The 244,457-nt window shown below is 29.6% G+C and overlaps 5 protein-coding genes across 29 annotated transcripts; all 5 read left to right on the forward strand.

The window, feature by feature from the left end:
• The first annotated feature begins 3,877 nt into the window (after positions 1 to 3,877).
• LOC129956879 (uncharacterized) lies at positions 3,878 to 117,239 on the forward strand. 14 transcript variants are annotated; one of them, XM_056068861.1, is made up of 4 exons: positions 104,117 to 104,163; positions 104,460 to 104,548; positions 105,925 to 106,009; positions 115,195 to 117,239. In XM_056068861.1, exon 4 carries the CDS (start codon positions 115,462 to 115,464, stop codon positions 116,950 to 116,952), a length of 1,491 nt encoding a protein of 496 aa, XP_055924836.1. In that variant the 5' UTR covers positions 104,117 to 104,163; positions 104,460 to 104,548; positions 105,925 to 106,009; positions 115,195 to 115,461; the 3' UTR covers positions 116,953 to 117,239. The 14 variants fall into 14 exon arrangements, with proteins under 14 accessions (XP_055924840.1, XP_055924847.1, XP_055924848.1 ...); XM_056068865.1 differs by lacking the exons at positions 104,117 to 104,163; positions 104,460 to 104,548; positions 105,925 to 106,009 and adding exons at positions 3,878 to 4,008; positions 5,709 to 5,782; XM_056068872.1 differs by lacking the exons at positions 104,117 to 104,163; positions 104,460 to 104,548; positions 105,925 to 106,009; positions 115,195 to 117,239 and adding exons at positions 3,878 to 4,008; positions 5,709 to 5,782; positions 22,075 to 24,082.
• On the forward strand, positions 50,360 to 50,977 carry LOC129956770 (uncharacterized). Its single transcript, XM_056068712.1, has one exon. It carries the CDS (start codon positions 50,360 to 50,362, stop codon positions 50,975 to 50,977), a length of 618 nt encoding a protein of 205 aa, XP_055924687.1.
• A 17,583-nt stretch (positions 117,240 to 134,822) lies between the features above and the next one.
• LOC129956882 (uncharacterized) lies at positions 134,823 to 147,739 on the forward strand. 3 transcript variants are annotated; one of them, XM_056068887.1, is made up of 3 exons: positions 134,823 to 135,221; positions 136,595 to 136,683; positions 145,757 to 147,739. In XM_056068887.1, exon 3 carries the CDS (start codon positions 146,022 to 146,024, stop codon positions 147,510 to 147,512), a length of 1,491 nt encoding a protein of 496 aa, XP_055924862.1. In that variant the 5' UTR covers positions 134,823 to 135,221; positions 136,595 to 136,683; positions 145,757 to 146,021; the 3' UTR covers positions 147,513 to 147,739. The 3 variants fall into 3 exon arrangements, with proteins under 3 accessions (XP_055924862.1, XP_055924861.1, XP_055924863.1); XM_056068886.1 differs by having other exon boundaries at positions 136,595 to 136,675; XM_056068888.1 differs by lacking the exon at positions 136,595 to 136,683.
• A 20,282-nt stretch (positions 147,740 to 168,021) lies between these two features.
• LOC129956881 (uncharacterized) lies at positions 168,022 to 226,268 on the forward strand. Of its 10 annotated transcripts, none has more exons than XM_056068878.1 (4): positions 169,333 to 169,497; positions 169,794 to 169,882; positions 215,155 to 215,239; positions 224,286 to 226,268. In XM_056068878.1, exon 4 carries the CDS (start codon positions 224,551 to 224,553, stop codon positions 226,039 to 226,041), a length of 1,491 nt encoding a protein of 496 aa, XP_055924853.1. In that variant the 5' UTR covers positions 169,333 to 169,497; positions 169,794 to 169,882; positions 215,155 to 215,239; positions 224,286 to 224,550; the 3' UTR covers positions 226,042 to 226,268. The 10 variants fall into 10 exon arrangements, with proteins under 10 accessions (XP_055924860.1, XP_055924853.1, XP_055924858.1 ...); XM_056068883.1 differs by lacking the exons at positions 215,155 to 215,239; positions 224,286 to 226,268 and adding exons at positions 171,261 to 171,341; positions 180,051 to 182,057 and having other exon boundaries at positions 169,459 to 169,497; XM_056068877.1 differs by lacking the exon at positions 169,333 to 169,497 and having other exon boundaries at positions 169,519 to 169,882.
• Positions 207,166 to 207,783, forward strand: LOC129956771 (uncharacterized). Its single transcript, XM_056068713.1, has one exon. It carries the CDS (start codon positions 207,166 to 207,168, stop codon positions 207,781 to 207,783), a length of 618 nt encoding a protein of 205 aa, XP_055924688.1.
• Positions 226,269 to 244,457: the final 18,189 nt, after the last annotated feature.

A 244,457-nucleotide genomic window follows, 5' to 3' on the forward strand; every position in this document is an offset into this window, starting at 1 on the left:
TCTAGATGTTCTACAAGATGTCTTTTCCTAATTAAGCTTATTCTGTGTGTTAATTTCCCTCTTTCAATTGATATTATTCTCCCTAGGAGTTTCTTTGTAACAGCTTTCAGAACAACATGAATTGATTTATCCAATCGTCTCATTACTGTCCCACCTGTTTCTTCATACTTCAACTGTCTGTACCATCTCTCAAGTTTCATATTAGCATTTACACCCAATTGAGCTCTATGACAATATGCCCACTTTTCTTTTCTATTCATGTAATGTTCCTCAAAATATTTTTAAAAAGAAGTTTCTTCTTCGTATTTAATAGTAAATTCTTTTAAATATTTTTCGAACGTTGCAACATCTAATTCATGTAAAAATAGTTCCATATCATTTTTCATTTTAAGTCTTAAAGTTTCATCTTTAACTTTTCCCTTTAAATTAGAATGCCAATTTCTTAAAACATGCCATGCGCACAATTAGGGATTGCAATACCAGTATACCGGGATACCGAATACCGGTATTTTGAGCCATTTGTACAATTTTGTAATACCGGTATTCACAAGTTTAAATACCGGTTTTTCGGTATTTACTAGAAATTTTTAAAATTGTCTCCGCTATATGTTCAGATATCGCAAACATATCAAAATAGTATGCGTTTTTGTTTTTATGTCTCCATAACGAGCGAAATTAATTAGCTAATTAACGGCTTAATTAATTGCTTAAATATAAATTAGCGAAACGTGGATTATCCCTGAGAGAAAATATTGTTTCCTTAACGACTAATGGAGCAACAATTATGAAAAAAGTTGGAAAGTTGATTGGTCCAAATCAGCAGTTGTTCTATGCACATGGAATTCAATTAGGAGTAATAGATGTATTATACAAAAAAAATAAAGAACAGAAGAATCCAAATACTGTGGATATAGAAATTTCGGATTCCAACTTTGAAAAGAGTAAGACTGAGAGTGGTATTGACAATGAAGATAATGACAATGTAATTGTTGAAGAAGATATTGCTAATGAGGATGATATATTAACCTATCAAGAATTGCTTCCTATAATTTATAAAGTTCAAAAAATTAGTAAGATATTTAAACGTTCCCCTATAAAAAGGATATATTACTAAAATATATACTAACTGAAAATGAAACAGAATATATGTTAATATTAGATTCTAAATCACGTTGGAACAGTTTACTCCTAATGATGGAACGATTTTTGAAACTGAGAAATCCAATCCAAAAAGCAATAATCGACTTAAACCTGTAAATTAATTTTTCAGATAGTGAATTCGACTTAATATCCAGAACTATATCAGCTCTACTTCCAATAAAACTGACTATTGAGACATTATGTCGGAGAGATTCTAATTTATTAACAGTTAATGCAACAATAAATTTCATGTTGCAGTCACTAAAAGAACAGCACACATCACTATCTGAAGAATTATATATTACATTGAAAAATCGCACAGAAGAAAGGCATACCGAAATAGAAAATGTCTTATGGTATTTACATAATTATAAGGATTTTAAAAATGAAAATTAAAAGGAAGAAAAGGAAATAACCAATTCAAATCTGATTAAGCTTAGAGTAAATTTTCTTATAATTGTTTACCCACAAACCTATCTACATTCAGTAGAATTCGGTTCAATTATCGAAGATTATGATATAACTACTGTCGATAATTAAAAGGAATTGTCTCTTGAACAAAAATTAGAATTAGCGATAAATAAAAATAAAAAATTCAACGAACCAAATTACAATACAGAAATCAGCTATATCCAAAACCATTTGACGAGAAATCGATTTATTTGAAGATGAGGGATTTAAAGGCAAATACTTGGAAAAAGTATATCGCGTATTGCTAACAGTACCACCAACTAATGTAGATGCCGAAACATCGTTTTCGACAGCTGGTAATTTTTACACAAAATTACTTTTTAGTCTTAATGACAGTACAGTTGATGCATTATGTTTTTTAAGATGATATTTCAAAAATTTTTTAAAGTACCACAGACTGAATAGTCATATTTACACTTTTTTTGGTATTTAAATAAATAAGATGTTTCTTTACTTTTTTGTGATTATATACTGTTATAAATTATAAGTTGCAGATTATTTTTTGTGATATTTATACTCTCTAACAAAAATGGCAAATAAAACAAAGAAACACCTGTGTTTTCTTTCTTTTTCTAAAATTTCTAATACCGGTATCCCGATATTAAGATTTAAAAAATACCGAATACCGGTATTGAAATTTTGGTCCGGTATTGTAATCCCTACGCACAATATATGTTTGGCATCATCTTGAACAAGCATATGCTTGTCCATGCATTGCAAAATGAGTTTGTGTCATCTGTTAAGATTAATTTTGTTTCAAAGTCTTCTTTCAATTTCAATTTGATAGCCTTGAAAAATGGTTCAAAAGTTTCACAGGCTACTCTTGTTGAAAATAAAGTTGCTACAGGTATACCCTCATGATTGTCATCATTAACTAAAATAGTTGTTAGCTGGAATCCATACTGGTTTGTACTAAGGGTTGAATCCAACATGATGCATTTTCCCCCAGTTCTAGAAGTTTCATTTGTGCCTCTGTAGCAAAGCCAAATAAAAACTACTCTGTTTCAATTTTTGAAAAATCAGACAGACTTTCACCTATAGGTTTATAAACAAGGATGGGATTATAATCATCTGCTATCATTTTTTGTACTATTATGTCCACGGATATTGCATCTTATTTATGAGCTACTGTTTTTTCAATTCGGAAATCTCTTTGGATGTTATGTATATCTTTTCTGTTTGTCAGTCCATATCGTTTGGTAGGGGAATATTCTTGTTGGACTTTGTCAAGCACAAAACTGGATGGAATTCCATTTCGTAGCATTTCAGCGAGTCCTATTCTTTTTTCATTTGTCAGTCTTAATTTTCCCTATTCGTGTTCATGACCCACATGAGTTGCCTGGTATTCCACTATAATTTGTGTAGCTTCATCGATTGTCTGATTTGTTACTTTCATTGTAGCAGGACAAGTTTTCTCTATTTTAACTGATCCTGAACACTTGGAATGTTTAAGTGTCTTTAAATCATTCTTCAGAATTGAAGTGCCACTTCTGAGATATTCATAGCAAGATACAGTCCCATTCATTTCTTTGAAAGAGCCTTTTGAGATAAAAGAAGAAACTGTATCCTTTTCAAAACTTGATTTCCACTCTTGAAATTCATTATCGGTATGAAAAGTTTTGGTTTCAAATTTCAAATTTATACCGTTGGGATTTTCAGTCAGATGTTTATGTCAATCTACAATTGTTCTCATCTTAACATGACAAACAGGACAAACTTTGTTCAGAATAATGGAAGGCTTTTTTTCTGAATGAAATTTTCTTTGGTGATGATACAAGTTTTTTCTGGCTGAAAAACTTATGCCACACTCATAGCAAACAATGCCAGATAATTCTGAGGGATCCTCAACTTGGATGTTAATTCTTACTGCTGAATGATCCATATTGTTATCTGCATCCATAATTTATGTGAAAGAAAGAAGTGTTTTACTCCAGTTCATGTTCTAAAGTATTCATAATTTGTGCAGGGTAAAAAAAAAAAAAAAAATTAAACACAATTTAAAAGAAGTAGAAGAAAGAAAGAAAATAGATGAAACCAAAGAATTTTAAAACAGCATTAATTTTCAAACCGCTGGTGTAAAAATCTGCATCTCTAGCTAATTCGAAGCAGGGACAAAAAAAAAAAAATCGTTATCAAAATCGTGTCTGTTTCTACGAACAACGAACCATATGTTTTGATTTTCAAACAACAAACACCGCATGCGCGTGCAACTTCCATTTCCCTTCTTTCCCCACCTACGATTTTAATAGACTGATCCATTCTCAGAGGGAGCCACTATTGGAAAGATCCGCTAGTAGATCCGCTAATCCAGCGGCACTCTTTCTCTGTGCCCTGTCCTCTATATCTTTGTGGATCGGAGCTGATAGAAAATTTGTTATAAGCATTGATGTTAAACTGGTAGGATATAATTTAGTTTTCGTTTCCCCAGTTTAGCCATAACTGTTTGATATTAGAAATACAAAATACTTGAAAATTTATCAGAGTGTAAAATGTAGAACATTTGAAATGTTATGACAGTATGAAATAGCAAAACATTTCATTGTTGGTCACTTTCAAGAAAATGGCGTACTTATAGAAAAAGAGCCAAAAACTCGCCAAATGGAGCACCAAAACACGCCAGTCTATGAGCGCTTCTAAATAACTAGAAGAAAATAAGAATCTGTTTACGCTATTTATACAAAGTTTACAAGGTAGAAAATGCATTATCACCAATCCATCCTTGTTAATTAATAAGTACCGAAAATAATTTTCGGGTCTCGTATAAATTAAAAAAAATATTTTTATTGAAAAGAAAAAAAATTAATAAATCGGTAATAAATTTAAGTTTAGACTTCAAAATTTTAAATTGAATTGAACATAGTTAAAAAAATATTGTAAATAATGTAATTAAAATTTTGCTAGGGTTATTGACTTGTGAATCTATAGTCAACTAATGAAAGGACCAATCTCTTCAATCTGCTAGTGAATTTAAAAATACAGGGAAAAAATTCAATTGCCTGTTTGATAATCCAATTTTGTGAATGGCAAATATTGGATAGTTAACTAGAACAAAGCCATTAATTTAGCATTATTTCAACATTTGAATAAAAAGGAGCGAAAAAACAATGTATGATGAAGATAAATATTGTCAAACTTCTATATGTTAGATTTGAAAGTTCTGGATAAAAATTTCATATGTTAAATTTTGATTTGCAAAAATGTTTGTTCATACTGATGATGTTTCATTATTTTCTGATTAGCAAAGATTTACATATTTTTTTAGGATTAAAAAGTGAGGTTATTTAAGTAGTATATTTCAATAATTGTTCATATATGTATTGATTTACTTGTGGTGTATTAAAAACATTTTGTAACAAAAAAGAACGAAACTAAATTATTATTTGTCTTTAATTAATGAAGTTGAATTTGTTCATCCTTTGTTTTTATTTAGAGTTCTTGTTTTCTTTAAAATTCTAAAGCTTTAACTGGATTTAGAATAAAAATCTCACTCCAGATGGAAGATGGTTTTGTAAAACAAAACAAAAATTAAACTAAATAATTAATTTTTTCAAGCAACTGCACAGTCTTTCATAAATTTCTGATATAGTAAAAATTGGGGAAGCTAATCTTTTTCCTACTTTTTTTTATTATTCATGGCATTAAGTATGTTCAAATTTTATTAGAGAAGTTACATTTGATATATTGGCAGTTTTTCTCATGAAAACTAAGGTCTCTGAAAGAATCTTAGTGTATAGAAGTTTTTAATTTATCCATTTTAATGTATGTGGTTTGATTAAATCTTCCAAAAATGGGAATGAGAGTATTGAATTAACTAATGTGATTAAGGTACTAGTGGGTTGCAACAGCGTTCGAAAAGCACCTAGAAAAAATTTTGCCAATTTGGTGATTTCAATAATTTTTTATAGAATTTATTATTATTTTTTGTTTTTATATATATATTTATGCACTTGAGTATATTTTTATAATTTGGTGAAAATTTTTCTTGATACTTTTTAGTCACTGTTAAAACTGAATTGTACTTTATTAAATTGCAATCAACTCAAAACATATTGCATACTGGTTTGCACTAAATTTTTGTTTATTTGTTTCTTTTCTAGCAAAGAAAAATGTGTTCCAAAAATACATTTGTGAAATGTGATTGAAAAGATTTTTTTTTAATAACTTACTAATAGTAAGTATGCTTACTTTTTACCTATTCATTTTCATTTTTGAATATAATTTTGAATTGTGACAGAAGATTCTTAAATGTTAATTTAGTGCTATTATAAGAACCTGCTTTGAATTTTTAGGTATTGATATTCAAAATTAAAATAATTGAAGCAACTTGCATGCCCAGCTTTCAGAAATTGTTGTAAAAAAGTGAAGCGGCTGTAATTTGTTTCTGAAGTTTTATTGATATTACATCTCAGTTTAATATCCTTTAAGTCAAAAATTGCTTTCACATCCTATATAGCACATTAAGAATTTAAAAATTATAATAATTTGGATTGTTTTTTCCTTTTTATCAAATTATATATTTATTACTAAAAATCATTAAGTTTGGATGATTTTTTTGTTTAATTTAATTGATGCGATTGTTTTGTTGCAGTTAATTGTACATTTTTTTTTAATTTTTTCCAACTTAATTGAAAACAGTTAAAACATTTTCAATTTTATTTGTACTAATTTCTTGATTTCTTTAAACTAAATTGAAAACAATAAAAAAATTGAATTTTATTGACATAGACAAAAGTATTAAGAACATATAGTTATTTGATACCAATATTATTCATATAATATTCAGTTTTTATTCACACCAGTTAAAAGAAAGTTTTATATTTTATTTATGTAAGTAATCTATTATTGAATTAAATACATATGTTAAATTTCTGAATTCATTTTTAAAGCATATTTTTACAAAATATTGGAATGGAATCAAGATCTTTTTTGAATTTATAATAATGTGATTATAATAAACTTATTGTGTCAAAAATATGTATATAAATAAGATCTTAATGTTTTATAGGCTTAATTCAAATCTTGGTGTATTTTTTATTAACTTTTATATTTCACTTTCAAATATTTTAGTTTAAAGATAGCAATCATTGAGGTATGAAGAAAAAAAAAAAATTGATATATGATTTTTGTAATATTTTAAATTAAAAACATTGGTGGTATCTAACTGAGTTTATGATGGTAGGACATAAAATTTTAGTGCAGTGTTATTCAAAATAAATAATTTAGTTAATAAAAATTTTATTTTTATAACCCAAGGGAAGAATGAATCTTAGAGAATATTTATATTAAAAAAATGAAAAGGTTATGCTGAGAGCAATCTGAAAGTCTTTGTGATTGCAACTTTTTAAAACTTTATTTTCCCTCCACGTTCTGTCATTATCTTTTAATGGTAAATTTAAATCATCATTCTTTTGCATCTATGCATAACTATTAACTTTTGGTCCTGTGTTGCTATTTGTAATTCAGTAGCAACATTTAGAGCATTTTCAAATAACCATTATTCCTTATTGTGATGTTGTGGCGATAGGTGCTAAACATCTCATTCAATTAATCAATTTCATCCGTATCAGAATTGTATATATAAATCTGCTTTGGTTGTATTTTGCACACTTTTTTCTTTTGTGGGCAAGAATTTCAATTATCATAGACTGCTTTTTATGTACAGATTTTTAAAAATTTTGGATAATTTTTAGCTGTTATGTAATTTTTTTATATTGTGGACAATTTGAATTATATAAGAAGAAAAAAAGGCCACTTTTATGAATTTTTCTGCATTATGCTTATTTCTGAAATGTGATTTCTGTATCAAGAGAAAAAAAATCAAAATTTTTAGTCATAAGTAGCTGTTTTTTGAAATAACTATAAGTGAAATGTTGTTTTAAATTAGATTTTCAATTGAATCCCAATTGGGAGCTTTGACTTTTGAATGATTAAGTCTTTTTTGCAAAAAGAAAGTGATTTTTATGCATTACTCTTCATACATCTGAAATTTTCCATATTAAAAAAAAAATCATCCTATCAGTCATAAATAACCATTTTGTGAAATCACTATAAATGAAATTTTTTATTTTCAACTAAATTTACAAATGATTCCTGAATGGGAGCATTAGTCTTTGAATGATTGTCTTTGCCTGCTGTGTATTTGCAGAATTGATTTGTAAAACATCTGCTATGTTTTGAGACTGATTCAGTTCCTTAATAAATTTTAATTTTTTGTTTGAAATTAAAATTAGTCCTTTTAGAGAACTTAAAATCAGAATGAGATTGGTACAAGTATAAATAGAATTTTATTTTTGCATATTGGTCATTTTATAATACTATTTTGAAACTAATTTTTTGTAAAAAAAAGTTGATTATGTGTTTGATTTATTATATGGAAAAAATATATGTTAAATTATCATCTGATTTTTTTTTTACATCTTGAAACAAAGATTTACTATATGTTATTACTTGGTGAATATACTAATAATACAAATGTATTATGTTATTTTTTTGTTAACATGGTACCATCACCTTCACATTAAAATCTGATGCCAACATTGAGCTACTATTAACACTGTGTTGTTCCCAGTATTTGGGGATAAATAGTATCAATATTTGTGCTTTGCATTGACCGGTTCAATGTTTTCTTTGAACCTATGCTTTGCACATTAATATGTTTCGGTCAGAAATTTTGTCTCTATATTTAGTGTATGCATCTTAGATTTGTATCGAGTATTACTAGATTCATATTCAAGATTATTAAATTTATATCCTATATTAGTAGAGTAAAATAAAATAATGCAATACATATGAATAAGATTATTAAATAATTGCTGACTTGTGTGCTTCTTCTTTTTTTTTTTTTTTTTTTTGCTACTTTTGTCTTACAAAAAAAGAATTTCATATTTTAGAAACACCAAATTTACCTTTTAAATACTTGTTTTATTTTTTTTTTCTTTCTTTGAATGCATTTTTTTTTTCCTTTGCAATATTTACTTTCTCCACAATTTGAAACTCAACATGTGAATGTGATATAACTCATTGAAAATATGACTTACTGCTAGAAATATTTATTTTTTTGATATTCATATATTTTTCTATTGTTATGCCATCCTCCTTGAATGACAACTGATTTCTTGTGATTACTGTTTGCTGAAAATTTCAATAAACTTCTTTATTAGGAGCTTAATATTTATAATCCTTTCAAAAAATTATTATGAAATTTTAAGTTGAGACATGTACTATTTTGGAATTCTCACCTCTATTCTTTTTTCAGTACTATGCATTTGCCTGTTTGTTTCTGTCTTCCTATCTAAAATTTGAGCTTTAAGCTGAAATAGAAAATTATTAAATTTCAAATAGGCTTGCTGAATCAAAACCTGTTCCTCATACATAATGGATAACTAAAGCAACATTGAAATTTGTTTGGGCAGCACTGGATGTGTTTGATAATTTTTGTAATCCTTAGAGAATAATAGTTTACTGATACAATATGATAAAAAACTAAAAAAAAATGTTGAACTTTGAGTATAAAGAGTGATTATGTATTTTTATAATGTAAATTCTGTTACAAAAGAAAAATCTGTAATAATATATAAAAATGTGCATACTATCAAAAAATTTAATCTTTGCTTACTTCTGAAATTAAACTGTATATTTAATTATCGAAAAATTATAAATGAAAAAATTTTTATTTAAAATATAATTTAAAAAAAATCTCTTTAAACAAAAAATAGCACCATTTTTATGATTTGGCTATCAATGTGCCTGGCTAGCACCGAATGAAAATATTTTTTTTAATATTTGAATTTCCTTACAAGATTAAAAAGTATGTTTGTAAAATTTTCTTTGAAATATTTTTAAAAATTAATTGAAATTAGTAACAAAATTGGTATAATACAAAAGTTAATTCATTGAATTTTTTTTAATGGCATAAGAATTTTTTTTTTGCTGTAATTTTGTTGTAATAAAGGGACAAGACTAAAATGCTTTTGCAAAATAAAAAAAAAAAGTTTATTTTATTTCAAGTATGTTTCTGTCAATTTTCTAAGATCTGTGCAGTTTTCCCCTCAGTCCCCCCCCCAAAAAAAAATTGATTTTTTTTTTACGAATTTTTTTTTATATTAACCGACAAAATCACTTGGCAAAAATCAAAAACAATTTCTATTTATATCATACTTTAACCCTTCAGCACAAACACCCATTTTCTGAACATTAAAACATGCACAGGGTCATTTTGACCCCACTTTTTCAGGCACTTACTAATTATCTTATTGGTTATTTGTATAAAACTGAAATATGATCTGAATATATAAATGTTTTTCCATGGAAGTATGTTCTTTTATAAGATACAAATGCGATTTTTAATAAGAAGACCCAAAATTGAACTTGGTCCCTTTTCTTCCCCATAAGTTTCTGTAATCGTTTCCGTTTTCCCCTTTCCATTCATATAAAACTTTTTAATTTTAATATAAATTATTTTTTTCTGTATGAAAATATAGGAAAAATAAGACAATCTGATTTTTACATATAGTTCATATTCGACATTTTTTTTTTTTTTTTTTTCAAAAAAGATGCTTAAACATACCACTTTGAAAATTCATACCTTTTGTCTTTCATTTTTATAAACATACTTGTTAAAGCTGCCTAAGAAAAAACACCGTTTTCTTTCGCTTTTTATATTAAAATTGAAAAACGATATCCCACCGGTAAAAAATTCAAACTTTGTTTATTCCATCTTGGGATTGATCTACAAGTTGCCATCTACAAAATGAGACAGCAAAAAATATTTCTTAAATAACGTTGCCATTCTAAAATAAACAAATAAATAAAATAAAATATTAATACATTTTCAACATCCTCCCACCTTTTGATTATAAATAATAATCAAAATATAATACTATTAGTTAAACACAGTTAAGAGATTCAATAAATGGCAACGTTTTACAAATTTTCAATTAATATTTAAATATAAAAATGAAAATTAATGTGAAAATGTCCAATCAAAAAACAAAATAAATCACAAGTTCAGTCTCTCTGGCAATTTAATTCTTCTTCCGGCTCTACTAAATTTCATCTCGTTGCCAGAAGTACTGTCAGAAGTTTTGGTGATGTCATTTGACTTATTCAAATCATCTGGTGTCATCGAAGTGGAGAAGTCATCAGAGGATGTTAACTCTAATGGATATATTCTTTGAATTGGTCGCAGGAAATTCTGCTGTGAAGTTTGTACTCGAACAAGTCGTACATGTCCATCTTTACCTGGTATGATTTCTGTGATACGACCTAAAGGCCAGACAAGTCTCTTTTTATTATCTGCTCCCACCATAACAATGTCACCAACAGTAACTGTACATTTTCTTGATTTTTTATTTCTCCGCTGTATGAGAGCACCCAAATACTCAGATCTGAAACGATTTCTTAAGTCTTTAAGCACTGCTTGTCTGTATTTGAATCTATTGCTCACAGAATTTTGCTCTACAGCATCTATATCAGGAAGATTGCATTCATGCATATCTTGTATGAACATCGATGGAGAAATTGGTTTTATAGCTTCCTCTTCGCAAATGTAAGTTAGAGGTCTTGAGTTGATAACACGCTCGCAGTCTGCCAAAACCGTTATCATCTCCTCATAATTGAGACGTGCCTGTCCTAACACTTTCTTCAAAAGATCTTTTAAAATTCTAATTAATCTCTCCCACCATCCGCCCCACCAGGCAGCAGTTGGAGGATTAAACTTCCAGTCAATAGAATTTATTGCTCCATATTTTTGGATGCGGTTCCAATCCAGTTGTTTTAAATAGTTGGCTGCTCCAACAAAATTGGAGCCATTATCGCAGTATATTGTTGTGCATCTTCCCCTGCGAGAAACAAATCTCCTAAAGGCCATTAAAAAAACATCAGTCGATGCAGCAGTAACAAGCTCGAAATGAACTGCTCTGTACACTGCACAAGTAAAAATTAGAACCCAGCTCTTCTTGTCTTTAAGGAATAAAGGTCCAGCCATATCAACGCCAGTTATCTGAAACACCGCAGCATCCTTTACTCTATTTTCTGGAAGGGGGGGACTTATAACTTCTATGTTCTTTGAGCTATATCTTTTACACGTAATGCAATTAGCCACCACATGTTTCACCGCTTTTCTTCCATTTAGGATCCAGTACTTTTCTCTAAGTGCATTCAATAGTATCTGGACTCCAGCATGACAGTTCTTAACGTGAGCATTATAGATTAACCGCTTTACCACTTCATGATTCGGAGGAAGAACAATAGGTTTAAGAAAATCTTCACTGTCCTTGCGATAAATAATTTTAGTTTTCAAACGGATGATGCCAAGATCGTCTTTAAATACTTGTAGGGTTTTTAATCTCTTTTCTTCTTCTGGGAGAAAAGACTCATTCTGTATCATAAATAAAACCTTCATTTCTGCTTCCTGAAATTCTGTAGCGGTTAATTCACCATGCTTCTTCTCAGTTATATTTTTGCAGTTGTTCATGAAGCGGAGGATCCATGCAACAAGACGAACTATTCTATCATAGTTCGAAAAATATCTGTAGTACCAGTTTGCAACACCACAGGCTTCATTATTTGATAATATAAAAGTCGTCTTAGACTTTTCCTTTCTAATCTCTTCTTCATTCCAATCATGATTGGTGGAACCCATAATGTTTTGAAATTCAAAAGCATTTTTCATCCATTGTGGACCCTCCCACCATCTTAGGGAGACTAGATGTTTTGCCTTGCAGCCCCTGGAAGGTAAATTTGCCGGATTCTTATCACCAGGTATGTGTCTCCATGATGTAGGATTACTCAACTTCCTTATCTCTTGGACTCTGTTCCTAACGAAGACAGACCAATTTTCTTCTCGTAATATCCATGCAAGCACTGTTGTAGAATCACTCCAGTAATATATCGTAACATTTTTCCAACCAAGAGCTTCAACAACTGAATTCGCTAGCCTCGCTCCAATCACCGCCGCAAGAAGTTCCATTCTTGGGATAGTTGTGCCTCTTAAAGGAGCCACTCGAGATTCCGCTGCAAGTAGAAATAGCTCGATTCGACCATTATTTTCTATTCTAAGGAATGTAACAGCAGCATATGCATCTTTGCTTCCATCAACAAACGTATGAATAGTGCAGTTGCTTATATCTTTTGAAGATGCTTGAACACACCTAGGAATCTGTATGTCAGACAAATGCTTAAGTTCTTGAAACCACTGTAGAAATTCTTTACGAAGCTCACCAGTTACTTCTTCATCCCAACTTGTACCTAATGTCCATGCCTTTTGTAGCATTATTTTCGGACAGAGCATCACTGGTGCAGTGAATCCAAAAGGATCAAATACTTTATGTACTGTAGATAACATACTCCTTTTAGTTACTTTTTCCACATTAATGCCATCCAGCCATTTCATGTTAATTTTCAAAGTGTCTAATTTCTTATTCCAAATAAGACCTAATACCTGAGTTTCTTCCTTTGAATTAGTTTCACAGTCGCCAGACCATTCCCATTCTCTAAGATCAAAACCACCTTTTGCCATCAAGGTTTTAGAATTGTCAATGAATCGATCTAATTGGTCTTTACTGTCGACACTAGTAACGACATTATCAATGTAGAAACTCTCCAAAAGTCTTTTCTTCAAAGATTTTTCAAATCCTTCACATTTTTGAATATGGTACTCAATTACTGAAGCTAAAAGAAAAGGGCTACATTTTACCCCAAAAACAACTCTTGTGTGACGAAAAACTCTCAATTTCTTTTCTTCTCTATTTTCCCACCACAAAAACCGAAGGAAGTCTCTATCCTCTTTACGAATACTAATTTGCAGAAAAGCTTTCCTGATGTCAGCTATAACGCCAAGCTGTCCCTCTCTGAATCGAAGAAGAATATTTGGAATAAGCTCAATGAGATTAGGACCACATTCCAAGCACTGATTCAAAGATGGATAATTTGCTAATCTCGCTGAAGCGTCAAACACCGGACGAATTGGAGTAGTGCTGCTGCTTAGTTTTATCACTGCACGGTGAGGTAAATAATTACCATAAGAGTTCATTTCGTTGGTAGGAACTTCCTCTATTATGTCTTCATCTAACCAATTTAGAAGAATATTTTCATATTTCTCATACATATTCATAGCTATAAGTTTTGAGGTAGTGTAGTCGAGCCTTTTCCTCGCCAAATCCAAGTTGTCGGGCAAAGGTGACTTATCATCAGACCATGGTAAACAAACCTCATATCGACCATCTTTATTAATTGTTACCGTTTCTAGAAAATGCTCCTTGGTCCGAAGATCAATCTCGTTCTTAGATTTTTTCTCAACAGGATCATTGATTCCGATTGAATCTAATTTCCATAAATTTGTGATTTCAGCTTCATTTACAAATAAGGACAGCACTGTTAAAGCCAGGTTTTCTTCCGAAGATTCTTCCTGTGGTACCTTACCCATTAAGGTCCATCCTAAGAAAGTTTCTACAGCGACAAGACCTGAAGATAAGACTTTTCTTTTGCCAGTTAACATTTTCCCCATAACGTCAGCTCCAATTAGAATATCAATGCCTTCACAAGTATCGCTAATATCAGTTAGATTAATCTGATTTTCCTCTAATTCTTTTATCCAGGGACCTTTAAAAACCGGTCTAATATTGTCACAAATGATAGATTGATCCAGAACTTCAAAATTACAGCCGAAATCTCCAATCAAATTTCTCAATTTTACTTTATAACAATTATGTTTAAATTCATTAGTGATAACGCCACCAAAAAGAGAATGTAACAATTTTTCACATCGAACGGGTGATAATTCATTTCTTCAGCTACACTTTTCAAAATGTAAGATTTATGTGATGCAGAATCAAAAAGTAACCTCACAATTTTCTGTTTATTATCCGATACCAGATTAGCTTTGAGAGTTTGAAGAAATATCTTAGGGCTGTGTTTATTAAAATTAGCCATATTAACATCTAGTGCGGGTTTATCTTCTTTTCCCTCTACAGACATCTTTTGCGAATCAAGCACATCACACATTATAGGAAAATGTTTTTTAGAACATATCAGGCATTTTAAAACTGCTCGGCATCTTTTAACTGCGTGAAATGGCGATAAACATGCAAAGCAGCATCGTTTTTCCTTGACTATTTTTTGTCTTTCCGATAGAGTCATTTTTTGAGCCGTAAAGCAATCTGAACTTGAATGTTTACCACCGCAAAAAACGCAAGATTTCTTTACATCTTTATCTGCAGCAGTCGTTAACAAACCTATAGCTGTAGGTACTTTATTTCTCAAATTCTCCGAGCTATATTGTTTCTTTTTCAAAGGTCTGTATTCTTGGCCCTTTCCTAAACCGAAACCGGCTACAGCCAAACATATTCTTTCTTCTCCTTCAACTTCCGTTTTCAAAAATTGCATCAAATTATCCAATCTTCCTTTCGCGTCAGAGTTAATACTGGAAATATTACTACGATTCCAAGCCTTTAAAAATTCAGCTGGGAAACACGATTCAATCATAGGATACAAAATGGATGCACATTTATCTGTGGTTACACCTAATGTTTCTAATGCTCGTAAATATGATTCAAGCTTATCATACAAAGAAGTTAATGAAAATGTTTCTTTTGTTTGCACAGAAATAATTAATTTTAATAATTCTCTCACATATACTTCCACTAAAATATCTTCTCTACCAAAACGCGATTTTAAACCATCAATAGCCTTTTGATAGTTGGCGCCAGTTGGCGGAAAACTTTCAACAACCTCTCTAGCACGAGAACCAGAAATTGTTGCTTGAACTAGGTACTGAAATTTGTCTTCTGGTGCGATATCCTCATCTTTATGTATTTGCTCAAATTGACTCCAAAATGGGAGCCAATCTTTAATATCGTCGCCAAATTGTCTAAATTCTAATCTAGGCAGTGTAAACTTTCTCTTATAATTATTTAAATCAGCAGTAGAATTAGCAGAAAATGACTGACCTCTATTTTGAGATTGTATTCTTGCCAATTCTATTTCTTTTTTAATTTCAAGCTGCAATCTTCTATCTTCCTTTTCAGCTTCAAGCTGCAATCTTCTATCTTCCTTTTCAGCTTCAAGCTGCAATCTTCTATCTTCCTTTTCAGCTTCAAGCTGCAATCTTCTATCTTCCTTTTCAGCTTCAAGCTGCAATCTTTTATCTTCTTTTTCGGTTTCTTCTTTTAATTTCCTTTCCGAAATAACATTCCTTAAAAGTTCTTGAACGAATTCTGGATCATTCTTATATTCACAACTTTTTAAAATAAGATTTTTTAATCCAACTATCGTAATATTTTCTGATACGTCTTCTCCAATTTCAGACGCAACGTATTTCAGATCTTCTTTTTTAAAACCTTTTATTGCTTGAAACATCTTGATTTATTTTGTTTCGAGAAAGTCCTGTCGCGGACGCCAAAAAATGTTAAAGCTGCCTAAGAAAAAACACCGTTTTCTTTCGCTTTTTATATTAAAATTGAAAAACGATATCCCACCGGTAAAAAATTCAAACTTTGTTTATTCCATCTTGGGATTGATCTACAAGTTGCCATCTACAAAATGAGACAGCAAAAAATATTTCTTAAATAACGTTGCCATTCTAAAATAAACAAATAAATAAAATAAAATATTAATACATTTTCAACAATACTCAAAAAATACTTTTGTTATTTCTCATTCAGAATAAAATGAATTATTAACATGAATTTCAATATAATTTATTTATATTATTCAAGAATCCATTTTATATAATTTTTTGTTGTTTGATGTTAAATGTGCACAAGAATTTTCTTCATTCCTGTTTTAATAACTCAAATCAGGTTTAATAAAAAATCAAATAGTTGTTAGCATGTAACTTTTAATGAATTGATGAAATACAAATAAAAATGATTTCTATTTATATCATACTTTAACCCTTCAGCATAAACACCTACTTTTTGAACATTAGCACATGCACATGGTCATTTTGACCCTACATTTTCAAGCACTTGCTGCTTATCTTATTAGTTATTTCCATAAAAATAAAATATGATCAGAATATATAAATGTTTTTCCAAGGAAATATCTAAGATACCAATACAATTTTTAATGAGAAAACCCAAAATTGAATTTAGCCTCTTTTTGCCATACGGCATTGTAATCATTTCCATTTTCCTCATTCCATTCATATAAAACTTATTATTTTTAATATAAGTAGTTTTTTTTTCCTGTATAAAAATATCGGAAATATAAGAAAATCAGCATTTTACAAATAGTTTATATTTGTAATTTTTTTAGAAAAAGAAGGTTAAACATACCACTTTGAAAATTCATATCTTTGGTCTTTCATTTTTATAAATATAGTCAAAAAATACTTTTATTATTTCTCAATCAGAATAAAATCAATTATTAACATACATTTTAAGATAATTTATTCATATTATACAGGAATGCATTTTATATAATGAGTTGTTACATTTTTTATGGACAGGAAAGGATTCCATCAGATTTTCTGGTGTGTTCAAAATCTGCATTTTGTTCAGTTCTGTGTCAGATTCACCCTTTAAGATTTCATGAATGCATGATGAATCTGAGCTGTCATCATTCTGTCCATTAGTAGGAAAACTTGTGAGAAACCCTCATGTAAAAAATGAGATATATAGTTTTTTCGATTTTTATTGTTCTAATCTTCTTCTGCTGGCTCCCCCATGAAGGTTACGAAGTAACAAGAATTAACTTTTATAAATTCCTAGAATTTCTAAACAAAAGAGAAAGGATGAGTCAAAAGACCCAGTGCGTTTGATGATGGGTTAAGAACATATAAAATATGTTCAGATCTCTTAAGCCATCAAAAGTGAATATATATATATATATATATATATACACTTGAATAAAATATAATATTTTGAATTAAATCTGAAACTATTAAATTATTGAAATAAATTTGTTAACACATATTAAATAATTCAAAAGTCTTGGTAATTAAGTAAGTATCTGTAATATTGTGCATAATTATTTCATGCTCACTATTAAATATTTTCCAATAAAATTTACAATTAATTACATATAATAGTATATCTAGCACCGTAGCAAATTTAAAATGCACTTATGAAATATATAGCTAAGAAGTTACACGAAAACTTAAAGATGAATTAAAATTAACACATTATTAATTGGTCCATGACACTGAGATTGCACTTTCTTATAATTTTAGTAAAAATTATTTTTTACTTATAAAAAAAATTATTTATTTCTTCCAGAAATATTTTGAAATGTTATAAATTCCTTCTCCTTATTTTTTATCAATGAAAAAGTGTTGATGATTGAGTTGAAAAAAGTTTATACTCAAAAGAAGTGAAGCATGGAAGTGTTTTTTTTTTTTTGTGTGTGTGCGTGTGTGCAAGTGAGTGTTTGTTACTGAAGTTCTCAGATATGAAAGCTAAAAGGTCTTTCGTAGTGAACACTTGTTATTGCTTTTACCATATGTGTCAGTAAAGCTGCTTTATATAATTTAAAGAAGTAAATTTCAGAATTTGTATGTGTAGTAAAAATATCTGATTGCTATTTGTTATCATATCTATACCAATTTCAATCATGGTATAGTATTTTTGTTGTTTATAATTTCCATGATAGGTCCTTTTATTTTTAATGAAAATCATTTTTGGTTTTCGCCTTTCAAAAGCATAAATACAAATTCCAAGAGAAAAGATGTCAAAGTATGATTATCTTTCTGGCTTATTTACTTCTAGTTTGACACCACGGTTTTTTCCTGTCTTCTATTGATGCAGTGAATAAGAAAAACTGGGAAATTTAGTTTTATTTTGAGTATTTTCTATTCATTATTTTGCCTTGAGATGTACATCTATTTGTATCAATTATAAATATATTTACAAATATTCATGATTCAATTTTTAGGAACATAGTTTCGGATATTATATTTTTTTTCCCAGCTATTTAAAAATCGAATCTTTTTTTAAAACACGTTTGATGCTCTTACTGAAATTTCTTTTAATTTATACAATCTCCAGTTATCTTGTTATTTCTTTTCACATAAATCTGAAAGAATTAAAATCTCTACTCTTTGCTTTTCATGCAATAAAGGAATTTATTGAATATGAGTTTTGTTATAATTTTATTCTGTTTAACATATAGCAATAAGCACTGAACCGTAAGCTAAGAACCTTAAGTTACTTATAATCCCTTATTCACAATCAGGGAAGCCTGTTGCCAAAAGCTTTTAAACTTCTCACATTTTGCTGAGCCTGTTTTAATTTTTAAAAATCTTGAGAGTAAGGGTAAATTATAATAATTAAAAATATTCAAAATAAAAATTCAATAAAATAGAAATAAAAACATTTTAAATACAACGAAATGAAATAAATTTTACTTTTAAATGCAAAGAAATGATTATTTAATTTTGTGCACCATGGCAACAGCGCCTAGGGGTCTTGCCCTGCTTTGCTCATCCTAATTACACTATTGCTTTCCTTCACTAAAAACACATGCCAGTTATCTGAGCTAATGACCTGGCTGAAAAAGAGCCAGATTTGCAGCAATCAGGGAGAATTAATTGTTATTCATATTTAAAAACATAAATCGAAAAGCTTATTTTAAATGAACGGCAATGATGCAAGGACGGCTCATATAAAGATTTAAGTCAGAAGATGTTTTCTCCGAGTTAGTTTAACCTATCAATACATAAAAAATACTTTTTTTTTTTTTTTTTTTTTTTTTTTTTTTTGTATCTGGGTAAAGTCCCTCCCTCCAGATTTCATATTGCAATAAATCTGTCAGTGACCTGGGGGACGCCGCAACGTCACTTTTGAATGTACATGTACTAGTTCTCATTATCTCATTTGTCCTGAAGTTTCGATTAATCTTTAGTGTTCTCGGGAACAAGGTTTTAAGAGAACGATGATGAACACTTGTGATAAAATTATAAAATTTGCGATATTTTTGTGATGAATTTCAGAAAAAACTGAGGTTATAGGTCTGTACTCTGAATTGCTTAAAGTGTTATTTTGTCTAATGTTGATAGTTCTAATATATATTTTTTTTATCAGCTCTGTGTTTTCCTTTTCTATTTTAGTTAAATGTTTGTGCTTTAAATACTAATGAGTTGTTATTTCTGTACAGTGTATTATATCATCCTTTGAGCATGGCGATTTTATTTTTAAGTTTACAAGTATTTTCTGCTTTTTAAAAAAATGCAAGTTTTAATTTATATCTCTTGACTCCAACATAGGCTTGTTTATAAAATAGTTAATTATTTTATTTTAGTCAAACGAATTATAACGTATACTCTTAATTTCCGGCCGTATGTGTTGTATAAAATACTTCCCGCCATTTGCAGAACCAATGCTTTTTGCCTATAATGTTGAGATTTAATTTAATTACAATTAAGCGAGTTTCTTTGAATAGATCTTTAGTATGGGCTAAATTTCACTTATAATATAATATCTTGACTTTAAATTCACATTATTATTGAAGCTATATTAACTAAGATAAAAACAGCGGAAGTGGTTTCCCAAGAAATTTCTCGCATACTTTGTAATAAAATTTTCGTGCTGATGAACGCTTTACATGGCATTAACGTACAATAGTTACGAAACATTAACTTTTGGCGTGAATTTAGCAATTTTATTGAATCTCACGTGCCATTTTCGGCGATTTATCTCTGGCATGCGATTAAAAGTATAGAGAAATCAGATTTATGCTTTAGACGCAAATTTCCGCAATCGATTTAAATGAAAATTTAACACAAAACTGTACTTTTATACAAAAATTCCATATCGAATTTGATATATTTAAGCCATTGAGACTTTGAGCTATCGTGTTTACATGTTTCTAAAAGTACAGACAAACTTTGTTAAGTGTCTCAATTGTAGATGTTAAATCTGTGTGCCTTATCTTATCCATATAGTATCATATAGTATCCATATAGTATCTTATCCATATTATTATTTATCATATTAACGTATATTCGAAATGCTGGACAGACGCACTTCCTCGGAACAGATTTTACTCTAAATTTGCTATAAAGACCGTATACCAAATTGCATTCTTCTAGCTAAAAGCGTTTTTGACTTTTCTTTGTGAAAGACATACTATCCCTGACTTCCAAAAACGTGTTTTTCGAAATCAGGGAATTGTAAGACGTGGAGATTCGACAAAATCTCGAATTTTTTGGCAATTACTATGTTTTCTCTATTCTACGTATACGAGAAAGTAAAAAAGTTGAAACTTTAAAAATTAATATCGTTCACTTAAATTTGGAATACTGACGTTCAAATTTCTCTCTAAAAGCCAATAAATGAATAACAAATATAAAATATAATTAGTTAAGTTGAGATTTAAGTTAAATAATCTTGTTACATAATATCAGAACTGCTTTTCGTTCTTAAGACCTAATGAAACGTTATATCTAATGTTGCCAATCGGCAATGGAATTAAAAATGTGCCTACATCAAATATTTTATAGAAATGATCGAAAACAGGGTTACATATAATTTGAATTATTTTACTTTTCAAATAAGCATTCCTGATTCATCTGTGAAGAATAAAATATTTATTTGTACACAAACAAAAAGACATGTAGACAAAGGTAAGAAACATCTAGTTATTTTTCCCCCGCCAGTACTCGATATGTATATTGTAAATTCATTTAATATTATTTTCATTTATTGGCAACAACGGGATGAGAGTTGCAATTTCATCTTAGTAGTATTTCATGAGTCAAAATTATGTACGTGACTCGAGATTTTGACGAATCTCCCCGTTTTACACCTCCCTGATTCGAAAAGATGCATTTTTGGAAAAAGGCCGCGTGTTTTTTTGTGACAAAGATATTTCAAAAACGATTTGAGCTAGGCGGTTGAAACTTGGTATGCGGTCTTTTCACCAAATTTGCAGATTTCTATAAAATTTTGAGTAAAATCCATTCAGAGGAAGATAGTCTGCCCGGCTGTTCGAATATAAGTTAACACGATAGCTACCAATCGAAGAGAGTTAGATAAAATTCTATCCTCAGAGTTAACGCTTACAGCGTAGACACCTATGAAATTCTGAGTGAAATCCAACTAGGAATTGACCGGCTTTCGATCTGTACTTCTAGAAACATGTAAACATGCTTGTTGAAAAACGCTATGACTTAAATGTATCAATTTTGGTTCTGGATTTTGTAACTTCAAATGCAGTTTTGTGTCAAATTTTGATTTTAATCTGTTGAGAAAAACGTATCTATAACAGAAATCCAGTTTTTGGGAATCATGAACTGCATGCGAGGACTTTATCGCTAAATTTCTCGCCAAGGATGAAACAAAAGAAAGTCAAAATGCTAAAATCACGTCAAAAATTTATATTTCGCAGTTATTGTACAATGCTATGTAAGGCGTTCTCAGAGATAATACCTTTATGAGAGAGTGTGCGACAAAGTTTTGGTGACACCACTTCTCCTTGATTTTTATATTTTCTTTCTCAATAATCTTGTTTGTTCTTTTTTTACAGGTACCAAGCATTATTGAAGGCAAATGCAGGCGATGAACGTAAAAAAAAAATGTCTCTCAATATCAACATGTGCTATTATATAGACTACATTCGAGAAAAAATCTCCTACTTTTGAAGGATCTAAAAACGACTGTTTTATCATTCAATCAGCTTTTTAACGGCATCTAGAGGTTAACTTACGATTTAGTCCGTAGATAGTCTTAGTGGGAACGAACAACTTTGAAGTGTCAGTGTTTAAAAAAGTGCCAATATTTCGATTGCCGGCTATGTCAAATCCAATTGTTAGCCAACTCAAAAGTCTTTACAGGCTGTCCCTCGAAGATATTTCTCTCAGAAAAGTGGCTGTCCTTTTGGTTAGTGACCCTGTCAAGTTTAAGTCTCCCACTACTGAGGCTGATGGCGAGAAAAGGAAACATGAACCGTTCAAAAGCGTTGTAGGCGACCTCTGTTTACCTGAACCGATAAGGGAGCCGTTAGTTAATCTACTGAATCCTATTTTTAGGGAAACATATAAATGGTTTAAGTACCACGAGGAATTTTTAAAATCGAAGCATTCAAGTTTTTACTGTCCAGAATATGCAAAACACTTGCATTGGACACATATGGGGACTATAAATTATCGGAAAACAGCTGAGTCAATGATCCACGATGAAAAGTTGGACATCAACTGGCGATTTAAGTTAGCTTGTCTGTATTGCCTTGATGAAGATATTCAAAACATTTGGCAAAAAATGTCCCCGCTGAATAAAAAGTGTTTTTATAACAATGGGCAATTTCCTAATGATACGCGAGAAATCATTATTTTTTGGACTTGCATCCTAAAAGGAAGAGTAGATAAGTTAGAAAGCTATCTTGTGGGATTGGTAGGACACTACTCCTCTATTTATCAACAAGCTTTTGAATTGTTTTCGAAGAACGGTTATGAAACAGCGACTCAATATTTTTTTGAAAAGTTAACTTGCGAGGAAAAAGATGCGTCATTGGTGAGAACGGCCGAATATGTAGCAGAATACGTGAATCACAGCTTTCAACCATACACCGACGTTTTCTGTTATTTGTTGTCACAGATGAATGCGGAACAGTTTCAGAACGTTCTCGAAAATTCATCATGTGCGATCCTTCGAAGCTTTATGGATTGGCCACGGCAAGATGCTTTTCTCGAGGTTGCACAGCTTGTATTGCCTTGCTTTGTAGAAGAAGATTATGACGATCTGCATTTTTTTCTGTCAGTAAAATTTAAATGCATTTATAATCCTTCAAAACTTTTTCGGAATGTTTTTCTGATCACACCTAAAATTTTCAGACATTCCACATATTATTTAGATGATTTTTTTGAACGTAAAGATACTGAAATTTTCAAATTTATGTTTAGAAATATGGACCCTGAGGAAACGTTGGAACTTTTCTTGAGTGGTAAAGCACTGCACAATTGTTCCAAACTGGTAAAAGAAGGCAAGTGGGATTTTTTGGAATTTTTTATTCGCGAATCCCGGTTGTCCAAAGAAGACAGAGGGAGATTTTTGGTAGCATTAAATTCATATTCTCCATCACTCTTTGAGTTGGATGTTGGTGCACATTTCACTAAGCTAGTGAACGATATTCCTTAACGGTATTTCTAAGTATACGGTCTCGATAACTGTACTTCTAACCGTGACTTCTCAAATCGCAATAAAGTAAATTAGTTGGATCCAATGGATTTTCAAGCAAGTAGGCAACCGGATGAAGAACTAATAGAAGAAAGGCCAGCGAAGAACAATAAAAACATTTAGGAAGCAAATGATAATAACTGGCAAGGAATTTTATGTTATGTTCTTACCACAGATTATCAAGATTATGAATCAGAAAACAAAAACATTCCAATTTTCTAGGAGGTAATTTGAAGATTTGATTCAGAAACCGCTTGTCTATTAATTTTCTTTGTAAGATCTGTTTGTATATTGTAACTGTATGTTTGTTCTATGATATCGCAAAACGAAACTGCACAGTGTAATAAAAATGCTTCGTGATAGTTTGCTCTTTTAGGAACTTTTTTTTTTCTTTCAATATTGTGAATTCTAAAATGGCAATTTTTAAAAGAAAATCGAACGTTAAAAAAAGAAAAGAATTGTATCATTAAAAAATTATTTTGCACCACAAATTATCTAGATTGATGGAATTAATTGACTTACAATTTTCATTTAACAAATCAGCAAAATTACGGCATAAAAATTTTTAGCAATTATTTTTAATTTATTTTTTTAAAGAAATATTAGGATGATTTTAAATTGCAACAACTCAAAATATTCCTGGTCATTTTTCAAAAGTGTTTTAAAAATGAAACACAAATATATGAGCTTTAAATTCGATTCAGCAATTAGTAAAAAAAAAACAAAAAAAAAAAAATGTTAATTCTATTAAAAAAAATGAAAAATTTTAATTTTTTTAAGTCATATTTTTTAAAGTACACATTTTTTTTTTAATTTGCTGAATCAGAATTAATGTAAAATGTTTAAAAAAAGATATGTTCCGAATTTCATCACGTAATCTTTAACGGTTCTTGACTTACAACATCCGATTACAAGAAATCTTGAAAAAATGCATTATGGGGGAAAATGCGTTTTAACTTTGAACACCTTTCCGCAGGTTATTTGAAGCTAGCATTTGAAAAATAGGCATCATTTTGGTGACAACATCATCTCGAAGAGGAGTTTTAATGACTCTCGTATGAGTGATGGGTTTTTGTTGTAGCTCCAGGGCTCGATTACAGAAGCTCCCAGATTGAGGCCCAGCATGGCATATATGTTTTGTTTTAGAGTCTGTGGAGCTCCAGTGTTGCAGAATCGCATAAATATCCGTCTTTGTAATTTTGACATTGTCTGTGTTTCTAACTACAGAATTGCAATAATATCTGGTAATTTTAGTATGGCTGCATCACTCAAGCGCCTGTGCTTCTTAGCTCCGTCCCTTTTCTTTTCATGGTCTACTAGTTTATGGAAAACGTGTCAACAATTTCAGAGTGTTAGGTTTTCAAAAAAACCCCACCAAATATAATTTTGTCTCTAACATAGAAACATGATTCAAACGTCATTTTGAGCAGAAAGAAACAAATTATTTTTTATAAGAAAAAAAATTAATAAAACGAAGATTTTTGAGTCCGGACATCTTTAATTTTATGAAATATATATATACATATATATATGGGGGCACGGCAGTGCCCCCGCCAAGTCGAGCAAAACCAAGCGGCACGGCCGTACTATCCTTTTCTCGAAGCAGTTCAGGCCATTTTCGACCCCCTATAACTTCGTTGTGGATAAAACTAGAAGCCTGAATTTTCAGTAACCAAGCAGGCATTATATAAACACGATATATTTCAAATTTCATTAAATTTGAACCAGTAGTTTAAGAATTATAACTAATCAAAATTTGGGAATTTTGTCACTGACTGACTGACTGACCGATCATGAAAACTCTACGGCACTTCTAGCAGACACAGAGGCTTCAAATTTAGAATACTATTAGTGTTTAGTGTATAAATCAAGGAAAAACTAAAATATGCGTGTAATAATGGACGGATCGATAAATTTCTCGAAGTTTCGAGCATTATCCATTTTGACGGCAAATTCGTCGCCAAGTTGCCGCATTTATCACCAAGCTCTGGGATCACTGGCTCGGCATCCGACAGCATCCAATACAGATTACTGTAAAACGGTCATTCTTATGATGACACTATTCGCGTTGGGAAGCAACATTACAGGTTTGTAACAATATCTAATTTGAAATAATTCAATTTGAAGCTGTGGAAGCTACAAACGTAATGGGTGAATTTCAGATAATCAATCTGGCAGAAGAATATAAATATAACTTGTAATACAAATATATATTACAAAATATGTAATATAAATATATATACAAGTTATAATATATATGGTAGAAGAATATAAATATAAAGTCTGGACGGCTTACATCGAATAAATGTCGATTTTGGAAGTATTAGAGCGCATAAATCCTCAATTTATGTATACAAGAGACTAAGAAGCATTTACTGTCCAGGCTTGTCAAAAATTGTAACATCAAAGCTTACGAGAAAAACCCATAGAGACAGGGAGTGGGCTTTGAAAAAAACTGTAGCTGAAGCTCAACAAGTAGTACTGGAAAAGAAAAAGAGGAAGACTACATACAAAAATAAGAAGAGGACTATCTACAAAAAGAAATGAGATGCCATTAAAAACATAACTTGTAAAAAAAACCAAGTCTCGCAACTCAGTTCTTCTGTCGTAAAAAGTTGTGAGATCCATGCAATACCAAGTCGGTCAATTTATTCAGTCCCCACTTAAGGATCCTTCTGCCTTAAGTTATTACGTAATTAGCTAACCTAACAACATCTTATAGTGACCATATCAATATTAAAAATCTTTTATGGTTTAAATAAATAGATTGACTTGGCCATCGCATGAAAACACAATGTATCTTTACATTAAATTAGATTATATTAACATATTATATTAAATTAGATTGTTTAGTGCGATTGCCAAGTCAATCAATTTATTTAACCATAAAAATTTTTTAATATTGATATGGTCACTATAAGATGTTGTTAGGTTAGCTAATTACGTAATAACTTAAGGCAGAAGGACCCTTAAGTGGAACTGAAAAAATGGACCGACTTGGTATTACATGGATCTCACAACTTTTTACGACAGAAGAACTTAGTTGCGAGACTTGGTTTTTTTTACAAGTTATGTTTTTAATGGCATATATATATATATATATATATATATATATATATATATATATATATATATATATATATATATATATATATATATATATATAGTATTTTTTTTTACTGTTGATTAGTTCTTTGCTGTGTGATAGCACGAAACAGAAAGAAACAGTAGAATTTTAAAGCTGATTTGTCATACTTTGTTCTTTGAAAAATAATTTTTAAAATCCTTTCCATGAGCAAATTAAAATTTTACTATTAAAATACTTAAGTTTTATTATAGAATGTAATTTGAATTTGTCCCATTAAAGAAAGTTGCGGTAAAAAGTTTATTTGTTGTTTGCAAAGTCCATATGTATTGAAAAACAATGAAATGATTTCATAAAATTCGTTTCTGCATGTTTGATATTTGATGTATTTTAGTGTGTTAAAGCTTAGAAATCTTGTACAATTTTACTTAATCGTATACATAGTATAAAGTACAGTAATCGTCAAAAAATTCGAGTTGGAGACTTTAACGAATCTCCTCATTTTTAGAGCTCCTTGACTTCAAAAAACACATTTTTGGGTAATGTCTGTTCATCTGTGATAAAGATAACTCAAAAAGGATTTGAACAAGTCGGTGGAAGTTCTTTACACGGTCTTCATACCAAATTTACTGATTTCTATCAAATTTTGAATAAAATATAACCAGAGGAAGTCCGGATGTTCGAATAGAAGTTAAAATGATAACTACAGAGCTGATTATTTATATATATATATATTAGTAATGTAATACTCTGTCTAGAAAGCAACTGAGTTAATTCCCTTTGATGTCGAGACAGGTCCACTTCATTTTTAACCTTTTTAGCCTTCACGATTTCGAATTTTTTTAGCTAATTCTTTGAGACTCGCAGTTTATCTCATTGCGTCTTTCACTGACACAAATTTTAAAACAGCTTTTCACATTTGCTTTTAACTTTTTATATAATTTAATAGCTTTTATTCCACTGGAAATACTGATTGTGTTTAGTTTCTTTCGAATCTCATATGCCTCTTCTAGATATTTTTGAGTTTATTTATTTAAACATCAGATTATAATAAATATGAAAGCCGTAATATTTTTTTAGTCTTACAGAGCTGTTTTTTGTGAAGAATTTACTTGATGATGGGAAATCGCATCCCTCCCCAACCCCCAAAAATTCATTATTGTCTGTGTTCATAGTCTTGTACTGTTCGTTTCAGTATCCTGAGACGACCATTTTTCGACGATTCTATCTCACAAAGGGATAAGACGCTGAATGATGAGGCGTTTCCGGGGTTCTTCGTCAATATTTGACCTCGAGTTTCGCTTTTACTTCTTCTTTCAATTCTTTTACCTTTTTTTTTTTCCCACGTGTATGCAAATATCTGATCCTTTCTGACTGTATTATTGTATTTTAATTCAGTCCGCAAGTAATCCGAATTTATCTTATTGTTAAATGTAAAGATCTCCTCCTTTCATCTTTCCCTCCCCCTCCCTCCTTATTTTGGTGAATTAAACCCATTCTAACTCATGCGCAAGAGCGCAGAGGGTTTTAGGATCCTTTGTTAAACAATAATGTCGCTTCATTTTCCCTCATTAGCAGCTTTTGGCTTCCAGCTGGTTCGCAATGATAGCACGTTACGCAAATGTTATCTATTAATTCTTTTTCAGCGTATATATTACCATTCAACGAGGAGGGCGGAAAATATTTTTAAAAAAAATCAAGAAATTCGGGTCAATCTGAAATTTTAATTGAGAGCAAAAATAAGCTTAATCGTCTCCAAATGGATAATCGCCAAGACTTAACTATCGAAATTGTTACTCGTTTTCTTCCAAAACAATTACCTAATAAAAAAAGTCTTTGTATTATCTTAAGACTCAAAAAATCATCTATATAATTATGTCAATTTGATTTCCGTATGATTCCTTCCTTAATTTTAATAGTATTTTTTAATTCAATTTGATACAATGCTTTTAAAACTCATTTATCAACTTATCCACTTATTTACTTTATAGTAAGATTTTCAATTCTTTTATGTGTTAATATTACAATTTTTAATTTGCAGGAAACTGATTCAATTGAATTGAAATTTTTTAGTCGTATGAAAGAACAAGGGGGATTTTTCAAAAGTATAAGCTTGAATTCTATGTGAATCGTTTTACAGCCTAAAAAGTCAATAATCTTGGCAAACAAGCTGGTCGTCAATATTGCTATTGACGACCAGCAATATAAGATATGGGCAATATTTAATTCCAACATTGTGTCGTTGTGCAAACGTAAACAGTTGAAATCTTGCAGATTGTGGATCTTTTTTTTTTTTTAAGAAAGGCAAAAGGAGATGATATAGAAAGTTTTAGAATAGGTGTGCTGGAATTAATAGTAAGACAAAAGTATTATATTATGAATATCTTTACCTGAGCTGCCAGTTTTACATTCATTTTCTTTAGTCCACACACTTCAATATGTTTTTTTCTTTTTTTTGTAAACTTTATACAGGCAAAATATTCCATAAAGAAAAAGAAAACAATTATTATAAATGTAAATGCCCACAATATAACCTATTTAATTGATTTATAAAGAGATTATAAAATTACCATTATTGATTTATTTTTATTTATTATTGGCATTTTTATTTATTATTTATTACCATTATTGTTTATAAAATTACAATTATTTATTTAAAACCATTTATTATATCTAGAAAATATTATTAACAATTACAATATTGATACAAGCACAGAGAAAAATATTAAACATTCAAATTCAGAGCTCTATTACACTAGCAAAATTACAATAAAAGATAGGAAACATTCTGCCATCACATCATATTTAAAGCATTAAATCCATTAAAACATATTAATAAAAAAAATTAAGATTCAATGAAATATAACTTGAAATATTATTTTATATGATTAAATTTACGAAATATGAGAGTAATTCAATAACACAAATAGAATTTTCACATGTTCTCTAAATAAGGTAATTCTAGTTCTTTCAAATTTATTTTCTTATTTAATTTCAAAACAATTATTAAACATACTTGCTCTCATCAGAATAAAACTTGAATAATATCAATCCAGGTGTTCGATTCTGATCTTCTACAACAAAGATAACACCTAAATTTGCTCACAGAGAATTTTTTCGGTGATTTATCCGGAGTCACACAAGGTCCGGAGTGTGCATCCATTCAAAAAATATACAAAAAACACAGTACACAAGGAAGAAAATTGTAAACAAATAAAAATGGAAAATTCACAAAACAAGATAAATCCAAGCAAAATAATAATTTCAAATGCAAAAAAAATGAATCAAAAGAGAATTTTCAAGATTTCAGCAACACGCTTAAAATGGCGGCGAGTTTTACTTTCGTTTCGAAAATTCGCGGCTTTTGTTTAGTTCCTGTACAAAGACATTAACAGAGGTGGCGTTACAATCGTTTACCAAACTTCGAAGTGAGACCGTTGGGTCTCTTTCTCTGTGGTCTACCCCAATATGACCCGAAAGGATGTAACACCTTGAAGGTTTCCGGGGAGCATATGGCCATTCCCTACTCTTAATTCATGTACTGAAGAAAATCGGGCAATATCATTGGATCGTTCCTCCGGTGACGTCACGGTTGCTCTCGCTTAGATTTTCCGCACAACTTTGATTTAATGATCTTATATCTACATTGTATAAACTGAATGAATTCGACTTAATACTTTGCAATATAATGTTCAATAACTTAGTTACGCATACAGTGTTGTTTGCTATCTATATTTTTTATTCCGTTTAATAATACTATCTTAGATAAGAAAGCATTTTGATGGCGCAATTTGACAAAAAGGCAATCTTTATATAAATGAAAGTCGTGTCTATGCATTTGTGTCTCACTTCTCCTAAACGCCTTGGCTGATTTCAACTAATCTTTGCATACTAATTGTTCAGTCAGTGCATGACAATTCCCTTAATGACGAAGCAGGAGTTTAAACTTTCATAGGTTTATTTTCACATATATATATATGGAAACAATCATTTCTAAGCTACCACACAAACACATCACAACACAAAAGACGGGAGAGAGAGTATGTACATGTCGCCGCGTCGGCGTCTCAAATAGATCTGGTTAGGGGAGCAGAATTTCCCCTTTTCTCCACCGGAGGGAGTCAAAACTCAAACACTAATTGTTTATGGCAAGAAAAAAATGCAGTTAATTATTCAAAATACAAATATTACTTAATTAATTAATAATTAACTGAAAATGAGTCATCTTCCCAGATGTAATTTTGGTGACATACAAACAGTGTTTTGATACGTTAAAATTCAGAATTTTAAATGTTCAGTAATTTTAAATTCATTTCTGTGCAATTTTTTTCTTCAGTTGTAAATTTTGTAGAAATTTAAAGAAGACGATTTTAAAATGCGTAAGAGTAAGGCACTGACCTATTCTGCTACTATTTTTTTTCTTTTGAATTTTTTTATTTATTATCTTCGCGAATTTTTTTATTGAATTAAAGTATTTAATTTGAAAGTGTCTAAAAAACTTAAAGAAAGGATAAAAATGTTATATTTTTCATCTTCTAGAAAACATAACTGACCCAGAGCAGTCAGTCATGTTGTACGAAGTAATAAAATGATTATAAGTATTATAATTTACACAAAATACATTTTTACGTTAATAATATGCATAAATGCCTATTACTGCCAAGCAACAGCAGGTTTTCAGCTAATAATTTACAAATCAAATTCATAAAAAAATGAATTGTCCATATCATAGTAAGTTGTTTATAGCAAGTAGTAAGTTGTAAGGTAAATAACATATTTACCTTGCTTACTTCTGTGTTGAAATTTGTGGTTTCAGTTTGTTTGGGATTAGTTAGTTCCCCTTCCTAATACCAGATGGTAGCGCAGTCAAGGTTGTCTTCGAAGTTATGCAGAAAAGATTCCTTGTTCTGCGTGGCAGTGAGAAAAGAGAGACGTTCACAAGATAGTGTGAGCGATGAATAGCTCTCGAGAAAATACAGAGCAAATTTATTTTAAAGATTACGCGGAAACCCAGCGAGTTTCTCGTGAAATCAGTAGTTTGTGAGGAAAATCATTTTCATTGTCTTAAAGAAATATTCGTAACTGTGATATGGAATGGCTTATCGAAAATTGTATAAAAATAAGTGAGTGCTTCGATGTAAATAAATGGATGACTAGTAAAAAAAACAACTGTTTTCTGATTTTTATTGCGTAGAATCTATTTTTGCAAACAGGAGCGCAGGGTATGTGCTCACGAACAGTGCAGAAATACATCGTTGGGGAAATGTCCCCTATATTCGACATTTAGTGGCTTCCGCGACAGGATTCGACAGCTGCACGCAGCGGAGCTCGTCTGCTTTTCAGTAGATCCATACTATAAATCTTCTTCCGTTTTTACAAACAATCCCGTCGGATTGTTTGTGAAAAAAAAAGTTTTAAAAAAAAAAAAGATCGCCACAAAATCGATGTTTATCAGGAAGTATTTGATAACTGGTTAAAGGGTAACATTATTGAAGAGGTGGGAATTTGAGAGACTCCTAATGAACATTATTTACTCCATCGTCCGGTATTTAGGGAGTTTAGTGACACTACGAAAGTCAGGCCCGCTTTTGATGCTTCGCCACATAGCAAATGGACCATGTCATTGAGGGATTGTTTAGAAATCTGATGGAAATTATTCCTTCATTGATAAATAGTTTTTGTCAGATACGACAATAAATTTTCACCATTTTGTCCATTCATTTTCTTTATTCCAATTAAACATTCTCTGCAAACTTATAAACAAAATCAGAATAAGCTTAAATTACAGAAGCTGTTTCCACTCAAAACAAAAATAAAGGAAATAATACTACACTAGTTGAGTGGCTAAATATATAGATAGCTATACTTGACATACTCCCACCTTTTGCTAACACCAGTTTTATCAAATCAATCTTTTAACTGAACTAAAATTGAACCTAAAAGTCATTTTAAAGTTCACTTAAAAGTCTATTTTTTAAAGTTCAAAGCCCCAGAATCTGAACTTTATAGCTCGACCACTTCTGGCAATTATTTCCTTTAATATCTCTGGAAGAATTATGGAGATATTTTCCTGTTCAACATCTTCTTTTTCATTCAATTCCTACTATTAATTCACATTCTCCCTATATATCTCTACAATATATATATATATATATATATAATCTTGTTCAAATTTTCAATCGTTAACCCTCTAAGGGTTCCACACGCATTTCGACGTAGCCCCATAGATGTCTTTAAAGTGCACTGCACGCATTTTAACGTAGGATAACGAACGATGCAAATTCGCTTTGCACGGAAAATCACGTAGGGGGTATACTGAACCAAAAATGGTGTCGACGTATTTTAACGTATTTCTTTCCCTCTATAAGTTTCGACATCTTGATGAATTGAAGGGGAGACAACACAATGAAGTTTTACGGCCATTTAAGGATGTCACAGGATCTGAGAGCCCGAAGGTTCCTTTAGGCGTAGGGCATTGTGATGGTGTTATGGAGGAATGAGGGGTGAGAAAGGAAAGGGCTCGCCCAAGAATAGAGAAACAGGAATTTTTCCACAATTGTGTCTCCCATAATGGCTCCATGTGGACTTACATTTAACTTGCATTTTGTTTCAATAGTTTTTGTTTGATATCGATAGGGATAGGATTTCTTTGATCTAAGCGTTGCCTCAAAATTCCATTGAGTTATTTTTTCTTAATGCAGTTTTAAGCTTACTTGTGATTAAACATCACATTGAAGTACTAGCAACTCGAAAGTGATATATTTGATAAATTGAAATCGATATAAAGTTAAAATATTAAATATATTTTTCATTCTTAGTTCAACTATTATTATGATTCAAATTTATATTTTTATGCTAATCTCTACCTCCAATTATTTTTCACAAAGTAAGCAGATGCAAATGAATTTTGCGTTTTAAAGCAGTCTAAATTTCAAAGAATATAATAAAATATATTATTATATTGTTTCTCTTATCTTGTAAAAATTTGGAATAATGTGTCGTTTTTTATAATGCGACTCCTTTTCAAAGTTTTTTAAAGAACTGAATAGAATAATTTCATTCAAATTCGTAAAAGAAACAATAAAAACATTTTTTAAGAATTATGTCTATTCAGAAAATTATTAATATTTAGTCTTAATATACCTTGATGTAGATGAAAGCAAATAGTAAAATAAATTTAATTCAAGGTTTGATTTATTTTGTTAGGAATATTTAGAAACGAATCACATTGTAAAAGTCTTAACATCGTAAACTATCTGAAGATATTTTTTCAATAGATATATTTCTTATCAAAGATATATTTCTCAGATGAAATTATAGATCTCTAAAACCCTTCTAAAAAAATAAGTAGGTAGTTCAAAAATTCTGTTCTTATTTTACAGTTCTTTGAAGCCTTTTTTTTTTTTTTTTTTTTTTGTTAATATGCTAATGAGAATTCTTCATTAAAGTCTAAAATCTGAGTGGATAAATGAGATAGCTTTTGATGAATCTTCTGCAAAGTGCAGCAAGATTTTTAATTACATGTTTTTAAGGACGTTCTAATGCAAAATAATGCTGATAAATGCTTCAGTGGTGCGCAGACAATAAATTGTTTTTGAATATTTAAAAGTGTAATATTCATAGTTATGCCTTGAAATCACAACCTGTTATTTACTCGTGTAAAATAAAAGATTATACATTATTTCACTCAGATTTGTTACTGATGGGCGTGTTACTTATGGAACAAAATTTCATAAACTGCACACATTGGGGCAGGATCAACCTTAAAAGTTGTGGAGTCCAAACTGGAAAACAATTTTTATCAATATTTTATTATTATTATTATTGTCAAAGGCAATCTAAGGATTTGCAATCAAGGTAACGATTACTGGTAGTATTTATCTCTCTACTTTCTCCTATGCATATGCTTATGAGTGCAGCGGTATCCTTATTTCTTCGCACATTTGAATAGATTCAAGTATGAATTATGTACGTCTTCCTATCCTTTTAGATTGGAGCAAAAATTCGATACATATTTGTAATAATGATGTCAGAGCAAAGAACCAAATTTCATTTATCTATTTTTTTTCTTGTAATTTTAAATGATTAATCAAACACTCACGAATAGACAGATTCACGGATAATCAATCCTTTTACAAATTATATTCAAAAAAATTAGTATAAATCTACATTTTGATAAAATTGCACGATAAATTTAACTGATCTAGTTGCTTTTGTTTTGGGGTATCATGTTCACACATTCACAGTCATATATATTTCCCATCAGCCAGTTTCATCTAATATTTGAGATAAAATTATATTTAAGTTAATTGCAATTAATTTACGAAAATTGCAATTAATTTAAAATTCTCTCAAATACTTTGACTGGAATGATTCCAAGGGTACATTTTAACCCTAGCTATTGAAGTGAGAGGAGGTTGAAAAAGGTTAATAAAGGGGTTTAAGTGGTTGAAAAACGGGGTTAAGCCATATCCAGTATGCTATATTAATCTGAAATTTCAGAAACAATTGTTTGTTTTTTAAGTCAATTATATAAATAAATACTTGTTGTGCAAATTTTCCAAACATTTTAACAAGTTTCTAAAAGAGGCTGAATTTTTTAATCTACGTTATTACGTTTAAATATCACAAATTTTTAATTCTTAATGTGCTTTATTGTTTTTTTTAAAGTTGCATTTAATTTCCATGCATGTTTCTCAATACATTTAAAGTCCAGTGTTTATAGCTTTTTGAATCTCAAATGTGTTCCCAGTTCATATTGCAATATTTTCATAGTTCGGTGTTAAAATTTTTTTTTTAAATGTTTCTTTTGAATAAAATTCTATTTAATCGGATTTTTTTTTTCTGTAGTGAACACTTACTTTAAATAAATAAATATATAAAAGTCTACTGACTATGTTACAAATTTTGGATACTTTCAAATCCGCTAATAACTAGATTTCCGAATGATTTCAAAATTTCTCAGACGTATATATATAATTCCAATCAGCGCCAACCTCAACCACAAGAGCAATTTCATTTATTTTTGCTTTATACTGTAATGATTCAGCTTCTTCCCTGGGTGACCACTGCGACATTCCTTTTTCCCACACTCGATAATTTACATTCCGGGCCATTCTTCATCAACGAAACTCCCACAGTGTTAAGTGCCTCCAGATTGCCAAATGGAAGACCCTCCTTTTAAGTACGGTCGTCTGGTCAATTAGTGCTAATCCAGATAAGGAACCACACGTGCGTTTCCCAGGGAAATAAATCGTGTCTTCGAAAGGCGAGAGTGTCAAACACTCCAGATGTCCTTCATTTTTCCCATTGTGGAGGGTGGATCATCAATGGACATTTCACACGGGCGACCAGAGACGATTCAGGTTGTTCTGAACGGTGATTTTGTAACAGGGAGTGGACAGGAAAGGTGGAGTCTGAGAGAAAGATAAAAGGTGAGATTTTTCGGAAGAATAAGGAGAGAGGAGCTTGGTATGAAGTGGACTTCTGAGAAAAATTCAATCCGAAGGAAATTCGGTGGATTCCTAGAGCTAACCCTGCAGTAGCCTGAGACGCCAACCGCCTGTTAGCTGTTCTTGTGAAGGCGTTTTCTCCAAATTTGTTCGAGGAACTATTCTTGTTTAAATTTCGTGCTATAAATAGCATCATTCATTTAACCTAGATGAGAAAGAGTTGTTTTTATGTAATAAAGCTGTAAATAAAGAATTTGATCATAACGCTACCTGTTATTGGATCGAGACTTTACAATACGAGAGCTTATAAGCATAGATGCATCATCAAAGATCGTATGTCTCTCATCACCTTCCTTTAAGAAAAATATTAAAAATATATATATTTCTTAGCTGTATATTCACTAGATACGTCATATGGCGGAAATTTAAAATTGTTTCCAAAACCTTTTGGTGCTCAAGCTGCCCCAACCATTCGACCGATTCTGCCAATTTTTATTTCACATTAAAACTTTCGTCCATTACATATGTCATCAATGATCGCCTTCTCTCTATGATTTCCCAATTTCGAAATAATGATAATAATGATGATGATAAACGTTTGTGGTTGATATTGTGCGTGGATATTATTTGTTTTCTTTCAGCATTTCTTTATAATTTTCGTTTCTCTGAGTGTTGGGAAATATATGAATACAGAATTTCTGAAACTTGCGAATAAATTTTTTACATCAAATTTTGGTGATAAATCTGCGAAAACCAGTTGTGTGATACGTGCAATTTATAAATATCGTACAGTAGAAGATATCTTGAATTATTAAGTTTAAAACTGCTTAAATGAAAAGTATCAAACTAGTTTTTCAGATTAGACGAAAATTAGAAAAAAAATATTTATGTACATTGTATTTTTTAAAAGAAAATTTTAAACATTATAAAAGTATCGAAATTTATGAGGAATAAAATACTCCTGCTTAATATCTTAAAAGAATTGTTTGTTTGTTTTAGCTGCCTTTGAATGTTTTTGTAGATGACAGTTTTATTGAATGTTAACATAAAATGGTGGAAATAGATGAAGGAAAATATTGCAATAAATGTCGATAGTTTTAAATTTCACTAACGCTTTAAAATCACTAGAACAGTATACAACTTCAAAACTAAATTTTAAATAAAAAATATTTGATATGCTTTTACACTGGTGCAATTCATAAGGTTTTAAATAGTATATTTCATTATTTTGAATCATTTAAAAACGAAGATGCCACTATTTTTCAATAAAAAATAATGATTATAAACAAACTTGAATTCTGATAAAACTGCTATGAGATGTTTTAGGGCCTGGATAACTAATACCTAAGTAGCCAATTATGTAGCTCTAAAATAATATATTTTTTCAGCTGCCCAATCAATTTGCTGATTTGCACTCAAAAATTGTATGTTTTATTATAATAGAAGATGATGCCATTTCTTCTAAAATATAGTAAATCATTTCTATATTATTATTTATGCATTTCAGTTAACAGAACTATTTATGATTAACTCTAATTTTAGACATATGCTACCGTATTGCAAATGTTGATTACTCGATACAAAAATATTGCAATGATTTATTTAAAAGAATAATAAGGGAATATGAAGACAATTTGTTCCTACATTGACTGCTCTCTCTCTCTTTATATATATATATATATATATATATATATATATATATATATATATATATATATATATATATATATATATATATATATATATATATATATATATATATATATATATATATATATATATATATATTACACATTGAGACCGAATATACATATAATGAAATTTCTGTTCAATGATTCTGCTGTGCAACGATTCGCAAAGTGTTATAACAGTGATCGGGGTTAAAAAGAAACAGAACAGTTTTCCCATTTACTATTCTTAGAAACCCTCTGATTTTTGTACCCGTACAAAATGAGTACGTTCGTAACGTACAAATCAGTTAAGTGGTTATGCCACGTCTATGCTTCAGTTCTTGGGTTAACGGGGGATGATTATTCTGGAGAATATATTCAAGATGTTCGGAATTTATTTGTTTAAAGAAAGATGTTTATTTTTAGAGCGTTTTACTAAAAAAAATCAGAAATCTGAAACTTATATTCTTCAGAGAAGAAAGAACTCACATGATTGTCATTCCAGCACTGAAATTCTTCTAAATGTCATTTGTAATAAATATGCTTGGAGATGTCCAAGCACTCCAAGTCCACTAAAGTTTGCAAATGTCTTTCACAATATGAAAATAAAAAAAATTAGGTAATTTTCAAAAATTTTCGAAATTCGCCCTCCAAAAAATTATTGGAATATTAAGATTTTATTTTCCATACAAACAATATTGACGATAAATCAATATGTTGTTTTCGGGTAACTTATTGTTGGGTAACTTTCGGATAAGTTTTTATTCATAACTCGGTTAATGTGCTTAAATTCTTCCTGTTTCTTTAAAAAAAAGAATCAATTTTTTTTTTAAATCTTATTCTATCCAAATTTTTATCTTGATTCCTGTGAAACAATTTTGTTTAATTTTTGAAATATTTTTTAAATACATGTAATAATGATGTTCTTATTTAAATAACGGGTGAAAAAATTATTTTAAAATCTAAAGAATGTACAGACATTTTGTGATATTATGATCTGTGCAGTTATCTTCAGCAAATTTCGGAAAAGAATAATAAATCTTTCTTTTATGTAAAGACAGCCTTTCATGGGATAACCTAATTAAATATATTGGCTTGATTCTCGATAGCAAGCTTACTTTCAACAATCACGTCAAATATAATACCGATAAATTCTGGCAAAAATGCATCCAATATTTCCATTAATAGAACGAAATTCACCACTTTCACTAAACAAAAAAAAATCTTCTGTTCAAGCAAATCCTACATTCCATTATCCTCTATGCTTCTTCTTGGTAGATCCCTGCTGATCCAAATCTTAATGATGCAGATAATCTTAAGAAAGTCCGAAGTAAGCGAAATAAATTATGCAGATAATTATGCACCATGGTTCATACGCAAACATGTCCTTCATGAGGATTTAAAAATGCCCCAAATCGATCATCTTAAAGAACTTTAAAGGAAATTTTTTAGCCAACTAAACAATAATAAAAATCCTACCATCATAAATCAAATCCAATCTACTCAAACTACGAATAATATTTCTATCTATGATCTACTACTAAATGAAGTCTTCCACTTAAATGACATTAAAAATTTCTCAATACTTTTGCTTCACTTTACCTACCATCATGGTAATTAGCTGTATAACTCTTTTGCTTCTCATTGCTTCACCATTAGTATACTGGGAACAAAATGTTTTTTAATTATGTTTTTTTTTCCATACTCAATGTGATATCTTAATACTTAACTTAATACTTTCATACTCAATCTTGGTTGAATCTTTATGCTCCGGCACTAAGATTCAACCAAATATTTAACAAAGGAGACCATATGTTATTATAATGATTCAAAACAGATTTGAGTGAAAATTTAATGAGAAATATTTAACAATTCGTTAATTTTTTTTTTTCCTTTTTCCAAAAATAAATCAATAAATAAGAATTTTTTAGTTTATTATCTAAATGTTTTTATTTTTTAAATATGATTATGGATCCAATAAAAAAATTAGCTCAATTCTTTCTGGCAACATTTTCGAAGCTCCATCTGGTTGATTTGAAAATCGTTAGATAGCTATTATTATTTTCTGACATGATTTGTAAAAACTGTTAGCTTTTATTGTTGCAAAAAATTATGTAATAATTATTATATTTGTGTAGTAAATGCTTCAGGTGGGGAGCAATTTCTTACAATGTTACTTTAGAAGCCAATTTAGTCAGCTGAACTTTATATTTTCCATTTTCGAATGAATTGGTATTAAATTATCACTAAATTGGTATTATTATTTGCAACTTGTTTGTATAATTTAACAAATGTTGTAAGGACAATGGAAATTAAGAAGGAGAATTCTGTGTATTAGAAGTCAATGGTTGAATTAAAAAAAATCCTTTATGTATCATGTTTTTTTTATTTCATTCTAGTTTATTTTGATTTTTTTTTTTTTTTTTTTTTTTTTTTTTTTTTTTTAACTAAATGTCATTTGATATTCTAAAATAACTGATTAAAAATTGCTTTTTGAATATATGTTTTCGACGATCATTAATTTCTGAAGAATTAATTAATCACTTTATTAGAAGTATTCTGAATCATATATCTTTAAAAGAGCAATTCTTGTGTGTGTGTATGTATATATATATATACAAAAAGAGAAAATTACGCAAAATTGTCCCCAAAATCCAACCACTAATTATTAATAATACGAACTAACAAACGATATCGGTATACACATATTCACTAATAAACTTTTCATGGCAGAGGAACGCCTTACATGGCATTGGCATACAATAGTTGCGAAATATTAACTTTTGGTGTAGATTTCGTATTTTTACTGAATCCATCGTGTCATCCTCGGCGAATTATTTGGCGATTAATTCCTGGCATGCGGTTAACAGTATAAACAAAAGAGAATTTTTGTTTCAGTCACGTTTTTCTCAATCGATTGAAACAAAAATTTGCTAAAAAGGTACATTTGTAGTCACAAAATCCCATACCAAATTTGTTGCATTTAAATAATTCCATTTTTGAGTTACCGCTTTTGCATGTTTCGAAAAAATACAGACTGACAGACAATCAACCGCTTATTCGATTTGACTCAAAATTCGACAGGTGTCTAGAGTGTAGATGTTAATTCTGTATGCCGAATTTTATCTACGTAGCTCTCTTCGTTTGATAATTATAGAGTTAGCTTATATTCGAACAGTCGGACTTTCTCTGAACAGATTTTACTCAAAATTTGAGAGAAAACTGAAAAATTAGTACAAAGACAATGTAACAAATTTCAACTGTCTAGTTCAAAGCGGTTTTTTTTTTTTTTTTTTTAAACTTTGTCTCAGACAGATAGACAGACGCAGATTTTCCAAAAATGTAATTTTTGATCTTAAGTAGGTCTGAACCGTTAAAATTCGTCAAAATCTGGAGTTCGAATTTTTTAACGATTACTGTACTTTCTCTATACAACATATACAAGAATGTGAAAAGTGTCCGTTTCCTTAACATCTGCTCCTCAGCTCATATATAACATTATCTATCTGAACAAATCTTCAGCCGTTTCGTGTGCCTAAAATGGCTGAACTCAAGCAACAAGTTATTCGTCCTCCTCCGATCAGCGATCGATATGGCTGCTTCGCTCTAACAGGTGGGCGAGCTTCCCACAATTCCCTGCGAATCTTCTGTCCCCACCCTCTTTGCGCTTTTCAATCAATAAATCGATCGTCGTGCAACAAAGCCCGCATTCACAGCTTGTATAAAAAGAAAGACATTCGGAACTCTAGTGAAATGAAAATATTGTTCTAAATTATACTTAAAAATATATTCGGAAAAACTAATTAAATTTGAACAGAAAATTTTTTTATAGCAACTTTATTGGTAGTATTTGAAATATAATTTTCTGCATTCTAAAATGGTATAAAAATAATTTTTAAACGGAATTATTTTGTTAATTTATCAGCATAAAAATAACAAATTCTCGTTAAATTTTTACTTGATTGAAATTGTAATTGAAATTTCAAAACAATCGTTCCGACGTACACGTTTCAACTCTTCAACGTATATCTCTGCCAAATTTGGTCGTTCTAAATCAAACGGTCCGTTCTGCACAACGCCACTACACACACATACATATTCCCTTTTATTATTATTAGTTAATGATCAAGGTAAAAAGAATTTTTTGACGATTACTATACTTTCTCTGTACTAAGTATATGCGGAAGTAAAAATAGGAATTAGACAAATTGAAGCAATTCGCTAAAACAAATGCTGCTTTTCCAAGTGAATGAATACATATCTACTCAGAAATGGCTGATGAATAGAAATATATGCAAAAATATTGTAGGGTAGAAAGTCGAATATTACGTCATAGGATCTAATTTAGAAAGTCCCTTTAAAATAGCAATTAACATTTTACATTCCAACACAGATCCAGATAAAGTCAAATACGAGGTAAATGAAAAATTGTCAGCCTTCAAGATATTGGAAAAAGCTCATTTAAAAAAATTACTAGGAACGGAAAACCGCTCCCAATTTTCTCAGTAGAAATAACGAAAAACAAACACAAAGTCAAGATTTACGAACTAGAAATCTTTTTATATTTAAAAATAACCAAAGGAAGTGGTCTTCCAAAAACTTTCTCGCGTGCTCTCGAATAAAAGTGTTACCCCAGAGAACATCTTACATAACATTGGCGCAGAAGAGTTACGAAATATGAATCTTTGACGCGAATTTAGCATCTTTGCTGAATGTATCGTGTGGTCCTTGAGTTATTTGGCGCAAAGTGTATTCGAAAATTAAATTCATGTTTTAGGTGCGTTTTTCCCAATTGATTGAAATAAAAATTTGACTCAAAACTATACTTGTAGTCTCAAAATTTCATTCCAAAGTTGATATATTTAAGTCTTTGCTACTTTGAGTCATCATGTTTACATGTTTCTAAAATTACAGACCGACAGACGGTTCAATACTTTGTTGGATTTGGAAATAAAAAAGATGATAAAAAAGAAAAATGCTCACGCGTTATTGGATTTTTGATTTCGATGTTTATGTGGATTAATCCAAGTTGCAATTCCTAGATTCTTTTGATTTATAAGTTCACTAAAAGACAGGTAAGACAAAATTTTCTCTTACATTTAGAATTTGGCGTCAAGAAATCCCAAAATTTGGCATCCCTGCCACGATTTACGTATATAGAATTTACGTAAATAGATTTAGAATTAGAATTTAGGAATTATTAGAAATGGATGTCGAAAACATTAAAAAGATGAGTACTCCTACAAGTAGAAATTTTACGAGAGCATTAAGTAAAAGAGGATAATTAAAGTAGGGGACACAGATACCTTGGCGGCACACATAGTTCTTTTAGAACAAAAATATAAAGAATTAAACGATTCTGAGGCAAAGATTTTAGCTATTTTGCAAAGCAATGCAACGCGCACGCTAAAAATCTGGATTTAATCTGGAATATGAAACAATTATTACTTATGGAGATAGATTTCTAGAACCAAAAACGAAAAACAATTGAGTGGAAACATTAAGGAATGGCTCCAATGCTGGATGTTGATTAAAAAGATTCAGGAAAATGAAGATATTGTAGGTGATGACAAATTTCAGAATTTGTTGCAATCAACACAGTAGTCTTCGCCAGGGTTGTATGACTTTTGCGTATGGATCATAAAACTGTCAATCAGTTGTCTCGTTTACAATGCGGTTGTGTTACTGAGAAGGGTCAGTTCTAGAAGAGGTTACAACATCTTAAACGTTATCTAAAAGTGTCATATTTGGCGAGAGTTAGCCTGATGTTCGACACAATTTCGAATACTTAACGATACGTTCATTAATATAATTTCATGCGTTTTAATACTATAGGAGTAATTTCCACTTTGCTTTTTATGAAAGATGGATTGCTTTTCAATGTATTTATTTAAAATTGTAAGATAAAAACATTGAGGAATGATATTTCTGCTCATATAAATAGTGTACCCTCTTCAAAATAATAATAATTTTTTCTAGATTTCAGATATAAATGCATTACTTTACATAAATATAACGTTTTGCATTAAACGAAAAAGTTTGCGTTTCATTAATTTTTGATTTATTTCTTCTTCATTCGTTTATTTAATTCAATAATTTCGAACATTAAAATATGTTATTTAAATATAGGCACTTAAAAAAGTTGTTCCTTAAATTTAAAGTACAATTAAATGAGGTTAGTGGTATTGGAATGATTTGTAAGGAGGGAAAACTTGCAAAAGCAATTCTTGAAATGCCGTGAGTAGTAAGAAAAGCTTCTAACTACGGATATTAAGTTTCCATGCTATATCAATTTTAAAAAAATCAGTTTCCAGAGTAGAAAGCCATTACAAATAAAAAAATTTCTGTTTGTCATCGTAGATATAATTTAAATATTGTTACATTTTTTTTTTAAATCTGTATTCTGATAAAAATAAATTATTTGTTCATTGTATGACTTTGCATTTTGTATATGAAATATTGTAAGTATACGGTGCCTAAAATAAGCAACTTACTAAATCAGAAGTATATTAATATTTTGCTAACTGATCATTTGTATCTGCGAAAATTTGTAGAAGATATTAGCTGAATTCAAATTTAATTTTTTTCTAGTTGCACTATTTACTAAACCATAATCCAAATTTACTGTTAAAAAATAAAATAGAATTAAGAAAAATGATTTTTACATTAATATATATGGTATACGTTCTTCAGAAACTAATTTTATGGAAGATCGTTCTTATATGTACAGTAAATCATTAAAAATAGTTTTGAATAAAGTTCTGGTAATACACTCTTCAACAATATACATCTACACCTTAACTGAAATGTTTACTGATTAGCTATGCGTTTTTTCCATATTTTAATCAATGTAATTATTTCTTATTTCAGAAGAATTCATGGCCGTTTTAAACCTTCCAGGGGCCCTGAGATAATGCAAATCTCAAAGCCCTTTTTCTCTCCAATTTTTTAATTGATTTTAATTTTATTTTTATTCAGCAATTTTAAGTAGTAAATTTTGAAAACTGAAGTCGCAATATTATGTCCCTTTCTAAAAAGTCCGATTCAATATTGTACAAATAAAAAAAGTGCACAGTCAAAGCGTAAAATTAATTTTAAGCAAAATATTGAAAACAAAACACAACTTTCTATAACAATCTAAACAATATTGTAAAAGGAGGAAATATATTTTTTTAAACTGTAAAGCTCCAAATTTTTTAGAATTGTAAAACAGCATAACGAATAACTTGTAAATGGTAATTAGGAATATTACTAGAATAAAGTTCCAAAATTAATTTAATAAATACTTGATTATGACTTGAATAAATTGACTGCAGGGCCGTATGTCATAAATGAAAGTATAAAACTAAATACCTTTCAACAACTACTAAAAATTATCAAGAGTTGAGGTTATTTTTCTTTGTTGCTTTTTTTAACTAATAACTCTTTGTTAAGATTTGTCATTTAATCAGACTCGTCATATTTAAATACTTCTTCATCCAATTAGAATATTATGTTAACTTACCTGCATATGCATTTTGCGATTAATATTTATCATAAGTATTCTTTATAAGCTTCTTATGCATTCTACTTTCAAAATTTACATCATCAATGGAAAAATAAGAGAATACAGCGTTTCAAAATTATCTAAATTTGTAACAATGTCACAAAAGATAAAAGAAATCACACTAAGAATAATTTAAAACAATATTCAATACATTGAAGTATTATAAAAATCAAATAAATAGTAAATTCGGGAAAAGTTTTAAAAATGCTATCTTACGTATTATGGTTCCATTAAAATATCCCGAATTTTATTTTTAATTCATAAAATAAAATAAGGACTGATTTAGGAACTTAAATAACAAAATACCTGATAACATACGCGCGCGCGCACACACACACACACACACAAAGGGGAGGGGGGAGGAGAGGGAATGGAAAAAATTGACTTTAAACACGGAAGCATATACTTTAAATTTCACAGGTATCTCCAAATTTTTCGTTTAAAATTATTCAAAAATTAAAGTGTGGAATATTCAGTCTTTAATCTAGAAATTTTAATTAACAAAATAAGATTTTCTACCAAGAATAAAAATGTACATATATATGCGTCTATCAATCTATTTAAAATATCGGCCATTGGACGTAGAGATGCTAAATTTAACACACGTACATATTTGGAAGAAAGAAATATGCAATTCAGTGCATTTAAAAATATTAAAACAAAAAAATAATGTTATCTCCAATGTAAATTATCTTAAAATTAAAAAAAAAACAACATTCATTTTATTGGTTTATCAGTCTGCGTATTTTTATTCTGTAAAAAGAATACAGATCTTAGATAGCATGTATGTTTTATAGACAAGATCTTCCGTTTATATTTGCGTATGAAAAGATAAAGTTTTCATATAAACGAGAATACTAGATTTTTAAATATAAGATAAGATGTATTTTTATAACTATATCAGGCTTGTTAAGTTATTTATTTCATGTGTATATGAATTATTTATTTGATTACCAGATTTATCAAAAGCTTTGAAAAGATTTAATTTCAAATAATAGCAAATTTATCAACTGTTAAATTCTCTTATTGACTTGTGTGTTATTAATTAGCTGAAATGCACATTTAAATAATCCACTTATCTTAAAACAATTGGAATCGCTTGTTATGGTAATAGTTAAGTTCAGGTGTTTCTGTTTCAGATTTTCTTTTAAACTTTATTGATTTTCATTTGAGAACTATATTTAGCATACTTTGACTGTGAATGAATAATGCAGAGAATTGATATGATTTGCAAGTAAAAACTAATTTTTACTGTGAGTTTTTAGAAAGTTATCACGGAAAAAAGTCAATATTTCTCTTAATTTTTGATTAATTAAAATTCTAATTAAAAATTCAAAAAATCATTTTCCTACCATCCCAAGTATATATTTGCCAAATTTGATAGGCAGACGACCTGGTATGTACAGAGCCAGTATATACACATAGAGACAAAAGTTTTTTCCTTGTGTTTAAGTATCAAAATTTAGTTAAAATATCAATACATTTTCTCGCCAAATACTTTTGCCAACAGAAAACATGTGTTTTAGCAAACCTAGACTAATCACTCTCTACCCCCTTTTTTTCAAAGAGCTACGCATGATTTATTGGCCTTTTATGATCCGTAAGCAAATGGCTGTACGCATTTGTCCCACTACCGTTTTTTTCAGGTATCAATTAATTAATCCAGTAACTTCTATTTGGTCGCCAAATCCTTCACCATGTCGCCAAACCCTGAGATTACTGACGCGACACTCGATCATAAATAATATAAGATATAGATAAATAATAAAAAGTACCTAAAACGAAAAAAAAATTGTTGGCCTAAGTAGGAATTGATTTATATATTTATATATAGATATTACTTGTTTAGGACTTACATCGGATTTGTGAGGTATTCTTCAAGATTCTCCTTAGCATTTTCCAAACGATTTGGATTGAACGTTCCCAGAAACCACCCACCAGCAAGCTGTGGATGAATTGAACTTCCACGTAATTCTTCTATTAGCTGCTTCACCTTCAATCATATTCCAATCAATAGCTTTAAAAAGATTACTATCTCCTCTGAAGTTCGTGCGACTATCGCTGTAAATTACTTGAGGATGTCCACGCCTGTCAACAAATCTTTGTAAAGTTATAATTAAGCAATTCGTAGACGGAGAAGTTATCAATTCCAGATGAAAAGCTCTAAATACAACACAGGTATGCAAAACAAACCACGCCTTTGTTCCATCTTTAAGAATAAGAGGGCCTGCTAAGTCTACTCTTACGGCTTCAAAAATTGACGCCTCTCTAATTCTGTTCTCCGGGAGTGATACAGAAATAGTCCTCATTTCTTCCACGCTGTGTCCTACGAACAATGCATCTAGAAATAGCTGATCTTACTGTTTTTCTTCCATTTATTATTGGTTAAAAGTGGATGAAGTCCAACATGTTGTAAATCAAATGATGTTCTAGGATGAATAGTTTAACTCATTTATATGTACTTGGCAATAAAATTGGATACTTAAAATTTTCTAAATCTTTCCTCTCTCTCAGTTTTGTCTACTCACTAAATTCCTGTTTCATCTTTAAACACACTGATGGGCATTAACTTAAAACAAAACTTATGAGTACTATGGGCTCCGATTTCTGGAATCAAGAAAGAAAAAAAAATCCAACTGTTATTTCCAGGCAATCTTGTAATAATTCTGAAGTTAATACTTCTTTTTTATGGGTATAAAAAAGTCAATAATACGCAGAATATAAAATTGATAATAATGAATTATATTTATATAGGATTTCTATTTCATAAAATAATTAATAAAAAGATAAGTTAAAAATGCAATACTGCTTCCTCTAATTTTTTTCGTTCTTCTTACAGTACTTTATTCATATAATAATTTTTTTTGAAACTTTCATTTCTTTTGCCAATATTGACGTTAGTTTTACACCGCAGTTTGAACTCAATAGGAAGAGAAAATATTGAGTTTTATAAAAAAGTAAGTTATATAAAAATTGGACGCAGTGAGTCAGTCATATAGGAAAAAATTGTTCAAGAGAACTTAAGAAATAAACCGCTAACTGACTCCTACTAGGTATTTAAAATATATTATAAATTATCGATATGATTAAAAATTATCATATCAATAATTATTAATATAGAAAAATTTATTTTTTTAAAATATATTTTTAATTGTGTCAGTAATTAATTGACCAATTATTTGGAATTTTTTATTACAGGAAACTTAATATGCACATTACTTAATTTTTATTATTCATTTTTACTAATATTCTTTTCTAATAATATCATTACTAAATGGAACTTTATACACAAGAACCGCTTCACATCTAACACATTAACAGATTCGCACAGAAGAAATGATCGGAGCTGCCACTCAGTTTGTTTTGTTTACTAGTTGTCGACGTTATACATATTGTTGGAATTTTGAAATTCAAAGATCGCTAAGTTTTTGTTGCTTTTAAGATTACGGTGTATTTTGCATCTTACTCTCATGTTTAGAGAAGTTTTTATTTTTTGTTTCTCCTCCTATTTCTACTCTGCTTAAATCAATTTGTCCGAGGTAAGATTGTTCCTTTATATTTTCTGGATTCTTTTTTCATTGCAAGCTGAGTTACACATTGGTATCAGTGCAAGACTTTAGTGATGAGTCCTTTCAACTGAATTCTGAATCTTTCCCCTTCAACAAGATGCCTCAAATAACTGATATTTATTTTTTGAATGAAAAACTTGCCAAGGACCTTGTGCTAAATTTAGGTCAGAAACATTACGAGGAAATTAACGTTATTTTTTCTAATGCGAATGCTCCTTCTCAAATACCGCACACAAACCCTATTCTGATGCAAAATTTCATAAAGCAAAATATCGACAGGCACTCAAATATCACGAACATGAGATTTTCCCGGCAAGGGAAACTAATTTTTATTACAAAGGATCCGGGATCCGCAAAACAACTTCTCAGCTTAGAACAGATTAGCGATACTAAGGTTACTTCAAACGTTATTTGGGAAGGCGTTACTTCTAGATTTCTGCTTATTGATATCGCACACCTAGATCTAAAGGGAGCTAACTCAAAAATCTTAATTTTTGAGTTATGCACACCATCAAATTTCTTATTTCAATACCTACCGACTAATAAAAGATATTTAAAAATAATCTTCACTATTCGACGCTAGATAGCGACAAATGCCCCTTTTGTTGAACTAGCCAGCCTCGCTTTCTCTCCACCGCAACAGGACATCTCTACTTGCAATCAGTATTACAAGCGGAGCGCACTTTCCTGTCGTAAACAAATTGTAGTTATTTTGATTTGTACCCGTGTTGTCGAAATTTGAAGCAGTATTTTTTTGAGTTCTCGCCATTTTGATGGTTTGTGCTGAGTAAATTAATGCAACATTCTGTGTTGAACCAGTATTTCTGGCAGGGTGAGTAAAGTTTTTATTTTTATTTAGAATTCTTGCCGTATTGTTGAAACATTTTTGAATTTATAGTTGAGTCTGTTTTGTTGAGTCATTTTTGAAACTCCTATATTTCTTTAAAAAACAAGTTAAATTTACCTTTTTGGCTATTGGCGATTGAAGTCTTTTCATCTGAATATAATTTTATTTTCATTCTAGCAATTACACAGTTTGTTCCTTTTTTACTGATTAATTTTTGAGTTAGATCTCTTTAGATGAGCTCCAAGTCTAATTTTACAACATCGCTAATGAGATCGAAAACGTTATATTGATGGCTTTTTAAATTTATTTGACGCACAGGATCCTACAATTTAGTGAAATAAACATTTTCTATTTCAGACAAACACTGAAAAGTGGATGGTTTTTAATAAATATAGTATTAGAAAAGGAAAAAAGGCAATATCACTCCTATCATATTTACTCAACATGCAACTCTGGAAGATGACTTGAAGATGTCATCAAGTAGTGATGAAGTCTCATCTATAGAAACTCATGCCGCTTCATCCGTGGTTGATAACTCTATTCCGAGCACGTTTAAACAACAAAAGGCTGGTGAATCAAACTACTTTATTTCACCAATCCGAAGCGATGAAAGTGATATTGAAGACTCCGATGAAGATCCTTATTTCCGATTGATTCACAAAAGTAAGACCCCATCCGATGTCGTACTTTCTATTGCATCGTTGACGTCGTCCAGCACTAGCAGTAGCAGCTCGAATTCATCGAAATCTAATAGTTCGTTGGACACTGAAGATGATAGTGAGCAAGTAGACCCTCAAAATGTTACGGTTGCTGGAACTAATTCCCAAAAGCCCAAGGAGAGAGAAGAAAGGAGTAGAAAGAGAATACGTAAACCAGCGAAGTGGAAATCGAAAGTTGCAAAAGTGCTAAGAGATTCTCGCAAAGCCTACCAGTCTTTCTCGATATCGAAGAAACAAGTGCCACAGAGAAAAGTTGGACCGCCCTGTGGAGAAAAATGTCGGCTAAAATGCAAAGATAAGATCGATGAAATGGGACAACAGCTATTTGATGCATTTTGGGGACTCGGCAATCTTGAAAAACAGAGATAATTTGTAGTACGAGACTAGCAACAAATAAAACCTAAATATCGATACTCAAGCACACAAGATTTTAGAGCACTTAACACCGCCTTTTATTTTGAAGTTAATGGATCCAAAATTAGAGTATGCAAGCCCTTTTTCAAATCCACTCTTGACTTGAGCTATAAAGCGATAAAAACAGCACTTTCCAAGAAAACGGAATCAGGAGCTATTCAAGCCGATTTGAGAGGCAAACACGTCAAATTATTGACTCACAAATTAAACAGAGCGTTATAGATTTTATAATTTCTATTCCAAGGATTGAATCCCACTACTTGAGAGCTCAAACAACAAGAGAATTTATTTCAAGTGACAAATAATTGCCCGATATCTGCAGAGATTATAAAAAAATATCTACTTAAAGTTAAAAATCAAGATTATCTTAATAGATTATTGTCATGCCCATAGTACACAACGATACTCAAAACTTTATTCAAATAAGTACAAAAACAGTTTTATAGCTATGATTGGTTGACCTCAGAATTCTGAGTGTTTTTGAGTTTTAACAGAGTCCTGAGTATCGTTCTGTAATAATGACATTATTAAAATCTAATACTAAGAATTAACAGAGAAAGGTCATACTTAAATAAAAATCAAATGTGATTTTTTATGTGCATTTAAAATTGTTTTTTATAGAACGTCAGGTTCCTATATTTTTTATGTTGCGTTAAAATTTATAAGAAACTTTTATTTCTTAGTATTACTTTTATAATTAAATGGGACATAAGAGACTGTCATTAATTAATTTTTATAGTATTATTAATAACAAATATTGATTGATTTCAGTATTTCTAGTGTTTTCTTGCTAATTTATCTTCCAATATACCCCTACTGCTGGTCCACAGACCACTCTATGAATTGGACTAATTATAAATAATACAAAATGTTATTACATTTTAAATTTATGTTGCCTTTACAAAAGAAAGCCAACTAAAAACTAAATTCACCAACAAGGGCTCAACTAAAAATAATGAAACAAATATACGTACATTATAAAGCAATAGGGAAATAACTATAAAAATCTAATTTTCAGCCCCAAAACATGATTAAAACACAATATCTTTCTTTTAGCTGCATATATAAAGCATAAATCAATACAGAAAACTCCTGCAGTGCACAGGGACACAGTAATCAGTTTTTCGTCTTTTCTGAAAAAAGTGCTTTTTTGAGTTAATACCTGTTTAGATCTAGGTGTGCGATATGCCCATATAAGTTCCGCTCAAAGAAGTTGCAGACGAACTGCGAAAGTTTAATGAGATTGAAATCAGAGACATGAGACGTTTTGTCAAACAAAATTCGATTCAGCAAACTTCTCCAATTCTCGTAACAATTCTGGGTACTTCCCTTCCAGATTCAGTTAAACTTTGGCTTACAATCCAGAAAACTCGACCTTTTTTCGATCGGCCTAGACAGTGTTCAAAATGTTACAGTTTCCTACACTCTTCTAGGATATGTTCGAAAGACCAAGTTTGCCAATTATGTGGAATTATGTCTGAAATTGTCAAAAACCCAATTAAATGCATTGATTGTCAAGGTTCTCATGCAACAACATCTAAAGCATGTCCCTTGTACGCCAAAGAACAACAAATTTTGGATCTAAAATGTCGTAACTACCTCACTACGGGGGAAGCACGACGCATATTTAATGCATCATCATTTAATACAACTTATGCGACTGTTACTAGATCTAACACGAAATCCATAGATTTTGAAAAATCTTTAAACGACAAAATGGAATCCATCATTCAAAACATCAATAAAAAAAATGGAGCAACACTTCAATACACGTTTGGAAATATTTCAAAAGACGATCGAGTCTATGGTGCAACAGTTAATTCATGTGATCGACAAAGGTGAAAAAATTAAATCTCCATCCAGGAAGAAAAAAGTTTTACTTTATGCTTCGAAGAATTTTGCTAGTTAACCCACGTAATGGGATGCTGGAGGCCCTGCTGAGACTTCGGATTAATAATTTTTTTTTGCGCTATGTTTTCTTTTTGTGTTTTCTGTTCTTTTACTGCTTGTTATTTGTTTCTCTTTTTTGCAAAGCGCTGCTTCAGTTTTATCTTTCGCAAATGCTTGGGTTTTGTGTGTGTGTGTGTGTGTGTCACCCCGTTGTTTGGTTGACCTCTTGCATAATTTACAGATTGTTTTTTTTCTTTTCTGTTGGTTAAATCTATCAGGATGCGTTTTGCTCTGTGGAATTGCAGTAGTATTAGGAATAAATAAATCCGGCTTGGTATCCCACCCCCCTTCTCAATTTCAGATTTCTGAATTTTTCAAGAAACTTTTCTTTATGCAGAAGAAGATTTTCGTTTCTATAAAAAAAGGTTTTTTAGATCTCACAGGGAAAACAGACTGGGAGGGGGCCTTTTAATTGGAATCCCTGAACATTTGTCGGTATACATATGTTATCCCTTCCGAGGTTCCTTCAAAATTCGGACGCGGAAATCCTCACCGTTAAATTCATTCCAACTTCTCTAAATTTTTGTATAGTTAACATTTATAATCCTACAGGTTTTGACATTGAAATTTTCGGAAACTTTTTTAACTGGCTTTCCGAACCAACGTTCATCTTTGGCGACTTTAATTTACATCATCCTTTTTGGGGCTCAATAACTTCTTCCAGACTCGGCAACAATTTTGTCGATCGGTTAACGGATTCAAATTTTGCCACTTTAAATACATTACTCCTGCAGGTAACCAATCGCTTCTGGATCTTTCCCTTTGTTCCAAATCACTCTTCTGTAGCTCAGATTGTTCTGTTGCTGAATCATCTTTTGATAGCGACTATTTCCTCATAATTTCCACCTGCAAAGTTTTACACAACAAACAAAGGTTCCTCACAGAAATTACATGACAATATATTCTATTTCAATCGAAACACATTTTTGAAGATACATAACCTAAACTCAGTCTCATCAAACATTTCAAAAATCATATCCAATAATACTAGAAAAATACCTTTGAATAATAAACAATACCGAGCCTGGTGGGATGAAACCTGTCACAAACTTTATAACCTTAAAATCATATATCGGAAGAAAGCATTAAGATGCATATCAACTAAATTTTGGATTCTTCACAAAAAATTCGCACGCAGATTCAAATTTTATGGTAAACAAGCAAAACAAAAATTTTGGGATAAATTATGCAATAGCGCAAGAAATCCTCGTTTATTTTATTCTATCCTGAGAAAACTGAATCAGCAATATGAAGATAATAAGCCCTTCAACACTATTTCTGTAAACAATTCTTTTATCACAAACCCATTCGTGAAAAGTAAAATGTTCGCATAATTCTGTGCCAACAATTCCAGTTCTCACGAACCATTACTAATCTAGATTATGGACAATCAGGAAAGCGAATGAAATGGAGCAATACAAATCGAAGAATTACAATTCACAATTAAAAAATTCAAAACCACAACCCCAGTTCCAGACCATATTCCCGCATCCTTTTTCAAAAAACTGTCAAAAACATCCTTCAATTATTTTAACACAACATATGTTCCCAAAACATGCACTTATTATTAAAGTTCCAAAACCAAATAAATATAAGCTCCAGATAACATCATATAGGCCAACAGCTCTAACATCTGTTTTTTTTTCAAAATCTTTGAACGTATCTTATGCAAGAGAATTACCGATTTTCTTACAAAGAAAAAAAAAACTTCATCCAAAACAATTTTGTTTTTTACCATACAAGGACAATAGGTCAGCCACATACTCATTATATTACAGCAGTTCAAATGCAAAGAGAGAGTAAAAAACATTTCATTGGTATTTGTCTCGACATCGCAAAAGCTTATGTTTCGTTGTATATTGACGGATTGATAAATAAATGCTAGAAATTGGGCATCTGCAAGAAGATATGCGCTTGGTTGCATCAATTCCTTTTTCACCGTACGTTCCAAGTGCGATGGAGACAAACACTCTCCGACATAAGAATTAAAAACAAAAGATTAGCACAAGGTAGTGTCCTCTCGCCAATCTTATGGGCAACTTTTATATCGGATTTTTTTGAAACTCTTGAAAAGGAAGTTGATTGTTTGATTTTTGCGGATGACATATTTATTTTTTGCTCGTACCAGTCTATTGAATATATTACTAAGAAATTACAAAAAACAATGGAAAATGTTCATCAATGGTGTATGTATTGGAAACTTTCAGTTAATGCAGGGAAAAGTTACATAACCGCTCTTTCAAACAAAATTAATTTTACCCACTCAAATATCTGGCTAGCAGGAACGAACATCCAATGTGAAAAACTCAATTACATTCCGCGGAATTCCTTTTTCAAAAAGAAATGAAAAAGGATCAATCTTCAATAAAATTAAAAATAAAACTTTAAAAAAATCAATGCATTAACCCTCTAAGGGTTCCACACGTATTTCCACGTAGCCCCATAGATGTCTTTAAAGTGCACTGCACGCATTTTAACGTAGGGTAACGAACGATGCAAATTCGTTTTGCACTGAAAATCACGTAGGGGTGTTACTGCACCGCAGATGGTGTCGACGTATTTTAACGTATTTCTTTCCCCCTACCAGTTTCGACATCTTGATGAATCGGAGAGGAGACAACACAATGAAGTTTTACGGCCATTTAAGGAAGTCACAGGATCTGAGAGCCCGAAGATTCCTTTAGGCATAGGGCATTGTGATGGTGCCGGCGTTATCGAGGAATGAGGGGTGAAAAAGGAAAGGGCTCGCCCAAGAAAAGAGGAACAGGAATTTTTCCACAATTGTGTCTCCCATAATGGCTCTATGTGGACTTAAATTTAAATTGCATTTTGTTTCAATAGTTTTTGTTTGATATCGATAGGGATAGGATTTCTTTGATCTAAGCGTTGCCTCAAAGTTCCATTGAGTTATTTTTTTCTTAATGCAGTTTTATGCTTACTTGTGATTAAACATCACATTGAAGTACTAGCAACTCGAAAGGGATATATTTGAAAAATTGCCATCAATATATAGTTAAAATATTAAATATATTTTTCATTCTTAGTTCAACTGTTATTATGATTCAAATTTATATTTTTATGCTAATCTATACCTCCAATTATTTTTCACGAAGTAAACAGATGCAAATTAATTTTGCATTTTTAAGCAGTCTAAATTTCACAGAATATAATAAAATATATTATTATATTGTTTCTCTTATCTTGTAAAAATTTGGAATAATGTGTCGTTTTTTATAATGCGACTCCTTTTCAAAGTTTTTTTTAAAGAACTGAATAGAATAATTTCATTCAAATTCATAAAAGAAACAAAAACATTTTTTTAAGAATTATGTCTATTCAGAAAATTATTAATATTTAGTCTTAATATACCTTGATGTAGATGAAAGCAAATAAAATAAATTTAATTCAGAGTTTGATTTATTTTGTTAGGAATATTAAGAAACGAATCGCATTGTAAAAGTCTTAACATTGTAAACTATCTGAAGATATTTTTTCAACAGTTTATCAAAGAAGATATTTCTTAGATAAAATTATAGATCTCTAAAACATTTCTAAAAAAATAAGTAGGTAGTTCAAAAATTCTGTTCTTATTTTACAGGTCTTTGAAGCAGTATTTTTTTTTTTTTTTTTTTTTTTTGTAGATAAGTTAATGAGCATTCTTCAATATAGAATAAAATCTGAGTGGATAAATGAGATAACTTTTGGTGAATCTTGTGCTAAGTACAGAATGAGTTTTAACTATACGTTTTTAAGGATGTTCTAATACAAAATGGTGCAGATAAATTCCTGAATGGTGCATGGATAATAAATTATTTTTGAATATTCAAAAGCTTAGCATTCATAGTTATGCCTTGAAATCACAACCTCCTATTTTCTCCTATCAAATAAATGACTTTGCATTACTTTATTCAGATTTTGTTACTGATGCTGGTGTTACTTATGGAAGAAAACTTCATAAACTGCACACTAATGCAGGATCAACCTTAAAGGTTGTTGGGCCCAAACAGGAAAACAATTATTATTATTATTATTATTAAAAGCAATCCAAGGTTTACAATCAAGGTAAAGATCAATAGTAGCATCAGCATTCTTACTTTTTCCTATTCATCTGCTTATGCAGTGTAGCGCTATCCATATTTCTTAGCACATTTTGAATAGAATCAAGTATGAATTTGGTGCGTCTTCCTATCCTTTCAGACTGGAGCAAAAATTTGACACATTCGCAATAACGATATCAAACCAACTTACCAAACTTCATTTATCTATTTTGTATGTGTGCGTGTGATTTCAAATAATTATTTAAACACTCATGTGTAATAAATCCTTTGTCAGAATACATTTAAAAAAATTAATACAAATCTACATTTTGATAAAATTGCATGATACATTTAATTTATCTCGATGCTTCCGTTTTGGGATATCATGTACATGCATACATGACTTTTACATACAGATTTCTCATCAGTCAGTTTATCTAATATTTGAAGATAAGATTACATATAAATTAATTACAATTAATTATAGAAAGGTTGCTATATGTTGATTTACGATAAAGAAAGAAATCGTTTCTCAAATTCTTTGACTGGAATGATTCCTAGTGAATGCTCAGCCTTTTTAACCCAAGCTATTGAATGGGGAGGTTAAAAAAAAGTTAATAAAGTGTTTTAAAGGGTTGAAAAAAGGGATTAAGCCATATCCAGTATGCTATATTAAACTGAAATTTGAGAAACAATTGTTTATTTTTTAAACCAATTATATAAATAATATTGTCAATCATATATTAATTTTCTTTTTATATGAAGGCTAATGACTATTGATATATCATCAATGATCACCTATCATATATATATATATATATATATATATATATATATATATATATATATATATATATATATATATATATATGATAATATCTTCTCAGTATATTCAGTTGATACGTCTATGGCGGAATTACTTCTAAAACCTTTTGGTATTCTACTTGTCCCAGTCACTCGACCAAATCTGTCAATTTATATTTCATATTAAAACCATTGGCCATTAGATATATCATCAATGATCGTCTGCTCTATATAATTTTTCAATTTCGAAAGAAGAAAAAAACGCCTTTTTTTAATGTATTTTCATTTTGAAATAAATGAATTCTTTCTTTCCCCTATTTGGCTACATGATTCATCAACAATTCAATTAAGTTCATTAATTTTTTCTACCGCTTGGAGATATATTTGATAAATTATAAAAATAAAGTATCAAGCGTTGTGGATGGGTACAATTTGTTTCAAACATTTTTTTTGTAACCATGTTTCTCTGCGCGCTGGGGAACGTGAATACAGAATTTCTGCGAAACATGCGAATAACTTTGTATAATGAATTTTACGAAAACCAGTTCTGTGATACTTGAAGTTTATAAATATTTTACTGAAGCAGATATGTATTGTAATGCTTAAAACTAGTTAAATGAATATTATAATTCGGTATAACTATACTGCATAACATTTTAATTATTCTAATAATTTATATATTAAAAATTTTCTGTTCTTTATATAATATATATTATAAAGTGACAAAAGAAAGCGACAGGAATTTGAGGTTGAAGTTTTGAGGTTGAAATGGATTTCTCTTGATGATTCCTCTATGAGCTTATACTGCGGCCATGAATTTATACTTTTGTTCCTTTTGCTTGGCTCCTTTTTAGTATTGGTTTCTATATATGTTCCTCTTAAAAAAATTTAAATTACTGAATTTGTGCATTTTAGTAATGCGTTTATTATTCTTGTTGTCACGTGAAGTATTTCCTTTTAAAATATTTTCATTCTATTATTTTTTTTAATGGATTTTGTCGTTGAATTCTGTTCATAATTGTCCTTATTGTGAGGATATAGAAACAACACAACAATAAGCAACACATTGAAAATATTTAAAAAGTATATCAACTTTTTTTTATTGAAATGGCTGTTATTTAATTATATAAAGTTTTTATAAAGTAAAATGCGTTTTCCTGTATTAAATCCAACATCCTACCCAACTGTGAAAAAGATTTCAATTTTTGGTTAGTTCTTTTGGAAGTTATCAAGAAGTACAGTAAGTAAAATGTTCTGTTGAGTAAAATGTTGAGTTGAGTAAAATGTTCGGTCTGTAGAAAAACGGCGGCCCAAACTCATAGCGACAAGGGTGGCATTTGAATCCGTATAGTGTGAGACGAGCCTTAGGGCCACGCGGATGGTTAATCGCGAGATGGTCTTTCTGCTTTAAAGGGGGGGGGGGATCCATAAATCAATGGAATAGCTTACAAATTAGAAAGTAACTGCTTTATAAAGGCTTTTTTTTATCAAGATTTAATTTGATAAGTTTGTGAAATGAAGTCAATAGATGTAATCGTTTAAACACTATTATTAATTTTCGACAAAAAATATGATTAAAAACTAAAATCAACTTTTGATAATAATATGACGTGATGTTCTAAGACTGAGCATATTTTGTAAGTATCAAATTTCGAGAATCTGTGAATTATTCTTTTCAATAACGAAATACAAAGAGTGATTATTTAGTTATGGTAAAAGATAACTTCATACTTAATGAACTAAGGTATGCGATTAATATATTCCTTCTAATATTGAATGTGTTTATTTACTAAATGCGATCTTCAGATTTATTTTGAATTGCTCTGAATAATCATATCATAAATCACCATAGCACTCATGACATAAATCATCATAAAACAGATTTCAAAACAAACATCATAATATTGATTTATTTAGAGGAAAGAACAGGAGATGTAAATGTTATTTATGATTTTCAGGTATGTTAATTGTTGTAATATAATTTAGAATACGGTTTATTAAGTTATAATCAAAATAAGAAGTGTTTACGTCCTACGCGCAACTACTAAACCTTTTTTTATTAATTAAAAAAAAGAAAGAAAAGAAAAAACTTTTTTTTTGTGTATTTCATAACCGATTCAATGCTAATGTCAATGATTCTGGATACAACAAGGCTACTTTCATAAATGAAAGTAATTGCTTACACCGGTAATTACTTCTAAATAAGGAATCAGTTACCTATTACGCTGGTTTTCGAGAGATTTCAAACTATGCTCTCAAATATTTGTAAAATTTATACATCCCAATTTCACTGAAATACGAATATCACTATTTCTTCACTAAATCCATTTACTTATATAGTTTGATATTTTTACTATGTCTATGGAGGTAATCAACAAAAGTAAAAACTTCTCTAGTAAGCAATTAAAACTTCCAAACTTTGTTTCAAATACAGTTCTAAGACACAAAATTTCTTAATTCATTTGTGGAATTGTTGCGGTTCCTACCAAAGCAAGACGCTTATTCTTTTATTGAATCCATCGTCATGAATTATTGTTAAAAAAAATGTTTTCGGTGATTGTTATCTTCACTCCTAGCGATCATTAGAAAGAGAAAGAAAATGGAATGTTGCAAAGATACGTTAATGCAACATATGCTTTACAAGTTTAATTTTACATATTTAAATCATCAATTACTTTTCCACAGTAAATTTTATAAAAATATGTAAGCACAATTGAAACTTTTGTCATTTAATTTTTTTGATAAAACTAGCAGAAATAGCAATGAATAAATAGTGTTTTCTTTTTTAGAATGTACGAACATTAGAAAATTATTACGTCCATTGTATTTTTTTAAAGAACATCATAAATGTATCGAAATTTACGAGGAATGAAATACTCCTGTATAATATTTTAAAAGAATCATTTGTTTGTTCCTTTGAATATTTTTGAAGATAGCAATTTCTTTGAATATGCACACAAAATAGTGAAAAAGGATGGGAAAAAAAATAGCAAAAAAAAGTCGATAATTTTAATAAATTTCTAAAACATTTTAAAATCAATAGAACAGTCTATAATTTCAAAAATAAATTTTAAATAAGGTCATTTAATCTGCATTTACCCTGATATATTTGATGAGGTTTTAATTGAAATTTTCATTATTTTGAAACATTTAAAAGCGAATATGCCATTATTTTTCATAAAAAAAAAATGATTAAAAAAAGTATTGAACTTTAAAAAAATTGATGCGATATATTTTAGAGCCTGGGTCATTAATACATAAGTAGAAAATCATATGGCTCTAGATTTGTATATTTTTTAAGCTACTCAATCAATTTGCTGATTTGCATATTTTATTATAATAGAACTTAATGCTATTTTAATGATAAATCGGTTATATATTGTTATTTATACACATCTGATTGACATAACTATTTGTGATTAGTCCTAATTTTAGACAAATGCTATTCAAATATTGATTACTCAGTAAAAAATATTACAATGATTTATTTGAAAGAATAATAAAGGAATATGAATGGAATTTGAATAATCATTAATTACTTATTTTATATATATATATATATATATATATATATATATATAGTGAGACCGACGAGAGTTTCTGTGCTTAAAATACCTAGCAAAAATTAAAGAGAAAACCCTTCTGTTTATATTTGCTCTGTACAACTTTTTACAGAGCGATATTATCTACTATCAGGGTTAAAAAGCAACAAAACTGGATCCCCATACACTATTCCTAGAAACCATCTGACTTTTCTAGCCATAAACGAAAGCTATAAGATCTGACATGAATGAGCGGTAATTTGCGTATACCCCAGGGTGTGTGGACCACCCGTGAAGAAGAAGAGGGGAAAGAAAAAAGTGCTCGCGCTTGCTGTACATTTCTTTAGGAAAACCGAAACGATTGTGAGAGAGAATACTAGTCAAGTTTAGTTCCCTTTTTAGAGGTTTCAGACGTAGAATGAAAACGCTCAGAGGGTTAAAGGATTTTGCATATAAACATTATGGCCCAAGAACAAAAGATTTAATCACACTCACAGACAATAGCATTTGCGGCTTATTTTTTTACGCCAGTAAAATTATCAACAAATTTGCAGTAACTCACATGAAAGCATGTAATATTATTCAAACCAAAGCACTTCGCATTGCACTTGGTGTTCCACAGTGGACACCAAATAAAACTCTCTTTTACATCTCCAATAAGGAAATTCTCAGTGAAAAAAATGAAACGTTTATCCTTACAATTTCTCATTAAGCAGATTTCTATCAGTTTCTTCTCCGCCATCTACAAATTAGATTTAGAACATTTCAATCTTGCTGGTATTCAACAGGGCAAAATTTTTTTGGATAAAATTTTTTCTGATCTAAACATTAATTGGAATCGCATTATTTTTGATCAACATTTTTTACAACTTTCAAGAGAAAATTGCAGTATTATTAATTCAAAATACCCTTTACAAAACAAATCTTTCCCACACTCAGCTATTAATGGCAGTTTTTAAGAAACGCTACAAAAGGACTTCAAACAATGTTTCATAATCGTAACTGATGCACCTAAATCGCAAAACTTAACTTCAATCGCCGGCATTTCGTATCTGTCTCAATTTGCTTTTTTAACCTACTACATCAACTCAATATTTACAGCTGAAGCTCTTGCAATTTGCAAGGCTCTGGATTATCTTTCCGTTCCTAAGAAAACTTTCCCTCTTCTTACAGATAGTCTTTCAGTTCTTAGAGCACTTCAAATATTTTCCTATAAATCCCCATCCATCATTCATAAAATTGTGAAAAAATCTCAGATTAATCAACAAATTACTTTTCTATGGATCCCGGGGCATTCGACAGTATTAAGGAGTGAAAAAGCGGACTTGATCGCAAAATCAGTAACAGAAGTCAGCCCATGCATTGAATGGATCGCATTGGAAGACATCACCTGACGTATCAAACAAATCTCAAAAAGAAAAACAACAGACAGCTATAGACAGAGCAAATAGTATTTTATGAAATTCTTGGAGAAATTCCAGACATAAAAAATATTGGTAAATGGACAAGAAATAGAAGAGAAGACATCATTTGCGCTAGAATTTCTACCAAAACACTAATTACATCTGGCCTTCTACATCGTTTTAACCTGTCGAATCTACCAAATTGCGAAACATGACACTCTAGAGATGCATAATCCACGATTTTTTGAATAACAAGTAATATTGCTATTGTTATTTTTAAATATGCGTTCCAAATATCTGTTATTTCAATCATATTATTAATTAAAAATTATTACTTAATATTAAATATAAAATGTATTAATTGTAATTAATACTTAATTTACTAATTTAATTAACGTGTGATTCAATTAATTTATCTGTTTCAGCTTACTTCTTAAATTTTTTTTTCTCAAAACTATTTATTTAATTTATTTATTAGAGTGAACCATTTTCTGGAAAATATGAGTTAAAAATATATGTCATTTCTTTAAAATGTCTACTTTAGTCCTATATTCTACCAATAGATGGCGCCAGCAGTAAACAGAGTACATGTAATCAAAGTCAATCATGTCACGAGCAATTAAAAATGATCCGTATGGAATAGCGCATCATCAAATACGAATATCGGTCACTCCCGTAAAGTGGAGTGGTGACTTCGCTCTTTTCAGTGAAGCCTCGCACTTTCCGGTGAATCACCGCTCCGATAAATTTCAGTGATATGCAATTCAATGATACGAAACGATAATTCCAATAACCGGTCCGTTCACTTTTCAATCCAATCACTGATTTCTTTCGAGAGCTTCCATTGGACAGATCGTATCGTCACCGCTCCGGCAAATTTCCGTGATATCGTATCGATTGTTAGTTTCTATCGTGATCCAAAACTTGTAATCGAAATATCATCAGTAAGATCGTATAAAGGAATTGAATCACACCCCTCTTTGAAAAGGATTGATCACTTGTATTTGTGACTTTTTGATATTGGTTACGTAATAACCGCTCTGAAAATATTCGTCATCCCTAACTGGAGATATTGTTGAACGCTGTGATGATAGCCTTTGTTGCTAAAAATCTCCTAACCCACCAATCAAACAAACAAACAAAGTTGTCGACCATTTACAGAATCGGAGGTATAACCACGATTAAAAATATTTTAACATCATATATTTTTTTAATGCTGTTTACTGATTTAATAAAATCTTTTTGTGGATTTCTTATATTTTGATGTATATTCATGCAAAATTTGATATTAGTATTGTTGTTAAACAATTCAGATTAATTTTGTTTTTGTTTCCCCAGTTTTTCCATAACTGTTTGATTTTTGAAATGAAAAATTCAAAAAAATTTCGCAGTGTTTAAAACATTTGAATTATCTTGATAATTGGAAACAGCCAATTCTATTAATTATTATTAAATAATTGTGCAGGTTATTATGAATTAACTGTGCAAGAGCCAAATTTAGTACCAAAACGCGCCAACCGATGAGTGAGCTTCTTACTTTCAAGTAGTAAAAAAGTAAGTCACTTCTCACTTCAAATAGAAGATGGTTGAGTGAAACATGAACTAAGAGTGATATATGACGTACTAGAAAATAATAATTCTTTTTTTAGCAACTATTCAGTTTTTCAAGAATTTCTGATTTAGTAAGAATTGGGGAAGCACATTTCTACTAAACTTCTTTACATTTCTACATCATCTACTTTATTAGATGTGAATTATTGACTGCATTATGTGTATATAAATTTTATTAGAGAAATTACATTTGATGTACTGCACATTTGATTTCTGGAAAGTTCCCAATGTATAGAAGTTTTTTTATGAATCTTTGTTTTAATATATGTGATGTGATTAAATTTACCAACAATTTTCAGTAATAAATTAACTCTTATGATTAAAATGCAATTTACTTTGAACGTACTGGTTTTACTAGTTTACACTGAATATATCTTCTTTGTTTGCTTGTTTTTTAGCAAAAATGAAATCAGAAAAATGTGTATCAAAGTAATTGAAGTAAGATGTGATTGGAAGGAATTTTTCTCAGCTTGCTAATAGTATGTAAGTTTGTTTTTCACCCATTTCTTTTTCATATTCAGATATAACATTGAATCCTGATAGAAAATTTCCAGATGTTAATTTAGTGATATTATCAGAACCTGCTTTGAATATTTAACTATTAATATTTAAAATAAAAATAATAAAAGAAATTAAAGTGTGCTGTGTTGTTAGAAAAGCATCTTGCATGTCCACATTTCAAAATTCCAATGGGAAAGTGAAGCAGCTGTTCTTTATTTGTGAAGTTTCTCTAATTTTGCATCTCAGTTTTATATCCTTTAAAGCAGAAAAGACTTTCATATCCTCTATATTCAATTAAGAATTTAAAATTATCATAATTTTAAATTAAATTATATGAATTAAATTTAATATTTGTTACAAATATTTATATTTATTACTAATATGCCTTTCAGTTTGGGAATTTTTTATATTTAATTTAAATGATGTGATTGTTTCTGATTTGTTGCTGTTAATTGTGCAAATTCCTTGAATTCTTTAAACTTAACTGAAAACAATTAAACAATTTTTAATATTTTATTGACATAGATATAATTATATTTGTTTTAAGAACAGTAAGCATGGTAAAATTGTGTTTATTAATCAGAAATTTTATTGCATAATTATTTGATATCAATATTTAAATAATTAGCTTCCTTATCATTTTAATTTTTTTGAATAAAACTTATTAATTTTATTCATACCAAATGAAATAAAGTTTTTATTTTATTTATATAAGTTGTCAATTATTAAATCAAATATGCATAGTGCATTTCTGAATATTTTTTATATATATATATTTTTTTATAAAATATTGTTATCAAATGAAAAAGTTCCTGTTTGAATTGATAATGAACTCATTGAGACAAATATATATATCTAAATATGATTTTAATATTTTATAGGCTAAATACACATTTAAGTTCATTTTTATTTATTTATTTTGATTTTTTGCTTTCAGATGCTTTAACTTAAAGGTATCAATCAATAATATATGAAGAAAAAATTTTTATATATCATTTTAATAACATTCCAAATCGGAAACTTTTGCCATATTAGTTTTTAGAGCATTTGCAAATATTTTCTATTTCTTATCGTGTTGTTGTTTCTATTTCTAATCGTGATAGGCACAGCACATTTCATTCTATTGATCTTCTTCACCCATATCAAAATTATATGTATAAATCAGCTTTGGTTGTATTTTGTACGCCTTTTTCTTTTGTGCACAAGTATTTCAAGTATTATCTACTATTTTTTGTCGATAGATTTTTAAAAATTTGGAGGATTTCTCAATTTTATATAATTTTTTTTTTATGTTTTAGTCAGTTTCAATTAAATAGGAAAGAACAGAGCATTTTTTTTTATTTTTTTTTGCACTACTTTTTTATGTCTGAAATGTGATTTCTATGTTAAAAAAATCAAACTTTCAGTCATAAATAATCATTTTATCAAGTCACTATGAATGATTTTCAACGAAATTTACAATTAATTCCGGATTTGGGAGCATTAGCTTTTGAATGATTTTCTTTGAGTGCTGTGTATTTGCAGAATTGATTTGTAAAACACCTGCTATGCTTATGGGCTCATTAATAAGTTTTAATTTTTTGTTTGAAATTAAAATTGGTCCTTTTAAAGAACTTGAAATTAAAATGAAATTGGTATAAGTAAGAAAAGATTTTTTTAAAGCCAGTTTTTTGTAAAAGAAGTTGATTTTGTATTTGATATTACTATATGGAAAAAGTATGTGTTTCATGATTTGATGAAGTTTTGTTTTTTACATCTTGACAGACAGGTTTACTATAAGTTACTTGATGAAAATAATAATAGTACAGATATATTATTATTATTATAATTATTTTTGTTTTGTTAATTTGGCACCGCTACATTAAAATTTGATGCCGACATTGGGCTACTATTTATACTGTGTTATTACTAGTATTTGGTAATAAGTGGTGTCAGAAATTTAGCTTTACATTGACTATTTCAAGGCTTTCTTTCAACCTATACCTTGCACTTTAATATGCCTAGGCCAGAAATTTAGTGTCTAATTTAATGTATACATCCTTGACTTGTGCTCAATATTACTAGATTCATATTCAAGTTTATTAGATTTGTATCCAATGTTATTATAGTAATATAAAATAATACAATACACATGAATAAGATTATTAAATTATAGCTGAATTTTTTCTTCTACTTTAATCTAATAAAATAAGAATTTCATATTTTAGAAACATCAAATTTATCTACTCAATACTTCTTATTTATTCTTTGATATTTTTTACTGTAATATTTACTTTCTTCATGACTTTAATTTAGCATGTGAGTGTGATATAATTCACTACAAAAAAAATGACTTACCAATATGAATATTTATTTTCTTATGCTCATATTTTATTATACTGTCTTCCTGTGAATAATTCTTACAGAAAGTTTCACCTAATTTCTTTATTTGTTGCATGATTTTGATGATCCTATCTCAGCAAAGAATTATCACATTTTAATAGGCTTGTGGCATGTACTATTTTAGAAGTCTTATTTCTGTTCCTTTTATAGTGTTACACTTTTTTCTCCATTCCTATCTAAAATTTTAATTTCAGACTGGAAAAGGAAATTATTAAACTTTATATAGCTAAATATAATAATAGGTAAATAGCTTGCTGAATCAAAACCTATTCTTGATATATAAAGGATAATTAATGAAATTATTAAAATTAATTATTTTTTTGTAATATTGAATGTGTTTAATAATCTTTGAAATCCGTAAAGAATTTTACTTTACTGATTCAATATGGTGACTAAAAAAATGCTGATCTCCAAGTTTAAAGATTGATATTGTATTTTTATGATGTCAAATATATTACAGAAGAAAAAATAACCCCAATAATATTATTTTTAAAAAAACTATAAAAAATTTCATCATTGTTTAATTTTGAATTTAAATCATATGTTTAATTATTCAAAAATTATAAATAAATTATAAAATTATAAGGAAAATAATCCTATTAAAATAATGTAATGAAAAGAAATCCCAATATGCAGAGAAAGACCCCATCTTTAAACTCTGGCTAGCATGGAATATATTTTTGTAATTGTAGAAATTATTTGAAATTTATTAGAAAAATGAAAAGTGTATTCATAAAATACTGCATGAAATATTTTTTAAAAATGAATTTGGAAATGTATAGCAATGAAATTTCAGAAAAGCAATGAAATAGCAATGAAAATTGGAACCATATGTATTTTTAAAAGTAATTAATTAAAATTCATTGTTTCAAATTACCTCTCTATAATTGCATTTTCTGGACTGAGTTGTCATCAGTTCAATTCATATTTTACTGGGTATTGGAATCGGTGTGAAATGAACATTTTTATAGATAACCTTTCATAAATTGAAATTTTAAAAAAATTATTATATTTCATAATTTATTAATGCTTTTAAATTAAATATGCTTAAGGCAGAATAGGCAGGTTTGTAGACTTGTCCTCAGTGGTGTACCTACATAAAAGGTCTAGAGCAAATAATGAAATACGCCCCTTTTTTCTTTTTCAATTTTGTATTGCGGCTTTTATGTGTGTTCTCATTTTTTTTAAGACCAGAGGATGCAGAGATTGAGAGTGTAGTTGAACTTGTATAATAATATATAAAACATTTTGGAATTAATACTATTTAAGCATTACAAATGACTTTGCAATGGTCATTATATATGGACGTTCCTTGATCATAAAATGTATCATAAGAATATTTCAAAAATGTTTGATGATAATGTGCACAAGAATCTTCTTCATTCCTGTTTTAATAACTCAAATCAGGTTTCATAAAAAATATCAAACAGTTGTTGGTATGTAACTTTTAATGCATTGATGAAATACAAATACAAATGATTTCTATTTATATCATACTTTACCCTTCAGCAGAAACACCTACTTTTTGAACATTAGCACATGCACATGGTCATTTTGACCCCAAATTTTCAAGCACTTGCTGATTATCTTATCGGTTATTTGTATAAAAATAAAATATGATCAGAATATAAAAATGTTTTTCCAAGTAAATATGTTCTTATCTAAGATATCAATACAACTTTTAATAAGAAAACCCAAAATTGAACTTAGCCACTTTTTGCCATACGCTGTTGTAATCATTTCCATTTTCCGTGTGTGTGTATATATATATAGTGTGTGTGTGTGTGTGTGTGTGTGTGTGTGTGTGTATATGTATGTATGTTATGATATTTTAAACTTTAATTTCTATTTAATTAATTTCCAAGATTTTATCTTAATTTAGCCCATAATAACTCCATTCTAAAATATTCTCTTATTTCTTGATCCAATTCCACTGTCGTTACTTAATTTATTCGAGAGAAGCTATGTAAAATTGCTGAATCGGCTAAAAGCCTAACTTTCTCACACTCCGCGTGAAGGGACAAAATACCGCTGAAGAGACAAATTCATTTTTAAAACCTCCCTGTGTTTCCTCTACCTTGTCGGCGCGTGTAACGAAAATCCCTATTGAAATCTCATTATTTATTAACACTATGAGGAAATATTTTCCCTATCAATTTCTCTGGTTATATAAGACCAGGGATAAAATGTTCAAGTGCTTTTTCATCATTCCTCTCTGTGTCGGTCTGTGTTGTGTGTATGCTCATCGTTTGTACATATGCCTGCTTCTTCATAATGAAGTGAAATGACGTCACGAAATCGAAAGTCTTTTCACTGTCTTCAAAACTGCATCCTGCTTCGTGTGCGCGCGCACACACACACACACACACACAATAATGTGCACAATTATTTCATGCTCAAATTAAATATATCCATTAAAATTTATAATTAGTTGCATTTAATAGTATATCTAACACTGTAACAAATTTAAACTGCACTTATGAAACATAAAGGTATGTAGTTACACGAAAACTGAAGCATGAATTAAAATTAACACTTAATTAATTGGTCCATGACATATAAAATTGTACTTCATTATAATTTAGTAAAAAATATTTTTTACTTATAAAAAAACTGTACAATACTTCCAGGAACATTTTGAAACGTTATAAATTCCCCCTCCTTATTTTTAATAATGTCAAAGTGTTGATGATTGAGTGGAAATAAGTTTATACTCAAAAGAAATGAAGCATAGAAGTTTTTTTTGTGTGTGTGTTTGTCACTGAAGTTCTGAGATATGAAAGCTGAAACGTCTTTCGTAGCAAGCACTTGTTGTTGCTATTGCCATTAAGTGTCAGTAGAGCTGCTTTATGTAATATAAAGAAGTAAATTTCAGAATTTGTATGTATAGTAAAAATATCTTATTGCTATTTGTTATCATATCTATACCAACTTCAATCATAGTATAGTACTTTTGTTGTTTATAATTTCCATGATAGGTCCTTTTATTTTTAATGAAAATCATTTTTGGTTTTCGCCTTTCAAAACCATAAGTAGAAATTCCAAGAGATCAATCATTCAGAATGGTGTTGATCTTTTCGGATTAAAAAAGATCTCAAAGAATCAAAGTATGGTTATCTTTCTGGCTTATTTACTTCTAGTTTGGCACCACGGTTTCTTCCTGTCTTCTATTGATGCACTGAATAATAAAAACTGGGAAATTTAGTTTTATTTTGAGTATTTTCTATTCATTATTTTGCCTTGAGATGTTCATCTATTTGTATCAGTTATAAATATATTTACTAATATTCATGATTCAATTTTTAGGAACATAGTTTCGGATAATATATTTTATTTTCCAGCTATTTAAAAATCGAATCTTTTTTTTAAACATATTTGATGCTCACACTGAAAATTTTATTTTATTTATACAATCTCCAGTTATGTTCTTATTTCTTTTCACATAAATCTGAAAGAATTAAAATATCTACTGTTTGCTTTTCAGGCAATAAAGGAATTTATTGAATATGAGTTTTGTTATAATTTTTTCCTGTTTAACATATAAAATAACCATAAGCACTGAATCATAAGCTAATAACCTTAAGTTACTTATAATCCCTTATTCCCAATCAGGGAAGCCTGTTGCCAAAAGCTTTTAAACTTCTCACATTTTGCTGAGCCTGTTTTAATTTTTAAAAATCTTGTGAGTAAGGGTTCATTATAATAATTAAAAATATTCAAAATAAAAATTCAATAAAATAGAAATAAAAACTTTTTAAATACAACGAAATGAAATAAATTTTTCTTTTCAATGCAAAGAAATGATTCTTTAATTTTGTGCACCATGGCAACAGTGCCTAGGGCTCTTACCCTGCTTTGCGCATCCTAATTATATTATTTTTTTCCCTCACTGAAAACACCTACAGTTATTTCGTTTATTGACATGGCTGAAAAAGAGCCAGTCCTGCAACATTTTATTTTTAAATTTACAAGTACTTTCTGCTTTAAAAAAAAAATGTAAGTTTTAATTTATATGTCTTGACTCCAACATAGGCTTGTTTATAAAATAGTTTATTATTTTATTTTAGTCAAACGAATTATAACGTATACCCTTAATTTCCGGCCGTATGAATGGTATAAAATACTTTCCGCCATTTGCAGAACCAATTATTTTTGCCTATAATGTTGAGATTTAATTTAATTACAATTAAGCGAGTTTTTTTGAATAGATCTTTCGTATTTCCTAAATTTCGCTAATAATATATTTTTATTATCTTGGCTTTAAATTCAAATATTAATTGAAACTATTAATTCAAATATTGTATTAACCAAGATAAAACCAGCGTACTGGTTCCCCCAAAACTTTTTCACACACTTTCTTTTAAACTTATCCTGCCGGAGAACGCTTTACATGGTATTGGCGTACGATAGTTACGAAACATTTTATGGCCAGAATTTAACATTTTTACTGAATCTGACGTGTCATTTTCGGCGATTAATCTCTGACATGCGATTAAAAGCATAGAGAAATCAGATTTATGCTTTAGACGCAAATTTCCGCAATCGATTTAAATAAAAATTTAACACAAAACTACTTTTTTACAAAAATTCCATATCGAATTTTATATATTTAAGTCATTGAGACTTTGAGCTATCGTGTTTACTTGTTTTTAAAAGTACAGATCAACAAACAGGCAAGCCGTTGTTCAAGTTGGCACAAACTTTGTTAAGTGTCTAAATTGTAGATGTTAAATCTGTGTACCTTATCTTATCCATATAGTTCTCGCCGTTTCTTATTTATCATATTAACGTATATTCGAAATGCTGGACAGACGCACTTCCTCGGAACAGATTTTACTCTAAATTTGCTATAAAGACCGCATACCAAATTGCATTCTTCTAGCTAAAAGCGTTTTTGACTTATCTTTGTGAAAGACATACTGTTCCTGAGTTCCAAAAACGTGTTTTTCGAACTCAGGGAATTGTAAAACTTGGAGATTCGACAAAATCTCGAATTTTTTGGCAATTACTATGTTTTCTCTATTCTACGTATACGAGAAAGTAAAAAAGTTGAAACTTTAAAAATTAATATCGTTCACTTGAATTTGGAATACCGACGTTCAAATTTCTCTTTAAAAGCCAATAAAGGAATAACAAATATAAAATATAATTAGTTAAGTTGAGATGTAAGTTAAATAATCTTGTTACATAATATCCGAACTGCCTTTCGATCTTAAGACCTAATGAAACGTTATATCTAATGTTGCCAATCGGCAATGCAATTAAAAATGTGCCTACATCAAATATTTTATAGAGGAATGATCAAAAACTGGGTTAAATATAATTTGAAATATTTTACTTTTCAAATAAGCATTCCTGATTCATCTTTGAAGAATAAAATATTTATTTGTGCACAAACAAAAAGACATGCAGACAAAGGTGAGAAACATGTAGTTAATTTCCCCCTTTCAGTACTCGATGTGTATATTGTAAATTCATTTAATATTATTTTCATTTATTGGCAACAACGGGATGAGAGCTGCAATTTCATCTTAGTAGTATTTCATGAGTCAAAATTATGTACATGACTCGAGATTTTGACGAATCTCCACGTTTTACACCTCCCTGATTCGAAAAAAATGCATTTTTGAAAAAGGGTCGCGTGTTTTCTCTGACAAAGATACCTCAAAAACGATTTGAGCTAGACGGTTCAAACTTGGTATGCGGTCTTTTCACCAAATTTGCAGATTTCTATAAAATTTTGAGTAAAATCCATTCATAGGAAGATCGTCTACCCGGCTGTTCGAATATAAGTTAACACGATAGCTACCAATCGAAGAGAGTTAGATAAAATTCTATCCTCAGAGTTAACGATTACAGAGTAGACACCTATGAAATTCTGAGTGAAATCCAACTAGGAATTGACCGTCTTTCGATCTGTCCTTCTAGAAACATGTAAACACGATTATTGAAAAACGCTAGGACTTAAATGTATCAATTTTGGTCCTGGATTTTGTAACTTCAAATGCAGTTTTGTTCAAATTTTGATTTTAATCTGTTGAGAAAAACGTGTCGATAACACAAATGCAGTTTTTCGGAATCATGAACTGTATGCCAGGACTTTATAGCTAAATTTCTCGCCAAGGATGAAACAAAAGAAAGTCAAAATGCTAAAATCACGACAAAAATTAATATTTCGCAGTTATTGTACAATGCTATGTAAGGCGTTCTCAGAAATAATACCTTTATGAGAGAGTGTGCGAAAAAGTTTGTGGGACACAACGTCTCCTTGATTTTTATATTTTCTTTCTCAATAATTTTGTTTGTTCTTTTTTTACAGGTACCAAGCATTATTGAAGAAAAATGCAGGCGATGAACTTAAAAAAAATGTCTCTCAATATCAACATCTACTATTATATAGACTACAATCCAGAAAAAAACTCCTACTTTTGAAAGATCTAGAAACGACTGTTTTATCATTCAATCAGCTTTTTAACGGCATCTAGAGGTTCACTTACGATTTAGTCCTTAGATAGTCTTAGTGGGAACGAACAACTTTGAAGTGTCAGTGTTTAAAAAAGTGACAATATTTCGATTGCCGGCTATGTCAAATCCAATTGATAGCCAACTCAAAAGTCTTTACAGGCTGTCCCTCGAAGACATTTCTCTAAGAAAAGTGGCTGTCCTTTTGGTTAGTGACCCTGTCAAGTATATATCTCCCTCTACTGTGGCTTATAGAGATGGCGAGGAAAGGTTAAAATTAAAACATGAACTGTTCAAAAGCATTGTAGCCGAACTCTGTTTACCTGAATCGATGAGGGAGCCGTTAGTTAATCTACTAAATCTTATTTTTATGGAAACATATAAATGGTCGAAGTACCACCAGTTTTTTTTAAAATCGAAGCATTCAAGTTTTCAGTGTCCAGAATATCTAAAACACTTGCATTGGACACATATGGGGACTATAAATTTTCGGAAAACAGCTGAGGCAATGATCCGCGATGAAAAGTTTGACATCAACATGCGATTTAAGTTAGCTTGTCTGTATTGCCTTGATGAAGATATTCAAAACATTTGGCAAAAAATGTCCCCGCTGAATAAAAAGTGTTTTTATAACAATGGGCAATTTCCTCCATGCAATGATACGGGAGAAATAATTATTTTTTGGACTTGCATCCTAAAAGGAAGAGTAGATAAGTTAGAAAACTATCTTATGGGATGGGTAGGGCACGACTCTTCTATTTATCAACAAGCTTTTGAATTGTTTGCGAAGAACGGTTATGAAACAGCGACTCAATATTTTTTTGAAAAGTTAACTTGCGAGGAAAAAGATGCGTCATTGGTGAGAACGGCCGAATATGTAGCAGAAAACGTGAATGGCAGCTTTCAACAATACACCGAGGTTTTCTGTTATTTGTTGACCAAGATGAATACGGAACAGTTTCAGTACGTTCTCGAACATTCATCGTGTGAGATCCTTAGAAGCTTTCTGAATTGGCCACGGCAAGATGCTTTTCTCGAGGTTGCACAGCTTGTATTGCCGTTCTTTGTAGAAGACGATTATGAAATGCTGCAGTTTGTTCTGTTACAACAATTTAAATACTTATATAATCCTTCAAAACTTTTTCGGAATCTTTTTCTGATCACTCCTAAAGGTTTCAGACATTCCATAAATTATTTAGATAATTTTTTTAAACGTAAAGATACTGAAAATATCAAATTTATGTTTACAAATATGGACCCTGAGGAAACGTTGGAACTTGTCTTGAGTCGTAAAGCACTGCACAATTGTTACGAACAAATAAGAGAAGGCAAGTTGGATTTTGTGGAATTTTTTATTCGCGAATCCAGGCTGTCCAAAGAAGACAGAGAGAGATTTTTGGTAGCATTAAATTTTTATGCTCCATCACTTTTCGAGCTGGACGTTGGTGCACATTTCATTAAGCTGGTGAACGATATTCCTTAACGGTACTTCTAAGTATACGGTCTAGATAACTGCACTTCTAACCGTGACTTCTCAATTTGCAATAAAATAAATTAGATGGATCCAATGGATTTTCAAGCACGTAGGCAACCAGATGAAGAACTAATAGAAGAAAGGCCAGCGACGAACAATAAAAACATTTAGGAAGCAAATAATAATAACTGGCAAAGAATTTTATGTTATTTTCTTACCACAGATTATCAAGATTATAAATCAGAAAACATAAACATTCCAATTTTCTAGGAGGTAATTTGAAGATTTGATTCAGAAACCGCTTGTCTATTAATTTTCTTTGTAAGATCTGTTTGTATATTGTAACTGTATGTTTGTTGTCTGATATCGCAAAACAAAACTGCACAGTGTTATAAAAATGCTTCGTGATACTTTGCTCTTTTTGAAACTTTTTTTTTTCAAAATTGTGAATTCTAAAATGGCAATTGTTAAAAAAAAAAAATCTAACGTTAAAAAAAGAAAAGAATTGTATCAATTAAAAATTGTTTTGCACCACAAATTATCTAGATTGATGGAATTAATTGACTTACAATTTTCATTTAACAAATAAGAAAAATTACGGCATAAAAAATTTTAGCAATTATTTTTAATTTATTTTTTAAAGAAATATTAGGATGATTTTAAATTGCTAAAACTCAAAATATTCCTGGTTATTTTTCAAAAGTGTTTTAAAAATGAAACACAAATATATGAGCTTTAATTTCGATTCAGCAATTGGAAAAAAAATGTTAATTCTATAAAAAATGAAAAATATTTCATTGAAAATTCTAATTTTTTTTAATTATATTTTTTAAAGTACACATTTTTTTTCAAATTTGCTGAATCAGAATTAATGTAAAATGTTTAAAAAAAGATATGTTCCGAATTTCATCACTTAATCTGATTACAAGAAATCTTGAAAAAATGCATTATGGGGGGGGGGGAATGCATTTAAAATTTGAACACCTTTCCACAGATTATCTGTCGTTAGCATTTGAAAAATAGGCATCATTTTGGTGACAACTAGGGATTGCAATACCGGTATTTTGAGCCATTTGTACAATTTTGTAATACCGGTATTCACAAGTTTAAATACCGGTTTCTCGGTATTTACTAGAAATTTTAAAAATTTCTCCACTATATGTTCAGGTATCGCAAACATATCAAAATAGTATGCGTTTTTGTTTTTGTGTCTCCATAATGGGCGAAATTAATTAGCTAATTAACGGCTTAATTAATTGCTTAAATCTAAATTAGCGAAACGTGGATTATCCCTGAAAGAAAATATTGTATCCTTAACGACTGATGGAGCAACAATTATGAAAAAAGCTGCAAAGTTGATAGGTGCAAATCAGCAGTTGTGCTATGCACATGGAATTCAATTAGGAGTACAAGATGTACCAAAAAAATAAAGAACAGAAGAATCCAAATACTGTGGATATAGAAATTTCGGATTCCAACTTTGAAAAGAGTAAGTGTGAGAGTGATATTGACAATGAAGATAATGACAATGTAATTGTTGAAGAAGATATTGCTAATGAGGATGAAATATTAACCTATCAAGAATTGCTTCCTATAATTTATTGTTCGAAAAGTTGTTAAGATATTTAAACGTTCCCCTTTAAAAAGTATATTTTACTAAAATATATACTAACTGAAAATAAAACAGAATATATGTTAATATTAGATTCTAAAACACGTTGGAAGAGTTTACTCTTAATGATGGAACGATTTTTGAAACGAGAAGACCAATCCAAAAAGCAATAATCCACTTAAACCTGTAAATTAATTTTTCAGATAGTGAATTCGACATAATATCCAGAACTATATCAGCTCTACTTCCAATAAAACTGACTATTGAGGCATTGTGTCGGAGAGATTCTAATTTTTAACAGCTAATGCAACAATAAATTTCATGTTGCAGTCACTGAAAGAACAGCACACATCACTATCTGAAAAATTATATATTACATTGAAAAATCGCACAGAAGAAAGGCACACCGAAACAGAAAATGTCTTACGGTATTTACATAATTATAATGTTTTTAAAAATGAAAAAGAAGAAAAGAAAATAACCAATTCAAATTTGATTAAGTTTAGAGTAAATTTTCTTAAACTTTTTTACCCACAATCCTATCCACATTCAGAAGAATTCGGTTCAATTATCGAAGATTATGATGTCACTACTGTCGATAGTGAAAAGGAATTGTCTCTTGAACAAAAATTAGAATTAGCGATAAAAAAAAAAAAATTCAACGAACCAAAGTACAATACAGAAATCAGCTATATCCAAAACCATCCGACGAGAAATCGAATTTATTTGAAGATGAGGGATTTAGAGGTAAATACTTGGAAAAAGTATATTCCGCATTGCTAACAGTACCACCAACTAGCGTAGATACCGAAAGAGCGTTTTCGACAGCTGGTAATTTTTACACAAAATTACTTTTCAGGCTTAATGACAGTACAACTGATCCATTATGGTTTTTAAGATGACATTTCAAAAAGTTGTAGAGTACTCCAGACTGAATAGCGATATTTACACTTTCTTGTGATTTAAATAAATAAGATGTTGCATTACTTTTTTGTGATTATATATTGTTACAATTTATAAGTTACAAATTATTTTTTGGGATATTTACACTCTCTAACAAAACTGGCAAATAAAACAAAGAAACATCTGTGTTTTCTTTCTTTTTCTAAAATTTCTAATACCGGTATTAAAACCGGTATCCCGGTATTAAGATTTAAAAAATACCCAATACCCGTATGGAACTTTTGGTCCGGTATTGCAATCCCTAGTGACAACATCATCTCGAAAAGGAGTTTTAATGACTCTCTTATGAGTTGTGGGTCTTTGTTTCAGCTGCAGGGCTCGATTACAGAAGCTCCCAGATTGAGGCCCAGCATGGCATATATGTTTTGTTTTAGAGTCTGTGGAGCTCCAGTGTTGCAGAATCGCATAAATATCCGTCTTTTTCCTTTTGACATTGTCTGTGTTTCTAACTACGCTGTTGCGATACTGTCTGGTAATTTTAGTATGGCTGCATCACTCAGGCGCCTATGCTTCTTAGCTCCGTCCCTTTTCTTTTCATGGTCTACTAGTTTATGGAGAACGTGTCAACAAGTCTTAGGTTTTAAAAAAAAAAAAAAAAAAAACACCAAAATATCATTTTGTCTCTAACATAGAAACATGATTCAAACGTCATTTTGAGCAGAAAGAAACAGATTATTTTTTATAAGAAGAAAAATGAATAAAACTTGGAAGATTTTTGAATTCGGACAGCTTTAATTTCATAAAATGTGTATGATTTTTTTTTTTCTTTTTCTTTTTTCCTGTAAATTGGTTCTTTGCTGTTTGATAGCACAAAACAGAAAGAAACTGGAATTTTAAAGCTGATTTGTGATACTTTGTTCTTTGAAAAATAATTTTTAAAATCCTTTCCATGAGCAAATTAAAATTTTATTATTACAATACTTAAGTTTTATTATAGAATGTAATTTGAATTTGTCCCATTAAAGAAAGTTGTGGTAAAAAGTTTATTTGTTGTTTGCAAAGTCGATATGTATTAAAAAACAATGAAATGATTTCATAAAATTCGTTTCTGCATGTTTGATATTTGATGTATTTTAGTGTGTTAAAGTATACAAATCTTGTATATTTTTACTTAATCGTATACATAGTATAAAGTACAGTGATCGTCAAAAAATTCGAGCTGGAGACTTTAACGAATCTCCTCATTTTTAGTGCTCATTGGCTTCAAAAAACACATTTTTGGGTAATGTCTCTTCATCTGTGATAAAGACAACTCAAAAAGGATATAAGGAGTCGATGGAAGTTCGTTACACGGTCTTTATACCAAATTTACTGATTTCTATCAAATTTTGAATAAAATATAAACGGAGGAAGTCCGGATGTTCGAATAGAAGTTAAAATGATAACTACAGAGCTGATTATTTATATATATATTAGTAATGTAATACTCTGTCTAGAAAGCAACTGAGTTAATTCCCTTTGATAATGAGGCAGGTCCACTTCATTTTTTAATCTTTTTTAGCCTACTCGATTTCGAATTTTTTTCGCTGATTCTTTGAGACTGGCAGTTTATCTCATTTCATCTTTCACTGACACAAATTTTAAAACAGCTTTTAAATTTTAATATAATTTAACCGCTTTTATTCCACTGGAAATACTGATTGTGTTTAGTTTCTTTCGAATCTCATATGCCTCTTCTAGATATTTTTGAGTTTATTTATTTAAACATCAGATTATAATAAATATGAAAGCCGTAATATTTTTTTAGTCTTACAGAGCTGTTTTTTGTGAAGAATTTACTTGATGATGGGAAATCGCATCCCTCCCCAACCCCCAAAAATTCATTATTGTCTGTGTTCATAGTCTTGTACTGTTCGTTTCAGTATCCTGAGACGACCATTTTTCGACGATTCTATCTCACAAAGGGATAAGACGCTGAATGATGAGGTGTTTCCGGGGTTGTTCGTCAATATTTGACCTTGATTTTCGCTTTTACTTCTTCTATCAATTCTTTTACTTTTTTTTCCCCACGTGTATGCGAGTATCTGGTCGTTTCTGACTGTATTATTGTATTTTAATTCAGTCCGCGATTAATCCCAGTTTATCTTATTGTTAAATGTAAACAATGCCTTTTTTCATTTTTCCCTCACCCCAATTTTTTCGAATTAAATCCATCCTAACGCATGCGCAAAAGCGCGGAGGGTTTTAGAATCCATTGTTAAACTATAATGTCGTTTTATTATTCCTCATTAGCAGCTTTTGGCTTCCAGCTGGTTCGCAATGACAGCACGTTACGAAAATGTTATCTATTAATTCTTTTTCAGTGTATATATTGCCATTCAACGAGGGGGGTGGAAAATATTTTTAAAAAATGAAGAAGTTCGAGTCAATCTGAAAACTTAATCGAGAGCAGAAATAAGCTTAATCGTCGCCAAATGGATAATCGCCAAGACTGAACAATCGAAATTGTTACTCGTTTTCAATTACCTAATAACAATTACCTAATAAAAATAGTCTTTGTATTATCTTAAGACTCAAAAAATCATCTATATAATTATGTCAATTTGATTTCCGGATGATTCCTTCCTTAATTTTAATAGTATTTTTTAATTCAATTTGATACAATGCTTTTAAAACTCATTTTCAAAATATTAAGTGTCCACTTATTTACTTTATAGTAAGATTTTCAATTCTTTTATGTCTTAATATTACAATTTTTAATTTGCAAGAAACTGATTCAATTGAATTGAAATTTTTTAGTCGTATGAAAGAACAAGGGGGATTTTTCAAAAGTATAAGCTTGAATTCTATGTGAATCGTTTTACAGCCTAAAAAGTCAATAATCTTGGCAAACAAGGTGGTCGTCAATATTGCTATTGACGACCAGCAATATAAGATATGGGCAATATTTAATTCCAACATTCTGTCGTTGTGCAAACGTAAAGAGTTGAAATCTTGCAGATTGTGGATCTTTTTTTTTTTTAAGAAAGGCAAAAGGAAAGTTTTAGAATAGGTGTGCTGGAATTAATAGTAAGACAAAAGTATTATATTATGAATATCTTTACCTGAGCTGCCAGTTTTACATTCATTTTCTTTAGTCCACACACTTCAATATGTTTTTTTCTTTTTTTTTGTAAAATTTATACAAGCAGAAGATTCCATAAAGAAAAAGTAAACAATTATTATGAATGTAAATGCCCACAATATAACCTATTTAATTGATTTATAAAGAGATTATAAAATTACCATTATTGATTTATTTTTATTTATTATTGGCATTTTTATTTATTATTTATTACCATTATTGTTTATAAAATTACCATTATTTATTTAAAACCATTTATTATATATAGAAAATATTATTAACAATTACAATATTGATACAAGCACAGAGAAAAATATTAAACATTCAAATTCGGAGCTCTATTACACTAGCAAAATTACAATAAAAGATAGGAAACATTCTGCCATCACATCATATTTAAAGCATTAAATCCATTAAAACATATTAATAAAAAAATTTAAGATTCAATGAAATATAACTAGAAATATTATTTTATATGACTAAATTTACGAAATATGAGAGTAATTCAATAATACAAATGGAATTTTCACATGTTCTCTAAATAAGGTAATTCTAGTTCTTTCAAATTTTTTTTCTTATTTACTTTCAAAACAATTATTAAACATACTTGCTCTCATCAGAATAAAACTTGAATAATATCAATCCAGGTGTTCGATTCTGATCTTCTACAACAAAGATAACACCTAAATTTGCTCACAGAGAATTTTTTCGGTGATTTATCCGGAGTCACACTAGGTCCGGAATGTGCATCCATTCAAAAAATATACAAAAAAACACAGTACACAAGGAAGAAAATTGTAAACAAATAAAAATGGAAAATTCACAAAACAAGATAAATCCAAGCAAAATAATAATTTCAAATGCAAAAAAAAAAATGAATCAAAAGAGAATTTTCAAGATTTCAGCAACACGCTTAAAATGGCGGCGCGTTTTACTTTTGTTTCGAAAATTCGCGGCTTTTGTTTTGTTCCTGTACAAAGACATTAACAGAGGTGGCGTTACAATCGTTTACCAAACTTCGAAGTGAGACCGTTGGGTCTCTTTCTCTGACTAGCGTCTCAATCGCAACGTAATCCCTATGGGATGGGCGAATCCATCATGAACCGTACTTTTCACAGGTAGGTACGTTTGCCCGAGAGGGGCAGCAGGGATAAACGTTGGCTTTTAAATGTTGAGTTGTAGCTCAACGATTATCCCGGTTCAGTTGAATCGTTTTTCGTGGATCACGAGGGAATACGTTGTCACTACTTTACCATGTGAATGTGGATATAGTTTTCCTCTCTATTAATGTCTATTTTTAAATCACTATTTCTTATCTTTGAAAATGTTTACAAATTTGTTCTTGTGTTGCATTTCATAAACGGATCATATAATTTTTAGAAATGTATAAAATTACATTGTGAATGAAGAGGTAATGTGATATTTAAGTTTCATAGTATGTAATATGGAAATAAAGCAAATCATTAACCATTTCATTTTCATACTTGTTGATTTTTTTTGTCATTATATTACTCTTGTGCTTTGTAGTTTTAAGTAAATGCATGTTAAATTCTTGTAAAGGTAATAAATTAACAGGAATGAAATAACTTATTGAATTTAAATAACACGTTTTGTGAGTAGAAGACATATAACCAAAACTTAATGATCTAGGTCATCTTTATTTTTTAAAAAATAAATAAAACAACTTTTACATAAATTTAGAAAAATAATTTTATAAAGTGCTTACTGTAAAAACAACTTTATCACAAAGTTTATTTCCTACTCGGGGTTCATAGTGTAATAATAGACATAGCATGTTGAGTAGGTATATATTGTAATATTTATTGTATATCAAATCAAGCCTTTATTTAAGAAACAGTTTTCTTAAAAGGATTCTGATTTTATTAATGTTTGATTGAGATTTATTTTACTATATTATAAATTTCTAAAATTTTTACTATCATAAGTTATTTTCCTCTTCTCAATAAATAAAACAAATTGTGTTTTATTACTTAACAGATAAATCTCATTAAATGAGCCTTTTAAAAAATGAACCTTTTTAAAGCATGAAATAAAACTATTTTCAATTCATGTTTTATTGATAATTTAAGTTCTTTTGTAACAGTGATTGTATAGTGATTTTTTTAAAAACATAGGACTATTTAAATTCAATTTTCTTATGATAAGTATTAGATTAGATTCAATTACATAAAAATATTAAAATGTAACTCCCTGCGAATGTTTCGGAGGATATAAGTTTTTTTTTAATACTGGTTTTCTTTAAATTAGGGTTTATTTTTCTAGTTATTAAGAAATCATGTTATATAGAGTTTCATGTTCATACTTGCAGCTTCCTCAGTATATTTCAAAATATAAATATTCTTGAAAGATTAATATAATGGTCTTTTAAAAGATGTTCAGAATATTCACAATATTGCAGCCTGTTACTGACATTCTGAATATAGGAAATGAATAAATCTCTTATTTTTAAAAAATGAAACCACTAAATTTTCCAGGTAATAACTGAAAAAGAAGTGATATTGAACTAATATATTTTACAAATATAGAAAGCCTGAATGTTCAACATGTCACATGTTCTATTTCTAGTAGCACCAATATGTTTCCATGTGAAAACTTTTTTAAAGAGGGTTAGTGGAATTTGGCTTCATTCTATTTAGTTGTAGATGCCTCGAAATGGGGAAAGTTATTTTATGGTCACCCTGTAGTTTAATTACACAAAATTTTTGAAATATGGCAAGATGAAGTTTTAAAAGTAAAAATTGGAGCAAAATAATTATGGTTAGGAAAGAATTAGTTTTACCTGCTAAATCATGCAGCAGTTATTTTTTTCATGTTTAGGAGTATGGAATATAATATCCTGAAAATTCTACAATTAAATAACAAGCTAATATTGAATTTTGAATTAAGCAATAACACTTGGAAAAATAGAAATATAGTCAAGTATCAAATTCTTATTGGTTTAACAGTATAATATAAACAAATTAACATATAAAATAAAAACTAAAGAAAATAAATAATATATAGCACTGTATTACAAAATTTTTTGACTAAACTTTAATAAGTTAATGTCATAACTAGGCAGTTTTTAGAGTGATGAAAAATATAATGTATCGATTGTTAGCTTTATACAGCTATAAAATGTAAATGTGTTCATGGTAATTTTTTTCAGATTGTTGTTCTGTGACATAAAATCATATTTACAGTGTTTGGGAATAAAGTAATCGTGTTATCTTCCTTTTGTGAATAATTGCAATACTTATGAATTTATTTGAAAAATCTTGGTTGGTTTCATTATAAGAGTCATAAAAAGAAATAGTTATAATATATATAATCCTTATCACGAGAAAGGTTTTATTTGATTTGTCAAAATTTTTCTCATCTAAATCTTAATGCTTATCTTATTAAAATGATAGTGCAAGTTTACACATTACTAAAGTTTCTACTATTTTAATAACAAAACAATGACAAAATAAGATTCTCATCTTACTGTTTATCAAATAAAATACAAAGATATCCTTACCAAATATGAAATCATGATAAAAAGAATTAAATAATGATTAGCAAGTTCACTTGAATCATAACAAGGAAAACTAAAAGCTAAATTTAGAAGAGCCTACAGAAGCAAACTGTTTTTTGAGATGTAATCTAAATGACATTGCTCACAAATGGTAAAATGTTTAGTATGTAATAAAGTTAAATATAATAAAAACGCAAGACATATTTATTACGAAAACATTGTGTAATGAAACAAACAGAAAATGGATTAATAAAGGACAAGGAAATACTATGCAATATTGAAACATGACATTGTTTTCATATTTGTTATAGTCTGTTCCATCATTCTGTTATGCATTTCATAGTATATATATTCATATTTGTCACATCAGGTGACCAGTTTGTTCATCAGGAACATTGGTTGTATTTGTTTTTAGATAAATTGTTTAGATATAACTTCATATCAATGAGTCTATCAAATAGTTTAGCATTAAAATTGTGATTTTAACTGACTTACTTAAATATTCTTATTTACTCTGTGTATTGTGATCATAAACTTTTCTGATTGAGACTGTTACTTGACATCATGGCGCTGTTGAAAATGTAAATAACCCTTTCATCTATCTTCTAAATTTGAGGTATTGTAACTTCCCTTTTTCTATTTGTTTTATAAATTGCTCAGATATTAAATATAATACTTCTTTACTTGATTTTCAATAATAGGCGAAAACCATGCGATTAATTACATGATAAAAAATGAAAACGATTTGGATTTCAGGGTAATAATGTAACATTAAATGTAAGGGGGGGATATTTTTTTAAAAAGCAAATATTCGTTCTACAATTCAATTGATATAATTAAAAAAATTTCAAACAATGTAAAATTTATGTTTGTGCAGTGATATTTTCAGAAATTATCGTAGAAAAACAGCGAATTTCAGCTTAAAATATTATTTAAAATTCCAAAAAATCGGTCCAAGGTGCACACATCCACCATTCTACATATGTGTCACATTTGATACATGTAGGTCAAATATTTGGCTTGTAGAGCACCAAAACACACACATTCAACTTTATTATTAGTATATAAATATATTTGTTCCACTTTTTTTTATAATTAAATGTTTCGTTATTCGTTCGTTGAAGCAAGTTAGGTATGGGGTGGATTAAAAAATGATTCCGTTTTTATCCTTATAATGTATTAAAATAAAATAGTTAAATATAATAATACTAAAAAAATATGCAAGTGATACCATAAATGAGTTTTTTTTTATTGGTTAGATAATGCAGACAAAGATATTTACATAAATACTACAGACAACAACTCTGTGCACGATGACTTGCAATTCTATTATTTGGTTAAATGTTACAAACTGTATTTTGGTTTATATGTTATAATTATGCTAAATAAACTAGTGAATCTGTAGAACTTCAGCTCTCAAGAATTGAATAAATTTGATGATAGTTAATAGATATTTTATAGAAACTTTTAATTTAATAAATTTAAATAATAATATTTTATAAACTTTCTATAGCAAACAACTTTTTTTTTTATTATCTTTATTGAATATAGAATAAGAAATGAAATAGTTTCTTTACTTAATATACAAATGAATCTAAATTTTTCAAGGCAGATTTTTTAAAAATTTCAAATGCAATTTAGTTTCTCCATTGGTATATTGTATCTAATTATTAAACAATATAGCATTGTAGTTTTATTAGAAACAAAGAATTTTTCAAAAGCATACAATATATTTCATCATTTGAAGAACTTATTGTGCTATTTGACTATAAGAGGCAGAAAAAAAAACTTAACACAAATTAAAAAAATATAATGAAAATAGTTATTTCCATTTTTTTATTAGTATTTATATAAAAATATGTTCTTTTCTATGAGAAGAAATATTATATTTCTATAATTTTATATTATTTATTTTATTGTTTTACAATAAAAAAAATAATAAACACAAAATAAAGTTGGATGGACACTCTAGAAGCAAAGTAAACAGAATGAAAGTAATTTGATTAAAACTTGTTTTTAAATATTTACATAACAGCTCATTTTTGTGAGGCAGTTAAGAAAATAATATATTTGTTTTCATTAGGTTTGCTTCGAAATCATTAAGGAAACCAAAATATGAATGATAAGCATAGATAATGTACTCTCAATTAGCATTGGAACCATTGTGCATTATATATGTAATTTTCATAATTGTGCTATAGGTATAGGAAAAATATTTATTCACTTAAAATATAGAAATGTTACAGTGTTAAAGAATATAGTAAAAATATATTACAGATTGGTTACAGAAGGCTGTACCAATGGCTTACTTAGCTGAATGCCTGCTAAAAATGTCTAAGTGGTTAGTGATTAAAAAAAATAACTATAATTTGTTATTTATTTTATTGAATTATATAGGTAATTCTCATAATTTATAAGACTAACAATGAAAAACATTTATACATGAATATTTGACCGAGTTAGTCCAACAAACATTGATATCGCATAATAGGAGATGCTTTGGATGTAGAATATTTTACTATATAACTTTCAAAAATCAAATAATAAAAACAGCAAATTATTTAGCATGTAACTAAATTGAAATACTAATATGAAAAAAATTTTTTGTCTATTGAATTGATATATTTGGCTCTAATTTACAATGTAAAATTTTAATGAAAGGAATTAACATTATCAAGAGGGTTTTGCAATGAATAGACACATATTAAATGCACAAACTACATATAAAATGCTAAGCAAAATGTGTAAACTTTATTAAGAATGAGAACAACGCATAATATAAAAAAAAATATTACAACTGAAAAACATAGATACCATAATTACAATTTCAGGATCAATAAAGTAAAGAAAGCGACAAGAAGGAAAAATTTACCTAAGTATTTTAAACACTAGTATATCTTCTCACAAATCATGTGATGTGTCGCATTTTATCGTTAAAAAACGTTCCAAGATTCAAATTGCCAATACTACAATTGATTTTGAATACTTAGTACATTCTAAAAGAGACACTATGAATCTATGTGTGCAATATTTTACTTGGATTTTTTCTTTTTAAAAAGAATTTATCATTGCATAATTATTTTTAGAAACTATATAACTGCAACTGGCTAATGGAAAATAAATGTAAAACATATGAAGTTCCCAAATAATGTCTTAAATTGTGTTTTTATGATATGAGAACATGACACAGTTTTGGGAATGAAATTTTTATTTCAGAAAAAAATTGGCCAGCTATATCTTTAAATTGGGACTGCAGAAAATGCAAAATATCAGAACACATTCTAAATCCATTCCAAATTTATTCTGTTTGAGTTTATATTCTGAATTAACAACATTCTAATCATATTATAGAAAATACTTCTACAGAAAGATTATATCAGGAAGCATATTCTATTTAAAGTATATATATTTCAGATGCTTCAATTTGTCAATGCCTTTTGTGACTATCTATGGTTTAAAAAATCCAAATTTTAGTTTATATTACAAAATTGAAATGTTCTCATGTCAAATTTTAAATTTAAAAATAGCAGTATACATTTTTTTTTTTTCCGTTCCTGGTAACATATTAAGACAAATAGAAATGCGAAATTTAGGAATCATAAAAAAATAGACATACACTGTTCTGGGAATGTAAAGGCAAATATAACCATTGGCAGAATATTTTTTTTTCTCAGACTATAAAGATATTATATCCATACAATCATATAATAGGCACATCTTTTTTTACTTACTGCAGAAATAGTACATGTTAGATGTAAATGAAAAATATGTTTCCATATTATTGAGAAATTTTTCTGTAAAGGAATGTTATCATATTACAATTAAATTTTTTTCAAAATCAGTAAATTACCAGTTTTGAAGATGATGTATTAATGGAAACATTCGTCGGGTCAAAAGTACTTTTAAATGATTTCAAGATTCATTAATATCAGGAAATTCAGAACCCTATAAAAACAGAATTAGTAATAATAATAATAAAAAAAAAAAAAACAGTAGAAAACAAGTAAAAGCCACCAGAAAATGAATTGTCTGAAATATTGCTTTTGGTAAAATAAATGGTATTTGCATTAAATATCCATTGAATAAGATGAAGGTCACTGAAAAATATATTTTAAGCTAATATGTCAACACCTTGCTTGGAAAACGCATCCTTCCACTCCAGAGGAAAACGATTCAATTGAAGCGGGATAAGCGTTGAGCTACAACTCAACATTTAAAAGACAACGTTTATCCCTGCTGCCACTCTCGGTCAACGTCCCTACCTGTCGAAAGTATGGTTTGGGATGGATTCGCCCATCCCATAGGGATAGACGTTGCGATTGAGACGCTAGTCTTTCTCTGTGGTCTGCCCCAATATGACCGTAGCCGTCGAGAGATAAGGCCTCAGTGCTGCTTCGTGACGTCATCATCACTAGGGTTATTCTCTACCGATTCGGGAATAGCGAACTCTTGCATACATCGTTTTGTCTCCATTTTAGATAGGGATTTATTTCCTTTTATTTTCAAAATTTGTTGACAATTTTATTTTAAGTTCAAAGGAGATATACTAAAATCATAACGTTCCTTTTTCGTTGATATTAAAAATGCTAACTAAATAGAAATAAAAATTTACTTTGAACTTTAACAAACATGGGAATTTTTTTTATTGCCTATCTTTCATATACCGATTATTTAAGAAAAAGGGAGTATTTTTAATCTTTTTAAAGTAAAAATTTATGATAAAAGTATCTCTTTAGAATATAAATTTCAAATTTTTCAATGCATTTAAAGAATTTTGCCTGTTTTCTTGAGGGGGAAAAATAATAAATTTCTTCCATTATCAATTACATAATTTGAGAACTAAAAATTATAAATATTTGTTCTATTTTATTATTAAAGTTTTATTTGATTTCAAATATATTTTTCCGGAGAGAATATTTACAAATATGATAAACATATTTAAACTATTAGTGATTAAGAGTTAAAGACCAAGATCTTGAAGTAAAATAACAGAAGTGTTTTCTTACATTACTCTGTCAAATGCTTAACAAAACAAATCGCACAGTTTACAAATTATCAGATCATGACATTCATGCAAACTTTATCCCTCCCCATGTCAAATGCTATGCCTTAAATAATGCACAAGTGAAAAATTTTACAGCATAATTTTATTAACTTCAAAACATCAGTGAAAGATTTTAGATTTTCTCATTGATTTTACTATAGGCAACATTTTAAAATTATTTCTAATGTCAACATTCTTTTTTTCCTCACAAACACAAGGTCTACAGTGACAATCAGTTGATATAGCTTTTTTACCAACCTCTTTAAAAAATAAAAATAAATTTAAATTTCTCATAAAAAAGAGGAAATTCAAACATAATATACAGATTTATTGCAAAGATAATCTTTGATAAATTGTCTTTATATTTCACTGAAGTCTATATAATTTAATAAGAGAATAAAAATTCACTAACCTTATAGAAATCCAGAAATTTCTGCTCAGTATTTGAAGATAATAGAAATGATAAAGTCCTAAAAGACTAGAGCTCAAGTGAAAGCCAGATATGCCTGGTCTATCACTTAAGCCAGACCATTGGGACAACATTTCTTTCAAGCAGCATATAATATGCAAAATAGAATATGTAATTAAAAGTATCTCCTGTATAAAAGAAAAATTTACATAAAAGCTAAACTGTAATTTCTTACAAGCCAGAGCCTCTTCTACATATGAAATAATGTATGTGCAAAGAATTTATAATAATCAGATTATTATGTCAGGAATGCTAAATTTTTGCTTGAAAGAAAACTATTAAAACCAAGGACAATCTCTTAAACCATGGGGAATTTTAATTCCTTTATTGTGACTTCAAAATTTAAACTAAGTAAACAAAAATTTTTTTAGATACAATTTATAATATTAAAAAAAATTATTTTAGAGTTTGAAGTTTACGATTTTTTTGTTTTGCAGTTTGTTTCCTGCACTGATTTTTTTCTTTCCAGTAATTATTTAAAAATATATTTGTAGATGACCACAGTAACATTTTGAGAATTTTTTCATCACTATGTTTATTATCACAATAATGTTCAAATAAGTTTTCAGAATTTAAATAATTTTCAGATAGTCCCAAAGCAATCTTTCTTGGATTTTCAGATGCAATAAAATCATCTTCAAAATTAAAACAGAGTTTTTTAATAATAATATAATTATGCACAATAGCATTAACTACATTTGGTGTAGGACAAAGAAGCTGACCCCAGTCTAATTTAAAAATGAGCCCATAACTTTCATCAATTTCAATTGTCTTATCTACTGTTAAATTACTTTTGCAGATATCACATTTTAATTTCTTAACAGCAATAAACACACAATATCCTGCTATGTAGGTTAATGGACCTAAAACCTCTCTAACTTCTTCTATATCCTCATCATTAACTTGAATATTTGGGCAAAATGAAAAAACTACACTTTCTTCATCTACATCACCAAAATCTTGCAAATTATTATTCGTAATTAAAACTTGACCAAAAGTTTTGGAAGATATACCTAATTTTAATAAAGAATGTATCCTAATCTTTTTTTCAGTTTCAAACAACTGCCTTATAGATATATGATAATTGCCACCTGACATTTGTCGATACAGGCCAAACCTACTTTCTAAATTATCTGTTTGAAATTTTCCTGGCAAAATAAAATCTAATCCAAACTTTTCTTTACAGTAAACAGCTATTTCTGTAATAGCATTTGTGGTTACTTTTAAGGCAGCATGTGTTTCGTTTGACAATCCACCAGTTGTACAGCCCATTTCTTCCCATTTGTTCAACCAATTTAAAAATTTGTCAAGAAATTGAACTTTTTCATCATTAACCATGTATGATAGAGGCTGCTTAAATTTATCATTTTCTCTTAAACCTATACTAGGGGATTTTACATTCATAACCTTCCACTAAGTCAAGATTATTTTAATAAACTGAGCTGTATCTGCAAAATGTTGAATTTCATATTTATTGCCAACCTCCTGCAATGCCCCAACTGTATGGTCATTAAAAACCTGTAAGGCAAGACTGACATTTTGTCTCTCAAGACTTGAAGGAGATAATGCTTTTAATGTTAATTTACAGTTATGTTTAACTAAGTTATTAGCATCAACATTATGTAATTTTCTAAGTGACGCAAAAGAAGCTTGGTGAAAACTTTTCTCTTCATGCCTTTCAAAATTTGGGAAAAAAAATGAATTACCATCATTTTTTTGATTTAACCAATTGTTTCGTACACTTTTAAGTAAATGCACTGGATCAATCATGTAAAATAAAGGCCTTTCTTTATCACATGGATGAAGATAAACCATTCGAAATTGTTTTTTCTTTTTTGGATCAACCTGAGTATCAAATTGGGACATTGTACTTCTGTTAATGGAATTGTTATCACTAACAACAGCAAAGACAAAAAAGCCAATGTTTTCTAACTTATTGATTATTTTCCTTATCATGCAATGCAAATCATCATATTTTATGCTTTTAACTGGCCACACATGTACAACATCTTTGTAAGAAGAGGTCACACTTGAAATCAGAAATACATGTGCTGAGGTAGCCAACTGGCCATTATTTTTTGAGAGACCAACAATGTTTCCTGCTTTATAATCAACATATGGTTTTATATGAATCTCATCAAACTGCAATATAACTTTTTTATCTAAATCAGATAAATACATAACCCTCTGACTTAAATAATTTAAAAAGTATTTTTCATTTTGTTCTAACTGAGGGTTAATGCCTGGGGATGAGCATAGATTTTGAATTGTTGTTGGGTGGGGCAAAATAAGTTTACTACTTTTTCTAATAAATTGATATGCATTTGGAGCCAAGCCATACAAAAGTGTACAAAACACCAACATCTCTGGGGAATATGTTAATTTCCGCATTTCTTTTAAACATAGCTGCTCACCTATAAATTGGAAAAAAGGATCTTTATCACTATGCATCATGATCTGAAGAGCATCTTTAACAGAATTCAAAACATCATCTTTTGGCTCTTCTTCAAACACTTTAACACAAGTTGAAAGAATATCGGCAAGTAAATTAATACTTCGACACTGAAGAGGAAAAGAATAGGCTCCAACTTTTAATCGTTTAGCATTCATGAAAAATACATTTACCTCCAATATTTCATTTATTAGTACTGAATACTTAATTTGTGGATAAGGAGAATCGATCAGTTTTGCAAAAAGTAAATATGAATCTTTTCGAATTACAGTCCATAAACTGGATAACTCCAAATTACTTACCTTCAAATCAAGTTCTTCCAAAGAGCTAAATGACCTGGACTTTTCATATATTTCATTTTCTTTAATACTGTTCTTAATAGCCTGAATGAGAGCAGACTGCTCTCTTTCCTCTCTCTTTTCTTCAGGACAATCTCTTTGAATCTTAGGAACTTGAAAGTAATTTGGATATCCACAAAAAATTGTAGGGAATGCCTCCTTCTTTAATTTTTTAATACCCAATGGTGCGGTAAGCACTTTACCTGTGTTTATGTCGAACCCATGAGCTTCTTTGACAAAATCATCTTCTACAAAATGCAGCTCACACACCTGCAATATAAAATAATTTCTATTTTAGCTACCACTGACTATATCATTCCAGTAAATGCAAAATTAATCTTCAAAACTACAATAACAGAAGCATAATAACTACAAATTCAAAACAATGACTCATTGTTTACTTTGCAGGTAAAATGAACAGAAATTAGCAAGATGGACTATAATAAATAAAACGAATAATAAAGCAATAGCTAAGAAATAAATTATTAGGTTCATTCTGACATAACTGCATTATATGCAAATGACATTAATAAAAGAGAAATTACTCCCTAATATAATTTTAAGAACTTTTGAGACTAATTTAATAATTTAAAGGTTAATTTCCTATTTTACTAATTTAAATTTAGTCTTTTCTCTATAATAATACAATCATATAGTTCATATTCAAAATAATGCTCAATACTCATTTTCGTTTTACAGTGGAAACAAAATTTACAAGGAACTAGGTAAAATAGATTGTAGTAAATAAAATTTTAATATTTATGATATAAATTTCTTATTATCCTTACAAAGGGAAAGGAATTGGAATATTATTGTTCTAATGAAAAAAAAAAGGAGTTAATTTCGATCAATAGTGCATTCGAACACATTACTTGAAAACAGACATTAGCCCTAATTCTGAATTATTAGCATTTCAAACTTGATAATGGTAAATACATGTATATTATATAAAATAAATAAACAGCAATAAATGATGCTCAAGAATCAAGCAGAGCAAAAATAATTCATAAAGAAAATTATCTTATTAGTACTAGATTCTGTTTAAAAGTAAGACCTATTTCGATATCTCATTTTTGAAGAAAATAAGATAACATAATTCTTATATCCCGAAACGGGTATTTGAATAATATATTAATAAAATTGACGAAATAGTTTACATACCTTGCTGGGTTCAAAATCCTTTCTGTGAATGGCGGCAATCCACCGTTTTCGTAAATTCCCATTTTTCGGGAAATTAAAAACTGAAACTTTGGGCCCAGTTTTATAATTTCCTTTACAGTTGGGTACACAACAAGTGAATGGCATTTTAAAATCCACAAAACTAGTGATGAAAAAAACGCAAAATAAAATGGCTAAGATTTCACACTCAAACAGAGCGAGAAAACAACGAAACAAGAGTCAGAAGAAAGGATCACGGGAGTAACCCTACCGGATATGACGTCAGAGCAATAAAGAAATTCTTCGCTGCGGCCTTATCTCTCGTCGGCTACGATATGACCCGAAAAGATGTAACACCTTGAAGGTTTCCGGGGAGCATATGGCCATTCCCTACTCTTAATTCATGTACGGAAGAAAATCGGGCAATATCATTGGATCGTTCCTCCGGTGACGCCACGGTTGCTCTCGCTTAGATTTTCCGTACAACTTTGATTAATGATCTTATATCTACATTGTATAAACTGAATGAATTCGACTTAATCCTTTGCAATATAATGTTCAATAACTTAGTTACGCCTACAGTGTTGTTTGCTATCTATATTTTTTATTTCGTTTAATAATACTATCTTAGATAAGAAAGAATTCTGATGGCGCAATTTGACAAAATGCAATCTTTATATAAATGAAAGTCGTGTCTATGCATTTGTGTCTCACTTCTCCTAAACGCCTTGGCTGATTTCAACTAATCTTTGCATACTAATTGTTCAGTCAGTGCATGACAATTCCCTTAATGATGAAGCAGGAGTTTAAACTTTCATAGGTTTATTTTCACATATATATATATGGACACAATCATTTCTAAGCTACCACACAAACACATCACAACACAAAAGACAGGGGAGAGAGTATGTACATTGCGTCGGCGTCTCAAATACATCTACTTAGGGGAGCAGAATATCCCCTTTTCTCCACCGGAGGGAGTCAAAACTCAAACACTAATTGCTTATGGAAAGAAAAAAATGCAGTTAATTATTCAAAATACAAATATTACTTAATTAATTAATAATTAACTGAAAATGAGTCATCTTTCCAGAAGTAACTTTGGTGACATACAAACAGTATTTTGATACGTTAAAATTCAGAATTTTAAATGTTCAGTAATTTTAAATTCATTTCTGTGCAATTTTTTTCTTCAGTTGTAAATTTTGTAGAAATTTAAAGAAGACGATTTTAAAATGCGTAAGAGTAAGGCACTGACCTATTCTGCTACTATTTTTTTTCTTTTGAATTTTTTTATTTATTATCTTCGCGAATTTTTTTTATTGAATTAAAGTATTTAATTTGAAAGTGTCTAAAAAGCTTAAAGAAAGGATAAAAATGTTATATTTTTCATCTTCTAGAAAACATAACTGACCCAGAGCAGTCAGTCATGTTGTACGAAGTAATAAAATGATTATAAGTATTATAATTTACACAAAATACATTTTTACGTTAATAATATGCATAAATGCCTATTACTGCCAAGCAACAGCAGGTTTTCAGCTAATAATTTACAAATCAAATTCATAAAAAAATGAATTGTCCATATCATAGTAAGTTGTTTATAGCAAGTAGTAAGTTGTAAGGTAAATAACATATTTACCTTCCTTACTTCTGTGTTGAAATTTGTGGTTTCAGTTTGTTTGGGATTAGTTAGTTCCCCTTCCTAATACCAGATGGTAGCGCAGTCAAGGTTGTCTTCGAAGTTATGCAGAAAAGATTCCTTGTTCTGCGTGGCAGTCAGAAAAGACAGACGTTCACAAGATAGTGTGAGCGATGAGTAGCTCTCGAGAAAATACAGAGCAAATTTATTTTAAAGATTACGCGGAAACCCAGCGAGTTTCTCGTGAAATCAGTAGTTTGTGAGGAAAATCATTTTCATTGTCTTAAAGAAATATTCGTAACTGTGATATGGAATGGCTTATCGAAAATTGTATAAAAATAAGTGAGTGCTTCGATGTAAATAAATGGATGACTAGTAAAAAAAACAACTGTTTTCTGATTTTTATTTCGTAGAATCTATTTTTGCAAACAGGAGCGCAGGGTATGTGCTCACGAACAGTGCAGAAATACATCGTTGGGGAAATGTCCCCTATATTCGACATTTAGTGGCTTCCGCGACAGGATTCGACAGCTGCACGCAGCGGAGCTCGTCTGCTTTTCAGTAGATCCATACTATAAATCTTCTTCCGTTTTTACAAACAATCCTGTCGGATTGTATGTGAAAAAAAAAAAAGTTTTTAAAAAAAAAGATCGCCACAAAATCGATGTTTATCAGGAAGTATTTGATAACTGGTTAAAGGATAACATTATTGAAGAGGTGGGAATTTGAGAGACTCCTAATGAACATTATTTACTCCATCGTCCGGTATTTAGGGAGTCTAGTGAAACTACGAAAGTCAGGCCCGCTTTTGATGCTTCGCCACATAGCAAATGGACCATGTCATTGAGGGATTGTTTAGAAATCTGATGGAAATTATTCCTTCATTGATAAATACTTTTTTGTCAGATACGACAATAAATTTTCACCATTTTGTCCATTCATTTTCTTTATTCCAATTAATCATTCTCTGCAAACTTATAAACAAAATCAGAATAAGCTTAAATTACAGAAGCTGTTGCCAGTCAAAACAAAAATAAAGGAAATAATACTACACTAGTTAAGTGGCTAAATATATAGGAGGCTATACTTTACATACTCCCACCTTTTGATAACACCAGTTTTATCAAATCAATCCTTTAACTGAACTAAAATTGAACCTAAAAGTCATTTTAAAGTTCACTTAAAAGTCTATTTTTTAAAGTTCAAAGCACCAGAATCTGAACTTTATAGCTCGACAACTTCTGGCAATTATGTCCTTTAATATCTCTGGAAGAATTATGGAGATATTTTCCTGTTCAACATCTTCTTTTTCATTCAATTCCTACTATTAATTCACATTCTCCCTATATATTTCTACAATATATATATATATATATATATATATATATATATATATATATATATATATATATATATATATATATATATATATATATATATATATATATATATATCTTGTTCAAATTTTCAATCGTTAATAAAATACTTTTTATTCATCCACCTAAGTTCAAATACATTTTTTTAAAACTTGTAGTGGATGACAATTGATGTTAATACAGTTTTTTTCAGGTATCAATTAATTAATCCAGTAACTTCTATTTGGTCGCCAAATTCTTCACCATGTCGCCAAACCCTGAGATTACTGACGCGACACTCGATCATAAATAATATAAGATATAGATAATAAAAAGTACCTAAAATAAAAAATAAAAAAATTTGTTGGCCTAAGTAGGAATTGATTTAAATATTTATATATAGATATTACTTGTTTAGGACTTACATCGGATTTGTGAGGTATTCTTCAAGATTCTCCTTAGCATTTTCCAAACGATTTGGATTGAACGTTCCCAGAAACCACTCCACCGGCAAGCTATGGATGAATTGAACTTCCACGTAATTCTTCTATTAGCTGCTTCACCTTCAATCATATTCCAATTAATAGCTTTAAAAAGATTACTACCTCCTCTGAAGTTCGTGCGACTATCGCTGTAAATTACTTGAGGATGTCCACGCCTGTCAACAAATCTTTGAAAAATTATAATTAAGCAATTCGTAGATGGAGAAGTTATCAATTCCAGATGAAAAGCTCTAAATACAGCACAGGTATGCAAAACAAATCACGCCTTTGTTCCATCTTTAAGAATAAGAGGGCCTGCTAAGTCTACTCTTACGGCTTCAAAAATTGACGCCTCTCTAATTCTGTTCTCTGGAAGTGATACAGAAATAGTCCTCATTTCTTCCACGCTGTGTCCTACGAACAATGCATCTAGAAATAGCTGATCTTACTGTTTTTCTTCCATTTATTATTGGTTAAAAGTGGATGAAGTTCAACATGTTGTAAATCAAATGATGTTCTAGGATGAATAGTTTGACTCATTTATATGTACTTGGCAATAAAATTGGATACTCAAAATTTTCTAAATCTTTCCTCTCTCTCAGTTTTGTCTACTCACTAAATTCCTGTTTCATCTTTAAACACACTGATGGGCATTAACTTAAAACAAAACTTATGAGTACTATGGGCTCCGATTTCTGGAATCAAGAAAGAAAAAAAAATCCAACTGTTTTTTCCAGGCAATCTTGTAATAATTCTGAAGTTAATACTTCTTTTTTATGGGTATAAAAAAGTCAATAATACGCAGAATATAAAATTGATAATAATGAATTATATTTATATAGGATTTCTATTTCATAAAAATAATTAATAAAAAGATAAGTTAAAAATGCAATACTGCTTCCTCTAATTTTTTTCGTTCTTCTTACAGTACTTTATTCACATAATAATTTTTTTTGAAAACTTTCATTTCTTTTGCCAATATTGACGTTAGTTTTACACCGCAGTTTGAATTCAATAGGAAGAGAAAATATTTATTTTTATAAAAAAGTAAGTTATATAAAAATTGGACGCAGTGAGTCAGTCATACAGGAAAAAATTGTTCAAGAGAACTTAAGAAATAAACCGCTAACTGACTCCTACTAGGTATTTAAAATATATTATAAATTATCGATATGATTAAAAATTATCATATCAATAATTATTAATATATAAAAATTTATTTTTATTTGCGTCAGTAATTAATTGACCAATTAATTTGAATTGTTTAGTACAGGAAACTTAATACGCACATTACTTAATTTTTATTATTCATTTTTACTAATATTCTTTTCTAATAATATCATTACTAAATGGAACTTTATACAAAAACGGAAGTAGAAAATTTCATCACACCGAGAGCAAAAAATTAAGCGCTATTTTCTAAGGCGGAGGCACAAGAACCGCTTCACACTTAACAAATCAGCAAATTAGCACAGAAGAAATGATCGGAGCTGCCTCTCAGTTTGTTTTGTTTACTAGTTGCCGACGTTATACATATTGTTGGAATTTTGAAATTCAAAGATCGCTAAGTTTTTGAAAAAAGCGAAGTTGCTTTTAAGATTACGGTGTATTTTGCATGTTACTCTCACGTTTAGAGAAGTTTTTATTTTTTGTTTCTCCTCATATTTCTACTCTGCTTAAATCAATTTGTCCGAGGTAAGATTGTTCCTTTATATTTTCTGGATTCTTTTTTCATTCCAAGCTGAGTTACACATTGGTATCAGTGCAAGACTTTAGTGATGAGTCCTTTCAACTGAATTCTGAAACTTTCCCCTTCAACAAGATGCCTCAAATAACTGATATTTATTTTTTGAATGGAAAACTTGCCAAGGACCTTGTGCTAAATTTAGGTCAGAAACACTACGAGGAAATTAACGTTATTTTTTCTAATGCGAATGCTCCTTCTCAAATACCGCGCACAAACCCCATTCTGATACAAACTTTCATAAAGCAAAATATCGACAGGCACTCAAGTCTCACGAACATGAGATTTTCCCGGCAATGGAAACTAATTTTTATTACAAAGGATCCGGGATTCGCAAAACAACTTCTCAGCTTAGAATAGATTAGCGAAACTAAGGTTACTTCAAACGTTATTTGGGAAGGAGTTACTTCTAGATTTCTGCTTATTGATATGCCCATATAAGTTCCACTCAAAGAAGTTGCAGACGAACTGCGAAAGTTTAATGAGATTGAAATCAGAGACATGAGACGTTTTGTCAAAGAAAATTCGACTCAGCAAACTTTTCCAATTCTCATAACAATTCTGGGTACTTCCTTTCTAGATTCAGTGAAACTTTGGCTTACAATCCAGAAAACTCGACCTTTTTTCGATCGGCCTAGACAGTGTTCAAAATGTTACAGTTTCCTACACTCTTCTAGGATATGTTCGAAAGACCAAGTTTGCCAATTATGTGGAATTATGTCTGAAATTGTCAAAAACCCAATTAAATGCATTGATTGTCAAGGTTCTCATGCAACAACATCTAAAGCATGTCCCTTGTACGCCAAAGAACAACAAATTTTGGATCTAAAATGTCGTAACTACCTCACTACGGGGGAAGCACGACGCATATTTAATGCATCATCTAATACAACTTATGCGACTGTTACTAGATCTAACACGAAATCCATAGACTTTGAAAAATCTTTAAACGACAAAATGGAATCCATCATTCAAAACATCAACAGAAAGATGGAGCAACATTTCATTACGCTTTTGGAAATATTTCAAAAGCCGGTCGAGTCTGTGGTGCAACAGTTAATTCATGTGATCAACAAAGGTGAAAAAATTAAATCTCCATCCAGGAAGAAAAGAGCTTTACTTTATGCTTCGAAGAATTTCGCTAGTTCAACTAGTTAACTCATGCAATGGGATGCTGGAGGTCCTGCTGAATCTTCGGATTAATAATTTATTTTTGCGCTATGTTTTCTTTTTGCTGTTTTCTGTGCTTTTACTGCTTGTTATTTGTTTCTCTTTTTTGCAAAGCGCTGCTTCAGTTTTATCTTTCGCAAATGCTTGGGTTTTTTTTTTGTGTGTGTGTCACCCCGTTGTTTGGTTGACCTCTTGCATAGTTTACAGATTGTTTTTTTCTTTTCTGTTGGTTAAATCTATCAGGATGCGTTTTGTTCTGTGGAATTGCAGTAGTATTAGGAATAAATAAATCCGGCTTGGTATCCCAACCCCCTTCTCTATTTCAGATTTCTGAATTTTTCAAGAAACTTTTCTTTATGCAGAAGAAGATTTTCGTTTCTATAAAAACAGGTTTTTTAGATCTCACAGGGAAGACAGACTGGGAGGGGGCCTTTTAATTGGAATCCCTGAACATTTGTCGGTATACATATGTAATCCCTTCCGAGGTTCCTTCAAAATTCGGACGCGGAAATCCTCACCGTTAAATTCATTCCAACTTCTCTAAATTTTTGTATAGTTAACATTTATAATCCTACAGGTTTTGACTTTGAAATTTTCGGAAACTTTTTTAACTGGCTTTCCGAACCAACGTTCATCTTTGGCGACTTTAATTTACATCATCCTTTTTGGGGCTCAATAACTTCTTCCAGACTCGGCAACAATTTTGTCGATCGGTTAACGGATTCAAATTTTGTCACTTTAAATACATTACTCCTGCAGGTAACCAATCGCTTCTGAATCTTTCCCTTTGTTCCAAATCACTCTTCTGTAGCTCAGATTGTTCTGTTGCTGAATCATCTTTTGATAGCGACTATTTCCTCATAATTTCCACCTGCAAAGTTTTACACAACAAACAAAGGTTCCTCACACAAATTACATGGCAATATATTCTATTTCAATCGAAAAACATTTTTGAAGATACATAACCTAAACTCAGTCTCATCAAACATTTCAAAAATCATATCCAATAATACTAGTGTTGTGTTCGTGCATCAACAAAAATAAAATGCAGAGAAATGTACTATAAAACTAAATATTACATATAGATAATATTATCAAATTTACATCAACTTATTTTCATTCAACATTCTAGCATCGTTTTTAATCAACAAGTTCCAAAAGTATCACTGTTGCCAATCTGAATTTTACAACTATTTACAAAATAAAATTTATAATTATTAAAATAATCGTTAGCTACTTTTAAATAAAATATTTACGATTTATGCCGCAACACTACAAAAATACCTTTGAATAATAAACAATATCCACCCTCGTGGGATGAAACCTGTCACAAACTTTATAACCTTAAAATCATATATCGGAAGAAAGCATTAAGATGCATATCAAATAAATTTTGGATTCTTCACAAAAAATTCGCACGCAGATTCAAATTTTATGGTAAACAAGCAAAACAAAAATTTTGGGATAAATTATGCAATAGCGCAAGAAATCCTCGTTTATTTTATTCTATCCAGAGAAAACTGAATCAGCAATATGAAGATAATAAATCCTTCAACACTATTTCTGTTAACAATTCTTTCATCACAAACCCATTCGTGAAAAGTAAAATGTTCGCATAATTTTGTGCCAACAATTCCAGTTCTCGCGAACCATTACTAATCTAGTTTATGGACAATCTGGAAAGCGAATGAAACGGAGCAATACAAATCGGAGAATTACAATTCGCAATTAAAAAATTAAAAATCACAACCCCAGTTCCAGACCATATTCCCGCATCCTTTTTCAAAAAACTTAACAAAAATGTAAATTATTACATCCTTCAATTATTTTAACACAACATATGTTACCAAAACATGCACTTATTATTCCCATTCCAAAACCAAATCAATATAATCTCCAGATAACATCATATAGGCCACCATAGGCTCTAACATCTGTTTTTTTTTTCTTTAAAATCTTTGAATTTATCTTATGTAAGAGAATTGCCGATTTTCTTTCAAAGAAAAAAAAAAAAACTTCATCCAAAACAATTTGGTTTTTTACCATACAAGGACAATAGGTCAGCCACATACTCATTATATTATACCAGTTCAAATGCAAAGAGAGAGTAAAAAACTTTTCATTGGTATTTGTCTCGACATCGCAAAAGCTTATGATTCGTTTTATATTGACGGATTGATAAATAAATGCTAGAAATTGGGCATCTGCAAGAAGATATGCGCTTGGTTGCATCAATTCCTTTTTCACCGTAAGTTCCAAGTGCGATGGAGACAGTCTCCGACATAAGAATTAAAAACAAAAGATTAGCAGAAGGTAATGTCCTCTCGCCAATCTTATGGGCAACTTTTATATCGGATTTTTTTGAAACTCTTGAAAAGGAAGTTGATTGTTTGATTTTTGCTGATGACATATTTATTTTTTGCTCGTACCAGTCTATTGAATTTATTACTAAGGAATTACAAAAAACAATGGAAAATGTTCATGAATGGTGTACTTATTGGAAACTTTCAGTTAATGCAGGGAAAAGTTACATAGCAGCTTTTTCAAACAAAATTAATTTTACCCACCCAAATATCTGGCTAGCAGGAACGAACATCCAATGTGAAAAACTCAATTACATTCCGCGGAATTCCTTTTTCAAAAAGAAATGAAAAAGGATCAATCTTCAATAAAATTAAAAATAAAACTTTAAAAAAATCAATGCATTAAAGGATTTTGCATATAAACATTATGGCCCAAGAACAAAAGATTTAATCACACTCACAGACAATAGCATTTGCGGCTTATTTTTTTTTACGCCAGTCAAATTATCAACAAATTTCCAGTAACTCACATGAAAGCATGTAATATTATTCAAACCAAAGCACTTCGCTTTGCACTTGGTGTTCCACAGTGGACACCAAATTAAACTCTCTTTTACATCTCCAATAAGGAAATTCTCAGTGAAAAAAATCAAACGTTTATCCTTACAATTTCTCATTAAGCAGATTTCTATCAGTTTCTTCTCCGCCATCTACAAATTAGATTTAGAACATTTCAATCTTGCTCGTATTCAACAGGGCAAAATTTTTTTGGATAAAATTTTTTCTGATTTAAACATTAATTGGAATCGCATTATTTTTGATCAACATTTTTTACAACTTCCAAGAGAAAATTGCAGTATTATTATTTCAAAATACCCTTTACAAAACAAATCTTTCCCACACTTGGCTATTAATGGCAGTTTTCAAGAAACGCTACAAAAGGACTTCAAACAATGTTTCATAATCGTAACTTATGCATCTAAATCTCAAAACTTAACTTCAATCGCCGGCATTTCGGATCTGTCTCAATTTGCTTTTTTAACCTACAATATCAACTCAATATTTACAGCTGAAGCTCTTGCAATTTCCAAGGCTCTGGATTATCTTTCTGTTCCTAAGAAAACTTTCCCTCTTTTTACAGATAGTCTCAAATCTCAAAAAGAAAAACAACAGACAGCTATAGACAGAGCAAATAGTATTTTATGAAATTCTTGGAGAAATTCCAGACATAAAAAATATTGGTAAATGGGCAAGAAATAGAAGAGAAGACATCATTTGCGCTAGAATTTCTACCAAAACACTCATTACATCTGGCCTTCTACATCGTTTTAACCTGTCGAATCTACCAAATTGCGAAACATGCCACTCTGAATTATTTGGATCATATCTTACTGCACTGCCGAAAATACGCAAGCACCAGACGTAGGCTCTGGTCGAAGTTGGGCCTCAACTCTCTTTCAACCAGAAATTTTAAACAACTCACGAGTAAAGCATTTGCAGATAAACTATCTCTCCATATTTTCCTTCAACACTTGAAATTTTTTGACATTTATTAACTGGAGATATTGTTGAACGCTGTGATGACAGCCTTTGTTGCCAAAAATCTCCTAACCCACCAATCAAACAAACAATCAAAGTTGTCGACCATTTACAGAATCGGAAGTATAACCAAGATTAAAAATATTTTAACATCATATATTTTTTTAATGCTGTTTACTGGTTTAATAAAATCCTTTTGTGGATTTCTTATATATTGATGTATATTTATGCAAAATTTGTTATTAGTATTGCTGTTAAACAATTAAGATTAATTTTGTTTTTGTTTCTCCAGTTTTTCCATAACTGTTTGATTTTTGAAATGAAAAATTCAAAAAAATTTCGCAGTGTTTAAAACATTTGAAATATCTTGATAATTGGAAACAGCAAATTCTATTAATTATTATTAATTAACTGTGCAGGTTATTATGAATTAACTGTGCAAGAGCCAAATGTAGTACCAAAACGCGCCAACCGATGAGTGAGCTTCTTACTTTCAAGTAGTAAAAAAGTAAGTATTTGTTTATACTGTTAAGAGAAAGTGTACAGATAGAAAGTGGTATTTTCGCCAACGAAATTATCGCCAATCTTTCATTGGTTATTTAATAAGTACGAGGAGGGTTTCTGAATATTTTTTATTAAAATGAAAAATTTTAAACAACCTTGTAACAAATTTAAGTTTAAACTTCAAAAGATAAAATTGAATTAAACGTAGTTAAATTTTTTTAAAAATAATTAAAATTTTGACAGAATTTTGGTTTGTCAATTTATAGCCAACTAACGAAAGGACCAATCACATCACTCGGCAATGAATTTAAAAATGTGGGAAAGAAAATCTTTTGAATGATTTTCTAATTTTTATATGATACAGTATTTTAATTTGATTGTATTTGAATACAGTGCCCTTGTGAATCAAATGACAGAAAGTAAATTGAAATGCTCACTGTCATTTGTTTATTTGATAATTCAGTATTGGGAATGGCAAATACTGGCTTAGTTAACTAAAACATAAACCTTTATCTAGCTTTATTTCAGCATTTTTCTTTAACTTTTTGAAAAATAAGGGAAAAAATTATGCATATGGGTCTAGGTAAAAATTCAGTACATTAAATTTTGATTTTCAAAAATGCATACTCATGATTTTTTAGAATTTTCCGATTTATAACAATTTACAATTTTTTTCTTCTTGGGCATAAAACGAGAGGTTATTCAAGTAGCTTATTTCAATAATTGTTCATATAACGATTTACTTACAGTGAATTAAAAATATTTTATAACAAAAAAAAAAAAAAAAAAGACAGAAACAAAACTTTTATTTGATTTTGAGCTTTCATTTCAATTTTCTTCTGACATTATTAATTAAGTAAAATTATTTCATCATTTGTTTTTATTTACAGGGCTTTTTTTCTATAAAATTCTAAAGATTAACTGGATTTTTTTTTTAAATCTCACTTCAAATAGAAGATGGTTGAGTGAAACATGAACTAAGAGTGATATATGACTTACTAGAAAATAATTCTTTTTTTAGCAACTATTCAGTTTTTCAAGAATTTCTGATTTAGTAAGAATTGGGGAAGCACATTTCTACTAAACTTCTTTACATTTCTACATCATCTACTTTATTAGATGCGAATTATTGACTGAATTATGTGTATATAAATTTATTAGAGAAATTACATTTGATGTACTGCACATTTGATTTCTGGAAAATTCCCAATGTATAGAAGTTTTTTTATGTATCTTTGTTTTAATATATGTGATGTGATTAAATTTACCAAAGATTTTCAGTAATAAATTAACTGATATGATTAAAATGCAATTTACTTTGAACATATTGGTTTTACTAGTTTACACTGAATATATCTTCTTTGTTTGCTTGTTTTTTAGCAAATATGAAATCAGAAAAATGTGTATCAAAGTAATTGAACTAAGATGTGATTGGAAGGAATTTTTCTCAGCTTGCTAATAGTATGTAAGTTTGTTTTTTACCCATTCCTTTTTCTTTTTCATATTCAGATATAACATTGAATCCTGATAGAAAATTTCCAGATGTTAATTTAGTGATATTATCAGAACCTGCTTTGAATATTTAACTATTAATATTTAAAATAAAAATAATAAAAGAAATTAAAGTGTGGTGTGTTGTTAGAAAAGCATCTTGCATGTCCACATTTCAAAATTCCAATGGGAAAGTGAAGCAGCTGTTCTTTATTTGTGAAGTTTCTCTAATTTTGCATCTCAGTTTTATATCCTTTAAAGCAGAGAAGACTTTCATATCCTCTATATTCAATTAAGAATTTAAAATTATCATATATTTAAATTAAATTATATGAATTAAATTTAATATTTGTTACAAATATTTATATTTATTACTAATATGCCTTTCAGTTTGGGAATTTTTTATATTTAATTTAAATGATGTGATTGTCTCTGATTTGTTGCTGTTAATTGTGCAAATTCCTTGAATTCTTTAAACTTAACTGAAAACAATTAAACAATTTTTAATATTTTATTGACATAGATATAATTATATTTCTTTTAAGAACAGTGGGCATGGTAAAATTGTGTTTATTAATCAGAAATTTTATTGCATAATTATTTGATATCAATATTTAAATAATTAGCTTCTTTATCATTTTAATTTTTTTGAATAAACTTATTGAATTTATTCATAACAAATGAAATAAAGTTTTTATTTTATTTATATAAGTTGTCAGTTGTTAAATCAAATATGCATAGTGCATTTCTGAATTTTTTTATATATATATATTTTTATAAAATATTGTTATCAAATGAAAAAGTTCCTGTTTGAATTGATAATGAACTCATTGAGACAAATATATATATCTAAATATGATTTTAATATTTTATAGGCTAAATACACATTTAAGTTCATTTTTATTTATTTATTTTGATTTTTTGCTTTCAGATGCTTTAGCTTAAAGGTATCAATCAATAATATATGAAGAAAAATTTTTTATATATCATTTTAATAACATTCCAAATCGGAAACTTTTGCCATATTAGTTCTTAGAGCATTTGTAAATATTTTCTATTCCTTATCGTGTTGTTGTTTCTATTCCTAATCGTGATAGGCACAGCATATTTCATTCTATTGATCTTCTTCACCCATATCAAAATTATATGTATAAATCAGCTTTGGTTGTATTTTGTACGCCTTTTTCTTTTGTGCACAAGTATTTCAAGTATTATCTACTATTTTTTGTCGATACATTTTTAAAAATTTGGAGGATTTCCCAATTTTATATTTTTTTTTTTATGTTTTAGTCAGTTTCAACTAAATAGAAAAAAAAGAGCATTTTTTTTTCACTACTTTTTTATGTCTGAAATGAGATTTCTATGTTAAAAAAATCAAACTTTCAGTCATAAATAATCATTTTATCAAGTCACTATGAATGATTTTCAACTAAATTTACAATTGATACCGCATTTGGGAGCATTAGCCTTTGAATGATTGTCTTTGAGTGCTGTGTATTTGCAGAATTGATTTGTAAAACACCTGCTATGCTTGTGGGCTGATTAATAAGTTTTAATTTTTTGTTTGAAATTAAAATTAGTCCTTTTAAAGAACTTGAAATTAAAATGAAATTGGTATAAGTAAGAAAAGATTTTTTTTAAGCCAATTTTTTATAAAAGAAGTTGATTTTGTATTTGATATTACTATATGGAAAAAGTATGTGTTTCATGATTTGATGAAGTTTTGCTTTTTACATCTTGACAGACAGGTTTACTATAAGTTACTTGATGAAAATAATAATAGTACAGATATATTATTATTATTATAATTATTTTTGTTTTGTTAATTTGGCATCGCTACATTAAAATTTGATGCCGACATTGGGCTACTATTTATACTGTGTTATTACTAGTATTTGTGATAAGTGGTGTCAGAAATTTAGCTTTACATTGACTATTTCAAGGCTTTCTTTGAACCTATACCTTGCACTTTAATATGCCTAGGCCAGAAATTTAGTGTCTAGTTTAATGTATACAACCTTGACTTGTGCTCAATATTACTAGATTCATATTCAAGTTTATTAGATTTGTATCCAATGTTATTATAGTAATATAAAATAATACAATACACATGAATAAGATTATTAAATTATAGCTGAATTTTTTCTTCTACTTTAATCTAATAAAATATAAGAATTTCATATTTTAGAAACATCAAATTTACCTACGCAATACTTCTTATTTATTCTTTGATATTTTTTATTGTAATATTTACTTTCTTCATGACTTTGAATTTAGCATGTGAGTGTGATATAATTCACTACAAAAAAATGACTTACCAATATGAATATTTATTTTCTTATACTCATATTTTATTATACTGTCTTCCTGTGAATAATTCTTACAGAAAGTTTCACCTAATTTCTTTATTTGTTGCATGATTTTTATGATCCTATCTCATCAAAGAATTATCAAATTTTAATAGGCTTGTGGCATGTGCTATTTTAGAAGTCTTATTTCTGTTCCTTTTATAGTGTTACACTTTTTCCTTCATTCCTATCTAAAATTTTAATTTCAGACTGAAAAAGGAAATTATTAAACTTTAAATAGCTAAATATAATAATAGGTAAATAGCTTGCTGAATCAAAACATATTCTTGATATATAAAGGATAATTAATGAAATTATTTAAAATAAATAATTTTTTTTGTAATATTGGATGTGTTTAATAATCTTTGAAATCCGCAAAGAATTTTACTTTACTGATTCAATATGGTGGCTAAAAAAATGCTGATCTCCAAGTTTAAAGATTGATAATGTATATTTATGATGTCAAATATATTACAGAAGAAAAAATAACCCCAATAATATTATTTAAAAAAAACTATAAAAAATTTCATCATTGTTTAATTTTGAATTTAAATTATATGTTTAATTATTCAAAAATTATAAATAAATTATAAAATTATAAGGAAAATAATCCTATTAAAATAATGTAATGAAAAGAAATCCCAATATGTGGAGAAAGACCCCATCTTTAAACTCTGGCTATCATGGAATATATTTTTGTAATTGTGGAAAGTATTTGAAATTTATTAGAAAAATGAGAAGTGTATTCATAAAATACTCCATGAAATATTTTTTAAAAATGAGTTTGGAAATGTATAGCAATGAAATTTCAGAAAAGCAATGAAAATTGGAACCATAACATGTATTTTTAAAAGTAATTAATTAAAATTCATTGTTTCAAATTACCTCTCTATAATTGCATTTTCTGGGCTGAGTTGTCATCAGTTCAATTCATTATTTTACTGGGTTGTACCATAAAAATTGAAAGATACAATCCATTCCTATATTTTACTGGGTATTGGAATCGGTGTAAAATGAACATTTTTATAGATAACCTTTCATAAATTGAAATTTAAAAAAATTATTATATTTCATAATTTATTAATGCTTTTAAATTAAATATGCTTAAGGCAGAATAGGCAGGTTTGTAGACTTGTCCTCAGTGGTGTACCTACATAAAAGGTCTAGAGCAAATAATGAAATACGCCCCTTTTTTCTTTTTCAATTTTGTATTGCGGCTTTTATACTTGTTCTCATTTTTTTTAAGATCAGAGGATGCAGAGATTGAGAGTGTAGTTGAACTTGTATAATAATATATAAAACATTTTGGAATTAATACTATTTAAGCATTACAAATGACTTTGCAATGGTCGTTATATATGGACGTTCCTTGATCATAAAATGTATCATAAGAATATTTCAAAAAATGTTTGTTGTTTGATGTTAAATGTGCACAAAAATTTTCTTCATTCCTGTTTTAATAACTCAAATCAGGTTTAATAAAAAAATCAAATAGTTGTTAGTATGTAACTTTTAATGCATTGATGAATACAAATACAAATGATATCTATTTATATCATACTTTACCCTTCAGCAGAAACACCTACTTTTTGTACATTAGCACATGCACATGGTCATTTTGACCCCAAATTTTCAAGCACTTGCTGATTATCTTATCGGTTATTTGTATAAAAATAAAATATGATCAGAATATAAAAATGTTTTTCCAAGGAAATATGTTCTTATCTAAGATATCAATACAACTTTTAATAAGAAAACCCAAAATTGAACTTAGCCACTTCTTGCCATACGCTGTTGTAATCATTTCCATTTTCCGTGTATATATATATATATATACAATGTGTGTGTGTGTGTGTGTGTGTGTGCGTGTATATGTATGTATGTTATGATATTTTAAACTTTAATTTCAATTTAATTAATTTCTAAGATTTTATCTTAATTTATTCCATAATAACTCCATTCTAAAATATTCTCTTATTTTTTGATCCAATTCCACTTTCTCTACTTAATTTATTCGAGAGAAGCTATGTAAAATTGTTGAATCAGCTTAAAGCCTAACTTTCCCACACTCCGCATGAAGGGACAAAATACTGCTGACGAGACAAATTCATTTTTAAAACCTCTGCCTTGTCGGCGCGTGTATTGAAAATCCCTATCGAAATCTCATTATTTATTAACACTATGAGGAAATATTTTCCCTATCAATTTCTCTGGTTATATAAGACCAGGGATAAAATCATCATCATTCCTCTCTGTGTCGGTCTGTGTTGTGTGTATGCTCATCGTTTGTACATATGCCTGCTTCTTCATAATGAAGTGAAACGACGTCACGAAATCGAAAGTCTTTTCACTGTCTTCAAAACCGCATCCTGCTTCATGTGTGCGCGCACACACACACACAATAATGTACACAATTATTTCATGCTCAAATTAAATATATCCATTAAAATTTTCAATTAGTTGCATTTAATAATATATCTAACACTGTAACTAATTTAAACTGCACTTATGAAACATAAAGGTATGAAGTTACACAAAAACTGAAGGATGAATTAAAATTAACAATTAATTGGTCAATGACATATAAAATTGTACTTCATTATAATTTAGTAAAAAATATTTTTTACTTATAAAAAAACTGTACAATACTTCCAGGAACATTTTGAAACGGTATAAATTCCCCCTCCTTATTTTTAATAATGTCAAAGTGTTGATGATTGAGTGGAAATAAGTTTATACTCAAAAGAAATGAAGCATAGAAGTTTTTTTTTGTGTGTGTGTTTGTCACTGAAGTTCTGAGATATGAAAGCTGAAACGTCTTTCGTAGCGAACACTTGTTGTTGCTATTGCCATTAAGTGTCAGTAGAGCTGCTTTATGTAATATAAAGAAGTAAATTTCAGAATTTGTATGTGTAGTAAAAATATCTTATTGCTATTTGTTATCATATCTATACCAACTTTAATCATAGTATAGTATTTTTGTTGTTTATAATTTCCATGATAGGTCCTTTTATTTTTAATGAAAATCATTTTTGGTTTTCGCCTTTCAAAAGCATAAGTAGAAATTCCAATAGATCAATCTTTCAGAATGGTGTTGATCTTTTTGGATTAAAAAAGATTTCAAAGAATCAAAGTATGGTTATCTTTCTGGCTTATTATTTCTAGTTTGACACCACGGTTTCTTCCTGTCTTCTATTGATGCACTGAATAAGAAAAACTGGGAAATTTAGTTTCATTTTGAGTATTTTCTATTCATTATTTTGCCTTGAGATGTACATCTATTTGTATCAGTTATAAATATATTTACTAATATTCATGATTCAGTTTTTAGGAACATAGTTTCGGATATTATATTTTATTTTCCAGCTATTTAAAAATCGAATCTTTTTTTTTAACATATTTGATGCTCATACTGAAAATTTTATTTTATTTATACAATCTCCAGTTATCTTCTTATTTCTTTTCACATAAATCTGAAAGAATTAAAATCTCTACTCTTTGCTTTTCATGCAATAAAGGAATTTATTGAATATGAGTTTTGTTATAATTTTTTCCTGTTTAACATATAAAATAACCATAAGGACTGAACCATAAGCTAATAACCTTAAGTTACTTATAATCCCTTATTCCCAATCAGGGAAGCCTGTTGCCAAAAGCTTTTAAACTTCTCACATTTTGCTGAGCCTGTTTTAATTTTTAAAAATCTTGTGAGTAAGGGTTCATTATAATAATTAAAAATATTCAAAATAAAAATTCAATAAAATAGAAATAAAAACTTTTTAAATACAACGAAATGAAATAAATTTTTCTTTTCAATCCAAAGAAAGGATTCTTTAATTTTGTGCACCATGGCAACAGCGCCTAGGGGTCTTGCCTTGCTTTGCGTATCCTAATTACATTATTTTTTTCCCTCACTGAAAACACATACCAGTTATTTCGTCTAATGACATGGCTGAAAAAGAGCCAGATCTGCAACATTTTATTTTTAAATTTACAAGTACTTTCTGCTTTTTTAAAAAAAATGTAAGTTTTAATTTATATGTCTTGACTCTAACATAGGTTTGTTTGTAAAATAGTTTATTTCAGTACACTCCCGATTATCCGCGGAGCGGATTATCCACGCCTGCCGCACAAAGTTTTTTTTTTTGTTGACTGATTTTTTCAAAAAGGTGCAGTTTTAAAGTTATTCTTTTGTAATTACATAATACATTCATGTATTAAAGCAGTACATATGTATTAATTTTTCTGTGTATCCTTGATGCCTCTTGTAAGTACAAAGCACTTTTCTGTCTTCATTAACAAAATGCATTTTAGGTTCGTTTTGAGTGATATACTAAAATATTAAGCGTTAGTTAAACATTTCCTGCTGTTTATTTTACGTTTTATTGTACATAAAACGATGTTTCAATGTTGGAATTACTGTTTTCTCTTTTGCTATACCCGTTTTTAGTTTTTTTCGGATTATCCGCGGCGGCCGCTCCACCCAATTCCGCGGATAATCGGGAGTGTACTGTATTTTATTTTAGTCAAACGAATTATAACGTATACCCTTAATTTCCGGCCGTATGAATGGTATAAAATACTTTCCGCCATTTGCAGAACCAATAATTTTTGCCTATAATGTTGAGATTTAATTTAATTGTAATTAAGCGAGTTTCTTTGAATAGATCTTTCGTATGGGCTAAATTTCGCTAATAATATATTTTTATTATCTTGACTTTAAATTCAAATATTAATTGAAACTGTATTAACTAAGATAAAACCAGCGTACTGGTTTCCCCAAAACTTTTTCACACACTTTCTTTTAAACTTATCGTGCCGGAGAACGCTTTACATGGCATTGGCGTACAATAGTTACGAAACATTTTCTGGCCGGAATTCAGCATTTTTACTGAATCTGACGTGTCATTTTCGGCGATTAATCTCTTGCATGCGATTAAAAGTATAGAGAAATCAGATTTTTGCTTTAGACGCAAATTTCTGCAATCGATTGAAATGAAAATGTAACAGAAAACTGTACTTTTATTCAAAAATTCCATATCGAATTTTATATATTTAAGCCATTGAGACTTTGAGCTATCGTGTTTACTTGTTTTTAAAAGTACAGATCAACAAACAGGCAAGCCGTTGTTCAAGTTGGCACAAACTTTGTTAAGTATCTAAATTGTAGATGTTAAATCTGTGTACCTTATCTTATCCATATAGTTCTCGCCGTTTCTTATTTATCATATTAACGTATATTCGAAATGCTGGACAGACGCACTTCCTCGGAACAGATTTTACTCTAAATTTGCTATAAAGACCGTATACCAAATTGCATTCTTCTAGCTAAAAGCGTTTTTGACTTATCTTTGTGAAAGACATACTATCCCTGACTTCCAAAAACGTGTTTTTCGAACTCAGGGAATTGTAAGACGTGGAGATTCGACAAAATCTCGAATTCGAATTTTTTGGCAATTACTATGTTTTCTCTATTCTACGTATACGAGAAAGTAAAAAAGTTGAAACTTTAAAAATTAATATCGTTCACTTAAATTTGGAATACCGACGTTCAAATTTCTCTCTAAAAGCCAGTAAATGAATAACAAATATAAAATATAATTAGTTGTGATTTAAGTTAAATAATCTTGTTACATAATATCAGAACTGCGTTTCGTTCTTAAGACCTAATGAAACGTTATATCTAATGTTGCCAATCGGCAATGCAATTAAAAATGTGCCTACATCAAATATTTTATAGTGGAATGATCAAAAACAGATTTAAATATAATTTGAAATATTTTACTTTTCAAATAAGCATTCCTGATTCATCTTTGAAGAATAAAATATTTATTTGTGCACAAACAAAAAGACATGCAGACAAAGGTGAGAAATATCTAGTTACTTTCCCTCTTCCAGTACTCGATGTGTATATTGTAAATTCATTTAATATTATTTTCATTTATTGGCAACAGCGGTATGAGAGCTGCAATTTCATGAGACAAAATTATGTACATGACTCGAGATTTTGACGAATCGCCTTTTTAGACCTCCCTGATTCGAAAAAATGCATTTTTGGGAAAAGGCCGCGTGTTTTTCTGTGACAAAGATATTTCAAAAACGATTTGAGCTAGGTGGTTGAAACTTGGTATGCGGTCTTTTCACCAAATTTTCAGATTTCTATGAAAGTTGGAGTAAAATCCATTCAGAGGAAGATCGTCTGCCCTGCTGTTCGAATATAAGTTAACACGATAGCTACCAATCAAAGAGAGTTAGATAAAATTCTATCCTCAGAGTTAACGATTACAGCGTAGACACCAATAAAATTCTGAGTGAAATCCAATTCGATCCTCAGAGTTAACGATTACAGCGTAGACACCTATGAAATTCTGAGTGAAATCCAACTAGGAATTGACCGTCTTTCGATCTGTACTTCTAGAACCATGTAAACACGATTGTTGAAAAACGGTATGACTTAAATGTATCAATTTTGGTCCTGGATTTTGTAACTTCAAATGCAGTTTTGTGTCAAATTTTGATTTTCATTTGTTGAGAAAAACGTATCTATAACAGAAATCCAGTTTTTGGGAATCATGAACTGCATGCCAGGGCTTTATCACTAAATTTCTCGCCAACGATGAAGCAAAAGAAAGTCAAAATGCTAAAATCACGACAAAAATTAATATTTCACACTTATCGTACAATGCTATGTAAGGCGTTCTCAGAAATAATACCTTAATGAGAGAGTGTGCGACAAAGTTTTTGTGGCAACACTTCTCCTTGATTTTTATATTATTTTTTCTCAATAATCTTGTTTTTTCTTTATTTACAGGTACCAAGCATTATTGAAAACAAATGCAGGCGATGAACTGGAAAAAAAAAATGTCTCTCAATATCAACATCTACTATTATATAGACTACGTTCCAGAAAAAAACTCCTACTTTTGAAAGATCTAAAAACGACTGTTTTATCATTCAATCAGCTTTTTAACGGCATTTAGAGGTTCACTTACGATTTAGTCCGTAGATTGTCTTAGTGGGAAGGAACAACTTTGAAGTGTCAGTGGTTAAAAAAGTGCCAATATTTCGATTGCCGGCTATGTCAAATCCAATTGTTAGCCAACTCAAAAGTCTTTATAGGCTGTCCCTCCAAGACATTTCTCTAAGAAAAGTGGCTGTCCTTTTGGTTAGTGACCCTGTCAAGTATATATCTCCCTCTACTGTGGTTTATAGAGATGGCGAGGAAAGAATAAAATTAAAACATGAACTGTTCAAAAGCATTGTAGCCGAACTCAGTTTACCTGAATCGATGAGGGAGCCGTTAAGTAATCTACTGAATCCTATTTTTATGGAAACATATAAATGGTGGAAGTACCACGAGTTCTTTTTAAGATCGAAGCATTCAATTTTTGACTGTCCAGAATATGTAAAATACTTGCATTGGACACATATGGGGACTGTAAACTATCGGAAAACAGCTGAGGCAATGATCCGCGATGAAAAGTTGGACATCAACCGGCGATTTAAGTTAGCTTGTCTGTATTGCCTTGATGAAGATATTCAAAACATTTGGCAAAAAATGTCCCCGCTGAGTAAAAAGTGTTTTTATAACAATGGGCAATTTCCTCTATGCAATGATACGGGAGAAATAATTATCTTTTGGACTTGCATCCTAAAAGGAAGAGTAGATAAGTTAAAAAGCTATCTTGTGGGATGGGTAGGACACTACTCCTCTATTTATCAACAAGCTTTTGAATTGTTTGCGAAGAACGGTTATGAAACAGCGACTCAATATTTTTTTGAAAAGTTAACTTGCGAGGAAAAAGATGCATCATTGGTGAGAACGGCCGAATATGTAGCAGAACACGTGAATGACAGCTTTCATCCATACACCGAGGTTTTCTATTATTTGTTGACCAAGATGAATACGGAACAGTTTCAGAACGTTCTCGAGAAGTCATCGTGTGCGATCCTTAGAAGCTTTCTGGATTGGCCACGGCAAGATGCTTTTCTTGAAGTTGCACAGCTTGTATTGCCGTTCTTTGTAGAAGACGATTATGAAATGCTGCAGTTTGTTCTGTTACAACAATTTAAATACTTATATAATCCTTCAAAACTTTTTCAGAATCTTTTTCTGATCACTCCTAAAGGTTTCAGACATTCCACAAATTATTTAGATAATTTTTTTAAACGTAAAGATACTGAAAATATCAAATTTATGTTTACAAATATGGACCCTGAGGAAACGTTGGAACTTGTCATGAGTCGTAAAGCACTGCACAAGTGTTATGAACTAGTAAAAGAAGGCAAGTGGGATTTTTTGGAATTTTTTATGCGCGAATCCAGGTTGTCCAAAGAAGACAGAGAGAGGTTCGCGGAAGCATTCAATTCAAATTTTTCATCACTATTAGAGCTGGAAATACGCGAACGCCTCACTAAGGTGGTGAACGATATTCCTACCGGTACGTCTAACCGGGACTTCTCAAGTTGCAATAAAATAAATCAGATGGATCCAATGGATTTTCAACCAAGTGGACAACCTGATGAAGAACTAATAGAAAGGCCAGCCAAGAAAATTAAAAAGATTTAGGAGGCATATAATAATAACTGGCAAGGAAATTATGTTATGTTCTTACCACAAATTATCAAGAATCAGTAAGCATAACTTCAATTTTCTGAGAGGTAATTAAAGATTTGATTTAAAAACAGTTAGTTTATTAATTTTCTTTGTTCGGTATTCTCTTACATTCTAAATTGCATGTTTGTTATATGATATCGCAAAGCAAAACTGCACTGAAATAAAAATGTTTTACTGTATATTTTTATTTACTTAACATTTTTTTTCCTTTGAAAATTGCAAATTCTATGATGGCAACTGTTAAAAAACATTCCACCTTTAAGAAAATAAAAGAATCTTATCATTAAAAAATGTTTTGTACCACAAATTGTTTGGATTTAAAGAATAAATTGATTTTAAAAATTACTTTTTGTTGTTGTTGTTGCAGTTTTGAAATTTTTTCCAAACTGCACAACGCACAAACTGCAACAACTACACAGTGTAATAAAAATGCTTCGTGATAGTTTGCTCTTTAGGGAATTTTTTTTTTCTTTCAAAATTGTAAATTCTAAAATGGCAATTGTTAAAAAAAAATCTAACGTTAAAAAAAGAAAAGAATTGTATAATTAAAAAATTATTTTGCACCACAAATTATCTAGATTGATGGAATTAATTGACTTACAATTTTCATTTAACAAATAAGCAAAATTAAGGCATCAAAATTTTTAGCAATTATTTTTAATTTATTTTTTAAAAAAATTTTAGGATAATTTTAAATTGCTAAAACTCAAAATATTCCTGGTTATTTTTCAAAAGTGTTTTAAAAATGAAACACAAATATATGAGCTTTAATTTCGATTCAGCAATTGGAAAAAAAATGTTTAATCTATAGAAAATGAAAAATATTTCTATTCTAATTTTTTTAAAATTATATTTTTTAAAGTACACATTTTTTTCAAATTTGCTGAATCAGAATTAATGTAAAATGTTTAAAAAAGATATGTTCCGAATTTCATCACTTAATCTTTAACGGGTCTTGACTTACAACAATCTGATTACAAGAAATCTTGAAAAAATGCATTATGGGGGGAAATGCATTTAAAATTTGAACACCTTTCCACAGATTATCTGAAGCTAGCATTTGAAAAATAGGCATCATTTTGGTGACAACTAGGGATTGCAATTCCGGGATACCGAATACCGGTATTTTAAGCCATTTGTACAATTTTGCAATACCGGTATTCACAAGTTTAAATACCGGTTTTTCGGTATTTACTAGAAATTTTAAAAATTTCTCCACTATATGTTCAGGTATTGCAAACATATCAAAATAGTATGCGTTTTTGTTTTTATGTCTCCATAACGAGCGAAATTAATTAGCTAATTAATGGCTTAATTAATTGCTTAAATCTAAATTAGCGAAACGTGGATTATCCCTGAAAGAAAATATTGTATCCTTAACGACTAATGGAGCAACAATTATGAAAAAAGTTGGAAAGTTGATTGGTGCAAATCAGCAGTTGTGCTATGCACATGGAATTCAATTAGAAGTACAAGATGTACCAAAAAAATAAAGAACAGAAGAATCCAAATACTGTGGATATAGAAATTTCGGATTTCAACTTTGAAAAGAGTAAGACTGAGAGTGGTATTGACAATGAAGATAATAACAATGTAATTGTTGAAGAAGATATTGCTAATGAGGATGAAATATTAACCTATCAAGAATTCCTTCCTATAATTTATAAAGTTTGAAAAATGGTTAAGATATTTAAACGTTCCCCTATAAAAAGGATATATTACTAAAATATATACTAACTGAAAATAAAACAGAATATATGTTAATATTAGATTCTAAAACACGTTGGAATAGTTTACTCCTAATGATGGAACGATTTTTGAAACTGAGAAGTCCAATCCAAAAAGCAATAATCGACTTAAACCTGTAAATTAATTTTTCAGATAGTGAATTCTACTCAATATTCAGAACTATATCATCTCTATACCCAATAAAACTGACTATTGAGGCATTATGTCGGAGAGATTCTTATTTATTAACAGCTAATGCAACAATAAATTTCATGTTGTAGTCATTAAAAGAACAGCATACATCACTATCTGAAGAATTATATATTACACTGAAAAATCGCACAGAAGAAGGGCATACCGAAATAGAAAATGTCTTACGGTATTTACATAATTATAATGATTTTAAAAAGGAAAAAGAAGAAAAGAAAATAACCAATTCAAATCTGATTAAGTTTAGAGTAAATTTTCTTAAAATTTTTACCCATAACCCTATCCACATTCAGAAGAATTCGGTTCAATTATCGAAGATTATGATGTCACTACTGTCGATAGTGAAAAGGAATTGTCTCTTGAACAAAAATTAGAATTAGCGATAAAAAAAAAAATTCAACGAACCAAAGTACAATACAGAAATCAGCTATATCCAAAACCATCCGACGAGAAATCGAATTTATTTGAAGATGAGGGATTTAGAGGTAAATACTTGGAAAAAGTATAATCCGCATTGCTAACAGTACCACCAACTAGCGTAGATACCGAAAGAGCGTTTTCGACAGCTGGTAATTTTTACACAAAATTACGTTTCAGGCTTAATGACAGTATAATTGATCCATTATGTTTTTTAAGATCACATTTCAAAAAGTTGTAATAGTACCATAGACTGAATCGTGATATTTACACTTTTTTGTGATATAAATAAATAAAATGTTTCTTTACTTTTTTGTGATTATATACTGTTACAATTTATAAGTTACAAATTATTTTGTGTGATATTTACATTCTCTAACAAAACTGGTAAATAATAAAAAAAAAAAACACCTGTGTTTTCTTTCTTTTTCTAAAATTTCTAATACCGGTATTAAAACCGGTATCAAGATTTAAAGAATACCGTATACCGGTATTGAACTTTTGGTCCGGTATTGCAATCCCTAGTGACAACATCATCTCGAAGAGGAGTTTTAATGACTCTCTTATGAGTGGTGGGTCTTTGTTTCAGCTCCAGGGCTCGATTACAGAAGCTCCCAGATTGAGGCCCAGCATGGCATATATGTTTTGTTTTAGAGTCTGTGGAGCTCCAGTGTTGCAGAATCGCATAAATATCCGTCTTTTTCCTTTTGACATTGTCTGTGTTTCTAACTACGCAGTTGCGATACTATCTGGTAATTTTAGTATGGCTGCATCACTCAGGCGCCTATGCTTCTTAGCTCCGTCCCTTTTCTTTTCATGGTCTACTAGTTTATGGAGAACGTGTCAACAATTTCAGAGTGTTAGGTTTTCAAAAAAACCCACCAAATATAATTTTGTCTCTAACATAGAAACATGATTCAAACGTCATTTTGAGCAGAAAGAAACAAATTATTTTTTATAAGAAAAAAAATTAATGAAACTTGAATATTTTTGAGTCCTGACACTTTTAATTTTATGAAATCTGTATGAATTTTTGGGGTTTTAAAGCTGATTTGTAATAATTTGTTCTTTGAAGGATAATTTTTAAAATCCTTTCCAAGAGCAAATTAAAATTTTATTATTAAAATACTTAAGTTTTATTATGGAATGTAATTTGAATTTGTCCCATTAAAGAAAGTTGAGGTGAAAAGTTTATTTGTTGTTTGCAAAGTCGATATGTATTGAAAAACAATGAATTCATTTCATAAAATTCGTTTCTGCATGTTTGATATTTGATGTATTTTAGTGTGTTAAAGCATGCAAATCTTGTACATTTTTACTTAATCGTATACATAGTATAAAGTACAGTAATCGTCAAAACATTCGAGCTGGAGACTTTAACGAATCTCCTCATTTTTAGAGCTCCTTGGCTTCAAAAAACACATTTTTTGGGTAATGTCTGTTCATCTGTGACAAAAATAAAAAGGATTTGAGTGAGTCGGTGGAAGTTCGTTACACGATCTTTATACCAAATTTGCTGATGTCTATCAAATTTTGAATAAAATATAACCAAAGGAAGTCCGGATGATCGAATAGAAGTTAATATGAGAACTACAGAGCTGATTATATATATTTATATAAGTAACGAATGAAACTGAGAAGCAACTGAGAATTCCGAAAGCAACTGAGTTAATTCCGTTTGATGTCGGGACAGGTCCACTTCATTTTTAACCTTTTTAGCCTTTACGATTTCGAATTTTTTTAGCTAATTCTTTGAGACTCGCAGTTTATCTCATTGCGTCTTTCACTGACACAAATTTTAAAACAGCTTTTCACATTTGCTTTTAACTTTTTATATAATTTAACCGCTTTTATTCCACTGGAAATACTGATTGTGTTTAGTTTCTTTCGAATCTCATATGCCTCTTCTAGATATTTTTGAGTTTATTTATTTAAACATCAGATTATAATAAATATGAAAGCCGTAATATTTTTTTAGTCTTACAGAGCTGTTTTTTGTGAAGAATTTACTTGATGATGGGAAATCGCATCCCTCCCCCACCCCCTAAAAATCATTATTGTCTGTGTTCATAGTCTTGTACTGTTCGTTTCAGTATCCTGAGACGACCATTTTTCGACGATTCTATCTCACAAAGGGATGAGACGCTGAATGATGAGGCGTTTCCGGGGTTCTTCGTCAATATTTGACCTTGATTTTCGCTTTTACTTCTTCTATCAATTCTTTTACCTTTTTTTTCCCCACGTGTATGCAAATATCTGATCCTTTCTGACTGTATTATTGTATTTTAATTCAGTCCGCGATTAATCCCAGTTTATCTTATTGTTAAATGTAAACAATGCCTTTTTTCATTTTTCCCTCACCCCAATTTTTTCGAATTAAACCCATCCTAACGCATGCGCAAAAGCGCGGAGGGTTTTAGAATCCATTGTTAAACTATAATGTCGTTTTATTATTCCTCATTAGCAGCTTTTGGCTTCCAGCTGGTTCGCAATGACAGCACGTTACGAAAATGTTATCTATTAATTCTTTTTCAGTGTATATATTGCCATTCAACGAGGGGGGTGGAAAATATTTTTAAAAAATGAAGAAGTTCGAGTCAATCTGAAAACTTAATCGAGAGCAGAAATAAGCTTAATCGTCGCCAAATGGATAATCGCCAAGACTGAACAATCGAAATTGTTACTCGTTTTCTTCCAAAACAATTACCTAATAAAAAAAGTCTTTGTATTATCTTAAGACTCAAAAAATCATCTATATAATTATGTCAATTTGATTTCCGTATGATTCCTTCCTTAATTTTAATAGTATTTTTTAATTCAATTTGATACAATGCTTTTAAAACTCATTTATCAACTTATCCACTTATTTACTTTATAGTAAGATTTTCAATTCTTTTATGTCTTAATATTACAATTTTTAATTTGCAGGAAACTGATTCAATTGAATTGAAATTTTTTAGTCGTATGAAAGAACAAGGGGGATTTTTCAAAAGTATAAGCTTGAATTCTATGTGAATCGTTTTACAGCCTAAAAAGTCAATAATCTTGGCAAACAAGGTGGTCGTCAATATTGCTATTGACGACCAGCAATATAAGATATGGGCAATATTTAATTCCAACATTGTGTCGTTGTGCAAACATAAAGAGTTGTAATTTTGCAGATTTTGGATATTTTTTCTTTAAGAAAGGCAAAAGGAGATGATATAGAAAGTTTTAGAATAGGTATGCTGGAATTAATAGTAAGAGAAAAGTATTATATTATAAATATCTTTACCTGAGCTGCCAGTTTTACGTTTATTTTCTTTAGTCCACACACTTCAATATGTTTTTTTTCTTTTTTTTGTAAACTTTATACAAGCAGAAGATTCCATAAAAAAAAAGGAAAAGAAAACAATTATTATAAATGTAAATGCCCACAATATAACCTATTTAATTGATTTATAAAGAGATTATAAAATTACCATTATTGATTTATTTTTATTTATTATTGGCATTTTTATTCATTATTTATTACCATTATTGATTATAAAATTACCATTATTTATTTAAAACCATTTATTATATCTAGAAAATATTATTAACAATTACAATATTGATACAAGCAAGGAGAAAAATATTAAACATTCAAATTCAGAGCTGTATTACACTAGCAAAATTACAAGAAAAGATAGGAAACATTCTGCCATCACATCACATTTAAAGCATTAAATCCATTAAAACATATTAATAAAAAATTTAAGATTCAATGAAATATAACTAGAAGAATTATTTTATATGACTAAATTTCCGAAATATGAGAGTAATTCAATAACACAAATAGAATTTTCACATGTTCTCTAAATAAGGTAATTCTAGTTCTTTCAAATTTTTTTTCTTATTTAATTTCAAAACAATTATTAAACATACTTGCTCTCATCAGAATAAAACTTGAATAATATCAATCCAGGTGTTCGATTCTGATCTTCTACAACAAAGATAACACCTAAATTTGCTCACAGAGAATTTTTTCGGTGATTTAACCGGAGTCACACAAGGTCCGGAGTGTGCATCCATTCAAAAAATATACAAAAAACACAGTACACAAGGAAGAAAATTGTAAACAAATAAAAATGGAAAATTCACAAAACAAGATAAATCCAAGCAAAATAATAATTTCAAATGCAAAAAAAATGAATCGAAAGAGAATTTTCAAGATTTCAGCAACACGCTTAAAATGGCGGCGAGTTTTACTTTCGTTTCGAAAATTCGCGGCTTTTGTTTAGTTCCTGTACAAAGACATTAACAGAGGTGGCGTTACAATCGTTTACCAAACTTCGAAGTGAGACCGTTGGGTCTCTTTCTCTGTGGTCTACCCCAATATGACCCGAAAGGCTGTAACACCTTGAAGGTTTCCGGGGAGCATATGGCCATTCCCTACTCTTAATTCATGTATGGAAGAAAATCGGGCAATATCATTGGATCGTTCCTGCGGTGACGTCACGGTTGCTCTCGCTTAGATTTTCCGCACAACTTTGATTTAATGATCTTATATCTACATTGTATAAACTGAATGAATTCGACTTAATCCTTTGCAATATAATGTTCATTAACTTAGTTACGCCTACAGTGTTGTTTGCTATCTATATTTTTTATTCCGTTTAATAATACTATCTTAGATAAGAAAGCATTTTGATGGCGCAATTTGACAAAATGCAATCATTATATAAATGAAAGTCGTGTCTATGCATTTGTGTCTCACTTCTCCTAAACGCCTTGGCTGATTTCAACTAATCTTTGCATACTAATTGTTCAGTCAGTGCATGACAATTCCCTTAATGACGAACCAGGAGTTGAGACTTTCATAGGTTTATTTTCACATATATATATATGGACACAATCATTTCTAAGCTACCACGCAAACACATCACAACACAAAAGACGGGGGAGAGAGTATGTACATGTCGCCGCGTCGGCGTCTCAAATACATCTGGTTAGGGGAGCAGAATTTCCCCTTTTCTCCACCGGAGGGAGTCAAAACTCAAACACTAATTGTTTATGGCAAGAAAAAAATGCAGTTAATTATTCAAAACACAAATATTACTTAATTAATTAATAATTAACTGAAAATGAGTCATCTTTCCAGAAGTAATTTTGGTGACATACAAACAGTATTTTGATACGTTAAAATTCAGAATTTTAAATGTTCAGTAATTTTAAATTCCCTTCTGTGCAATTTTTTTCTTCAGTTGTAAATTTTGTAGAAATTTAAAGAAGACGATTTTAAAATGCGTAAGAGTAAGGCACTGACCTATTCTGCTACTATTTTTTTTCTTTTGAATTTTTTTATTTATTATCTTCGCGAATTTTTTTATTGAATTAAAGTATTTAATTTGAAAGTGTCTAAAAAGCTTAAAGAAAGGATAAAAATGTTATATTTTTCATCTTCTAGAAAACATAACTGACCCAGAGCAGTCAGTCATGTTGTACGAAGTAATAAAATGATTATAAGTATTATAATTTACACAAAATACATTTTTACGTTAATAATATGCATAAATGCCTATTACTGCCAAGCAACAGCAGGTTTTCAGCTAATAATTTACAAATCAAATTCATAAAAAAATGAATTGTCCATATCATAGTAAGTTGTTTATAGCAAGTAGTAAGTTGTAAGGTAAATAACATATTTACCTTGCTTACTTCTGTGTTGAAATTTGTGGTTTCAGTTTGTATGGGATTAGTTAGTTCCCCTTCCTAATACCAGATGGTAGCGCAGTCAAGGTTGTCTTCGAAGTTATGCAGAAAAGATTCCTTGTTCTGCGTGGCAGTGAGAAAAGAGAGACGTTCACAAGATAGTGTGAGATGAATAGCTCTCGAGAAAATACAGAGCAAATTTATTTTAAAGACTACGCGGAAATCCAGCGAGTTTCTCGTGAAATCAGTAGTTTGTGAGGAAAATCATTTTCATTGTCTTAAAGAAATATTCGTAACTGTGATATGGAATGGCTTATCAAAAATTGTATAAAAATAAGTGAGTGCTTCGATGTAAATAAATGGATGACTAGTAAAAAAAACAACTGTTTTCTAATTTTTATTGCGTAGAATCTATTTTTGCAAACAGGAGCGCAGGGTACGTGCCCACGAACAGTGCAGAAATACATCGTTGAGGAAATGTCCCCTATATTCGACATTTAGTGGCTTACGCGACAGGATTCGACAGCTGCACGCAGCGGAGCTCGTCTGCTTTTCAGTAGATCCATACTATAAATCTTCTTCCGTTTTGTGAAAAAAAAGTTAAAAAAAAAAAAAAGATCGCCACAAAATCGATGTTCATCAGGAAGTATTTGATAACTGGTTATTTTCCTGTTCAACATCTTCTTTTTCATTCAATTCCTACTATTAATTCACATTCTCCTTATATATCTCTACAATATATATATATATATATATATATATATATATATAACAAATTTAACATCTTTAAAAATTTTCTAAATAAAGATAACTTTTCTAAAAGATTTAAAAGAGGTAAAGGGAAAGGAGGCAATTTTCAAATTATATTTGAGGAATTTCAAAATTACTGTAATCTGGAACACAATAGTGAAAACATGCACAGAATTAGAAAATACATTTTTGGTCTTTTAATTAATGAATATAACTCTAATGCAACTTATATGTTAAAGAACACCGGGAAAAAGGAATTAGATAAAAGAATGCTAGCTTTCGCAAAAAAAACCAAAACTAAGACTTGCTCTCTTAACTATCCTTATTTATTCCCAACAGTTAAATTTCATAAAAATCCATTAAAATTCAGATTCGTAACCTGTAGCACTGGCAGTTATAATTACTATACGGGTAAACATTTCTTTAAATACTTAAAAATTATCCTGGACAAAATAAAAAATGAAGACAACTTTATTATTTCTAGTAACAAAGAAGTATTGGATTTTCTTAAAGATAACATTAATAAACTTAATACTTTTGATTTCGAAAATTTATACACTAATCTACCTCATGTAAAATTAATAAAGGTCTGCACTTTTATATATGACGAATATTTAAATGAAAATATCATTCCTAAAAATAACTGGCTTGAGTTATGTAATTTTAATATTACTGAAAATTACGTGTTTAATGGTATTAATTTTTATAAACAAGTCAAGGGCATTCCAATGGGAACAGCTTTCTCAAGTGCTTTAGCTAATATTTTCCTGCATTACTATGAGAAAAAAATAATTAAATATAATTTAATAAACGGGTGGAAATATATTGATGACCTACTTTTGATTAACTTCGACAATACTAATATTATTACTAATTGCTATCCAAAAGATTTAATTCTAAAAGATACAAATAAAAATAAACTTGAGGCTACCTTTCTGGATTTAAAAATCGAAATTGCTAATGATAAAACAATAGTTGGTATATACGATAAAAGGGATGATTTCAACTTTAAAATAACAAAACTATGTAACTACCATTCCAATCTAAACTCTAAAATTTTCAAAAATCTAATTTTCTCACAAGTTAACAGGATCAAAAGGGTTTGCAATAATAAAAATTCTTATATTGAAGCATCAAACATCCTCCATAAAAATTTAATTAAAAATGAATTTCCTAGAAATTACTGTAATGTCCATTTTTTGATTAAACAAGGTATGGTTTGGGATTAATCCTTTGGCTTAAATAAAAATAGAACTTTCCTTGCATATTGGATCACTCAATAGATGGCGCTGGGTGCCTACGTCTGTTTACATAATTTACCGTTAATTTTTTTAAAAACAGGGAATCACAATCGATAGTTTAAAGTTTCCTTGACTGTTGGATGGTATGTACTGGCCTTTTCGTTTTTAATTTTAATTTTTGTGCTAGTTTTTGTTTTTATTGTTATTTTTGTTATTGTATTTTTACTTTGTTGTTATTTTCTTCTAATTTGTTATTTTTTATTTCCTTTCTGTTAAAATGGTATATCTCTTGAGCATAATTTCAGGGGATTTTCGGGTCACGAGGAATCATTATTAGACAATGTCTGTATGTCCTCACAGAAAAAATCCCTTTCTTTGAATCCCTGCCTGAGGGTGACCCTTGAAAAAGTCTTCAGGCCGGATTCTTTTTTTATATTTTTTTAATAATTTTTTTGGTTTAATTTTTATTTGATTTTTTGTTTTTCCTATTAACTTGATTCTAATACTTTTGTATATATATATATATATATATATATATATATATATATATATATATATATATATATATATATATATATATATATATATATATATATATATATATATATCTTGTTCAAATTTTCAATCGTTAATAAAATACTTTTTATTCATCCACCCAAGTTCAAATACATTTTTTTTAAACTTGTAGTGGATGACAATTGATGTTAATACAGTTCTTTTCATGGATCAATTAATTAATCCAGTAACTTCTATTTGGTCGCCAAATTCTTCACCATGTCGCCAAACCCTGAGATTACTGACGCGACACTCGATCATAAATAATATAAGATATAGATAAATAATAGAAAGTACCTAAAATAAAAAAATTTGTTGGCCTAAGTAGGAATTGATTTAAATATTTATATATAGATATTACTTGTTTAGAACTTACATCGGATTTGTGAGGTATTCTTTAAGATTCTCCTTAGCATTTTCCAAACGATTTGGATTGAACGTTCCCAGAAACCACTCCACCGGCAAGCTATGGATGAATTGAACTTCCACGTAATTCTTCTATTAGCTGCTTCACCTTCAATCATATTCCAATCAATAGCTTTAAAAAGATTACTACCTCCTCTGAAGTTCGTGCGACTATCGCTGTAAATTACTTGAGGATGTCCACGCCTGTCAACAAATCTTTGAAAAATTATAATTAAGCAATTCGTAGATGGAGAAGTTATCGATTCCAGATGAAAAGCTCTAAATACAGCACAGGTATGCAAAACAAACCACGCCTTTGTTCCATCTTTAAGAATAAGAGGGCCTGCTAAGTCTACTCTTACGGCTTCAAAAATTGACGCCTCTCTAATTCTGTTCTCTGGAAGTGATACAGAAACAGTCCTCATTTCTTCCACGCTGTGTCCTACGAACAATGCATCTAGAAATAGCTGATCTTACTATTTTTCTTCCATTTATTATTGGTTAAAAGTGGATGAAGTCCAACATGTTGTAAATCAAATGATGTTCTAGGATGAATAGTTTAACTCATTTATATGTACTTGGCAATAAAATTGGATACTTAAAATTTTCTAAATCTTTCCTCTCTCTCAGTTTTGTCTACTCACTAAATTCCTGTTTCATCTTTAAACACACTGATGGGCATTAACTTAAAACAAAACTTATGAGTACTATGGGCTCCGATTTCTGGAATCAAGAAAGAAAAAAAAATCCAACTGTTATTTCCAGGCAATCTTGTAATAATTCTGAAGTTAATACTTCTTTTTTATGGGTATAAAAAAGTCAATAATACGCAGAATATAAAATTGATAATAATGAATTATATTTATATAGGATTTCTATTTCATAAAAATAATTAATAAAAAGATAAGTTAAAAATGCAATACTGCTTCCTCTAATTTTTTTCGTTCTTCTTACAGTACTTTATTCATATAATAATTTTTTTTTGAAGCTTTCATTTCTTTTGCCAATATTGACGTTAGTTTTACACCGCAGTTTGAATTCAATAGGAAGAGAAAATATTGAGTTTTATAAAAAAGTAAGTTATATAAAAATTGGACGCAGTGAGTCAGTCATACAGGAAAAAATTGTTCAAGAGAACTTAAGAAATAAACCGCTAACTGACTCCTACTAGGTATTTAAAATATATTATAAATTATCGATATGATTAAAAATTATCATATCAATAATTATTAACATAGAAAAATTTATTTTTTTTAAATATATTTTTAATTGTTTCAGTAATTAATTGACCAATTATTTGGAATTGTTTAGTACAGGAAACTTAATACGCACATTAATTAATTTTTATTATTCATTTTTACTAATATTCTTTTCTAATAATATCATTACTAAATGGAACTTTATACAAAAACGGAAGTAGAAAATTGCATCACACGGAGAGCAAAAAATTAAAAACTATTTTCTAAGGCGGCGGCACAAGAGCCGCTTCACACTTAACACATCTGAAAATTAGCACAGAAGAAATGATCGGAGCTGCCTCTAAGTTTGTTTTGTTTACTAGTTGTCGACGTTATACATATTGTTGGAATTTTGAAATTCAAAGATCGCTAAGTTTTTCAAAAAAACGAAGTTACGTTTAAGATTAAGGTGTTTTTTTTCTCACGTTTACAGAAGGTTTTATTTTTTGTTTCTCCTCATATTTCTACTCTGCTTAAATAAATTTGTCCCAGGTAAGATTGTTCCTTTACATTTTATGCAAGACATTAGTGATGAGTCCTTTCAACTGAATTCTGAATCTTTATCCTTCAACACGATGCCTCAAATAACTGATATTTATTTTTTGAATGAAAAACTTGCCAAGGACCGTGTGCTAAATTTAGGTCAGAAACATTACAAGGAAATTAACGTTATTTTTTCTAATGCGAATGCTCCTTCTCAAATACCGCACACAAACCATATTCTGAAGCAAAATTTCATAAAGCAAAATATCGACAGGCACTCAAGTATTACGAACATGAGATTTTCCCGGCAAGGGAAACTAATTTTTATTACAAAGGATCCGGGATCCGCAAAACAACTTCTCAGCTTAGAACAGATTTGCGATACTAAGGTTACTTCAAACGTTATTTGGGAAGGAGTTACTTCTAGATTTCTGCTTATTGATATGCCCATATAAGTTCCGCTCAAAGAAGTTGCAGACGAACTGCGAAAGTTTAATGAGATTGAAATCAGAGACATGAGACGTTTTGTCAAACAAAATTCGACTCAGCAAACTTCTCCAATTCTCGTAACAATAATGGGTACTTCCCTTCCAGATTCAGTTAAACTTTGGCTTACAATCCAGAAAACTCGACCTGTTTTCGATCGGCCTAGACAGTGTTCAAAATGATACAGTTTCCTACACCCTTCTAGGATTTGTTCGAAAGACCAAATTTGCCAATTATGTGGAACAGAATATGTCTGAAATTGTCAAAAACCCAATTAAATGCATTGATTGTCAAGGTTCTCATGCAGCAACATCTAAAGCATGTCCCTTGTACGCCAAAGAACAACAAATTTTGGATCTAAAATGTCGTAACTACCTCACTACGGGGGAAGCACGATGCATATTTAATGCATCATCTAATACAACTTATGCGACTGTTACTAGATCGAACACGAAATCCATAGACCTTTGAAAATCTTTAAACGACAAAATGGAATCCATCATTCAAAACATCAACAAAAAAATGGAGCAACATTTCAATACGCTTTTGGAAATATTTCAAAAGATGGTCGAGTCTGTGGTGCAACAGTTAATTCATGTGATCGACAAAGGTGAAAAAATTAAATCTCCATCCAGGAAGAAAAGAGCTATACTTTATGCTTCGAAGAATTTCGCTAGTTCAACTAGTTAACTCATGCAATGGGATGCTGGAGGTCCTGCTGAATCTTCGGATTAATAATTTTTTTTTTTTTTTTTTTGCGCTATGTTTTCTTTTTGCTGTTTTCTGTTCTTTTACTACTTGTTATTTGTTTCTCCTTTTTGCAAAGCGCTTCTTCAGTTTTATCTTTCGCAAATGCTTGGGTTTTTTTCTTTTTGTGTGTGTATCACCCCGTTGTTTGGTTGACCTCTTGTATAGTTTACAGATTTTTTTTCTTTCCTGTTGGTTAAATCTGTTAGGATGCGTTTTGTTCTGTGGAATTGCCGTAGTATTAGGAATAAATAAATCCGGCTTGGTATCCCCCCCCCTTCTCAATTTCAGATTTCTGAATTTTTCAAGAAACTTTTCTTTATGCAGAAGAAGATATTCGTTTCTATAAAAAAAGGTTTTTTAGATCTCACAGGGAAGACAGACTGAGAGGGGGCCTTTTAATTGGAATCCCTGAACATTTGTCGGAATACATACGTTATCACTTCCGAGGTTCCTTCAAAATTCGGACGCGGAAATCCTCAGCGTTAAATTCATTACAACTTCTCTAAATTTTTGTATAGTTAACATTTATAATCCTACAGGTTTTGACATTGAAATTTTCGGAAACTTTTTTAACTCGCTTTCCGAACCAACGTTCATCTTTGGCGACTTTAATTTACATCATCCTTTTTGGGGCTCAATAACTTCTTCCAGGCTCGGCAACAATTTTGTCGATTGGTTAACGGATTCAAATTTTGTCACTTTAAATACATTACTCCTGCAGGTAACCAATCGCTTCTGGGTCTTTCCTTTTGTTCGAAATCACTCTTCTGTAGCTCAGATTGTTCTGTTGCTGAATCATCTTTTGATAGCGACTGTTTCCTCATAATTTCCACCTGCAAAGTTTTACACAACAAACAAAGGTTCCTCACAGAAATTACATGACAATATATTCTATTTCAATCGAAAAACATTTTTGAAGATACATAACCTAAACTCAGTCTCATCAAACATTTCAAAAATCATATCCAATAATACTAGAAAAATACCTTTGAATAATAAACAATACCGAGCCTGGTGGGATGAAACCTGTCACAAACTTTATAACCTTAAAATCATATATCGGAAGAAAGCATTAAGATGCATATCAACTAAATTTTGGATTCTTCACAAAAAATTCGCACGCAGATTCAAATTTTATGGTAAACAAGCAAAACAAAAATTTTGGGATAAATTATGCAATAGCGCAAGAAATCCTCGTTTATTTTATTCTATCCTGAGAAAATTGAATCAGCAATATGAAGATAATGACTCCTTCAACACTATTTCTGTTAACAATTCTTTTATCACAAACCCATTCGTGAAAAGTAAAATGTTCGCATAATTTTGTGCCAACAATTCCAGTTCTCAAGAACCATTACTAATCTAGTTTATGGACAATAAAGAAAGCGAATGAAACGGAGCAATACAAATCGAAGAATTACAATTCGCAATTAAAAAATTAAAAACCACAACCCCAGTTCCAGACCATATTCCCGCATCCTTTTTCAAAAAACTTAACAAAAATGTAAATTATTACATCCTTCAATTATTTTAACACAACATATGTTCCCAAAACATGCACTTATTATTCCCATTCCAAAACCAAATAAATATAAGCTCCAGATAACATCATATAGGCCAATAGCTCTAACATCTGTTTTTTTTCAAAATCTTTGAACGTATCTTATGTAAGAGAATTACCGATTTTCTTACAAAGAAAAAAAAAAAAAAAAAAAAAAAAAACTTCATCCAAAACAATTTGGTTTTTTACCATACCAGGACAATAGGTCAGCCACATACTCATTATATTACAGCAGTTCAAATGCAAAGAGAGAGTAAAAAACATTTCATTGGTATTTGTCTCGACATCGCAGAAGCTTATGATTCGTTTTATATTGACGGATTGATAAATAAATGCTAGAAATTGGGCATCTGCAAGAAGATATGCGCTTGGTTGCATCAATTCCTTTTTCACCGTACGTTCCAAGTGTGATGGAGACAAACACTCTCCGACATAAGAATTAAAAACAAGAGATTAGCAGAAGGTAGTGTCCTCTCGCCAATCTTATGGGCAACTTTCATATCGGATTTGTTTGAAACTCTTGAAAAGGAAGTTGATTGTTTGATTTTTGCGGATGACATATTTATTTTTTGCTTGTACCAGTCTATTGAAGTTGTTACTAGGAAATTACAAAAAAACAATGGAAAATGTTCATGAATGGTGTACGTATTGGAAACTTTCAGTTACTGCAGGGAAAAGTTACATAGCCGATCTTTCAAACAAAATTAATTTTACCCACCCAAATATCTGGGTAGCAGGAACGAACATCCAATGTGAAAAACACAATTACATTCCGCGGAATTCCTTTTTCAAAAAGAAATGAAAAAGGATCAATCTTCAATAAAATTAAAAATAAAACTTTAAAAAAATCAATGCATTAAAGGATTTTGCATATAAACATTATGGCCCAAGAACAAAAGATTTAATCACACTCACAGACAATAGCATTTGCGGCTTATTTTTTTTACGCCAGTCAAATTATCAACAAATTTCCAGTAACTCACATGAAAGCATGTAATATTATTCAAACCAAAGCACTTCGCTTTGCACTTGGTGTTCCACAGTGGACACCAAATTAAAGTCTCTTTTACATCTCCAATAAGGAAATTCTCAGTGAAAAAAAATCAAACGTTTATCCTTACAATTTCTCATTAAGCAGATTTCTATCAGTTTCTTCTCCGCCATCTACAAATTTGATTTAGAACATTTCAATCTTGCTCGTATTCAACAGGGCAAAATTTTTTTGGATAAAATTTTTTCTGATCTAAACATTAATTGGAATCGCATTATTTTTGATCAAAATTTTTTACAACTTCCAAGAGAAAATTGCAGTATTATTATTTCAAAATACCCTTTACAAAACAAATCTTTCCCACACTTGGCTATTAATGGCAGTTTTCAAGAAACGCTACAAAAGGACTTCAAACAATGTTTCATAATCGTAACTTATTCATCTAACTCGCAAAAATTAACTTCAATCGCCGGCATTTCGTATCTGTCTCAATTTGCTTTTTTAATCTACAACATCAACTCAATATTTACAGCTCAAGCTCTTGCAATTTGCAAGGTTCTGGATTATCTTTCCGTTCCTAAGAAAACTTTCCCTCTTCTTACAGATAGTCTTTCAGTTCTTAGAGCACTTCAAAAATATTCCTATAAATCCCGATCCATCATTCATAAAATTGTGGAAAAATCTCAGATTAATCAACAAATTACTTTTCTATGGATCCCGGGGCATTCGACAGTATTATGGAGTGAAAAGGCGGACTTGATCACAAAATCAGTAACAGAAAACAGCCCATGCATTGAATGGATCGCATTGGAAGACATCACCTGACGTATCAAACAAATCTCAAAAAGAAAAACAACAGACAGCTATAGACAGAGCAAATAGTATTTTATGAAATTCTTGGAGAAATTCCAGACATAAAAAATATTGGTAAATGGGCAAGAAATAGAAGAGAAGACATCATTTGCGCTAGAATTTCTACCAAAACACTCATTATATCTAGCCTTCTACATCGTTTTAACCTGTCGAATCTACCAAATTGCGAAACATGCCACTCTGAATTATTTGGATCATATCTTACTGCACTGCCGAAAATACGCAAGCACCAGACGTAGGCTCTGGTCGAAGTTGGGCCTCAACTCTCTTTCAAACAGAAATTTTAAACAACTCACGAGTAAAGTATTTGCAGATAAACTATCTCTCCATATTTTCCTTCAAGACTTGAAATTTTTTGACATTTATTAACTGGAGATATTGTTGAACGCTGTGATGACAGCCTTTGTTGCCAAAAATCTCCTAACCCACCAATCAAACAAACAATCAAAGTTGTCGACCATTTACAGAATCGGAAGTATAACCAAGATTAAAAATATTTTAACATCATATATTTTTTTAATGCTGTTTACTGGTTTAATAAAATCCTTTTGTGGATTTCTTATATATTGATGTATATTCATGCAAAATTTGTTATTAGTATTGTTGTTAAACAATTAAGATTAATTTTGTTTTTGTTTCCCCAGTTTTTCCGTAACTGTTTGATTTTTGAAATGAAAAATTCAAAAAAATTTCGCAGTGTTTCAAACATTTGAAATATCTTGATAATTGGAAACAGCAAATTCTGTTAATTATTATTAATTAACTGTGCAGGTTATTATGAATTAACTGTGCAAGAGCCAAATGTAGTACCAAAACGCGCCAACCGATGAGTGAGCTTCTTACTTTCAAGTAGTAAAAAAGTAAGTATTTGTTTATACTGTTAAAAGAAAGTGTACAGAGAGAAAGTGGTATTTTCGCCAAAGAAATTATCGCCAATCCTTCAATGTTATTTAATAAGTACGAGGATGGTTTCTGAATATTTCTTATTAAAATGAAAAATTTTAAACAACCTTGTAACAAATTTAAGTTTAAACTTCAAAAGTTAAAATTGAATTAAACGTAGTTAAATTTTTTTAAAAATAATTAAAATTTTGCCAGAATTATTGGTTTGTCAATTTATAGCCAACTAACGAAAGGACCAATCACATCACTCAGCAATGAATTTAAAAACGTGGGAAAAAAAATCTCTTGAACGATTTTCTAATTTTTATATGATACAGTATTTTAATTTGATTGTATTTGAATACACTGCCCTTGTGAATCAAATAACAGAAAGTAAATTGAAATGCTCACTGTCATTTGTTTATTTGATAATTCAGTATTGGGAATGGCAAATACTGGCTTAGTTAACTAAAACATAAACCTTTATCTAGCTTTATTTCAGCATTTTTCTTTAACTTTTTGAAAAATAAGGGAAAAAATTATGCATATGGGTCTAGGTAAAAATTCAGTACATTAAATTTTGATCTTGAAAAATGCACACTCATGATTTTTTAGCATTTTCCGATTTATAACAATTTACATTTTTTTTCTTCTTGGGCATAAAACGAGAGGTTATACAAGTAGTTTATTTCAATAATTGTTCATATAACGATTTACTTACAGTGAATTAAAAATATTTTATAACAAAAAAAAAGACAGAAACAAAACTTTTATTTGATTTTGAGCTTTCATTTCAATTTTCTTCTAACATTATTAATTAAGTTAAACCATTTCATCATTTGTTTTTATTTACAGGGCTTTTTTTCTATAAAATTCTAAAGATTAACTGGATTTTTTTTAAAAAATCTCGCTTCAAATAGAAGATGGTTGAGTGAAACATGAACTAAGAGTGATATATGACTTACTAGAAAATAATAATTCTGTTTTTAGCAACTATTCAGTTTTTCAAGAATTTCTGATTTAGTAAGAATTGGGGAAGCACATTTCTACTAAACTTCTTTACATTTCTACATCATCTACTTTATTAGATGTGAATTATTGACTGCATTATGTGTATATAAATTTTATTAGAGAAATTACATTTGATGTACTGCACATTTCATTTCTGGAGAATTCCCTATGTATAGAAGTTTTTTTTATGTATCTTTGTTTTAATATATCTGATGTGATTAAATTTACCAAAGATTTTCAGTAATAAATTAACTGATATGATTAAAATGCAATTTACTTTGAACATATTGGTTTTACTAGTTTACACTGAATATATCTTCTTTGTTTGCTTGTTTTTTAGCAAAAATGAAATCAGAAAAATGTGTATCAAAGTAATTGAAGTAAGATGTGATTGGAAGGAATTTTTCTCAGCTTGCTAATAGTATGCAAGTTAGTTTTTCACCCATTCCTTTTTCTTTTTCATATTCAGATATAACATTGAATCCTGATAGAAAATTTCCAGATGTTAATTTAGTGATATTATCAGAACCTGCTTTGAATATTTAATTATTAATATTTAAAATAAAAATAATAAAAGAAATTAAAGTGTGCTGTGTTATTAGAAAAGCATCTTGCATGCCCACATTTCAAAATTCCAATGAGAAAGTGAAGCAGCTGTTCTTTATTTGTGAAGTTTCTCTAATATTGCATCTCAGTTTTATATCCTTTAATGCAGAAAAGACTTTCATATCCTCTATATTCAATTAAGAATTTAAAATTATCATAATTTTAAATTAAATTATATGAATTAAATTTAATATTTGTTACAAATATTTATATTTATTACTAATATGCCTTTCAGTTTGGGAATTTTTTATATTCAATTTAAATGATGTGATTGTCTCTGATTTGTTGCTGTTAATTGTGCAAATTCCTTGAATTTTTTAAACTTAACTGAAAGCAATTAAACAATTTTTAATATTTTATTGACATAGATATAATTATATTTCTTTTAAGAACGGTGGGCATGGTAAAATTGTGTTTATTAATCAGAAATTTTATTGCATAATTATTTGATATCAATATTTAAATAATTAGCTTCTTTATCATTTTAATTTTTTTGAATAAAACTTATTGAATTTATTCATAACAAATGAAATAAAGTTTTTATTTTATTTAAATAAGTTGTCAGTTGTTAAATCAAATATGCATAGTGCATTTCTGAATTTTTTTTTTATATATATATTTTTATAAAATATTGTTATCAAATGAAAAAGTTCCTGTTTGAATTGATAATGAACTCATTGAGACAAATATATATATCTAAATATGATTTTAATATTTTATAGGCTAAATACACATTTAAGTTCATTTTTATTTATTTATTTTGATTTTTTGCTTTCAGATGCTTTAGCTTAAAGGTATCAATCAATAATATATGAAGAAAAATTTTTTATATATCATTTTAATAACATTCCAAATCGGAAACTTTTGCCATATTAGTTTTTAGAGCATTTGTAAATATTTTCTATTCCTTATCGTGTTGTTGTTTCTATTCCTAATCGTGATAGGCACAGCACATTTCATTCTATTGATCTTCTTCACCCATATCAAAATTATATGTATAAATCAGCTTTGGTTGTATTTTGTATGCCTTTTTCTTTTGTGCACAAGTATTTCAAGTATTATCTACTATTTTTTGTCGATAGATTTTTAAAAATTTGAGGATTTCTCAATTTTATATAATTTTTTTTATGTTTTAGTCAGTTTCAACTAAATAGAAAAAAAAAGTTTTTTTTTTTTTTTTTTTTTTGCACTACTTTTTTATGTCTGAAATGTGATTTCTATGTTTACTAAACTAAACTTTCTATGTTAACTAAATTTACAATTGATTCCGGATTTGGGAGCATTAGCCTTTGAATGAGTGTCTTTGAGTGCTGTGTATTTGCAGAATTGAATTGTAAAACACCTGCTATGCTTATGGGCTGATTAATAAGTTTTAATTTTTTGCTTGAAATTAAAATTAGTCCTTTTAAAGAACTTGAAATTAAAATGAAATTGGTATAAGTAAGAAAAGTTTTTTAAGCCAATTTTTTGTAAAAGAAGTTGATTTTGTATTTGATATTACTATATGGAAAAAGTATATGTTTCATTATTTGATGAAGTTTTGTTTTTTACATCTTGACAGACAGGTTTACTATAAGTTACTTCATGAAAATAATAATAGTACAGATATATTATTATTATTATAATTATTTTTGTTTTGTTAATTTGGCATCGCTACATTAAAATTTGATGCCGACATTGGGCTACTATTTATACTGTGTTATTACTAGTATTTGGTGATAAGTGGTGTCAGAAATTTAGCTTTACATTGACTATTTCAAGGCTTTCTTGGAACCTATACCTTGCACTTTAATATGCCTAGGCCAGAAATTTAGTGTCTAGTTTAATGTATACAACCTTGACTTGTGCTCAATATTACTAGATTCATATTCAAGTTTATTAGATTTGTATCCAATGTTATTATAGTAATATAAAATAATACAATACACATGAATAAGATTATTAAATTATAGCTGAATTTTTTCTTCTACTTTAATCTAATAAAATATAAGAATTTCATATTTTAGAAACATCAAATTTACCTACTCAATACTTCTTATTTATTCTTTGATATTTTTTATTGTAATATTTACTTTCTTCATGACTTTTAATTTAGCATGTGAGTGTGATATAATTCACTATACAAAAATGACTTACCGTTATGAATATTTATTTTCTTATGCTCATATTTTATTATACTGTCTTCCTGTGAATATTTCTTACAGAAAGTTTCACCTAATTTCTTTATTTGTTGCATGATTTTTACGATCCAATCTCAGCAAAGAATTATCAAATTTTAATAGGCTTGTGGCATGTGCTATTTTAGAAGTCTTATTTCTGTTCCTTTTATAGTGTTACGCTTTTTTCTTTATTCCTATCTAAAATTTTAATTTCAGACTGAAAAAGGAAATTATTAAACTTTTAATAGCTAAATATAATAATAGGTAAATAGCTTGCTGAATCAAAACCTATTCTTGATATATAAAGGATAATTAATGAAATTATTTAATAAATATTTTTTTGTAATATTGAATGTGTTTAATAATCTTTGAAATCCGTAAAGAATTTTACTTTACTGATAAAAAATGCTGATCTCCAAGTTTAAAGAGTGATAATGTATTTTTATGATGTCAAATATATTACAGAAGAAAAAATAACCCCAATAATATTATTTTTAAAAAAACTATAAAAAATTTCATCATTGTTTAATTTTGAATTTAAATCATATGTTTAATTATTCAAAAATTATAAATAAATTATAAAATTATAAGGAAAGTAATCCTATTAAAATAATGTAATGAAAAGAAATCCCAATATGTGGAGAAAGACCCCATCTTTAAACTCTGGCTAGCATGGAATATATTTTTGTAATTGTAGAAATTATTTGAAATTTATTAGAAAAATAAAAAGTGTATTCATAAAATACTGCATGAAATATTTTTTAAAAATAAATTTGGAAATGTATAGCAATGAAATTTCAGAAAAGCAATGAAATAGCAATGAAAATTGGAACCATAATATGTATTTTTAAAAGTAATTAATTAAAATTCATTGTTTCAAATTACCTCTCTATAATTGCATTTTCTGGGCTGAGTTGCCATCAGTTCAATTCATATTTTACTGGTTTGTACCATAAAAATTGAAAGATACAATCCAATCCTATATTTTACTGGGTATTGGAATCGGTGTGAAATGAAAATTTTTATAGATAACCTTTCATTAATTGAGATTTTAAAAAAAATTATTATAATTCATAATTTATTAATGTTTTTAAATTAAATATGCTTAAGGCAGAATAGGCAGGTTTGTAGACTTGTCCTCAGTGGTGTACCTACATAAAAGGTATAGAGCAAATAATGAAATGCACCCCTTTTTTCTTTTTCACTTTTGTATTGCGGCTTTTATGTTTGTTCTCATTTTTTTTAAGACCAGAGGATGCAGAAATTGAGAGTGTAGTTGAACTTGTATAATAATATATAAAACATTTTGGAATTAATACTATTTAAGCATTACAAATGACTTTGCAATGGTCGTTATATATGGATGTTCCTTGATCATAAAATGTATCATAAGAATATTTAAAAAAATGTTTGTTGTTTGATGTTAAATGTGCACAAGAATTTTCTTCATTCCTGTTTTAATAACTCAAATCAGGTTTAATAAAAAAATCAAATAGTTGTTAGTATGTAACTTTTAATGCATTGATGAATACAAATACAAATGATTTCTATTTATATCATACTTTACCCTTCAGCAGAAACACCTACTTTTTGTACATTAGCACATGCACATGGTCATTTTGACCCCAAATTTTCAAGCACTTGATGATTATCTTATCGGTTATTTGTATAAAAATAAAATATGATCAGAATATATAAATGTTTTTCCAAGGAAATATGTTCTTATCTAAGATATCAATACAACTTTTAATGAGAAAACCCAAAATTGAACTTAGCCACTTTTTGCCATACGCCGTTGTAATCATTTCCATTTTCCATATATATATATATATGTGTGTGTGTATGTATATGTATGTATGTTATGATATTTTAAACTTTAATTTCAATTTAATTAATTTCCAAGATTTTATCTTAATTTAGCCCATAATAACTCCATTCTAAAATATTCTCTTATTTCTTGATCCAATTCCACTGTCTCTACTTAATTTATTCGAGAGATGCTATGTAAAATTCTGGAATCGGCTTAAAGCCTAACTTTCCCACACTCCGCGTGAAGGGACATAATACTGCTGACGAGACAAATTCATTTTTAAAACCTCTGCCTTGTTGGCGCGTGTATTGAAAATCCCTATCGAAATCTCATTATTTATTAACACTATGAGGAAATATTTTCCCTATCAATTTCTCTGGTTATATAAGACCAGGGATAAAATGTTCTAATGCTTTTTCATCATTAATCTCTGTGTCGGTCTGTGTTGTGTGTATGCTCATCGTTTGTACATATGCCTGCTTCTTCATAATGAAGTGAAACGACGTCACGAAATCGAAAATCTTTTCACTGTCTTCAAAACTGCATCCTGCTTCGTGCACGAGCGCGCGCACATATACACACAATAATGTGCATAATTATTTCATGCTTAAATTAAATATATCCATTAAAATTTATAATTAGTTGCATTTAATAATATATCTAACACTGTAACAAATTTAAACTGCACTTATGAAACATAAAGGTATGTAGTTAAAAGAAAACTGAAGGATGAATGAAAATTAACGCTTAATTAATTGGTCCATGACATATAAAATTGTACTTCATTATAATTTAGTAAAAAATATTTTTTTACTTATAAAAAAACTGTACAATACTTCCAGGAACATTTTGAAACGTTATAAATTCCCCCTCCTTATTTTTAACAATGTGAAAGTGTTGATGATTGAGTGGAAATAAGTTTATACTCAAAAGAAATGAAGCATAGAAGTTTTTTTTTTGTGTGTGTGTGTTTGTCACTGAAGTTCTGAGATATGAAAGCTGAAACGTCTTTCGTAGCGAACACTTGTTGTTGCTATTGCCATTAAGTGTCAGTAGAGCTGCTTTATGTAATATAAAGAAGTAAATTTCAGAATTTGTATGTGTAGTAAAAATATCTTATTGCTATTTGTTATCATATCTATACCAACTTTAATCATAGTATAGTATTTTTGTTGTTTATAATTTCCATGATAGGTCCTTTTATTTTTAATGAAAATCATTTTTGGTTTTCGCCTTTCAAAAGCATAAGTAGAAATTCCAATAGATCAATCTTTCAGAATGGTGTTGATCTTTTTGGATTAAAAAAGATTTCAAAGAATCAAAGTATGGTTATCTTTCTGGCTTATTTACTTCTAGTTTGACACCACGGTTTCTTCCTGTCTTCTATTGATGCACTGAATAAGAAAAACTGGGAAATTTAGTTTTATTTTGAGTATTTTCTATTCATTATTTTGCCTTGAGATGTACATCTATTTGTATCAGTTATAAAAATATTTACTAATATTCATGATTCAATTTTTAGGAACATAGTTTTGGATATTATATTTTATTTTCTAGCTATTTAAAAATCGAATCTTTTTTTTAAACATATTTGATACTCATACTGAAAATTTTATTTTATTTATACAATCTCCAGTTATCTTCTTATTTCTTTTCACATAAATCTGAAAGAATTAAAATCTCTACTCTTTGCTTTTCATGCAATAAAGGAATTTATTGAATATGAGTTTTGTTATAATTTTTTCCTGTTTAACATATAAAATAACCATAAGCACTGAACCATAAGCTAATAACCTTAAGTTACTTATAATCCCTTATTCCCAATCAGGGAAGCCTGTTGCCAAAAGCTTTTAAACTTCTCACATTTTGCTGAGCCAGTTTTAATTTTTAAAAATCTTGTAAGTAAGGGTTCATTATAATAATTAAAAATATTCAAAATAAAAATTCAATAAAATAGAAATAAAAACTTTTTAAATACAACGAAATGAAATAATTTTTTCTTTTAAATGCAAAGAAATGATTCTTTTATTTTGTGCACCATGGCAACAGCGCCTAGGGCGCTTGTTCTGCTTTGCGCATCCTAATTACATTATTTTTTTCCCTCACTGAAAACACATACCAGTTATTTCGTCTAATGACATGGCTGAAAAAGAGCCACAAGTACTTTCTGCTTTAAAAAATATATATAAGTTTTAATTTATATGTCTTGACTCCAACATAGGCTTGTTTATAAAATAGTTTATTTCAGTAGCCCCCCGATTATCCGCGGAGCGGATAATCCACGCCTGCCGCACAAAGGTTTTTTTTTTTGTTGACTGATTTTTTCAAAAAGGTGCAGTTTTAAAGTTATTCTTTTGTAATTACATAATACATTACAGTATTAAAGCAGTACATATGTATTCATTTTTCTGTGTATCCTTGACGCCTCTTGTAAGTACAAAGCACTTTTCTGTTTTCATTAACAAAATGCATTTTAGGTTCGTTTTGAGTGATATACTAAAATATTAAGCGTTAGTTAAACATTTCCTGCTGTTTATTTTACGTTTTATTGTACATAAAACGATGTTTCAATGTTGGAATGACTGTTTTCTCTTTTGCTATACCCGTTTTTAGTTTTTTTCGGATTATCCGCGGCGGCCGCTCCACCCAATTCCGCGGATAATCGGGAGTGTACTGTATTTTATTTTAGTCAAACGAATTATAACGTATACCCTTAATTTCCGGCCGTATGAATGGTATAAAATACTTTCCGCCATTTGCAGAACCAATAATTTTTGCCTATAATGTTGAGATTTAATTTAATTGTAATTAAGCGAGTTTCTTTGAATAGATCTTTCGTATGGGCTAAATTTCGCTAATAATATATTTTTATTATCTTGACTTTAAATTCAAATATTAATTGAAACTGTATTAACTAAGATAAAACCAGCGTACTGGTTTCCCCAAAACATTTTCACACACTTTCTTTTAAACTTATCGTGCCGGAGAACGCTTTACATGGCATTGGCGTACAATAGTTACGAAACATTTTCTGGCCGGAATTAAGCATTTTTGCTGAATCTGACGTGTCATTTTCGGCGATTAATCTCTGGCATGCGATTAAAAGTATAGAGAAATCAGATTTATGCTTTAGACGCAAATTTCTGCAATCGATTGAAATGAAAATGTAACAGAAAACTGTACTTTTATACAAAAATTCCATATCGAATTTGATATATTTAAGCCATTGAGACTTTGAGCTATCGTGTTTACTTGTTTTTAAAAGTACAGATCAACAAACAGGCAAGCCGTTGTTCAAGTTGGCACAAACTTTGTTAAGTGTCTAAATTGTAGATGTTAAATCTGTGTACCTTATCTTATCCATATAGTTCTCGCCGTTTCTTATTTATCAGATTAACGTATATTCGAAATGCTGGACAGACGCACTTCCTCGGAACAGATTTTACTCTAAATTTGCTATAAAGACCGTATACCAAATTGCATTCTTCTAGCTAAAAGCGTTTTTGATTTATCTTTGTGAAAGACATACTGTCCCTGAGTTCCAAAAACGTGTTTTTCGAACTCAGGGAATTGTAAGACGTGGAGATTCGACAAAATCTCGAATTTTTTGGCAATTACTATGTTTTCTCTATTCTACGTATACGAGAAAGTAAAAAAGTTGAAACTTTAAAAATTAATATCGTTCACTTAAATTTGGAATACTGACGTTCAAATTTCTCTTTAAAAGCCAATAAAGGAATAACAAATATAAAATATAATTAGTTGAGATTTAAGTTAAATAATCTTGTTACATAATATCAGAACTGCCTTTCGTTCTTACGACCTAATGAAACGTTATATCTAATGTTGCCAATCGGCAATGCAATTAAAAATGTGCCTACATCAAATATTTTATAGTGGAATGATCAAAAACAGATTTAAATATAATTTGAAATATTTTACTTTTCAAATAAGCATTCCTGATTCATCTTTGAAGAATAAAATATTTATTTGTGCACAAACAAAAAGACATGCAGACAAAGGTGAGAAATATCTAGTTACTTTCCCCCTTCCAGTACTCGATGTGTATATTGGAAATTCATTTAATATTATTTTCATTTATTGGCAACAACGGGATGAGAGTTGCAATTTCATCTTAGTAGTATTTCATGAGTCAAAATTATGTACGTGACTCGAGATTTTGACGAATCTCCCCGTTTTAGACCTCCCTGATTCGAAAAAATGCATTTTTGGAAAAAGGCCGCGTGTTTTTCTGTGACAAAGATACCTCAAAAACGATTTGAGTTAGACGGTTCAAACTTGGTATGCGGTCTTTTCACCAAATTTGCAGATTTCTATAAAAGTTTGAGTAAAATCCATTCAGAGGAAGATCGTCTGCCCTGCTGTTCGAATATAAGTTAACACGATAGCTACCAATCGAAGAGAGTTAGATAAAATTCTATCCTCAGAGTTAACTTATATTACAGCGTAGACACCTATGAAATTCTGAGTGAAATCCAACTAGTAATTGACCGTCTTTCGATCTGTACTTCTAGAAACATGTAAACAAGATTATTGAAAAACGCTATGACTTAAATGTATCAATTTTGGTCCTGGATTTTGTAACTTCAAATGCAGTTTTGTTCAAATTTTGATTTTAATCTGTTGAGAAAAACGTGTCGATAACACAAATGCAGTTTTTCGGAATCATGAACTGCATGCCAGGGCTTTATCGCTAAATTTCTCGCCAAGGATGAAACAAAAGAAAGTCAAAATGCTAAAATCACGACAAAAATTAATATTTCGCAGTTATTGTACAATGCTATGTAAGGCGTTCTCAGAAATAATACCTTAATGAGAGAGTGTGCGACAAAGTTTTTGTGGCAACACTTCTCCTTGATTTTTATATTATTTTTTCTCAATAATCTTGTTTTTTCTTTATTTACAGGTACCAAGCATTATTGAAGACAAATGCAGGCGATGAACTTAAAAAAAAATGTCTCTCAATATCAACATTTACTATTATATAGACTACATTCGAGAAAAAATCTCCTACTTTTGAAGGATCTAAAAACTACTGTTTTATCATTCAATCAGCTTTTTAACGGCATCTAGAGGTTAACTTACGATTTAGTCCGTAGATAGTCTTAGTGGGAACGAACAACTTTGAAGTGTCAGTGTTTAAAAAAGTGCCAATATTTCGATTGCCGGCTATGTCAAATCCAATTGTTAGCCAACTCAAAAGTCTTTACAGGCTGTCCCTCCAAGACATTTCTCTAAGAAAAATGGCTGTCCTTTTGGTTAGTGACCCTGTCAAGTATATATCTCCCTCTACTGTGGTTTATAGAGATGGCGAGGAAAGAATAAAATTAAAACATGAACTGTTCAAAAGCATTGTAGCCGAACTCAGTTTACCTGAATCGATGAGGGAGCCGTTAGGTAATCTACTGAATCCTATTTTTATGGAAATATATAAATGGTGGAAGTACCACGAGTTCTTTTTAAGATCGAAGCATTCAATTTTTGACTGTCCAGAATATCTAAAATACTTGCATTGGACACATATGGGGACTGTAAACTATCGGAAAACAGCTGAGTCAATGATCCGCGATGAAAAGTTGGACATCAACCGGCGATTTAAGTTAGCTTGTCTGTATTGCCTTGATGAAGATATTCAAAACATTTGGCAAAAAATGTCCCCGCTGAATAAAAAGTGTTTTTATAACAATGGGCAATTTCCTCCATGCAATGATACGGGAGAAATAATTATCTTTTGGACTTGCATCCTAAAAGGAAGAGTAGGTAAGTTAAAAAGCTATCTTGTGGGATGGGTAGGACACTACTCCTCTATTTATCAACAAGCTTTTGAATTGTTTGCGAAGAACGGTTATGAAACAGCGACTCAATATTTTTTTGAAAAGTTAACTTGCGAAGAAAAAGATGCGTCATTGGTGAGAACGGCCGAATATGTAGCAGAACACGTGAATGACAGCTTTCATCCATACACCGAGGTTTTCTACTATTTGTTGACCAAGATGAATACGGAACAGTTTCAGAACGTTCTCGAGAAGTCATCGTGTGCAATCCTTAGAAGCTTTATGGATTGGCCACGGCAAGATGCTTTTCCTGAAGTTGCACAGCTTGTATTGCCTTTCTTTGTAGAATACGATTATGAAATGCTGCAGTTTGTTCTGTTACAACAATTTAAATACTTATATAATCCTTCAAAACTTTTTCAGAATCTTTTTCTGATCACTCCTAAAGGTTTCAGACATTCCACAAATTATTTAGATAATTTTTTTAAACGTAAAGATACTGAAAATATCAAATTTATGTTTACAAATATGGACCCTGAGGAAACGTTGGAACTTGTCATGAGTCGTAAAGCACTGCACAAGTGTTATGAACTAGTAAAAGAAGGCAAGTGGGATTTTTTGGAATTTTTTATGCGCGAATCCAGGTTGTCCAAAGAAGACAGAGAGAGGTTCGCGGAAGCATTCAATTCAAATTTTTCATCACTATTAGAGCTGGAAATACGCGAACGCCTCACTAAGGTGGTGAACGATATTCCTACCGGTACGTCTAACCGGGACTTCTCAAATTGCAATAAAATAAATCAGATGGATCCAATGGATTTTCAACCAAGTGGACAACCTGATGAAGAACTAATAGAAAGGCCAGCCAAGAAAATTAAAAAGATTTAGGAAGCATATAATAATAACTGGCAAGGAAATTATGTTATGTTCTTACCACAAATTATCAAGAATCAGTAAGCATAACTTCAATTTTCTGAGAGGTAATTAAAGATTTGATTTAAAAACAGTTCGTTTATTAATTTTCTTTGTTCGGTATTCTCTTACATTCTAAATTGCATGTTTGTTATATGATATCGCAAAGCAAAACTGCACTGAAATAAAAATGTTTTACTGTATATTTTTATTTACTTAACATTTTTTTTCCTTTGAAAATTGCAAATTCTAAGATGGCAACTGTTAAAAAAAATTCCACCTTTAAGAAAATAAAAGAATCTTATCATTAAAAAATGTTTTGTACCACAAATTGTTTGGATTTAAAGAATAAATTGATTTTAAAAATTTCTTTTTGTTGTTGTTGTTGCAGTTTTGAAATTTTTTCCAAACTGCACAACGCACAAACTGCAACAACTACACAGTGTAATAAAAATGTTTTGCGATAGTTTGCTCTTTAGGGAACATTTTTTTTCTTTCAAAATGGTGCTTCCAAAATGGCAATTAAAAAAAATTCCAGCGTTAAGGAAATAAAAGAATTCTATCATTAAAATATGTTTTGTGCCACAAATTATTTAGATTTAAGGAATTAATTGACTTTACAAATTTCATATTTGTTTGTTGCAGTTTCGAATTTCTCTTCAAAAATGTCTCATTTAATTAGAGGGTCCGGAACACATTAAAAAATTTTGTAATTATTAATGTAAATATTGAAATTTTTTGTACTGATTAATCATCTAACAAATAAACAAAATTACAACACAAAAATGTTAAATATTTTTTTAATTTATTTATTTTAAAGGAGAAAAAAAAGGGGAGGGATTTTAAATCACTAAAACGCAAAATATTCTAGGTATAGGATTTAGTCGAGTAATATTTGAAATAAATTTTAATTAATCAATACTATAAAACAATTACAACTAGAAAGTTAACTTTTGGGTTTTCGCTTGCACTAAATAGAAGCACACACCGACTGAAGAAATCTTCAAAAGTTCATTTTATGTTGCCAGTCAATGTCCGCCAAAGGCAGAGTTCTGTTATTCTATTTGGCGACACATTGCAGTTTTGGCGATTGGAAAGAATTATCGCTGCAAACTTCTGCTTTGGTTTAGTGTCGTCCCGACAAGGAGCCAGCAAGAGAAGTTTATAAAAATCAGTTATTTTGGGGTAGACCTCTTCTACGTAGAGGCTGTACAGTAGGGTGGAACGCAAAAATCAATTTTTAATTTGTAACAACACGTAAAAATTGCCTTTTGGTGTAGATGAAATAAATTATAAATATGAAAAATTAAATATGAAAACATTTAGGAAGCAAATGATAATAACTGGCAAGGAATTTTATGTTATTTTCTTACCACAGATTATCAAGATTATGAATCAGAAAACATAAACATTCCAATTTTCTAGGAGGTAATTTGAAGATTTGATTCAGAAACCGCTTGTCTATTAATTTTCTTTGTAAGATCTGTTTGTATATTGTAACTGTATGTTTGTTCTATGATATCGCAAATCAAAACTGCACAATGTTATAAAAATGCTTCGTGATAGTTTGCTCTTTTGGGAATTTTTTTTTTCTTTCAAAATTGTGAATTCTAAAATGGCAATTGTTAAAAAAAAAAATCTAACGTTAAAAAAAGAAAAGAATTGTATCATTAAAAAATTATTTTGCACCACAAATTATCTAGATTGATGGAATTAATTGACTTACAATTTTCATTTAACAAATAAGCAAAATTAAGGCATCAAAATTTTTAGCAATTATTTTTAATTTATTTTTTTAAAAAATTTTAGGATAATTTTAAATTGCTAAAACTCAAAATATTCCTGGTTATTTTTCAAAAGTGTTTTAAAAATGAAACACAAATATATGAGCTTTAATTTCGATTCAGCAATTGGAAAAAAAATGTTAAATCTATAAAAAATGAAAAATATTTCTATTCTAATTTTTTAAAAATTATATTCTAATTTTTTATTCTACATTTTTTTATTCTAAAATTCTAATTTTTTTAAAATTATATTTTTTAAAGTACACATTTTTTTCAAATTTGCTGAATCAGAATTAATGTAAAATGTTTAAAAAAGATATGTTCCGAATTTCATCACTTAATCTTTAACGGGTCTTGACTTACAACAATCTGATTACAAGAAATCTTGAAAAAATGCATTATGGGGGGGAAATGCATTTAAAATTTGAACACCTTTCCACAGATTATCTGAAGCTAGCATTTGAAATATAGGCATCATTTTGGTGAAAACTAGGGATTGCAATTCCGGGATACCGAATACCGGTATTTTAAGCCATTTGTACAATTTTGTAATACCGGTATTCACAAGTTTAAATACCGGTTTTTCGGTATTTACTAGAAATTTTAAAAATTTCTCCACTATATGTTCAGGTATTGCAAACATATCAAAATAGTATGCGTTTTTGTTTTTATGTCTCCATAACGAGCGAAATTAATTAGCTAATTAATGTCTTAATTAATTGCTTAAATCTAAATTAGCGAAACGTGGATTATCCCTGAGAGAAAATATTGTTTCCTTAACGACTAATGGAGCAACAATTATGAAAAAAGTTGGAAAGTTGATTGGTGCAAATCAGCAGTTGTGCTATGCACATGGAATTCAATTAGGAGTACAAGATGTACCAAAAAAATAAAGAACAGAAGAATCCAAATACTGTGGATATAGAAATTTCGGATTTCAACTTTGAAAAGAGTAAGACTGCTAGTGGTATTGACAATGAAGATAATAACAATGTAATTGTTGAAGAAGATATTGCTAATGAGGATGAAATATTAACCTATCAAGAATTCCTTCCTATAATTTATAAAGTTCGAAAAATGGTTAAGATATTTAAACGTTCCCCTATAAAAAGATATATTACTAAAATATATACTAACTGAAAATAAAACAGAATATATGTTAATATTAGATTCTAAAACACGTTGGAATAGTTTACTCCTAATGATGGAACGATTTTTGAAACTGAGAAGTCCAATCCAAAAAGCAATAATCGACTTAAACCTGTAAATTAATTTTTCAGATAGTGAATTCGACTCAATATTCAGAACTATATCATCTCTATACCCAATAAAACTGACTATTGAGGCATTATGTCGGAGAGATTCTTATTTATTAGCAGCTAATGCAACAATAAATTTCATGTTGCAGTCGTTAAAAGAACAGCATACATCACTATCTGAAGAATTATATATTACACTGAAAAATCGCACAGAAGAAGGGCATACCGAAATAGAAAATGTCTTACGGTATTTACATAATTATAATGATTTTAAAAATGAAAAAGAAGAAAAGAAAATAACCAATTCAAATCTGATTAAGTTTAGAGTAAATTTTCTTAAAATTTTTACCCATAACCCTATCCACATTCAGAAGAATTCGGTTCAATTATCGAAGATTATGATGTCACTACTGTCGATAGTGAAAAGGAATTGTCTCTTGAACAAAAATTAGAATTAGCGATAAAAAAAAAAAAAAAAATTCAACGAACCAAAGTACAATACAGAAATTAGCTATATCCAAAACCATCCGACGAGAAATCGAATTTATTTGAAGATGAGGGATTTAGAGGTAAATACTTGGAAAAAGTATATCGCGCATTGCTAACAGTACCACCAACTAGCGTAGATACCGAAAGCGCGTTTTCGACAGCTGGTAATTTTTACACAAAATTACGTTTCAGGCTTAATGACAGTATAATTGATCCATTATGTTTTTTAAGATCACATTTCAAAAAGTTGTAATAGTACCATAGACTGAATCGTGATATTTACACTTTTTTGTGATATAAATAAATAAAATGTTTCTTTACTTTTTTTGTGATTATATACTGTTACAATTTATAAGTTACAAATTATTTTGTGTGATATTTACATTCTCTAACAAAACTGGTAAATAAAAAAAAAAAAAAAAACAAAAAAAAAAAAAACACCTTTGTTTGCTTTCTTTTTCTAAAATTTCTAATACCGGTATTAAAACCGGTATCAAGATTTAAAAAATACCGTATACCGGTATTGAACTTTTCGTCCGGTATTGCAATCCCTAGTGACAACATCATCTCGAAGAGGAGTTTTAATGACTCTCTTATGAGTGGTGGGTCTTTGTTTCAGCTCCAGGGCTCGATTACAGAAGCTCCCAGATTGAGGCCCAGCATGGCATATATGTTTTGTTTCAGAGTCTGTGGAGCTCCAGTGTTGCAGAATCGCATAAATATCCGTCTTTTTCCTTTTGACATTGTCTGTGTTTCTAACTACGCTGTTGCGATACTATCTGGTAATTTTAGTATGGCTGCATCACTCAGGCGCCTATGCTTCTTAGCTCCGTCCCTTTTCTTTTCATGGTCTACTAGTTTATGGAGAACGTGTCAACAATTTCAGAGTGTTAGGTTTTCAAAAAAACCCACCAAGTATAATTTTGTCTCTAACATAAACATGATTCAAACGTCATTTTGAGCAGAAAGAAACAAATTATTTTTTATAAGAAAAAAAATTAATAAAATTTGAAGATTTTTGAGTCCGGACACCTTTAATTTTATGAAATCTGTATGAATTTTTGGGATTTTAAAGCTGATTTGTAATAATTTGTTCTTTGAAAGATAAATTTTAAAATCCTTTCCAAGAGCAAATTAAAATTTTATTATTAAAATACTTAAGTTTTATTATGGAATGTAATTTGAATTTGTCCCATTAAAGAAAGTTGTGGTGAAAAGTTTATTTGTTGTTTGCAAAGTCGATATGTATTGAAAAACAATGAATTGATTTCATAAAATTCGTTTCTGCATGTTTGATATTTGATGTATTTTAGTGTGTTAAAGCATGCAAATCTTGTACATTTTTACTTAATCGTATACATAGTATAAAGTACAGTAATCGTCAAAACATTCGAGCTGGAGACTTTAACGAATCTCCTCATTTTTAGAGCTCCTTGGCTTCAAAAAACACATTTTTGGGTAATGTCTGTTCATCTGTGACAAAAATAAAAAGGATTTGAGTGAGTCGGTGGAAGTTCGTTACACGATCTTTATACCAAATTTGCTGATGTCTATCAAATTTTGAATAAAATATAACCAGAGATGATCGAATAGAAGTTAATATGAGAACTACAGAGCTGATTATATATATTTATATAAGTAATGTAATACTCTGTCTAGAAAGCAACTGAGTTAATTCCGTTTGATGTCGGGACAGGTCCACTTCATTTTTAACCTTTTTAGCCTTCACGATTTCGAATTTTTTTAGCTAATTCTTTGAGACTCGCAGTTTATCTCATTGCGTCTTTCACTGACACAAATTTTAAAACAGCTTTTCACATTTGCTTTTAACTTTTTATATAATTTAATCGCTTTTATTCCACTGGAAATACTGATTGTGTTTAGTTTCTTTCGAATCTCATATGCCTCTTCTAGATATTTTTGAGTTTATTTATTTAAACATCAGATTATAATAAATATGAAAGCCGTAGTATTTTATTTAGTCTTACAAAGCTGTTTTCTGTGAATTTACTTGATGATGGGAAATCGCATCCCTCCCCCACCCCCTAAAATTCATTATTGTCGGTGTTCATAGTCTTGTACTGTTCGTTTCAGTATCCTGAGACGACCATTTTTCGACGATTTTATCTCACAAAGGGATGAGACGCTGAATGATGAGGCGTTTCCGGGGTTCTTCGTCAATATTTGACCTTGATTTTCGCTTTTACTTCTTCTTTCAATTCTTTTACCTTTTTTTTTCCCACGTGTATGCAAATATCTGATCCTTTCTGACTGTATTATTGTATTTTAATTCAGTCCGCAAGTAATCCGAATTTATCTTATTGTTAAATGTAAAGATCTCCTCCTTTCATCTTTCCCTCCCCCTCCCTCCTTATTTTGGTGAATTAAACCCATTCTAACTCATGCGCAAGAGCGCAGAGGGTTTTAGAATCCTTTGTTAAACAATAATGTCGCTTCATTTTTCCTCATTAGCAGCTTTTGGCTTCCAGCTGGTTCGCAATGACAGCACGTTACGAAAATGTTATCTATTAATTCTTTTTCAGTGTATATATTGCCATTCAACAAGGGGGGTGGAAAATATTTTTTAAAAATGAAGAAGTTCGAGTCAATCTGAAAACTTAATCGAGAGCAGAAATAAGCTTAATCGTCGCCAAATGGATAATCGCCAAGACTAAACTATCGAAATTGTTACTCGTTTTCTTCCAAAACAATTACCTAATAAAAAAAGTCTTTCTATTATCTTAAGACTCAAAAAATCATCTATATAATTATGTCAATTTGATTTCCGTATGATTCCTTCCTTAATTTTAATAGTATTTTTTAATTCAATTTGATACAATGCTTTTAAAACTCATTTATCAACTTATCCACTTATTTACTTTATAGTAAGATTTTCAATTCTTTTATGTCTTAATATTACAATTTTTAATTTGCAGGAAACTGATTCAATTGAATTGAAATTTTTTAGTCGTATGAAAGAACAAGGGGGATTTTTCAAAAGTATAAGCTTGAATTCTATGTGAATCGTTTTACAGCCTAAAAAGTCAATAATCTTGGCAAACAAGCTGGTCGTCAATATTGCTATTGACGACCAGCAATATAAGATATGGGCAATATTTAATTCCAACATTGTGTCGTTGTGCAAACGTAAAGAGTTGAAATCTTGCAGATTGTGGATCTTTTTTTTTTTTAAGAAAGGCAAAAGGAGATGATATAGAAAGTTTTAGAATAGGTGTGCTGGAATTAATAGTAAGACAAAAGTATTATATTATGAATATCTTTACCTGAGCTGCCAGTTTTACATTCATTTTCTTTAGTCCACACACTTCAATATGTTTTTTTCTTTTTTATGTAAACTTTATACAGGCAAAATATTCCATAAAGAAAAAGAAAACAATTATTATAAATGTAAATGCCCACAATATAACCTATTTAACTGATTTATAAAGAGATTATAAAATTACCATTATTGATTTATTTTTATTTATTATTGGCATTTTTATTTATTATTTATTACCATTATTGTATATAAAATTACAATTATTTATTTAAAACCATTTATTATATCTAGAAAATATTATTAACAATTACAATATTGATACAAGCACAGAGAAAAATATTAAACATTCAAATTCAGAGCTCTATTCCACTAGCAAAATTACAATAAAAGATAGGAAACATTCTGCCATCACATCACATTTAAAGCATTAAATCCATTAAAACATATTAATAAAAAAAATTAAGATTCAATGAAATATAACTTGAAATATTATTTTATATGATTAAATTTACGAAATATGAGAGTAATTGAATAACACAAATAGAATTTTCACATGTTCTCTAAATAAGGTAATTCTAGTTCTTTCAAATTTATTTTCTTATTTAATTTCAAAACAATTATTAAACATAGTTGCTCTCATCAGAATAAAACTTGAATAATATCAATCCAGGTGTTCGATTCTGATCTTCTACAATAAAGATAACACCTAAATTTGCTCACAGAGAATTTTTTCGGTGATTTATCCGGAGTCACACAAGGTCCGGAGTGTGCATCCATTCAAAAAACACAGTACACAAGGAAGAAAATTGTAAACAAATAAAAATGGAAAATTCACAAAACAAGATAAATCCAAGCAAAATAATAATTTCAAATGCAAAAAAAATGAATCAAAAGAGAATTTTCAAGATTTTAGCAACACGCTTAAAATGGCGGCGAGTTTTACTTTCGTTTCGAAAATTCGCGGCTTTTGTTTAGTTCCTGTACAAAGACATTAACAGAGGTGGCGTTACAATCGTTTACCAAACTTCGAAGTGAGACCGTTGGGTCTCTTTCTCTGTGGTCTACCCCAATATGACCCGAAAGGATGTAACACCTTGAAGGTTTCCGGGGAGCATATGGCCATTCCCTACTCTTAATTCATGTACTGAAGAAAATCGGGCAATATCATTGGATCGTTCCTCCGGTGACGTCACGGTTGCTCTCGCTTAGATTTTCCGCACAACTTTGATTTAATGATCTTATATCTACATTGTATAAACTGAATGAATTCGACTTAATACTTTGCAATATAATGTTCAATAACTTAGTTACGCATGCAGTGTTGTTTGCTATCTATATTTTTTATTCCGTTTAATAATACTATCTTAGATAAGAAAGCATTTTGATGGCGCAATTTGACAAAAAGGCAATCTTTATATAAATGAAAGTCGTGTCTATGCATTTGTGTCTCACTTCTCCTAAACGCCTTGGCTGATTTCAACTAATCTTTGCATACTAATTGTTCAGTCAGTGCATGACAATTCCCTTAATGACGAAGCAGGAGTTTAAACATTCATAGGTTTATTTTCACATATATATATATGGAAACAATCATTTCTAAGCTACCACACAAACACATCACAACACAAAAGACGGGGGAGAGAGTATGTACATGTCGCCGCGTCGGCGTCTCAAATAGATCTGGTTAGGGGAGCAGAATTTCCCCTTTTCTCCACCGGAGGGAGTCAAAACTCAAACACTAATTGTTTATGGCAAGAAAAAAATGCAGTTAATTATTCAAAATACAAATATTACTTAATTAATTAATAATTAACTGAAAATGAGTCATCTTCCCAGATGTAATTTTGGTGACATACAAACAGTGTTTTGATACGTTAAAATTCAGAATTTTAAATGTTCAGTAATTTTAAATTCATTTCTGTGCAATTTTTTTCTTCAGTTGTAAATTTTGTAGAAATTTAAAGAAGACGATTTTAAAATGCGTAAGAGTAAGGCACTGACCTATTCTGCTACTATTTTTTTTTCTTTTGAATTTTTTTATTTATTATCTTCGCGAATTTTTTTATTGAATTAAAGTATTTAATTTGAAAGTGTCTAAAAAACTTAAAGAAAGGATAAAAATGTTATATTTTTCATCTTCTAGAAAACATAACTGACCCAGAGCAGTCAGTCATGTTGTACGAAGTAATAAAATGATTATAAGTATTATAATTTACACAAAATACATTTTTACGTTAATAATATGCATAAATGCCTATTACTGCCAAGCAACAGCAGGTTTTCAGCTAATAATTTACAAATCAAATTCATAAAAAAATGAATTGTCCATATCATAGTAAGTTGTTTATAGCAAGTAGTAAGTTGTAAGGTAAATAACATATTTACCTTGCTTACTTCTGTGTTGAAATTTGTGGTTTCAGTTTGTTTGGGATTAGTTAGTTCCCCTTCCTAATACCAGATGGTAGCGCAGTCAAGGTTGTCTTCAAAGTTATGCAGAAAAGATTCCTTGTTCTGCTTGGCAGTCAGAAAAGAGAGACGTTCACAAGATAGTGTGAGCGATGAATAGCTCACGAGAAAATACAGAGCAAATTTATTTTAAAGACTACGCGGAAATCCAGCGAGTTTCTCGTGAAATCAGTAGTTTGTGAGGAAAATCATTTTCATTGTCTTAAAGAAATATTCGTAACTGTGATATGGAATGGCTTATCGAAAATTGTATAAAAATAAGTGAGTGCTTCGATGTAAATAAATGGATGACTAGTAAAAAAAACAACTGTTTTCTGATTTTTATTGCGTAGAATCTATTTTTGCAAACAGGAGCGCAGGGTATGTGCTCACGAACAGTGCAGAAATACATCGTTGGGGAAATGTCCCCTATATTCGACATTTAGTGGCTTACGCGTCAGGATTCGACAGCTGCACGCAGCAGAGCTCGTCTGCTTTTCAGTAGATCCATACTATAAATCTTCTTCCGTTTTTACAAACAATCCCGTCGGATTGTTTGTGAAAAAAAAAAGTTTTTTAAAAAAAAAGATCGCCACAAAATCGATGTTTATCAGGAAGTATTTGATAACTGGTTATTTTCCTGTTCAACATCTTCTTTTTCATTCAATTCCTACTATTAATTCACATTCTCCTTATATATCTCTACAATATATATATATATATATATATATATATATATATATATATATATATAACAAATTTAACATCTTTAAAAATTTTCTAAATAAAGATAACTTTTCTAAAAGATTTAAAAGAGGTAAAGGGAAAGGAGGCAATTTTCAAATTATATTTGAGGAATTTCAAAATTACTGTAATCTGGAACACAATAGTGAAAACATGCACAGAATTAGGAAATACATTTTTGGTCTTAGAAATAATAAAATGAAATGGTTTTTAAATAATAAAATCGGGGAATTAGAGTTTAAAAATTCGTACACTAAATGTATTATTCTAGATCTTATTAAATGTAAACTTAACATTGGAAAAAACGATTTACTTTTTAATAATAAAAATAATGTTTACAAAGAATACTGTGTGATTAAATTCTTGGATATTTACTTCGAATATCTAAAATTACCCAAAATTATACATAATAATATATATTTTCCTCTTGCAGATAAAACTACTGTATGAATAGCGTTTAGTTACACTTCAACTTTAAAGAAAAAAAATTTGTAATTATAATTACTATAGCAAAAATTTAGATAAAATAAATAAAACAGATTTTTACTGTAACAAAGAAAAATATAAAGATTTTATAGATATTGATAAAGGTCATATTATTACAGATAATTTAAAAATTATTGAATCCAACTCTTTAAGAGATTTGATGGGGAGAGGAACAAAATTTAGATTAAGAGAAAATATAAACCATAACAAAATTTTGATTTCTATTGGTAATGATTTGGATGTTTTTATTGCCAAATTATCTAGAAAATACCATTGGCCTGCGGAAGGTTTCGGGGAATGGAAAGTGAGAATTTTAAAGGAAATTAAAATAAAAATGAATACTGATTTTGACAGATCTAAAGAACGTGGGATTTATTTTAGTAAAACATTAAAAAACGAAATAAAAAATTTTAAAGAAAAATTTGTTATTACAGTAATAGATAAATCAGCAAATAATTTCTGTGTAATTGGTAAATATTATTATAAAGAACTTTTAATTAATGAATATAACTCTAATGCAACTTATATGTTAAAGAACACCGGGAAAAAGGAATTAGATAAAAGAATGCTAGCTTTCGCAAAAAAAACCAAAACTAAGACTTGCTCTCTTAACTATCCTTATTTATTCCCAACAGTTAAATTTCATAAAAATCCATTAAAATTCAGATTCGTAACCTGTAGCACTGGCAGTTATAATTACTATACGGGTAAACATTTCTTTAAATACTTAAAAATTATCCTGGACAAAATAAAAAATGAAGACAACTTTATTATTTCTAGTAACAAAGAAGTATTGGATTTTCTTAAAGATAACATTAATAAACTTAATACTTTTGATTTCGAAAATTTATACACTAATCTACCTCATGTAAAATTAATAAAGGTCTGCACTTTTATATATGACGAATATTTAAATGAAAATATCATTCCTAAAAATAACTGGCTTGAGTTATGTAATTTTAATATTACTGAAAATTACGTGTTTAATGGTATTAATTTTTATAAACAAGTCAAGGGCATTCCAATGGGAACAGCTTTCTCAAGTGCTTTAGCTAATATTTTTCTGCATTACTATGAGAAAAAAATAATTAAATATAATTTAATAAACGGGTGGAGATATATTGATGACATACTTTTGATTAACTTCGACAATACTAATATTATTACTAATTGCTATCCAAAAGATTTAATTCTAAAAGATACAAATAAAAATCAACTTGAGGCTACCTTTCTGGATTTAAAAATCGAAATTGCTAATGATAAAACAATAGTTGGTATATACGATAAAAGGGATGATTTCAACTTTAAAATAACAAAACTATGTAACTACCATTCCAATCTAAACTCTAAAATTTTCAAAAATCTAATTTTCTCACAAGTTAACAGGATCAAAAGGGTTTGCAATAATAAAAATTCTTATATTGAAGCATCAAACATCCTCCTTAAAAATTTAATTAAAAATGAATTTCCTAGAAATTACTGTAATGTCAATTTTTTGATTAAACAAGGTATGGTTTGGGATTAATCCTTTGGCTTAAATAAAAATAGAACTTACCTTGCATATTGGATCACTCAATAGATGGCGCTGGGTGCCTACCTCTGTTTACATAATTTACCGTTAATTTTTTTAAAAACAGGGAATCACAATCGATAGTTTAAAGTTTTCCTGACTGTTAATGGTATGTACTGGCCTTTTCGTTTTTAATTTTAATTTTTGTGCTAGTTTTTGTTTTTATTGTTATTTTTGTTATTGTATTTTTACTTTGTTGTGGTTATTTTCTTCTAATTTGTTATTTTGTATTTCCTTTCTGTTAAAATGGTATATCTCTTGAGCATAATTTCAGGGGATTTTCGGGTCACGAGGAATCATTATTAGACAATGTCTGTATGTCCTCACAGAAAAAATCCCTTTCTTTGAATCCCTGCCTGAGGGTGACCCTTGAAAAAATCTTCAGGCCGGATTCTTTTTTTATATTTTTTTGGTTTAATTTTTATTTGATTTTTTGTTTTTCCCTATTAACTTGATTCTAATACTTTTGTATATATATATATATATATATATATATATATATATATATATATATATATATATATATATATATATATATATATATATCTTGTTCAAATTTTTAGTCGTTAATAAAATACTTTTTATTCATCCACCCAAGTTCAAATACATTTTTTTAAAACTTGTAGTGGATGACAATTGATGTTAATACAGTTTTTTTCATGGATCAATTAATTAATCCAGTAACTTCTATTTGGTCGCCAAATTCTTCACGATGTCGCCAAACCCTGAGATTACTGACGCGACACTCGATCATAAATAATATAAGATATAGATAAATAATAAAAAGTACCTAGAATAAAAAATAAAAAAATTTGTTGGCCTAAGTAGGAATTGATTTAAATATTTATATATAGATATTACTTGTTTAGGACTTACATCGGATTTGTGAGGTATTCTTCAAGATTCTCCTTAGCATTTTCCAAACGATTTGGATTGAACGTTCCCAGAAACCACTCCACCGGCAAGCTATGGATGAATTGAACTTCCACGTAATTCTTCTATTAGCTGCTTCACCTTCAATCATATTCCAATCAATAGCTTTAAAAAGATTACTACCTCCTCTGAAGTTCGTGCGACTATCGCTGTAAATTACTTGAGGATGTCCACGCCTGTCAACAAATCTTTGAAAAATTATAATTAAGCAATTCGTAGATGGAGAAGTTATCAATTCCAGATGAAAAGCTCTAAATACAGCACAGGTATGCAAAACAAATCACGCCTTTGTTCCATCTTTAAGAATAAGAGGGCCTGCTAAGTCTACTCTTACGGCTTCAAAAATTGACGCCTCTCTAATTCTGCTCTCTGGAAGTGATACAGAAATAGTCCTCATTTCTTCCACGCTGTGTCCTACGAACAATGCATCTAGAAATAGCTGATCTTACTGTTTTTCTTCCATTTATTATTGGTTAAAAGTGGATGAAGTCCAACATGTTGTAAATCAAATGATGTTCTAGGATGAATAGTTTAACTCATTTATATGTACTTGGCAATAAAATTGGATACTTAAAATTTTCTAAATCTTTCCTCTCTCTCAGTTTTGTCTACTCACTAAATTCCTGTTTCATCTTTAAACACACTGATGGGCATTAACTTAAAACAAAACTTATGAGTACTATGGGCTCCAATTTCTGGAATCAAGAAAAAAAAAATCCAACTGTTATTTCTAGGCAATCTTGTAATAATTCTAAAGTTAATACTTCTTTTTTATGGGTATAAAAACGTCAATAATATGCAGAATATAAAATTGATGATAATAATGAATTATATTTATATAGGATTTCTATTTCATAAAAATAATTAATAAAAAGATAAGTTAAAATGCAATACTGCTTTCTCTAATTTTTTTCGTTCTTCTTACAGTACTTTATTCAGATAATAATTTTTTTTAAAAACTTTTATTTCTTTTGCCAATATTGACGTTAGTTTTACACCGCAGTTTGAATTCGATAGGAAGAGAAAATATTGAGTTTTATAAAAAAGTAAATTATATAAAAATTTGACGCAGTGAGTCAGTCATACAGGAAAAAATGGTTCTAGAGAACTTATGAAATAAACCGCTGACTCCTACTAGGTATTTAAAATATATTATAAATTATTGATATGATTAAAAATTATCATATCAATAATTATTAACATAGAAAAATTTATTTTTTTAAAATATATTTTTAATTGTTTCAGTAAATAATTGACCAATTATTTGGAATTGTTTAGTACAGGAAACTTAATACGCACATTACTTAATTTTTATTATTCATTTTTACTAATATTCTTTTCTAATAATATCATTACTAAATGGAACTTTATACAAAAACGGAAGTAGAAGATTGCATCACACCGAGAGCAAAAAATTAAAAACTATTTTCTAAGGCAGTGGCACAAGAGCCGCTTCACACTTAACACATCTGAAAATTAGCACAGAAGAAATGATCGGAGCTGCCTCTAAGTTTGTTTTGTTTACTAGTTGTCGACGTTATACATATTGTTGGAATTTTAAAATTCAAAGATCGCTAAGTTTTTCAAAAAAACGAAGTTACGTTTAAGATTAAGGTGTTTTTTTTCTCACGTTTACAGAAGGTTTTATTTTTTGTATTTCCTCATATTTCTACTCTGCTTAAATCAATTTGTCCCAGGTAAGATTGTTCCTTTACATTTTATGCAAGACATTAGTGATGAGTCCTTTCAACTGAATTCTGAATCTTTCCCTTTCAACAAGATGCCTCAAATAACTGATATTTATTTTTTGAATGAAAAACTTGCCAAGGACCTTGTGCTAAATTTAGGTCAGAAACATTACGAGGAAATTAACGTTATTTTTTCTAATGCGAATGCTCCTTCTCAAATACCGCACACAAACCCTATTCTGATGCAAAATTTCATAAAGCAAAATATCGACAGGCACTCAAATATCACGAACATGAGATTTTCCCGGCAAGGGGAACTAATTTTTATTACAAAGGATCCGGGATCCGCAAAACAACTTCTCAGCTTAGAACAGATTAGCGATACTAAGGTTACTTCAAACGTTATTTGGGAAGGAGTTACTTCTAGATTTCTGCTTATTGATATGCCCATATAAGTTCCGCTCAAAGAAGTTGCAGACGAACTGCGAAAGTTTAATGAGATTGAAATCAGAGACATGAGACGTTTTGTCAAACAAAATTCGACTCAGCAAACTTCTCCAATTCTCGTAACAATTCTGGGTACTTCCCTTCCAGATTCAGTTAAACTTTGGCTTACAATCCAGAAAACTCGACCTTTTTTCGATCGGCCTAGACAGTGTTCAAAATGTTACAGTTTCCTACACCCTTCTAGGATATGTTCGAAAGACCAAGTTTGCCAATTATGTGGAACAGAATATGTCTGAAATTGTCAAAAACCCAATTAAATGCATTGATTGTCAAGGTTCTCATGCAGCAACATCTAAAGCATGTCCCTTGTACGCCAAAGAACAACAAATTTTGGATCTAAAATGTCGTAACTACCTCACTACGGGGGAAGCACGATGCATATTTAATGCATCATCTAATACAATTTATGCGACTGTTACTAGATCGAACACGAAATCCATAGACCTTGAAAAATCTTTAAACGACAAAATGGAATCCATCATTCAAAACATCAACAAAAAAATGGAGCAACATTTCAATACGCTTTTGGAAATATTTCAAAAGACGGTCGAGTCTGTGGTGCAACAGTTAATTCATGTGATCGACAAAGGTGAAAAAATTAAATCTCCATCCAGGAAGAAAAGAGCTTTACTTTATGCTTCGAAGAATTTCGCTAGTTCAACTAGTTAACTCATGCAATGGGATGCTGGAGGTCCTGCTGAATCTTCGGATTAATAATTTATTTTTGCGCTATGTTTTCTTTTTGCTGTTTTCTGTGCTTTTACTGCTTGTTATTTGTTTCTCTTTTTTGCAAAGCGCTGCTTCAGTTTTATCTTTCGCAAATGCTTGGGTTTTTTTTCTTTTTGTGTGTGTGTGTCACCCCGTTGTTTGGTTGACCTCTTGTATAGTTTACAGATTTTTTTTCTTTCCTGTTGGTTAAATCTGTTAGGATGCGTTTTGTTCTGTGGAATTGCCGTAGTATTAGGAATAAATAAATCCGGCTTGGTATTACCCCCCCTTCTCAATTTCAGATTTCTGAATTTTTCAAGAAACTTTTCTTTATGCAGAAGAAGATATTCGTTTCTATAAAAAAAGGTTTTTTAGATCTCACAGGGAAGACAGACTGGGAGGGGGCCTTTTAATTGGAATCCCTGAACATTTGCCGGAATACATACGTTATCACTTCCGAGGTTCCATCAAAATTCGGACGCGGAAATCCTCACCGTTAAATTCATTACAACTTCTCTAAATTTTTGTATAGTTAACATTTATAATCCTACAGGTTTTGACATTGAAATTTTCGGAAACTTTTTAACTGACTTTCCGAACCAACGTTCATCTTTGGCGACTTTAATTTACATAATCCTTTTTGGGGCTCAATAACTTCTTCCAGGTTCGGCAACAATTTTGTCGATTGGTTAACGGATTCAAATTTTGTCACTTTAAATACATTACTCCTGCAGGTAACCAATCGCTTCTGGGTCTTTCCTTTTGTTCGAAATCACTCTTCTGTAGCTCAGATTGTTCTGTTGCTGAATCATCTTTTGATAGCGACTGTTTCCTCATAATTTCCACCTGCAAAGTTTTACACAACAAACAAAGGTTCCTCACAGAAATTACATGACAATATATTCTATTTCAATCGAAAAACATTTTTGAAGATACATAACCTAAACTCATTCTCATCAAACATTTCAAAAATCATATCTAATAATACTAGAAAAATACCTTTGAATAATAAACAATACCGAGCCTGGTGGGATGAAACCTGTCACAAACTTTATAACCTTAAAATAATATATCGGAAGAAAGCATTAAGATGCATATAAACTAAATTTTGGATTCTTCACAAAAAATTCGCACGCAGATTCAAATTTTATGGTGAACAAGCAAAACAAAAATTTTGGGATAAATTATGCAATAGCGCAAGAAATCCTCGTTTATTTTATTCTATCCTGAGAAAATTGAATCAGCAATATGAAGATAATAACTCCTTCAACACTATTTCTGTTAACAATTCTTTTATCACAAACCAATTCGTGAAAAGTAAAATGTTCGCATAATTTTGTGCCAACAATTCCATTTCTCAAGAACCATTACTAATCTAGTTTATGGACAATAAAGATAGCGAATGAAACGGAGCAATACAAATCGAAGAATTACAATTCGGAATTAAAAAATTAAAAACCACAACCCCAGTTCCAGACCATATTCCCGCATCCTTTTTCAAAAAACTTAACAAAAATGTAAATTATTACATCCTTCAATTATTTTAACACAACATATGTTCCCAAAACATGCACTTATTATTCCCATTCCAAAACCAAATCAATATAAGCTCCAGATAACATCATATAGGCCAATAGCTGTAACATCTGTTTTTTTTTCAAAATCTTTGAACGTATCTTATGTAAGAGAATTACCGACTTTCTTACAAAGAAAAAAAAAAGAGAACTTCATCCAAAACAATTTGGTTTTTTACCATACAAGGACAATAGGTCAGCCACATACTCATTATATTACAGCAGTTCAAATGCAAAGAGAGAGTAAAAAACATTTCATTGGTATTTGTCTCGACATCGCAAAAGCTTATGATTCGTTTTAAATTGACGGATTGATAAATAAATGCTGGAAATTGGGCATCTGCAAGAAGATATGCGCTTGGTTGCATCAATTCCTTTTTCACCGTACGTTCCAAGTGCGATGGAGACAAACACTCTCCGACATAAGAATTAAAAACAAAAGATTAGCACAAGGTAGTGTCCTCTCGCCAATCTTATGGGCAACTTTTATATCGGATTTTTTTGAAACTCTTGAAAAGGAAGTTGATTGTTTGATTTTTGCGGATGACATATTTATTTTTTGCTCGTACCAGTCTATGGAATTTATTACTAAGAAATTACAAAAAACAATGGAAAATGTTCATCAATGGTGTATGTATTGGAAACTTTCAGTTAATGTAGGGAAAAGTTACATAACCGCTCTTTCAAACAAAATTAATTTTACCCACCGAAATATCTGGCTAGCAGGAACGAACATCCAATGTGAAAAACTCAATTACATTCCACGGAATTCCTTTTTCAAAAAGAAATGAAAAAGGATCAATCTTCAATAAAATTAAAAATAAAACTTTAAAAAAATCAATGCATTAAAGGATTTTGCATATAAACATTATGGCCTAAGAACAAAAGATTTAATCACACTCACAGACAATAGCATTTGCGGCTTATTTTTTTTTACGCCAGTCAAATTATCATCAAATTTGCAGTAATTCACATGAAAGCATGTAATATTATTCAAACCAAAGCACTTTGCATTGCACTTGGTGTTCCACAGTGGACACCAAATAAAACTCTCTTTTACATCTCCAATAAGGAAATTCTCAGTGAAAAAAATCAAACGTTTATCCTTACAATTTCTCATTAAGCAGATTTCTATCAGTTTCTTCTCCGCCATCTACAAATTAGATTTAGAACATTTCAATCTTGCTCGTATTCAACAGGGCAAAATTTTTTTGGGTAAAATTTTTTCTGATCTAAACATTAATTGGAATCGCATTATTTTTGATCAACATTTTTTACAACTTCCAAGAGAAAATTGCAGTGTTATTAATTCAAAATACCCTTTACAAAACAAATCTTTCCCACACAGCTGTTAATGGCAGTTTTCAAGAAACGCTACAAATGGACTTCAAACAATATATGTTTCTTATCGCAACTGATGCATCTAACTCGCAAAAATTAACTTCAATCGCCGGCATTTCGTATCTATCTCAATTTGCTTTTTTAATCTACAACATCAACTCAATATTTACAGCTCAAGCTCTTGCAATTTGCAAGGTTCTGGATTATCTTTCCGTTCCTAAGAAAACTTTCCCTCTTCTTACAGATAGTCTTTCAGTTCTTAGAGCACTTCAAAAATATTCCTATAAATCCCGATCCATCATTCATAAAATTGTGGAAAAATCTCAGATTAATCAACAAATTACTTTTCTATGGATCCCGGGGCATTCGACAGTATTACGGAGTGAAAAAGCGGACTTGATCGCAAAATCAGTAACAGAAATCAGCCCATGCATTGAATGGATCGCATTGGAAGACATCACCTGACGTATCAAACAAATCTCAAAAAGAAAAACAACAGACAGCTATAGACAGAGCAAATAGTATTTTATGCCAGAATTATTGGTTTGTCAATTTATAGCCAACTAACGAAAGGACCAATCACATCACTCAGCAATGAATTTAAAAACGTGGGAAAGAAAATCTCTTGAATGATTTTCTAATTTTTATATGATATAGTATTTGAATTTGATTGTATTTGAATACAGTGCCCTTGTGAATCAAATGACGGAAATTAAATTGAAATGCTCACTGTCATTTGTTTATTTGATAATTCAGTATTGGGAATGGCAAATACTGGCTTAGTTAACTAAAACATAAACCTTTATCTTGCTTTATTTCAGCATTTTTCTTTAACTTTTTGAAAAATAAGGGAAAAAATTATGCATATGGGTCTAGGTAAAAATTCAGTACATTAAATTTTGATCTTGAAAAATGCATACTCATGATTTTTTAGCATTTTCCGATTTATAACAATTTACATTTTTTTTCTTCTTGGGCATAAAACGAGAGGTTATTCAAGTATTTTATTTCAATAATTGTTCATATAACGATTTACTTACAGTGAATTAAAAATATTTTATAACAAAAAAAAAAAAAAAAGACAGAAACAAAACTTTTATTTGATTTTGAGCTTTCATTTCAATTTTCTTCTTACATTATTAATTAAGTTAAACAATTTCATCATTTGTTTTTATTTACAGGGCTTTTTTTCTATGAAATTCTAAAGATTAACTAGATTTTTTTTTTTTAAATCTCACTTGAAATAGAAGATGGTTGAGTGAAACATGAACTAAGAGTGATATATGACTTACTAGAAAATAATAATTCTTTTTTTAGCAACTATTCAGTTTTTCAAGAATTTCTGATTTAGTAAGAATTGGGGAAGCACATTTCTACTAAACTTCTTTACATTTCTACATCATCTACTTTATTAGATGTGAATTATTGACTGCATTATGTGTATATAAATTTTATTAGAGAAATTACATTTGATGTACTGCACATTTCATTTCTGGAAAATTTCCTATGTATAGAAGTTTTTTTATGTATCTTTGTTTTAATATATCTGATGTGATTAAATTTACCAAAGATTTTCAGTAATAAATTAACTGATATGATTAAAATGCAATTTACTTTGAACATATTGGTTTTACTAGTTTACACTGAATATATCTTCTTTGTTTGCTTGTTTTTTAGCAAAAATGAAATCGGAAAAATGTGTATCAAAGTAATTGAAGTAAGATGTGATTGGAAGGAGTTTTTCTCAGCTTGCTAATAGTATGTAAGTTTGTTTTTCACCCATTCCTTTTTCTTTTTCATATTCAGATATAACATTGAATCCTGATAGAAAATTTCCAGATGTTAATTTAGTGATATTATCAGAACCTGCTTTGAATATTTAATTATTAATATTTAAAATAAAAATAATAAAAGAAATTAAAGTGTGCTGTGTTATTAGAAAAGCATCTTGCATGTCCACATTTCAAAATTCCAATGAGAAAGTGAAGCAGCTGTTCTTTATTTGTGAAATTTTTCTAATATTGCATCTGTTTTATATCCTTTAATGCAGAAAAGACTTTCATATCCTCTATATTCAATTAAGAATTTAAAATTATCAAAATTTTAAATTAAATTATATGAATTAAATTTAATATTTGTTACAAATATTTATATTTATTACTAATATGCCTTTCAGTTTGGGAATTTTTTATATTCAATTTAAATGATGTGATTGTCTCTGATTTGTTGCTGTTAATTGTGCAAATTCCTTGATTTTTTTAAACTTAACTGAAAGCAATTAAACAATTTTTAATATTTTATTGACATAGATATAATTATATTTCTTTTAAGAACAGTGGGCATGGTAAAATTGTGTTTATTAATCAGAAATTTTATTGCATAACTATTTATATCAATATTTAAATAATTAGCTTCCTTATCATTTTAATTTTTTTGAATAAAACTTATTAATTTTATTCATACCAAATGAAATAAAGTTTTTATTTTATTTATATAAGTTGTCAGTTGTTATATCAAATATGCATAGTGCATTTCTGAATATATATATATATATATATATATATATATATATATATATATATATATATTTATAAAATATTGTTATCAAAGAAAACTTTCCCTCTTTTTACAGATAGTCTCAAATCTCAGAAAGAAAAACAACAGACAGCTATAGACAGAGCGAATAGTATTTTATGAAATTCTTGGAGAAATTCCAGACATAAAAAATATTGGTAAATGGACAAGAAATAGATGAGAAGACATCATTTGTGCTAGAATTTCTACCAAAACACTCATTACATCTGGCCTTCTACATCGTTTTAACCTGTCGAATCTACCAAATTGCGAAACATGCCACTCTGAATTATTTGGATCATATCTTACTGCACTGCCGAAAATACGCAAGCACCAGACGTAGGCTCTGGTCGAAGTTGGGCCTCAACTCTCTTTCAACCAGAAATTTTAAACAACTCACGAGTAAAGCATTTGCAGATAAACTATCTCTCCATATTTTCCTTCAACACTTGAAATTTTTTGACATTTATTAACTGGAGATATTGTTGAACGCTGTGATGACAGCCTTTGTTGCCAAAAATCTCCTAACCCACCAATCAAACAAACAATCAAAGTTGTCGACCATTTACAGAATCGGAAGTATAACCAAGATTAAAAATATTTTAACATCATATATTTTTTTAATGCTGTTTACTGGTTTAATAAAATCCTTTTGTGGATTTCTTATATATTGATGTATATTTATGCAAAATTTGTTATTAGTATTGTTGTTAAACAATTAAGATTAATTTTGTTTTTGTTTCTCCAGTTTTTCCATAACTGTTTGATTTTTGAAATGAAAAATTCCAAAAAATTTCGCAGTGTTTAAAACATTTGAAATATCTTGATAATTGGAAACAGCAAATTCTATTAATTATTATTAATTAACTGTGCAGGTTATTATGAATTAACTGTGCAAGAGCCAAATGTAGTACCAAAACGCGCCAACCGATGAGTGAGCTTCTTACTTTCAAGTAGTAAAAAAGTAAGTATTTGTTTATACTGTTAAGAGAAAGTGTACAGATAGAAAGTGGTATTTTCGCCAACGAAATTATCGCCAATCTTTCATTGGTTATTTAATAAGTACGAGGAGGGTTTCTGAATATTTTTTATTAAAATGAAAAATTTTAAACAACCTTGTAACAAATTTAAGTTTAAACTTCAAAAGTTAAAATTGAATTAAACGTAGTTAAATTTTTTTAAAAATAATTAAAATTTTGACAGAATTTTGGTTTGTCAATTTATAGCCAACTAACGAAAGGACCAATCACATCACTCAGCAATAAATTTAAAAATGTGTTAAAGAAAATCTTTTGAATGATTTTCTAATTTTTATATGATACAGTATTTTAATTTGATTGTATTTGAATACAGTGCCCTTGTGAATCAAATGACAGAAAGTAAATTGAAATGCTCACTGTCATTTGTTTATTTGATAATTCAGTATTGGGAATGGCAAATACTGGCTTAGTTAACTAAAACATAAACCTTTATCTAGCTTTATTTCAGCATTTTTCTTTAACTTTTTGAAAAATAAGGGAAAAAATTATGCATATGGGTCTAGGTAAAAATTCAGTACATTAAATTTTGATTTTCAAAAATGCATACTCATGATTTTTTAGCATTTTCCGATTTATAACAATTTACAATTTTTTTCTTCTTGGGCATAAAACGAGAGGTTATTCAAGTAGCTTATTTCAATAATTGTTCATATAACGATTTACTTACAGTGAATTAAAAATATTTTGTAACAAAAAAAAAAAAAAAAAAAGACAGAAACAAAACTTTTATTTGATTTTGAGCTTTCATTTCAATTTTCTTCTGACATTATTAATAAGTTGAATTATTTCATCATTTGTTTTTATTTACAGGGCTTTTTTTCTATAAAATTCTAAAGATTAACTGGGTTTTTTTTAAAAAAATCTCACTTCAAATAGAAGATGGTTGAGTGAAACATGAACTAAGAGTGATATATGACTTACTAGAAAATAATTCTTTTTTTAGCAACTATTCAGTTTTTCAAGAATTTCTGATTTAGTAAGAATTGGGGAAGCACATTTCTACTAAACTTCTTTACATTTCTACATCATCTACTTTATTAGATGCGAATTATTGACTGCATTATGTGTATATAAATTTATTAGAGAAATTACATTTGATGTACTGCACATTTGATTTCTGGAAAATTCCCAATGTATAGAAGTTTTTTTATGTATCTTTGTTTTAATATATGTGATGTGATTAAATTTACCAAAGATTTTCAGTAATAAATTAACTGATATGATTAAAATGCAATTTACTTTGAACATATTGGTTTTGCTAGTTTACACTGAATATATCTTCTTTGTTTGCTTGTTTTTTAGCAAATATGAAATCAGAAAAATGTGTATCAAAGTAATTGAACTAAGATGTGATTGGAAGGAATTTTTCTCAGCTTGCTAATAGTATGCAAGTTTGTTTTTCACCCATTCCTTTTTCTTTTTCATATTCAGATATAACATTGAATCCTGATAGAAAATTTCCAGATGTTAATTTAGTGATATTATCAGAACCTGCTTTGAATATTTAACTATTAATATTTAAAATAAAAATAATAAAAGAAATTAAAGTGTGGTGTGTTGTTAGAAAAGCATCTTGCATGTCCACATTTCAAAATTCCAATGAGAAAGTGAAGCAGCTGTTCTTTATTTGTGAAGTTTCTCTAATTTTGCATCTCAGTTTTATATCCTTTAAAGCAGAGAAGACTTTCATATCCTCTATATTCAATTAAGAATTGAAAATTATCATATATTTAAATTAAATTATATGAATTAAATTTAATATTTGTTACAAATATTTATATTTATTACTAATATGCCTTTCAGTTTGGGAATTTTTTATATTCAATTTAAATGATGTGATTGTCTCTGATTTGTTGCTGTTAATTGTGCAAATTCCTTGAATTTTTTAAACTTAACTGAAAGCAATTAAACAATTTTTAATATTTTATTGACATAGATATAATTATATTTGTTTTAAGAACAGTGGGCATGGTAAAATTGTGTTTATTAATCAGAAATTTTATTGCATAATTATTTGATATCAATATTTAAATAATTAGCTTCTTCATCATTTTAATTTTTTTGAATAAACTTATTGAATTTATTCATAACAAATGAAATAAAGTTTTTATTTATATAAGTTGTCAGTTGTTAAATCAAATATGCATAGTGCATTTCTGAATTTTTTTATATATATATATTTTTATAAAATATTATTATCAAATGAAAAAGTTCCTGTTTGAATTGATAATGAACTCATTGAGACAAATATATATATCTAAATATGATTTTAATATTTTATAGGCTAAATACACATTTAAGTTCATTTTTATTTATTTATTTTGATTTTTTGCTTTCAGATGCTTTAGCTTAAAGGTATCAATCAATAATATATGAAGAAAAATTTTTTATATATCATTTTAATAACATTCTAAATCGGAAACTTTTGCCATATTAGTTTTTAGAGCATTTGCAAATATTTTCTATTTCTTATCGTGATGTTGTTTCTATTCCTAATCGCGATAGGCACAGCACATTTCATTCTATTGATCTTCTTCACCCATATCAAAATTATATGTATAAATCAGCTTTGGTTGTATTTTGTACGCCTTTTTCTTTTGTGCACAAGTATTATCTACTATTTTTTGTCAATAGATTTTTAAAAATTTGGAGGATTTCTCAATTTTATATAATTTTTTTTATGTTTTAGTCAGTTTCAACTAAATAGGAAAAAAAAGAGCATTTTTTTTTTGCACTACTTTTTTTATGTCTGAAATGTGATTTCTATGTTAAAAAAATCAAACTTTCAGTCTTAAATAATCATTTTATCAAGTCACTATGAATGATTTTAAACTAAATTTACAATTGATTCCTGATTTGGGAGCATTAGACTTTGAATGATTGTCTTTGAGTGCTGTGTATTTGCAGAATTGAATTGTAAAACACCTGCTATGCTTATGGGCTGATTAATAAGTTTTAATTTTTTTTTTGAAATTAAAATTAGTCCTTTTATAGAACTTGAAATTAAAATGAAATTGGTATAAGTAAGAAAAGATTTTTTTTAAGCCAATTTTTTGTAAAAGAAGTTGATTTTGTATTTGATATTACTATATGGAAAAAGTATGTGTTTCATGATTTGATGAAGTTTTGTTTTTTACATCTTGACAGACAGGTTTACTATAAGTTACTTGATGAAAATAATAATAGTACAGATATATTATTATTATTATAATTATTTTTGTTTTGTTAATTTGGCATCGCTACATTAAAATTTGATGCCGACATTGGGCTACTATTTATACTGTGTTATTACTAGTATTTGGTGATAAGTGGTGTCAGAAATTTAGCTTTACATTGACTATTTCAAGGCTTTCTTTGAACCTATACCTTGCACTTTAATATGCCTAGGCCAGAAATTTAGTGTCTAGTTTAATGTATACAACCTTGACTTGTGCTCAATATTACTAGATTCATATTCAAGTTTATTAGATTTGTATCCAATGTTATTATAGTAATATAAAATAATACAATACACATGAATAAGATTATTAAATTATAGCTGAATTTTTTCTTCTACTTTAATCTAATAAAATATAAGAATTTCATATTTTAGAAACATCAAATTTACCTACGCAATACTTCTTATTTATTCTTTGATATTTTTTATTGTAATATTTACTTTCTTCATGACTTTGAATTTAGCATGTGAGTGTGATATAATTCACTATACAAAAATGACTTACCGTTATGAATATTTATTTTCTTATGCTCATATTTTATTATACTGTCTTCCTGTGAATAATTCTTACAGAAAGTTTCACCTAATTTCTTTATTTGTTGCATGATTTTTACGATCCAATCTCAGCAAAGAATTATCAAATTTTAATAGGCTTGTGGCATGTGCTATTTTAGAAGTCTTATTTCTATTCCTTTTATAGTGTTATATTTTTTTCTTTATTCCTATCTAAAATTTTAATTTCAGACTGAAAAAGGAAATTATTAAACTTTTAATAGCTAAATATAATAATAGGTAAATAGCTTGCTGAATCAAAACCTATTCTTGATATATAAAGGATAATTAATGAAATTATTTAAAATAAATATTTTTTTGTAATATTGAATGTGTTTAATAATCTTTGAAATCCGTAAAGAATTTTACTTTACTGATTCAATATGGTGACTAAAAAAATGCTGATCTCCAAGTTTAAAGATTGATAATGTATTTTTATGATGTCAAATATATTACAGAAGAAAAAATAACCCCAATAATATTATTTTTAAAAAAACTATAAAAAACTTCATCATTGTTTAATTTTGAATTTAAATCATATGTTTAATTATTCAAAAATTATAAATAAATTATAAAATTATAAGGAAAATAATCCTATTAAAATAATGTAATGAAAAGAAATCCCAATATGCGGAGAAAGACCCCATCTTTAAACTCTGGCTAGCATGGAATATATTTTTGTAATTGTAGAAATTATTTGAAATTTATTAGAAAAATGAAAAGTGTATTCATAAAATACTGCATGAAATATTTTTTAAAAATAAATTTGGAAATGTATAGCAATGAAATTTCAGAAAAGCAATGAAATAGCAATGAAAATTGGAACCATAATATGTATTTTTATAAGTAATTAATTAAAATTCATTGTTTCAAATTACCTCTCTATAATTGCATTTTCTGGGCTGAGTTGCCATCAGTTCAATTCATATTTTACTGGGTTGTACCATAAAAATTGAAAGATACAATCCAATCCTATATTTTACTGGGTATTGGAATCGGTGTGAAATGAACATTTTTATACATAACCTTTCATTAATTGAAATTTAAAAAAAAATTATTATAATTCATAATTTATTAATGTTTTTAAATTAAATATGCTTAAGGCAGAATAGGCAGGTTTGTAGACTTGTCCTCAGTGGTGTACCTATATAAAAGGTCTAGAGCAAATAATGAAATACACCCCTTTTTTCTTTTTCACTTTTGTATTGCGGCTTTTATGTTTGTTCTCATTTTTTTTAAGACCAGAGGATGCAGAAATTGAGAGTGTAGTTGAACTTGTATAATAATATATAAAGTATTTTGGAATTGATACTATTTAAGCATTACAAATGGCTTTGCAATGGTCGTTATTTATGGACATTCCTTGATCATAAAATGTATCATAAGAATATTTAAAAAATGTTTGTTGTTTGATGTTAAATGTGCACAAGAATTTTCTTCATTCCTGTTTTAATAACTCAAATCAGGTTTAATAAAAAAATCAAATAGTTGTTAGTATGTAACTTTTAATGCATTGATGAATACAAATACAAATGATATCTATTTATATCATACTTTACCCTTCAGCAGAATCACCTACTTTTTGTACATTAGCACATGCACATGGTCATTTTGACCCCAAATTTTCAAGCACTTGCTGATTATCTTATCGGTTATTTGTATAAAAATAAAATATGATCAGAATATATAAATGTTTTTCCAAGTAAATATGTTCTTATCTAAGATATTAATACAACTTTTAATGAGAAAACCCAAAATTGAACTTAGCCACTTTTTGCCATACGCCGTTGTAATCATTTCCATTTTCCATATATATATGTGTGTGTGTGTATGTATATGTATGTATGTTATGATATTTTAAACTTTAATTTCAATTTAATTAATTTCCAAGATTTTATCTTAATTTAGCCCATAATAACTCTAAAATATTCTCTTATTTCTTGATCCAATTCCACTGTCTCTACTTAATTTATTCGAGAGATGCTATGTAAAATTGTTGAATCGGCTTAAAGCCTAACTTTCCCACACTCCGCGTGAAGGGACAAAATACTGCTGACGAGACAAATTCATTTTTAAAACCTCCCTGTGTTTCCTCTATCTTGTCGGCGCGTGTAACGAAAATCCCTGTCGAAATCTCATTATTTATTAACACTATGAGGAAATATTTTCCCTATCAATTTCTCTGGTTATATAAGACCAGGGATAAAATGTTCTAATGCTTTTTCATCATTAATCTCTGTGTTGTGTGTATGCTCATCGTTTGTACATATGCCTGTTTCTTCATAATGAAGTGAAATGACGTCACGAAATCGAAAGTCTTTTCACTGTCTTCAAAACTGCATCCTGCTTCGTGTGCGCGCGCACACACACACACAATAATGTGCACAATTATTTCATGCTCAAATTAAATATATTCATTAAAATTTTCAATTAGTTGCATTTAATAATATATCTAACACTGTAACAAATTTAAAATGCACTTATGAAACATAAAGGTATGTAGTTACAAGAAAACTGAAAGATGAATTAAAATTAACACTTAATTAATTGGTCCATGACATATAAAATTGTTCTTCATTATAATTTAGTAAAAAATATTATTTACTTATAAAAAAACTGTACAATACTTCCAGGAACATTTTGAAATGTAATAAATTCCCCCTCCTTACTTTTAACAATGTGAAAGTATTGATGATTGAGTTGAAATAAGTTTATACTAAAAAGGAATGAAACCTGGAATTTTTTTTTGTGTGTGTGTGTTTGTCACTGAAGTTCTGAGATATGAAAGCTGAAACGTCTTTCGTAGCGAACACTAGTTGTTGCTATTGCCATTAAGTGTCAGTAGATCTGCTTGATATAATATAAAAAAGTAAATTTCAGAATTTCTATGTGTAGTAAAAATATCTTATTGCTATTTGTTATCATATCTATACCAACTTCAATCATAGTATAGTACTTTTGTTGTTTATAATTTCCATGATAGGTCCTTTTATTTTTAATGAAAATCATTTTTGGTTTTCGCCTTTCAAAAGCATAAGTAGAAATTCCAAGAGATCAATCATTCAGAATGGTGTTGATCTTTTCGGATTAAAAAAGATTTCAAAGAATCAAAGTATGGTTATCTTTCTGGCTTATTTACTTCTAGTTTGACACCACGGTTTTTTCCTGTCTTCTATTGATGCACTGAATAATAAAAACTGGGAAATTTAGTTTTATTTTGAGTATTTTCTATTCATTATTTTGCCTTGAGATGTTCATCTATTTGTATCAGTTATAAATATATTTACTAATATTCATGATTCAATTTTTAGGAACATAGTTTCGGATATTATATTTTATTTTCCAGCTATTTAAAAATCGAATCTTTTTTTTAAACATATTTGATGCTCACACTGAAAATTTTATTTTATTTATACAATCTCCAGTTATCTTCTTATTTCTTTTCACATAAATCTGAAAGAATTAAAATATCTACTCTTTGCTTTTCATGCAATAAAGGAATTTATTGAATATGAGTTTTGTTATAATTTTTTCCTGTTTAACATATAAAATAACCATAAGCACTGAATCATAAGCTAATAACCTTAAGTTACTTATAATCCCTTATTCCCAATCAGGGAAGCCTGTTGCCAAAAGCTTTTAAACTTCTCACATTTTGCTGAGCCTGTTTTAATTTTTAAAAATCTTGTGAGTAAGGGTTCATTATAATAATTAAAAATATTCAAAATAAAAATTCAATAAAATAGAAATAAAAACTTTTTAAATACAACGAAATGAAATAAATTTTTCTTTTCAATGCAAAGAAATGATTCTTTAATTTTGTGAACCATGGCAACAGTGCCTAGGGCTCTTACCCTGCTTTGCGCATCCTAATTATATTATTTTTTTCCCTCACTGAAAACACCTACAGTTATTTCGTTTATTGACATGGCTGAAAAAGAGCCAGTCCTGCAACATTTTATTTTTAAATTTACAAGTACTTTCTGCTTTAAAAAAAAATGTAAGTTTTAATTTATATGTCTTGACTCCAACATAGGCTTGTTTATAAAATAGTTTATTATTTTATTTTAGTCAAACGAATTATAACGTATACCCTTAATTTCCGGCCGTATGAATGGTATAAAATACTTTCCGCCATTTGCAGAACCAATTTTTTTTTGCCTATAATGTTGAGATTTAATTTAATTACAATTAAGCGAGTTTTTTTGAATAGATCTTTCATATTTCCTAAATTTCGCTAATAATATATTTTTATTATCTTGGCTTTAAATTCAAATATTAATTGAAACTATTAATTCAAATATTGTATTAACCAAGATAAAACCAGCGTACTGGTTCCCCCAAAACTTTTTCACACACTTTCTTTTAAACTTATCCTGCCGGAGAACGCTTTACATGGCATTGGCGTACGATAGTTACGAAACATTTTATGGCCAGAATTTAACATTTTTACTGAATCTGACGTGTCATTTTCGGCGATTAATCTCTGACATGCGATTAAAAGCATAGAGAAATCAGATTTATGCTTTAGACGCAAATTTCCTCAATCGATTTAAATAAAAATTGAACACAAAACTACTTTTTTACAAAAATTCCATATAGAATTTGATATATTTAAGCCATTGAGACTTTGAGCTATCATGTTTATATGTTTCTAAAAGTACAGATCAACAAACAGGCAAGCCGTTGCTCAAGTTGGCACAAACTTTGTTAAGTGTCTAAATTGTAGATGTTAAATCTGTGTACCTTATCTTATCCATATAGTTCTCGCCGTTTCTTATTTATCATATTAACGTATATTCGAAATGCTGGACAGACGCACTTCCTCGGAACAGATTTTACTCTAAATTTGGTATAAAGACCGTATACCAAATTGCATTCTTCTAGCTAAAAGCGTTTTTGACTTATCTTTGTGAAAGACATACTGTCTCTGAGTTCCAAAAACGTGTTTTTCGAAATCAGGGAATTGTAAAACGTGGAGATTCGACAAAATCTCGAATTTTTTGGCAATTACTATGTTTTCTCTATTCTACGTATACGAGAAAGTAAAAAAGTTGAAACTTTAAAAATTAATATCGTTCACTTGAATTTGGAATACCGACGTTCAAATTTCTCTTTAAAAGCCAATAAAGGAATAACAAATATAAAATATAATTAGTTAAGTTGAGATGTAAGTTAAATAATCTTGTTACATAATATCCGAACTGCCTTTCGATCTTAAGACCTAATGAAACGTTATATCTAATGTTGCCAATCGGCAATGGAATTAAAAATGTGCCTACATCAAATATTTTATAGAAATGATCGAAAACAGGGTTACATATAATTTGAATTATTTTACTTTTCAAATAAGCATTCCTGATTCATCTGTGAAGAATAAAATATTTATTTGTGCACAAATAAAAAGACATGTTGACAAAGGTGAGAAACATCTAGTTATTTTCCCCCTTCCAGTACTCGATGTGTATATTGTAAATTCATTTAATATTATTTTCATTTATTGGCAACAACGGGATGAGAGTTGCAATTTCATCTTAGTAGTATTTCATGAGTCAAAATTATGTACGTGACTCGAGATTTTGACGAATCTCCCCGTTTTAGACCTCCCTGATTCGAAAAGATGCATTTTTGGAAAAAGGCCGCGTGTTTTTTTGTGACAAAGATATTTCAAAAACGATTTGAGCTAGGCGGTTGAAACTTGGTATGCGGTCTTTTCACCAAATTTGCAGATTTCTATAAAATTTTGAGTAAAATCCATTCAGAGGAAGATAGTCTGCCCGGCTGTTCGAATATAAGTTAACACGATAGCTACCAATCGAAGAGAGTTAGATAAAATTCTATCCTCAGAGTTAACGCTTACAGCGTAGACACCTATGAAATTCTGAGTGAAATCCAACTAGGAATTGACCGGCTTTCGATCTGTACTTCTAGAAACATGTAAACATGCTTGTTGAAAAACGCTATGACTTAAATGTATCAATTTTGGTTCTGGATTTTGTAACTTCAAATGCAGTTTTGTGTCAAATTTTGATTTTAATCTGTTGAGAAAAACGTATCTATAACAGAAATCCAGTTTTTGGGAATCATGAACTGCATGCCAGGACTTTATCGCTAAATTTCTCGCCAAGGATGAAACAAAAGAAAGTCAAAATGCTAAAATCACGTCAAAAATTTATATTTCGCAGTTATTGTACAATGCTATGTAAGGCGTTCTCAGAGATAATACCTTTATGAGAGAGTGTGCGACAAAGTTTTGGTGACACCACTTCTCCTTGATTTTTATATTTTCTTTCTCAATAATCTTGTTTGTTCTTTTTTTACAGGTACCAAGCATTATTGAAGACAAATGCAGGCGATGAACGTAAAAAAAAATGTCTCTCAATATCAACATGTGCTATTATATAGACTACATTCGAGAAAAAATCTCCTACTTTTGAAGGATCTAAAAACGACTGTTTTATCATTCAATCAGCTTTTTAACGGCATCTAGAGGTTAACTTACGATTTAGTCCGTAGATAGTCTTAGTGGGAACGAACAACTTTGAAGTGTCAGTGTTTAAAAAAGTGCCAATATTTCGATTGCCGGCTATGTCAAATCCAATTGTTAGCCAACTCAAAAGTCTTTACAGGCTGTCCCTCGAAGATATTTCTCTCAGAAAAGTGGCTGTCCTTTTGGTTAGTGACCCTGTCAAGTTTAAGTCTCCCACTACTGAGGCTGATGGCGAGAAAAGGAAACATGAACCGTTCAAAAGCGTTGTAGGCGACCTCTGTTTACCTGAACCGATAAGGGAGCCGTTAGTTAATCTACTGAATCCTATTTTTAGGGAAACACATAAATGGTTTAAGTACCACGAGGAATTTTTAAAATCGAAGCATTCAAGTTTTTACTGTCCAGAATATGCAAAACACTTGCATTGGACACATATGGGGACTATAAATTATCGGAAAACAGCTGAGTCAATGATCCACGATGAAAAGTTGGACATCAACTGGCGATTTAAGTTAGCTTGTCTGTATTGCCTTGATGAAGATATTCAAAACATTTGGCAAAAAATGTCCCCGCTGAATAAAAAGTGTTTTTATAACAATGGGCAATTTCCTAATGATACGCGAGAAATCATTATTTTTTGGACTTGCATCCTAAAAGGAAGAGTAGATAAGTTAGAAAGCTATCTTGTGGGATTGGTAGGACACTACTCCTCTATTTATCAACAAGCTTTTGAATTGTTTTCGAAGAACGGTTATGAAACAGCGACTCAATATTTTTTTGAAAAGTTAACTTGCGAGGAAAAAGATGCGTCATTGGTGAGAACGGCCGAATATGTAGCAGAATACGTGAATCACAGCTTTCAACCATACACCGACGTTTTCTGTTATTTGTTGTCACAGATGAATGCGGAACAGTTTCAGAACGTTCTCGAAAATTCATCATGTGCGATCCTTCGAAGCTTTATGGATTGGCCACGGCAAGATGCTTTTCTCGAGGTTGCACAGCTTGTATTGCCTTGCTTTGTAGAAGAAGATTATGACGATCTGCATTTTTTTCTGTCAGTAAAATTTAAATGCATTTATAATCCTTCAAAACTTTTTCGGAATGTTTTTCTGATCACACCTAAAATTTTCAGACATTCCACATATTATTTGGATGATTTTTTTGAACGTAAAGATACTGAAATTTTCAAATTTATGTTTAGAAATATGGACCCTGAGGAAACGTTGGAACTTTTCTTGAGTGGTAAAGCACTGCACAATTGTTCCAAACTGGTAAAAGAAGGCAAGTGGGATTTTTTGGAATTTTTTATTCGCGAATCCCGGTTGTCCAAAGAAGACAGAGGGAGATTTTTGGTAGCATTAAATTCATATTCTCCATCACTCTTTGAGTTGGATGTTGGTGCACATTTCACTAAGCTAGTGAACGATATTCCTTAACGGTATTTCTAAGTATACGGTCTCGATAACTGTACTTCTAACCGTGACTTCTCAAATCGCAATAAAGTAAATTAGTTGGATCCAATGGATTTTCAAGCAAGTAGGCAACCGGATGAAGAACTAATAGAAGAAAGGCCAGCGAAGAACAATAAAAACATTTAGGAAGCAAATGATAATAACTGGCAAGGAATTTTATGTTATGTTCTTACCACAGATTATCAAGATTATGAATCAGAAAACAAAAACATTCCAATTTTCTAGGAGGTAATTTGAAGATTTGATTCAGAAACCGCTTGTCTATTAATTTTCTTTGTAAGATCTGTTTGTATATTGTAACTGTATGTTTGTTCTATGATATCGCAAAACGAAACTGCACAGTGTAATAAAAATGCTTCGTGATAGTTTGCTCTTTTGGGAACTTTTTTTTTTCTTTCAAAATTGTGAATTCTAAAATGGCAATTTTTAAAAGAAAATCTAACATTAAAAAAAGAAAAGAATTGTATCATTAAAAAATTATTTTGCGCCACAAATTATCTAGATTGATGGAATTAATTGACTTACAATTTTCATTTAACAAATCAGCAAAATTACGGCATAAAAATTTTTAGCAATTATTTTTAATTTATTTTTTTAAAGAAATATTAGGATGATTTTAAATTGCAACAACTCAAAATATTCCTGGTCATTTTTCAAAAGTGTTTTAAAAATGAAACACAAATATATGAGCTTTAAATTCGATTCAGCAATTAGTAAAAAAAAAAAAAAAAAAAAAAAAAATGTTAATTCTATTAAAAAAAAATGAAAAATTTTAATTTTTTTAAGTCATATTTTTTAAAGTACACATTTTTTTTTTAATTTGCTGAATCAGAATTAATGTAAAATGTTTAAAAAAAGATATGTTCCGAATTTCATCACTTAATCTTTAACGGTTCTTGACTTACAACATCCGATTACAAGAAATCTTGAAAAAATGCATTATGGGGGAAAATGCGTTTTAACTTTGAACACCTTTCCGCAGGTTATTTGAAGCTAGCATTTGAAAAATAAGCATCATTTTGGTGACAACATCATCTCGAAGAGGAGTTTTAATGACTCTCGTATGAGTGATGGGTTTTTGTTGTAGCTCCAGGGCTCGATTACAGAAGCTCCCAGATTGAGGCCCAGCATGGCATATATGTTTTGTTTTAGAGTCTGTGGAGCTCCAGTGTTGCAGAATCGCATAAATATCCGTCTGTAATTTTGACATTGTCTGTGTTTTTAACTACAGAATTGCAATAATATCTGGTAATTTTAGTATGGCTGCATCACTCAGGCGCCTGTGCTTCTTAGCTCCGTCCCTTTTCTTTTCATGGTCTACTAGTTTATGGAGAACGTGTCAACAATTTCAGAGTGTTAGGTTTTCAAAAAAACCCCACCAAATATAATTTTGTCTCTAACATAGAAACATGATTCAAACGTCATTTTGAGCAGAAAGAAACAAATTATTTTTTATAAGAAAAAAAATTAATAAAACGAAGATTTTTGAGTCCGGACATCTTTAATTTTATGAAATATATATATACATATATATATGGGGGCACGGCAGTGCCCCCGCCAAGTCGAGCAAAACCAAGCGGCACGGCCGTACTATCCTTTTCTCGAAGCAGTTCAGGCCATTTTCGACCCCCTATAACTTCGTTGTGGATAAAACTAGAAGCCTGAATTTTCAGTAACCAAGCAGGCATTATATAAACACGATATATTTCAAATTTCATTAAATTTGAACCAGTAGTTTAAGAATTATAACTAATCAAAATTTGGGAATTTTGTCACTGACTGACTGACTGACCGATCATGAAAACTCTACGGCACTTCTAGCAGACACAGAGGCTTCAAATTTAGAATACTATTAGTGTTTAGTGTATAAATCAAGGAAAAACTAAAATATGCGTGTAATAATGGACGGATCGATAAATTTCTCGAAGTTTCGAGCATTATCCATTTTGACGGCAAATTCGTCGCCAAGTTGCCGCATTTATCACCAAGCTCTGGGATCACTGGCTCGGCATCCGACAGCATCCAATACAGATTACTGTAAAACGGTCATTCTTATGATGACACTATTCGCGTTGGGAAGCAACATTACAGGTTTGTAACAATATCTAATTTGAAATAATTCAATTTGAAGCTGTGGAAGCTACAAACGTAATGGGTGAATTTCAGATAATCAATCTGGCAGAAGAATATAAATATAACTTGTAATACAAATATATATTACAAAATATGTAATATAAATATATATACAAGTTATAATATATATGGTAGAAGAATATAAATATAAAGTCTTGACGGCTTACATCGAATAAATGTCGATTTTGGAAGTATTAGAGCGCATAAGTCCTCAATTTATGTATACAAGAGACTAAGAAGCATTTACTGTCCAGGCTTGTCAAAAATTGTAACATCAAAGCTTACGAGAAAAACCCATAGAGACAGGGAGTGAGCTTTGAGAAAAACTGTAGCTGAAGCTCAAGAAGTAGTACCGGAAAAGAAAAAGAGGAAGACTACATACAAAAATAAGAAGAGGACTATCTACAAAAAGAAATGAGATGCCATTAAAAACATAACTTGTAAAAAAAACCAAGTCTCGCAACTCAGTTCTTCTGTCGTAAAAAGTTGTGAGATCCATGCAATACCAAGTCGGTCAATTTATTCAGTCCCCACTTAAGGATCCTTCTGCCTTAAGTTATTACGTAATTAGCTAACCTAACAACATCTTATAGTGACCATATCAATATTAAAAATCTTTTATGGTTTAAATAAATAGATTGACTTGGCCATCGCATGAAAACACAATGTATCTTTACATTAAATTAGATTACATTAACATATTATATTAAATTAGATTGTTTAGTGCGATTGCCAAGTCAATCTATTTATTTAACCATAAAATTTTTTTAATATTGATATGGTCACTATAAGATGGTGTTAGGTTAGCTAATTACGTAATAACTTAAGGCAGAAGGACCCTTAAGTGGAACTGAAAAAATGGACCGACTTGGTATTACATGGATCTCACAACTTTTTACGATAGAAGAAATGAGCTGCGAGACTTGGTTTTTTTTGCAAGTTATGTTTTTAATGGCATATATATATATATATATATATATATATATATATATATATATATATATATATATATAGTATTTTTTTTTTTTACTGTTGATTAGTTCTTTGCTGTGTGATAGCACGAAACAGAAAGAAACAGTGGAATTTTAAAGCTGATTTGTCATACTTTGTTCTTTGAAAAATAATTTTTAAAATCCTTTCCATGAGCAAATTAAAATTTTACTATTAAAATACTTAAGTTTTATTATAGAATGTAATTTGAATTTGTCCCATTAAAGAAAGTTGCGGTAAAAAGTTTATTTGTTGTTTGCAAAGTCGATATGTATTGAAAAACAATGAAATGATTTCATAAAATTCGTTTCTGCATGTTTGATATTTGATGTATTTTAGTGTGTTAAAGCTTAGAAATCTTGTACAATTTTACTTAATCGTATACATAGTATAAAGTACAGTAATCGTCAAAAAATTCGAGTTGGAGACTTTAACGAATCTCCTCATTTTTAGAGCTCCTTGACTTCAAAAAACACATTTTTGGGTAATGTCTGTTCATCTGTGATAAAGATAACTCAAAAAGGATTTGAACAAGTCGGTGGAAGTTCGTTACACGATCTTTATACCAAATTTACTGATTTCTATCAAATTTTGAATAAAATATAACCAGAGGAAGTCCGTATGTTCGAATAGAAGTTAAAATGATAACTACAGAGCTGATTATTTATATATATATATTAGTAATGTAATACTCTGTCTAGAAAGCAACTGAGTTAATTCCCTTTGATGTCGAGACAGGTCCACTTCATTTTTAACCTTTTTTAGCCTTCACGATTTCGAATTTTTTTAGCTAATTCTTTGAGACTCGCAGTTTATCTCATTGCGTCTTTCACTGACACAAATTTTAAAACAGCTTTTCACATTTGCTTTTAACTTTTTATATAATTTAACCGCTTTTATTCCACTGGAAATACTGATTGTGTTTAGTTTCTTTCGAATCTCATATGCCTCTTCTAGATATTTTTGAGTTTATTTATTTAAACATCAGATTATATTAAATATGAAAGCCGTAATATTTTTTTAGTCTTACAGAGCTGTTTTTTGTGAAGAATTTACTTGATGATGGGAAATCGCATCCCTCCCCCACCCCCTAAAAATCATTATTGTCTGTGTTCATAGTCTTGTACTGTTCGTTTCAGTATCCTGAGACGACCACCTTTCGACGATTCTATCTCACAAAGGGATGAGACGCTGAATGATGAGGCGTTTCCGGGGTTCTTCGTCAATATTTGACCTCGAGTTTCGCTTTTACTTCTTCTCTCAATTCTTTTACCTTTTTTTTTCCCACGTGTATGCAAATATCTGATCCTTTCTGACTGTATTATTGTATTTTAATTCAGTCCGCAAGTAATCCGAATTTATCTTATTGTTAAATGTAAAGATCTCCTCCTTTCATCTTTCCCTCCCCCTCCCTCCTTATTTTGGTGAATTAAACCCATTCTAACTCATGCGCAAGAGCGCAGAGGGTTTTAGAATCCTTTGTTAAACAATAATGTCGCTTCATTTTCCCTCATTAGCAGCTTTTGGCTTCCAGCTGGTTCGCAATGATAGCACGTTACGCAAATGTTATCTATTAATTCTTTTTCAGCGTATATATTACCATTCAACGAGGAGGGCGGAAAATATTTAAAAAAAAAAATCAAGAAATTCGGGTCAATCTGAAATTTTAATCGAGAGCAGAAATAAGCTTAATCGTCGCCAAATGGATAATCGCCAAGACTGAACAATCGAAATTGTTACTCGTTTTCTTCCAAAACAATTACCTAATAAAAAATAGTCTTTGTATTATCTTACGACTCAAAAAATCATCTATATAATTATGTCAATTTGATTTCCGTATGATCCCTTCCTTAATTTTAATAGTATTTTTTTAATTCAATTTGATACAATGCTTTTAAAACTCATTTTCAAAATACTAAGTGTCCACTTATTTACTTTATAGTAAGATTTTCAATTCTTTTATGTCTTAATATTACAATTTTTAATTTGCAGGAAACTGATTCAATTGAATTGAAATTTTTTAGTCGTATGAAAGAACAAGGGGGATTTTTCAAAAATATAAGCTTGAATTCTATGTGAATCGTTTTACAGCCTAAAAAGTCAATAATCTTGGCAAACAAGCTGGTCGTCAATAGCAATATTGACGACCAGCAATATAAGATATGGGCAATATTTAATTCCAACATTGTGTCGTTGTGCAAACGTAAAGAGTTGAAATCTTGCAGATTGTGGATCTTTTTTTTTTTTAAGAAAGGCAAAAGGAGATGATATAGAAAGTTTTAGAATAGGTATGCTGGAATTAATAGTAAGAGATTATATTATGAATATCTTTACCTGAGCTGCCAGTTTTACATTCATTTTCTTTAGTCCACACACTTCAATATGTTTTTTTTTGTAAGCTTCATACAGGCAGAAGATTCCATAAAAAAAAAGAAAAAGAAAACAATTATTATAAATGTAAATGCCCACAATATAACCTATTTAATTGATTTATAAAGAGATTATAAAATTACCCTTATTGATTTATTTTTATTTATTATTGGCATTTTTATTTATTATTTATTAAAATTATTGATTATAAAATTACCATTATTTATTTAAAACCATTTATTATATCTAGAAAATATTATTAACAATTACAATATTGATAGAAGCACAGAGAAAAATATTAAACATTCAAATTCAGAGCTCTATTACACTAGCAAAATTACAATAAAAGTTAGGAAACATTCTGCCATCACATCATATTTAAAGCATTAAATCCATTAAAACATATTAATAAAAAATTTAAGATTCAATGAAATATAACTAGAAATATTATTTTATATGATTAAATTTACGAAATATGAGATTAATTCAATAACACAAATAGAATTTTCACATGTTCTCTAAATAAGGTAATTCTAGTTCTTTCAAATTTATTTTCTTATTTACTTTCAAAACAATTATTAAACATACTTGCTCTCATCAGAATAAAACTTGAATAATATCAATCCAGGTGTTCGATTCTGATCTTCTACAACAAAGGTAACACCTAAATTTGCTCGCAGGGAATTTTTTCGGTGATTTATCCGGAGTCACACAAGGTCCGGAGTGTGCATCCATTCAAAAATTATACAAAAAACACAGTACACAAGGAAGAAAATTGTAAACAAATAAAAATGGAAAATTCACAAAACATTTCTGCGCAATTTTTTTCTTCAGTTGTAAATTTTGTAGACATTTAAAACAGACGATTTTAAAATGTGTAAGAGTAAGGCACTGACCTATTCTGCTACTATTTTTTTCTTTTGAATTTTTTATTTATTATCTTCTGGAATTTTTTTATTGCATTAAAGTATTTAATTTAAAAGTGTATAAAAAGCTTAAAGAAAGGATAAAAATGTTATATTTTTCATCTTCTAGAAAACATAACTGACCCAGAGCAGTCAGTCATGTTGTACGAAGTAATAAAATGATTATAAGTATTATAATTTACACAAAATACATTTTTACGTTAATAATATGCATAAATGCCTATTACTGCCAAGCAGCAGCAGGTTTACAGCTAATAATTTACAAATCAAATTCATAAAAAAATGAATTGTCCATATCATAGTAAGTTGTTTATAGCAAGTAGTAAGTTGTAAGGCAAATAACATATTTACCTTGCTTACTTCTGTGTTGAAATTTGTGGTTTCAGTTTGTTTGGGATTAGTTAGTTCCCCTTCCTAATACCAGATGGTAGCGCAGTCAAGGTTGTCTTCGAAGTTATGCAGAAAAGATTCCTTGTTCTGCGTGGCAGTCAGACAAGAGAGACGTTCACAAGATAGTGTGAGCGATGAATAGCTCACGAGAAAATACAGAGCAAATTTATTTTAAAGATTACGCGGAAATCCAGCGAGTTTCTCGTGAAATCAGTAGTTTGTGAGGAAAATCATTTTCATTGTCTTAAAGAAATATTCGCAACTGTGATATGGAATGGCTTATCGAAAATTGTATAAAAATAAGTGAGTGCTTCGATGTAAATAAATGGATGACTAGTAAAAAAAAAAAACTGTTTTCTGATTTTTATTGCGTAGAATCTATTTTTGCAAACAGGAGCGCAGGGTATGTGCTCACGAACAGTGCAGAAATACATCGTTGGGGAAATGTCCCCTATATTCGACATTTAGTGGCTTCCGCGACAGGATTCGACAGCTGCACGCAGCGGAGCTCGTCTTCTTTTCAGTAGATCCATACTATAAATCTTCTTCCGTTTTTACAAACAATCCCGTCGGATTGTTTGTGAAAAAAAAAGTTTAAAAAAAAAAAAGATCGCCACAAAATCGATGTTTATCAGGAAGTATTTGATAACTGGTTAAAGGGTAACATTATTGAAGAGGTGGGAATTTGAGAGACTCCTAATGAACATTATTTACTCCATCGTCCGGTATTTAGGGAGTTTAGTGACACTACGAAAGTCAGGCCCGCTTTTGATGCTTCGCCACATAGCAAATGGACCATGTCATTGAGGGATTGTTTAGAAATCTGATGGAAATTATTCCTTCATTGATAAATAGTTTTTGTCAGATACGACAATAAATTTTCACCATTTTGTCCATTCATTTTCTTTATTCCAATTAATCATTCTCTGCAAACTTATAAACAAAATCAGAATAAGCTTAAATTACAGAAGCTGTTTCCACTCAAAACAAAAATAAAGGAAATAATACTACACTAGTTGAGTGGCTAAATATATAGATAGCTATACTTGACATACTCCCACCTTTTGCTAACACCAGTTTTATCAAATCAATCTTTTAACTGAACTAAAATTGAACCTAAAAGTCATTTTAAAGTTCACTTAAAAGTCTATTTTTTAAAGTTCAAAGCCCCAGAATCTGAACTTTATAGCTCGACCACTTCTGGCAATTATTTCCTTTAATATCTCTGGAAGAATTATGGAGATATTTTCCTGTTCAACATCTTCTTTTTCATTCAATTCCTACTATTAATTCACATTCTCCCTATATATCTCTACAAAATATATATATATATATAATCTTGTTCAAATTTTCAATCGTTAACCCTCTAAGGGTTCCACACGCATTTCGACGTAGCCCCATAGATGTCTTTAAAGTGCACTGCACGCATTTTAACGTAGGATAACGAACGATGCAAATTCGCTTTGCACGGAAAATCACGTAGGGGGTATACTGAACCAAAAATGGTGTCGACGTATTTTAACGTATTTCTTTCCCTCTATAAGTTTCGACATCTTGATGAATTGAAGGGGAGACAACACAATGAAGTTTTACGGCCATTTAAGGATGTCACAGGATCTGAGAGCCCGAAGGTTCCTTTAGGCGTAGGGCATTGTGATGGTGTTATGGAGGAATGAGGGGTGAGAAAGGAAAGGGCTCGCCCAAGAATAGAGAAACAGGAATTTTTCCACAATTGTGTCTCCCATAATGGCTCCATGTGGACTTACATTTAACTTGCATTTTGTTTCAATAGTTTTTGTTTGATATCGATAGAGATAGCATTTCTTTGATCTAAGCGTTGCCTCAAAATTCCATTGAGTTATTTTTTCTTAATGCAGTTTTAAGCTTACTTGTGATTAAACATCACATTGAAGTACTAGCAACTCGAAAGTGATATATTTGATAAATTGAAATCGATATAAAGTTAAAATATTAAATATATTTTTCATTCTTAGTTCAACTATTATTATGATTCAAATTTATATTTTTATGCTAATCTCTACCTCCAATTATTTTTCACAAAGTAAGCAGATGCAAATGAATTTTGCGTTTTAAAGCAGTCTAAATTTCAAAGAATATAATAAAATATATTATTATATTGTTTCTCTTATCTTGTAAAAATTTGGAATAATGTGTCGTTTTTTATAATGCGACTCCTTTTCAAAGTTTTTTAAAGAACTGAATAGAATAATTTCATTCAAATTCGTAAAAGAAACAATAAAAACATTTTTTAAGAATTATGTCTATTCAGAAAATTATTAATATTTAGTCTTAATATACCTTGATGTAGATGAAAGCAAATAGTAAAATAAATTTAATTCAAGGTTTGATTTATTTTGTTAGGAATATTTAGAAACGAATCACATTGTAAAAGTCTTAACATCGTAAACTATCTGAAGATATTTTTTCAATAGATATATTTCTCAGATGAAATTATAGATCTCTAAAACCCTTCTAAAAAAATAAGTAGGTAGTTCAAAAATTCTGTTCTTATTTTACAGTTCTTTGAAGCCTTTTTTTTTTTTTTTTTTTTTTGTTAATATGCTAATGAGAATTCTTCATTAAAGTCTAAAATCTGAGTGGATAAATGAGATAGCTTTTGATGAATCTTCTGCAAAGTGCAGCAAGATTTTTAATTACATGTTTTTAAGGACGTTCTAATGCAAAATAATGCTGATAAATGCTTCAGTGGTGCGCAGACAATAAATTGTTTTTGAATATTTAAAAGTGTAATATTCATAGTTATGCCTTGAAATCACAACCTGTTATTTACTCGTGTAAAATAAAAGATTATACATTATTTCACTCAGATTTGTTACTGATGGGCGTGTTACTTATGGAACAAAATTTCATAAACTGCACACATTGGGGCAGGATCAACCTTAAAAGTTGTGGAGTCCAAACTGGAAAACAATTTTTATCAATATTTTATTATTATTATTGTCAAAAGCAATCTAAGGATTTGCAATCAAGGTAACGATCACTGGTAGTATTTACCTCTCTACTTTCTCCTATGCATATGCTTATGAGTGCAGCGGTATCCTTATTTCTTCGCACATTTGAATAGATTCAAGTATGAATTATGTACGTCTTCCTATCCTTTTAGATTGGAGCAAAAATTCGATACATATTTGTAATAATGATGTCAGAGCAAAGAACCAAATTTCATTTATCTATTTTTTTTCTTGTAATTTTAAATGATTAATCAAACACTCACGAATAGACAGATTCACGGATAATCAATCCTTTTACAAATTATATTCAAAAAAATTAGTATAAATCTACATTTTGATAAAATTGCACGATAAATTTAACTGATCTAGTTGCTTTTGTTTTGGGGTATCATGTTCACACATTCACAGTCATATATATTTCCCATCAGCCAGTTTCATCTAATATTTGAGATAAAATTATATTTAAGTTAATTGCAATTAATTTACGAAAATTGCAATTAATTTAAAATTCTCTCAAATACTTTGACTGGAATGATTCCAAGGGTACATTTTAACCCTAGCTATTGAAGTGAGAGGAGGTTGAAAAAGGTTAATAAAGGGGTTTAAGTGGTTGAAAAACGGGGTTAAGCCATATCCAGTATGCTATATTAATCTGAAATTTCAGAAACAATTGTTTGTTTTTTAAGTCAATTATATAAATAAATACTTGTTATTCAAATTTTCCAAACATTTTAACAAGTTTCTAAAAGAGGCTGAATTTTTTAATCTACGTTATTACGTTTAAATATCACAAATTTTTAATTCTTAATGTGCTTTATTGTTTTTTTTAAAGTTGCATTTAATTTCCATGCATGTTTCTCAATACATTTAAAGTCCAGTGTTTATAGCTTTTTGAATCTCAAATGTGTTCCCAGTTCATATTGCAATATTTTCATAGTTCGGTGTTAAAAATTTTTTTTTAAATGTTTCTTTTGAATAAAATTCTATTTAATCGGATTTTTTTTTTTCTGTAGTGAACACTTACTTTAAATAAATAAATATATAAAAGTCTACTGACTATGTTACAAATTTTGGATACTTTCAAATCCGCTAATAACTAGATTTCCGAATGATTTCAAAATTTCTCAGACGTATATATATAATTCCAATCAGCGCCAACCTCAACCACAAGAGCAATTTCATTTATTTTTGCTTTATACTGTAATGATTCAGCTTCTTCCCTGGGTGACCACTGCGACATTCCTTTTTCCCACACTCGATAATTTACATTCCGGGCCATTCTTCATCAACGAAACTCCCACAGTGTTAAGTGCCTCCAGATTGCCAAATGGAAGACCCTCCTTTTAAGTACGGTCGTCTGGTCAATTAGTGCTAATCCAGATAAGGAACCACACGTGCGTTTCCCAGGGAAATAAATCGTGTCTTCGAAAGGCGAGAGTGTCAAACACTCCAGATGTCCTTCATTTTTCCCATTGTGGAGGGTGGATCATCAATGGACATTTCACACGGGCGACTAGAGACGATCCAGGTTGTTCTGAATGGTGATTTTGTAACAGGGAGTGGACAGGAAAGGTGGAGTCTGAGAGAAAGATAAAAGGTGAGATTTTTCGGAAGAATAAGGAGAGAGGAGCTTGGTATGAAGTGGACTTCTGAGAAAAATTCAACCCGAAGGAAATTCGGTGGATTCCTAGAGCTAACCCTGCAGTAGCCTGAGACGCCAACCGCCTGTTAGCTGTTCTTGTGAAGGCGTTTTCTCCAAATTTGTTCGAGGAACTATTCTTGTTTAAATTTCGTGCTATAAATAGCATCATTCATTTAACCTAGATGAGAAAGAGTTGTTTTTATGTAATAAAGCTGTAAATAAAGAATTTGATCATAACGCTACCTGTTATTGGATCGAGACTTTACAATACGAGAGCTTATAAGCATAGATGCATCATCAAAGATCGTATGTCTCTCATCACCTTCCTTTAAGAAAAATATTAAAAATATATATATTTCTTAGCTGTATATTCACTAGATACGTCATATGGCGGAAATTTAAAATTGTTTCCAAAACCTTTTGGTGCTCAAGCTGCCCCAACCATTCGACCGATTCTGCCAATTTTTATTTCACATTAAAACTTTCGTCCATTACATATGTCATCAATGATCGCCTTCTCTCTATGATTTCCCAATTTCGAAATAATGATAATAATGATGATGATAAACGTTTGTGGTTGATATTGTGCGTGGATATTATTTGTTTTCTTTCAGCATTTCTTTATAATTTTCGTTTCTCTGAGTGTTGGGAAATATATGAATACAGAATTTCTGAAACTTGCGAATAAATTTTTTACATCAAATTTTGGTGATAAATCTGCGAAAACCAGTTGTGTGATACGTGCAATTTATAAATATCGTACAGTAGAAGATATCTTGAATTATTAAGTTTAAAACTGCTTAAATGAAAAGTATCAAACTAGTTTTTCAGATTAGACGAAAATTAGAAAAAAAAATATTTATGTACATTGTATTTTTTAAAAGAAAATTTTAAACATTATAAAAGTATCGAAATTTATGAGGAATAAAATACTCCTGCTTAATATCTTAAAAGAATTGTTTGTTTGTTTTAGCTGCCTTTGAATGTTTTTGTAGATGACAGTTTTATTGAATGTTAACATAAAATGGTGGAAATAGATGAAGGAAAATATTGCAATAAATGTCGATAGTTTTAAATTTCACTAACGCTTTAAAATCACTAGAACAGTATACAACTTCAAAACTAAATTTTAAATAAAAAATATTTGATATGCTTTTACACTGGTGCAATTCATAAGGTTTTAAATAGTATATTTCATTATTTTGAATCATTTAAAAACGAAGATGCCACTATTTTTCAATAAAAAATAATGATTATAAACAAACTTGAATTCTGATAAAACTGCTATGAGATGTTTTAGGGCCTGGATAACTAATACCTAAGTAGCCAATTATGTAGCTCTAAAATAATATATTTTTTCAGCTGCCCAATCAATTTGCTGATTTGCACTCAAAAATTGTATGTTTTATTATAATAGAAGATGATGCCATTTCTTCTAAAATATAGTAAATCATTTCTATATTATTATTTATGCATTTCAGTTAACAGAACTATTTATGATTAACTCTAATTTTAGACATATGCTACCGTATTGCAAATGTTGATTACTCGATACAAAAATATTGCAATGATTTATTTAAAAGAATAATAAGGGAATATGAAGACAATTTGTTCCTACATTGACTGCTCTCTCTCTCTTTATGTATGTATGTATATATATATATATATATATATATATATATATATATATATATATATATATATATATATATATATATATATATATATATATATATATATATTACACATTGAGACCGAATATACATATAATGAAATTTCTGTTCAATGATTCTGCTGTGCAACGATTCGCAAAGTGTTATAACAGTGATCGGGGTTAAAAAGAAACAGAACAGTTTTCCCATTTACTATTCTTAGAAACCCTCTGATTTTTGTACCCGTACAAAATGAGTACGTTCGTAACGTACAAATCAGTTAAGTGGTTATGCCACGTTTATGCTTCAGTTCTTGGGTTAACGGGGGATGATTATTCTGGAGAATATATTCAAGATGTTCGGAATTTATTTGTTTAAAGAAAGATGTTTATTTTTAGAGCGTTTTACTAAAAAAAATCAGAAATCTGAAACTTATATTCTTCAGAGAAGAAAGAACTCACATGATTGTCATTCCAGCACTGAAATTCTTCTAAATGTCATTTGTAATAAATATGCTTGGAGATGTCCAAGCACTCCAAGTCCACTAAAGTTTGCAAATGTCTTTCACAATACGAAAATAAAAAAAAATTAGGTAATTTTCAAAAATTTTCGAAATTCGCCCTCCAAAAAATTATTGGAATATTAAGATTTTATTTTCCATACAAACAATATTGACGATAAATCAATATGTTGTTTTCGGGTAACTTATTGTTGGGTAACTTTCGGATAAGTTTTTATTCATAACTCGGTTAATGTGCTTAAATTCTTCCTGTTTCTTTAAAAAAAAGAATCAATTTTTTTTTTAAATCTTATTCTATCCAAATTTTTATCTTGATTCCTGTGAAACAATTTTGTTTAATTTTTGAAATATTTTTTAAATACATGTAATAATGATGTTCTTATTTAAATAACGGGTGAAAAAATTATTTTAAAATCTAAAGAATGTACAGACATTTTGTGATATTATGATCTGTGCAGTTATCTTCAGCAAATTTCGGAAAAGAATAATAAATCTTTCTTTTATGTAAAGACAGCCTTTCATGGGATAACGTAATTAAATATATTGGCTTGATTCTCGATAGCAAGCTTACTTTCAACAATCACGTCAAATATAATACCGATAAATTCTGGCAAAAATGCATCCAATATTTCCATTAATAGAACGAAATTCACCACTTTCACTAAACAAAAAAAAATCTTCTGTTCAAGCAAATCCTACATTCCATTATCCTCTATGCTTCTTCTTGGTAGATCCCTGCTGATCCAAATCTTAATGATGCAGATAATCTTAAGAAAGTCCGAAGTAAGCGAAATAAATTATGCAGATAATTATGCACCATGGTTCATACGCAAACATGTCCTTCATGAGGATTTAAAAATGCCCCAAATCGATCATCTTAAAGAACTTTAAAGGAAATTTTTTAGCCAACTAAACAATAATAAAAATCCTACCATCATAAATCAAATCCAATCTACTCAAACTACGAATAATATTTCTATCTATGATCTACTACTAAATGAAGTCTTCCACTTAAATGACATTAAAAATTTCTCAATACTTTTGCTTCACTTTACCTACCATCATGGTAATTAGCTGTATAACTCTTTTGCTTCTCATTGCTTCACCATTAGTATACTGGGAACAAAATGTTTTTTAATTATGTTTTTTTTTCCATACTCAATGTGATATCTTAATACTTAACTTAATACTTTCATACTCAATCTTGGTTGAATCTTTGTGCTCCGGCACTAAGATTCAACCAAATATTTAACAAAGGAGACCATATGTTATTATAATGATTCAAAACAGATTTGAGTGAAAATTTAATGAGAAATATTTAACAATTCGTTAATTTTTTTTTTTTTTCCTTTTTCCAAAAATAAATCAATAAATAAGAATTTTTTAGTTTATTATCTAAATGTTTTTATTTTTTAAATATGATTATGGATCCAATAAAAAAATTAGCTCAATTCTTTCTGGCAACATTTTCGAAGCTCCATCTGGTTGATTTGAAAATCGTTAGATAGCTATTATTATTTTCTGACATGATTTGTAAAAACTGTTAGCTTTTATTGTTGCAAAAAATTATGTAATAATTATTATATTTGTGTAGTAAATGCTTCAGGTGGGGAGCAATTTCTTACAATGTTACTTTAGAAGCCAATTTAGTCAGCTGAACTTTATATTTTCCATTTTCGAATGAATTGGTATTAAATTATCACTAAATTGGTATTATTATTTGCAACTTGTTTGTATAATTTAACAAATGTTGTAAGGACAATGGAAATTAAGAAGGAGAATTCTGTGTATTAGAAGTCAATGGTTGAATTAAAAAAAATCCTTTATGTATCATGTTTTTTTTATTTCATTCTAGTTTATTTTGATTTTTTTTTTTTTTTTTTTTTTACTAAATGTCATTTGATATTCTAAAATAACTGATTAAAAATTGCTTTTTGAATATATGTTTTCGACGATCATTAATTTCTGAAGAATTAATTAATCACTTTATTAGAAGTATTCTGAATCATATATCTTTAAAAGAGCAATTCTTGTGTGTGTGTATGTATATATATATATACAAAAAGAGAAAATTACGCAAAATTGTCCCCAAAATCCAACCACTAATTATTAATAATACGAACTAACAAACGATATCGGTATACACATATTCACTAATAAACTTTTCATGGCAGAGGAACGCCTTACATGGCATTGGCATACAATAGTTGCGAAATATTAACTTTTGGTGTAGATTTCGTATTTTTACTGAATCCATCGTGTCATCCTCGGCGAATTATTTGGCGATTAATTCCTGGCATGCGGTTAACAGTATAAACAAAAGAGAATTTTTGTTTCAGTCACGTTTTTCTCAATCGATTGAAACAAAAATTTGCTAAAAAGGTACATTTGTAGTCACAAAATCCCATACCAAATTTGTTGCATTTAAATAATTCCATTTTTGAGTTACCGCTTTTGCATGTTTCGAAAAAATACAGACTGACAGACAATCAACCGCTTATTCGATTTGACTCAAAATTCGACAGGTGTCTAGAGTGTAGATGTTAATTCTGTATGCCGAATTTTATCTACGTAGCTCTCTTCGTTTGATAATTATAGAGTTAGCTTATATTCGAACAGTCGGACTTTCTCTGAACAGATTTTACTCAAAATTTGAGAGAAAACTGAAAAATTAGTACAAAGACAATGTAACAAATTTCAACTGTCTAGTTCAAAGCGGTTTTTTTTTTAAAAAAAAAACTTTGTCTCAGACAGATAGACAGACGCAGATTTTCCAAAAATGTAATTTTTGATCTTAAGTAGGTCTGAACCGTTAAAATTCGTCAAAATCTGGAGTTCGAATTTTTTAACGATTACTGTACTTTCTCTATACAACATATACAAGAATGTGAAAAGTGTCCGTTTCCTTAACATCTGCTCCTCAGCTCATATATAACATTATCTATCTGAACAAATCTTCAGCCGTTTCGTGTGCCTAAAATGGCTGAACTCAAGCAACAAGTTATTCGTCCTCCTCCGATCAGCGATCGATATGGCTGCTTCGCTCTAACAGGTGGGCGAGCTTCCCACAATTCCCTGCGAATCTTCTGTCCCCACCCTCTTTGCGCTTTTCAATCAATAAATCGATCGTCGTGCAACAAAGCCCGCATTCACAGCTTGTATAAAAAGAAAGACATTCGGAACTCTAGTGAAATGAAAATATTGTTCTAAATTATACTTAAAAATATATTCGGAAAAACTAATTAAATTTGAACAGAAAATTTTTTTATAGCAACTTTATTGGTAGTATTTGAAGGAAAATTTTTTGCATTCTAAAATGGTATAAAAATAATTTTTAAACGGAATTATTTTGTTAATTTATCAGCATAAAAATAACAAATTCTCGTTAAATTTTTACTTAATTGAAATTTCAAAACAATCGTTCCGACGTACACGTTTCAACTCTTCAACGTACATCTGTGCCAAATTTGGTCGTTCTAAATCAAACGGTCCGTTCTGCACAACGCCACTACACACACATACATATTCCCTTTTATTATTATTAGTTAATGATCAAGGTAAAAAGAATTTTTTGACGATTACTATACTTTCTCTGTACTAAGTATATGCGGAAGTAAAAATAGGAATTAGACAAATTGAAGCAATTCGCTAAAACAAATGCTGCTTTTCCAAGTGAATGAATACATATCTACTCAGAAATGGCTGATGAATAGAAATATATGCAAAAATATTGTAGGGTAGAAAGTCGAATATTACGTCATAGGATCTAATTTAGAAAGTCCCTTTAAAATAGCAATTAACATTTTACATTCCAACACAGATCCAGATAAAGTCAAATACGAGGTAAATGAAAAATTGTCAGCCTTCAAGATATTGGAAAAAGCTCATTTAAAAAAATTACTAGGAACGGAAAACCGCTCCCAATTTTCTCAGTAGAAATAACGAAAAACAAACACAAAGTCAAGATTTACGAACTAGAAATCTTTTTATATTTAAAAATAACCAAAGGAAGTGGTCTTCCAAAAACTTTCTCGCGTGCTCTCGAATAAAAGTGTTACCCCAGAGAACATCTTACATAACATTGGCGCAGAAGAGTTACGAAATATGAATCTTTGACGCGAATTTAGCATCTTTGCTGAATGTATCGTGTGGTCCTTGAGTTATTTGGCGCAAAGTGTATTCGAAAATTAAATTCATGTTTTAGGTGCGTTTTTCCCAATTGATTGAAATAAAAATTTGACTCAAAACTATACTTGTAGTCTCAAAATCTCATTCCAAAGTTGATATATTTAAGTCTTTGCTACTTTGAGTCATCATGTTTACATGTTTCTAAAATTACAGACCGACAGACGGTTCAATACTTTGTTGGATTTGGAAATAAAAAAGATGATAAAAAAGAAAAATGCTCACGCGTTATAATTTTGATTTCGATGTTTATGTGGATTAATCCAAGTTGCAATTCCTAGATTCTTTTGATTTATAAGTTCACTAAAAGACAGGTAAGACAAAATTTTCTCTTACATTTAGAATTTGGCGTCAAGAAATCCCAAAATTTGGCATCCCTGCCACGATTTACGTATATAGAATTTACGTAAATAGATTTAGAATTAGAATTTAGGAATTATTAGAAATGGATGTCGAAAACATTAAAAAGATGAGTACTCCTACAAGTAGAAATTTTACGAGAGCATTAAGTAAAAGAGGATAATTAAAGTAGGGGACACAGATACCTTGGCGGCACACATAGTTCTTTTAGAACAAAAATATAAAGAATTAAACGATTCTGAGGCAAAGATTTTAGCTATTTTGCAAAGCAATGCAACGCGCACGCTAAAAATCTGGATTTAATCTGGAATATGAAACAATTATTACTTATGGAGATAGATTTCTAGAACCAAAAACGAAAAACAATTGAGTGGAAACATTAAGGAATGGCTCCAATGCTGGAGGTTGATTAAAAAGATTCAGGAAAATGAAGATATTGTAGGTGATGACAAATTTCAGAATTTGTTGCAATCAACACAGTAGTCTTCGCCAGGGTTGTATGACTTTTGCGTATGGATCATAAAACTGTCAATCAGTTGTCTCGTTTACAATGCGGTTGTGTTACTGAGAAGGGTCAGTTCTAGAAGAGGTTACAACATCTTAAACGTTATCTAAAAGTGTCATATTTGGCGAGAGTTAGCCTGATGTTCGACACAATTTCGAATACTTAACGATACGTTCATTAATATAATTTCATGCGTTTTAATACTATAGGAGTAATTTCCACTTTGCTTTTTATGAAAGATGGATTGCTTTTCAATGTATTTATTTAAAATTGTAAGATAAAAACATTGAGGAATGATATTTCTGCTCATATAAATAGTGTACCCTCTTCAAAATAATAATAATTTTTTCTAGATTTCAGATATAAATGCATTACTTTACATAAATATAACGTTTTGCATTAAACGAAAAAGTTTGCGTTTCATTAATTTTTGATTTATTTCTTCTTCATTCGTTTATTTAATTCAATAATTTCGAACATTAAAATATGTTATTTAAATATAGGCACTTAAAAAAGTTGTTCCTTAAATTTAAAGTACAATTAAATGAGGTTAGTGGTATTGGAATGATTTGTAAGGAGGGAAAACTTGCAAAAGCAATTCTTGAAATGCCGTGAGTAGTAAGAAAAGCTTCTAACTACGGATATTAAGTTTCCATGCTATATCAATTTAAAAAAAATCAGTTTCCAGAGTAGAAAGCCATTACAAATAAAAAATTTTCTGTTTGTCATCGTAGATATAATTTAAATATTGTTACATTTTTTTTTTTAAATCTGTATTCTGATAAAAATAAATTATTTGTTCATTGTATGACTTTGCATTTTGTATATGAAATATTGTAAGTATACGGTGCCTAAAATAAGCAACTTACTAAATCAGAAGTATATTAATATTTTGCTAACTGATCATTTGTATCTGCGAAAATTTGTAGAAGATATTAGCTGAATTCAAATTTAATTTTTTTCTAGTTGCACTATTTACTAAACCATAATCCAAATTTACTGTTAAAAAATAAAATAGAATTAAGAAAAATGATTTTTACATTAATATATATGGTATACGTTCTTCAGAAACTAATTTTATGGAAGATCGTTCTTATATGTACAGTAAATCATTAAAAATAGTTTTGAATAAAGTTCTGGTAATACACTCTTCAACAATATACATCTACACCTTAACTGAAATGTTTACTGATTAGCTATGCGTTTTTTCCATATTTTAATCAATGTAATTATTTCTTATTTCAGAAGAATTCATGGCCGTTTTAAACCTTCCAGGGGCCCTGAGATAATGCAAATCTCAAAGCCCTTTTTCTCTCCAATTTTTTAATTGATTTTAATTTTATTTTTATTCAGCAATTTTAAGTAGTAAATTTTGAAAACTGAAGTCGCAATATTATGTCCCTTTCTAAAAAGTCCGATTCAATATTGTACAAATAAAAAAAGTGCACAGTCAAAGCGTAAAATTAATTTTAAGCAAAATATTGAAAACAAAACACAACTTTCTATAACAATCTAAACAATATTGTAAAAGGAGGAAATATATTTTTTTAAACTGTAAAGCTCCAAATTTTTTAGAATTGTAAAACAGCATAACGAATAACTTGTAAATGGTAATTAGGAATATTACTAGAATAAAGTTCCAAAATTAATTTAATAAATACTTGATTATGACTTGAATAAATTGACTGCAGGGCCGTATGTCATAAATGAAAGTATAAAACTAAATACCTTTCAACAACTACTAAAAATTATCAAGAGTTGAGGTTATTTTTCTTTGTTGCTTTTTTTAACTAATAACTCTTTGTTAAGATTTGTCATTTAATCAGACTCGTCATATTTAAATACTTCTTCATCCAATTAGAATATTATGTTAACTTATCTGCATATGCATTTTGCGATTAATATTTATCATAAGTATTCTTTATAAGCTTCTTATGCATTCTACTTTCAAAATTTACATCATCAATGGAAAAATAAGAGAATACAGCGTTTCAAAATTATCTAAATTTGTAACAATGTCACAAAAGATAAAAGAAATCACACTAAGAATAATTTAAAACAATATTCAATACATTGAAGTATTATAAAAATCAAATAAATAGTAAATTCGGGAAAAGTTTTAAAAATGCTATCTTACGTATTATGGTTCCATTAAAATATCCCGAATTTTATTTTTAATTCATAAAATAAAATAAGGACTGATTTAGGAACTTAAATAACAAAATACCTGATAACATACGCGCGCGCGCACACACACACACACACACAAAGGGGAGGGGGGAGGAGAGGGAATGGAAAAAATTGACTTTAAACACGGAAGCATATACTTTAAATTTCACAGGTATCTCCAAATTTTTCGTTTAAAATTATTCAAAAATTAAAGTGTGGAATATTCAGTCTTTAATCTAGAAATTTTAATTAACAAAATAAGATTTTCTACCAAGAATAAAAATGTACATATATATGCGTCTATCAATCTATTTAAAATATCGGCCATTGGACGTAGAGATGCTAAATTTAACACACGTACATATTTGGAAGAAAGAAATATGCAATTCAGTGCATTTAAAAATATTAAAACAAAAAAATAATGTTATCTCCAATGTAAATTATCTTAAAATTAAAAAAAAAAAACATTCATTTTATTGGTTTATCAGTCTGCGTATTTTTATTCTGTAAAAAGAATACAGATCTTAGATAGCATGTATGTTTTATAGACAAGATCTTCCGTTTATATTTGCGTATGAAAAGATAAAGTTTTCATATAAACGAGAATACTAGATTTTTAAATATAAGATAAGATGTATTTTTATAACTATATCAGGCTTGTTAAGTTATTTATTTCATGTGTATATGAATTATTTATTTGATTACCAGATTTATCAAAAGCTTTGAAAAGATTTAATTTCAAATAATAGCAAATTTATCAACTGTTAAATTCTCTTATTGACTTGTGTGTTATTAATTAGCTGAAATGCACATTTAAATAATCCACTTATCTTAAAACAATTGGAATCGCTTGTTATGGTAATAGTTAAGTTCAGGTGTTTCTGTTTCAGATTTTCTTTTAAACTTTATTGATTTTCATTTGAGAACTATATTTAGCATACTTTGACTGTGAATGAATAATGCAGAGAATTGATATGATTTGCAAGTAAAAACTAATTTTTACTGTGAGTTTTTAGAAAGTTATCACGGAAAAAAGTCAATATTTCTCTTAATTTTTGATTAATTAAAATTCTAATTAAAAATTCAAAAAATCATTTTCCTACCATCCCAAGTATATATTTGCCAAATTTGATAGGCAGACGACCTGGTATGTACAGAGCCAGTATATACACATAGAGACAAAAGTTTTTTCCTTGTGTTTAAGTATCAAAATTTAGTTAAAATATCAATACATTTTCTCGCCAAATACTTTTGCCAACAGAAAACATGTGTTTTAGCAAACCTAGACTAATCACTCCCTACCCCCTTTTTTTCAAAGAGCTACGCATGATTTATTGGCCTTTTATGATCCGTAAGCAAATGGCTGTACGCATTTGTCCCACTACCGTTTTTTTCAGGTATCAATTAATTAATCCAGTAACTTCTATTTGGTCGCCAAATCCTTCACCATGTCGCCAAACCCTGAGATTACTGACGCGACACTCGATCATAAATAATATAAGATATAGATAAATAATAAAAAGTGCCTAAAATAAAAAAAAAATTTGTTGGCCTAAGTAGGAATTGATTTAAATATTTATATATAGATATTACTTGTTTAGGACTTACATCGGATTTGTGAGGTATTCTTCAAGATTCTCCTTAGCATTTTCCAAACGATTTGGATTGAACGTTCCCAGAAACCACTCCACCGGCAAGCTATGGATGAATTGAACTTCCACGTAATTCTTCTATTAGCTGCTTCACCTTCAATCATATTCCAATCAATAGCTTTAAAAAGATTACTATCTTCTCTGAAGTTCGTGCGACTATCGCTGTAAATTACTTGAGGATGTCCACGCCTGTCAACAAATCTTTGTAAAGTTATAATTAAGCAATTCGTAGATGAGAAGTTATCAATTCCAGATGAAAAGCTCTAAATACAACACAGGTATGCAAAACAAACCACGCCTTTGTTCCATCTTTAAGAATAAGAGGGCCTGCTAAGTCTACTCTTACGGCTTCAAAAATTGACGCCTCTCTAATTCTGTTCTCCGGGAGTGATACAGAAATAGTCCTCATTTCTTCCACGCTGTGTCCTACGAACAATGCATCTAGAAATAGCTGATCTTACTGTTTTTCTTCCATTTATTATTGGTTAAAAGTGGATGAAGTCCAACATGTTGTAAATCAAATGATGTTCTAGGATGAGTAGTTTAACTCATTTATATGTACTTGGCAATAAAATTGGATACTTAAAATTTTCTAAATCTTTCCTCTCTCTCAGTTTTGTCTACTCACTAAATTCCTGTTTCATCTTTAAACACACTGATGGGCATTAACTTAAAACAAAACTTATGAGTACTATGGGCTCCGATTTCTGGAATCAAGAAAGAAAAAAAAATCCAACTGTTATTTCCAGGCAATCTTGTAATAATTCTGAAGTTAATACTTCTTTTTTATGGGTATAAAAAAGTCAATAATACGCAGAATATAAAATTGATAATAATGAATTATATTTATATAGGATTTCTATTTCATAAAATAATTAATAAAAAGATAAGTTAAAAATGCAATACTGCTTCCTCTAATTTTTTTCGTTCTTCTTACAGTACTTTATTCATATAATAATTTTTTTTGAAACTTTCATTTCTTTTGCCAATATTGACGTTAGTTTTACACCGCAGTTTGAACTCAATAGGAAGAGAAAATATTGAGTTTTATAAAAAAGTAAGTTATATAAAAATTGGACGCAGTGAGTCAGTCATATAGGAAAAAATTGTTCAAGAGAACTTAAGAAATAAACCGCTAACTGACTCCTACTAGGTATTTAAAATATATTATAAATTATCGATATGATTAAAAATTATCATATCAATAATTATTAATATAGAAAAATTTATTTTTTTAAAATATATTTTTAATTGTGTCAGTAATTAATTGACCAATTATTTGGAATTTTTTATTACAGGAAACTTAATATGCACATTACTTAATTTTTATTATTCATTTTTACTAATATTCTTTTCTAATAATATCATTACTAAATGGAACTTTATACACAAGAACCGCTTCACATCTAACACATTAACAGATTCGCACAGAAGAAATGATCGGAGCTGCCACTCAGTTTGTTTTGTTTACTAGTTGTCGACGTTATACATATTGTTGGAATTTTGAAATTCAAAGATCGCTAAGTTTTTGTTGCTTTTAAGATTACGGTGTATTTTGCATCTTACTCTCATGTTTAGAGAAGTTTTTATTTTTTGTTTCTCCTCCTATTTCTACTCTGCTTAAATCAATTTGTCCGAGGTAAGATTGTTCCTTTATATTTTCTGGATTCTTTTTTCATTGCAAGCTGAGTTACACATTGGTATCAGTGCAAGACTTTAGTGATGAGTCCTTTCAACTGAATTCTGAATCTTTCCCCTTCAACAAGATGCCTCAAATAACTGATATTTATTTTTTGAATGAAAAACTTGCCAAGGACCTTGTGCTAAATTTAGGTCAGAAACATTACGAGGAAATTAACGTTATTTTTTCTAATGCGAATGCTCCTTCTCAAATACCGCACACAAACCCTATTCTGATGCAAAATTTCATAAAGCAAAATATCGACAGGCACTCAAATATCACGAACATGAGATTTTCCCGGCAAGGGAAACTAATTTTTATTACAAAGGATCCGGGATCCGCAAAACAACTTCTCAGCTTAGAACAGATTAGCGATACTAAGGTTACTTCAAACGTTATTTGGGAAGGCGTTACTTCTAGATTTCTGCTTATTGATATCGCACACCTAGATCTAAAGGGAGCTAACTCAAAAATCTTAATTTTTGAGTTATGCACACCATCAAATTTCTTATTTCAATACCTACCGACTAATAAAAGATATTTAAAAATAATCTTCACTATTCGACGCTAGATAGCGACAAATGCCCCTTTTGTTGAACTAGCCAGCCTCGCTTTCTCTCCACCGCAACAGGACATCTCTACTTGCAATCAGTATTACAAGCGGAGCGCACTTTCCTGTCGTAAACAAATTGTAGTTATTTTGATTTGTACCCGTGTTGTCGAAATTTGAAGCAGTATTTTTTTGAGTTCTCGCCATTTTGATGGTTTGTGCTGAGTAAATTAATGCAACATTCTGTGTTGAACCAGTATTTCTGGCAGGGTGAGTAAAGTTTTTATTTTTATTTAGAATTCTTGCCGTATTGTTGAAACATTTTTGAATTTATAGTTGAGTCTGTTTTGTTGAGTCATTTTTGAAACTCCTATATTTCTTTAAAAAACAAGTTAAATTTACCTTTTTGGCTATTGGCGATTGGAGTCTTTTCATCTGAATATAATTTTATTTTCATTCTAGCAATTACACAGTTTGTTCCTTTTTTACTGATTAATTTTTGAGTTAGATCTCTTTAGATGAGCTCCAAGTCTAATTTTACAACATCGCTAATGAGATCGAAAACGTTATATTGATGGCTTTTTAAATTTATTTGACGCACAGGATCCTACAATTTAGTGAAATAAACATTTTCTATTTCAGACAAACACTGAAAAGTGGATGGTTTTTAATAAATATAGTATTAGAAAAGGAAAAAAGGCAATATCACTCCTATCATATTTACTCAACATGCAACTCTGGAAGATGACTTGAAGATGTCATCAAGTAGTGATGAAGTCTCATCTATAGAAACTCATGCCGCTTCATCCGTGGTTGATAACTCTATTCCGAGCACGTTTAAACAACAAAAGGCTGGTGAATCAAACTACTTTATTTCACCAATCCGAAGCGATGAAAGTGATATTGAAGACTCCGATGAAGATCCTTATTTCCGATTGATTCACAAAAGTAAGACCCCATCCGATGTCGTACTTTCTATTGCATCGTTGACGTCGTCCAGCACTAGCAGTAGCAGCTCGAATTCATCGAAATCTAATAGTTCGTTGGACACTGAAGATGATAGTGAGCAAGTAGACCCTCAAAATGTTACGGTTGCTGGAACTAATTCCCAAAAGCCCAAGGAGAGAGAAGAAAGGAGTAGAAAGAGAATACGTAAACCAGCGAAGTGGAAATCGAAAGTTGCAAAAGTGCTAAGAGATTCTCGCAAAGCCTACCAGTCTTTCTCGATATCGAAGAAACAAGTGCCACAGAGAAAAGTTGGACCGCCCTGTGGAGAAAAATGTCGGCTAAAATGCAAAGATAAGATCGATGAAATGGGACAACAGCTATTTGATGCATTTTGGGGACTCGGCAATCTTGAAAAACAGAGATAATTTGTAGTACGAGACTAGCAACAAATAAAACCTAAATATCGATACTCAAGCACACAAGATTTTAGAGCACTTAACACCGCCTTTTATTTTGAAGTTAATGGATCCAAAATTAGAGTATGCAAGCCCTTTTTCAAATCCACTCTTGACTTGAGCTATAAAGCGATAAAAACAGCACTTTCCAAGAAACGGAATCAGGAGCTATTCAAGCCGATTTGAGAGGCAAACACGTCAAATTATTGACTCACAAATTAAACAGAGCGTTATAGATTTTATAATTTCTATTCCAAGGATTGAATCCCACTACTTGAGAGCTCAAACAACAAGAGAATTTATTTCAAGTGACAAATAATTGCCCGATATCTGCAGAGATTATAAAAAAATATCTACTTAAAGTTAAAAATCAAGATTATCTTAATAGATTATTGTCATGCCCATAGTACACAACGATACTCAAAACTTTATTCAAATAAGTACAAAAACAGTTTTATAGCTATGATTGGTTGACCTCAGAATTCTGAGTGTTTTTGAGTTTTAACAGAGTCCTGAGTATCGTTCTGTAATAATGACATTATTAAAATCTAATACTAAGAATTAACAGAGAAAGGTCATACTTAAATAAAAATCAAATGTGATTTTTTATGTGCATTTAAAATTGTTTTTTATAGAACGTCAGGTTCCTATATTTTTTATGTTGCGTTAAAATTTATAAGAAACTTTTATTTCTTAGTATTACTTTTATAATTAAATGGGACATAAGAGACTGTCATTAATTAATTTTTATAGTATTATTAATAACAAATATTGATTGATTTCAGTATTTCTAGTGTTTTCTTGCTAATTTATCTTCCAATATACCCCTACTGCTGGTCCACAGACCACTCTATGAATTGGACTAATTATAAATAATACAAAATGTTATTACATTTTAAATTTATGTTGCCTTTACAAAAGAAAGCCAACTAAAAACTAAATTCACCAACAAGGGCTCAACTAAAAATAATGAAACAAATATACGTACATTATAAAGCAATAGGGAAATAACTATAAAAATCTAATTTTCAGCCCCAAAACATGATTAAAACACAATATCTTTCTTTTAGCTGCATATATAAAGCATAAATCAATACAGAAAACTCCTGCAGTGCACAGGGACACAGTAATCAGTTTTTCGTCTTTTCTGAAAAAAGTGCTTTTTTGAGTTAATACCTGTTTAGATCTAGGTGTGCGATATGCCCATATAAGTTCCGCTCAAAGAAGTTGCAGACGAACTGCGAAAGTTTAATGAGATTGAAATCAGAGACATGAGACGTTTTGTCAAACAAAATTCGACTCAGCAAACTTCTCCAATTCTCGTAACAATTCTGGGTACTTCCCTTCCAGATTCAGTTAAACTTTGGCTTACAATCCAGAAAACTCGACCTTTTTTCGATCGGCCTAGACAGTGTTCAAAATGTTACAGTTTCCTACACTCTTCTAGGATATGTTCGAAAGACCAAGTTTGCCAATTATGTGGAATTATGTCTGAAATTGTCAAAAACCCAATTAAATGCATTGATTGTCAAGGTTCTCATGCAACAACATCTAAAGCATGTCCCTTGTACGCCAAAGAACAACAAATTTTGGATCTAAAATGTCGTAACTACCTCACTACGGGGGAAGCACGACGCATATTTAATGCATCATCATTTAATACAACTTATGCGACTGTTACTAGATCTAACACGAAATCCATAGATTTTGAAAAATCTTTAAACGACAAAATGGAATCCATCATTCAAAACATCAATAAAAAAAATGGAGCAACACTTCAATACACGTTTGGAAATATTTCAAAAGACGATCGAGTCTATGGTGCAACAGTTAATTCATGTGATCGACAAAGGTGAAAAAATTAAATCTTCATCCAGGAAGAAAAAAGTTTTACTTTATGCTTCGAAGAATTTTGCTAGTTAACCCACGTAATGGGATGCTGGAGGCCCTGCTGAGACTTCGGATTAATAATTTTTTTTTTGCGCTATGTTTTCTTTTTGTGTTTTCTGTTCTTTTACTGCTTGTTATTTGTTTCTCTTTTTTGCAAAGCGCTGCTTCAGTTTTATCTTTCGCAAATGCTTGGGTTTTGTGTGTGTGTGTGTGTGTGTCACCCCGTTGTTTGGTTCACCTCTTGCATAATTTACAGATTGTTTTTTTTCTTTTCTGTTGGTTAAATCTATCAGGATGCGTTTTGCTCTGTGGAATTGCAGTAGTATTAGGAATAAATAAATCCGGCTTGGTATCCCACCCCCCTTCTCAATTTCAGATTTCTGAATTTTTCAAGAAACTTTTCTTTATGCAGAAGAAGATTTTCGTTTCTATAAAAAAAGGTTTTTTAGATCTCACAGGGAAAACAGACTGGGAGGGGGCCTTTTAATTGGAATCCCTGAACATTTGTCGGTATACATATGTTATCCCTTCCGAGGTTCCTTCAAAATTCGGACGCGGAAATCCTCACCGTTAAATTCATTACAACTTCTCTAAATTTTTGTATAGTTAACATTTATAATCCTACAGGTTTTGACATTGAAATTTTCGGAAACTTTTTTAACTGGCTTTCCGAACCAACGTTCATCTTTGGCGACTTTAATTTACATCATCCTTTTTGGGGCTCAATAACTTCTTCCAGACTCGGCAACAATTTTGTCGATCGGTTAACGGATTCAAATTTTGTCACTTTAAATACATTACTCCTGCAGGTAACCAATCGCTTCTGCATCTTTCCCTTTGTTCCAAATCACTCTTCTGTAGCTCAGATTGTTCTGTTGCTGAATCATCTTTTGATAGCGACTATTTCCTCATAATTTCCACCTGCAAAGTTTTACACAACAAACAAAGGTTCCTCACAGAAATTACATGACAATATATTCTATTTCAATCGAAACACATTTTTGAAGATACATAACCTAAACTCAGTCTCATCAAACATTTCAAAAATCATATCCAATAATACTAGAAAAATACCTTTGAATAATAAACAATACCGAGCCTGGTGGGATGAAACCTGTCACAAACTCTATAACCTTAAAATCATATATCGGAAGAAAGCATTAAGATGCATATCAACTAAATTTTGGATTCTTCACAAAAAATTCGCACGCAGATTCAAATTTTATGGTAAACAAGCAAAACAAAAATTTTGGGATAAATTATGCAATAGCGCAAGAAATCCTCGTTTATTTTATTCTATCCTGAGAAAACTGAATCAGCAATATGAAGATAATAAGTCCTTCAACACTATTTCTGTAAACAATTCTTTTATCACAAACCCATTCGTGAAAAGTAAAATGTTCGCATAATTCTGTGCCAACAATTCCAGTTCTCACGAACCATTACTAATCTAGATTATGGACAATCAGGAAAGCGAATGAAATGGAGCAATACAAATCGAAGAATTACAATTCACAATTAAAAAATTCAAAACCACAACCCCAGTTCCAGACCATATTCCCGCATCCTTTTTCAAAAAACTGTCAAAAACATCCTTCAATTATTTTAACACAACATATGTTCCCAAAACATGCACTTATTATTCCCATTCCAAAACCAAATCAATATAAGCTCCAGATAACATCATATAGGCCAATAGCTCTAACATCTGTTTTTTTTTCAAAATCTTTGAACGTATCTTATGCAAGAGAATTACCGATTTTCTTACAAAGAAAAAAAAACTTCATCCAAAACAATTTTGTTTTTTACCATACAAGGACAATAGGTCAGCCACATACTCATTATATTACAGCAGTTCAAATGCAAAGAGAGAGTAAAAAACATTTCATTGGTATTTGTCTCGACATCGCCAAAGCTTATGTTTCGTTGTATATTGACGGATTGATAAATAAATGCTAGAAATTGGGCATCTGCAAGAAGATATGCGCTTGGTTGCATCAATTCCTTTTTCACCGTACGTTCCAAGTGCGATGGAGACAAACACTCTCCGACATAAGAATTAAAAACAAAAGATTAGCACAAGGTAGTGTCCTCTCGCCAATCTTATGGGCAACTTTTATATCGGATTTTTTTGAAACTCTTGAAAAGGAAGTTGATTGTTTGATTTTTGCGGATGACATATTTATTTTTTGCTCGTACCAGTCTATTGAATATATTACTAAGAAATTACAAAAAACAATGGAAAATGTTCATCAATGGTGTATGTATTGGAAACTTTCAGTTAATGCAGGGAAAAGTTACATAACCGCTCTTTCAAACAAAATTAATTTTACCCACTCAAATATCTGGCTAGCAGGAACGAACATCCAATGTGAAAAACTCAATTACATTCCGCGGAATTCCTTTTTCAAAAAGAAATGAAAAAGGATCAATCTTCAATAAAATTAAAAATAAAACTTTAAAAAAATCAATGCATTAAAGGATTTTGCATATAAACATTATGGCCCAAGAACAAAAGATTTAATCACACTCACAGACAATAGCATTTGCGGCTTATTTTTTTACGCCAGTAAAATTATCAACAAATTTGCAGTAACTCACATGAAAGCATGTAATATTATTCAAACCAAAGCACTTCGCATTGCACTTGGTGTTCCACAGTGGACACCAAATAAAACTCTCTTTTACATCTCCAATAAGGAAATTCTCAGTGAAAAAAATGAAACGTTTATCCTTACAATTTCTCATTAAGCAGATTTCTATCAGTTTCTTCTCCGCCATCTACAAATTAGATTTAGAACATTTCAATCTTGCTGGTATTCAACAGGGCAAAATTTTTTTGGATAAAATTTTTTCTGATCTAAACATTAATTGGAATCGCATTATTTTTGATCAACATTTTTTACAACTTTCAAGAGAAAATTGCAGTATTATTAATTCAAAATACCCTTTACAAAACAAATCTTTCCCACACTCAGCTATTAATGGCAGTTTTTAAGAAACGCTACAAAAGGACTTCAAACAATGTTTCATAATCGTAACTGATGCACCTAAATCGCAAAACTTAACTTCAATCGCCGGCATTTCGTATCTGTCTCAATTTGCTTTTTTAACCTACTACATCAACTCAATATTTACAGCTGAAGCTCTTGCAATTTGCAAGGCTCTGGATTATCTTTCCGTTCCTAAGAAAACTTTCCCTCTTCTTACAGATAGTCTTTCAGTTCTTAGAGCACTTCAAATATTTTCCTATAAATCCCCATCCATCATTCATAAAATTGTGAAAAAATCTCAGATTAATCAACAAATTACTTTTCTATGGATCCCGGGGCATTCGACAGTATTAAGGAGTGAAAAAGCGGACTTGATCGCAAAATCAGTAACAGAAGTCAGCCCATGCATTGAATGGATCGCATTGGAAGACATCACCTGACGTATCAAACAAATCTCAAAAAGAAAAACAACAGACAGCTATAGACAGAGCAAATAGTATTTTATGAAATTCTTGGAGAAATTCCAGACATAAAAAATATTGGTAAATGGACAAGAAATAGAAGAGAAGACATCATTTGCGCTAGAATTTCTACCAAAACACTAATTACATCTGGCCTTCTACATCGTTTTAACCTGTCGAATCTACCAAATTGCGAAACATGACACTCTAGAGATGCATAATCCACGATTTTTTGAATAACAAGTAATATTGCTATTGTTATTTTTAAATATGCGTTCCAAATATCTGTTATTTCAATCATATTATTAATTAAAAATTATTACTTAATATTAAATATAAAATGTATTAATTGTAATTAATACTTAATTTACTAATTTAATTAACGTGTGATTCAATTAATTTATCTGTTTCAGCTTACTTCTTAAATTTTTTTTTCTCAAAACTATTTATTTAATTTATTTATTAGAGTGAACCATTTTCTGGAAAATATGAGTTAAAAATATATGTCATTTCTTTAAAATGTCTACTTTAGTCCTATATTCTACCAATAGATGGCGCCAGCAGTAAACAGAGTACATGTAATCAAAGTCAATCATGTCACGAGCAATTAAAAATGATCCGTATGGAATAGCGCATCATCAAATACGAATATCGGTCACTCCCGTAAAGTGGAGTGGTGACTTCGCTCTTTTCAGTGAAGCCTCGCACTTTCCGGTGAATCACCGCTCCGATAAATTTCAGTGATATGCAATTCAATGATACGAAACGATAATTCCAATAACCGGTCCGTTCACTTTTCAATCCAATCACTGATTTCTTTCGAGAGCTTCCATTGGACAGATCGTATCGTCACCGCTCCGGCAAATTTCCGTGATATCGTATCGATTGTTAGTTTCTATCGTGATCCAAAACTTGTAATCGAAATATCATCAGTAAGATCGTATAAAGGAATTGAATCACACCCCTCTTTGAAAAGGATTGATCACTTGTATTTGTGACTTTTTGATATTGGTTACGTAATAACCGCTCTGAAAATATTCGTCATCCCTAACTGGAGATATTGTTGAACGCTGTGATGATAGCCTTTGTTGCTAAAAATCTCCTAACCCACCAATCAAACAAACAAGCAAAGTTGTCGACCATTTACAGAATCGGAGGTATAACCACGATTAAAAATATTTTAACATCATATATTTTTTTAATGCTGTTTACTGATTTAATAAAATCTTTTTGTGGATTTCTTATATTTTGATGTATATTCATGCAAAATTTGATATTAGTATTGTTGTTAAACAATTCAGATTAATTTTGTTTTTGTTTCCCCAGTTTTTCCATAACTGTTTGATTTTTGAAATGAAAAATTCAAAAAAATTTCGCAGTGTTTAAAACATTTGAAATATCTTGATAATTGGAAACAGCCAATTCTATTAATTATTATTAAATAATTGTGCAGGTTATTATGAATTAACTGTGCAAGAGCCAAATTTAGTACCAAAACGCTCCAACCGATGAGTGAGCTTCTTACTTTCAAGTAGTAAAAAAGTAAGTCACTTCTCACTTCAAATAGAAGATGGTTGAGTGAAACATGAACTAAGAGTGATATATGACGTACTAGAAAATAATAATTCTTTTTTTAGCAACTATTCAGTTTTTCAAGAATTTCTGATTTAGTAAGAATTGGGGAAGCACATTTCTACTAAACTTCTTTACATTTCTACATCATCTACTTTATTAGATGTGAATTATTGACTGCATTATGTGTATATAAATTTTATTAGAGAAATTACATTTGATGTACTGCACATTTGATTTCTGGAAAGTTCCCAATGTATAGAAGTTTTTTTATGAATCTTTGTTTTAATATATGTGATGTGATTAAATTTACCAACAATTTTCAGTAATAAATTAACTCTTATGATTAAAATGCAATTTACTTTGAACGTACTGGTTTTACTAGTTTACACTGAATATATCTTCTTTGTTTGCTTGTTTTTTAGCAAAAATGAAATCAGAAAAATGTGTATCAAAGTAATTGAAGTAAGATGTGATTGGAAGGAATTTTTCTCAGCTTGCTAATAGTATGTAAGTTTGTTTTTCACCCATTTCTTTTTCATATTCAGATATAACATTGAATCCTGATAGAAAATTTCCAGATGTTAATTTAGTGATATTATCAGAACCTGCTTTGAATATTTAACTATTAATATTTAAAATAAAAATAATAAAAGAAATTAAAGTGTGCTGTGTTGTTAGAAAAGCATCTTGCATATCTACATTTCAAAATTCCAATGAGAAAGTGAAGCAGCTGTTCTTTATTTGTGAAGTTTCTCTAATTTTGCATCTCAGTTTTATATCCTTTAAAGCAGAAAAGACTTTCATATCCTCTATATTCAATTAAGAATTTAAAATTATCATAATTTTAAATTAAATTATATGAATTAAATTTAATATTTGTTACAAATATTTATATTTATTACTAATATGCCTTTCAGTTTGGGAATTTTTTATATTTAATTTAAATGATGTGATTGTTTCTGATTTGTTGCTGTTAATTGTGCAAATTCCTTGAATTCTTTAAACTTAACTGAAAACAATTAAACAATTTTTAATATTTTATTGACATAGATATAATTATATTTGTTTTAAGAACAGTAAGCATGGTACAATTGTGTTTATTAATCAGAAATTTTATTGCATAATTATTTGATATCAATATTTAAATAATTAGCTTCCTTATCATTTTAATTTTTTTGAATAAAACTTATTAATTTTATTCATACCAAATGAAATAAAGTTTTTATTTTATTTATATAAGTTGTCAATTATTAAATCAAATATGCATAGTGCATTTCTGAATATTTTTTATATATATATATTTTTTTATAAAATATTGTTATCAAATGAAAAAGTTCCTGTTTGAATTGATAATGAACTCATTGAGACAAATATATATATCTAAATATGATTTTAATATTTTATAGGCTAAATACACATTTAAGTTCATTTTTATTTATTTATTTTGATTTTTTGCTTTCAGATGCTTTAACTTAAAGGTATCAATCAATAATATATGAAGAAAAAATTTTTATATATCATTTTAATAACATTCCAAATCGGAAACTTTTGCCATATTAGTTTTTAGAGCATTTGCAAATATTTTCTATTTCTTATCGTGTTGTTGTTTCTATTTCTAATCGTGATAGGCACAGCACATTTCATTCTATTGATCTTCTTCACCCATATCAAAATTATATGTATAAATCAGCTTTGGTTGTATTTTGTACGCCTTTTTCTTTTGTGCACAAGTATTTCAAGTATTATCTACTATTTTTTGTCGATAGATTTTTAAAAATTTGGAGGATTTCTCAATTTTATATAATTTTTTTTTTATGTTTTAGTCAGTTTCAATTAAATAGGAAAGAACAGAGCATTTTTTTTTTTTTTTTTTTTGCACTACTTTTTTATGTCTGAAATGTGATTTCTATGTTAAAAAAATCAAACTTTCAGTCATAAATAATCATTTTATCAAGTCACTATGAATGATTTTCAACGAAATTTACAATTAATTCCGGATTTGGGAGCATTAGCTTTTGAATGATTTTCTTTGAGTGCTGTGTATTTGCAGAATTGATTTGTAAAACACCTGCTATGCTTATGGGCTCATTAATAAGTTTTAATTTTTTGTTTGAAATTAAAATTAGTCCTTTTAAAGAACTTGAAATTAAAATGAAATTGGTATAAGTAAGAAAAGATTTTTTTAAAGCCAATTTTTTGTAAAAGAAGTTGATTTTGTATTTGATATTACTATATGGAAAAAGTATGTGTTTCATGATTTGATGAAGTTTTGTTTTTTACATCTTGACAGACAGGTTTACTATAAGTTACTTGATGAAAATAATAATAGTACAGATATATTATTATTATTATAATTATTTTTGTTTTGTTAATTTGGCACCGCTACATTAAAATTTGATGCCGACATTGGGCTACTATTTATACTGTGTTATTACTAGTATTTGGTAATAAGTGGTGTCAGAAATTTAGCTTTACATTGACTATTTCAAGGCTTTCTTTCAACCTATACCTTGCACTTTAATATGCCTAGGCCAGAAATTTAGTGTCTAATTTAATGTATACATCCTTGACTTGTGCTCAATATTACTAGATTCATATTCAAGTTTATTAGATTTGTATCCAATGTTATTATAGTAATATAAAATAATACAATACACATGAATAAGATTATTAAATTATAGCTGAATTTTTTCTTCTACTTTAATCTAATAAAATAAGAATTTCATATTTTAGAAACATCAAATTTATCTACTCAATACTTCTTATTTATTCTTTGATATTTTTTACTGTAATATTTACTTTCTTCATGACTTTAATTTAGCATGTGAGTGTGATATAATTCACTACAAAAAAAATGACTTACCAATATGAATATTTATTTTCTTATGCTCATATTTTATTATACTGTCTTCCTGTGAATAATTCTTACAGAAAGTTTCACCTAATTTCTTTATTTGTTGCATGATTTTGATGATCCTATCTCAGCAAAGAATTATCACATTTTAATAGGCTTGTGGCATGTACTATTTTAGAAGTCTTATTTCTGTTCCTTTTATAGTGTTACACTTTTTTCTCCATTCCTATCTAAAATTTTAATTTCAGACTGGAAAAGGAAATTATTAAACTTTATATAGCTAAATATAATAATAGGTAAATAGCTTGCTGAATCAAAACCTATTCTTGATATATAAAGGATAATTTATGAAATTATTAAAATTAATTATTTTTTTGTAATATTGAATGTGTTTAATAATCTTTGAAATCCGTAAAGAATTTTACTTTACTGATTCAATATGGTGACTAAAAAAATGCCGATCTCCAAGTTTAAAGATTGATATTGTATTTTTATGATGTCAAATATATTACAGAAGAAAAAATAACCCCAATAATATTATTTTTAAAAAAACTATAAAAAATTTCATCATTGTTTAATTTTGAATTTAAATCATATGTTTAATTATTCAAAAATTATAAATAAATTATAAAATTATAAGGAAAATAATCCTATTAAAATAATGTAATGAAAAGAAATCCCAATATGCGGAGAAAGACCCCATCTTTAAACTCTGGCTAGCATGGAATATATTTTTGTAATTGTAGAAATTATTTGAAATTTATTAGAAAAATGAAAAGTGTATTCATAAAATACTGCACGAAATATTTTTTAAAAATGAATTTGGAAATGTATAGCAATGAAATTTCAGAAAAGCAATGAAATAGCAATGAAAATTGGAACCATATGTATTTTTAAAAGTAATTAATTAAAATTCATTGTTTCAAATTACCTCTCTATAATTGCATTTTCTGGGCTGAGTTGTCATCAGTTCAATTCATATTTTACTGGGTATTGGAATCGGTGTGAAATGAACATTTTTATAGATAACCTTTCATAAATTGAAATTTAAAAAAAATTATTATATTTCATAATTTATTAATGCTTTTAAATTAAATATGCTTAAGGCAGAATAGGCAGGTTTGTAGACTTGTCCTCAGTGGTGTACCTACATAAAAGGTCTAGAGCAAATAATGAAATACGCCCCTTTTTTCTTTTTCAATTTTGTATTGCGGCTTTTATGTGTGTTCTCATTTTTTTTAAGACCAGAGGATGCAGAGATTGAGAGTGTAGTTGAACTTGTATAATAATATATAAAACATTTTGGAATTAATACTATTTAAGCATTACAAATGACTTTGCAATGGTCATTATATATGGACGTTCCTTGATCATAAAATGTATCATAAGAATATTTCAAAAATGTTTGATGATAATGTGCACAAGAATCTTCTTCATTCCTGTTTTAATAACTCAAATCAGGTTTCATAAAAAATATCAAACAGTTGTTGGTATGTAACTTTTAATGCATTGATGAAATACAAATACAAATGATTTCTATTTATATCATACTTTACCCTTCAGCAGAAACGCCTACTTTTTGAACATTAGCACATGCACATGGTCATTTTGACCCCAAATTTTCAAGCACTTGCTGATTATCTTATCGGTTATTTGTATAAAAATAAAATATGATCAGAATATAAAAATGTTTTTCCAAGTAAATATGTTCTTATCTAAGATATCAATACAACTTTTAATAAGAAAACCCAAAATTGAACTTAGCCACTTTTTGCCATACGCTGTTGTAATCATTTCCATTTTCCGTGTGTATATATATATATAGTGTGTGTGTGTGTGTGTGTGTATATGTATGTATGTTATGATATTTTAAACTTTAATTTCTATTTAATTAATTTCCAAGATTTTATCTTAATTTAGCCCATAATAACTCCATTCTAAAATATTCTCTTATTTCTTGATCCAATTCCACTGTCGTTACTTAATTTATTCGAGAGAAGCTATGTAAAATTGCTGAATCGGCTAAAAGCCTAACTTTCTCACACTCCGCGTGAAGGGACAAAATACCGCTGAAGAGACAAATTCATTTTTAAAACCTCCCTGTGTTTCCTCTACCTTGTCGGCGCGTGTAACGAAAATCCCTATCGAAATCTCATTATTTATTAACACTATGAGGAAATATTTTCCCTATCAATTTCTCTGGTTATATAAGACCAGGGATAAAATGTTCAAGTGCTTTTTCATCATTCCTCTCTGTGTCGGTTTGTGTTGTGTGTATGCTCATCGTTTGTACATATGCCTGCTTCTTCATAATGAAGTGAAATGACGTCACGAAATCGAAAGTCTTTTCACTGTCTTCAAAACTGCATCCTGCTTCGTGTGCGCGCGCACACACACACACACACACACAATAATGTGCACAATTATTTCATGCTCAAATTAAATATATCCATTAAAATTTATAATTAGTTGCATTTAATAGTATATCTAACACTGTAACAAATTTAAACTGCACTTATGAAACATAAAGGTATGTAGTTACACGAAAACTGAAGCATGAATTAAAATTAACACTTAATTAATTGGTCCATGACATATAAAATTGTACTTCATTATAATTTAGTAAAAAATATTTTTTACTTATAAAAAAACTGTACAATACTTCCAGGAACATTTTGAAACGTTATAAATTCCCCCTCCTTATTTTTAATAATGTCAAAGTGTTGATGATTGAGTGGAAATAAGTTTATACTCAAAAGAAATGAAGCATAGAAGTTTTTTTTGTGTGTGTGTTTGTCACTGAAGTTCTGAGATATGAAAGCTGAAACGTCTTTCGTAGCGAGCACTTGTTGTTGCTATTGCCATTAAGTGTCAGTAGAGCTGCTTTATGTAATATAAAGAAGTAAATTTCAGAATTTGTATGTATAGTAAAAATATCTTATTGCTATTTGTTATCATATCTATACCAACTTTAATCATAGTATAGTATTTTTGTTGTTTATAATTTCCATGATAGGTCCTTTTATTTTTAATGAAAATCATTTTTTGTTTTCGCCTTTCAAAAGCATAAGTAGAAATTCCAAGAGATCAATCTTTCAGAATGGTGTTGATCTTTTTGGATTAAAAAAGATTTCAAAGAATCAAAGTATGGTTATCTTTCCGGCTTCTAGTTTGACACCACGGTTTTTTCCTCTCTTCTATTGATGCACAGAATAAGAAAAACTGGGAAATTTAGTTTTATTTTGAGTATTTTCTATTCATTATTTTGCCTTGAGATGTACATCTATTTGTATCAGTTATAAATATATTTACTAATATTCATGATTCAATTTTTAGGAACATAGTTTCGGATATTATATTTTATTTTCCAGCTATTTAAAAATCGAATCTTTTTTTTAAACATATTTGATGCTCACACTGAAAATTTTATTTTATTTATACAATCTCCAGTTATCTTCTTATTTCTTTTCACATAAATCTGAAAGAATTAAAATATCTACTCTTTGCTTTTCATGCAATAAAGGAATTTATTGAATATGAGTTTTGTTATAATTTTTTCCTGTTTAGCATATAAAATAACCATAAGCACTGATCCATAAGCTAATAACCTTAAGTTACTTATAATCCCCTATTCCCAATCAGGGAAGCCTGTTGCCAAAAGCTTTTAAACTTCTCACATTTTGCTGAGCCTGTTTTAATTTTTAAAAATCTTGTGAGTAAGGGTTCATTATAATAATTAAAAATATTCAAAATAAAAATTCAATAAAATAGAAATAAAAACTTTTTAAATACAACGAAATGAAATAAATTTTTCTTTTCAATCCAAAGAAAGGATTCTTTAATTTTGTGCACCATGGCAACAGCGCCTAGGGGTCTTGCCTTGCTTTGCGTATCCTAATTACATTATTTTTTTTCCCTCACTGAAAACACATACCAGTTATTTCGTCTAATGACATGGCTGAAAAAGAGCCAGATCTGCAACATTTTATTTTTAAATTTACAAGTACTTTCTGCTTTAAAAAATATATATATAAGTTTTAATTTATATGTCTTGACTCCAACATAGGTTTGTTTATAAAATAGTTTATTTCAGTAGACTCCCGATTATCCGCGGAGCGGATTATCCACGCCTGCCGCACAAAGTTTTTTTTTTTTTTGTTGACTGATTTTTTCAAAAAGGTGCAGTTTTAAAGTTATTCTTTTGTAATTACATAATACATTACAGTATTAAAGCAGTACATATGTATTAATTTTTCTGTGTATCCTTGATGCCTCTTGTAAGTACAAAGCACTTTTCTGTTTTCATTAACAAAATGCATTTTAGGTTCGTTTTGAGTGATATACTAAAATATTAAGCGTTAGTTAAACATTTCCTGCTGTTTATTTTACGTTTTATTGTACATAAAACGATGTTTCAATGTTGGAATGACTGTTTTCTCTTTTGCTATACCCGTTTTTAGTTTTTTTTTTCGGATTATCCGCGGCGGCCGCTCCACCCAATTCCGCGGATAATCGGGAGTGTACTGTATTTTATTTCAGTCAAACGAATTATAACGTATACCCTTAATTTCCGGCCGTATGAATGGTATAAAATACTTTCCGCCATTTGCAGAACCAATTATTTTTGCCTATAATGTTGAGATTTAATTTAATTGTAATTAAGCGAGTTTCTTTGAATAGATCTTTCGTATTTGCTAAATTTCGCTAATAATATATTTTTATTATCTTGACTTTAAATTCAAATATTAATTGAAACTGTATTAACTAAGATAAAACCAGCGTACTGGTTTCCCCAAAACTTTTTCACACACTTTCTTTTAAACTTATCGTGCCGGAGAACGCTTTACATGGCATTGACGTACAATAGTTACGAAACATTTTCTGGCCGGAATTCAGCATTTTTACTGAATCTGACGTGTCATTTTCGGCGATTAATCTCTGGCATGCGATTAAAAGTATAGAGAAATCAGATTTATGCTTTAGACGCAAATTTCTGCAATCGATTGAAATGAAAATGTAACAGAAAACTGTACTTTTATACAAAAATTCCATATCGAATTTTATATATTTAAGTCACTGAGACTTTGAGCTATCGTGTTTACTTGTTTTTAAAAGTACAGATCAACAAACAGGCAAGCCGTTGTTCAAGTTGGCACAAACTTTGTTAAGTGTCTAAATTGTAGATGTTAAATCTGTGTACCTTATCTTATCCATATAGTTCTCGCCGTTTCTTATTTATCAGATTAACGTATATTCGAAATGCTGGACAGACGCACTTCCTCGGAACAGATTTTACTCTAAATTTGCTATAAAGACCGTATACCAAATTGCATTCTTCTAGCTAAAAGCGTTTTTGATTTATCTTTGTGAAAGACATACTGTCCCTGAGTTCCAAAAACGTGTTTTTCGAACTCAGGGAATTGTAAGACGTGGAGATTCGACAAAATCTCGAATTCGAATTTTTTGGCAATTACTACGTTCAAATTTCTCTTTAAAAGCCAATAAAGGAATAACAAATATAAAATATAATTAGTTGAGATTTAAGTTAAATAATCTTGTTACATAATATCAGAACTGCCTTTCGTTCTTAAGACCTAATGAAACGTTATATCTAATGTTGCCAATCGGCAATGCAATTAAAAATGTGCCTACATCAAATATTTTATAGTGGAATGATCAAAAACAGATTTAAATATAATTTGAAATATTTTACTTTTCAAATAAGCATTCCTGATTCATCTTTGAAGAATAAAATATTTATTTGTGCACAAACAAAAAGACATGCAGACAAAGGTGAGAAATATCTAGTTACTTTCCCCCTTCCAGTACTCGATGTGTATATTGGAAATTCATTTAATATTATTTTCATTTATTGGCAACAACGGGATGAGAGTTGCAATTTCATCTTAGTAGTATTTCATGAGTCAAAATTATGTACGTGACTCGAGATTTTGACGAATCTCCCCGTTTTAGACCTCCCTGATTCGAAAAAAATGCATTTTTGAAAAAAAGCCGCGTGTTTTTCTGTGACAAAGATACCTCAAAAACGATTTGAGTTAGACGGTTGAAACTTGGTATGCGGTCTTTTCACCAAATTTGCAGATTTCTATAAAAGTTTGAGTAAAATCCATTCAGAGGAAGATCGTCTGCCCTGCTGTTCGAATATAAGTTAACACGATAGCTACCAATCGAAGAGAGTTAGATAAAATTCTATCCTCAGAGTTAACTTATATTACAGCGTAGACACCTATGAAATTCTGAGTGAAATCCAACTAGGAATTGACCGTCTTTCGATCTGTACTTCTAGAAACATGTAAACAAGATTATTGAAAAACGCTATGACTTAAATGTATCAATTTTGGTCCTGGATTTTGTAACTTCAAATGCAGTTTTGTTCAAATTTTGATTTTAATCTGTTGAGAAAAACGTGTCGATAACACAAATGCAGTTTTTCGGAATCATGAACTGCATGCCAGGGCTTTATCGCTAAATTTCTCGCCAAGGATGAAACAAAAGAAAGTCAAAATGCTAAAATCACGACAAAAATTAATATTTCGCAGTTATTGTACAATGCTATGTAAGGCGTTCTCAGAAATAATACCTTAATGAGAGAGTGTGCGACAAAGTTTTTGTGGCAACACTTCTCCTTGATTTTTATATTATTTTTTCTCAATAATCTTGTTTTTTCTTTATTTACAGGTACCAAGCATTATTGAAGACAAATGCAGGCGATGAACTTAAAAAAAAATGTCTCTCAATATCAACATTTACTATTATATAGACTACATTCGAGAAAAAATCTCCTACTTTTGAAGGATCTAAAAACTACTGTTTTATCATTCAATCAGCTTTTTAACGGCATCTAGAGGTTAACTTACGATTTAGTCCGTAGATAGTCTTAGTGGGAACGAACAACTTTGAAGTGTCAGTGTTTAAAAAAGTGCCAATATTTCGATTGCCGGCTATGTCAAATCCAATTGTTAGCCAACTCAAAAGTCTTTACAGGCTGTCCCTCCAAGACATTTCTCTAAGAAAAATGGCTGTCCTTTTGGTTAGTGACCCTGTCAAGTATATATCTCCCTCTACTGTGGTTTATAGAGATGGCGAGGAAAGAATAAAATTAAAACATGAACTGTTCAAAAGCATTGTAGCCGAACTCAGTTTACCTGAATCGATGAGGGAGCCGTTAGGTAATCTACTGAATCCTATTTTTATGGAAATATATAAATGGTGGAAGTACCACGAGTTCTTTTTAAGATCGAAGCATTCAATTTTTGACTGCCCAGAATATCTAAAATACTTGCATTGGACACATATGGGGACTGTAAACTATCGGAAAACAGCTGAGTCAATGATCCGCGATGAAAAGTTGGACATCAACCGGCGATTTAAGTTAGCTTGTCTGTATTGCCTTGATGAAGATATTCAAAACATTTGGCAAAAAATGTCCCCGCTGAATAAAAAGTGTTTTTATAACAATGGGCAATTTCCTCCATGCAATGATACGGGAGAAATAATTATCTTTTGGACTTGCATCCTAAAAGGAAGAGTAGATAAGTTAAAAAGCTATCTTGTGGGATGGGTAGGACACTACTCCTCTATTTATCAACAAGCTTTTGAATTGTTTGCGAAGAACGGTTATGAAACAGCGACTCAATATTTTTTTGAAAAGTTAACTTGCGAGGAAAAAGATGCGTCATTGGTGAGAACGGCCGAATATGTAGCAGAACACGTGAATGACAGCTTTCATCCATACACCGAGGTTTTCTACTATTTGTTGACCAAGATGAATACGGAACAGTTTCAGAACGTTCTCGAGAAGTCATCGTGTGCAATCCTTAGAAGCTTTATGGATTGGCCACGGCAAGATGCTTTTCCTGAAGTTGCACAGCTTGTATTGCCTTTCTTTGTAGAATACGATTATGAAATGCTGCAGTTTGTTCTGTTACAACAATTTAAATACTTATATAATCCTTCAAAACTTTTTCAGAATCTTTTTCTGATCACTCCTAAAGGTTTCAGACATTCCACAAATTATTTAGATAATTTTTTTAAACGTAAAGATACTGAAAATATCAAATTTATGTTTACAAATATGGACCCTGAGGAAACGTTGGAACTTGTCATGAGTCGTAAAGCACTGCACAAGTGTTATGAACTAGTAAAAGAAGGCAAGTGGGATTTTTTGGAATTTTTTATGCGCGAATCCAGGTTGTCCAAAGAAGACAGAGAGAGGTTCGCGGAAGCATTCAATTCAAATTTTTCATCACTATTAGAGCTGGAAATACGCGAACGCCTCACTAAGGTGGTGAACGATATTCCTACCGGTACGTCTAACCGGGACTTCTCAAATTGCAATAAAATAAATCAGATGGATCCAATGGATTTTCAACCAAGTGGACAACCTGATGAAGAACTAATAGAAAGGCCAGCCAAGAAAATTAAAAAGATTTAGGAAGCATATAATAATAACTGGCAAGGAAATTATGTTATGTTCTTACCACAAATTATCAAGAATCAGTAAGCATAACTTCAATTTTCTGAGAGGTAATTAAAGATTTGATTTAAAAACAGTTCGTTTATTAATTTTCTTTGTTCGGTATTCTCTTACATTCTAAATTGCATGTTTGTTATATGATATCGCAAAGCAAAACTGCACTGAAATAAAAATGTTTTACTGTATATTTTTATTTACTTAACATTTTTTTTCCTTTGAAAATTGCAAATTCTAAGATGGCAACTGTTAAAAAAAATTCCACCTTTAAGAAAATAAAAGAATCTTATCATTAAAAAATGTTTTGTACCACAAATTGTTTGGATTTAAAGAATAAATTGATTTTAAAAATTTCTTTTTGTTGTTGTTGTTGCAGTTTTGAAATTTTTTCCAAACTGCACAACGCACAAACTGCAACAACTACACAGTGTAATAAAAATGTTTTGCGATAGTTTGCTCTTTAGGGAACATTTTTTTTCTTTCAAAATGGTGCTTCCAAAATGGCAATTAAAAAAAATTCCAGCGTTAAGGAAATAAAAGAATTCTATCATTAAAATATGTTTTGTGCCACAAATTATTTAGATTTAAGGAATTAATTGACTTTACAAATTTCATATTTGTTTGTTGCAGTTTCGAATTTCTCTTCAAAAATGTCTCATTTAATTAGAGGGTCCGGAACACATTAAAAAATTTTGTAATTATTAATGTAAATATTGAAATTTTTTGTACTGATTAATCATCTAACAAATAAACAAAATTACAACACAAAAATGTTAAATATTTTTTTAATTTATTTATTTTAAAGGAGAAAAAAAAGGGGAGGGATTTTAAATCACTAAAACGCAAAATATTCTAGGTATAGGATTTAGTCGAGTAATATTTGAAATAAATTTTAATTAATCAATACTATAAAACAATTACAACTAGAAAGTTAACTTTTGGGTTTTCGCTTGCACTAAATAGAAGCACACACCGACTGAAGAAATCTTCAAAAGTTCATTTTATGTTGCCAGTCAATGTCCGCCAAAGGCAGAGTTCTGTTATTCTATTTGGCGACACATTGCAGTTTTGGCGATTGGAAAGAATTATCGCTGCAAACTTCTGCTTTGGTTTAGTGTCGTCCCGACAAGGAGCCAGCAAGAGAAGTTTATAAAAATCAGTTATTTTGGGGTAGACCTCTTCTACGTAGAGGCTGTACAGTAGGGTGGAACGCAAAAATCAATTTTTAATTTGTAACAACACGTAAAAATTGTCTTTTGGTGTAGATGAAATAAATTATAAATATGAAAAATTAAATATGAAAACATTTAGGAAGCAAATGATAATAACTGGCAAGGAATTTTATGTTATTTTCTTACCACAGATTATCAAGATTATGAATCAGAAAACATAAACATTCCAATTTTCTAGGAGGTAATTTGAAGATTTGATTCAGAAACCGCTTGTCTATTAATTTTCTTTGTAAGATCTGTTTGTATATTGTAACTGTATGTTTGTTCTATGATATCGCAAATCAAAACTGCACAATGTTATAAAAATGCTTCGTGATAGTTTGCTCTTTTGGGAATTTTTTTTTTCTTTCAAAATTGTGAATTCTAAAATGGCAATTGTTAAAAAAAAAAATCTAACGTTAAAAAAAGAAAAGAATTGTATCATTAAAAAATTATTTTGCACCACAAATTATCTAGATTGATGGAATTAATTGACTTACAATTTTCATTTAACAAATAAGCAAAATTAAGGCATCAAAATTTTTAGCAATTATTTTTAATTTATTTTTTTAAAAAATTTTAGGATAATTTTAAATTGCTAAAACTCAAAATATTCCTGGTTATTTTTCAAAAGTGTTTTAAAAATGAAACACAAATATATGAGCTTTAATTTCGATTCAGCAATTGGAAAAAAAATGTTAAATCTATAAAAAATGAAAAATATTTCTATTCTAATTTTTTAAAAATTATATTCTAATTTTTTATTCTACATTTTTTTATTCTAAAATTCTAATTTTTTTAAAATTATATTTTTTAAAGTACACATTTTTTTCAAATTTGCTGAATCAGAATTAATGTAAAATGTTTAAAAAAGATATGTTCCGAATTTCATCACTTAATCTTTAACGGGTCTTGACTTACAACAATCTGATTACAAGAAATCTTGAAAAAATGCATTATGGGGGGGAAATGCATTTAAAATTTGAACACCTTTCCACAGATTATCTGAAGCTAGCATTTGAAAAATAGGCATCATTTTGGTGAAAACTAGGGATTGCAATTCCGGGATACCGAATACCGGTATTTTAAGCCATTTGTACAATTTTGTAATACCGGTATTCACAAGTTTAAATACCGGTTTTTCGGTATTTACTAGAAATTTTAAAAATTTCTCCACTATATGTTCAGGTATTGCAAACATATCAAAATAGTATGCGTTTTTGTTTTTATGTCTCCATAACGAGCGAAATTAATTAGCTAATTAATGTCTTAATTAATTGCTTAAATCTAAATTAGCGAAACGTGGATTATCCCTGAGAGAAAATATTGTTTCCTTAACGACTAATGGAGCAACAATTATGAAAAAAGTTGGAAAGTTGATTGGTGCAAATCAGCAGTTGTGCTATGCACATGGAATTCAATTAGGAGTACAAGATGTACCAAAAAAATAAAGAACAGAAGAATCCAAATACTGTGGATATAGAAATTTCGGATTTCAACTTTGAAAAGAGTAAGACTGAGAGTGGTATTGACAATGAAGATAATAACAATGTAATTGTTGAAGAAGATATTGCTAATGAGGATGAAATATTAACCTATCAAGAATTCCTTCCTATAATTTATAAAGTTCGAAAAATGGTTAAGATATTTAAACGTTCCCCTATAAAAAGATATATTACTAAAATATATACTAACTGAAAATAAAACAGAATATATGTTAATATTAGATTCTAAAACACGTTGAAATAGTTTACTCCTAATGATGGAACGATTTTTGAAACTGAGAAGTCCAATCCAAAAAGCAATAATCGACTTAAACCTGTAAATTAATTTTTCAGATAGTGAATTCGACTCAATATTCAGAACTATATCATCTCTATACCCAATAAAACTGACTATTGAGGCATTATGTCGGAGAGATTCTTATTTATTAGCAGCTAATGCAACAATAAATTTCATGTTGCAGTCGTTAAAAGAACAGCATACATCACTATCTGAAGAATTATATATTACACTGAAAAATCGCACAGAAGAAGGGCATACCGAAATAGAAAATGTCTTACGGTATTTACATAATTATAATGATTTTAAAAATGAAAAAGAAGAAAAGAAAATAACCAATTCAAATCTGATTAAGTTTAGAGTAAATTTTCTTAAAATTTTTACCCATAACCCTATCCACATTCAGAAGAATTCGGTTCAATTATCGAAGATTATGATGTCACTACTGTCGATAGTGAAAAGGAATTGTCTCTTGAACAAAAATTAGAATTAGCGATAAAAAAAAAAAAAAAATTCAACGAACCAAAGTACAATACAGAAATTAGCTATATCCAAAACCATCCGACGAGAAATCGAATTTATTTGAAGATGAGGGATTTAGAGGTAAATACTTGGAAAAAGTATATCGCGCATTGCTAACAGTACCACCAACTAGCGTAGATACCGAAAGCGCGTTTTCGACAGCTGGTAATTTTTACACAAAATTACGTTTCAGGCTTAATGACAGTATAATTGATCCATTATGTTTTTTAAGATCACATTTCAAAAAGTTGTAATAGTACCATAGACTGAATCGTGATATTTACACTTTTTTGTGATATAAATAAATAAAATGTTTCTTTACTTTTTTGTGATTATATACTGTTACAATTTATAAGTTACAAATTATTTTGTGTGATATTTACATTCTCTAACAAAACTGGTAAATAAAACAAAAAAAAAAAAAAACACCTTTGTTTGCTTTCTTTTTCTAAAATTTCTAATACCGGTATTAAAACCGGTATCAAGATTTAAAAAATACCGTATACCGGTATTGAACTTTTCGTCCGGTATTGCAATCCCTAGTGACAACATCATCTCGAAGAGGAGTTTTAATGACTCTCTTATGAGTGGTGGGTCTTTGTTTCAGCTCCAGGGCTCGATTACAGAAGCTCCCAGATTGAGGCCCAGCATGGCATATATGTTTTGTTTTAGAGTCTGTGGAGCTCCAGTGTTGCAGAATCGCATAAATATCCGTCTTTTTCCTTTTGACATTGTCTGTGTTTCTAACTACGCTGTTGCGATACTATCTGGTAATTTTAGTATGGCTGCATCACTCAGGCGCCTATGCTTCTTAGCTCCGTCCCTTTTCTTTTCATGGTCTACTAGTTTATGGAGAACGTGTCAACAATTTCAGAGTGTTAGGTTTTCAAAAAAACCCACCAAGTATAATTTTGTCTCTAACATAAACATGATTCAAACGTCATTTTGAGCAGAAAGAAACAAATTATTTTTTATAAGAAAAAAAATTAATAAAATTTGAAGATTTTTGAGTCCGGACACCTTTAATTTTATGAAATCTGTATGAATTTTTGGGATTTTAAAGCTGATTTGTAATAATTTGTTCTTTGAAAGATAAATTTTAAAATCCTTTCCAAGAGCAAATTAAAATTTTATTATTAAAATACTTAAGTTTTATTATGGAATGTAATTTGAATTTGTCCCATTAAAGAAAGTTGTGGTGAAAAGTTTATTTGTTGTTTGCAAAGTCGATATGTATTGAAAAACAATGAATTGATTTCATAAAATTCGTTTCTGCATGTTTGATATTTGATGTATTTTAGTGTGTTAAAGCATGCAAATCTTGTACATTTTTACTTAATCGTATACATAGTATAAAGTACAGTAATCGTCAAAACATTCGAGCTGGAGACTTTAACGAATCTCCTCATTTTTAGAGCTCCTTGGCTTCAAAAAACACATTTTTGGGTAATGTCTGTTCATCTGTGACAAAAATAAAAAGGATTTGAGTGAGTCGGTGGAAGTTCGTTACACGATCTTTATACCAAATTTGCTGATGTCTATCAAATTTTGAATAAAATATAACCAGAGATGATCGAATAGAAGTTAATATGAGAACTACAGAGCTGATTATATATATTTATATAAGTAATGTAATACTCTGTCTAGAAAGCAACTGAGTTAATTCCGTTTGATGTCGGGACAGGTCCACTTCATTTTTAACCTTTTTAGCCTTCACGATTTCGAATTTTTTTAGCTAATTCTTTGAGACTCGCAGTTTATCTCATTGCGTCTTTCACTGACACAAATTTTAAAACAGCTTTTCACATTTGCTTTTAACTTTTTATATAATTTAACCGCTTTTATTCCACTGGAAATACTGATTGTGTTTAGTTTCTTTCGAATCTCATATGCCTCTTCTAGATATTTTTGAGTTTATTTATTTAAACATCAGATTATAATAAATATGAAAGCCGTAGTATTTTATTTAGTCTTACAGAGCTGTTTTTTGTGAAGAATTTACTTGATGATGGGAAATCGCATCCCTCCCCCACCCCCTAAAAATCATTATTGTCTGTGTTCATAGTCTTGTACTGTTCGTTTCAGTATCCTGAGACGACCATTTTTCGACGATTCTATCTCACAAAGGGATGAGACGCTGAATGATGAGGCGTTTCCGGGGTTGTTCGTCAATATTTGACCTTGATTTTCGCTTTTACTTCTTCTATCAATTCTTTTACTTTTTTTTCCCCACGTGTATGCGAGTATCTGGTCGTTTCTGACTGTATTATTGTATTTTAATTCAGTCCGCGATTAATCCCAGTTTATCTTATTGTTAAATGTAAACAATGCCTTTTTTCATTTTTCCCTCTCACCCCAATTTTTCGAATTAAACCCATCCTAACGCATGCGCAAAAGCGCGGAGGGTTTAGAATCCATTGTTAAACTATAATGTCGCTTCATTTTCCCTCATTAGCAGCTTTTGGCTTCCAGCTGGTTCGCAATGACAGCACGTTACGAAAATGTTATCTATTATTTCTTTTTCAGTGTATATATTGCCATTCAACAAGGGGGGTGGAAAATATTTTTTAAAAATGAAGAAGTTCGAGTCAATCTGAAAACTTAATCGAGAGCAGAAATAAGCTTAATCGTCGCCAAATGGATAATCGCCAAGACTGAACAATCGAAATTGTTACTCGTTTTCTTCCAAAACAATTACCTAATAAAAAAAGTCTTTGTATTATCTTTAGACTCAAAAAATCATCTATATAATTATGTCAATTTGATTTCCGTATGATTCCTTCCTTAATTTTAATAGTATTTTTTAATTCAATTTGATACAATGCTTTTAAAACTCATTTATCAACTTATCCACTTATTTACTTTATAGTAAGATTTTCAATTCTTTTATGTCTTAATATTACAATTTTTAATTTGCAGGAAACTGATTCAACTGAATTGAAATTTTTTAGTCGTATGAAAGAACAAGGGGGATTTTTCAAAAGTATAAGCTTGAATTCTATGTGAATCGTTTTACAGCCTAAAAAGTCAATAATCTTGGCAAACAAGCTGGTCGTCAATATTGCTATTGACGACCAGCAATATAAGATATGGGCAATATTTAATTCCAACATTGTGTCGTTGTGCAAACGTAAAGAGTTGAAATCTTGCAGATTGTGGATCTTTTTTTTTTTTAAGAAAGGCAAAAGGAGATGATATAGAAAGTTTTAGAATAGGTGTGCTGGAATTAATAGTAAGACAAAAGTATTATATTATGAATATCTTTACCTGAGCTGCCAGTTTTACATTCATTTTCTTTAGTCCACACACTTCAATATGTTTTTTCTTTTTTTTGTAAACTTTATACAGGCAAAATATTCCATAAAGAAAAAGAAAACAATTATTATAAATGTAAATGCCCACAATATAACCTATTTAATTGATTTATAAAGAGATTATAAAATTACCATTATTGATTTATTTTTATTTATTATTGGCATTTTTATTTATTATTTATTACCATTATTGTTTATAAAATTACAATTATTTATTTAAAACCATTTATTATATCTAGAAAATATTATTAACAATTACAATATTGATACAAGCACAGAGAAAAATATTAAACATTCAAATTCAGAGCTCTATTACACTAGCAAAATTACAATAAAAGATAGGAAACATTCTGCCATCACATCATATTTAAAGCATTAAATCCATTAAAACATATTAATAAAAAAAATTAAGATTCAATGAAATATAACTTGAAATATTATTTTATATGATTAAATTTACGAAATATGAGAGTAATTCAATAACACAAATAGAATTTTCACATGTTCTCTAAATAAGGTAATTCTAGTTCTTTCAAATTTATTTTCTTATTTAATTTCAAAACAATTATTAAACATACTTGCTCTCATCAGAATAAAACTTGAATAATATCAATCCAGGTGTTCGATTCTGATCTTCTACAACAAAGATAACACCTAAATTTGCTCACAGAGAATTTTTTCGGTGATTTATCCGGAGTCACACAAGGTCCGGAGTGTGCATCCATTCAAAAAATATACAAAAAACACAGTACACAAGGAAGAAAATTGTAAACAAATAAAAATGGAAAATTCACAAAACAAGATAAATCCAAGCAAAATAATAATTTCAAATGCAAAAAAAATGAATCAAAAGAGAATTTTCAAGATTTCAGCAACACGCTTAAAATGGCGGCGAGTTTTACTTTCGTTTCGAAAATTCGCGGCTTTTGTTTAGTTCCTGTACAAAGACATTAACAGAGGTGGCGTTACAATCGTTTACCAAACTTCGAAGTGAGACCGTTGGGTCTCTTTCTCTGTGGTCTACCCCAATATGACCCGAAAGGATGTAACACCTTGAAGGTTTCCGGGGAGCATATGGCCATTCCCTACTCTTAATTCATGTACTGAAGAAAATCGGGCAATATCATTGGATCGTTCCTCCGGTGACGTCACGGTTGCTCTCGCTTAGATTTTCCGCACAACTTTGATTTAATGATCTTATATCTACATTGTATAAACTGAATGAATTCGACTTAATACTTTGCAATATAATGTTCAATAACTTAGTTACGCATGCAGTGTTGTTTGCTATCTATATTTTTTATTCCGTTTAATAATACTATCTTAGATAAGAAAGCATTTTGATGGCGCAATTTGACAAAAAGGCAATCTTTATATAAATGAAAGTCGTGTCTATGCATTTGTGTCTCACTTCTCCTAAACGCCTTGGCTGATTTCAACTAATCTTTGCATACTAATTGTTCAGTCAGTGCATGACAATTCCCTTAATGACGAAGCAGGAGTTTAAACTTTCATAGGTTTATTTTCACATATATATATATGGAAACAATCATTTCTAAGCTACCACACAAACACATCACAACACAAAAGACGGGGGAGAGAGTATGTACATGTCGCCGCGTCGGCGTCTCAAATAGATCTGGTTAGGGGAGCAGAATTTCCCCTTTTCTCCACCGGAGGGAGTCAAAACTCAAACACTAATTGTTTATGGCAAGAAAAAAATGCAGTTAATTATTCAAAATACAAATATTACTTAATTAATTAATAATTAACTGAAAATGAGTCATCTTCCCAGATGTAATTTTGGTGGCATACAAACAGTGTTTTGATACGTTAAAATTCAGAATTTTAAATGTTCAGTAATTTTAAATTCATTTCTGTGCAATTTTTTTCTTCAGTTGTAAATTTTGTAGAAATTTAAAGAAGACGATTTTAAAATGCGTAAGAGTAAGGCACTGACCTATTCTGCTACTATTTTTTTTCTTTTGAATTTTTTTATTTATTATCTTCGCGAATTTTTTTATTGAATTAAAGTATTTAATTTGAAAGTGTCAAAAAAACTTAAAGAAAGGATAAAAATGTTATATTTTTCATCTTCTAGAAAACATAACTGACCCAGAGCAGTCAGTCATGTTGTACGAAGTAATAAAATGATTATAAGTATTATAATTTACACAAAATACATTTTTACGTTAATAATATGCATAAATGCCTATTACTGCCAAGCAACAGCAGGTTTTCAGCTAATAATTTACAAATCAAATTCATAAAAAAATGAATTGTCCATATCATAGTAAGTTGTTTATAGCAAGTAGTAAGTTGTAAGGTAAATAACATATTTACCTTGCTTACTTCTGTGTTGAAATTTGTGGTTTCAGTTTGTTTGGGATTAGTTCCCCTTCCTAATACCAGATGGTAGCGCAGTCAAGGTTGTCTTCGAAGTTATGCAGAAAAGATTCCTTGTTCTGCGTGGCAGTGAGAAAAGAGAGACGTTCACAAGATAGTGTGAGCGATGAGTAGCTCTCGAGAAAATACAGAGCAAATTTATTTTAAAGACTACGCGGAAATCCAGCGAGTTTCTCGTGAAATCAGTAGTTTGTGAGGAAAATCATTTTCATTGTCTTAAAGAAATATTCGCAACTGTGATATGGAATGGCTTATCGAAAATTGTATAAAAATAAGTGAGTGCTTCGATGTAAATAAATGGATGACTAGTAAAAAAAAACAACTGTTTTCTGATTTTTATTGCGTAGAATCTATTTTTGCAAACAGGAGCGCAGGGTATGTGCTCACGAACAGTGCAGAAATACATCGTTGGGGAAATGTCCCCTATATTCGACATTTAGTGGCTTACGCGTCAGGATTCGACAGCTGCACGCAGCGGAGCTCGTCTGCTTTTCAGTAGATCCATACTATAAATCTTCTTCCGTTTTTACAAACAATCCCGTCGGATTGTTTGTGAAAAAAAAAGTTTTTTAAAAAAAAAGATCGCCACAAAATCGATGTTTATCAGGAAGTATTTGATAACTGGTTATTTTCCTGTTCAACATCTTCTTTTTCATTCAATTCCTACTATTAATTCACATTCTCCTTATTTATCTCTACAATATATATATATATATATATATATATATATATATATATATATATATATATATATATATATATATAACAAATTTAACATCTTTAAAAATTTTCTAAATAAAGATAACTTTTCTAAAAGATTTAAAAGAGGTAAAGGGAAAGGAGGCAATTTTCAAATTATATTTGAGGAATTTCAAAATTACTGTAATCTGGAACACAATAGTGAAAACATGCACAGAATTAGGAAATACATTTTTGGTCTTAGAAATAATAAAATGAAATGGTTTTTAAATAATAAAATCGGGGAATTAGAGTTTAAAAATTCGTACACTAAATGTATTATTCTAGATCTTATTAAATGTAAACTTAACATTGGAAAAAACGATTTACTTTTTAATAATAAAAATAATGTTTACAAAGAATACTGTGTGATTAAATTCTTGGATATTTATTTCGAATATCTAAAATTACCCAAAATTATACATAATAATATATATTTTCCTCTTGCAGATAAAACTACTGTATCAATAGCGTTTAGTTACACTTCAACTTTAAAGAAAAAAATTTGTAATTATAATTACTATAGCAAAAATTTAGATAAAATAAATAAAACAGATTTTTACTGTAACAAAGAAAAATATAAAGATTTTATAGATATTGATAAAGGTCATATTATTACAGATAATTTAAAAATTATTGAATCCAACTCTTTAAGAGATTTGATGGGGAGAGGAACAAAATTTAGATTAAGAGAAAATATAAACCATAACAAAATTTTGATTTCTATTGGTAATGATTTGGATGTTTTTATTGCCAAATTATCTAGAAAATACCATTGGCCTGCGGAAGGTTTCGGGGAATGGAAAGTGAGAATTTTAAAGGAAATTAAAATAAAAATGAATACTGATTTTGACAGATCTAAAGAACGTGGGATTTATTTTAGTAAAACATTAAAAAACGAAATAAAAAATTTTAAAGAAAAATTTGTTATTACAGTAATAGATAAATCAGCAAATAATTTCTGTGTAATTGGTAAATATTATTATAAAGAACTTTTAATTAATGAATATAACTCTAATGCAACTTATATGTTAAAGAACACCGGGAAAAAGGAATTAGATAAAAGAATGCTAGCTTTCGCAAAAAAAACCAAAACTAAGACTTGCTCTCTTAACTATCCTTATTTATTCCCAACAGTTAAATTTCATAAAAATCCATTAAAATTCAGATTCGTAACCTGTAGCACTGGCAGTTATAATTACTATACGGGTAAACATTTCTTTAAATACTTAAAAATTATCCTGGACAAAATAAAAAATGAAGACAACTTTATTATTTCTAGTAACAAAGAAGTATTGGATTTTCTTAAAGACAACATTAATAAACTTAATACTTTTGATTTCGAAAATTTATACACTAATCTACCTCATGTAAAATTAATAAAGGTCTGCACTTTTATATATGACGAACATTTAAATGAAAATATCATTCCTAAAAATAACTGGCTTGAGTTATGTAATTTTAATATTACTGAAAATTACGTGTTTAATGGTATTAATTTTTATAAACAAGTCAAGGGCATTCCAATGGGAACAGCTTTCTCAAGTGCTTTAGCTAATATTTTTCTGCATTACTATGAGAAAAAAATAATTAAATATAATTTAATAAACGGGTGGAGATATATTGATGACATACTTTTGATTAACTTCGACAATACTAATATTATTACTAATTGCTATCCAAAAGATTTAATTCTAAAAGATACAAATAAAAATCAACTTGAGGCTACCTTTCTGGATTTAAAAATCGAAATTGCTAATGATAAAACAATAGTTGGTATATACGATAAAAGGGATGATTTCAACTTTAAAATAACAAAACTATGTAACTACCATTCCAATCTAAACTCTAAAATTTTCAAAAATCTAATTTTCTCACAAGTTAACAGGATCAAAAGGGTTTGCAATAATAAAAATTCTTATATTGAAGCATCAAACATCCTCCTTAAAAATTTAATTAAAAATGAATTTCCTAGAAATTACTGTAATGTCAATTTTTTGATTAAACAAGGTATGGTTTGGGATTAATCCTTTGGCTTAAATAAAAATAGAACTTACCTTGCATATTGGATCACTCAATAGATGGCGCTGGGTGCCTACCTCTGTTTACATAATTTACCGTTAATTTTTTTAAAAACAGGGAATCACAATCGATAGTTTAAAGTTTTCCTGACTGTTAATGGTATGTACTGGCCTTTTCGTTTTTAATTTTAATTTTTGTGCTAGTTTTCGTTTTTATTGTTATTTTTGTTATTGTATTTTTACTTTGTTGTGGTTATTTTCTTCTAATTTGTTATTTTGTATTTCCTTTCTGTTAAAATGGTATATCTCTTGAGCATAATTTCAGGGGATTTTCGGGTCACGAGGAATCATTATTAGACAATGTCTGTATGTCCTCACAGAAAAAATCCCTTTCTTTGAATCCCTGCCTGAGGGTGACCCTTGAAAAAGTCTTCAGGCCGGATTCTTTTTTTATATTTTTTTGGTTTAATTTTTATTTGATTTTTTGTTTTTCCTATTAACTTGATTCTAATACTTTTGTATATATATATATATATATATATATATCTTGTTCAAATTTTTAGTCGTTAATAAAATACTTTTTATTCATCCACCCAAGTTCAAATACATTTTTTTAAAACTTGTTGTGGATGACAATTGATGTTAATACAGTTTTTTTCATGGATCAATTAATTAATCCAGTAACTTCTATTTGGTCGCCAAATTCTTCACGATGTCGCCAAACCCTGAGATTACTGACGCGACACTCGATCATAAATAATATAAGATATAGATAAATAATAAAAAGTACCTAGAATAAAAAATAAAAAAATTTGTTGGCCTAAGTAGGAATTGATTTAAATATTTATATATAGATATTACTTGTTTAGGACTTACATCGGATTTGTGAGGTATTCTTCAAGATTCTCCTTAGCATTTTCCAAACGATTTGGATTGAACGTTCCCAGAAACCACTCCACCGGCAAGCTATGGATGAATTGAACTTCCACGTAATTCTTCTATTAGCTGCTTCACCTTCAATCATATTCCAATCAATAGCTTTAAAAAGATTACTACCTCCTCTGAAGTTCGTGCGACTATCGCTGTAAATTACTTGAGGATGTCCACGCCTGTCAACAAATCTTTGAAAAATTATAATTAAGCAATTCGTAGATAGAGAAGTTATGAATTCCAGATGAAAAGCTCTAAATACAGCACAGGTATGCAAAACAAATCACGCCTTTGTTCCATCTTTAAGAATAAGAGGGCCTGCTAAGTCTACTCTTACGGCTTCAAAAATTGACGCCTCTCTAATTCTGCTCTCTGGAAGTGATACAGAAATAGTCCTCATTTCTTCCACGCTGTGTCCTACGAACAATGCATCTAGAAATAGCTGATCTTACTGTTTTTCTTCCATTTATTATTGGTTAAAAGTGGATGAAGTCCAACATGTTGTAAATCAAATGATGTTCTAGGATGAATAGTTTAACTCATTTATATGTACTTGGCAATAAAATTGGATACTTAAAATTTTCTAAATCTTTCCTCTCTCTCAGTTTTGTCTACTCACTAAATTCCTGTTTCATCTTTAAACACACTGATGGGCATTAACTTAAAACAAAACTTATGAGTACTATGGGCTCCAATTTCTGGAATCAAGAAAAAAAAAATCCAACTGTTATTTCTAGGCAATCTTGTAATAATTCTAAAGTTAATACTTCTTTTTTATGGGTATAAAAACGTCAATAATATGCAGAATATAAAATTGATGATAATAATGAATTATATTTATATAGGATTTCTATTTCATAAAAATAATTAATAAAAAGATAAGTTAAAAATGCAATACTGCTTCCTCTAATTTTTTTCGTTCTTCTTACAGTACTTTATTCATATAATAATTTTTTTTAAAAACTTTCATTTCTTTTGCCAATATTGACGTTAGTTTTACACCGCAGTTTGAATTCGATAGGAAGAGAAAATATTGAGTTTTATAAAAAAGTAAATTATATAAAAATTTGACGCAGTGAGTCAGTCATACAGGAAAAAATGGTTCTAGAGAACTTAAGAAATAAACCGCTGACTCCTACTAGGTATTTAAAATATATTATAAATTATTGATATGATTAAAAATTATCATATCAATAATTATTAACATAGAAAAATTTATTTTTTTTAAAATATATTTTTAATTGTTTCAGTAAATAATTGACCAATTATTTGGAATTGTTTAGTACAGGAAACTTAATACGCACATTACTTAATTTTTATTATTCATTTTTACTAATATTCTTTTCTAATAATATCATTACTAAATGGAACTTTATACAAAAATGGAAGTAGAAGATTGCATCACACCGAGAGCAAAAAATTAAAAACTATTTTCTAAGGCAGTGGCACAAGAGCCGCTTCACACTTAACACATCTGAAAATTAGCACAGAAGAAATGATCGGAGCTGCCTCTAAGTTTGTTTTGTTTACTAGTTGTCGACGTTATACATATTGTTGGAATTTTAAAATTCAAAGATCGCTAAGTTTTTCAAAAAAACGAAGTTACGTTTAAGATTAAGGTGTTTTTTTTCTCACGTTTACAGAAGGTTTTATTTTTTGTATCTCCTCATATTTCTACTCTGCTTAAATCAATTTGTCCCAGGTAAGATTGTTCCTTTACATTTTATGCAAGACATTAGTGATGAGTCCTTTCAACTGAATTCTGAATCTTTCCCTTTCAACAAGATGCCTCAAATAACTGATATTTATTTTTTGAATGAAAAACTTGCCAAGGACCTTGTGCTAAATTTAGGTCAGAAACATTACGAGGAAATTAACGTTATTTTTTCTAATGTGAATGCTCCTTCTCAAATACCGCACACAAACCCTATTCTGATGCAAAATTTCATAAAGCAAAATATCGACAGGCACTCAAATATCACGAACATGAGATTTTCCCGGCAAGGGAAACTAATTTTTATTACAAAGGATCCGGGATCCGCAAAACAACTTCTCAGCTTAGAACAGATTAGCGATACTAAGGTTACTTCAAACGTTATTTGGGAAGGAGTTACTTCTAGATTTCTGCTTATTGATATGCCCATATAAGTTCCGCTCAAAGAAGTTGCAGACGAACTGCGAAAGTTTAATGAGATTGAAATCAGAGACATGAGACGTTTTGTCAAACAAAATTCGACTCAGAAAACTTCTCCAATTCTCGTAACAATTCTGGGTACTTCCCTTCCAGATTCAGTTAAACTTTGGCTTACAATCCAGAAAACTCGACCTTTTTTCGATCGGCCTAGACAGTGTTCAAAATGTTACAGTTTCCTACACCCTTCTAGGATATGTTCGAAAGACCAAGTTTGCCAATTATGTGGAACAGAATATGTCTGAAATTGTCAAAAACCCAATTAAATGCATTGATTGTCAAGGTTCTCATGCAGCAACATCTAAAGCATGTCCCTTGTACGCCAAAGAACAACAAATTTTGGATCTAAAATGTCGTAACTACCTCACTACGGGGGAAGCACGACGCATATTTAATGCATCATCATTTAATACAACTTATGCGACTGTTACTAGATCGAACACGAAATCCATAGACCTTGAAAAATCTTTAAACGACAAAATGGAATCCATCATTCAAAACATCAACAAAAAAATGGAGCAACATTTCAATACGCTTTTGGAAATATTTCAAAAGACGGTCGAGTCTGTGGTGCAACAGTTAATTCATGTGATCGACAAAGGTGAAAAAATTAAATCTCCATCCAGGAAGAAAAGAGCTTTACTTTATGCTTCGAAGAATTTCGCTAGTTCAACTAGTTAACTCATGCAATGGGATGCTGGAGGTCCTGCTGAATCTTCGGATTAATAATTTATTTTTGCGCTATGTTTTCTTTTTGCTGTTTTCTGTGCTTTTACTGCTTGTTATTTGTTTCTCTTTTTTGCAAAGCGCTGCTTCAGTTTTATCTTTCGCAAATGCTTGGGTTTTTTTCTTTTTGTGTGTGTGTGTCACCCCGTTGTTTGGTTGACCTCTTGTATAGTTTACAGATTTTTTTTCTTTCCTGTTGGTTAAATCTGTTAGGATGCGTTTTGTTCTGTGGAATTGCCGTAGTATTAGGAATAAATAAATCCGGCTTGGTATCCCCCCCCCCTTCTCAATTTCAGATTTCTGAATTTTTCAAGAAACTTTTCTTTATGCAGAAGAAGATATTCGTTTCTATAAAAAAAGGTTTTTTAGATCTCACAGGGAAGACAGACTGGGAGGGGGCCTTTTAATTGGAATCCCTGAACATTTGCCGGAATACATACGTTATCACTTCCGAGGTTCCATCAAAATTCGGACGCGGAAATCCTCACCGCTAAATTCATTACAACTTCTCTAAATTTTTGTATAGTTAACATTTATAATCCTACAGGTTTTGACATTGAAATTTTCGGAAACTTTTTAACTGACTTTCCGAATCAACCTTTATCTTTGGCGACTTTAATTTACATAATCCTTTTTGGGGCTCAATAACTTCTTCCAGGTTCGGCAACAATTTTGTCGATTGGTTAACGGATTCAAATTTTGTCACTTTAAATACATTACTCCTGCAGGTAACCAATCGCTTCTGGGTCTTTCCTTTTGTTCGAAATCACTCTTCTGTAGCTCAGATTGTTCTGTTGCTGAATCATCTTTTGATAGCGACTGTTTCCTCATAATTTCCACCTGCAAAGTTTTACACAACAAACAAAGGTTCCTCACAGAAATTACATGACAATATATTCTATTTCAATCGAAAAACATTTTTGAAGATACATAACCTAAACTCAGTCTCATCAAACATTTCAAAAATCATATCTAATAATACTAGAAAAATACCTTTGAATAATAAACAATACCGAGCCTGGTGGGATGAAACCTGTCACAAACTTTATAACCTTAAAATCATATATCGGAAGAAAGCATTAAGATGCATATCAACTAAATTTTGGATTCTTCACAAAAAATTCGCACGCAGATTCAAATTTTATGGTAAACAAGCAAAACAAAAATTTTGGGATAAATTATGCAATAGCGCAAGAAATCCTCGTTTATTTTATTCTATCCTGAGAAAATTGAATCAGCAATATGAAGATAATAACTCCTTCAACACTATTTCTGTTAACAATTCTTTTATCACAAACCCATTCGTGAAAAGTAAAATGTTCGCATAGTTTTGTGCTACAATTCCAGTTCTCAAGAACCATTACTAATCTAGTTTATGGACAATAAAGAAAGCGAATGAAACGGAGCAATACAAATCGAAGAATTACAATTCGCAATTAAAAAATTAAAAACCACAACCCCAGTTCCAGACCATATTCCCGCATCCTTTTTCAAAAAACTTAACAAAAATGTAAATTATTACATCCTTCAATTATTTTAACACAACATATGTTCCCAAAACATGCACTTATTATTCCCATTCCAAAACCAAATCAATATAAGCTCCAGATAACATCATATAGGCCAATAGCTCTAACATCTGTTTTTTTTTCAAAATCTTTGAACGTATCTTATGTAAGAGAATTACCGACTTTCTTACAAAGAAAAAAAAAAGAGAACTTCATCCAAAACAATTTGGTTTTTTACCATACAAGGACAATAGGTCAGCCACATACTCATTATATTACAGCAGTTCAAATGCAAAGAGAGAGTAAAAAACATTTCATTGGTATTTGTCTCGACATCGCAAAAGCTTATGTTTCGTTGTATATTGACGGATTGATAAATAAATGCTGGAAATTGGGCATCTGCAAGAAGATATGCGCTTGGTTGCATCAATTCCTTTTTCACCGTACGTTCCAAGTGCGATGGAGACAAACACTCTCCGACATAAGAATTAAAAACAAAAGATTAGCACAAGGTAGTGTCCTCTCGCCAATCTTATGGGCAACTTTTATATCGGATTTTTTTGAAACTCTTGAAAAGGAAGTTGATTGTTTGATTTTTGCGGATGACATATTTATTTTTTGCTCGTACCAGTCTATTGAATTTATTACTAAGAAATTACAGAAAACAATGGAAAATGTTCATCAATGGTGTATGTATTGGAAACTTTCAGTTAATGCAGGGAAAAGTTACATAACCGCTCTTCCAAACAAAATTAATTTTACCCACCCAAATATCTGGCTGGCAGGAACGAACATCCAATGTGAAAAACTCAATTACATTCCACGGAATTCCTTTTTCAAAAAGAAATGAAAAAGGATCAATCTTCAATAAAATTAAAAATAAAACTTTAAAAAAATCAATGCATTAAAGGATTTTGCATATAAACATTATGGCCCAAGAACAAAAGATTTAATCACACTCACAGACAATAGCATTTGCGGCTTATTTTTTTACGCCAGTAAAATTATCAACAAATTTGCAGTAACTC

This window comes from Argiope bruennichi, chromosome 11 (assembly GCF_947563725.1).
Source record: "Argiope bruennichi chromosome 11, qqArgBrue1.1, whole genome shotgun sequence".
Classification (NCBI taxonomy): Eukaryota; Metazoa; Arthropoda; class Arachnida; order Araneae; family Araneidae; genus Argiope; species Argiope bruennichi.

Excerpts from the sequence above, each read along its gene's own strand:
- LOC129956881 (XM_056068878.1), top strand. The coding sequence starts at position 224,551 with ATGTCAAATCCAATTGTTAGCCAACTCAAAAGTCTTTACAGGCTGTCC.
- LOC129956770 (XM_056068712.1), top strand. The coding sequence starts at position 50,360 with ATGTCATCAAGTAGTGATGAAGTCTCATCTATAGAAACTCATGCCGCT.
- LOC129956771 (XM_056068713.1), top strand. The coding sequence starts at position 207,166 with ATGTCATCAAGTAGTGATGAAGTCTCATCTATAGAAACTCATGCCGCT.
- LOC129956882 (XM_056068887.1), top strand. The coding sequence starts at position 146,022 with ATGTCAAATCCAATTGTTAGCCAACTCAAAAGTCTTTACAGGCTGTCC.
- LOC129956879 (XM_056068865.1), top strand. The coding sequence starts at position 115,462 with ATGTCAAATCCAATTGTTAGCCAACTCAAAAGTCTTTATAGGCTGTCC.